This window comes from Anser brachyrhynchus (assembly GCF_964034855.1).
Source record: "Anser brachyrhynchus genome assembly, chromosome: 8".
NCBI lineage: Eukaryota > Metazoa > Chordata > Aves > Anseriformes > Anatidae > Anser > Anser brachyrhynchus.
This window is the reverse complement of record NC_137702.1, coordinates 29,905,848-30,165,051: the sequence shown is the minus strand read 5'-3', so window position 1 is coordinate 30,165,051 and position 259,204 is coordinate 29,905,848. Positions and strand designations below refer to the sequence as shown.

The following is a 259,204-nucleotide window of genomic DNA, read 5'->3' as shown; positions in this document are numbered from 1 at the left end:
TTCATTTACAAATGATGTTTATCAATCATAAGGGAAATTTCATCTTTTATTCCTTTCTATGAGATTGATGTCCTATCCCTTTCATGGGAAGATTGTGTAGTATCTTACAAAAGCAAAATTCCTTTTGATTCAGTGAGCAGGGCTGATTGGGAAGGTCAGAGCAATACTACCAGAAAAGCAAAATTACTAGCCACAATGCATTGACCTGAGGAGAAACCATTTTGTGGAGTGATATGCAAAAAGTATAAACCTAGATTTGAGTTTGGTGTTATTAAAACAAACCTTACAAATACACATTTTTATAATGCCATTGAAAATATGTCTTAATATAAAATTTTGTCGTGCAAATGTGTTACTATTTAAATGAGATTAATAACACAATCTATTGATAGATTTCTGCATGGGTATACAGCAGGGGCTAGCAACAAACCCTCACTGGTACTTTAAATTTGGGAAATACTGATTTTTAACAGTTTGCCCACACAAACAGTGAAGAGATTTTCTAGGATAAGAGTCACCTGGGTAATTTAAACTTTTGGGCTGATACATCTCTGTTGTTGAGTGCATGTAACCTCCCCGAGATCACAGACTGATGCTAGGCACAGGTCTTCCACAGAAGAGAAAATCAAAGCTTTGAATCATACATTCAAGGGCTTCTCACTGAGAGAGAACTGAGATAATTTTAAATAAAATTCCTAGGTATTGAATAAACACCACTGCAGCGCAGATACCGGCAGCAGAAGCCGGCGGGTACCGAGGCTGCCTGCCCCAGCTCTGCGTTGCACTGTGTTTGCAACGAGGGCAGCTGCAGCAGAGCAGGCGCAGGAGCATCCCTGCCAGCAGGACGAGTCGCCTCCTGCAGCAGGCAGCACTGACCTCCGGCTGCGAGAGAGGCCCCCTCGCTCGGGCAGAGCCCCCCGAACGCCGCCCACACCCACAGGCCAGGGGCTATTCTAATAACACCACACAGACTCCACTTACCCTGCTTAGGGTGTCCTCTGATGCCACTAACAATAACTTCCCCCTACACTAACTGCCAGCAGGACAGCTGTGGGTTTCCTTAAAATAAGAGGTCTGAAAATAGAATGATATTGATTTAGGCTATCTTGTCAATCACAGGAAAGAACAGCCCAGCAGGTATTATATAAGGAGAGTTTGTAACAAAATGGGTCTTTATGTCTAAAGACCAGTGGATATGGCTATTTTTAAAGTTGGTTGGATGGGCTATGATCTTCCAAAAATTTCGTCTGAGACAAAATATTTAGCAGGAGTCAAGTGAGACCAAGAAAACAAGTTTTCTGCTGGACCGAAATAAATTGGTTCCACCAAGAGCTTCATTAGCACCTTCGGAGGCAACAGCAGACTGAGGAAATGCTGTGTAATGTGCTGAGCAGCTGCACTGAGCTCACAGGGCACCTGGTACCTCTCACCTCGGGCAGGTCCCGCAGACCTTCCACACTGCTGTTGGCACTCAAGTGTTGCCCACGTTCCCGAGGATGGTGAGATAACTGCTCGCTGTGAAATGCTCCTGACACAAAAGGACAGCAGCTTTCTGTGGTTTGGATCTTGCCGTGTTCCTCCACATTCACAGCAGGAAGGATGCTCTCTCCTCAAGTAGCCCCTGGACAACACAGCCAGTGCTGCAGCACAGGAGGGTACCACAGGGACCCACGGCACAGAACTGCACAGCCAGACCCACAGTGGAAGGGACTACCAAGCTGTTATATTGAAAAGAGCTTCCAAGCAGCAAAAATACTAAGGACCACCAACAAATAGAAGCATAAAGGTCCCTTAATAGCCCTATACTGCTCTTGCCACAAGCTCTAAGTGCTTAGTGATGAAGTGACCTTTATGAAATTATTGTTTATGATATCTCGGTGTGTGCCAGTATAGGCACAAAGAGTATTCCAATTTATTTAAAAGGTTACATATCAAAACTGAATATGCAGTACAACTGTGTTATCACATTGTATAGCTTTTATACAAGAAATACAATCCTTTGCATGTATGCCTTCTAGGCACTTGGGCTGGATTTCTTCAGTATCAAAACTAGAGATGAGGAAGAAATATGTAACAAAATAATTTTATTAATCCTTCATTTTTTGTTTATAAATTGTCTACAAATCTCTTAGAAAACTCTCCAGATAATTGCTGACTTTAAATTACTCACAAATTTCTTCCAACAATATTTTTTTAGCTTGCAGACTATTCAAACATGGGATGCGAGGTACTCAGCACCTTTGTAAGCGAACAGGGCTCATGCTGTGTAATTTAGTTGTCTCGGCTTCAGAAACCTGAGCTGATTTCTTTTGAGCTGTACGACCCTCTTAGGGTACCTCACGCATCATAAACAATCTCCCTCTGCCAGCTGCGTGGCAGAGGCACTGGCTGTGCCTGCTGCGGGAGGCTGACCCAGCACTGCCCGTTACCTGCCCTCCGGCTGACTCCAGTCGCTCGGTGGGAACAACGCTCCCCTGCTCTGAGGGAATACCTGTGCACTGGCATGTACTACAGTTCTTCAGTCCCCACGTGAGAGAATGCCCTGAATCAGACACAGAGAACGTGCCTTTCGCTTAACAAGGTAAAAGATGGAATCGGGATCCATTTATTCCAGCAAAATAAATGGCTGGGCTCTTGTGCACAACGTCACAGCTTTCGTGTCACAGCTTGGGTCTGAACTGGGCTCACTGGGCCCACGCAGGGGTCAGGCATCCTTTCTTCCCCTCCCTGTTTCTGGGAATACAAATGTAAATGTGCCAAGCAGGACACCTCCTGTTCTCCTGCTCACCCGCCGGGGAAGGGTTTCTTCCCCTGCCACAGACTTCCTCAACTGTCACTTCTACTGTATCCCTTAATAAGATTTTTTTTTTTTTTTGGCTTGAGTTCTTCCTGCAAGTCACAACACACTGAAGACTACGCTTAAACCTGATACACCATGATGCTATTTTATGTAAACATCTTATAGGATTTAGGTCTTCTTACTTGAAGTTAGCTTCTCATAGAAACCACACATCACATTTTGGAGTCAAATGACAGTCATTGATCACATGCACACTGCTTTTTCTAAATTACTCCAAATTAACAGCCTTTGAAATCTGTCACGACTCTTATGTCTTAAGGGGTTAAAAATTAAAAAAAGAAAAAAAAGAAAAAAACCACAACACTTTCTTAAAATGATACTGCTTGGACATAATCACAGAATTTACCGATGATAATCTCCTGGCACCATAGATGAGGAGAAACTGGCCTCTAATATTCACTTCATGCTGAACTACAGTGTTCAATACATTAAAAAAGAAAATACTGAAATAGAAATTTGAAATCTGCACTGTTTCTTATTTTCTTATATGTTCTAATTAGTTTCTGCTTCTTAATGAATCCCACAGTTAACAAGATAAGGGTACACCAATGTTTCCATCCAGACAAAACCTTGAGTCCTTCAGGTATGCAGTAGCATAGAATAGGTCACAAACACCAAGCAACACGATGTGAAATCCAAATATCACAATTAAATATATCACTGAGAATTTATTTTCTGCAAGTATCTGAAAAGTCTAATTGAAAATTTGCTTTTGCAAATATTCATGAAAGTTAATTTCAAGTGCTTATATGCTCATAGACAGCAAATTCACAAAGAGTCATAGACATGATCAATTTGGAGTTCATTTCTGAATTTAAATGAATATTCATAGACATTTTTAACTATTCCTTTAACTTCAGTACAGACTCATCAGCACTCATTTGCACCTAGTTTTTATTAGTGCAAATCAGGACTAGAAATACTGAAATCAAAAGTTAAGCTTGCCTGAAAAATGCTTAAAGAAAAACTGAACTGAGCCATCTTTTTTTTTTATATCTTCAGAATGGAATACATCTACCTTCTTTTTTATTAAAATTTCAGAATAATTTGTGATCTTTTGAAGTTACTGTTCTGCTGTCAGCTAAAGCTATTTATATGCTTTGATACTAAACATTTCTTTATATAAAGGTGTCTCTTCTTCCCAATCCCTTAAAAATTATTCATTTGCGATATTTTTTTTCTATTTCCTTGGATTCAGTTTAAATAAAGTTTATAAAACTCTTGTAAAATGATTTAATATGGGCTAGTTTCAAATGCTACAAAGTTAAATATTAAAAATTCTTTCACCCATGAAAAATTTCACAATATCAAGAAAATGACAGAAGATATTTTAAACAACAAATATAAAAGCTTGCAGGTCAATTAGTTATTAAAACATTTTCCTAAAGTGTAGAAATAGTAACACTTAGATTACCTGCAAACTTCAAGTTGCTCATGTGACTTACTTACTTGTGGGCTATGACAATAACATAAAATCACATTGTTCTGAAAAGCTTTAGTCCTGGAACTTTATTTTCTTCAGATCTTACAATTTATTTTTTCTCAGTTTGAATCTGTATTCAGCAAGTCCTTGTTTCACTTGACTCCAAATTTATCTTGAAACTCTGGGATGATTCCTGAAGCTGTTTGGACTGTTTTAAAGGTCACATTTTCAAAGACATTCTAGGTGATTTAGAAGTATAAAGGTCTATTGACCTGTAGGCTTCAAAATGCCTCAGTCATTTTTACAAGGGGCGCCTAAGTCTGGGATTATTTGGCTCTTTTGACTTTCTTCCTAACATTACTTCGTCAAAGCAATGCACAATGACATACATTGAGTTACATCACAAAAGCTAACAAAGATAATTGCATTAGAGCTAATCAGGTTTGTGCACTATGATGTCAGTCAAGAGCTTTTTCAGAACGCCATTGATGAACATGATGCCAGTCATTCTTGAAGACTAACGAAGCCGTTTTTAATCCTTTCTCCTGGAAAGTGATGTGAAATAGTGTCTTAAGAATATATTCTCCAGTATTGCAGTACCTTCTAGAAGTTACAAATGCAATATTCGTAGTTGTTGTTTGCATTTATAGGGAGCTAGTTCCCTACAAAAGAGTTTTCTGGAAACTTGGCACAAAAACCAGAAAGGTAAAAATTCCAAAATGAAGAAGAGATGGCCTTTTTTCTTTCTCTCTTTTTTTTTTTTTTCCCCTTTTTTTGGGGGGGGAGGAAGGGGAGCGGGGGGAGAGGGAGAGGGAGGACAACACCATTTTTCTTAGATTATCCAAACATCTAAAATCAATATTTTTCTCCCTACTTATTCTCTCCAATACCCAGTTTCTGGACATGTTTTATACAAGGCAAAGTGAAAGGCTTGGCTTTGAAGTCCCAGAAAACTCACTGGCCCAGTGCATCAGTAATTCAGGGAAATACACATGAAGGCATAGAGCAGAGAATTGGTACAGATCAGAGAAACTACAGAAGCCGCTATATCAGTTCAGCTTCATTTATTAAAAGGAATTGACAAGATAGTCCGTACTGGAGTCTCTGCTATATTACTTACAGAACAACAGGTCAAACTTTATGAGTAATTTCTATTCCTGCCTTTTGCGGATGCAAAGGTCTTTACCACAGGTGGATCATTTAACTCCCCAGAGGTATGACATTGTAATCCACCCAGCCTGATTGCTCTTCACCTTTATTTCTCAGATCATATTCTTCCTTTTTGCAATAATCACTAATTATCTACAATTCTGAAAATACGATTGAAACATGACATTTATTTCCTTAAATCTCTTTCTGTGATTGGAACACTGTGACATGCATATACCTCCGATGCTAACTGATTAGCTAAGACATGTCTTAGTTGAGGAAACTGTTTTAACACATGCTTTAATTCAGGCTGCAAAATTCTGCAATATTCTTTCACATTTAGTACAAATAATTTTCATCCTTGTCCTCATTGCTTCCTCATTCTCCCCACAGTCATTTACTCAACCATGGGGCTCTGAAGATTGCAGTAGCTGTTAGTCTACATGAAGAAACTGTTACATTCACACCAAATATGATATGCAAATACTCCATTGAAATTCATCTGTTTCTTTAGGCTAATTTATATTTTAATGAATTTGGTCATTGGGAATTGAAGCACTTCAGCTTCAAAAATAGAGCTTGTTGAAAACCTTTAGCTGAAATATATAATTTTCAAGCAGGTTTTTAGCCAGCTCAAATCATCAGTGTGATCCTTTATTTAGTGAACCAACACTTCAATAAATAAGACACAGATCTGACTTAATATAATAGCCCATAATTTTGTATATGAGATACTGGGATAGCACAAAAAGCATTGCACAAATGGGTTAGATAGACAAGCTACTTCTGAGGTACTATGTAGTTATAAACCACGTGTTGAAAATTATTCTCAGATGACTTTGCCATTATTTTGTCACAGGAGTAGCTTTTTTTTTTTTTTTTTCTTCCAGAAGAGAATTGAAATTAATTTAAAAGATGCCATCAAGATTTAATAGACAAGTTCTGTTCAGGCAGACACAGGAATGGACTGATAGGAACAGGCACAAGGTGAAACTGGCGGTGTCCCTGCCCGTTGTCACCAGAGCTGATCACCCGTACCAAAACTGTTACTGCTCCACAGGAACTGTAAATTGAGCATAGTTCTTGCACTGGCACATGACACGGCATTTTGGTGGGAATATGCAGAACTCAGCTGGCAAAGCAAATTCAGGCATTAATGAAATTTCTTTGGGAAGGGATGTAAGCCTTGTCCATGCTGGGTGTGGCTCTGCCTAGCTGGTCCTTCTGAATTCACACAGAAGCTTAAATGCATTCATTTCCCCTATAGAAAAGCACCGAATTTGCATTTTACCTAGGTTGAATTTAGTCTGACATCTGTAAAAACTAGATTTTCCATTGGCAATGCTCAGTTACAGGAAATCCGAGCTTTTAAAGAAAACCCCCACACAACAGACATTTTGGAGCTCTCGTTCATTAGCCGGGGATTACTGATCTCACGGCTGCTCGAAAGCCTGCAGTGTCATGGTCAGGCTACAGTCACGCATGGTGACTGTCGTTGCCTCTTTAAATAGATTACTTCAGTTTTGATGGAAAGAACATGCAGATTCAAGATCACAATCAGGAGGATGGGGGAAAGACAGAATGAGATTAAGAAAGATATCACTAACAAACCTCACACACCGAAAACAATGGCAGTAAAATCACAATGACAGAACAATCATTTATGTCATACCAGTTTGAGAGAACATCGATTTAAAAGGTGTAATCAGATCCATTTATTGCAAGAACTAAAAAAATATGGAAACCGTGGAAGTGGATACAAATACACCCTTTGCCATGTTTTAAGCCAGTAGCATAGTTTTACCCAATTAGAATGAAATTCATCTTGGAAGAAATATCTAATTGGGTACGGTAAACTTATTTTATTTTAAAAGAAAGACATTGATGACTCCTAATTATACACATACATGTTCCGTAAGTAAATTAGTTATTGTTAAAGCCATTATGCTGAGCGTGGCCTTATACAACAGTGTCATCTAGTGGTCAGCGGTCAGACTCCTCGCTTCAGCTGGAAGATGGAGATGGTCAAAAAAATAGGGAACAACGCTGCGTTTGTTTGCCTGTCTCTTGGCACGCTGCGTTGCTTCGTATAGCTACACGTCCCCGTTCACTGTGCTCGTTTTGATGGCAGGCCTTTCGGCGTGCTGGCAGAAAGCACGAATGGATGCTCAGCGGGCGCTGCGGGAGAAGGGGAAGCCTGTCAGCCACCAGCCCACTGGAAACGAGGGCTGGGCCTGGTGCCTCTGCCATGCTGGCAACAAGGACAGCCTTGGTCTGTGCCTCTGCCTCCAGACCCGGTCTCTGGACTCCCTTTGCTCTGGATTTACTGCTCCGGTTGGGGAAGTTTTGGTGCCGTGAGTGGGCAGCAGGGAGCGGTCGTGGTGGGCCCATTGCCGGCAGGAGCCTGGCCGCCCTGCACAAGGCCAGCAGTTCAGCGCAGCGCTCACCTCAGCGGTCCCTCACGTCATGCTTTCCTGCTCGACACCTTGTGCCTCTGTTGTGTTCAAGAACGCTCGCTAATACTTTGCGTCCTATCAGCCAGCAAGCTGTGCGCCAGGGGGGAGTACAACGAGCGTGTGCTGCCTCCGATTGCCACATTTGAGACAACACAACCGGCGGAATATGTAATTGCATTTTACAGATCTGCATCCTGGAAGTATTTGTAATTGATGGGAACCAGAAAGAACCGATGCGATGACAACATGCCCTAAAAGCTATGCATCACCATGGCCCGGAATAATCTGCCATCAGCTGAGCCCTGTTTCTACCAGTAAATCTTGGTTTATGAAAAAGAATAAATTTATATTCTAGAAGTAGCTGAAAGTTCTGCATAATGACATTGTGAGTGTAGTCCTGATAGGGTCACCTACTACTTGTTTTGGCAAAAGACATGTTTTGTAAGGTGTATAAAAATATAGATCCAATATGCTCTAAGATCCAATACTGATAATAAAGGCCAGACATGCGGAAACAGTAGTATTGCTCAGCTCATTGCTGTAACAGGCTACTCCTCTTCCTAGAAGAGCCCTGGGGCCTGATACAAGCAATCTTAACAAATTAAAACAATCTGACATCACAAAATTGACACATTGGCAAGCTGTGATCTTTGAGATAACCAAACAAAATTCAGATTTCACCTCAATTTGCAGGAACGCAGTACTTTTTTCCAAAAGAGACTACTAAGTCTAACATATTCCTGGAAGACTTGAGCCCTTATTTCTTGACACATAAATACCATAACTGGGATCATAAAAAGACTGGATTAAACTTGGAAGGTCTTTTTGAGTATGTCTTAGAAAAATTTCAGAATACATTATACATAGATCTTCAGCATTCAGTAATCACAACTAGTATTGTCTTATATTTAGTATTCCCCCTGCTCAATGTCATTATAGAAGGAAGGGAAAGGGAAAGGGAAAGGGAAAGGGAAAGGGAAAGGGAAAGGGAAAGGGAAAGGGAAAGGGAAAGGGAAAGGGAAAGGGAAAGGGAAAGGGAAAGGGAAAGGGAAAGGGAAAGGGAAAGGGAAAGGGAAAGGGAAAGGGAAAGGGAAAGGGAAAGGGAAAGGGAAAGGGAAAGGGAATCGACTTCTTTGTCAAGCTTTTTTGGAGGTAAGAAATAAATCAAGGGCTGGATTTTACGTATCAAACCTGATCTCTAACCAGTGTGGGGTTTTTGTTACTCCCTGCTTTTGGGTCCCACTTACCAGGCTTTTTCTCTCAATCCAGCACTACTAAGAAGGGCTGCACTAAGTCAGCATTCTTCGACTGGATTGTTCCAGTGATCAATAGAGAAAGGACAATGATTTATTTATAAAGCAGCAATGCAGCACTGCAAGAATTAGTTCTCTTCTGGAAGTGTTTCCCATTTTATCCCTACATAAAGGGATGTACAATAAACTTGTGTGAATTGCAGTGCAAACCAAATCCTAACTTTACCTCTTCATTTGTTTCTCTTTTGGAAGCACTGTGTGTTGTTTTGTGGTTTTTTTTTTGTTCGTTTGTTTTGTTGTTTTTTAATTTAAAGCATGTTTTATATCAATTTAGCAAGGAATAGGTAATATCCATATCAATTTTCTCACAGTGAGATGTATTGGTAGAAAAACAGTTTTATAACTAGAAACAGAAATGACTGATCTAATTGACTGTTATGAGCTGTTCTGATTATATTTTACATAGATTATAGAGTTGATATGCATAAATAACAGGCAAGTTTTGTATTTTAGATGTTTCGACTAACGTAGGAAGTATTGTTAAACAACAGTGAGGTCCATGTCTGCAGTATAATATAATAGAAATTGATATTTGCATAGTAAATGGGATATATGTCTCTGGGTTTCTTATTACGTTGATTATTGCGCTTGGGAGAAATAACATTCTGTATTATTATGGCAGTTTGAAAAATAATGTATCTGAATCTGCAAAAAACAGAGCTCAGAAATCTGGGCACATAGAGTTTCACAAAAAGTAAATGGGATAGAAAGTATGTTTTACATCTTCAAAGGAGAATTTTTCCCCCTTTTGGGTTGCATGTTTCTTCATAATCATCATTTTGCAATATAATGTCAGAATGAAGCACAAAATGGGATTTTTTTTTCCAACAATTGGAATTGCCATGGCAACACCCCAGATCTCAGATAAAGTTTGGTCCTGTACCGATAGTCACATTAGCATTTGTTTTTGTGCTGAATGCAGTGCTGCATGTGAAAAGCACTTTGGTCTCTAGTTAAGTATAGAAGGTGTAATTTGATTATTTCTGAAATGTGAACTGTAAGATTTTGACAGCTTCATAGAAGGCTTCATCTTTAAAATCATGTATTTTCAAAATGACACAAATCATCAGAAGAAAATTAGGTACAGCTATCAATACCAAGAGCAGTTGTTTGCATCTCTAGTCTCAATTATGCTGAATTTGAGAAACTACCCACTGTCCCCTTTCCAGCAGCTCTTAACTTTCCCAAACATGTTAATCCTGAGAATTTGTATTCATACACACACATAAATATCTGAAGAAACAGGTGAAATTAAGTGATGCATTTAAGCTACTAAAGAATCAAATGAGACTATTTTCCTCGGACATCTTTATAGGGATAATTTCCTTACACTAAGGCAAAGAATCTGCTGAATATAAATGCAAACATTTCTTCTCTGACACTTCAAAATCCTATCTAAGATATAAAGAAATTAATATCCTTTAAATTACAAATATTCTAACCTGGTAATTCTGCATATCTGCAGAGCACATACTGGTAAGCATATTTAGGGTATGTTCAGGAGGTTTTTATCCCGCAACACTACCCTGCAGGCTTGTAGAACAACCCACCAGAAACGAAATACAGAGAGAGAACAAATGACCATTCCAGCTGGAACCCGATTCCTCCCCAAGCAGAAAACAAAACTAGAATATACTTCTAGTTTCGCAGCACACAGTTCACGTTTCAATTACTGATTTTCTCAAATAGTGCGGAGACAGACTATTTTCAGAAACACATGCTGGAAACATATGAGATAACTGTAATTGTTCCCAAATAAACTGGCCATTAAATAGACAAAGTGCCAAAGTACTTACTATCAATTTTGACAGTTCCAATGATAAAATAAATACTCTAGAATGCAAGATTAGACTGAAATCCTGTTACAAAAATAACTGAATTCACAAAGATTTGATAATTGGGCAAATGTTATGAGCCACACAAAGAAAGCAATACAAATATGTGGTCTTGGTATACCCAAGCAGGTACCACATACTCTTTAATAAGTACAGTGAAGAATGTCATAGGAAATATTTCCATCTGGAGAAGAAATAGCTTAAACACAAGACCTGCGTCTCCTTTTTCTTTAGGGGACAGATGGTTAAAGAGCATTGGCTGGGAAAGGGTCTTCTAGAAATATGACATTAAGTGAGGCAGTCATAGTTGTCACTTGAAAGATCCTAAATTCTAACGTTTTATGAGTACACAGAGTCTGCTTGAAAAATATGCTGGTGTTTGAAGTGCTGCTATCTTCCTGTTTGCATTACAGATGTAACTTTCATTGCCTTCACGGGTCCGGGATGACAAGCCTAGCTCCACAAATTAAAAAAAGAGAAAAAAGAAATGTGACAAACAGCAAACTGTATTTAAGGGTAGAATAAGCAAATGACCAAAACCAAAAGCACAAAAGTATGGAAAGAAAAAAGCCCAGGGCCAGATACTCTTAGTTGTCTGGGGGCTCGCTTTCCAAGCACCCAGCAGAACTCTAAGTCCGTATTTAATTGCCCTAAGAGGTGTACATTGCTCTCCACTGATAATCTCAATGCCTTGATACACTGGCATCCTACTTGACACACAAAGTACTTAGAATTAGGCAAGGTGTCCCTGGCCCCTTTTGAGATCAACAGCCTTGACTGTTGTAAAGCCCTTGGCAGAGGAGTTCTGTGTGTCCCAGTCCTGAGAAGCCAGCAAGATGTGCTGCATCAGAAGCAACTTAAATGTGAATAGTTTGTAGCCTTTACTGGTAGATATTGGGAAATAGAAGGGAACTCTTTGCTATAATTCTTAAATATTGTTTATATAGGAAATAACTGGGATCTGCTTGAAGACAGTGGTATATTTTGAATTTGCTTTTCCGGTTTTCATATTAGCCTGAATGATAATTCCCTGTGATGTGAGGCAATAGATGAGCTGACCTGTGAAAACTCAGAACTTCAGAGACTGTAAGCCAAAACAGAAAAATGGGAGGGAGCTAGGAAGAGGCAGACAGCAGTGAGACTACACCACTGAGAGTTTGGGTTTTTTTTAGGCTTTTCCTTGCTGCCCTACAATTTTGCTACTAGTTTCTCTTTGAGGGGAATAATTTGTAGGTAGCTGTGTCACTGGTTGCTTTATCCACAATCATGCAATTGTGATTTTATTATGCAGTGTTGTGTTTTAATAGTCATTTGAAAGCATTACTGAAATATCTCACTGCACGTTATGATGACTCTCGTACCAGTAACTAAAGATGTAGTCCCCAGGAAGTGCCATTTATTTCAGTGGAGCACAGCTGCACTAGAGGAAAAAGCCTGGGGCACCCGCAGCAGCAACAGGGAAGCAGAGGGAATCAGCAGCTTCTGTCTGTTTTGAAAGAGGAAATATCTCTTTTAAAGTATTTATGTGCAAACACCTTGCACAATTACAGACATTTCTAAAGTAGTCTCCCATTTGTTTTATTTCTGAATTTATTTTTATTCAGGTGTTTTGACAATTTTGCTAATCTTTTCCTTTGCAAATAAATATATTCCTTGTACAAAAGTCTGGCAGCTCTTTCTTTATTTTAGTATCCAACGTGCCCACACGCAGAGGTTACACGCTATGAAAAACATATGCCCCTTTTCAACTTGTGCTTGTGCTCTAATGGAGGAAAAGCAGCAAGTCTTTGCAATGTCTTTCTTCATATGCAATTTTTTTCATTTTAGTAATATTTTTCTTAAGTGTAAAAAATGAATAATTGAAAACTGAAAACAGTACTTTCTGAAAAACATTTAAATGATGTTTACAACAGCCACTGTAAGCAGTCATTTATGTAGAGAAGCAGAGAAAGGATACAAATAAAATTCAAGTTAATTTCAAATCCCTCACCTTTTCCTAAAAATTAGGATTATATTTTTCATGACTCCAGATTTAGTAGGTTGGGCTGGAAATCTACTTATGCTGTCAAAGTTGTGCGTTGTGATCTGGAACAGGTCACTTAATCTATATCTGCTGTTTTTCCTTTTCCTTCCTTAGCCGTCTAATTTACACAGTGAAATATCAGGACAGACTATAACACTCTGCTGCTGATACAGCATGTAGAAAAATGAAGCATGAGCTTTTAAATCCAGTATTCATTATAATACTAACATTAGACATTATTTACTGTTTTACAATGCAAATAAGAACACCTTAGTTAGGGAGGTTACATATACATGTCATGAAAGCACGTTTAAGAACAAGCAAAGATATGAAAAAACAGGAATCTGAATAATGATTAAATTTCATGGGGGTAAAAATCTGATCATGAAGGGCACTTCCTGCTTAGTTCATAATGGAGGGTAAGGTGTATTCAATCACTTTCCCATAATGTGTAAATTTTTAGTGTGTATAGTTTCAATAATTAGAAAAGAAATTTGGATGCTAGTTACCATAAATAACAAAAATCATCAAGATGCATTTTTCTCTTGTTGCTTTTCTCTTTTTTTTTTTTTATTTATTTCCTTTTTATGATGTCAAGAGATTAAAGTCCAAACCACCTAGCTATATCACTGGCAAAATAAGCCATATGACATGCTCAATTTTTAGAGTCATTAGCTATCTGCAGTCTTAAGCACTGGAGTTAAAAAAGCTAAAGAGAAACAGACAGAATATATTTGAGAGTAAAAAGCCTCTGTGGGTGTTGATGGAAGTATATGGAAGAAACCAGCGAGAACAGTGGATAATGGAAGATAGCTAGTGCAGGTAGTGGGCTTATCTATATGACAAATTGATGAAGAATGAGGAGGAAAACTATGTTGATTTAATGCTGGCAATTTGAAGCATAGGCTGCACAGCTGTTTCAGACAGAAATACCAAGATAAATTCAGAAGCAACCCTTGCTCTGACAGATTAATAAAATACCAGGAATTATTTGAGCTTCTTAGGGGAAGGGATCACTAAAGAGCCCTTCGAATACCCAAGATATTGCACATAAGAATAAAGGAATGGCTCATCCAGCCCTTGCCTGCCTGTTATCAAGAACATGCTTTAAACTGATAGCCAAGCTTTTCCAGCAGACATGAAAAATACATATTAGAAGTGAAAAAGTAAAGAATAAAGTGAACATCTGCTATTGATACAATTTTATGAAAAAAAAAGTACCAGTAGTAGAGCCTTCAAAAAGGAGAACTAAGAATGGCTTACCTAAAATAAGAAAATATGCTACACTGGGTCTTATGTTTTAACTTATGCTTTTTAAGCTTGTTATTAGCAATAGGAACATTTATCCAGATAAATAGAAAATCCAGACTTTTTATAACTTACAAATTATGCAAACTGACTTAGTGTAAATATTTTTGCTGCTGCTTTAATCATGCCTGTGAATGTTAAGCTCTTCATTGCCTGATCAAATATGAAACATCACACTTTCCAGAAAGAGGGACTTGGAGAATTTTGGTTCTGCCAAGTGTTTAATATGAGGTCTGCATGCTCATGGCTAATAATGTCAGTATACCCTGTCATTAGAAAATATAGTCTAGCATATTTTAACTAAACAGAAAGCCATGCTGCTTGGCTGGATTTTTGAGAAAAAGTCTCATTTACTGGCATTCTTGTTCAACTCCAGACAATCCAGCACTCTCAGAAAGCTGGGCTGCTCCAGAACCCTTTGGAAAAATAATATGGATTAATTTACGTACCGAGAGAACAGTGCTGAGCGTTAGTTCACAGAATGGTTTAGGTTGGAAGGGACCTCTGGCTCTTTGCTGGGAGGGAAGATTGCTATGGAAGAATGCTTATGAAGAGGTAAGGCTGCCTGGTAGCATTAAGGTTAAAGAAGAAAAGAAAAAGAGGCTTTGGTATCCCTCCCTTCCTCCTTCAAAAGAAAGGATTACTTTGGAATACTTGAGTATGATGGCTCACTGATGAATTATTCACAGGAAGGTAGGACTCGCTTTCTTTCCCAGGGGTTACAGCAATGTCAAGTGAAAACATGTCAGTCTGCCAAGAAATACCAGTGGTGTGGAATAATTCTACTGGAGATGACACAATCACTCCCTCTAATGATAAGAGCACTTTCGATGAGTGTATCTGAACTAAATTCCTGCAATGGATGCCAAGCATTAGCAATAATTTGATATTTAACTTGGGGAAAACTGGAAGATTAAACAAGCTCCTATAAGCAACTTCTACACCCATGTTTTATTTTTAATTTATCAGCATTGCCTAAACTTAATTATTGCACAGTCCTCTTCCAGCACTACTTTTAACAGTAATAGGTACTGTAAGCACTAATTTTAGAAGTAAAATGACCTGTGTTATAAAAATTCCCACCACTTCCTCATCTCGGTTCTAGGAAGAATTGCTAAAGCCTCAGTCCAGTGGACTGTCCCAAAGGGCTTGGAAGAAGTCTTTAACTGTCTTATTTTTCTTACAGTCCCTGTAGACGTAGTACAGTAAATGTGGTATTTAGAACGCTTTTGGTCATACTGGTGGTTCTGGTGGTCAGGAAAGAATTTACTGGGGAACCTTTCTGGCACAGGTCTACTGCAGTTTTACATCTCATTCACAACAGCATTGCTTAAATAGAAATAAATGTTGTTCTGCTAAACAAATTGCTATCTGCAATTTAATTTATGCTTAGTACTAGTACGGGGCCTAACACGCTTACCTTCCAGGACAAAATTTGACATTTAGTGAGCATGATTCTTAGGGGGAAATCTTTGTAGATTCAAATGCCTTCTTGATAATCTCTCACTCGTCCTCCACAAGAAAGCTGAAGTCATTTCATAGAGTTAGCTGTATTCACAAAGCACTTGGAAGAGAGCCTCACAGAAACTCTGTAATCTGTGTTCTGCACCTATATTAAATTTCTGTTACTTTACATGAGAAGGTTTTAGACAACAAGTTTAATCCACACTTGTGCAAATCTTTTTCTGCCTGTTCTGTACCAGAACTAAGGTATGGGCATGAAATTAAGGAGTAGTGCTAGACTGACCCATGCTCGGTCACTTTAAACAAGACGTTCAGTATTACCTAGAGGTACAATTTGTTCGGAAGTGTTTGAGCCCACAGGTGTGGTAAACTGTGAAGCAATGCCTGTAAGAAAGCCTGATGCCTTTGCAGGAACAGGAAGGATTCCCTTCAAAATTTCTTCTAAAACCTCAAGGTCACCTATATAATGCACCTATAACCCCTAGATCACATTTCCTTCTCTTTAATCACTGTATATCTGCTGCCATGTAGGATCAGATATGAGACTTGGTGATCCAGCCCCTTCCTCTTTCTGGCCATGGACTGGTTGATCACCACCCTTCATGAGATCAAGCTTTCTGTGTTTTGTATCTCAGCTGCAATGATTTTTATTTTAAAGCCCGTGGACACACTCCTATGAGGCAACCTCCATTTTCCACCGTGGTCAACATCATAATCTCTAATGAGGTCAGAATAAAGTATTTTCTTACTTTTTAGGTCATACTTTCAACCTCTGAACAGTGTTCCCATGCTCTTCCTAGTGGTTTGTTTCTGTGAGTGCTGACTTATGACTGGGAAATTTTACCACGTCTAATACCCAGTGTGAGGCCTAGCTCTGCCTGACGTTTGTTCAATACACCTTATTCCTATGCTTCTTTACCTCTTTTTCATAGATTTGTTTGCTGTCTGTTTTGCATTTTTTTTTCATTCAGTTCATTTATTTTTAATTATATAGCTATTTGTCCAGTTATTTTTTCTGCAATGTATCCATCTTTGTTTTGGATATTAATATCACCTAATTTTCAACATTTGAGTAAGAAAGTTCCAGTCTTTTCTGAGCTGCCTAGGTAGACTGATTTAATCATTCACATCCATAGCATACCTAAGCTTGAAATCCTCAGTTACAGACCAACTTGTCTTAATCTTACCATTTAATTTTATCTGAATAACACAAAATATGTTGTTCTTCAATCAGCTCATCTAGAATGAAACCTTAAAGTTGGCCTCTAATTGATGGAGTGGGAAAAAAAAGCAAACAAACAAAACAAACAAACAAACAAAAAAACACCAAACCACAATGTCAGCTGTGATCAGCAGAAATAACCAATACAATATAATTAGCATTTGTTCTTCAAGCTATACTGAATAAGTTAAATACTGCCATATGTGGGGCTGCCCACCCATCTGTTCACAACTACTGGTCATATTTAATGCTTTAACCATGCATAAACCATTAAACCATAAAGTGCTCTGAAAAGATCCTTTTTGGTAACCAAATCCAACCCAACAATGTCCTACAGATTCACAAAATTAGTAGAATTTTACTAACCATTATTCCCTGATTTTGAAGTGCTTTTAATTCAAATGGAATTTAGCTACACTATTGCTACTTCTTTCTTCAATCTACCACATAAATTAACATGCAAATCTACTCTTTTTGATTGCTACAGCCCATGCCAGACCTCACTGTTTTTCCCACTACCTTTTTGCAATCTTCTAACATTCCTCATTTGACTGCTCCAGCTCATTATATTTGCATACAAACACTTTAATTACTCTATCCTGACCACCGGCAATTTTCATCCAGATTAGTGAAAATCCTTCTGCTGGTTGTAGCACCTACCTACAATCTTGTAGAACAGACTTGTAACAGGCCTGTTACTTTTCCCTGCACTTGCTTGCCAAACATCCAGCCGTGCCCTCCCAGACACAGGTGGCTGTGCTCCGCTGCAGAGAAACGATGAATACCGGTGGCACTGGTCACTCACGGGCGCACCCCCCAGAGCAGGATGGACAGAACAAGGCCGAGCAAGGAACCCATCCCTCAAACCTGCAGAAGTGGGACCAGACTGGCCTCCCTGGCTGCTGCTATCCATGCCATGACCTCCTCTTCAGGCTCTCCCTGTTTCTGCTCACCGCTAGCTCTGTCATCATTGGAATAGACTTGAACTTTTTCTGCCTATGGGAGGTAGGTTTGGCAGTCCAAAAATCTCTACCTTACCCTCCTTTTCTCTGTTTCAGACTCATTTTACCAATTACGCCAATCTCAATCTCAAACACAGTTTATCAATGCTATTTCCTTATTTTCAGAGTCCTCAGTACGCAGCAGAATATTTCATTATTTACCTTTTGATCAATTGTGAGATAATTTGTTTTCATTCCACTCGTATGGCAGTTACCTAAAAATTGACTGCTTCATTTTTAAACGGGCATAATTTTGTTTTAAAGCCATTAGCATTTCAGGCCATACTTCTACTGGCGACTTGTTCCTCTAGCTCCTGTACTGAACTGTATATTACCTGATTTTTCATACTATAAAAATAATAATGAGAAAAAATACTTTATTCAATAGATCAAACTTTTTAACAAGTTGAATACCCAGAGGATTATTCAAACCCTTTTCAGCTGGGTTTAAGTTCACGGCTACCACGCTTACTTTTACTGTCTCCTTTTGCCTCCTTTCCCCACACCTACCAGGCAGGTGTCTGTGTTCAGGTGTGCATGTAGAACTTAGGATAAAGGTGAAAGGCACCCACACACCAGCAGCACATTCTCATGGGAACCTCAGGCCAACTTCTTTGTTGCTTTATGAGTACTTTGCATTGGTTCTGCTAGAGCACAGGAATCTTATCGGAGGGTGTTCCTACAGCCCTAGAAAGGCATATAGATATCAAAAGGGCTTTGCTCCAATCTATCCAGTAACTCTTATCAAGCAGAGAGGATGGCTGAAGGCAGGGATGGCCTTCCTGTGCTCCAGCATGACACCAAAGACACTTATGTGGCCTTATCCATACAGGGCTTCAGACAGAAACCACGGGGCTTACTGGCAATTAAAGGAAATACTTTTGGCAGAGTAGGAAGCAAATCAGTTTCCCACATCTCATATCATTCCTCCTGGCAGCCTGAATGGCTTTCTGAAGCACAGAGATGCAAATTGATGCGAAGGCACTCCTCAGCTATTATAACCTGATGAAAAGCTGAAGTAATTCCCAGCTGATTCACAGACTGGTGAGTTTACCCCTGTGACCCCTTCCCCTACGCTCAGCTATTGCGTGCTGCATCAGCAGTTTGCCCATCAGTTTGAGATGCTAGAATACATAAACTGGAGCTTCCTTTTGAGCAAACCCCAAAAGTCCTCTCGGAGATGCTGTATACAGAAAATGAACCCTTTCCACCAGTCATTCCCTGTTCATTGCTGTGTCTAGTAAGTATCTGTTTTCCTCATGTACATCACATAAGAACAGGTGAGGTAACTGGCCTACAATTCTATCCTGTTTCATTAGTTTCATATACAACTTAGAAATGTGAACAATTTGGTAGTTTAAATCGTTAAGTCAATTTAAAAAGGAATTATTACAGAACATCAAGTCAGCTGCTGTAGCATATATGTACAAAGGCTGAAAAATGCAATCTAGTAGATAGTCATTTGCTGTCTTAAGTGATATGACATAGAAAAAACATATTATTCTGTTTTGGCTTCAGAAGTTCAGTAAAACCAAAAAATGCATGCAGCTTTACTTTGCACGTAAGGAAAACACAGTGATAGACCTAAAGTATAAGGAAAATGACCTCTCTGGTTTCTGGCTTCCAAAATTTTTCAGAGTGTGGAGTATGTTAGTTAACTGTAAATATTGTATTATGCTCCTCTACTCCTCTCAAATTCTATATTCATTACAAAAAAAAAAAAGTCCATTGCATCATTCTAACAAAGTTGAATAAAGAAGAGAACTTTCATTTATTTACATGTTCATTCAATAAGAGGGATTTAATTCCGGGAGGTACACCTACTCTTCCCTGAAGCTGCATCCTGCATAACAACTTTTATCTTTCTGTCTGTGCAAAACAAGTGCCAGTGCTGCCTAACTACAGAGCTTGCTGCAACCCACCAGCATACAGTATTTCAATACCACAGTCCATCCGCAAACCTCATTTTAAACACAAGTTCTCTTGCAAATCCACGGGGTCAGCATCTCAAGTGCTCTGCTACCACATCATCCCTAAGTGCAAAATCAGCTGAAGTAAATACGGATCTAATTCTATTGTTTCCCCTCTAAGATGCAGATAAATTTGGTCTTTCACATTTTCATGTGACCCAAAACAAAACTGCTAACATTTATTTAACAAGAGAAAACTGCAGGAAGCATATGACTGCTTGTACCACTACTGTAAATCACATCTGTTGGAATATTTCCTTCCTGATCTGGTCCAGATCTCTTGCAGCTGCAGTCTGACCGCACTGTCCAAAGTCACACTGTGTCTTGGATCATGTCTTGGCATAAAATGTTGAAATTTAAATTGTTTCCTCAGCTATTCTTTTCTAGCATTTGGCACTAGTGCTTCTCAGTACTCAACAAAAAGTCTCCAAAATCGTTCACAGTGCAAAAACACCGAGACATGCTGAGAGAAAATAAAATGAAACAATTTTCTTTGTGGGGCTACAAAATTAATGAAGTCTACTTTCCTGTTTTCTTGTGTGCTCTGCCACATCTCACTATATAGCATTCCCCCCAGATACATCACATGCCTTAGCTAATCCTAAGCAACACATGCAGTGGTGAGACCAGGGAGTAGCTGGTTCTTTGTACTTCATTTGTTCTGAACATAAGGACACAAATACCATCTGGCGCTTTACTGTCCACAAGGAGCAACTGATATTTTTTAAGCATAAAGCTATTTTGGGGCACTTAAATACAAAATAAGGGGATAATGGTAGAGCAGCTGCCTACTACACTATTAGTTTCAAATGTTTTGCCCAAGTAAGGGGTAAGAGATCAACGTGAAACAAATGAAATACTTTCATCTACAAATCTACCTCAGCTCTGTTTTGGGGTTACGAATCTTTTAATAGTGTTGAAATAATTTTGAGCTATTTAGCAACTTTATAGCAAACCCTGTAAGGAGCAGAAGTATCTTCTGATAGATCAACTGCCAAGTTATCACACAAGGGCTTTTCCACACATTAATATTTGATACGGAAACTATCCTAAAATGTTGAAAACACAACTGTTTCCATTGTAGGGTTGTCGTCTTCTATATTGGGCAAGCTCAGCATTCACAAAAAATATTACCCCTTTACATTTTTTACTTATTCCTATGCCTCCTTCCCTAACCATTGTCTGATAGCATAAGTTGTCCTTTTGGTCACTTCATAATTTCACCAGTTTTCAGATTTTTAAAACAGCCTCAACTATTAACTAACTTGCATCATTTGTTTGCAAGGACTGAAAGTAAACCAACAGCAGCCTTTGTCTTTTGGCTTGCAAAATAAATAAATAAAAAGATAGATCCATTACACTCTTTGTAAATAGCAAGAAAGGTATCCATGAAGTAAATTCAGAATTTACACCTGAAGACACTGCAGTTCCCCTGGCAGGCTGTAATTGTTTACTTAACCTGCATATTGATTGTGGTTAGACTGCTGGCTCACTTCCTTCGGCTGCAATTTTCATTTTGGCAGTTTCACATACATCACTTAAAATTCCTCTCTGCAGCTGCATCGTTCACATTCCTTCCTCTGGGTCATAATCCACTATCCAGGATCATACTTTTATTTCTGCATTACTACTTTTTCTTTTTTTTTTATGATCTCTGTAGAACAAAAAGGGATATTTTTTTAGCTTGAATGACTCTGAGCTACTGTCCTTCACAATTAATATACCACTCAGTTTTATGGAAGAGAAGAGCTCAGTGGCACAAGATAAAAATGAAACTGTGCGGCAGGATTAGCTGTAGAACATATTTTCCACATGCTTTATGAATGACTCTATATACATATCGTTTTCTATTGGTAAGTACTGCACTGTTAAGGGGGTCCATGTAGATCCTAATTTTATGGTCAACATTTCAGGTCAAAATTTAAGGACTAAAAAAACATTCATATAAAAACTTTCTTCTTACTCATCCCAGTAGCAACAAACTAAGACAAAAAACACACACAGATTCTGTCTCAAAGAATGTGTTAAAACATCATGAATGAGGGTTAATTCAACCATGATGTAGATCCTGGACTAGTTTAGAAGGCTCACATACATGCCAGCTCCCTTTGGGAAAGTTTTTTAGGGTGACTGAAACTGTGTGTGAACAATAAAGGTTCATAAATCTTTATAAAAGTGATTCTGTAAAGACTAATAATCCTCGAAATAATGACCAGCACTGTACCTAGGAGGTCAAAGAAATGACCACTCAGGGTTAAGCTTAATACAGTAAATTAATCTTAAAGTGACTGCACCACATCTGGATATCCTCAGTTTCCTTCAGTCCTAACAGTATTTCAGTAACTGATTTTGTACGTGAAAGCTGTGAATTATTTTAATTCCTTTGCCATGATGATTTTGTTAGACGTATGAGCAGAAACTTTTCTCTCCTTCCAGTAGTTGTGCTTCTTCTCTGAAGTACTCTCAATGCATATTCTCTATAAGGAGTCCTGCAGGTTCTGACTTACTTGTCCTATACCTTTTAAAATGTCCCAGTACACAACAGAGTCTCTTATTTCTTCATTTATTTGCTGAACCTACATTTTGTTGAATCTGCTTTATTCTGTTTTCAAACACATAACAGAGGCAAAAAGTGGAACAAACCAGCTTGGGTTCACCACAATACAAGAGAAATACAAGTAAAGCCAAGCATGAGGAAATACCTGGACCAGTGTGTCCTTGCAGCTGGAGTGATTACCTAACATTTGGCATTCAACTGATAATTCAGGATAATACGGGATACCGTGCGCAGGATGTAGCTGTGTAGGCACAGGCGTGCAGTGCCATTCGAAGGGCTGTGAGGCGCCGCAGGCACTGTGTGAGGAGCTGCATGCCTCTGCGCACACCGAACCACGGCCGCCAGCCCGCTCTGACGGTGGCACAAGCCTGCGCTGGCTGGCTGAATTCTGTTCTACATTTCTAGGTGACGAGACTCCAGTCAAAACATGCAGTACCTTCTCTATATATACCTGGCAAAAAAGCCCCACTCCAGTTACGGACCTTATTTTCAACATTTCATTAGGTTTAGTAACCCCCATGGCACAACACCCAGATTAATTTGGTCAGCCTGTTTGCAGGACAGGGGATTCTCGTCATGAAACACACAGGTTTGCAGAGCACTTGCAGAGCATGTGGATTACATTGCAGCAGCTGAAATACTTAATTCTTTATTTATAAACAAACATCTGTAAATAAGTAACATTCATATCACTCTCATTTCATTTCAGTTATTTAGCAAACAGAACCACACCTAGTCATAAATAAGTTAAACAGAGGTCCCATATTAATCTCTTCCCTTTCACCTGAAGCCAGAGTTCCCAAACTATATATCAGGAAAAGTAAGATTAGAAAGAACTCTGGTTCGTATACCAAATTAATTGGATAAACCTTTAGAGGTATGTTAAATATTAATATATTTCTTGGATACTTTTGGATTCAGAGATACTCATATATTGCCATACAACATAGATTGCTAAACATACTATTCATCAAAAAATGAGACAAACAGCAATTATTTGGAAACATTAAACTATTCCTTCAACAGAAGGGACAATGCAAAATCAGAACAGATGGACACTATCTCACAACAGTTCAACGTATTACCAAAAAAACCAAATCAATGCTTTCATATCCAATGAACCTCAGCAACTGTTTTTAGATGTGGTGAAACTTATGAAACCCAAAAATGCTTTACCTGGAATATTTTTATGTCTAAAATTTGGCAGTCACATAACTTAAAAGGATAGCAAGTCTCTAGATATTGATCAGAGCTTTGTACATCTACAATGTCATAAAAACGATCTGCAGCTATAAAAAAAGGTAACATGATTCTGAGTACGGTATACTGTAATTTCCTTTGGGCAGTCAGAAAATGAAGACATTCTGATAGTCTCTGAAAAAAAATAAGCTTGGCAGTTATCCATTGGCAGATGCAACGTTTTAAAATATGCCAATTAAAGCACCTTCTATTCTTAAAATAGTAACATCAACAATAATAATAAAAACAAGAGAGGAGCCTAACAGTTACCTTCCAACCAAAACATAACAGGCAAAAAAGCTGAAAAGCTAAGCATCTGACAATTTATCTGAAAGCTCTCATGCTCTGACTCCGTGGCCATTTTAGGCACAGCACACAAATAGTTAACCTTATTTTGAGCCATTATATGGAGCTTTCTATAAAGCTTGCGCTAATAAACAGTATGATACGAAGGTCAGCCCTTAATTCACCATCGAAATATCTTCTGGGTGTAAATGTAATGACTTCTGCTTATACATGAGACAACCCTGACAAGAATTCCACTTGACAATGCATTTCAGACCTAGAAAAACCTGCTCATTTGCGTCAAGGTGCTGAATGTCAGCAGATTTACTAATATGCTTATTATTTGCACTTCAGTGGTGGAACAGAGTAAAACACCATGAACCCTCCATACCCCCCGACTGCCTGGCTAGGGAGGAGATGAAATAAAACAAGATTTAATCCTGTCCATATCACCGTGCAGTTGGTGAAACTTGACAAGTCAACATCAAGCATTCAAAGTGGTATTGTGGCCTAAAGGGATCACATGCAGCCTGCACATGAGAGCGAAGGAATAGCTCGGTTCTGCTTCGGTGTTTGTAAATTTAATTTGTTCAAGAAAAAGCAACTCTGGTAGGGATTACTGGCTAGGATCAACGCTCTTACCAAAGAAAGAGGGAAAATACAAGTAGGAATAATACTGACATTTTTGTAATACAAAATAGCTTTTTGGGTTTAAGAGAATAAATAAAAGTTGGAGGCAATTGCAGCTCAGCCCTGGCATATGTGAATGCTCCACTCAGTGTTCCCGAGTAGGAGAGCCTGAAACAACTGAACGTTTCACAGCATTTCATGACAACTGAACAGTTACTTAGACAACACCATATTTTACAAAATATTAACATTTCCTTCCAAAAATATTGTTCACTATTGACTCAATGCAATATCTATTTCTTTAAGTAGGGCAATGATACTCATGGCATGAAAACTGACATATTGGCCCTTGATTGTTGCCAAGATATAATTCCGCATGTTCAGGGAAGGATATTTGTGGTTAAATGTGTAAATCCCAGGTGCTCACGAAACACGCAGCCTCCTGGCATACATGTGCACACACACACACTGAAATTAATAATAAGCAAGATCTGCAGCAATGCACTTTCGAAATAACAGTACCTGTAAATCCCCTCTGTTGAATGTAGTATTTATGTGACCTACATCTCTGAACAGCACAACTGTTTCACTGTTTAAAATTGTCACTGGGCCTACACCAGAAAATCAGCAACAAATTCTTGAGTCTGTAAAAGGTTCTTGTTGTTAAATACTGCAGGGCACAGAGGAGCTGGTAACTGTGGCTTGGTGGGGAAGGGCAGGTGTCCCTAAGTGGCAATTTATTCCCTAGGCCCTTTCATTAGATTAGAGACAGCTGGGATGGAGGGCGGGGGAAGGGGTGGCAGAATGGCTTTCTACTTTGTTTTAGCAGTGATTAAAACTCCAAGTAACTGATAAAGGTAATGCCTTTTTTCATAGAGCAAAGGACAATGAATAACTTTTCCTCACAGATTGGTACTTCAAATATAAAACACAGAAAGATAAGCACTGCCAGTGAGCAATCAAAAATGTCTTGTTAAGATTGATTAATGAGATAATAAAAAGCTATAATAAGAAAAAAAAAGTCCAATTAAAGTATCTTCTGAGATTTCTCTCAAACAGAAATAAAGAATGCAGGAGAACGGTAAAACTTCAAAAAATTAATATGATAGAGATGACAGCCTTAGTATTCAAGACTACAGTACATCAGTTTTATACATTCTGTGACTGGCTGTCCCTTATTTATCATCTCTAATGCGTGGTGTCTGGTATTCTGATTCTCAGTAACTTTCCTTTTTCTCAGTTATTGCTTCACAAGTGTAACACCTGAATTTAAATTCAAACACATAATACAATAGGCATTATGCAGGCTGTAGGTACTTCATTCAGAAACCCTGTATGCCTCTAGCACTTTAAAACAGTGAAATAAAACCAAAACCAAACAGGAAACAATGCTCATCTGTCACCTATACAGAGCAGCAGGCAGAAGACAACCTAGCTACTCTAACCGCTTTTGTACGAAGGGTGAGTTAGAAAGCGTAGGAAAGACATAAGGTTTGATTTTGGGGTGGTCCCGTTGGACTCACTGATGCTTGTGGGCCCCTTCCAACTCAGGGTATTCTACGTTACGCATTTCCTGTTGGGATCTGGTACACGAGGCACCCGAGGATAAAGTAGGAGCAGCGAGAGGAGTGGGAAGGTGCTGTGAGGCACAGAGGTGGGCAGAGCCGTGTTTGGTGCTGGGTGAGAAGCGTCCGCCCCGCCACAGGGACCAGGCTCGTTGAGCAGCACGGGACAAAGCCCAAGGCCCCGCCACGGGCTGGGCAGACAGGCAGGAACCGAGGTCCTCACCCCAGGGCCCGCCGTTACTTGAAAGCTACAGAAAGCACCAGCTTTACCTCAGCAGTACCCGAGCCCAGCACAGCCTGCCGCCCCCGGCCCGCAGCAGAGTGCAGACCATGGCTGCAGCCGCCCGCTGAGGTGTGAGGGCTCCTGGGCACCAAGCCCTGTCCTGACCCCACAAGCAGCGCCGGTCCCTCTGAGTTGTAGGCTCTTGTGGGCTTTTATCTTCAAAGATCAAGATGTCTGACCGTACATTCTTGAATTACATAGACATACTCATTTTTGCTTTGCATAGTTCTGTGAATATTCGGTGTTCATTCTTATCTCTCTCTTTAAAGTTGTGGCTCAAGAGTTCATTGAAAAGCATAAAATATGAAGTGAATTTCCTCATCAGTTGCTAAGAGTGTTTCATGAATGAATGGCTCTCGAAGTACTTTCATATGATTATGGCTTTTGCCTTTTCTAATTTGACAGCTAGGGAACAAAGGTAAAGAAAAATTATGCCACATCTGCCTGTTTAAGTACCAGTCTTTTGTTGGCCTTTTGAGGCCAACATTAACAAAGATCCCATTGACTTCATATATTTCAAACTGAGCCTGTAAAAAGAGCACTGTTCCACACGGCGGGTCTGACCTGCCCAGCAGCACAGAGGAACTCCTGCGTTCAGTGCAGGAACTGCTGCGCCAACCCTTCTTGCCCTCAACCTGCCTGCTCACCTCCCAGGTGTCCTGAGCTCCCCCAACAAGCACCACCGCCCCTGTTCCATCTTATTTGCTTTCAAGGAATTACCCTGCATAGGATGAGGGAGAGGCTGTGGGGAAAACATGCAGTCCCTGCATTGATGACAGCCAGTAACGGGGATGCTCAAAGGGAAGAGCTAAGGAACTCAGGCAGCTTCACAATCCCTCAGTTCTGATGTTTGAACTTATTGCGGCTTCACCATTTATAAATGGTTGATTATTTCCCACACAAACCTATTTCCAGATGTAACATGGTGCCAATAATATCTTGCAAGTAAACCTCTGACCCCAAAGCGATCTCTGGCCTCAACATCAGAGAGCAGACCAGACCTCAAGGTCAAGAGCAAACAAGTAAGCCTCCAGCTACGAACAACAGAAAGGCTGTCCGAGGCACACGAGGCAAGAAGCAAGGCGTATTTTCCGCCTGGGATGTATGTTTGCACCCACCAGCTGGGCAGACTTGGAAGCAGAAGAAAGAATCCTGGGCGGCCAGTCCCTGCCGGGTCTGGCGGGGGCTTCCCAGGAAATAAACCCCGAGCTGCCCGTTTCTCCTGAGCTCTCACGGACAAGACTCGCTGTTTCGCAGCGCCCCAGCTCAGAGGCCGTAGTTCCCACAAGCATTCGCCAGGCGCTCGGCTAACCGCGGGCAGCCCCCCCCCGCCCCCACGGAGACGTTTACGGGCGTTTTGAGGAGGGACCGCCCCCTCCGCCCCGCAACCGGCCTCCGCCGAGAGGCCCCGGTCCCCGGCCCCGTCCCGCCCCGTCCCGGGGCCTCCCGCAGCCGCCGCCGCTTCCACTCCTGCGCACTGGGCGCGCCCCGGGGCCGGGGCCGGGGCCGGGGCCGGGGCCGGGGCCGGGGCCGGTCCGAGGGCGGTCCGCGGGCGGGGCCGGGGGAGCGGCGGGCGGCCAATTGCGGTGCCCCGGGGAGCGGCTCCGGCGGGGCGGCCGCCCGCGCTCGCAGCGAGGATGGAGGCAGAGGGCCGGGTACCGGGGCCGCCGCCGCTCCCCCCCGCCGGGGGAGGGATCGGGGCCGAGCTCCCCGCCATCCCCCCCGGCGCGGCCCGGGCGCCGCTGCTGGGCGCCCCCGCCGAGGTGCTGGAGTTGGACGACGAGGAGGACGACCTGGAGGTGTTCAGCAAGGTACGGCGGGACCGGGACCGGGACCGGGACCGGGACCGGGACCGGGACCGGGACGGGAGGCCCGGCTCCGCAGGGCAGCTCCGCTCCGCTCCCCGCGGCGGCCCCGCCGGCATCGGGTGGGTGCTGGCTCCCTCCCTCCGTCCGGCCCTCCGGCCCTCCGGCGCCGGGCAGCGGCGGGGCGGATTCGGCCGCGGGGCCGCGGCGCTCGGGCCGGCCGTCAGCGCGGGCAGGGCCGGGGGAGGCTCCGCGGCTGCCGCGCCCCGGGGCGCTGCCTCCCGGTCCCCCCGGGCCGGTCCCGGTGCCGGTGCCCCCCTCGCCGGTCAGCGCCGAGCCGCCTCCCGGGCTGGCACAGGGAACGGGGCGCGCTGCTTCGGGCGGGCTGCCCGACCCTTGAAGTTGCCCAGGAGCCCGAGTAATGCTGGTGTCACTCGCATTTGTCGCCTGCCGTGTGCGTGTGTCTGCGAACTGAATTAACAGTCCCTGTGAGTGGATGCGGCTGTACCGGAATACCAGCACCCATCTGCAAGCTTCAGGCCGAGTTTCTGTTAAAGACGAGGGGAGGGCCAGGAACTGGCACCGCCGCGTAGGTCGGCAACAGCAGCATTTTGTGATGATACATTGGCACACATTTTGCAAGCACACGGCATTAGCTGTCTGTGTATGGGTACGCCAGCTTTGCCGGCGTTACTGATTTTGATGAATGTAATGAAGTATGGTGCGGCTGCCACGTGTAAGGTTTCTCATTTTGTGCTGATCCAGTTAAGATAGGGCTTAACTCTCACCTTCTCAGCCACTAAAGAAGAGAGCATGTGATGGATACATTTGCCCTATCAAAACTATATAAAATATCACATAAGGATGTACAGAGCTAAGGTGGAAAAAATGTGTAGGGCAGCTATGGCCCCATCCACCTTCTGAGACTTCTGAACTGTTGGGTACCAGGATGTATGACAATGGAAAGAAATAGTAAATATTTTTCCTATTTGAAAATGTGCTAACAAACATTTTTATTAGGACCAAATGTAATATGAATTGTGTATACTTTCTATATTTTTGTAAAAAAGATACTTTTTTGTATGTGTGAATAAAAAAACCAACATTGGAATAAAAGCCTCATTCTTGGGAGCTATGTATTTAAACTGTGACTGCAATAAAATTCTTGAAATTCATGTATTTTAACACCAGAGGTATCTATTAGGTGATTTAATAGTCTGTAACATACAAGAGGTTAGGCTAAACTTCACCAAGTTATCAGTGTTTTTCTGAAGCATGACTAGGGTTCAGCTAAATCATATTTTTTAGAAAAGTAACAGTCTTGATCTGATCTGAAGAAATGAATGATTTACTGAACTTGCAGACAAAACCAATGCTAAATATAACTTTAGTTGTATCTTACCTTAAATCCTTTTGCGTTTACGAGGTAAGCTCAGGCAGTTCTGCATGCAGGTGTCAGTGCCTATCAATACAACATAAATCAACATGCTTGCTTGGCAAGGGTGAAGTTCCTTGAGAATAAAAAATAAAAACAAATATAGATGATATGAGATACTGCTGCTCTATGGGAAATATCTATATCCTTAAATTACTGCCACCTAGATTCATGCAAAAATATTTCTTGCTTATATTAAATCTTAACTACTGTTAATGTTAGCTACTAATAAAAGGTTTACTGCATGCAAAATGATAACCTATTTCTGCGAACAAGAAAATGTGTCAAACTATATTAAAGCCCAGTGTTCTTTTCAAATCTTAGACACCTGCATTTAGTGGTTATATATTGGCCAGAAATTGTTTGTTTTCAGCCGCAGCTTGAGGGCTGATCTTTTGGGAAGATGAAAAGCTGTGAGGGTGATTGGGGGTTGCATCCTCTGTTTGTGTGTGTTCTGTATATTAAAGGGAAACTGACAAGCTAAATGTAGCATCAGACTTATTTTTGTAAAACTGATTTTTCCATAACGTGCTGTTCCAAGACCATCTTGTATTAAATTGTATTTTAATGGAGTGTCTCACACCACTGTCTTTAAGGTCCCCAGCATTTGCAGGCCAAATGGGATGCAGCGGCAGTGCAGTGCTCAGTGCCTGACACTGACATTGACTTCATTTTTCTAAGTTTAGTCAGTGAAATGGACCAGCTACCAAAATGGTGAAAAATGAGGTTCTTAAAAATTGTCAGCCTCAATACCATAAGTTATTACTCAAGTTGTAAACGCAAAGCTTTTATTGTATGAAAATTCATAGACATTTAACCTGATAGTGTCATAAACCACTGGCCCAATATCTGGTGACATACCTCAAATATTACAGACTAGCATTTTATTCGGCAGCTCTGATACAGCATTTCATAATGTAACATGCATTTCACTTTATCCCAGTTTCTGTTACCATGGAAAAAGTTCTGAGGTCGTTTTAGCAGAGCCAGCTTCTCAGGGTTGAATGATGAGTCACACGAATGCAGTGTTTGCAACCTGCTTTCCTCCATGGGTTTCAAAGTATAGTACCACATGTACTGTACTCCAGTAATCCTTGTGTTCCTTGCTGGTGGTACCTTGACATGACATTGACAAAGCTGTCAGTGATTTGGTTAATACTTAAAACGTTAAGCAGCCCTCCTTTCAAAACTCAGTTTTACAATGCTTGTCTCCCTTCCATGATTACAGAAAACTTAATTCATGGTGTTTGTAGAAAAGATGTACATGCCACCACAGAATTGCATAGAAGCTACTTTTTCCAGAACAAGTTGATCGAGGATTTAAGCCTGTTTCAAAATTGAGTATTTCAACCAAGGAACTACTCTGTCTTCCTGAATCTCTTTCCTTTGAAGAATGCTCCAACAACTAAGCTATTCACTTTTAGGATAACCTCTGCCACCACATCCTCTGGTTCCAGACCTGCCTTGGATTGCTGGCCCCAGAAGAGTGCAAGCTCTGGGTCCTGACTGGGAAGGATGGCGGCAGCCCTGAGTCATGCCCTGGGGAGGAGGAGTGCTTTGGCAAACCCCTGTGCTTAATGTTTTCTACAGAGAGCTGCAGGCTCAGCTTTGTGCTCGGCCTACTTTGAGGCTGCCCCTGCTGTATGAGTGTTTTCTGTCCTTTATTAATTTTGGAGCCTTACTGACCAATTTCAGCCCAAATGTGAGAGTGGGATAAAGTAACTGCTGGCATTAGAGAAAGGAGACACAGAGCAAGGCCCCCACACTGTAGGAGCTCGTTGGTTTTCTGTCCCTTTGCTGCCCTGGCCAGTAACTCAAAGCGCACGAACCCACTTGCTGATCAGCACTCGGCTCTGCCGTCTCTTCTGCCAGTAGTTCAAGGGCATGGAAGGGAGCAGGGGAGTGGTAGGCACGTGCAGTTGTGGAAGGTGTGGGAAAGTACCTCCTTATCAAGGGCAAGGCCTTGATTTTCTTCGCATAGATAAAGAGGAAAGAATTTAAAAACAAGTTTTAAAAACCAAGAGCTGGAAGAATTGTCTGTTTTTCCCCTGACATACAATTTCCACCATCAACAGCATGCACACAAAAACAGTACCAACCCCAAAATTACAGCTGTGTAGAAAACAGAAAATTATCTTTTTTTTTTTTATTATTTAACTGTGTTCCCCTGTGATGGCATCAGGCATGTCAGGCAAACTTCAAGAACTGCTGGAAATAAACCTGAAGTATCATGATGATAGAGAAACAGATACTTGTTTAAACCTTACATGCATTCACTCACGTGCAGATGACACAGTAACCATAGTACAACAAACCAGAAGTCCTGCTTACTCTGTGGATTTTTACTGGCAGTGTTTTATTTCATAAGCTATGTATTTTTTAGGCCTTTCATATAAAAGCATGCTTTCAGGAACCTGCCTGTATAGAACAACTTTTAGTAGCAACCTAGAAAGAGGAAGGAAATATTAAGATAGTAATGACCCATAGGAAACTAGAAGATATGAAACACATTTGCCTTGATCCAATTTAGGCTTTGCAATATCATTATTCCTCAAGTATATGGCCATCCAAGTCCCTTACACGCTCACATGCATTTTTCTTTCCCTGGGAATTTCCCATTGTCTCAGCACTTTGAATCACATGGCCTGCCCTGAACTATCACGTTTGGAAAGCAGTTTCATTCCTCATGGGGAGCATGGGCAGCTAGCGCTGGTGAGCCATGAAAACACAGCTTTTCTATTCATCCTCCACCACTGCCAGCAGTGCAGACTACATCAGTACAGAAATCGTGGGTTGGAACAGGCTGAGTAAAATACATAACGTGACTGGCAGGCATACAAGGAAGCAGCTCTATAATATTTAAAGCATTGTCTTTAAACTTTCTTCTTGGCTTTGTTTCCCTGGTCAAAGAACTGTACATATGTGATGGGAGGAGATCTGGTACATGAGTGCTTTCAGTGCATAGTTCCCAATAGAAGTTTCTACTCCATATGTGTGAGAGTACATTGAAAAATCCAAAGGAGGGAGCTGGCAGTGTACGATGAGGTTTAAGACTGGAAAAGAGTGAGAGGGGAGAACATATCCCAGAGGCAGCTTTGGTTTGGTTAAATCCAAAGGAGAAAATCTTTCCATCCTCAGTGACACCAGTCTTGCACTCTTCAGTCCCACAAGGCAATACCTGACTCCAGTTTGCATGGGCACACACGTTTCCACTCCTGACATTTCACCGGTTCTCTCTTCAGCAACATCCCTTTTCTGCATGCTCCATAGCCAGCAAGGCACTAGAAAGGGCCTTTTTGTAACACTCTGGGATTATCTTGCTTGCAAGAGGGCAGCCAATTTCATGAGCAGGCTGCCCAGAGAAGCTGTGGATGCCCCATCCCTGGAGGTGTTCGAGGCCAGGCTGGATGGGGCCAAGGGGAATCCAGTCTAGCGGGTGGCATCCCTGCGCAGGGCAAGGCGTTGGAACTGGGTGGTCTTTAGGGTCCCTCCCAACCCAAGCTGTTCTATGTTGCTTATTCACAGGCTTGGACAAGCAAGCAATTGGTTTTACTGTGGCATAAAGCTGATAGAAAGGTAGCTCAAGCGAGCTCCCAGTGCCAAGGGCAGCGTAGAAGTCTTGTGTAGGATGGCAGCACAGCACGGGGCTCCTGGCTGGTCACAGCAGTGGGCTGGCACGAGGCAGGGTGGTTGCTCATTTGCCTGATGATCTCATTCAGAAATTCTGATTTAAATAGCCATTTTTATCCAGTTTTGCATATAACCTTAAGTTTTTCAAAAGAGAAACTTTCCAAAAACACCAGGGAATACTGAAGTTTGTTATTAATTGAAATACTTCATTGCATTGGATGTATCAGAAAGGCTATATTAAATGTCTGATATTTGCAATATGATTATTGATTTTAATTGCTCTCATTTATTTTTAATAATTTATTAATTTATTATGCTGTTTTCTGAGTTAGTGAATTTAATTAATAAATTAAGCAGCAATTTTGTACTGCGTTCTTACTTATTCATTTTTTAAAAAAGATTAAATTTACATCTCTGTAAAAGTTTCCCATTTGAAATTCTATTTTAAAATATATGCAAACTGGGATACCCAATTCCAATAAAAATTCTGATTTAGATATTGTCTTGTTTTTTAAAATCATAATTTCTTATCCACCCTGTTCAGCTTACTAGAGAGAATTGAAGCATGATGAGTCCTGAGTAACTGGCTTCTAACAATTATAATAAAGCTGGTAATCATACTACACAAATACTGGGTGCTTGTAATCATAACTAATTTTAGCATTCGCAGGCAAGTCTCTTTCTAGCTATGCATAAAGGTCTTGTCAAATGGTAGCATTTTGCTTTCATCAGTTAAAGAATAAGTCTCATTTCTTACATCCTTACTGAAGTGAATACTGAAAAGGATAATAGATTTGCCACATATCATATAATTCTTTCATCTGCCCTACGTTTTCTCAATCTATTTAAAAATTTGCCATTATAGCATCTGAGACATGTTTGTGTATGCGTAAATATGTTTCAATATGAATGTTCTCATGTTTTATATGCAGGATACATCATTGGCTGAAGCAAACTCATTCAGTCCTTCAATGACAATATCCCCCTCATCTATGATAAACCAGTATAAATTTGAAGATGAACCAGAATTAAGAGACCTCTTCATTACTGTCGATGATCCTGAAAGCCACATTACAGCCATTGAAACATTCATTACATACAGAGTAATCACAAAGGTAAGCATCTATTCATGGCCTTAATGGCTTACACTGGTAACAGTAGTAGTATTTTCACTCTTCTTTTGAACCATTCTGTGGAATATTACTAAGTTGAAATCATAATCTGATTTTGCTTTGAGTTATAGACCACTAAAACTGTATGAAATTGTGGAATTTTCTAAAAAAATCAGTAAAGTCTACAGACGTATGTACATAGATTTTTTTATACTGAGAAAACAGCTGGTATTCCTTCAATGGCAAATTCAGTTCTATATGGAAATAAATATTTTCTATTGTGATCTTCGACATGAATATGAAACAGCAGAGACACTGATTTTGTTTGAAGACACTATGTTAGCCCATGTATTATATGACTTTTGGATCACTTGCAGGCCAGCAGTCTTTTGCTTTGCATGAAAAGACTTGCTGCTACAAAGTCTTTCAGCTCCATTCTTTTGTAATTGCAGTGCTCACTACCATGGGGAAGTTTGTTTCCCATCAACAGTTGCATATGATTTCTGGGAAACTGCCACAATTCTCAAATGAAAAAAAAGTAATATTAGGAAACAACATAGAGTATTTTTAGCTGTCCTGAATGCAAATTATCCACTGGAAATAAGGAAGAAAGTTAGTGTTGTGAGACCAGACAGATCATTTGGGATTACCAGCAAATATTCTGCAGGCTGTGTTTTGAGAATTACTGTGTTAATTTATTTTACTTTGAGTTCTTTTTAAAAGATTCATTTAAAACCAAATTTTCAAATGGGAATTATTCATCTTTAAATAAGAGAAGTTATCAATTCCTCATAAAATATTTAAAGAGTAGGAAGAGAGCTATCTTCATTAGGTTGCTAGCAATAATTTTCATTTTAGGCATCCTTTTGTAGACAAAAGAACATTTTTTCTGCAGGCAAGTATGGAAGGGCTGTAAGGTAGATTGCTTTTGCTTTTTTATCTCTTCCATCCTTTCTTATCACATTTAATTTGAATCCTGGTTGTTGATGATAAAGTAATGTCATTCCTCCCACGTAACTTGAAAAAAATATATTCAGTCCTCAAAAATGTTTAGATTACAAAAGTGTGTTTTGAGTTTTTTAGAATTTACTTGCATTGCATTATAAATCTCCGTGCAACAACAAATGCTAAACAGCATGCATCACTCTGATGAAAACATGAGCTCTTTGTAGCTTGATTCTAGAAGATAGAGTGGTGATAAAATAAATCTCATGGTTTGACAATTTTTCAATGCTGTAATAAGCATTTTTATAAGCATTAAAGGTTTGTTGGCAAGCTCTGACAAAGGGCTACAGAACTGGAATTGATGATGGAATAGCAGAATCCATTAAACAGCACAGGAAATGTTACTTTTGTGATGTGCTGAAGTTTTCACGTTCTGAATGTGGGGATTGTTGACTGGCATCAGCAGGCCCCAAGGACGTATGTCAGCTATTTCTATTTTTTTCAGAATGCTAAAAAAATGGACTCTCCTCACTCATCGATTTCAAATCACTTCAGAAGAAATGCCCTAAAAGCAATCAACATAACCATGATTGTTAAAAGGGAAATGGCGCAGTAATGATTGAAATCTTCTGAAAACACTGCTAGGGTGATTATTTTAGGTCACTCTGTTGTTTAGTACTTCTTTTGTTGTTGATGTTGTTGTTTTAAAGTAGAACTTTGATTTGTTGCTAAAATTACATGTGTTCTATTTCATTAAGAAATTGATCATCGTGCATTAAAAAAGAGCAAGCAAATAGCAAGGGCAAAATAGAATCATGTATGCATTCCCTTCAGGTATGCAGTTTTCTTCAAAATCTAAAACAATATTGTTCTTTTTTCACAGTATTCTCACTTTCTGGTCCTGTTTTTTATCTCCATGGTTTTCAGACATCTCGTGGTGAATTTGACTCCTGTGAATATGAGGTTCGAAGACGGTATCAGGATTTCCTTTGGCTGAAGAGCAAACTCGAAGAAGCACATCCAACACTAATTATTCCTGTTCGTTTGTTAAAACTTATTTTTATTAATTTATAAGATGACCCCAGTTTTAAACAGAGCTGCTTGAAGGCTTTCTTGTGTTTCTGAACTCTCATGAACATCAAACTAACCTTTTAGTAGCTTTATATGTATGTATATAAGCGATAATTAAAAATTCTGTAATTCACTTCTTATGTTTGTAATTGTGCCATTTGCAGTAATTTGCAGTAATTTATTTCCCCTTTCTTAATTCCTGCTATACTATCAGCTACAAGTACCAGTTTATACCACTGTTAAATGTGATAGTTTTGTGGCAATTTGTTTTTACATGGTGAATTTTACAAGCTATATCTATGTTTTCAGTAAGTAGAGGAACTGTTATAATATCCCTAATATTATGCAAGTTATACAATATACTTTTTTCTTTATTTTTTTAGCCATTGCCTGAAAAATTCATAATGAAAGGAATGGTGGAACGATTTAGCGATGAATTCATTGAGACTCGAAGAAAAGCTTTACATAAATTTTTGAACCGCATTGCTGATCATCCAACTTTAACTTTTAATGAAGACTTCAAAATTTTTCTTACTGCACAAGCCTGGGTAAAATGGCTTTATTTTTATCTACAGTTATATGAAACCACGTCTTGTGTTAGTAGAGTGTATCAGGAGTCTCCCTAGTTCAGTATTCAATAGCATCCTCCCACGGCTTGTTACAGAAGTGTCAGAAGAAGGTGTGGAATTTATGGAATATTCGTCCCCCGAGATAACCTTTTCTTCTGTGCATTTGGTAATCTTGCGTGTGGCCATAAATATTGCTGTACCTGCCAAAGCAGTTTTTGTTGCTGCGTTCTGGATTTTTGTGGCACAATATTTCAACTCTGCATGCTTTCTATAATACACATAAGCTTCAAAGATTATATGAAAAGCAGTAATTTAAATGAATTATTGTTTTGGCATGGCACTTGTCTTTTTCATCTGCTTGTTTGTTTTTTTTAAGTTATATTGGTCTCATAAAAGAAAAATATATCCTTTGAATTTCCTGTGGTATTTTTGCAAGATGTTGCCACTTGAAGATCAGAGTTTTGTACTCAGAAAGCCTGCCTCTGAACTTTAGCAAAGGTTATTCTATCAACATGTAAAAATAGTTACAGAAAATAGCTGGCTTATTTCTTCCAGTAGGAACATGGTTTGCTTTTCTCAATGACTTCTTTCTGCAATCATTACCTCTGCTTTCCTGTTCACAAGGCTAAATTGCAATCTAGTCAACTCTAAGGAACGAAAGGGTAAAGGTTTTCTGCCATCTTTAATCATTCTTTGTGAGAGCATGACACACAGCATGTTTATGTTTGTCCAGAAAGGCTTAGTTAATAAATGCATGTGACGGTTATGGTTCTTACACTGGTCTAATAATTTTAGAGTGAGATTTATCCACTAAAAAGACATCTGAATTGCTTTTTTTTTTTTTCCCCAGAGGTCTATGAATGTAGTTTTGTTTTAAAACAAAAAAGAAAGCTTTTAACCACATATTATTTTTAAAGAATTTAAAAATGTATGTGCAAGTAAACTCAGCACGTTCTGTTTTTAGGAACTCTCCTCACACAAGAAACAGGGCCCTGGTTTGCTGAGCAGAATGGGACAGACTGTAAGAGCTGTAGCATCCTCAGTAAGAGGAGGAGTTAAAAATCGTCCTGAAATGTTTACAGAAATGAATGATTATATGGAAACATTTAGTCAGAAAATAAATGTACTGGACAAAATAGCTCATAGAATCTACAAGGAAGAAAGGGGTAAGTAGAAAACAAATACCTTTTTACGGATTTAAGAAATTAATATACTGGAAAACAACTTGTTGTGAACAGTACATTCATTTTCATTATGCCAAGCAAAATACTTCTTTCCAGCAAGCAGGGAAAAAGGGGAGATTTGTATTTATACAGTGCTTTTCATAATGGTCATTGTTCTGGCAGATCTTCAAGTTAACTTGAATAGTTTGGTAATAGGGAAAGTTTTAACATCTCATTGACCTACCTGGTAAGGAGCTTAAAAAGAAGAAAACATAACAAGTGTGGCTGTCATTTTATTGTGGTTATTGGAGATCTGCATGACCTTTTGTTTTGTACTTTGAATGGAACGTAGAGTTACAGTTTTTTATTCCTGTCTTGTCCTGGCATAATGCTGCACAGATTCCAGATCTCTAAATGTCTTCTTCAGTTTCATTCTGCACCTTTTTTTATGTGTTGACCAAGTAGATTATTTTTAAGAGCTTTGCTGTTGGCCATAGTTTCTGCCATGGGAATCTGTGCCTGTTACAGTTTTCTTGAGAAGGATGACTTAAGCTTATATTTTTCATCAGTAACAGCAGTTTGCACACCTACTTGAAACTCTAAATTATTAACTTTCTGAGCTTGACCTGACATACTAGGTGTGTTTACAATTTCTACTGGTCAGCACTTGAGAGATGTTATTGTATATATAATATAATTTGAAGTGCTACGCTTTGTTCTGTAGTAACCAAGACCTTGTGCTTTAGTGTGCAGTACCACATCTCAGTGTGTCCTCACTAAGCTGGAGGGGTCTTATAAAAGGAAAATAAATGTTGCCGAAAAGGGTTCCTTTTGTTATAGTTCATTCCAGTGGCAATATCTGGCTGAGGTTCTTAGGTTCAAGTCACCAATGACAAAATATTTCTTGGAAAACCTTATGAATTTTGACATGTTCCCAAGTGCTGCTGGATGTATCTTCTTTCTAGATTTTCCAAATAGCAATAGGCAGAACACTAGTGTGCAGGGCTGCACTGCTGAGGACGTGACCTGTTGATAACTGTGATTCAGAACATTCAGAAAATATTCCTGCTTGTAATTGCCTAACATGAGAGTCTTAATTACATTATCTATGGAGGGTTTTTTTTGTCAAAGTGACCTCAAAGTAAATATTGATTTCTTCATGGCACAGAGCTGTTTGGCAACTTTTGTTGGACATTTCTTCATTATAAATTCAATTGTGATAAAATTATGTTTTCAATAAATGGAAACGTATTCTCAGTACCCTCCTATGAACATCTTCCAGGTCATAACCAGCCTTGCCAAATTAAGTACTACCAAACAGCAGTGAGGTTCTGGACCTTATTCTTTCTTCCACGAATTAGCACTTGGCTCAGAGACATAAGAGAAGCAATTCTTAGGATACCTATCTGTTTAGATTAATACAAGTTTCTGAAGAAGGTAACACCTGCAGAACTGGAATGAACTTCAGTATGCACCTTTTAGAACATACTAAGCAAATATTAAACATTAGTACCAGTTTCTTGCTGTATTCATAGTAAATACGAGGTTGCAATTCGTATCGCTTAGACACCTGTTAGTGAACAAACAACTAACCTGTGTATATGTTCCTGTTAAGAGTATTTTAATGAAATGAAGGAATACGGCCCCATCCACACACTTTGGTCAGCATCAGAAGAAGATATAGCAGACTCCCTGAAAGGCGTCGCGAGCTGCATTGACAAGTGTTGCAAGGCTACAGAGAAACGAATGGCAGGGCTCTCAGAAAATCTGTTACCGATCTTACATGAGTATGTTCTCTACAGTGAAATTCTGATGGTAAGGTTTCCTTAAGGATTGCTTATGACAGTATATGAAGTTTGGCTTAGGCCACTGACAAACTCTAGAAGAACGTTTGTAACTGATGAAAATGATTTTGCTGTCACTGTTAACTGCCGTTAGTAAACCTGCACCGTACAGGATCGCTGTCCATTAGCAGAGAATCCAGTTTGTCCTGTTTCCCTTGTTAATCAGGCTAGAGGCACCCCTTTCAGATGAGAAAGGCTTGATAGTTTTGTGTGGCATGGAACCAGTCTTGGTAGCAGTGCAGAAGAGTTTGGATTTTGCCCTCTGAAGAGAGCTCTGTGTTGTACCAGAGAGGCTGGAACACAGAAAGGCTCGAGGAACAGCAGTTTAGAAAGACCTCTTCTGACACTGGTGAAATATGGACTCATCTAGTAACAGATTGTGAGGGGGAGGACTGGAGAGGTTCTTTCCTTTTCTAGGAGATGTTCCTAAATTATGTTTTCTTTTTCTAGAAAAGCAGGGAACTTCCAGTCCCTGTGTCATTATATAAGCAAGTTTTAGTCTGTCATAAGCTGATGCTCTCAGTTCCCTTCACATATGTATTTTTCTTACACTTGGAGAGAATGTAAAAAATCTGACCTGACAATCAACATAATTCAAAAACTGACTTCAGCATGTCATCATTCCCACTCTGCTGCCTTCAGAAAGCAGAAATGTCTACAAACAAGCCTTTGTCTAGGATTTGCCATGCCAGTGCAATCTGCAGTATCTGTTTTTGTGTCTCTGCTGGTAGTCCTGCTCATACTGCAGTGGTTTCTGAGCAGGGGCTGAGTGTGCTACGGGTCTTGTGTAGAGCAAGACCCAAGCATAGGCCTTTGTTGGCACGGTGCACAGCATTGCCCATTTCTCCATATGGCTTAGCAACTGAAAGGTTAAGAACTACTGTGTCACTACACTGGTCACTACAGTGACCACTGTCTTTAAAACAAATTTCACTAAAAGAGAGACCATCCAAAATGTCCTGTATCTCACAGGCCTCGGCATTTAAATGTACATGCAGGCAGATGGAGATAGGCATTACTTTGCTTAAAGGTATGAAGAGATTACTATCTCGGCAAATTGCAGTATTTCCTCCCCTCCCCCAGTTCCAATCTTATTTTTCAGAACTTGTAAGTCTGTTAGCTGTGAGCCATCCCATCCCTCATGTTTTTGAAGAGACACTGCCTTCTAGTTTGCAGTTTGGCTCACCCTTTCACAGGTGCTTGCTTTTGTGTGTAGCACAGAGAGATTTGTCTGCATAAACCACAGAATGACTTCCTGGCTCTTAATGTACGTGTTGCAAGTTGCTGTTACTCACTGTTGGTTTCTTTTTTTTCCTTTTTCTTTTGCTTGTTTTTGTTTTGTCTTGTTTTTCTTAGTTGCAATTGCCTTGATGCAACACTTGCAATGCAGCATTAAGCTGCCATGAGGTCCTGTCCGAAGGAAAATCTTTCTCCACTAGCTCATTCCTCTTAAACTGCTGCTCTTTTCCTTTCATTCACCATGTTTGTTTTTTTTTTCCCTACAACTTACTTCCCTCTCACAGTACGGAGAGGGGACTACTAATCATACTAAAAATACAATGAAGGAAGTCACACACTAGTAAAACCTGCTTTCTAGGGTACCTCATCACAGGCACCTTTGTGTGTTGCTGCAAGAAGATAACGTGCAAACATGCAGAAGTTGTGGTCAGTACAACAATGGATTAGTCCTTGTATTTTCCGGTGTTGGGAGTTCAGCCTTAAACTGAGGAAAGAGATAAATTCATAGTTAAATATTTACATCTAGACAGGCTCCTTTCTAACTGCCTCACAGTGGAGACAACAAATCTAGAGTGTAACTGTCCTGCTGTGCTTCAGGGTACAAACTGCAGCTCTGAATTGGTTATGGGTCCACATACAATTATTTGATGGCTTTGTGGCAGGGTAGTATTAATTATTATACAAATTACAAAAGTATAACGATACGTATATAAAACACAGTCCCTTTGACATTGGAATTCAGCACTTGCCTATAGTTGCAACACATTATTATTAAAATTATTGTTTTTATCTTGTAACTTAAGAAATATTTGTGATAAAAGTTGGCATATAGTCAACAAAATAGTTTTCAAAGTGGCAAAAGAAAAAAAAGATAAAGCACTTATAATATGAAGGACAGCTTTTCTAGACATAATTGTTTTGCTTCTGTGCTTACAGCAAAACATTTTCTATATTTATTGAAACAGAAGATATTCTAAGCTATTGAAAGGTAGATTTATGCATTAGTATGTAGTGCTAAAGTAGTACTTGGAGTTGTCCCAAGTCAGGTTTGCCAAATTTTTCTAGTGAATATATGTTCAAAAGGAAACATGAAATATTATTTGAAAGTTCACCTACTAATTTTTTATGTCGTGCTTGTTAAAGTGACAAGACATCAGAGAGAACTCTGTCAAATAAGACAGATAGAAAAGGTAGAGCTGCTTAGGCCCTGCGCTGTTTCAACATGCCCTATGCTAGAGGTAAATACTGAAAATCTTTTTTGTATATGCAGAAGAAGCAGTAAAACCAGTTGCAGCAATGCAAAGTAAAAGGAGGTTTTGACATTTGCAATTATGTATGTCCTGCTTCTGATGATTTTTTTTAAATGACTAATGCCTTGTAACATTTCTGTGAGATAAGCACACCTGAGTATGCTTTTACAGATGAGAAAACTAAGGCAAAGAGAAATTTATAAGACTTGCTCAAGGTCACATAGTAAATGAACATCAGAAATGGAAATTTAATCTGTTACACCATTGCTGTTTTGTAGTCTAACAAGTAACATTTCTTCCCCTTTCTAATTATTTTTGACATTATGCTAAAAATCTAATACCTGTAAGACAGTTTTAGGGAAGGAAATAATTACATATACTGAAAATAGGCACACATATCAATGTCATTGCGTCTATTATTTTTATGATAATTTTATCTGATTTTACTGAACTACAGTTGGCGCTTGCAGAATAATATTGGTTAAAGTCACAATTTCAATAATACCTTGTATACCATTCTCAGTCATTTATTCTAATTTGTATTGTAGCTTTTCCTCAAATAAGATACTTTTGATTTCACAAACTCATGTTGCTTTTTAAAAACGAATATATTGTAGGTTGAGTTACTACTAAGTTAACTGCTGGTGTAGTTTTTCTCATACAATTAGCAATGATACCGTGTATGGCAGAGTCTTGTGGCATTGCTTTTGGATTTACCAAGATTCTAGAAAAATCACACAAGATAAAAGGTAGGTATTGAAATATGAGTCCTTACTACCCGATTTTATTTTTTTTAAAGGAAAGTACTTGTATCATGCCAAAATTCTTGAATTGTTTCATTCTGTGATCTTAATTTATTAAATTTCCAAATTGTTTGATGGTTTTCTGAATACATGGCTAAAATTTAGTGCGTTTTATTTATTTAGTTAGTTGCTTATTTATTTATTTATTTTTTATTTTAAGGGTGTTTTGAAAAGGAGAGACCACATTCAAAGCGAACTCGATTCCAAAATTGATGCTTTAGCCAATAAAAAGGCAGACAAGGATCTGGTGAGTACGTCTGTGTACAGAATGCTGAAATATTCTACGCCTTACTCTAACTGCAAGAGAAGAATCCCCTGAAGAAAGCGTGTCCTGTGAAGCCATACTCTGTAACTGTATGGTCTCTCTGTATGTCCCATACTTTCTCTGAAAAAGCTTGTTCTTTGCAGCTGTGCATGCTAGGCAGAGGCAACCGTGAGAAACATGCAACACATCAGTGGATAGGCAGCTGTAGCAAAGGACTGGTTATAATGGGCATCCATGGATCATGTTTTGTCAATACAGGCAGTGCCGTGGTTTATTTTTAACATTTCTCTTTACTTCCCCATTGGGAGTTAAGAGAAAGTAAGACTTGCTGCAGTGCTCTCATAGCTGCTGCTCTGTTGACATAGGAGAGGAAAAGGAGGTAGAATGAGCAAAGCCATTAGACATATTTAAAATGAAAAGCTCTCAGTCCTGTTCCTTCAAGTTTCTGTCTTATTTGGTTATTTTTTAGGATTTTTTTTTTTTTTACTAGCAGTCGGACATCTTCATTCTAGTGCAGTGAGACCATACCTGTAGTAACTCATGGAAGCAGGCATGCTGAAAGCCACCAGTGAAGTTCAGTGGGATGACTTAAAGGAATTTTGGGATAAATTTGCACGGCCTCAGTGCTGGCCTGCCCACTGTTGCCACTGGCTCACATCTGGCCTCAGCCTACTCTTGTGCAATGTTGGCACCAATGCTGGGACACCTTTTCTGCACTCCTCCGTTACCACCTATGCAGCTTAGAGCTATGGTGGAGAGCGGAACTGGCATTTTTTAAAATTTTTAATAGTTGAGCTCTACAGCCTAAATAATGTCCTTTTAGCCCAGTGTTAACACCAAGCATTATACCATGTAAATAATATAGAAAAATGACTAGATAATAATTACTGCAACTTTCTAGTATATCGATGGAGAAAGTCCTTGACATTTCAGACATTTTTTATTAGGGTTGTTGTAATTAGCTTTCATGTAAAGATGAGCTGTTTAGGTAGTTTTTGGCAGCTGAAGTGCATATTTTCATTTGATTTCTTGTCAATTAAATGAATAAATAAGAATATATTACCACTATCTAAATCTGTGATGTCTACAGTGTATTTCATAATTTGCCTCTGTGTACTGCAGTGGGACAGTCAGTAAATACATCTATTTTTTTTAATTTTTTCTCCTGAAGCAGAAATTCTGTTTACTTAAATTTTACTGCCTTTTTGCTCTCTCATCTGTTTTTGTTTCTCTGCTTCCTCAGCTGCTTCTCCTGTCCTTAGTTTAGGGATAAAGTTTAAAGCTCTTACAAAATGTGAGGAGGCAGAGGAGCCCCCCACGCCGGGAGCTGGGGCATGGAGGACAGGTCTTGGTCCTCTGCCAGCTGCAGCTACCAGGAAGGCCAGCGTATTTCCATGCTGCCTGCTCCTCGCCCAGCCCACCGTGTCTCCCCAGATGCCCCAGCCATGGGGCCCGGGCCCCAGGTTTGTCTCCTGGCTGTCCTGCCTGGTGGATGCAGGCCAAATCTGTAAACCTGAAGGGTGGGGAGGGGGCAGCCTCTGGGCAACACGGAGAGTGGAGGGGGAGGGAGCGTGGGGGCTCGCACGGTTTCCCTGGCCCAGGGTAGCAGGGATGTTCAGGGGCATCGCTGCAGCCAGGAACCAGCCAGCAGGGGTCAGAGAGATCACTGGCTGCCAGAACCACATCTGCTCTTCGCTCCCCCAGGTTTATAGGGAATGTCACATAAAAGGTAACTGAAATACAGTTTCTCTTGGAAATAAATTATCATGTTATATAACACTAATTTCACATTTATAGGAATAAGCAAAGACCATCTTCCAGCAAACCTTTACTTAAATGTTTCTAGTCTCAGCCTATCTATAAGATATATCTGTCTGTGCACTGGACAATTAATTGCTAAGTGAGGTCTCACAGTGGCTGTATCATAGACAGGTCTATTAGTTGCATTGTATGTGAAAGCACAGTATATATTAAGAATTTGTTTGGGCAAAAAGGAGTGTTACAGGTCACCGCTTAAGTTATTTGTACACAGCTAGTTAGATCAACTTTTCAACATTGCATCCCTTTTATCAGTACTTCCCATTTGTATGGTTTGTTGGCAACTTGCTAAAAACGACTGCATTTGCACAGAGTGACTCAGTGATGAGTGGCAATTTCATACAACTTGTATAGCAGCTGGTCTTACTGCTGTTCACCGTAGGGAAGGGACATTGCCTGGCAGGACATGGCCTTTTCAGAAAGTACTTCTGGTATAATCTCATGGAGTCCTCAGACAAGGTGCATGCACTCCGTTTTCTTCAGCTGTTACAGACAGAAAGGAATAATTTTTCCTTTAGCATTGTATTGATCATACCATGTTGATCTGATATTGACAGTGTTTTGCTCCATAAGGAGATGTTTGTCCTTGCTTCCAGTAAACCTGGTCTTTTTTTCACTGTTTCTGAATTTCCTTGTTACAGCTCTGGTAAAAGCCTGTAGATCACATGATTACTTAGGTGTTCAGATCTTTGCTTTATCTTTCCAGCCTCTCTGTTTCTTGATTATTTCAAAAAATGCTGTTGCTGAGACCTCAATTCTCCTTGCAGACTCAAGAGAGCAGCAAGACAAATATCTGTTAGTCTAATCATAAAATCCTGTCCTCTGTAATTGAGTGGTGGCTATATCCTGAAGACTTTTTTCTTAATTAGAAGTTGAAGGCTTTTTGTATTAATGATAGTTTGGCCACGGAGAGTGGTGTACTGCTATTTTTAACTGTTCAGGTAACTTTTAACTGTTTTCTGCATCTGCTTTTACTATGTTTTAATTTTTATTACATCTTGAACTATTTTGCTAACATTTGTAACCTGACTGATTTCAGAATGATAGGAGATTGGAAAAAAAAGTCTGAAAACAGAAGTACTATTATTGGAATTGGTGCCAAATGCTGAGTTTGGCTTTATTTGCACATTTCTATTCCTAGGCATACCTTATGTAGCTTCTAATGATCTCACAGACGTCAGATTGAACTTGTCAGTGCAATCTAGTAGCCAGAAATTCTGCTGACAATGAGTGGCATGAATTCTAATCTTATCTGAAGTACATTTCCACCATAGATAAGGAACCTTAGACTGTCATTAGAGATGATAAAAGGCTGTGAGATCTTTAGCATTGGTCACAGCAAACATTAAATGATTTAACAAACGGATGGTTATACAACAGGAGAATGCAAAACATTCCCAAGGTCAGTGCCGCTGAAACAGGCTGGAATCACGAATTAAACCTCATGAGATGTCAGGTCCATTGGTTGGAAAAAAAAATGTTTTGGAGCCGCGCTTTTCCCACCAGGCTTTTAGAACCAGCTGCTTGTAGTGCTTTTAAAAAGCCAAACATTGGCCTTCCACTCCAAAATTTAGGCAGTGAAGAAGGCAGTCATTCAGACAGGCACCAGATAGGCATTAAATGCTGACTTACGATTCTAGTATTCAGGCTTGAAATGAAGAAAAGCAATGCTGAATATATCACGTTCTGAACAGATATTTTAACTCCAGGCTGAACAGGGTTAGTACTACCAAGCTGTAGGATTAATGCACGTAGTAGATAAAAAGTCATGCTGTTTTGCATAGTGAGATACTGTAAAGTGTTGTGTCACTTACCGGGTAGTTCGGCTTTTGGGCCAAGTTCCTTTGGCTACAAGTTGCCCTGTTCATGTCCAGTAGTGCTCTGCCCTGGCAGTGTCTAGCTTCTGGCCAGCTGTGTGACGTCTGTTGAACATCGTGCTGTCCTGCAGGAACCACTGATGTAAGATTTAATTTATCGCACTAGCTGCCTCAGTGAGATCAGTGTAAGAAAATGGATTCAGGACCACATTTAATTGGTAGGATAAATCGTAACAATGTACACCTCATAAATCAGGAATACACTAGGTGGATGTGTTAGTTCAGAGACCAGGGCATTCTTTGATTTCTGCTCTCATGTCAGCTGAAGAAGATGGTATTTATATTTCTTATCAGCTGTGGAAAAGTAGATCTTAAACCTTTCTAGTCGAGATGAAGAAGTGTGGCATAACGCTGTCTTTAGACCCTAGGTCCAACCCTTGCCTTGATACAACATACAGTTTCTTTGGGGCTTTAGAGGGTGATGTTTAAACTGCGTATCCAGGTGGGGATGTAGAACAGTCTGCCTGTCCACATCACATCATGGCTACACCGTGGAAGAAATTCGAAGTTCCTGGAAAAGGCAAGACAAAAACAAACTGTAAAATAAATGTCTTAAAGATATAAAGAACAAGATAAGGGGAGGATGCTGCTGCCAGGACTTTGAAATCAGAGAATTTCTTTAAGCATGTAGTCTAGCTCATTTTCAAATAAGAACTTTTTTTTTCTTGCAAAAGCAGAAAAATTGATTCAACTCCCCTTCTTACTCTAAATCATCTACAAATATCCACTATTTTCAGTATTCTATGTGCATTCGTTTTTATAGTGTTAGAAGGAAAGGCAATTAACTTGGGACATGCCCAAGATACCTAATCCAGTTGTGTGTAATGTCTTTAGAGGTAATTCTTCCACATTTAAACTTTGGATTAATCTTTTCATATCAAATACACTGTTGGTAGTTGATGAATTGATTAAATTAGTAGTTTGATTACTAATCTGTCTAGATAATTGAACTTGGGTTTTTCAGTAAAGTAGAAATAATATTTTTTTCATTTTGTTCTTGAATAATATCCAGTATTTTGTGAATCTAAAAGTGTGGCAAGTAAAATCAGTCTAGAAATAAAGGCCAATTAAAAATGTTTATTCATCTCTGTATTGTGGAATGTGGAAAAAAATCCATTCAGATGAAATTCCTTTCATTTTTCCCAGCTAAAGATTCTGTGGCTACTTTGAGAGGTGAAGGATTCCACTTTGTCAACCTTTGAATTTGCATCTGTGGTTTGGAAATTAAATATTTTATCTTTTCACTTGACCTTTCGTTCTTGCTAATGTTCTTGGAAGGGTTGTTTTTGGCAGAAGCAGTACCTCTTGTTATAGTGTGGCCCAGAGTCAGCAGTCAGTAGATCCCAAACAGTGGATTCCCAGAAGCTTGTACAAACTGACTGACTTCAGAGTGATCTTGGTGACAATTTTATGCTGACTATATGGAGTGTGAACAGGATTTCTGCTGGGCATTGCATAGTGGAAATGTACACAAGCGTGAGTTACTTGGTTAAAGCATATGTGTCTCTTCTTGGCTTCAGGGACACACAAGAAACATTTATGAGCTGTCATCCTTCCTTGATACCTCCATAAATTTTAAGGATTGGACTGAGGTTCTGTCACTGTTTCAGACAGTGTTGCTTAGTTTATTTCTGATGGCTGCGGCACTGCCAGCTGTGGCACTGGAATGGTGCCCTTCGTGCATGGCTTAAGCTGGAGGCTGCAGATTGTACCTTTCCATATCCTGCTCTGAAGTTTGATATTCCTGCATTCTGTGAATAGCCTAAGCATCCCCTGAAAATCCTGTAAAAGATTTGCAAGTTAATATCAATGACAGCACCAGCTCTGCAGCACTGATGAGGAGCTATCCAACTTTACAGAGTTGTTATATGAGGAAAAAACAATTTGCCTGATAGCAGAGTACAAGAAAGAAGAGGAAGATGTATGGTACCTGAGTTGCAATAGAAACAGTGTAAGGAGATCAGCTTTTCCTGATTGCTGTTGGTTATTGGTGGCATTTATGCCTGACTTGTCACAGAGAGTCTCTGTGCAGTCCCAAGGCACTGAATCGTGCTGTAGCTGCAGAAGATTTACTTCATTCTGCAATTGGGTGCCAGCCAGAACCAACAGAGCTGATTAACAAATGACAATAGGTACAAAATTACTGAGAGGACTAGAAGACTCATTAAAGAGGGGCCCTCTATCTACTTACTGATTCCCATTAGCTGGAATTCACTTTGGGCATCTCCAGCAATTAGAGGAAAATAACGTCTGCATAGTAGCTGCCCTCAAGGTTTTTGATCCTGGATCCCTGTGAAAGAGTTCCTGCTCTGCAGAAGTCCTCTGTTTTAATTTCTTTCTTTACTTCTGTATTTCTGCCTTCCTCACATGGTCACACAAAGGTTAGTTCCACAATAAAAGATTGCAAGTTGACAAGAAATCAGAAAGTTTGTATGTGTGATTTCTGCTGTATTCCCCCATTCGGATTTTCCCTGAGGTCATCAAAGGTTCTGTCAGGGTCTTCTCAGTTTTTCTGTCCAAATCTAATTTGTATAGTTGATTCTGCTCCAGTAAAGCCTTTTACGTTTTCTTTTTTTAATGCATTACTGTCAAGTGCAAGTAAAGAGGTGCCACAGTCTGTAACTTCGCAGTCAATAAAAATATTTTCAGCAACGCTTTAGTTACCATCTGGAATTTCTGCTATTAATATTTCAGAAATTGTACTGAGCTATTCATTAAGAACATAATTTAAAATTTATCCCTGGGAACTGATGTACTAATTGTAATACCAACCTTGGTTCTGCAATTCTGTTCATCTTACTGCACTATGATCACTTGTTTTCAATCACATTTGAAATCATGACTCTACTAATTTTTTTTCTATGTTTACAATTCATATTTAGTTCTCAGAAGAGATTGGGAAACTTGAAGACAAAGTAGAATGTGCCAATAATGCTCTGAAAGCAGATTGGGACAGGTGGAAGCAAAATATGCAGTGTGATATGAGATCGGCATTCACTAATATGGCTGACAATAATCTCCATTATTATGAAGAGGTAAAACCCTTTCTCATAGCATTTTTTTCATTAATTATTTCAGTGGAGAAATCAATGCACTGTATCTAAAGAAGATATTTTGCATCTTAGTTTGAACTTGTGTTAACTTCAGAATAAGTTTTTGTGGGCAGAGGGAGGCAGTTATCCCTAATTTGACATGTTTTAAGTAAAATGTATTTTATTTGTGCCCAAGTGGTTGATCCTGAGTTCATCATCGACAGAGGGCAGTCTTGTTTTACTAACCACAAGAATTTGGAAGATATTTTTGGATTCAATGTCAGCTGCTATATTTTCAGCCTTTTGCCGTAACGGCACGAAGAAGCCCCAACATTTTACAATGATTTTGTATGAGGAAAACACTTAAATGTAATTCCTTTTCGAACAGCACATTCAGAAAGTTATTTCTCTAAGGGATTGTCGTTCATGAAATAATCAGAATTTATTGCAGTAAAGAGTATCAATACAATTTTGAGCGGTCAGTACAAAAAGCTTATTACACATTTTTATAAGATACACACATGTATGCAGTTACTAAATTAAATCTTTTTATAACTGAAACTTAATACTTTGGGAAGAAATAAAAATGGCTGAAATAAAATTTTAATTTAAACTCAAATGCCATGGCTAACATTATTGGTAAGAATTCCAAGTAATATACAGTAAGCAACAGAACTTGAAAACATTTAACAAAATCTCTTAAGCATTCTGTGAAATTTCTTCATAGGAAACATGTTGATTGAAGTGCTTATTTTGAAAATATCCCATATATCTCGAGTTTTTTTAAAGAACTTCTCTGTATTGGAAAAAGGAGTACAGTTAGCTATCTCTTAATCATAAATCAGTATTCTTCACAGAGACATGTTGATATCTGTAACTTCAAATCCCATATTCTGAACTTTTTATGGCTTGACTATTAGCTTCAGTGTAAAATCAGTGTCCTGATTTTAGAAATCATTTTGTCAGAACATAATTGAAAAGACAGAGCTCATGATCATCAAGTCTAATTAATTAGCATGCAGCCTGTGAGATGCACGGACATTGACAATCTGTTGTTACATATAAAGATCAAAATATTTTCTGAAATCAGGCAGCAAACTTTTGGCATCCTCTCACATTTTCTTCAGTTGCTGCTGATCTCTGGCTTCTATATCATGAATATGTATGTTAAATCAATGCTAAATATACTGGAATGTTTTGTTCATGAATGATTAGCTAAATTAAAACACAAAAATAATTCATTTTATCTTTTTCCTGTCTAAAACTGCTTTTTTCTGAATTAGAATTTTAATTCAGAATGCCAAATCTCATACTATACCTGAAATTACTATCGTTAAGTCACAAACTGCAAAAAATGGTTCAAGTATTTTTGTAACTACTAGTGGTTTTCTTAAATAGCCTCTGAAATACTGGACAAGTTGGTTTATATTGAAACATTATTCTTTGTTGGTGCTTTTCTTACATATTGAAATCTGCATAAAATATTTTTGCTGTTATGTGTTGATAGATCTAGAATTTAGAAAAAAATACCTTATCTTGCTGCATTGGTTTTAATAATAGTAAACATTATGCTAACTTGTTTGAAATGTGAGTGCTTATCATTTTGTTGTTGTTGTTTTTAACAGAAACATTTTATTTTAATACTGACATTCAAGAGATTTCTGTAAAATTAATACTCAGTTTGGGAGTTTAAATCTAACGTGTGCGTGGTTTTTTTGGAGACCTGTGGTTACTAACAATGGTTAATTATTGGAGAAGTGATTACAGTCAGAAGCTCTTCTATTACAAACTATAGGTGTTGCACTCCTGAAAACAGCAGAAAAAGAAACACTAGCATCTGCTTTCCCTGTTTAGAAGTAAAACCTCAGGAAGGGATTCTCGTAATCCTTAGCATCAGAATACGGTTTTTATGCTTTCCATAAAAAACAAAATCCTACCTGAAACACAATCTTTTGAGTAAGAATCTTTCCTTTGTTTCTACAGCTGTGGTATCACCGATCTCCTTCTGTCTTTCCATGCTTCAGTAACAAAGGCACTAATTAATGCCCAGTGTTCCAAATGTATAGGTGCTCTTGTGCAGACCCATGAGAATGATGTCCTTCCTGGGATAATGTGCAAGATGTCTTATAATACATTTGAATATGATGCCATTTGGTACCCAGTGTTACCACGACTGACCAATCACTTAGAATTCCTGTAGTTGGTCTCAAGAGTTCACGAAGTTCTTTACTGCCTGTCCTTTTCTTCCAGAAAAGAGTTGAAAAATATTTTAGTCTCTCTATATTCAAGACTTAAAGCCAGTAACATACTATATTAAAAACGACTGTAAGTGCATTGCTAAAACAGGGAGGATTTTCTGAAATAATATGAAAAGGTTTTAAGTTAAAAAGGAAGTCAGGACTTTACTCCAGTTTCTGAAGAAAACAGCATCATTTTGTTTGCCTTACAGAGAATAGTTCTTGAATGAAGTATGTGTTAATGCAGTACCATTTATTTTACTGCTTTTTCCCATGCCTCAGGTATGACACAACTGTCTGAAGCAGCACAGCTCAGTTCAGAAGAGATGCCATCTTCTGAATGGTTGAAATCACAAACTGTCCACAGGGTGGAGCATAGAGCTGAGAAAGCTGCTTGTCACCGCGAGTCTGTGCACTAAGTTAGGTATAGATATTCTGCAGCTCCCTAAGGATAAAGCATTACTAAAACCAAAACAAGATACAAAGGAGTAGTTGCTGTTGTTATTTAGCTAGGGTGTCTGAAGTCTTCCTGGTTCATACTAGCCAACAATCCAGGCAACCAGGAATGCTGAACTTTGGCTTCAAAGAGCAATAGTGATTAAACATTTACTACATTTTTCCTTTTTTTTCCCTCATGTTTACCGTAGTCTTCAGGATATTTACATAAAAAAAAAAAACCACACATTTAATTTTCTCAGAAAATAACTTTGTTAACATATTCTATTCAGAAAAAAAAAAAAAAACAACACATCTGAACAAGTGGGTAGGTTTTGCAGCACAATCCAAATACCAGTCAGATCTTGTAAATCTAGCAAATATACCAGAGTTTGGTTTTCCATTGCTTATAAAGTACTCTAGTAAACGCAGGAAGATTGTGGGTTGTGGTTTTTTTTTTTTCATAATGTAGAATGATATTTAATTTATTTTGGCATTGAAATAACATGTTTTTCCTTGTGCAAGGATGCACCTTCTTTTAATGTATAGCCTCTAATTTTGTTTTTGCCATGTCAAACTAATCCTGTTTAAACCTTTGCAGATTAATCTGATATAAAGCTAAACTTATCTTTGATAGGGTAGTGAGATTCTTATCGGCATTGACACAGCTTACTCTTTTCCAGAAATATAAATTTCTTGATTTTCTAAACTGTTCCAGACCTAATTTGGCTAGTTCCTGTGACCTACATTGTCATGCAGGCATAAATTGATCCAATAGATTCATTAGGTCAAAACAATACTCCTTCCCCATTCGAGTAACTTCCCTCTAACTCCAAAGCCTATATGTATCTGTCTAGTATAAGCTGTAGAAAAATAGATGAGATTTGTTGTTTACCCTGGAGGCCTCTGTTGTGATGCATTTAACTAGTCATTTGGTTGTGTACCAAAGTCAGCTGCTTATGCATGTTGATCACATCCTACTGTAGGAATTTAGGAATTCCCTACCCAGGAATTTAGTTAACAAACTTCATGTGATTTTCAAAAGCTCCCACATGGCTGAGCCAGTTTGTCTCTGTGAATGCCGTTTCAAAGCCTGGGTCCATCTTTGAACCCTCAGTCATTTCAACCATAAAAGTTTCTTATACATACTTTTATGAAGGCTTTGTTGTTCTGTTTTTTTTGTTTGTGTGTTTTTGTTTGGTTTTGTTTTGTTTTGTTGTTTTTTGTGTTTATTTATTTATTATACTAGGAATCAGCATTTTTCTATTTCTATTGACTCTAGTTTTTGTTTCCTTGCACCCAGACACTGTGAAAGTGATTTTTGTCTCTCTCACGTATGGAAGACTACGTTTTCAGATTCTTCTCTAGGAAATGTTATCATAAAGGGTATTTTTAAGGTTTCAACCATGGAAAATTAGGGAACTGGAACAGAAACACATGGCATGTGACACATTGCTTCTGTTATCATCCCTACTACATGTTCTATTTTTATATCTCCTTTTTAGTAAGATATGCAATTGTAGTATATGGAAACCTCTCGCTGCTATTTCTAAAAATGGTGTTGCAGAACAGACGTGTGACCTGCAGTAATAGTCAGAATATTTTAGGTAAAGTAGCCTTATTTAAGCACTTGCTGTTTCATTTTGTATATTTAGGTTTTGTTATGTCTTCTGTGCAGCTTTTACAAGTAATTGGATTATGAATTTCAATCCTATGCAAGCACATTTCATTTCCTGCATTTGTTTTTCTTTCTTTTTTTTTTTTTTTTTCCCTTTCTGTCTCCTTTGTGAAAGCTGGCTGATCCTCTGTTTAGATCTCCATTTTTACCCTCACAGGAGAACCAAGTAAAATCATACTGTAATAATGCTGAAGTATACATCACTAACAAAATGTCATTTATGCAGTTCATGCTTCACAATATAAAAAGCTTGAGCCTAAGGCACAGAGACCTAGTTTTGTCTTGGTATGGTTAATTATAAAACTTGTCAGCTGTAGCAGCACTGTGATGTCTGCCAGTGAAATGAGCCACCATTGCTCTTACATTTTGGAAAATATGTTTTGGTTACATAAATTAGGATAAATAAAAACAAAGTGACTTGTATACCTGAAAAAATGCTCTGCATCTTTGTCTGGAAAGGCTTCAGTAGATTATATTTATCCGGGTAAGCAACATAGTGTGACTGCATTTTAAGACATGCATTTTGGATCAGTGTTGCAGAGATAATAGATAGCCATTTTTATATTCCAGCCAGTATATATGATATATATATATATATATATATATATTTTAATTCACATTACTGAAATTACAGAATGGCAAGACATGAAGTTACATGGTATAAATTAAGCTGTGGTTCAGAAAAAAATGTCATTCAACAACAAAAGACTGTTCAATGTAAAATTATTGCATAAGTTTAGCTGCACTGTTTGTTGCCAGACTTGAAATGGCAGAAACCTGGTACTTTGGTAAGAAACATCAGCAAGCCATGGGTTACCTAGTGATAGGCTTGCCACGATTCTCAATAATACTCTATGATTTATATAGGTTTGCCAAGATGCCAACACTAATTTAAACCAAACTGAACCAAAGTCATATAGCTTTCTTGTTTGTTTGTTTGTTTTTTTACTTTTACTGACTACAGTGCTGGTGCTTCAAATCAAAACAATAGCTTATACAGTTATGAATACATTTTTCCATTAGGAGAGAAACATTTGTTGTAAAGATGACAGTCTCCCCCCAGCCTTCTGCCTTTCTGGTCCCATTTCTTTCTCATTACTCAGGGGAAAAAGGAATTATCTGTGTGTTTAGAAAAAATGTTTTAATTTAACTTGGAAAGAATATTGAGTATACTACAGGAATCCATAGAGATTATGAAGGAACTGTGCCTGACTGTGCTTTCTGTTCGGAGGAGATCTTTGCCTGTAACTAAAGGGAGAGATTAAAGAAGGGCATAATTAATGTTAGCATCTCCCGTGATAACACATACAATTATGATGCTCACACTGTGTGCTTGTCATTATGGAAAAGTGACCTTTACAGCTCACTCAGCATGTTGGCTAACATTTTGCATATCACTGAGCTGCCTAGGAAACCATATTTTGCTTTTACCGTAGTCCCACAGAAACAGCTTGTGACAATGCATATGTATTCTGCTATTTTTTTTTTCTTCTTTTTCTCCTTGGCTACCAGTTCTACAGAAATCTGTCTGCTATATTAATATGTATCTGTGTTCTTTTTTAAGTGCCTTGCTACATGGGAGTCCTTCTTAGCATCTCAAACAGTGGATTGTCATGGGGAAGAAGATTCTGAAGACAGGCCTTGAGTACTATCTCTGCTTGATCTCTACCTTTCCATGCAGTTTCTCCCAACCAAAGAAGTGCTTTATATGAGATCAGATATATTGTTAAATGTAACTGTTAAAATCAGTGAAACGCAGGAAACCAGCTTATTGAAAACTCAGGTATTCTAGTCCTGAAATACATTTTGGAACATGCTATATATTGCTTTATATTGCTTAGTTGTGATTTTACATATTTTTATGCAAGTGTTTGCATACAATTGTTTTCATACATATTGCATAACTTGGATATAAAGTATTTTAAATATGTAAAAAATAGCTCGATTTTAATAAAAAGTTTAATAAGAAAAGGCTGTCTTCATTCTCCATTCTAGTCTTTAAGAAGTATTTTGGTATTTTAGAGCACTTGTTATATTCTCTTTGTTGAGTAATTGCCTATATTTGTAAAATTACATAGTGTAGTCTTCAAGGAGCAATTTAGGATTATTTTCATAGATTGTTCTAGTCACCCCATGGCAAAGTGGCATGGGAAGATGCTGAACCTGTTCTGTGAGATTAATACTGCTTTAAAGTCCTGTTAATTCAGTTTTCAGTTTGCAGCATTTACTTGTCTATTAAGCATCTCATTTGACCTTTTTAAAAAGATAAAGAAAAAAATGATAGTTCATGAAGCAGACTATTTCTACACTGATATGTTTGTCAAAGCACTGATGCTGCCAACCCAAGAACTTTGGAGTTTGCCAGATCGAGGCTGATCGATAGCCTTTTACTCCCGCGGCTGACCTGCCTATAATGCTCAACTTCTTCCCTCTTTGGATGGCTGGTATGGAAGTGAAAGGGAAAAAAAAGGAAAAGAGAGTTTTGCATCAAAATGATTCACTAGTGCAATATGCATTGAAGTATTCCAGTCATTATGTATTCCAGTCTATTGTGCTGGGTCTGTCAGTCTGCACTTCTAACTCCTGTAGTTGTTCTCCTTGGCAGTTACGGTGTGAGCAAGCCTAAGTCTGAGTTTGAGACGAATGAGTGCCAGCCTCACCATGGCTCTGGCCTTGTGACACAGCACGGTGCCAGCCTTCACCTGGTTTTGGTGATAATCTGTGATCCTGCTTTTGTCATTCAGCCAACGACTGCAGTTGTTCAGCACTCAGCTGCTCTTGGGTGGCTGTGAACCTGTCCAAGCTGGACATCCAGCTGAGGAGTCATTTTGTGCCTTCGATCTTAAGAAATCTAGATTACAAGTACAGCCTTTTTAGCAGGCCTTACTTTTTACAGGGAAGACTGGTCTCATGCTACCCCATGAAGCGTTAATGAAAATTCAGATCAATCTCTTTGAGCTATAATATTATAGCAGGAAAGATGCTTGTGAAATCCTAGAGGAAGCTCACGTCTCTCCCAGACTGGAAAACTCGCAGGAGCTTGCCAGCTGTACAAACCAGAGGCAAGTCAGCATCAGGATGGAGTGTGGCTGTGCCGCGGGGTGCCCTGTCCAGCTGTGCTGGCAGCGGGTGCTCACAGGAGGCATGGAAGAACTGCATGGCAGTGCCGTGCTCTTTCTCCAGCATATCCTTGATGTGATTATTATTATTTTTTTAATGTCAGAGCTTCTATCAATGTGCCTAATAGCAGTAAATGCCTTTCCTTTTTTTTTTTCTTCCATCTAACTTTTTAGGATTTACCATGTTGAGTATGGCTTCTACAAAAGCCATTTCGTATCTGCGCTCATCGTTGCTGCTTTCCTCTGTATTTTCTCATTCTGCTGCAACCAGTGGTCAAAATGCAGGCACACCAGAAATGTCCACATTGCCATAATTATGCTTTGATTTTTTTCCTCATTCTTTCCTATTCCTGATTTATTTTTTAAAGTACCAGTGAATGCTAAGCTGCTATTTCATAACATTATGTGCTATTCTGAAGGTTACTAAATAATTTAATTTCCATCAGTGTGTATTTATAGGAGAATTGGCTTTTCCTCAGTGAGCATTAATTTGCATTTATTAATTCTGAATTTTGCCTGCTGTTTTTAGCTCCTAATCTCTCAGTAGTGTACAGTCCTATAAACAGGATTATACAAGACAGGCAGCAGTAACACTCTGAATGACAGAGAAGAAAAAGTTCAAGAAAGTGAGCCTGAACAGGCTTACCTGGAAGGATATGAATGTTTAAGTGTAAGAAAAAATTAAATAGCATGCCTAAGCTCCTCTGAGAAAAGGCAATATCTGTTTAGTTGGGATGGGAATACCAGAGTCCGTTGCATTGATTTTTACCTGCATGTTCTGCCAGAGCAGAGAGCTGTCCTCTAAGGTGTGTGGAAATCAGAGCACCAGGAGAGATTTTGCATCCTTATTAAAAACTGGGCTGCAGTTCATCATGTTCAGGCTTTATTTTTAATTTATTTTCCTCTTTAGCTAGGCCATAAGTTATGGGAGAAGACCCACTAGTTATGTAGAGGCTTTCTTGTGATTGAGTTGTTATTTTTCTGATTTTCTAGTAGCAGTATCATGGAAAAACAAGGTCTATTGTTAAGTACAATCAAACGTTCTCTTTGTGTTGTGCAAATAGTTACTATTTTAGAAAACATACTGTGTCTTTAGCCTATTTCCAATGATTGTTAATGTTATGGAGTCTCAACTTCCTTAGGCTAATGCTTAGAAAAAGCTTAAACTATTCTTTCACTCATAATCAACCTGCTTATACTTTGGATTTTCTTTCTGCTGTTTTCAGATAGCTTTGTACAGACTGTTAGCGCCCAACCACTTAAGATGATTTCTGAAGTGCCAGGAGTCTGACTAAGAATTCAACTTTTAGCTGCTTACAGCAAAAACGGTTCAGTCTGGACACCTTATTTTCCTTCTCCAGATTTGCCCGCTGAAATTAAACACTGAAAAGGTGATTCTAATTGTCTAGAAAAGAAGCCAGTGTAAAACCAGCATGAAGTCTTAGTGTATCTGTCTGCAGAGAGCCCCAAGCAACAGCTCTGAGTGCTAGAAAGTTTCCCATCCAGCCCAGTGTGGTTTTTGTTCTCAAATTTACGCGAGAGCACTTTAAAAACGTTATTGTTTTACTGTAAAACAGAAAATTCAACCTGCACCTCCAGTTTCCTAGCTAGGTAATCACCACCTAGAGAATATATAACTGCCACAGCTTACGAGTTTCTTCTGGCAACCACAAGCAGTGGTTCATGATGAGTTTTATTTTTATCAGGTCTTCAAGACTTGTTACAAGTATTTGCCACGACCAGTGAGTTCTGGCGGGCAGAAGGATGCCCAGGGAGGTGGTGGGACTGCTCTGCAGTGTCCCAGTTGTACCTTCCAGAGGTTTCTGGGCCCAACAGTTGCAGTTTTTGCAGTGGTGCCTTTTTTTGCCCACTACCAGAAATAAGAGCATTGGTAAGTTGTCATGAGTTACTGGTCAGGTAATTTTGCCCATTACAGCATTTTGAATTTATGTACAGACACTTGGAAAGCACTAGTCAAATGATTATTTAAAAGAAAAGAAAAAAAAATAAAGAAAAAGATGCCTTTTCCTCTGAACTCAGCATGCAAATCTCTACTGGTTAACCATAACCAGCTTCCTCAGACAGTATTGTTGCTGCATGCCCAGCACGGCTGCCGGGTTGACTTTCTGTGGTCTGTGGCTTGACCATAAAGAGGAAGATATTCAAGACACAAGAAAAGGTCATTTGTTGAGAATATGCATCCTCTTTCTATGCTAGTGCTTCATATCTGCAGCCTATAAACAATGCATTTCTCTTTTCTGCTAGATTGAAAACACATACAAAGAAATGACCAAAAGGCTTCTCAGCGACCTAACAGGAGCTGTCACCAGTGCAAACTGTCACTAGCGAAGGTAAAGCAGAGACTGCTTGTACTGGTAAGGCATCGGTGGCTCACGGCACTGAATGGTTGGCAATGGTTGCCTGGTGCAGACTCCATCACTACTAGGGCTGAGCTTTAAAAGAATGTCTTTGTTTCAAATATAATGGGAATAATGATGAAAAAATGATGTTAATTTTCCTACAGGCAAAAAGCTCTACTTGGAGTTTTAAAACTTTTGATCTAGACTGTGACGTGACGCTGGGTTTTCAGCAGGAATAATTCCTGTGATAATTGTATTGCTTACAAGGTTAGTTAAGGAATAAGCATTGTTATGTCTGCATTAATAATTAACCAAGAGTTGCAAGTAAGCCATTAACTGTCAGATCCAAACTTCCTTGCAATCAAGGCAATGCTGATGTCGTGTAGTGGGTAGGATTCACTGGTCCTTAAGTGTTACAACAGTAAGCCAGCTTAAACGCAGCTGAGCTGCCTTTCTGAGCTAACTAACTTCTTTATTCAAAAATAGGTGGTTGCAGTATGTTCTAATGGGAAATTATTTAATCCTTAGCGTTAATGTAAATAAAGCATCTCACAAGGCTCTTTTGCAAATGATTTTTTTTTAATTATTATTTGAACTCTATAATTGTGTTCATTTCAATCAAGTTAAGCTTTCACGAGGTGTTGAAAACCTTGTCTCTAAAATGAGAGCTGAACAGGAAGCTCTATATATGTACAAATGTCACAAAGTTGATCACTTTTACATAGGGAACTGTTTGGTCACTCAGTTACAAGCCAAAAACAGTTGTCTTGAGCAACTGCACCTCTTACCCAGGAGCCCATAAGAATTGCTGGGGCCCCACAAAGCTTGTCCTGAGCCCGTAACACTGCTGAGACTGCCTAGATGAGCAGCAGCTCATCGAAGTTTCAAGAGGCTAACGCTTTTTTTCATCTCTTTACTGCTTGATACTTCTGTATACCCTGTCTCTACATATATCTCAGCACAAGAGTCCAAAGCTTCTAGCTAATAAAATCGAAAGAGGGAGGATTATGAGGTTCCCTTTCAACCTAAAAAAAATAAATTCTATGAATCTATAAAATAAAGCAAAAATAGAGAGTAATTCTATAAAGAGAAAAACCATTACAGGAATTTAGTACATTATTTCCTGATTTTGTCCACTACCAATACCTTTTGCAATAAACAAAAAACCTGGCAGATACTCTGTTTGCTGACAGTAATGGGAGGCCAAAGCAAGGATAGAGAAAGATTTAATCCATTTGCAATTGGGTTCAAGAGAAAATAGCTAAGTCGGAATAGCTCTCTGGAGGCTATGTGCTCATTCACTAACAGGACAGTACGGATTTTGTAAGCAAATTAATTGTGACAGCTTAACATAGTAAAGTCAATTGTTCAATATTTATTGGTGCCTTTCAGCATGTCATTTCATTCCTATGATTGCACATATTTTGTTACCATTACATTGCATGGAAGAAAAATAATGGAGAAATACAAAAGGAGAGACGCAAAAGCAGGAAAAGCAACTAATTTTGTATTTTTCTGGGATGACGATCATGCACTTGTTAGAGGCACACATTTTTAGACTGCATGCAATTCTTAGAAGAGTTTAAAAATATAATACAAATGTAGTTGTGCCTCATTTTTTTCACATATCAGTACAGCTAATGAAGAAATATAGTTCTGCTGAAGACTGAACGTAAGATCTTTTTCGTATTCTAGCCTTTTCTCCATTTCTGAGTTATTGCTGAAGGAGACAGACTCTCAATACAGAAAAGCATCGGCTCTATCCAGAATATCTAATATTCTGGGTCAAACCAGCAAGTGTTACCCAGCTCCTGTTAGAAAATCCACAATTTCTTTTTTTTCCCACCCTCCTCTTAACTTGCCTTTCCCTAAGAGCTGCAGAGCTGCTTCCTGCAGCTCACGCACTGCTTCCTGCTCTCAGACCCAGCTCCTCTCCCAGGCTTCACAAGCGCTTTTACAGCCACATTCGGAGAGGGGATGAAGATCCCTGATGGAGGCTGGGGGCCTGCTGTGCCGGGCCAAGGAACCCCTGCCTCGCCGAGCTGCAGCGCTGCTGCGGGCTGAGGGACAGGCTGAGGAGCAAAAGGATTGCTCCTGTGCTTGGTCGCATTGCTTAAGGGAGATCACGGGTCATGCTACGAAGATAGAAGTCTATACATATATATATATATATATACATTGCAGTCTATACATAGATTTGGCAATATAGAAGAGCAGAATATAGGATGGAAAGAGAAAAATATCTTGTATACGATTAAAGGATATTTAATAGTTTAAATTACATTTAGCTTAGTTTTTAACCCCTAACTCAAAATGCTCTTGTTCCTTATTTGTATGGGTTGCTACATACACTGAATGTGTGTTGCATCTGAAGTTTTAAGGGTTGCTATGGGAATTTTAGCATCCCTGCTCAGAAAGTCATCTGCACCTTGACAAAGCTGATCATCATTATTGCTATACATAGTCATCTGCCCTTAGAATCACTTAACAGCTGATCTTTATGGAAAGCAATATTATTTCATATCTGGTTTTTAGTGTGTCATCTCATTTATCAAAAGTATTTATTTAGAACAATGATATTGCAAGGTTGTGAAGATTTTTCTTGGGAGTCCCTCTCCAATAACACAGACCCAGATATTATATTGTTCCAATTCCTTATTTGTCTACAGCTAGTTTATAGCATGCATGTAGGATCACACATACAACTCCATAAAATGGCAGCCAAGTGTCACCTAGCACCACCATGTTCCCATAAAGTCAGCAGCTGACATTTAGTTCACTCATCTGCGTGGAGACCTGCTCAGTGCAAGAAATATTTCATTATTAGCTTTAGCTTTTAAAAAATCTGAGACCAATTCAGAGCAGAATTGAGTTCCCTAAGTAATTCTAATCATGCAAATGTATTTATATTGTGCATCTTATTTTTTGTTCTGTTCATTCATTCATTCTGGGATACGTGAGCATTCCTGATGTGATTGCTGACCATTCCATCATTATGCTGTGATCCAGAATCCACTGAAATGAATGAAAAGACCAAAGACTGTGTTCAGCTGTTCTAATACAGTCTCCCAATTAAGCAACATTCAAATTATTAATAGTATTTGGGGAAAAAAATGCTCATTAAAAAGAAACTGGAGCAGAAAAATATAATCAGTACCTTGACTTCACTCATATTTGGTAGTGATCACAGCATTTTGCCTTTTGTTATAAAAAGGCTGGGGGGGGGGGGGGAGATTTGGGGAGGGCAGCATTTTCCATTGTCTCCTCTTAAGTATCTCAGCTGTTTTCTAGCAGTAGCAACATGTGTTTAGAAGGAAAGCCATAAGGCGTTAATTATAGGGCAGTGTAACAGCTACAAATGCATATTCTACTGCAACATGTTCTCCAGAAGGATGTAATCAATTCACACTGTTTTTGAATGATGTTTCATATTGTGATCTTGTAAACAGATCTTAAAATAGCCTGTTTATAAAGAAAGCTAAATCTCTATAATCAGGAGAGCTTTTCTTTTCTTCCAAATTAATCCTAAAAGAAAAGTAAGAAGATGGAGGTACAGCAGTTTGATTTTGAACCCCCTACTGAGCTAAAAGAATGTGAATAATTTGAAAGGGCCTTTTTGTTGTTGTTTTTTGTTTGGTTCGGGTTTTTTTGTTGTTGTTTTGAAAAGTGCACAGCCATTAAACAACATATGCAGCAACTAAATGTGGTGTGTCAGAGAGAAAATTAAAATGTTTCTGTAATGCCAAATGGCCATGAATTAGCTAGGGTAGTGAACAGTAAGACATTGCTTTGGAGTTCAGTGAAAGAACAAGAAAACAGAGTGGCCATTGAACCAACTTTTGTTGACCAAGGTGTCACTTGTTTTTGTACCATAGTCCTTGTCTCCTCTGGCATATGCCAGCAAGATTGAGCACAGCTGTCAAAAAAAAATGATCAACGCACTTAAGAGTTTCCATATTTGCTACATATGAGGGTCATTTTGTGTAGCCAGAGCTTCTCATTTCAGTCTCCCATGTCCCAAAACATCAGATGAGGATCCTTGTCTATCTTTCTTATCATTGCTCTACAAAGACAAGTTCATAGGTATGTTGATGAATAGGGCAAGAAGGTACATCTATATGGGAAATACTAAGTCTTTTTATAGTTATAAGCCCTTTCAATAAATGCCTCTTTTCAAGGGACTAGAACTAGAAGTATTAGAATTGCCTACCAAGTGTGTTCATCTAATCTCTTGAAGTTGATTAGGACACAAAGATATCCCCATCCTGTGGCAGAGAGCAAAAAAAAGCTTCTCACTTTTCCAATTCTTCCACAAAATACACACAGTAGAAACAAGAAAGTCTGTCAGTTCTATTGGTCTTTTCTGTTTCTTAAGTTTTATCATGTATGTCTGTAGCATATGGGTATAACTAATTACATTTTCTGAGCAGATGTGCAAAAGATGGATTGATATGCCAAGGCTGGGAAATGTCCAATGAGGAGGAGACTGGTTTGCCCATGACAGATTTTGTAAATGAGACATTTACGGAAATGACGAACATAAAACATCTATTTCATTTTAATATGTTATTCTTGAGGTCATAAGAACTATTTATAGACACCATTAAGTGGACCTTATTTTATTGAATTAAATTCAGAGATGGCATTTATCAGAGTATGCTCCAAACATGCAGGAGCCCAAGTCCATTGTCAATGGGGAAAATGTGTAATGTGTCTCCATTTCCATTCCACTTTTAGAAAAAATAGTGTTTTTTTTCTAAATCTGTATGGAATAGGTTATTTTTTTAAACTTGTATCCTCTCTCCTCTCTTCCATTTTCTACTTACTGTTAAAAAGGAAGGTAATTAGGAAGGGATTTGGAAGGGAAAAAAATGTTAACTCCCTCTCTCCCACAATTTTTTTTTGGCAAATGTTAAGATGAACAGGTAAGACTAGCGAGAATCTGTACACACTGCACCTGAGTAAAAGAGCAAACAAGGAATTAATGACATTTTTGCTTGAAGCGTTGTCAGAGGAGATTTGCCTGACCACTCAGACATGCTTAATGGTGTCACTGCTAATGCTGCTGAATAAGCGTACCCAAAGCGCACCAAGAGTCTTATGGATCCTGCCCTTAAAAGTAAACAATCCTATTGTCCCAGTTCAGTATTCATCTGGTGAGAAAAGTCACTCTGAGAAATAAAAGTAATGCGTTATTTGATATTCAAAATAGTACTTTTCTCTACGTGTTACAGCCCTTTAGTATTTCAGTATGTCTGCTCGTATAATCCCCTTTAGTCAGATCTAGGTATGTTCCCACCTGGCTATCTCTAGGGGGTTTTCTTTCATTTTTAAACAGAGCTGAAGGATGTTTGGGAAGTTTATATATTCTCTGTAGAGAAAGAACCAAAGAGGAAAAGTATTTTGCCTCTCAAAGAGAATCGTAGTTGTCATACTTTTTTTCCCCCCCGTTAATCTCTTCATTATTATTCACATATCTCAAATCTGCGTGTTCACCTTCTCCAATTTTCAGGTGCTTTTCCTTCATAGTTAATTTCTTTCTTCATTTCAAAATCCTTCATTTCTCTCCGACACCATGTAATATTTATTACATTGGTGCTAAAGCTGTATGAATAATTCATCATCTATTTTGCCTCTTTTCCTATTCAAGTATGGCCCATAATGCTTTATTTGAAATATTCATTATTTGAGATGTGTTGCTGAATAATTTTTGCAAATAATTCTTGGCCTGTGTATTGTTCAGAGGTGCAACCAAAAATCCAAGTGGTAATGATTCAACACTTTCATCCACCAGTGAACAACACACATCCCCTGATGGAAGCTCTTGTAATCCAGTGCTGAAACTGCTCTTCAATATTCGCTTACAGGTACTGAAATGGAGAAAAAGATGCCCACCCCAAAATGCATATTTTTAGACTGCTTGGAAAGGAAGGACATGAGAGTCAGTGGCCAAAACAAACTCACTGAGCAGCAAGAGTGATATCAATAGGAACACTGCTGCTTCTACAACGACTCAATGCGCTGCCTCTGCTGCCTTCATTCACTTACTCCCTTCCCTCCTCAGAACCTTCAAGCAGCACCGGTTACCCAAGTGACAAGCTCCTTACAGTGAAATGTTGCACCTACAATTTATGTAGCCAGCTTTGAGGAAGGCTGAAAGAGCTAACACTGCTACTGAGAGCAGCAGCTGTGCTGGGAGTTCCCCGTGTGGGCATCAATGCTGGTACCAGCGAGAGGTCAGCATCGATCCCGGAGCACAGGGATTCAAACGAGAAGCTTCAGTAATATTCTGCCACATATTTTTCAGGCATTAGTTGCAGCCAGGGTATGGGCACTGTGTTTACACGGATGAGGGATGCCAGTGTTTGGGGAGCAAAGGGCTGGGCTTTCAGGAGGCTGAAATCTGGTGGGATAAGCAGGTCCTGTGCCCTGGTCCGTGGCTGCAAGCTGCCCCACCTGCTGTCACCCTCTGCTCTCATCAAGGAACAGCCATGCCCAAGTGTCACGAACTAGAAACCTCTCTTTTATTGAGACCTTGAAGGGAATGTGACCTTTGCCTCCTGGCAAACCCACCCCTTGTGTCCCCAAACTCTGTCTTGTTTCTGCACCCTATCAACAGCTGCCTGTGCTTTCTTGGCTGATTTAGATTCTTCAGTGAGAAAATTGCTGCCATCACAAAATAGCGACTACAGATTTCAGTAGTATCATGGTTATTTTTCCAGGCGTTAATGTAAGCATCTATGCAAATACTGCAATTACTCAGATCGTCAGCTTTCAAGGCTAGGGGTATGTTTCAGTTTGGTTGATAAGGCACCTGACATCACCATCCTGCTCGGAAGCTGGGACTTCTACTTGCTGCTACAGTGGAATTAATATTTACCTCTGCACGTGTATTTTTGGTATGTCCTTGGGATGCAAACTAGTCATGCTTGTAGTAGGAGCACACAGGCATAGCAAACACAGGGCTAATCCCCAGAAAATTGTCACCTATAAAATGCAGTAAAGCTGTTTGCAAAATACTGTCAAAGTTAGTCTCAATGACATTTCCCTTGCAGGGAGGAGGGTGCTTTTAATTTAATTGCTAATTAAGAGTTCAATCATATACTGCTTAATATTTCCAATTTAGTACTAATTGAACATTAAGTGATATAATTGCCACAGAAGTCCCTGACCAAACTGGAAGAGGAGGCATAGGGGGCAATCTTTCCCAGCATCAGGGCTCGCTCTGTGCTGATGCCAATTTTCCACCTCTTCCTTTTGTTAGCAATGCTACGTGGCAAGAGCTGACCCTCAGGGTTAGCTTCTCTGGAATAAAAAATGGGAATTTAAAGCTGTGTGGCTCTCTGCTGCGGTCTGAGAGGGGCTGCCTGGGCTCTGCAGGCTGTAGGAGCATGGCCAGGGCAGCAGGCAACAAAACACCATGCGGGAGAGCCAGCGCTATCACAGGGAATGTGCTTGGCAGAGGAGAGAAAAGAAGGTGCTCTGTTACGCACCAAAGCAAACAAGGGGGAGCTACTGGGGAGACAGTAATTTCTAATAAATCCTTGATATATATAAATATATATATAAGGGACACTATGAAGTAGGTAATTGGTATTGAGAGGTAATTGATTACAGAAGCTGTGACTTTTTCAACTCATCATTTTTTTCTGTTAGGCTGAGCTGTCACCCACTGTGGCCAGAGTCCCTGGATGAATGTGCATCCTGTAATTAATTATTACTTATTCTTTTTCTGTCTGACCCCTGGAGTTGTTTTTTATAAACTGCAAATTGTCAGAATCTGATTCGCATTCAGTGCTCTTGACAGTGGGAATAATCAGAAGAATTCACTTAACAAACATGGATGATAAAATAAAATGTCACATTTTATTACATACTTTTGTTCCATCTGTCTGAACAATTTTGAATGCCAGATTTAAAGACGTGCCAGCAGGCCACGTCTTTCAGGGGTGCTTGCACATGGCTACACTGGCTTTTAGCATTTGCTTTCTATTGAGAGGGATAATTTGGTGGCCTGGTAAATTCCTGGGAGGGGGCAAGGGCACGCGTGCTGGCCGGGGGCACTCGCCCCTGCTGCCAGCTCCTGGAGCCAGCCCGTCCCCAGCTGACATGTGCTGCTCTCGCCCAGCGGGAAGCGGTGTCACTGCTCCCAGGTGGCTTCTGACGGTCACCATGGCTTACCTCTGGAAGACACTGCAAGAGCACCTCTGTTACTGGGGGCTTTTTCTATCACTCACAGTCTTTCTCAAATTCGCTTATCAAAGAGCAAGGCTTTGGAAATTTTCAGATTGCCTTTAAAATATTTGTGTTGTCATCAGTGGGCAGAGCAGTGGTGGCCGTGGGTAGGTGGCAGGTCCTGGCGTCATTTTTGCTCTGATGAGCAGTCCCCACCTGACTGCTCCTGTTTCACTCCGGTCCTTGGTGGGGATGGACATGCCAGGCCCACCCCATCTTCCTCACTAAGGAGGGAAGTGAATCCACCTCAGCCCTGAAGTCCCTCAGAAGCTGTGGGTTTTAAAGTTCAGCTCAAACTTGAAGCGTCTTTGATGTATTTTCAACTTCAAAAATGCTGTGAAAAAACGAACAGGAAAAAAGACCCAGAGGAAATAACTCAGCAGAGAAAAAAAGATTGGGAAATGGAGCAGAAGGAGGTAGAATAAAAAATGTAGAGAGTCTCCGATCAAAGGGATGAGAGGAGAAGAGAAAAAAGAGATGATGAATAAGTAACTGCTACACGCTCCATGACACCCTGCTTGCCGTGCCAGCACTGTGGCTCTCTGGCTTTGGTGCGTGGAGGTGACAAGGCGCTGCGAGAGCCCCACACTGGGCATGAACCTCCTGCCTGCCCCAGGGACAGCGCTCCTATGTGGCACAGCCCCTCGCAGTGGGCAAGGGGCAGCCCATGGAGCTGCCAGCAGCAATGCTAGCTCTGCGTCCACCCCACAACAATGGAGTCTCGTTCCCCGCTTCACCCTTTGCCATGCTGCTTGTATTCCCTTTGAGATGTTGGCAATCAGTCAAAATACGTAAAAGACAGACAAACAAACAAACCCCGCCATGTTTAGGAGTGGAGAACAGTGAGACAGTTCCCTCCACACGCACACACACGCCTCAGATGGAGAGACCTTGAAAGGTGCAACATTTCAGCCCACAGATCCTTAGCACTTGCTGAAAATAAGATCTTCTACCTCAAATCGCCAGCTACTTGGAAACATAGGACATAAATATTTATGTGGCTTCTCATGGAAATTCCGATTGCATTTCAAGGTCAAAATTTGCACTTATTTTCAAATAGTCATAATAATATCTTGCTTTAAAAAAAAAATCTTTTATTTCAGCTGATTTAGGCGTATGTGTGGAGACAGGCAAAAGTGTGAAGGCACCATTGAATCTCTCTCTCTTGGGCCTTAATTTTCTATATGGAATTAATTAGAGTTGGGCTTCCCAAAAGCCAGAAGTAAAATATTCATATCTGTTTCTGTGAACTAGAAAGCAAGATGGTAAATTGATTTGGCTGGCTTTGAGGCACCTAATGTATTTTTCAGCCTTTCATTTAAAAACTGGCTGTACAATGGTAATGGTCACAGGAGAAAATGCCAAGTATTTCTCAAGTTAAAGCTCATTTTAAAAGAATATCAGGAAATAAGAATACTGGAGCCAAACATGTCACGTATTTTAACAACCACTGAGCTTGGTTTTACTGAAAGAGAAGATGCTGAACTGAACAAATACTCCATCTGACCATACCAAATCCAAGACATTGATTTTTCCCCCCCCGGCTAAACTGCTATCTTCATGCTTGATCTCCTCAAATAATACTAGAATCAGGGCCGTTGCTCTTGAAATGATGTAGGTTATGAGGGGAGATAACTGGAATATTTGGATTTAAAGATGAAAACTTTGCTAACTGCAGGCTACTACTATTGGTTTTGCACCCTGCCAGCGAGTAAAGCATGGATTAGCCTTGCAGAAATACCCCCGACTGACTGTGCTCACGCCTTGGGGCGGGTTTTGATCAGACTGATTGTTCCATTAAGCTCCCAATCTGGTGAGAAGTCACACTACTGATTTGCATGCTCATAAAAGAATTAGCAGAGCTGTTGCTTTGAAGTTCAATCATCCATGTGCATGTTTAAAGCAGAATATTGAAAATGCATTGTGCTGTTTGCACAGCTGCAGAGAGCTAAATACACGGGATGTTTGCAGGTTTGCTATGGGACTTTCCACCCAGCCAGGGAAACACAGAGCTACTGTGAAGTCTGCAGATCTAAATCATGGGCAGGCACTGAAGCAGAAGTGAAGCTCTAAAGAAAGTTTATAGCTTCATTTGTGGACATTGAGGATAAATTCAACAGGCCACTTAAGTGTTTATATTATGAGGTGCCAGCTGCAGCTCTATAGTTGAGGCTGAATTGAGCTTTGAATTTAAATCAGGGGTTCAACTATGTTATGTATGTGGATGATGCGGTTTCCTTTCTTTTTTTCCTTGTCTCCAAATTTACAGTACTCGGTCTTTGAGTACATGATGGGTTTCCCAGGAACTAACAAGTAAATCATGCAGCTAAAGGTTAAAATTAAACTGTAAAATAGATCCACTTTGAAATTAGATTTTGTTCAGAATACTACTGATTTTTTCACATTGTTATCACTGTTTAAACTGTTATATGATTAAAAATAAAACAAACAGATTGGCCAAGGTGAGTTGCAGCAACTGCTGTCTATGCAAGGCACTTGGTATCTATGTATTATTTTATTTCCTTCATCCTTACATAATTGGCATAATATTTCATGGACTCCTCTTTACTGCTTTTGGCCACTGCACCGCATTCTGGCATCAGGTCACTGTTGCAGAGAACAGGAAGGACCACTGCAAAAGAGACAGGCATGCCACAACATTTATCTACAAGCGAGGAAGATATTTTGATATGACTTTTATAGTTATTACTAGTGACTAATCAAAGTTCCAGCTCAGCATCTGAGGATCAGCATTTCTAATTTGCTGCCTGCCTAGCTCTTAATCAGGGCAGCATCTTAACATCAAGGACTCTCCAGCCTGTGGCATTTGTTCCAGGAATGTGCTTCCTCTGAAAGTTAAGAGAAACAGACAGATCTGATCACAAGGAAACAAAAATATTACGGCTCTGATGTTATCAAAATTAAATGACTGCCTTTAAACATGCTACTTTTCCTATAGCAGAAACAATTACAAAGGGAAATACAAGTGAGGAAGGTTTTTCGAAATGCAGTAAGTAACCAAGGAAATCTCATGTATGAAAATCCACAGCGTTTTGTACAATTTCATGCACTGATGAATCTTTGCCAAAAGGAACAGAATTCCTTCAGGTTACAGCTGTACATGTAATTAACCACCTCAAAATGATAACCCAAAGGAATTCAGCAGTTTGCCCCAAAACGTCATCCTCTTGGGTCTTGTGGCAAACTACCTGTTATGCAATAAGCCTGAGACGTTAGAGTCAAGTCTGCTCAATTTGCACACACTGTATTCAGAGAGCCACATCTCTCACAAAGGAAAAACCCCAGTGGAAGAGATAACAATGTATTTATTTTATTAAAATACTACTGTTCCTCATAAAGCTAAGTTTGGGGTTAATCGGATATACAGCAGTCTATTATTTTTTGTTTATGAATTATTGGAAAAGCATCAGGCCCAGGTGCAGTCACAGCCCCCGAGCAGGCTTGCAGATCAATAGGAAAATTGATCCGGTCTCTCCACAGCACACCTCTTATTCATGCTGCGTTACAAGTTATACAACTTAAACTAAATCAGGCAAAGCACATTAAGATTACAGCTGATTTCCAGCATCTGCTAAACACATCTAGCCTTGAAACCACACTTTCACTAAGTGCACCACAGCCATGCTTTCTCCTTCCAGTGATTCATGTTGTTGCAATCTGTAGAATCAGATAATTCTACAGTTAATCGTCTGTCTGCATTTAGCACTGCAACAAATAATGCCTTTTCACTTTATTGTAATTTTTTAAATATTCAACACTATTCACACTCCTATTGAAAATAAAATTCTATAGTTTTTAATGCTGGAAAGAATTCTGGCTAGCAAAGAAAATCCATAAGAAGCAATGCTAAACAAAAAGAAAGTTCAAAGAATTCAAAGAAGCTGATGTCAAGCCTGCGGTCCACTCCCACACTTGGTTATCCCAGTGGACAGAGATAAAAGATGGGTTTTGCAACATATGCAGAGGACTAATAGACCATACCAATGTTGAATGTGATACTATACAAAGATCAGATATTGCCCGCATCTCACTTCTTTATAGCTTCCTTCCTGACCTGTCATGTTTAAATTATTATTTTCCTACTATAACTTATTAAATGAATACATACATTTCTTAAACCAAGAGGGGCATTTGTATGCCTTGCTGCTAAATGCAGAGCAACTGTGGATGTTGCCTACTGTAACAGCCATGAAAGTCAAGGGGGACATGAAACACATCACGGATGACTCCAACGTCCACTCCTCACATTATGCCCTGCTATGATTTATGTTATTTTCTTTACCTTTTTACATTCAGTATATTATTTGCTAGCTATACAAATAATGTTTGCCAAACTTTCTGCAATATTGCCCTGTTACAACAAGAGTTCACCTTGGGTATTTATCACTAACCAAAACCAATTCTACAACCCAAACCAAGAGTCTATCTGTATGAAGTGTTTGAGTATTTGATCGGGCAGAAAGCTGAAATGATGCTATGTTACTGATTTGTTCACTTCCAATCTGAACAGTTCAAATTGTAAATACTGAACATTTCTATTAAGTCATTTTTTAGCTAAATCCTGATGCAGGATTTGGAAATGTTGACTAAACCCAATCTATGTAGTCCAGTGTGTTCTCTCTGGTGGATATCAGTGCTGGATTTTCATAAGACGCTGGGTAAGAGCAAATTTGAAATAATAATCCTATAGGAGAAGTCCTCTCTTCAGGGCTATGGTTAGCTCCTCAGTCTAATAGTTTAATTATATTGTAAATAGCTTGAAATCCTATCTACAATAATCATGAACATTTCCATCTTCTAATTTGTTTTCCTGAATCACACTAAGCTCTTAGCTTCAGCAAAACTCTATGGTAATAGATGCCAGGAGTTAATTTAAAAAGTCATAAATTTTAAGCTTGTCTCATAGAAAAAAATCCTTTGTACATATGATAACACCTCTGGAGGAACTGTGGCTTCTCCTTTTCTCACTTACAGACTTTCACCATAGCCTCTTTTATTTGTTGCCACTCCAAAGTGGATTCAGAATTCCTTTGGAAGGAAATGTCTGGTTTGCAAAATTCTTACCTGAATACATTCAGGAGAACTGCACAGATAAATAAAAAAGGCTGATCTCATCGTGTGAGATATTCAATTCATGTAGTCATTTCTGTGACGTTACTCTGTTCTGAAGAGCACAAATTGATGATAGTCTTATTTCATTTTCTCAACTTGAAGTGTTCATTTATGGCATTAAGAGGCAGAATTTCTGTGGAGATTTTGCCCCCAAATGAGTATGGGGACTCACCACATAATATTTGTTTCTCTCAATAATTTTCTTTTTCTTTGATAAAGATATATTCCGTTTTCTAGACAAAATATTTTGTTTCTCTTCCCTTGAAGCAAAATGCAACACCCTAATGAAGATAACTTTTTTCTCCATATCCTCATTTGCTGAGCAAGGCGCACACACTTGAAGACAGGTACCACCACAGTCACAGTACAGCTGTGAAGGGTGCACAACGCTGCTGAATGGCTGGCTTTAACACCGGGGTTGTCCAGCAGCTGGAAACCTGCCTCAGCACAGTCCGGTGCTTTCTGTGTTCACACAGGCCAAGCTCCTGCGCCCCCAGCACGGTGGCCATGGGAGAAAGTGGGTGGTGAGAGGGCCCCAGCTCGAGTTACGACATGCAGCAGCTGCCAAACACACATGATGGAAGAGGCGGCAGAGCAAAATCACCAGGGTGGAAAAATCAGTGATCAGAAGCCCAGAATGACTTTGTGGAAGAGAGGAAGCCTGTTGTGACAGCCATGGGCAGGGGTAGCTGTAAGTGGTTACAAATGTACACTGCGCTCACTAATGTCAGCAATAACCATTAAAATAAACACTCGGTAATTTGTTGGAAATAGCTGTAAAAATGGCACAAGACAGATGATTGAGTAAGGATAATTTCCCCATCTCATTGGTTCTTTCTATTCAACTTACAAGGTTCCTTCCACTCCCAGCCCCCTTAAAAAGTGATTTTTGTTTTCTATCCTGGAGGGGAAAAAAATATTCAGTTGGCAGCAAATATAGTTCCAGAGAGAATTTATTGACACTGAGTCAATAAAAACAAAGTCTGCTCATGCTCTGTTTGGCTCCTCACCTACCAGACTGTTTCAGGAAGGTGGTGTATGGAGGAAAACTATATAGTTTAACTGGGCATTGTTAGCTATAAACTACTAGGTAGGCCCCAAGGTGTTCTGAAACAACCTTTAAACCAAAAAGCATCTGCAGTAGCAAGCATGTAGAACATAATTCTTTGCTTATTTACTGCTTAGAAGTATTTTGAATCTTGTTTTTATTTCCGAGTGATCTCAGCCTGCAAATGCACAATGCACCATTATAACAGCTGCAGATGATATTAAAAGAACTGAATAGTACACTTCTGAGCACTGCACTGAATCATCTATGAGCACTGGAGCACTGTTCATGCATTATTTTAAATGTGTACACATTACCAAATAAAAATATTGTACATTATTGATATTAAATTACAGCACAGTGGGTAGGTTGCATAGAAACAAGAAAAGGATAACCAGAATAATTCTATAGTCACAGTACTTTAACAAAGTTTATAGGGGTTGATTTGTTACAAAAATGAGATATAGATACAGGATCTACCCTAGATCTCAGAAGGAATTTCATTATATTAATTGCATTATAGAAGATGCTCTGCTTTAGCATGATTTGGTTCTTTATAGTTTAATCACTGTAGGCTTCTATAAATTAAATAAAACGCTCAATTGTTTGGACGAAGAAACATAAATTATCACAAATACATTTAAAATTATTTTTAACAATAGCCTGCTAGGTTTCATAAATAACTAGTGGTAAGGGCCTTTACTTTACACTAAGGTAAAGTAAAACTGCATTTCAAAAGGAACTCTTGAACATCAGAGAAACATTCTCATGCTTACATGTAAGCACACAGATTTCTCTCTAACATGGGAGTATTGTTCTGTAATGGAATAATGGTGGAAATGCCGTAATATGTCATAAACACAATTTAGTATTTTTTTCCATTAGAAGACTGCTTGCAGGCACAAAGATAAAGTTATTACTGCAGAACCATTGGTGCTTTCACAGTTAATGCCTGATAGCATTTTCATTTTAAATTGTTTCTTTCCATGGTCTGTAACTTGACAAATCTCCCTAGCGCTGAAACATGGATTTCAAGAACTAATGGTAGGGACCTCATTTAACCAAATTACATTTAGGTATGTATTTTTAAAATAGAAGAAAAACTTATTTTTCATGACTGAATCATGATAGCATGTGACAACTATTCAGGAAGTATGGGAAACTGATAGGACGGTCAAAATCCAGTTTGAGCTCTAGAGCAGGTTAAATATTATTTTTTTCAGCAGCATCATGAGAGTGACTATTCTGGCTCTGAAAATCAGCATCCCTGTATATAGGAGCCTTTGCTTTATTTCACCACTAAGAAAAACTAGTGGCACTGGGAAAAATGAATAATCACCCATGCTGCAATGTCTTTGTGAGCAATTAAAGCACGAAGGACACTCTGCTCTCCGAAGGGCCATCCATCCTCCAGTAACTCCTCTTAGATGCCTGCTCACTAGCAGTGGGATGAGTCACAGACTTTCACTTCCCACTGACTTGCACAGGCTTCCATAGATAACCCACATGAAATATACAGATATATATATGTATGTGTGTATACATGTATTTATTTATATCTCCATCCCTCAGCCTACATGCCAAACAAGCATTCAGCTCTCTCAACTTTTTCTTCTCTCTCCTCTTCTCCTTTCAAAATACGTTGGTCTATCCAAACTGGAAGTGTCAAGGCAATTAATTCCTGTGCTCTCTCTTTTCTAAGTTTACTCAAATACAATGAGGAGCAGAAATACTACTAAGTAACACATGATAAGTGCATGGTTGTACACTGCAGAACTAGGTTTCCTGGCTTGAACTTTGCCTAGCTCTTTCCTGCTGCCCTGTAATAGAGAGAAATCTCCCAATACACAGTAGAAGCAAAATGAAGATACCTTTTCTTCAGAGGCAATATTTCAATATGGGACTTAATGGATTTTAAAAAATCATGAAGTTACCATTTCAAGAAGGGACTCTTCAGAATCCACAGATCTGCCACTTAAAATTCACAAAAGAATAGCACAGACTGTGCTTTTCAAAGGCACCCCAAAGTTAATCTGCCTAACTCCCACTGCAAGCTAATGAGTTTTGACATTTCTAGAGACTCTTCAGCAAATCCCCCAGCTATGGTATATAAGCACCTTTTCTTGGCCCAAACAAATTGTCTCCTGCAGAGGTGCCCGTTTTTCCACCACCATGCTGGAATGAGGCATAATCTCTGCTTTTACACTCTTCATTCCTGGGAGCCTTTCCAAGATAATCTGTTCTGTACGGACTGTTTAGGATGCCTCTGCCCCCGCTAAGTCAGTGACGAAACTCTCATTGCTTTCAGCCTATGATGTCTGTGTCCAATGAGCTCATCAACAGTTTGGGATGAATCCAAAACCTCTAGTTGAGCTCCTCAGAATGTGTGGAAGCCCTTTGCTGTGTCTGTCCCACAATAATGTATTCCCATAGCTCAGAATCCTATAAGATCATATTTCTCTGTGTAGAGCCAAAATAATAAGGGAAATCTGTCCTTCAAGTTGCTGCTGGTAAGGTCATCCCAGCATCACTTCGTAACTACCAGTACAAAGAGTTCGGACTAATATTCGACTGCTTCATCCAGATATAGTCTCATTCATTAAGACATGGGCAGTTAATACCTTTGAAAAAATACTAACTTTTAAAAGTTAAAATGCATTTGAAAACTTTGGCCTAAGGACACAGAAAGAAGGTAAAATTGCTACCAAGTGTTTGGAAAAGACCAAGACAGCTGTGCTAGCTCTGTGAAGATAATTCTACTAACATTTGTTCAGGCAAAATACAACACCATAGTAAGCAAAAAGAGATCGATCAGTATAATACTTATTTAATACTTATTAAATAAAACCATACACTTTTAGAAGTAACTAGTTCCAAGAAGCATTTAGAGAACTTCTCTGAGTTTACAAAATAAAAAAGCACAACTCCATACAAAATAGGAATTAGAATGTCACTTTAGAATGTCATCTTTCTGTGCAGAATGACTTTTAAGGCACAGGCTACTAATTCTCATATTCAGCACTTTCCAGACCAAATGTCCCACATAAAACACACTATTCTGTATTCCCAACTCTGTACTCTCCCCTTCCCCTTGTGCCTTGACACTTTAAAATAACATGCTTCATTTCATGCCTTTATTTTACTATCCTTCAGTTAATTCTATTTTCTATAGTACGACTGGTACCAAGGTGTGAGAAATCTTTACCACCAATCTCTGCTATACACTTCAACCAAACCCTGAAAGGTGCTGCTAAGTAGGTGGCAGAATACGTAAATATGAAATACAGGAAACTACTAGCTGCCTGCTTTAATGCTCTCTTTGCCCACAGAAGGAGCTTTACTGTTAGTATTTCTCCTCACGGTTCTCCTTCAGGGTTTATGAAAATGTTTCCAAACAGGGTAAACCTCAGGCAAATTTCATGCTCAAAAAACAGTCTGGACACAGTTTATGCATCTATCATTCTTGTGGAAGTTGTCTAAGGACTGTGGTAACAACATCCTCTTATCCACTGAGCCCCGATTACCATCCAGCATAGCATCACTGGGTATTGAGTGCCTGGTAGCTCTTTAGCCATCACTATTTTTGCACTGTGGCTGCCTTGGATTGGCTGTTTTAGTGGCGCACAGCAACACACTACCAAAGGGAAGAACAGGCAGTGAAAACTATGTCATTCTGTTGGCAGCACTGAGTAAATTAAGCCAGGAAAAATATAATTGGAGTTTAGCCAGAATACAAGATGTACTACAGATCTTCTCATCAAAACGGCTAAGATCTTGGCCTGAAACTTAGACTAAATTCCATTTAGAAAAGGAAAAGACATTGCTACAAACTTACAGCTGCACCAAAGGTGACCTTTACAATACCAGTTTTAAAGAATAGGGGAAGAGAAGCATATGCTCAGCTCTTATTTTTGCTTTTGTTTGAAATGTCCTGCTTCTTTGATAGTAGCTGAGAAACAAAGACCAGGAGAACAGAGAAATGGAGATGAGCAATGTTCATTTCTGAGAGCTGTTTCTTCACTACTGAAAAGAGCAAGTTTCCTAGGAGTGGATTCCCCAGGGCGATGAACAGTATTTCAGTGGAATCAGGGAAGACTAGCCAAGGGACCAGGCCCTTGTCTATCAAACGGAATGCATAACAGTCAAATCGGTTGTTCTGGCTGAAAAGTAGTCAAACTGCAAAATGTTCTAATTACTTAGGTGACAGCATTGGTCAACAATCCAGCAAGCCCAAATCACTTGCCATTTAGATACCACAATAACCAATTGTGCTAACTGATCCCCAGTGTGAACCCTCCTATAGCAATGTCTCATACTTACAGTCTTGTAAGGCAGAGTACCTTGCCTGATAAATGGGGCTCTACCTTGTAGAGACAAAATGCTGAGCTAGCACTCGTGCAACTGTAGAACAACCTTCCCCACGTCCCCTCAGCGTCTGCCTGGCAAATCCATTTCCTAGACTTCTCCAGAAATAGGTGGGCAGTGAGAAACATCAGGACTGTGACACTTAGAGTCAAACTGCATCTAAATTGTCCGTTCGTTTATCTTGAAGCTTCTCAACTGCAGTAATTAGAAATTGTAATGCCCTTACTAACAATGGCAGTTTCTACTGCTAAGCAAATTCATTGCTTGGGTTATAATCTCTCTTTGTTGGAGCGTGACTGTGTGATAGTGAATGACGGATTCCCTACCCATCACCTCTAGCTCCTAAACTACTTTTTATCTAGCCGGTATCAGAAGTCACAGCTTCAAACCCATATCAAGCAAAACTCCACTTGATTGCACATACTGAGCATGATGAGCTCTATTCATGGAACAGCAGGTCAGAAAACAAACCTATATTTGTAACAGAAATATAGTCTGTAAATATAGTCAATTTATACTCTTGCACACTGATCACAGATTTTCTGCACAGGATAGCACAGCAAAATGCTTAGTCTCAGAAAAAATGGCAGAAATTATTTGCATTTTCTTGTGTTTATATGGTTTCTTCAAGAAAATATTTGGAAAGCTAGTTTTTTTTTTGGGGGGGGGAAGATGTCCTGTAATTTTTCATCTCTTTTGCTTTATTTCAGTACCCAAATTCTCCCTTTCAGAATCTTAATATCTGAATAGTTCTTAATATCTTCAGCTAAACTTCTTTCTCTCTCCTTTTACTGTTTTCACAAGACTCTTTTTCACAGCAGCAACATTCTGTAGCATTAAAAGATTCTCACGTACCGTGGCCTGTTCTTTCATGTTCACAGGCTGGTTGGAGCATATCAGTGCCATGACTGCCACTCCACACCTGCAGATCCTGTGCACAGCAGTGGGATCCTGGAAGTCACCTAGACAGATAAACATGTCTATAGAATATTTTTGTTGATAGTTACAGGTCCCATTAGGGATAAAAGCTCCGCTTGATGAGGTGGCTTGCAGGCCCAGATACAAAGTGCAAAGAATCTACAGTGTAAAAGACGCAGACCACATCACACGTGTAGCCAAATACATAGTAAGAAGGCAAATTCAGTTATAACCAGTATTTCTGCTTTTGAATATTGGTCTTTGTTAAAACAAAACCAAAGTCTCTGGGACTAACAGTAGTAGGGGAGTCACCACAGGATGGGATTAAACAAGGGACGAGAGTCAATTTTGTGTTGCCTCCTTGGTAAAAACATGGACATCTGTATCTTAAGGATGGATGTGAAAACAGATAAGACTACACTTGAACTGATAAACCAGCACCTTGCATGTTTGCATGAAGAGGTAGACAACAGAAAATGAAAAAGCATCAGGCTGTGTGTTTCTGGCATTACTTAATTCAATTTGCCCCTGCTCATAAAGAAACAGAAGCATTTGGACAAAACAGCACAATATTGCTATCACTGTGACCACAGTACTCAACAGGAGCACAGGGCTCCAAAAGAACCACTCCTGCCTATGACTGAGCTTCCTCTGTCTGGTGCATGACTGCACCAGGAAAGCCACACAGACACTGACAAAACACAAGGAGAGCCATGAGAACACTGCTGCCTGGAGAGGGAAATTTCTCCTTGTTTTTGGCAAGTCTCACATACCTTCTTGACCATAGGTGCCATGCTGAAACCAACGCTCACCTCCAATTACAAGCAAACCAGCAGAACTTCCCAGTTCCACTGCTACCACAGGGAGACGATAGGCTAGATGTAAAAAGTGGACAAAAAAGTCATCAATTTGTACATGGAACATTCTAAGACAAATGCTGAACTGCAAATCGACAACAAACAATGAGAATGTGATGCATTTAAACACTGCTGAAGTGTAAAACTCAACAGAGAGGCACTGAAGGGAAATAGAAATTTTTTAAAGCTAAATTAACGTATGCTGCAAAGTTCTTTACGCCATCTGGTAATAAAATCAATAAAAGAACAATATGGGAAAGTGAGTAAGTTCAAAAAGTAATAAAGAATAAGATACAGGCACATATATATATATATATATAAAGACGGCATCTGTTATAAAGAACGAATGGAAATCACATCTATCTCATACTAAAGAAATAAGAAACGACAGACTGAAAGCCTATTCTGATAACATACTGTCCTGGAAGCAGGCTATGCCAGGACATCTTAAAGCTTCTGGGAGACACAGCTGATAAATTCACATGATAAATCCAGTCTCCATCTGGCAGGTGAAAGAGTGTTTCTCTGTTCCGGGGCTAACCATCGATATGCGCGAGCTTGTAGTCTCCTGTCACAACTAAGTCTATCAGAAAGAACAATACCAACATAACAATACAAATGTGCAAATACTCATCAGCGACTAAGAACACAGCCTGGTCTCCTATCAAATGCTGTCTTGCTGAAAACGTTTGGTTTCCATTTTCCCCAGTAGCAGAGAGAATGGCTGTGTATCTCAGCTCCAGCTGCAGAACAGCAGTGACATGGCAAGCTGCAGCTCTCCTGGGTCCTCCTCACAGCTAATGCAAAAGCTGTGTTTGAAGCCTTGCTAATGGCCCATGAGTGCAGACTGGTGTGGGGATGAGAGGAGAGATGCACAGAAGAGGAGGAACTGTATTCATATCTGGTGACCTACATTTGAGGTCTAATTCAAAGCCTGAGCAGCTGAGTATGGGTTTCAGAAAGGAGACCTCTCAATCAGGAGGATACAAGGAGGCTGAAAGGGAGGAATGATCCTTGGGATTTGCCCGTTGTCTCATGTAATCTGGTGATTTTCTTTGAGTAGCTCCACATAAGAAGTTTTCTTTGGAAAGGGCCATCCATCATATCTGGCATACCGCTCTTAAACACCCTATGCATTTGCAATAATGGAGAAATATATGATCCAAATTGAAAAAAAAGATTAAAAAAAAATACCCATTCTGCCCCCTACTAAGTCTCCTATTCTCCTATTTAAATCCAGAATAAGTGTCCTGACTCCCACCAGGAACTACACAAAATAGAATACACGGAGCAATATCTAATCCTTTCTTGACCAATTTATTTTCTGCTAGATTACAGAAAGTATAATACAACACAGCCCTGCACAACTTTCCCTTCCCCTTAGTTAGGGTTGTTGTCACAAATTCAGGCTATATTTGTGCCTGTAACATGTCTGCCAGACCACTGTCTGTAGGGTCTGCAATCACTGGTTATCATATGATGTGACACAGCACTATGTAACATTAATGAGAAAGACAGATGCCAGAAGCAGAGTGAAAAAGTGAAGACAGAGCACAGAGCCATATAATAAAAGAAGCAGATACACTGAAGGCCTGTGAGCATGAAGAGTCAAGTTTTAGTACTGTTTTCTTTTGTGTAGATACGTTATGTTCCTCGGCGATCTTCCTTTCAAATGAAACCATCACCATAGTGAAGTGGTATGTCCGTGAATCAAACCACTCACTTCAGATCAAGCAGGCCACAAAGAGCCTTGTAGGTGACTGAAACCTTGAAGTGTCTCCCATTGCAGTGCTCAAGGCCTGCAGAAGCTGGTTCTTCCTTTGAGCCTGTAGGTAACCCTTTTCCTCAACTATGAGCAGCTTTTAGTTTCAGGTTTATAGCATTATACAGATAGAAATAAGTTTCAATCCAAATCTTTGAAAGAAACTACATCCATGAGAGAGATTTTCTTAACCTCTACACACAGATGAACAGACTCCTGAAGAAAAATTCAATTCAATTTCATTCATTCAAAAAGCAGAATACAGTCTTTTACCTTAAGTATGCTGGGAAGGCAGGTCATCAGGCAGCAAATAAAAAGCAGCAGCATAGTGTCCAATGCCATGGGAGTACCGACTTCTCTTAATCTGACAAAGAACTGAAGATCAAACATCTTCTGATTATTTGTTTTTCTAAGAAAAAATGGTAATTGACTGAAATGTATACATTATAAGTAGACAACATTCCCACAGGAGATCCAGGATGACAGAACTCTGTCACATAATCAGCTGATATAAGTCCTTATTCATTTGTTTTATTTCTGAAAAAGAGTCATACTGCAAAGCTCTCGCCCTCCATTGACAACACACAGTTTTAGTCTTTCTATCCCCCCTCTTCTGCACTGTGTTTCACCATCTTTGAGCATGACTCTACAGAATAAATATAACACAAGCAGGGACATTCTCAGTTTCCTTCTGGAAGACTGCATGCTCCAAGACTGCACCTTTATAATGTTTTCTCTAATTGCTCAGAAAGACAGGGTATTAATCCCAAAAAAGATCTAACACCTCATCTTAACAACATTGCAAAGTACTGTCAAAAGGCAAGGGACTTGTTTTATTCCTCGTGTTTCCTGTTAGGATTAGCTTCAAACCCTCTGCCTTCAATGAGAGCCAAAAGGGTTTTGGTTTTGTTTTCCTAAATGAGCGTTTCATTCTCATTGCATCAGCCTCATTTTTAGAATATTCAAACGCAGTATCTTTGTCAGTTGCGATCATTTAAATTGAGGTTGCTAAGGAAGGAATAGTAGCTGCTTCTTTAAGCAACAGTAGGAAAAGGGGATGAAACAGTAGACAATTTCTTAGCAGAAAGAGCAGACAGAACAGCAGTTCTCTGCTGCAGCATTTCAAAAACACAGAAATGCTATTCACTACACCCTTGAAATTTTAAATTAGGAAAACACAGCAAATCTATCCAAAATTAGCATATTCACTAATGAGCGTAAGAAAATATTTTCCCTGCTCCTCCATCCCTTTCTCATTCTGTAGGTCTAAGTTCTTACTTTACAATTGTAGGTATGCTTACTCTCTTTTTAAGGGTATCTGCCTACTTCAGAACAATCTAGGAACCAAAGAATCTCATTCAGAACCACATTAAAGATTGGCAGCAAGGCCACAAGTTCCCTCTAACTACCGAGAGTATATATTTAGGTGTAGCACGGTTATTTAGGGAGAGATTTGTCAGAAGGGTCTGGGTTCTTATTTTTATTTAGAACTGAATGTTGTCTGATGAGATCACTGCTGCAAAGAATTTGGTTTTGGCAGCTAAAGTCTTAGCTGGGGTCATTCCTGAAGACCCATTTCAGAGGATGGATTCAGTAGTCTCACAGGCGATTCCAGTGTGCTATTCTTAATCACATTCAATGCACAACAACAGTCCACTAACAAAGCCACCAGCAGCTGCATAATTTAGGGATGATTATTCTATTGATGAGATGACTTCAAGAGGCTGACTACTGCAAAACTATTTGTCTGTAGTCACTAGGGGAAGATATTAGAACAGCAGAGCTCCTCTGGAAAAACAAAAAGCTTAGGTCTTGTCCACACAGGGGGCAATTCAGGACAGCTCATTTGTGAAGCTTTCCTTTACTTTGTGGAAGTCCCTGAAAGCCAGAAAACCTAGAGAGAAGGCTGAAGAGATGAAGTCATGACAGGTCCCCATTCGTCTTTCTGCTTGTCCAGGAGAAAACTGGGCAGCCACTTGTCCCAGTTGCAGTCACACTTGTAGAGTGCCTCAGGGTTAGAGAGTGGTATCTTGCCTGATTTGTCCAGTTCCCCAAGCATGAGAGGTGTTGGGCTATGGCAGGAAAGTCTGGCACGTGGGGGTCAAGTCAGCTGTCAGAGGCAGGCCTTGGTGAAAACACTCGTGGCTGTGCTTAGAGGGAAGTGCTGCTGGGCACCAAAAGGGCTAAGAGGCCTGGAGGCCTGCTCGCCCTACTTCAGCCCTCTGTCCTCCTGCCTGCAAAGCATCCCCAAGGCCAAGGCAATCCAGACGGGCAGGAACGTAATTTGGTAATTTAGTCAAAATGAACTCAGGTTGTCTCTTCCTAAAATATACCGCACTCTCCTTTCTGCATGGAAACCTCAGAAATACCAAAATTAGACTTCAGAAGAGTATAAAAAGCTCCCTGCTAACATAACGTGCAAATGTACTGTCACACTCGCTATGATCTTGGACAGCAACAAAATTAGAAAGCAACAGCAAATAGCAAAGAAAATTTCAGCTGAAAAATAGCAACATTATCCTCTCTTAATACGTATTGTTAAAATGAACGTTTTTAAAAACCTGAAGAGATATGAGCCCAGATGCTATTGCCGTATGTCTTATGCAGTTCGTGATTACGAACAAACAACAGAATACGTATAAGGGAATGTAAAACAGTATGGATACAAGCCCAGCTGGTGTCCCCATATGCCTTATGAATTCCACTTTTAGGAACACAGCAGCATATAGCATTAGAGATGCTTCTTAAGCACCTTATTTATAAATAGAACAGAGCTGTTTCACTGAAGCACACACACAGAAAAGGTCCACAAGGATCATAAAAACAGAAGGTCCATCACGAATCATAAAAACAGACACATGCAAAACCATTGAAATAGTTCAAACAACATATTTTTACTGGGAACCACTCTGAGGTAGAATCTTCTCTGAACAAGGGATGATGCTTGTTTGTCAGCCTCTTCATGGGGATTTTTCTAAAGAACAACCACCAAAAAGCCATGTTAGTTAGAAAATGCCAACTTACTTACATTTGGACAAACTCTTCCTACTGAAAGTTTTCAGGTCCAGAATGAATGCCCAAGCTCCAGGGCAGTGGAGACACTGCAGCTCTGGGAGAGGTAAAAACTTGCCTCTTCTCCAAATCAATCAAAGCAGGGTCTGGAGCTTGGCCTAAGCCAAGCATGGCCTGGAACTTCACCAATAGGCAGCGGACACTTCTGCAATACAGCTCTTCCCCTCCTGCTTTTCAATTTCACCAGAACCACCTCTAAGGAAAGGGAACTGTGGGAATTCCTGGTTAATTATGAAAATACATCATGAAATGCAGTAGATTTTTAAAATCATCTTTTCATTGTTCATAAGCTATCAACCAAAATATATCTACAGCAGATATCTCAAAAAATACACTATATATGATTGAAAAATTATTTTATTTAAAAATACATTATACAGCAGAGTGTCTCTCTGTTTTCTCACTGCTGGTTCACAGAGATTAAATGATAAATTTAACCCAAATATTTGACTGGGAAAGATCCTGAGAGAGAAAGAGACCAGTTACAAGCTGATGATATACAGTACACTGGAAAAGAGTCATCTCTTTTAACATAAAAGAATCTCTTGGTAATCTTATAAATCAGATAGTAAAAAAAAATGTAGGTTTGCTACCATGCAAAAATGAGTGAGGATTTCATTTAAACCTGCACACAAAAATCATTAGTACCTTGGACCCTAAATAGCTAAACTAGGAGAAGGGTAAGTGTGCCTAACACGGTGATACAAACTTTGGACCTACTACAATTTTGTAAACACAGTTGGTAGTCTAATAAAAGTAGCTCTTCAATCACCTAAGTAACATTACTGTAGCTAAGGGCTCTATTCTAGGATTTTTTCCCCACTGATTTATTTCTTTGTTCTCTAATTCTCAGCTTAGCATGATGACTTCATGGGATATACTCTATTGCACTCAAAGACAACTTGGCCTTGCCCTGCTTGCCAAGCAATATTTAAGTAGTTGCATTTTAGTTAAAACAGAGTTTAAAATAAAAATAAGAACTATGTGTTACTATACAGGAATGCATTAAAATTCAACATAGAAAAATATATACCCAATTCTACAGTCATATGTTTCAAACATCTTCTACCAGTGATTAATGCACAGGAAATGCACTGAATTATGGAAAATTTAAGGCCTAGAATGCTATACTTGTTTCAACAGAGCACACTGAACATTACTGTTCTCAATGCGTCTATAGTGCTAGCGTCAGAACTGCTGCTGCCAGAGGAAAACTTTCTGGCGGAAGTTGAGAGTATCTTCAGCATCTACAAGACTCAAATCCATTTGGTTCTTAATTTTTATGGGACAACTTCACTATGAATAGTCACCTAGGCTGTCTTTTGAAGGGGTGGCTCAATTCGATTTTTCACAGTGATAACAGCGATATGATAACATCACCTGATGTTGAAGAAAAAAAAAATAATCTGTCAGTACCATAAAAACTGACAGAGGATTTTTTGCAAGAATATGGCCCTGAAAAGTAAACAGGGATAGAGAGATTCCTAGAGATAAATTCTGCCTGTCCTGGTCTATTCATCTGAAGTAAACCAATGCAGCCATTTCCACTTTTCCATGAATGCTCCAATGTGAAAATGGAGAGCAGAAACACTTTTGCACTTTTCCTCACTAAGTCTGTGACCCTCTTCCCGTCTTAGCACCCCATTCTCCCAGCATAATATCTGTGTGTACAACAAACATGAGCAGAAGATGCAGGCTTCCTTGAGTAATTTGTTTAAGCGATCTATGATTAGCAGGGCTTCCTATCAGATATGCTGAGCTAAGAATGGAGCCCTTAACCTTTCATGGGATAGCATTAGTAATAAAGAATATATCAATGATCAAAATTTCTATATTATTTTCATTTCTTTTAACCTAGATACATATATATCATTCAAGACATTCAAGAACTACAAAACAACAATTCAACTACAATTATGTCAGGAAAATATCCAAATAAATAAACTTTTAATTATGATACAATACTTATTACAGTAAAAATTGGCATTTTTTTTTTCTCTTCAAAAGCAGAAGCACCAGTCTTACATATAACATATTGTTTGAATGATATCTTACATGGAATACAGCGTAATACAATGTGCAAACAGCATTTTCATACAGAACATAATATTTTTCTAGTTTTTATACACTAAAACCGCCTCAAATGGAAACAAGTTCATGCTGAATTAAAAATGCAATTTTAAAAATCAAATTCAAAACAAAGTATGAAGTTCTGTTGGAATAGGTGCATGAATCATTAAAAAACAAGAAGCCAAAATAGAGGGTATTGTCAGATAAATATAATTAGTGCTCAGTTTGTCCCATTCCATCAAAAAGTAAATAGTTAATATTTTTTCTAGAAAGTAAAGTGACGTTCTAATATTTAAGAATTCTTCAAAATGTAGGTATCGTTTTAATGACGTAAAAATCAAGTCAGAAAGAGGACTTCTAAAAATTTCTTATTTTCGATACACTGCAATTATCGTGAGTGGGCTGTGAAAAGAGATGAAGTCCAATGGAGTGAATATACATCAGCATCAACATCATGTGACTTCTGCAAAGGCCGTGATGTGGTTCTGTGAGTTAAAGGAAAAAAAGAAACAAATAAAAACGCAGAAACCACACAGGTAGACATCAGTCACCATTGTGAAAACTGTTGCACCTTCTGCTTTAGGGACAGCCTTATGCTTGCAGAGTACTGCAGGGTGATTTAAATAAAACTTTTCCATTGCAGTGCTCTCACTCACTCCTATAGCCAAGTTTTGTTACATGCTGGAAGACTGTATATGTAACTACACTGAACAAAGCAATTAGGTGTGATGGTTCTACAATATTTTAGTTTTACGTGTATTTTTTAATTAAATAATGTGAATAATAGAATTAGCTGTAGTTTTGTTGGTAAAATATTTGTAATTGAAAGCAAAATGAAAATGACTGTTTCTGGCAAATTATAATATTCTATTTCAGCGTTAAAACAATTTCAATGTTGTTTTTTTTATTTAAAAAAATGCAAATTGCTCCCCATGAGCTCGATAGCATGGAAGGAAGTAAAACAGCACTCAACAGCTGAGAACCTGTATTCAAAGTTTCTTCAGAATCACTAGGGGCCTCTTCACTTGCAATGTTAATCTATTTCCTTCAACAGGACAATCCTTATGAACTCAAATATGTGTCTCAGGATACTACTACATGTGACTCGGCACAGTAAAGCTGTTAGAATCCCAAACAGCTCTGCTGCTTTTTCTTGCTCTAACCTAAGCGAGTGCCTCTGCAGAAATTTGGTAGAGGAAGACTCAAATGTACAGGAACACGTAGGATCCAAAGGAACCATATGTTGCCTGCGGGTACATAGTATCCTTGATTGCCACCAGTTTGGTCTTTTTGTTTGGTTGGTTTTTAAACATGCAATATGTAAAAGGAAAAAAGGGTGTCTCCATTTTAAGCCACATGTTTCTTCTTCATCCCCGGGGCACCCAGAAGGAACTGCAACCACACAGAGCACTGCAGACCTCCCTCATCACCTTCCCTCTTCACCTTCCCTCACTGCCTGGAGCAGGCCAAAGTCAGGAGAAGAGAGGAGGCAGCCACAAGTTGAAAAGAAAGCAGGGATTTAGATAACTGTCAGAGATTGGGATATACCTCCAGTTTCTTACTTAAGGGAAGTTGTTCTAAGTCCCTCAGAAACTCCCACACCATAGGAAGTGCTGGAAAGAAACACTGGCCACCACACAAGTTTATATTTCTCAGTTCTTCCTTGAAATGTCTGGATATCTGTCCATCAGTCTGTAGAGAGCCAGGGGGAAGGGGGACGAGTGTCTTCGATTTTCACACTTCAGAAAAGAATCTACATGCAACCCGGACCGGGGGCATGGGAGAGCTGCCTCTTATTGCCCCTGTCCCAGCATGCTGGCAGCTTTGCTCCTCTCCCTGTGCCATGACTGTACTGTGGCCAGGAGGAGGAGCTCTTTTTTTTTTTTTTTCTGTGCGTACTGAGGATTTTAGCTCTAGAAACATCCTTACCGCATTTTGTGACAGCTTTCACAAGTGAGGAACACCAAATACTAACCATGTACTTTTTTTCTCCAAAGCAGAATGAATATATTTTAAATGAATAACAATGATTAAACCATAGACAGCAGATTTTTTTAAAAGTATTGGGAAAGAAAATAATCAGCATGCGACATTCTGTGAAAGTGTTTTCAGTAAACAATATTAGACTTTAGTCAGTGTTTACAGATTTTGACACTGAAGAATAAAAGAAAAATTAGATTTCTTAATTGGAAAATAAAACATAAGCATTTCAAAGCATTTCAGTTGTTGGCCATCTTCTGCTTCCAGCAGAGGAAAGAGGATGCATTGGGCAACCTCCATGAGTCTGGAATTGCTACGAGGACATTATGCCATTTTCTCCATTGTATTTAGTTTATTTTTCATTTAGATCCCCAAATCATCCTGTCAACTTAAGCTAGCAACAGTCTAAAATTATTCACTTTTTTGATAACCAAGATAGTTAAACATGAGGAATTAAAGAAAAATGTATTTTTCTTGTTATTTATTCTAATTAATTCTTTCACATCGTGTTCCTTTCTCTAAATGGCATACATTTGCCAGTGATGCAGGAACCAAACGGTCTTTTGAGTGCCATTAACTCATGGCTTGGTAACTATTTCTTAAGAAAGGTGAATGTGGTTCTCACTCCTGCCATCTCTACTTTCAAAATGAGCACGTCACCACCCATGGAAGCATATGCAAAGCACAGAACAGAATCACGCAGAAGAAAATCCGCCTTCCTCAATAAACTCTTAGAGAGAAATGCTAAGCTCTCAGTCAGGAAGCAATTGATTTGGACTCTAGTGAAGATTTGTCGATTCATTTCCAATGGTTTCAGCAGGATGATGCATAACTAGGTCAAAATTAATGACTTTCTAATGGCAAGAATCATGGATATTGATTCATGGAACTACGTATTCATGCTTTTTCATAGGTTACCTTCTCATGCAAAACTACAAATAAGCTTTGCTGAGACAGTTCACAGGAAAGCAAACAAACAAACAAACCAGCATCCATCTTCTGCTCAGATGCACTGTGACAGAGTTCATTGTGAGATACTAATCACTGTCAGCCAAAGATTTCCACAAAGGCACAAAGGCAAGAGACAAGCAAAAAAAAAAAACAAAAAAACCACACACACGAAACACCCGAAAGACCTCAGCTTCTCCAGTTTCAAGGGACATGATTTCACCTACAGCACTCAAAAGAATTAGAGCATGCTGAGGGGCTGCTCACAAGCAGCAGTTTCACAGACCTGCACACCAGATTTTGTATTATTCATTCTAAATTGGCAGCATCAGCTTGGTGTCAGCACCGCAAACAAAGCACGCTTCATAACCATGCTCTCACACCACTAACAGAAAAATGAAAGGCTAAAAGGCTAAGCCTTCAGTGCAGGTTTCTGGGGAAAATTATCCATATCTGGATAATGTTAAATAATTGAAAAAGTCCATACCAAGTTTCTTTCTGACTTGCAGTTTTCATTATATTTAACATTTTTAATCTGAAAATTCTGTTCTGTTCTCATTGATACAATTATAAATAATCAGAAATAGTCATCATCTTAAAAATTCTTCTATTTTTGAAAACAGGAATATGAAAAATTGTTTGTAGTTCTTCACGTAGTAGGGTTTGTTAATAGAAAAACAGCACTGTAGTAGTTCTGGCAAAAACAGTAACAACTATATTTTAGTTACCATAAAATTCTCCTGGTCAGCAAAGCTTATTTTATGCTTTTACTGGACAAGCCACGTTTTTAGAGAAAAGAATGCGTTCAAGTGAAATTCCCCATCTAAAACATTGCAGACCTGCACAGAACGCTGCCATCACACATTGTTTTAATTCCATACACAAACACTTAAGTGCACTCTTGCACACATGTTTATTGCCTTATGTGAAGATGGTCAAAATGGTCCATTCCTGATATCCAGGAGAGGAACCTAATGATGCGTGCTTTGAAGGAGTTTTGTTGCAAAGGATCTTCTTGGTTGTTACTAATACCTTGATTCTTTAACACCTACAACATGTATATTTCAGGAGGTCACACTGAATATATTGTTCCATTTCCTATGTTTAAACATTTTATTTGAAAGTTAGATGTTGTGATCACAGTTTGCATTCAAATAGATAATTCTTTTACAATCCCCTACAACCAGGTCGAAGCAGAAAGATTTGTGTTCATGCCCTACTCAAGTTTTTAAGATTGGAACAAAATTGCTCAGCTGCCTCTCCTGGGTATGTGTTTCTGTGTGTGAAACAGTGTTTTATTGTGTCTCCTTTAACATAACGTATTATCAAGAGAACCACTATGACTACAGAAATTTGAAAACCTGCCCATAGGCTAATGTAAGCACATGAGCTCTTGTCAAGCTGTCCTGAAATCACACATGCATGTACTAAAACACTGCCTGTAGGGATACCTACATACACTAATGGACACAAAGCACAGCAGTATTTGGATACTTCTCAACTAAAATATTTTGGAGCAATAAAAATAGACACAAACCCTCTCTCCCATTCTATCATAGCACAATGACCTAAGACATCCTCATGTTTTGCATTTAGCCTGTGAGTTCAGTGACGAGCCATCAGTCTCACTAGAGAGCCCCAGGGACCAGATCAGACTCCCCTGCCACGCTGCACATACACAAGCACACACACCAGTGAAAGATCCCTTAGTACCAAAATGCTTAAGACCTCTGTATCTCATGAACAATCAAGTTGGAGTAAACAGAAAACACATTACAGAAGGAAAAAAGCTTCCACAGTTTTGAAAGTCTAATTTAAGAGGGATCCAGGACAATATCTATACTTATTACAATTAAAATGTTTCATCTCCACCATAACTTTTGGCACATACACAATAGAACAAGAATTACGGTGCCAAACTCTATAAGACTTTTGAGACAATTAGCCCTGACAATCACTAGTAATTGGTATGATAGGCAACAAGAATGTCATATATTGTGAGAGGAATTCCAACTACTTATCATCACTAAAACTTAAAAGTGACTGTGTCTCAAAAAACAACCACCACCACTGGTGGCCCATCTGTAAAGGTGAAAAGACTGTAAACTACCTGTTTCTTGTTCACAGTCTGCTAGACAGTCAGTCCCATGGGTGGAGTACAAGCAATCTCACATGGGTGGAGTACAAGCTATCTCACCGTAAAAAAAGAGTGGTGGTTGTGTCTGGGGATGTGGTTTAGGCATTGCTGACAGAAGTAACACTATGAAGGGATGCCAAGCAGAGGCTTTGGGGATAAATTCAGCTCAGCAGTTGAACAGAGTACTGTGCAAATAAATAATATCGAACAGATGCAGACAGCACTGTTGATCAGACAGTGATCTCATGCCTTAGGAGATGAATTATAGTGCCTATCCTAACCCAAAACTTTCTTTTTTCTTCTTACCCTCAGAATTTTATCTACTGCCTCAATTCATCCTAAAATGCACCATATTTCCTTTGTATTTGATTTTTTCAAAGGCAGAATACCTCTAAGAAAAAGTCTAGCATGGTCAGCAGCTACTACAAAACATGTACCAGCCTTCTGTAAGCCCTAGACAATTTCAGGTGACTTCAGCATGAAACAATAAGGTGTCAGTCTCCCCTGAAATAGGGAAAAGTTTGTAACTGCACTGGATGATGGTGGACTTTAAACTCTTCTGGGTGCCACCCAGAACATCCCTATTTCCCAGGAACCCTTATAACAGAAAAACAAATGTCTCTAACCTTGACTGTGGTGGGAAGAGGGCCTCCCCTCTGTAGCAGAGGGCCTGCTGACAAACTCAAGTTACTTTACAAGAGATGAAGGTCAGAGACAGAAGAGAAGAAAGAGCAGATGGGTGAGTGATTAGGTTTCTTGGCTTTCAATCTTTTCATTAATTCCATGGATGAATGTAGTTAAGGTGAAAGCAATAAGTCTGCGCTGCTGAGCCAGCTCTGGCAAGGATTCTTCAAGGAGACACTCTGCAACTATGTTTTATTTGAGTGCATACGAAGTGGGTACCCATGCAGAACAGCTTCATCATCTGCATGCACCACAATTAAACAGAAGTGTCATGCAAACAGTGATCTACCCTTAACCAGCAGAAATCCCAATTCAGAATATTTCAAGTACATATATTCCTGCTTAAAGTGCACTTCATACGTGGCTCCTGACCTCCACCAGAGCTCAGACAGTGGCAGCACAGAGAGCACGCCAAGCACATTGGTTCTCCAGCAGGAAAGAAAACAAAACACTGCAACAGACAAGTAGCAGATCTGGAAACAGAAAAATAAAATGTTTCCAGGTCTGTGTATTATGCCATGTACCATGTGCTTATTCACTCGTGGGTGAATTTAAAACAATTGCAATGAGAGAGGTCCCATCTGGTACGGATTTCTAATGAAGTCATTCTTTAGGACAGCATCTTTAAATTGCTTATTCCCAAATGCCCATATGATTATCATTTTTAAATACCAGTAACAGAGCTGCATTGCTTCATCCCAGCACTCCTTTAGCCCATGATAACTTCAGTCAGTCAGGATCTGTTACTCTTAATAGCTAATTTATGACAGTAAGCTGGTTTTAATACTACCACAGGAGCTTGCAGACTGAGAATAAAGAAAAACATATCTAAAATATGCCAAATAGGAATGTATACACATTCAGATTGTGGAATTAAAACAACCCTAACTGAAATATAGTGAAAATTAATTTGCACATGGCAAAATATAAGTATCACACAAATCATCCAGCACCAATCTCTTTCTAGAGGAGAATGAAGAATGTAAAATAAGACAATAGCTAAAAAGTAAACACTATGTTAATAATTCTTCCAGTGATGGTAGTTAATTGAGATTGCTCAGTTTAGACCCTAGTTTCACATAAGTGTTATTCCTAGTGACTTTCATTTAATAGGGTCTGGATTATATCCAAAACTTTAGACTAAACATTTAAACAAAAACAAAATAACAAACAAACAAACCACACCTCACCACCTGCAGTACTCAGGAAAAAAAAAAAAAGTAGATTTCTCATCAATTATTTGCTAATTCCAATTCAAACTTTCTGAGGGTGGAAACAGAAGAAAGCATTTCCTAACACAAAGTCTCTACATAATCATCCTCCCATCTCATCTTCTCTGTCTAGAAAGAAGAAATACTTTGCAACAGAGAGAAAGATGAAGCCATATACTGAGATCTCACCAAGTGTAACACCTTGCTGGCAGTCCCCTGACTGAAGTATCTAGAGAGAAGTCCCATGAAAAATAGCTGCCCTCCACTGCCATGGGAATGAGCGTTCACAAGGAAAGACTCCCATTCATATAATACAGTTCTGGGCTGTTTGCAAATGATAGAGGTCATCCTCAAGCAGGGCAAATATTATTCCTGCAGCCACCCTTCCCATAGCTTTCCCCACATCGTCTCAGTCTTGCCTAGGCCTAGTATTAGAAAAATAACATTGTTTGTCATGGATAAGAGGGTGTCAAATCAACTAGAAACACTAAAATAACATGAGGTCTTTATCCCCAGAAAATATAAAAATAAAAAATTCAGCAGCCTGCTCTGGTAAGTAGAATCTGCAGAGAATATACATTTATGATCTGTGATGGCTTTTGAGCTGCACAAGTGTTTTTTTTTTTTTATTGTAGGAGAGCCTAGCACATAAATAAGACACGCTTATTAATATGGTATGTCTTAGGCCAACTGACACCTTGTTTCGTTTTGACATTTTACAGGGAGCTTACTGAATGGACTATTTTGAAGATACACATTCATCGTCTAAATGCTTGTTCAAGCAAATGATACTGTGACCTCCTTATGACAAAATATCAGCAGAAGTAGCTTAGACACATTTAGTTCAAAAAGGCATGTTAGACTATTCTGATAAGAAATCTTTCCCTTGAAGGAAATAAATAACAAACCTAGGGCTAGCAGCAATTCTTATTAAAGGACAACTTCTACCACTTTCAAGTGACTAACCCAGTCTGGGAAGTGGTTAAAAACATTTCTTCTTGCTTTAATATGAAAAATTATCAGTGGTAATATGGGTTTACAAGAATGCCGTAGAAAAATACTTTTGGTGCCCTAAACAGAGTAGAATTGTTTACTATCTTGAAACATAAGCATACAGAAGAGATTTTAATGACAGGTAGAGTCACTAGAAAGTAGAACTGTGTTAAAAATTTGCATTAGTAGCTCTAACTTTCCTTCTAGTAAAAATACCTAAAATATTTTCTTTATTTGATTATGCTATTTCAGGGCTTGTTTGCTCAAAGAATTATTCAGATATAGCCTTACCTAACATTTGCGTAGTACAACATCATCTTTGCAAAGAAATTTTTATTACAAGAAACTAAAATAAATTTTAAAAACAGCACAGTACTTACTCATGCAAAACATCTTGGCATACCCAGGAGACTATTGCTAGTATGTTCTTACCTAAAATCATATTTTTGAGTCACTTTTTTCAAAAAGTCAGACATTACCTTTTCTAAAGGGCTTTCTACTCGGGGTATGCTGATCGTGGGCATTTGGGCCAGATTATCCATATGAGAATGTTCATGTTCTGGCTGACGTCCTCTGAAGTTATTTACCACACAAACAACCTAGAAGCGATTAGAAGGTAAACAGAATAGCTAAGGAACAACTCATTTTTTCAGCTTTGATCATGACATCCATAATTAGGCAGAACTGACACTAGCTTTAGTCACAGCTTACAGTAGAAACAAAGAAACATGAAGTTCATGTTTTACAAAAAAATTCTTAATTAATATTTCATAACAAAAGATTTAAGTAAATTTTTTTTGATACATGCATTCTCACAGAACCAGAAAGCCCTCCTAAAGCAAATACATTACTGAAGCTAAATAACATAATACTATTTATTAGCAATTTATATGAATGAACGAACATCCAGAGCACGTGCAGCAGAATATGGTAATAACCTTAAATGCCTTTGAAAGGCCTGTACCATCAAAGAATGGTACAGAACTCTTTTGACCAGCAAATAATTTCTCAAATGGAGAGTGAGAAAGGGAGGATAAGAAGGCAAGGATCACTGAATGGTTTGATCTAAACTCCATTCCAGCAGTGTAGTAGTGACTCGCATAGGCATTTAGGAATGTGGCATACAGCAGCCTGTTCGGGTTTCTACTAATTCAGACACTCAGCCGAGACAATGCTTGCCAACTGTATTATCTTCAAAACACAACTAAATTTGATGTCATGTTACTTAAATGAATTTATGCAATACAGCACAAAATATAAGAAAATGTGCTGGGACAGATTTCTTTTGTGCTCTATTTTATAACTTTAGGGGCACAAACACAATACAAAAACTTAAAAATGCAAAAACAAATACAGCTCCAGGATACCTTGTGTTGAAGGAAACAACTGGAAGTGCCAGAAAGTATATTTTAGAGAAGACCTAAAGCTGCCCTCACATTTATCAGATGAGTGAAAATGCCCACCTCAGCCATTCCTGTGTGAGTTCACAGCCAAGGCCGATCTTGAGATCCAAGATCTTGAGATCAAGATCTTGAGATCCCATAATCAATATCAAAAGAAATTTCATGGGGAAAAAAAAAATCAGTTATATTTCAAAGTTATATTTAGTACTAATACAAGCTGTCAGACAGACAAACTTGCAGGCAGTAAGCAGGAGTGACTATTCCATTCTATAGTCTTGCACTGAAGTTACTGGTGAAGGTGATAAATAGATTAATGGCAGCTCTCTGACAGACACTGGACTGTGACTAAAGATCTGGTATTGCAACACAGCTCCAGAAAAGGAAGAAGCTAAACAAGAATTTTTGATTGAGAATAACTTAGAATTTCAATTTAAGCCTGAATTAGTATGAAAAAAGGTCAAAGGGAGCATGAAGATTACTTTAAAGCCAGAAAATTATTAACTTATTCAGTGTAGGTATCAATTCAGCGTAGGTGATCAATTACAATTTATTCAGTGTAGGTATCATTATACTGCACTTAATGCTTTATAAATTAAATTATGAATAGATGTTATTCTGAGGGATATGTAGTTGCTTAAAGTAGGGCTTGATGCAAAAATTATTGGTTGAAACTCTGTAGTCTGGTTTACAAGAAAGTCAAAACAGATAATTTGATCAACCCTTTATTTGATATTTCTGAATGTATGTAAATATATCTAAGGAAATTGATAATTAAAAAAATAGAATCACCTCTTTGTCTGAAAAGTCAAGTTTACTAATACTTGCTAGGAGATACAAACCAATATACTGATATTTTTCCAACAGAAGTGACACAAATATGCACTTACCAAAAATACTGCTATAGATATTCCAATTACAAATCCTGCTATTACATCTGACCAGTGATTTCGATACTCTGCTACTCTGTTGATTCCAGTAAGGAAAGCTAAGCACATTAAGCCCAAACACAGAACAGGTTTTGCAAGCCTTGTTCCTCTGGCTTTTACTGTGCTGGTGATATACATCTGAAAAGTAGAAAGGAAGAAAGTTTAAGACCGATTGACAATATATTCTACTAATTGGTAAAGAGAATCTCTGAAACTTGGGGAGTGGGAGGGTATAAAGAACCAAGAAAGTAAGAAAGTGTAACACAAGATAAAGTCTTCACACCCTTTTCTCAGAGGAAACTCTTCTTACAGAATAAGAATTAGACCACAGCAATTTTATGGCTTACATGAACCTGAAAAGCCCCCAAAAGAACACACAAATTAGACAATTCTATCCTATCGTTCTCAATTTACGCATTTATTTATGCAGAGAAGTAGAGAGAGAGACTGACTTTTCATTACCCAGTGTTAGCAATAATAGCAAGAGATCTCTTGAAAGGTGCTACATCAAGGCCTTGTTTTTACTAGCAAATGCCTTTCTTCCTCATACATGGCTTCTCCGTGTTATTAACTAGAGACTTCACAGAATCACAGAATCATCTAGGTTGGAAGAGACCTCCAAGATCATTGTCAAAAAGCAATGGAAATTGAACTAGATATCAGCATCTACTCATATAAACAAAACGTAATAGCTTCAACCAGTGCTGGATGGATACATCCCCATACCTCACAGACACTGACTGAAGATATTTAGTACTAATTCCCCACATAAACCAACCTAAATACAGAAACTTTTATACAAACTCCAAGAAATTGAGATATCTAGCTCTCCTCTGCTTGCCGTCTAACTGTCCCTGTGCAGTAAAACTGAATTAAAAGCAGTGCGTGGTAATAGAGCAGCTCTTCTTCCCTAAGAGCAGGTGCATTAAGGACTACAGGGTTTAAGCCAGAGCTTCCCAAATTCTGATGGCCCCATGGGAGAAATGAATTTCAAAGCTCTGAACTTCCATTCTCCTGTTTATATTTAATCTTGGCATTACAGCTGTTTGAACGCTTCACCCTGAAAAATAATACTTCAGATGAATAGGTTTTTGATGGGGGGGTGGGGTGGGGGGTGGGGAGTATTTACTTTCTGTAGAAGACCCTTCTGCAGCTAAACGACCGAAATCCCTAAATCCTTCACATTTAGACAAAGTGCTATAAGTTTTAGGACTGAAGAATAGAAGTTTCTTCGTGGGGGTTCACTAGAAACTCAAACTGTGTAATGTTAATACTTTGAACTGCAAAGGGAAACAGATGAATCTGCACTAACAAATTGGTTCTTTTCTGGCTAACAAGTGGGAAGCCTTTTGGCTTGTTTCTCACTGTCTGAAATTTGATCTGAATTAGCTCACTAACAAGTTAGGCCCTGCTGCAATAATCCAGTCAAGAAAAATATTAGGAAGTGTGGTTACAGTTAGGGTAATTTAACTTCCAGGAAGGAAGGAGTGGTCAGAGCTTGTCTGATAAGAACATCTGCCAGTCATTTTGTTCAAAACACTAGAGAAATAACCAAGGCATAGGGAAAAAAAAAAAAAGAAAAAACATAAGCAGGCAGCTTAAAATCACAGCAGAGTACTGCAACACACACATTACATGTACCTTATGTGTACCTTAACGTACCTTATGTGACAAACAGCAGACTAATAGCATGCTTTCAACTAGTGCAAACAGTGCAAAGTTTTGAAAAAAAAAAGAGTTTAGGGTTGTACTTCCAACCCACAGTTATCCTTTCTCCTTCCTAGTTCATTTAAGAAATAGTGTTTCTCCCTTCGCTGACTATCCTTTCAATCTTAGCTCCTTAATTTTTTTTGCAAACTCTTCTTCAGTGAGTTGCTCTTACCACGTGGAATGCTGACAAGATAACTGCAACTTTCATTGCCAGCTCTTTAGCCCCAGCAGTTTCCTTCAAGCTACAGGGCAGTGCATGCTGAGTCACCCAGCAACCCTCTCTTTGAGCGAGTCTTGCTGTACTTGTGGATACTGCCACTGTTACCCACGTTAACACTATGTGTTAGAACATCTGGTGCTTGAGAAAATAGTCTAGTATTTTGAATGTCCAGGAATGATACCACATTTCATATATAGCTTGGGTGAAGTTGGCACAGAAGTCAGCAGGAAGCTATCTTGCATATAATTCTATTTTGGGGAATACACTCAAAATGACTACTGAGAAGGAAAAATCAGCTCAAACCAAAAAGGTGTTATTTGTTTAAGGTAGATCTTAGTGATGTATTTCAGTTCTGTAACGCCTAGTCATCATCCAAGAAGATGATCTCAATTTTAATGAAGTCAAAACACAATGTAAATAGTTGATTCTTCAGTACTTCAGTCAAACTTCAACATTTTTAATACAAAGCTGAACTGCAGAGTGATCTGCAGAAAATTCTCAGTAACTCTTTTTACAATAAGCATGTCCTTCAAATCTTTACTCAGACAAAGCACTCAGCAAGCAGAAACAACTGCAGACTTATCCTGTGCCTCATGTGACTAACAAAGACCCCATGTGCTAAGTCCCTTCCTATGCACACAGGCAAGATTGCCATGCCCAGTCCATTATTCACAACAACCAGAGGGATCTGCCAGCACAGGTACCATTTTTATCTTTTCTTTAAAGGACGGCCACCAAGATATTACGGACAGTATTCAATTAATCAAGAGAAACAGGACAAACTTCTCTTACTGGAATATGGCATTGACAAGTCTACACGTTTTCAAAGCTCTGTATAGGAAACACTGAATCCTGCAAGTCAGGACTCACAGACGTCCATTTTTAAACTTTTCCTCTAGCAGCTCTAGTACTATATATTAATCAGTCAATTCAGTCAAAGATCTGATTTGCATTAAAAATAAAATATAATTAAGTAGCTTTCTTCTTCTTGATTCTGGAAGAAAAGCTCCGTACACAGACACAAACGTAGCAAGGTCCCAGACTTCCATTTTAGTTAGAGTGGAGCTAGTCATCAGGTTGGGCACACCAGCCAGGAGGAGGGTTAATTTTCCTGTCTGATCAATTCAGACTGAGTCCCAGGAAGTATGGAGGCAGATGCCCTCCATGCTTGCTGTTGTGGTTCCCCTTGAAGCAGATGGTCAGGGGGTACTGACAAAGGGACAAACCAGTCTGTTAGTGGGCAGAGAAAAATGACTCATGAAGCAACAAGCGGACATGGGAGGAATCACTGTACAGGCACCTGTCCCAGGCAGTGCTCCAAATAAACATGACCATGTTTTGTTTTGCTCTTATAGTGTACTAGCACTAAAAGAAAAAAAAAAAAAAAAGACTCCTGCAAGTAATATAAGTTATAGATCTTCCACCTGAGGAATGCACAGTTTTCAACGTTTGTCACAGCTACAAGAAAAGAGATAGTAAGAGATCAAAAACATGGAAAAGTAGTGGGCTAGGCTGTAGTTTGCAACCAAGCTCAATGCTTAGTTTGAATCCTGCCTGGTAATATAAAAGCTCTCCACCTTCCTTGATTGGAAGGAATTACTGGGTCAAATTACTACCAGAGCAAACCACAGTCCTATCCTTAAAATCATCTGGGCCTCACTGCAACCAAAACTGCCCACTGAAGATTTTTTAAAATTTTAGTTCTTTTGAAGACTTCTCCAGTTTTCTTGATACACTTTACAGTAATTATTGAAGACCCTTGGCGAAACTTGGGTTTCAAAGTCAGAGGCTTGGGTTGGCAAAAGGAAAAGAAAGTTCTAGAAATGCTGGAACTTAGTATGAAGTGTCCCATTAAGAATTCCCCACAGTTGCAATTTTAAGCAACCGGAAGAGGTATTCTTCAACTTATCAAGACCGTAAGATACACCCGAATATTACCTAGAACTAGTTCAGTCTACAGCGGTCATTATCTTGAGCGACTGAATTGTAATGAAGACCTGACTGAGAAGAAATCTCCAGAGGTCTTTAGATAAATCCCCAAACCAAATTGTAATGTAACTTTGCTATCCAGTCTGAAGCATCCAATATATGAAGAGCTGTACAATCAGTGTCAGTGGATACTTTTACTCACTGAGCCATATACCAAAAAGAAATTCCACTTTCCTAACACTGTCCCTGAAAAGCTTCCAAAATCCTTTAATCCTTCAACTTCCCAAAAAATAAAATAAAATAAAAAAATTAAAATTAAAAAGGCAACAAGAAACCAGACTCCAGGATTCTGTTGCAACTCAATACTCCCTTAAAGCCTATCAGAGGCCCATCATGCCCCTGTCAGCTACCCATAGAACGGGAACCAAATGGGCACTTCAAGAAAAAGATCTTCAGAGATCAGCAGAGACCTGCACCTAAAGACTGGATCAAGGAGTGACACTGGGCAGAGCGTCATCATCACGTTGCCAGCACTGTAACCCAGACCGCCTTGTTGTCTTTTCCCAGTGACTTATAAACACATTAAACAACAGGGATGATACAGCAACGTCCAGAAGCAAGAACCTTGCAGAACAGAAGATCAAGGTCCCAACAAAAGCTCTGCAGATGGGAAAGAATTATTTGTCAGCTTCATCTGCTAGCCCTGCCTGAGGCTGTAGTTGTGGCTAGGGGTTCACAGTACAGAGCAACAAAAGCAGCCCATGGACCTAAGGGCTATGTTAATTATCAAAACATTAAACCTGCTCCTCTATCATTACAAATCCAAAGCAAGTCTGAAATGTATCTGATAGCATCAAGTTCAAAACTCGTGCTTTGGATAGGTTAGTTGCCTACTGCTCATCCAATGCAGTAAGAAAAAGCAACATTTTGTAGAATTAAACAAAATTTGTTTTAAACTACAGCCAGCAACGATCAATCCCCTAGGTTTGCAGCAACAAAGGACAACTGTTAGTCATAGTCTCATATTTAAATCCATGGGAATAGATTGACTACATCTTCATAGATCACTTTAAAATCCTACCAAAAAAAGACTCATGACTTCTCATTTTTGTGTCAGTTGTGGAGAAAAAAAAAAAGTATGTGCATAAGGGCTGCTTCAAAATATCTCTCTAATCGTCCAGGCTGTGTCAGCTTATGCATATTAAAATGTGCCTCATACAATTATATTCTATTTAATAAACCCACAACATTTGCCTCAATACCTATGTCAGCAGATGTTGTTCAGCTGAGAAGGGGTGAATTGCAATGCTGATAAGAAGTGAATGCTGATGCAGTCAACTTATTATCCCAACTCCAGCACACACACACACGAGATCTAAGATGAGTTGAGCAGACAGCTAAGAAAATATCCAGCCAGCTAAGGTAGAGATTTTGGAATAATTTATGATAGTTTATTATGAAGATTTTGGTACACTAGGGATAAATAAACCTAAAACTCTTAAGAAGGTAAGTAATGGATCCTTGAAAGCATCCACATTTGGAGCAGGGTAGAGAAGACATCTAACCATAGTGCTGCCATTCACCGTTTCAGCTGCTGAGTCTCGATAGGTCCTGAGAGAAAGCAATGGAGACAAACACGACAGAGAGGCCTAAATATTAGCAGTACAATTGTTTGCAAAAGCCTGTACTTTCAGCAGGAGGGGAATTCAAAGTTACCATAGCAGCCACCCACTCACGAAAGAGGGGAGGGGGGGAAAAAGGAAAACTCAAGAACTTAGATGAAAAAAAGCTATTGTTAACAGGACAATATGCACAGATGCTAGGTGATAAGGACATGGCTGCACTTACATGGAACAAGACCACGGAATTATTAGATAAAGCATAGGTTTTGTTTTCAAATGGGCTGATCAGTGAAATATGACTGATCAGTGAAGTCTGTCTGTTTACGTCACCACCTCAGAAAGCAAGGACGCCGGATCAGCTTGTTGCCTGCTTATGTCTTCGAGCTGGTTTCATTTTGCACACAGCTGGCTGAAATGTCCAGGGAGGATTCTGAAACAATCCCTCCCTCTCCCCCAAATATTTCTGTTAACCAAAAAGAAAGCACATTTTGTATCAGAAAGGATATGCTCATGCTACTAGCTGAGTAGTATATGGAGGTCTTTATGTCCGTGCTCTCAATAACTTTTGTACCACAGTTCATACAAAGACTAGGCTACTGTTTAAATATTCTTCTCCAGTGAATAACGATGAGAAAGTTGTTATTCAGGGCCAACTTTCTCAATAAACATCATGACAGCGTAAGGACATGACCTCAGATATTAGAACATTGCATTTCTTTCCCTGGTGTGTAACAAACTGTATTTTTAGCTGCAAAAATGCAACTGGATCTTTTTTTTTGTTTATTTTTTAAAAGACTCACAATATTGCAGCAAGGACCTAAATTTTCAGGCTAGCACTCAGCTGATACATCATAGTAATTAATTTCTTCAGGCAGCCTGTAAGAGCTCAGAAATCCCGTCAGCAGTTCACAGTGCGTTAGTTAAGGGATGACACTGTCATGTATCGCAGTGGTAAACTAGTGACAGGGGATATATCCATTTTCACAGTTATGGAAAGATTATGAAGTCATTAAATAGATCACATTGTTTTCCACTTTTGATTGTTGTTAATCAGAGACACCATAAAATTTGCTTAAAGTACCGTAGCTCATATCAAAAGCCATGATGCTAGGTATTAGGCTTTATTAATGCCTACTTTAAAAAAAAAAATGTATTAATACTATTTTCTTTTCTGCTCTGCAGCAGCTGAACAGTTGGTTTCCTTTAGTTACTGTGACTCATGGCAACAGTGGAAATCCATCTTTACAGATGGATGAGAAAAATAGGAGCAATTAAAATGTAGAAAGCTGAATATTTTCTAAAATAGCTTGCACCAAATTTAGAGGTATGTTTCAGTGAAGCAAAGCCTCAGATATCTCCCCAAATAAAGACAATACTATTAGGAGTCTTACACTTGCCTCAAGTTAGAATAAAATTTAATTGCTCATCTCTTATTTGCAGATAACATTTTTCCTGTACTAACTGATAATCCACATCTCTAGGTGGCATTGCCCACAAGGAACTTCAGATAAATGTTGCTGTCAGGGCTGCAGATTTTAAGCAACTGTCTCAAAAACCATATCCAGAAGCACGGTGTTGGCACGCTGCCTGTGGATGGGTTTGAGATCTTTGCCGCCATGTATCGAGTATCAGCTGACAAGTATCAGCTTCCAGATCAATCAAGAATTAAGGCAGTTTATTAAATATATATGCTCAAAAGTGATACACACTCAAAAGTAATACACACTCACACGTGTGTGTATGTATGTGTGTGTATATATATATATATGCACACATATAGGTACATGCACCCCCATACAGACCACTGCTGAAATACATCGGGCACAGAAGGGATGACTGTTGCCATGACCAGCGAGGCACACGCCTGCCTTGCTCCCCACTGACACTGCGAGGGAAGCTTTGGGTCCTTCCAGTGGGCTATAAAGGAATGCAATTGCAAGCCCAGGTCAGGTGGAAGATTTCCACAGGGGTGCCCCAGGGAGAGTCAACTAAGAAAATGCTCTTCTGCTTGTGAAAGGAACAACATGCGCTCCAGACTAAGCCAGGGAACATTGCACTGAGTTATCTGAGCAAGACTCATGACTACTGCCCTCTCACCTGCCTCCCAGCACTTCTGAATAGCTTCAGCACCAGCTCTGATGCCAGTCAGTAAACAGCAGTTTGTCCCAGCCCTGCTCATCACCCCCTGTGTCAGAGAGGAGAGAGGGAAGAAACGATGGACTGTCTTGTAGCCTACTTAAATGCAGTATAAGAGCCTGAGCACTGAGGTACCTATAAATATCAATTCTAGTACCTACGGATACGCACAGATCCAGGAAACTTGTGAGATCAGACACTTACATGTACCCACTCGTCTGCTTTACCCCACCAAAGCCACGTGCAATTCTACTAATCTGTACTCAGATAAAACAAGGGACAAAAGAAAGGGACTACTACCAGTCACAGATAATCCCAACCTTTTTTCTTTACCACCCAACACAGCCTTTTCCCAGATTCTCTGGCAACAGAGAAAAAGTAAACCAAGAACCTGGTTATCCTACACCAATAACCATTCTAACCAATTTATTCTCCCTCTGCATTGCCCTAGACACTTCCTTAGCTTTCAAGGCTGAGAGGACCACTACATCTGTAATTCTCAAAATGAAGTCAATGAATCAAATTCTCAAAGGCTTCACAGTAACACACAGAAGGTTTACATACAGAAAACCGAAAGTCAGTAGTTGTCTTATTTTCCCTCCATTCCTCCCCCCACCAATAGTTTGAGACACGTACTCTCAAAATTATAGTGACATTAAATAGCACAATATACTTACAGCCAGATACATAGCTGCATATACGCTTAGTGCTGCTTCTTTGGATGGGAATGTCTTTCTGGCTTTCATGATAAGGTCTGGGTTTCCCGTACAGGCTTGTGCACTACTGATGAATTGTGTATACTGTTTACATCCAAGTGCTGTATAGTTGGGTTTACAAAGTGCAAGAAAATGTGGTGCAAGATTCCCTGTTACTACTTGTCCAGCGTTTACAAAGATGTCCGTAGCAAACAGTCCAAATGCGTAAATTCCTAAAGAGGGAAACAAAGAGTTAAATATCCTGACAATTTCACTCCAGGACAACATATTATAATATTTATTGCAGTAACAAATCAGCTTCTTCCATTTAAGAACATGAACAACTCCCAAGTGTACATAGGCAAGACTGTACCCTAAAGATCCTGGATGATGTTGGAGATTATAACTTCCTACACAACCACAGAAATGATGATGAGACATACCCACACACCCAATCTCTCTCCATCCTTCAGGGGAGTATGCTCACCTCTCGTACAAACAGCCTGCTTTCCTGAGCCCCCTAGCCATGTGTCTCCACCTGTTCAGCATAGCTAGCTATGCTGCCATCTAGCCTTTGCCTATGTTCACCAAACAGAAGTGACAAAGGCAAATTCTTCACCCCAAAAATCTGTTTCAGAACCAGAGAAGTCAGGCTCTAAGTGGTGAGGTAACTTGAAAAAAATGTAACACATACTGGACATTTTCTTTTCTCGCTCAGCTGTAAGGAAGATGAAGTACTGAATAATTTAATACTATCATGCACGAGTTGTCTTCATCTGCCTGCTACTGGGTACAACTCTATGCATGGCATATGAATCATAATATCAACACAATGAGCTAAATATGTATATATTTGAGGAGCTTCTTATGCTAAAGCATGTTTTTAATCAGACATATCAGCAAAGCATTAAGCATATGTACTTCTTGTTCATTAGAAAGGAATGCATGTATCTGATGATCTAAAAGAAAACAGATTTCTCCTATTCTGAGGTCTCTTTCTATCCTTTTGGAAGCAGAAAGCAAGCTCTGGAAAGAAATGCAAACACAGCACTCTGACTGGGAGATTAAGCCAGCAGATGTGTGTTCAAATTCCACCTGAGCTACAGATTTCCTGTATTTCCATAGGCAAATCAATTTGCCCTTCCCATACTTCAACTCCCTGTGAATATAGTGTGAGTTCTGGCTATTCCCAGCTTCCTGGGGCACCGTGAGGATGAAGACATTAATGGATGCACACCACAGCAGACACGATGCCACAGAAGCATGTGCATTTTTAAAGGTCAGTGTTTTTTCCTCTGCAAAACTGGAATACCAAGCATGGTTTCTGGGATTCTGGCTGGTCAGCAAGGTCACACTAGCATTACTTCACCCTGAGCAGCTAGACACTAGTGAGCAAAGGATTGTGCCCAGGCACTGCACAGGAGGGCTCTTTCAGCAAGCCCTGGGGATGTGCACTGCCCCAGAATAGGTGGCCACATTGCTTTCTGTGAGCATAATGGGTAGTGATGCCTTGCCTGGTGGCACAGTGCAAAGGCCGCTGTTCATCCCTGCCCTCCCACCAGCTTTGTTTTTTGCTTCTGTGAGCAAGGAGGGCCCACCAACCGGGAAGGAAGCGCTGACACTGACTGCACAGCCCCTGCACAGAGCAACTGGAGCAGGAGGAGCTCTTCCGCATCTCTCCCGCCCCCCTTCTGGATCTATGCAAGACAGTCTCACCCTCAATGACTTCCAGCACTCCTGTGTGACAGTGAGCAATCGTGCTTGCAGAAGGTGGGCACAGCTGTCGCACAAACGCTGCGCAGACAGACACAGCTGTACGCCCCCTTCCTCCCCCAGCGGCGGGGGCACACAGAGGATCAGCTGCCCCAGGGCTTCGTGCTCCAGCTGCTTCTCTTAGATACAAGCAGGACGGAGAAGCAAACAACTGACAGACTGAGCCCTGCTATGACATCCCTGCATGCATTAAAAAGCAGCATCTGGGAATATTCAACAGACATTCTTCGTGGTGGTACTTCCCTCCCCAAAATACAATTCCAATGAAATAAGTAGAAAGCATGACATTTCGTATTTACTGAAGTTGGGAGAGGGTTGGGTTTTTTTGTTTGTTTTGTTGTTACAGCTGACTTCAGCGGACTAAGGATTTAATTCAGTCCTCTATCGTTGATTATAATATATGCTCCAGGCTGGGAAAGTACCTTAACGGGGCTTGCTTTCAGACATACATTTATATCCCAACATCCTCAACTTTGGCTGCTGTATGTGTGTGTAACCAAAAGGAAACTACTGACCATAGATATGGCATAAGGATATTTCCCTTCTCCATTTCACCCTAGTCAGGGCTCATCAGTTGTCTTTTGCCTCTCATGGTCCCAATTTTTTCTATTCTTCCTGCTGTTTCTGCAACTGTTTTTTAATCCAAAATTCCAAGAAACTTAATTTGCTCCCCAAAAGGAAAGAAGCCATTGCACCAAAGTTAAGACTACACATGAAATACTGTTTATCTGAATATTTTCCCCACGTCAAATTTAAGACATACTTGATTCAGAAAATGGAAACATTAATTTTGCTCATACCAAGGAATCTGATGGTTCTGCGCACCAGTGGATTTATATAACAACAGTCTCCAGTTAATATTGTTTTTTCTTGGTTTTCAAAATCCTTTGTAGCTAACTGTAGACAAAACACTGCAGTTTCTCCAGCGATAATCTTAGGGGGAGGAGAAAAAGGGGAGAAAAATGGTACATCAGATTACAGCAAACAAAATATACTAGTATTACAGAGATGGCAATCTCATCTTAAGGAAACAAAACCAAACCAGCACAAAACGAAACATAAGTGATCTAAGTTCTGTAAATTAATCTTCTTAGGAGGAAAATAGGCCATATGGCTTGCTATACTTTATCTGCACTAAGAGAGAATGAACTTCTATAACCAGGACTTGGAATCAACAAAACATAACCTAGTTTTCAGGAAGAGGGAAAAAAGAATAACTAGTAGTTCAAGAAAAACAAGCTTCCTAACGCATAGTATGGGGACCAAAGTAAGGGCCAATCCTGGAAGATGCTGAACACTTTCTGTTCCGACATGGCTTTCACTAACATTCAGCACTTCACATGGGTGGGCTCCAGATTTTGCACCGCAGAGAAAAATTCACAACAGAGCTCCAGTTCACAATAGAGAACTGGTTTGCCAGTAGATACTTAACAGGGTTTGATCCATATTTTTCCACCTAAGTTTATCTAGCCTGGCTTTAGCTTTGCTTCTTAAGCTTGAACAAAGTGTCGCCACGGATATTTTAACATTAAGCATGGCCTGTTTTGTATTCGTTACACCAAGTTCTCTTGTCTATAGCTCGTGAACAATATAATTGGTTAAAAATTCTCACACACTCACAAATAAGAAAAATATAGATTGTGAATGTAAAATATCCCCTCTAAGACACGTATTTACCTGTACGGGAAAACATGACTCCTAATTTACTTATGACAATTATGGTATTCAGCCTTAATAGCCAAGGACAAACCGTAAGCGTGTACTAAGCTTTATTATTAAGCTTTATATTGAAGCTTTACTGCAGGTAGAACAGGTATGATCAAAAAGCGTAGAGATGGCCACTGTATTCTAACTTTGGTTCACTGTGGGACTTAAAGAAAAGGTGCTTTCTCTCTTCTGTGTGAATAGCATTAAAGTTTACTGATAGGTACATCACACTGCTAAACAGGAATGAAGACCAGCAAAATTAAAGCATTAATGCTACACAAATACAAGAAATAATGTTGTCAAATCAGATTAATTGCCTAGGTTTTCTAACCCGTTGACCCAACAGAAAATTAATAACTTTTTCATATATCAGTATAGATATGAAGAGTTCTACAGACAGCATTGTTTATATTAAAAAAAAACCAAACACACAGTTTAAAGAAAACTGTGGGAAATGGCTCATACACACAGTTTGTTGTCAACCAGGAGAATGCAATTAATGACCTTACTTAGTTATTCTTGAATATACACAGATGACTTTTGGCTAAATTGTGACCCAAAAAGGAGAAAAGGGCTTCTCATAAATAATGTGGCACAAATAAAAATAACTTTGTGGTGGCGTTTAACAAGCAAAATTCAGTTTGTCAGAGAAAAAGCCATCTTCTATTACTTTACTCTGGCTTCAGATCCTTGTAGCCTTTTTAGATGAAACAGAAATGTGAGTACCTGAACTAACAAGTATCCACTCTCTACTTTGATGCAAGAAAATCTTCTGCATACTGAAGTACAGTTCTTTCACCTATAATTAATAAATGATCAGTACACTTATGAAATGCAACTCAATCTTCAATCCAAGTTCATCAAAATTGTGACAATGATAACAAGAATTCAGCCCAATGACTCCTACAGCTCTCATGAGAAAAACAAAACAAAAAACCAAAAAACAATTCTAATATGATTAATAAAGATGAGAATTGAAACACTAAGATTTTTATGTTGAGTCACAGCAACTCCCTTGACACATCAGGGACTAGGCAATCTGAACATTCCCGTTTAATTGATTTTCTTTTTTTTCCACCAAACCCAATAAATTTTAGTGAAATTATTGCAGATTTCCAAACTCTAGGAAAAAGCAGAATCCAGAAAAAGGGAAGCCAGCATGGTCAACTCTCCTGCTCTGAGCAGTCTCTCTAAATCTGCTGATCATAACCAAGGGTTCTTTCCTTCTGGTTTGCAGAGAAGCTGGGGTCAGCAAATGGAATAACTGCTCATTCAGTTATACAAAAAGAGATGGTCACTTCCAACAACTTGTCTTCATCAGCTGTATCTGGTTCCTTGCTGCTAGCAACAATTTCCTTTTATTACATTTCCCATCTTTGATGGTGACGTGGATGAAGAAAACCCACCACTCCAAGAATAGCAGGGATCCGTATTCAAGTTCTTAGCTAAACAAAAATGCTCTTAGAGGTGCAAGGGTCAGAACAAGGCAGAATTAAGCAATGATAAAATATTTGCTATAGCAGGCCTAGTGCACTACGCTCAGAAGCAATCTGGGTGGGATATACCACTGAGCACAACAGGCACTCATTTCTGTGCTTCTGTGGCTTTACTTTGATAGAATCCTTCTGGAATTTGGCAATAAATATAGATTCTGTGTTTTTCTGTACTGGCAGCTCAAATAAGCTGTTCTCCCTTCCTCCAGCCTTCTCCACAAGCACAGCTCATCTCAGTAATCAGCCTATTGATGTTTCAGAAATGGAAGGAAAATCTTCTCCAATCACAGTAAGTCCCAGGAGACCCAGTGCAACCCTTCACCCTTCTCTCTGGCACCACTGGCAATAGTCAGCTCTAAAGGGTAGAGGAAAGGAACAGCCATCTCCCTTTTGCCCTTTACTGTGATTTGTATGCCTGGCATATTCCAGGAGGAAATAATTTCTGTATCTCCTCTATCACAGGGACTAGTACTGCCCTTTGCACTCCATATGTGAGCTGCAACAAGTCAATAAATGTCATTTAGGACAAGAGAATAACTTGTGCATTTCTTCAACGAGTCTCAGGGCAAAGAGTTTCTGGAATACTCCAAAACTGACAGTGAGGAATGCTATGGAGAATCTGAAAGCTCTGTCAACAACCTTTTGGACAGAGCTATACAAATTCAGGTACAGAAATGTAATTTGCAGTGAAATAAAAAAGTGAGGATATTGGAGGTATCTTTTACCTTCTTCTGTCTGACAGGTGCATATTGTTGTAGATCACTACAGTTTTTATGAAGAGTAACATATATTAAAATTCTTAGCTCACAGATATTTTAACAGTTGTTAAAAGCAAAGAAGATCCTTCCCAAAGGCTGAGAAAACCTTTTGACACAGAGCCATAGTACTGAAGTACAAAGAACAATTTTCACCTGAACAGTAACAGTACAAAGTACAGGCTTTCTAAAGAACATAAATATATAGTTTTCCCAGTCCTTAGATAAAAATGCAATGTACATAGCTGTTACGAAAAACAGCAAGACAAGAAGTACTATCCTATGGGCACTGGCCTAAGCTCTAACATACAGCAATCAGCTCCCTGTTCTACTACAGCTTCCCTGTGATACTGCCGAGAATACCTTTAGTCTTGCTTCACAGTATGACGTGTAATAGAAAGAACACAAAAAATCACCTGAGATTAAAAAATGACCTGAGATAAAAAAAAATCACCTGAATTTAGTATTAATACACGCTTTGTAACTAAGCATTCAGATTTTCCATGCTTCCACAAAAAGAAAAGATAAGAAGAACTAACCATAGACTTAACAGCAAAATCTAAATCATAGGAAAAGTTCTAATCATCTCCATGGCAATCATACCCTTTCTGCAATGTGACAACCCTTTCAACAGACAGGAACTCAGCTTAGGAGGAGTGAGATCTGAGATCTAAAATTAATATTTCTTCTTCTTTCACCTCTTAGCTCCTGATTAACTTACTAGCTGTTTTTGTTGTTGTTGTTGTTGGTTGTTTTTTTCCCCCATGGTGGCTTTGTACTAGCAATATATTTAGTTCAGGACACAAAATACCTGTCCCTATCCTTGTTTACTGCACCGGATGTTTAAAGGTTTTGCACACATTCCCTACGCTGATTTCTTCCTCCCAAATAAGTTCAGATTTTTCCTGTATTAGTCATTTTTCTGAATCCAGGCAAACTGTTCCTAGTTTTAGCACTGCATGTCAGTTTAAAAATCTAATTTGCCCTTCTCCAAAACATCCTTCCAGTATATTCTTAACTTGGTTCTACATTCAGAGTTTTCTCAACTTGAAATGTCAAACCTGACTCATTCCAAATATTAGAACTAGAGCAGCTCTGACCTTGTTGATTTTCCAGTAAACTGACTCCATTAAAAAAGCTTTCCCTAGAGTCATGTAAGATTTTTAACAGCCAGCACCTATGCAAATTTATGACCTTGAATCAGCACTTCTAGAGTACTAAACCACTCATGAGGTTTATTGTATGGACTACCCTTTCATATATGACATAACTTTCTATAAAACTCCAGGATTCAAGTTAGGATTAAATACGCATTTGGTGACAAGATATCTGAGGGTACATTCATGTATTTAAACAAGAAAGTTCTGAAACCTAAGGTTGATAATAATGACCATCTGCATTTGGGTTTAGGAAATGGATTTGTGTGTACATGTTCATAGGCCTTTCCTGCTAACATCTGCTTTTGGATATACAAACATTCATGAAATATTTCATATGGGCCAGGGAACGTGGCAGAATACACGGTTCCCTTTCTGCCAATTCTCTGGGTTATGCTGTAGCTACAGCAACTGCTCAGATGGATGAGTAACACTGAAAAGCAGTTATTGCATTAAAAAGACTACTAAATATTCATCTGTGTTCTGAAGCTTTTGAGTTGAGAAGAACTGTGGATAATGCTGTGCACTGTAATTTCTTGTCTCATGTCTCCTTTTCATTCATTGTATTTCTCTCTTTTAGGCAAGATTCAAACCCTAACCAAGGCTTCTGTGAGACCATATGCAAGACGTAACATGGTAAGGGAGATCTCATTCAGCCTACAGCTCTGCCTTTTAGTCTAAAATGAACCTCCTTGTACTACTTTCACAGGTAGAAGGGAAGCTGGGAATCTGAACTAAAATCTTGGCAATTACCTCTGTATCTCCAAGCAAATTGTTATCATTTAAGTTGCATTGCCTCCCCATTAATTTCACTTACAAGTTTCCCCACTTGAAAAATGTGGGGCACATTTCTTTTAAAAATGTGGCTTCCATAGGATTTGTTGTTCCTGTTCATTATCTTTTCTTCTCACCATTGAGCAAGCCCGTGGCTATGCCTGGCCTATTTTCCCTTTAAAAATGCCATCAACATGCCATGGAGCATAGTGGTCTCTAGAGTTTGGAAAATCTAGCAGCATAAACCTTGGTCTTCAGTGATGCTGTAGATAAACTCCACTCCCTGCTTTAAGCTAAAATTGCTGTGTGAGGTAACAGCCCTGGCAGGAAAAGCAGAAACGGTATTTCCAGCAGTAGCAATTTCAAGTTCATTATGCAGAGCTTTCCCTAGAGACCATTTTCTTTGTGTTTTTCTTGTTCTCGTTGCTTCTTGCTTGCTTAAACTGACAGCAAATGCCTGGGTTGATTTCCACAGGAGCACATTTTCTATAGTAAAAAATGACCAGGAGTTTTGAAGAAAATGAAAAAATAAATCTTAGATAAATCTGTCTGCTATTGATTAAATAGAAAATATCCCTCTTGCATTCAGCATAAAGATATAGCACCATACTGCATAGCAACTTCTGAAGATATAGGAGAAAGTATAGCAAAAAAAATTACTTTCTCAAGAAAAGAAGGGAGGGCAGTAAGTCTTTTTCTGGTAAATTTTGTTTTTAAACAATATACTCTTTAAAAAAAATCAAAATTTTAATACAGTTCTTGGTATTCATGGCCATTTACAAAAGAAAAATATCAGTATAAGGTTATATGTTTAATTGTGAAATATTATTTAATGATTTCTTTGCAGTATGGCTATATGCCATGAAACAGTAATGTTAATTCTGAAAGGATAGATATCCTTTACTGCTCTGTGATACATTGCATACAGTCAGCATGTAACAATGGTATATGTTGCTCATTTCATAATGATGTTAATGCTGTATGAAAGCGAGAGGCACATATTAACCAAACAGTTATAACTGGCGAGCTTCAAGGTAACCCTGGGAGCACGAAACCACAGAGACCTTGCCAGCTTTGTCACTCACTTCTCAGTGTCTCTCCTTATTCATTTTATTATCATATAACAATAAAAATGAAATGTTTAAGTACAGTGTCTATAAAGCCTTCTCCCTCCCCTTCCCTTCTTTCTTTTCCTAACCGAGCAGTTGATCATACGTGTAAATCTCTTCTCCTCTAGAGTTTGCCTGCGTCATCTGACAGGCAGCGTCTGCATGGCAGCACCGCCACCAGTGCTGGAATCCTACACACAATGCCTGAGCAAAGTTTGCTTATGTAAAAGATCATTTTGAGAAGTAGTCACTGGGCCCCTGCTATTCTGAGTGCAGTTAAAATGGCCTTGTGCCACCACTGCAGAGGGCAAGCCATGGCGTGACAGCTTGTCCAGTATCTGATGCTCTGCAGAGGGGTGAGCAGGCACTTCCAGGGGGAAGCACTGGCCCCCCATCCCCTACTCATGTCTCCTGAATGTTTTGTACCACTGAGACACGAACGGTACCCGGCTGCTCTGTACTGTAGTTCTTCAGAGGATTAGAAATGGCTAGGGCACAAGGAAAGCAAGCTAAGTAATGCTAACATGGCTGTTTGGGGGCCAAAGAACTGTCTGGCACTTGGCTCCTAACTATCCAACTGCTGGCACAGTTCCACATTACTGAGAAGTTTTCTTGATGAACACCTTCCTAGTAGTAAGGTAGTAGGTAAAAGACTTAGGTGAGAATTGTTTTTTCCCATGTAACAAAGCTTTTCTAATTTAAAAAAATAATATCCAAAAGCAAGAAATGTTAGCTTAGAGAAAATTCCCATCATCTAAGAAAAACTAGTTAATTTGATCTGAAAACGGTGACGGGGAGAGGAAAGAATCAATTCAAATCTGCCTTCTAAAAGCGCATAAAAAAAATCAATTCATATTCCAAAAAGTAAGATTATTTCAGGCTGAAATACACCAGATAAGTTATCTAAATGAGAAATTCATGTAAGTGTTAAATTCTTCTCATTTTCTTTTCGCCAAAAAAAAATTGAAGATGCCATTATCCAAAGTTTCCAAGCTCTATACTTCCCTCAACAAATAGACCTAGTTAGGAAGATGGGTTTTAATCTGATCAAAGAGCACTTAATTTTACTCTCTGGATCTATCAGTGATACTCAAAAAAAGTTGCTGTTAATGTAATTATGTCATTAGCGAATTTGAAAAGCAACTTTACATCAAAATTTTCAGCACCTTTTTTTCAGGTGCTCAGCTTCAACCTTTAAAATACCGTAATATTTGCAAAGGAAGAACAAGCATGTTCAAAACCCTATCATTTATCTTCCTTATTAGAAGATGAATTCCATACAGCATCACTGCAACATAATTTTCAACCCTGCACCCAGCTGTATCAATTAGGTCTTCCATTTGACTTCAAGTGCTAAATGTGAAAAAGACTGTGTCTCCTTATGGCCTGGCCTTGGAAAACCCCTTTGTACTTTCTTGGCTATCCAAGCAAGCAATATTATTTTTTTCTGTCTGTTGAGAGAGATTTGTTTCTTAACCCTTCTTTACATGTTGAAAGCATTATTCCTTGATGAGCACAATACCAGTGGTAATGTTATCTGTACCAACAATCACTTCCAACAGCTATGTAACTTCACGCTTTAAACCCTAGGTAATCCACACAACTCCATTTTCCTATTCAAGATCAACATTCAATTGCAAAATTCAAAATAAATGGTCTTTCATCCCTGTTTCAATAAAAACCAACCATGTAAAAGGCATCTCTTAAAGATTCTGGTCACAGACTAGTGGTTTTACAGTCAGTATATGACTGGAGCCAACTGTTCTCAGAGCCTCGGAGGAAGGACACTATCTGAATTTCCTGCTTTTCATATCGTCCTGCTTCTATCTCACTTCTCGTCAAGGCAAGCTAGATTATGCAGACATTATTCCTGAGATCAGTTCAAGGAAGTCCACTTCCACTGAAATGCCATATTCATCATACAACTGAAACCAAAGGGCCAAATACCCTATCAGTATAAGCACCTTGGTGTTTTAATGTAACTATGGAAAAAACAGGCTGCACATATGATTAATACCTGAAACTCCACAAAAAATGCGTTTTGGCTTACTGTGGTAAAATATATGTATGCAAAATCTACACCTGTAATTGTTCTTGACTTTGGTTTATTACTGTCCATTGCTATTTGATCTATAATGATAAATTTACGTAAATAGCTCAATAAAACAATTTTATACATTTTTATTAAAAACTAGTTTTGCAATAAAATAGCTTTCTTTGAAAGCATGTAACTAACTCCACTCCAGTTATAATGACCTCTGTATTAGCTTCTCTTCCTCTACAATTATTTTAAGCCAAACAACCACATTAAGGTCATTACCTTTTTCTAGTTAAAAATTGAAGGTAACATCCCTACTAAATTTAACAGGGTCTGGATTAGTTGTTAAAATCAATGGCACTGTAGAAAAAAAAAAGCAATACTGCAGACAAAATGGGAAGATCAATTTCAACTATGAATCTCATCCCAAGAAGATATTAAAATAAAACCAGGAAGCCCTACCAATTTTAGAAGGGAGCAGTGCTACTTGTTTGGGAAAGTTTTAACAAGTCAGGCAAATTAGAAAGTAAAATCCAAAACTGTAATGCTCACTCGTAAGCATATTACCTTAAAGTCACCCTTATTAAATAGTACTTCATAGTCTTCACACTGCAATTACGGCAAAGGATCCAGGTGGCATTAAAAACGAGTTTAAAACACTTTAAAAACCATTGCATGCAAAGCATTTATCTAGAACTGTGACTTCATTCTGAGCTCTCACATCACTTGTACAGAATACTTACATTCAGCATAGAAACAGCAGTAAAACTACCTAGTAAGCAAACCCGTATTTCTAGTGCCCATGAAAGCCAACACACAAATGAAGAAACAAAAGCTTTCAAAGAAAAATAGGGACCACACCTTGTATTGACCATTCCATGACATGCAGTCCAAACAAACGAAACAGTTCCAAACCTGAACTGACTTCAAGAGACACACAGGAAAGGACACTAGAGATGCTGATGAGTGAGAAAGGATCATAAAGGAAAAGAGAAATCCCTCATCTAGGCACCCCCCAAACAACTAATAAGCACAAACTGAAAACAATCCTGACCATTCACCTGACCCTCTGTCTTCAGTCCTGAAAGCTGTAATTTGACCGTGTGCAATTATTTCTCCTTAAGATTGTTATTGTAATAAATGGATATATTCAAGCAATGTTTATTAGAAACAGAATCTTAATGAAGACACAGAAATGGGAGCAGAGAACTGTTTATGAGTATCAGAGGCTTTAATGATTATTTATCTCTTCGTGTAACAGTGCAATTGTAGGGAATGAGGCAGCAAGCTTCTTCACAGAGCATATCCCATTTGTCTTTATTTGATACGTATTAATGTAAAAGCAACATCTCAATAATGATTCTGTATATACTGCAGATCAAATATGGGGCATTTACTTTACAGTTTTGTGCAAATACGATTTGCACCACTCTCATCGCTCTTTCACCTCTGCTACACAATGTCTATTTTAGTGCTTTTGCCACAAATCCAGATGGCTGCAGATGTGCAGCTGGCAACACTATGTTGTCTGACCCTGTTTAGGAGTTTACACAATGCAGTGCTTGAATTAGGAGGAAGTCCCAAGTGCCCTCATTAGCACAGCAGCCAATGAGCTGAAACAGGAGCAGCAAGAGTGGGAAATTTTAGCAAAAAATTCCTAGTACAGGAAATGCCTACAAGACAGAGGGGGGATTGTATACTTTGCTGTGAAGACAGCAGAGTATAAAAACAGCTCTTTTAGGCATGCAATGGTATTCTGAAATCTAACTGCAAAGTCTATAAGCCAAAAAAAAAAGGAAAAAAAAAAGCCCAGCTACTCTTCGTCAATATGTGCCTGTATTTCCTTCCACTCATAAAATAGTGCATATTGGTTTACCTTAACAAGGATCAACTCCTTTGCATAGAACTCTAAGATAATACTAAACATGTTGCTGGCTTTATCAGATATCTCCAAAAAAAGCTCAAGTGGTAAGAGAAGTGTTTTAAGGATGAATGAATCTATTTAACAATTTTAGATCTTGCGAAGTTTTGACACTACTTTCTTCAAGGCAGGCTTTGTAAGAGCTGGCATTTGTCTTCTCTGTGAAGACAATAAAGGAGTATATGATAAAATACATAGTTGTTATGTAAATGTATTTACATATATTGTGTTTTTAATCAGTGTTGGATATAATCTCTCATTATTTGAGAAATTTAAGCTTTCGCTAGAAACAGTTCAAAGCATGCTGTGTTGAAAGGTGCTATCACCTGTTCAGTAACAGAACAACCTTCTTAGTTATTCTGGTGTGGTGAATGGAATTCTTTCAGGATTTTTTTTTTTTTTCCTATTGGCATTCTAGATTAAAAATGTAAATTAAATTATGGATATAAACCAACCACCTAAATCTGATCATTTTCTGACTGCATGTTGTGCATGCACACTCACATACTTAAAATATATATATATTTTTTTTTTCAGAAATAGACTCTGTTTTATGATTTCTTCCACTGTAGAAATCACACAGCCATCACAATTGAATTCATAAACAAAAGAAATACCTAGTAAAACTGCAATTCAATCAATGGCTCTATAAAAAGATTCTATCAGCACCATGCTCATTCACATATATTGTTCCATCTCAGGAAAGCCCTACTATTCTAGGTAGCACTGAATACCAAGATATTTAATTAACAATTAGTACATACCTAGCTCTCATGTAATTCTTTCCATGCATAAATCTTGAAGTGCTTTACAGAGAAGCCTAGTTTGACAATTGCCACTTGACAGAAAGGCAGTAAAGTCTTAATCTACATCATGCTTGGGTGGCCAGATCCTTCTAACAAGTCAAAGCCTGACACAGCTCACAGCCCAGCTCTGGACATTCAACCTGCCAGCTGCAAATGTCCACAGACTACTTACATACCCCAAGGTCAGTCTGCCTACAGATAGATCTCTTCTGCCTTTGCTAAATGTTCTGGAAAGAGTCCCTGTGAGTAACTGAAATGCTGACATCAGCTGAGCATGAGCACTTGGCAAGGAGGACCGTATTGGCTAGGCTATCCTCAGCATCCCTCACACAAGCGTACCTGTGGCACAATGCAGCCCCAGCTCCTGCCTCCTCCCTTGGGCCTCTCAGATGCTCAGACTCATGCCTGTTGAACACGCAACAGCCACAGCCTTGAGGGCAGCCTCATAGCAGAGCCCAGATACACCAGACGGGTCCAAGAACACCCACCATAGGAGCAGGAGAAGCAGAAAGTGTGATGTGGAGAGGCTCTGAACACTAAGCTCAAACTATGTAAATACAATCAAACCACTAGCATGCGCTATAACTGCCTGACTGCGCGGTCAGACACCAGCCAGCAGCAGTTCGACCACAGGCACCCCCACTTGTCAGCAGAGCCACATTAACAGACAATCCACACGCCTGCCCTGTAACATCCAAACAGGCAGTATATATTGGCTGGTCTTAATTAAAGCAGATCAAACTAAAATACTTCACCTCATCCTCCCCCTAGGCTGCAGGTTGGCACGCGGTTGGTTACTGCAGCTCAGCTGACCCATAATTAACAAATCTTTAAGCAGAATTAATTCAGTCATGTCTGAGCCCTAAATTGGTATGGACAGGTCACAGAAATCCCTGTGAAGCCGAGTTCCACTTACTGATTTGTGTACTTAATTCTTGATTTACAAAGAAACAAACTACAAAGTGACCAAATAAAATTATCATGATATTATTCAGAGATTGAATGACAAAAAAAAAAAGACTCAAATCCCTTTAGAGACAGCATGAAAAATACCAGCTTAAAACAACCAATGGTTTAAAATGTTACGTTATATAGAGAAGAAAAAAAAAAAAAGAATCAAAACAGCATACTGTTGGGCTGACTTCTGTTCTTACTAGTTTTATTTTTTTTCTTCCCCAGAAATACTCTAGTTTAGCAATGAATGCTTTCAGACATACTCCTTGACTCTACATAGTTGACAGGCAACAAGTAATATTTGTAGAGAAGGAAAAAATGCTATCCATAAGATGAAAACCTTTAGAACGCATTCATATTGCATTTATAATTAATTGTACATTAATAAATATGTATAACATATTGAGTACCATATAATTATTATATATAATATTAATATATAATATAATGATATAATATACTGGGTAACTATGATACATTAGTAAAATACATGCAAAATTATAGGTAACACTGTATGTTGTCCAGAACAATAAGTAGAAGTTGAATTCACAGCTTACTGATTTTTCACTAGAGTTTAACCAAGGGATTGTTTGTTTGTTTTTTAGATTTTTGGTGCCTCCTAACCAGGAACTAGCATCCAGGATCAAGATTCAATTTTGAAGAGGTACTGAAAAACATTACTAGATTACAAGTAGATCTTTGAAATACATTATTATATCCAGTAATTTTTCTTCCGCAGTTTTCTTAATGCTTTACATTATATATAATTATATTCACACCTGCAGGCCAGGTGAAGTGATCCGAACAAAACAAGGCTGCTGCTGATCAGAGGTAGAAAATGCTGTTTTGCCTTTCTACTTCTTCAACTGCAGGTTTGTTGTACTGAGTATGTACATGAGTATTAAGACTAGTATATTCAGAAAGGATATTCATCATTAAAACAGCACGCCACGGGATGTTTTCTGAGTACTGGAGATGTGGTATATCCACCTCAGCTAGGCTATTTACTTATAATCTACACGGTACAACACCTTAGCTAAATAAGAACCTTTTCATGATGAAACCAAGGCCATGAAGCACTTCAATGTACCTGAGAGAAGCTGCAAGAACATTGTAGAGTTTTTTTTTTTATTTGTTTTGTTTTTTTAAAAAATCACAGTGATTAAGGCTGAAAAACACAACTAAAGCTACTTACGTTTCTACTTTGCTGGTCATTTATTTTGCATCATATGGACACCAATCTCTTCAATCCTGTATGATGTACACTGAGCAAGAACTGCTTGGTGTAGCAACTGATTATTACTTCAAGCCTACTATTTCAGATTATAAACAATGCATACAAATTCCCCAATCGTATGGTGCAGGATCAGTTGGATTAACATTTTCTCACTTAAACATAAGTGCATCATTTATAGGACAAGCAGGCATTCAGCTGTTGCAAACAGAACCCTGTCCGCCTTGTTCACATCTGCTTGCCACTTTACATCCAGAGTCCATCCAGGGATGAAACATATGGACCTGAGATTGTTAGTGTTTGTAAGCTGTGTGCATAGCAAACACAGCAGAAATTATAAATTCAATTGGAAGTACAAACATTACTTCTGCAGGCACTGTTCATGTAAGCCATCACAGCACAAGAGGAAGACAGACAGATAAAGAAGGACTGTGGAAAAAAACACACAATGGTTCTGAATCTTTTATTGTTTCTCCTGGTTACAGCTCTGTTGGATTAGTGGTCATATGCTGGGATAAAAACAGCATCAGACTATCAAACCATGTATTTGTCTTGCTATGTGCCCCAAAAGGCCAATACTGACATCTGGTACACAAAGTTACTGCAGACCTTAACAGTGTGATTTATTTTTTATTCTTAAGTAAAGTTGCAGTGCAATTATCCCTTCACAAAGGGAGAACACGATATAAATAGCCTCTCAGCATCAACATCTTCTGCCAGCCTTCCTCCCTTCCAAAAAAGTGGTTTTCTTAAGTCCCCAACTTTTGCACATTAAAAATAAAAGCAGCAATAATAATAATAATAATGTGAAAATGAAGGAAGAAGACTACCAAACAAAAAAGGTTGAACTTGTGCACACAGGTTGAATGAGAATTATGATGACAGAGAACAAAAGGGCCCTTCAGGAACAACTTGATCACAGAGTAAACAAAGTATTCTGGCAATCACTTCTTCACATAAAGTCTTCACAGCTGTCAAATGTGCCAGCAAGAGAAGGACACATAAATAAATTCTCGCTAACCAAAGATATTCCAGGACTACTGACACAGGTTACATATCAAGAGGCAGAAGACAGTACCTCACACAAGGAAAACCCTTTCTATTTGATTTCAGAGGACAAAATTGGTGTACCCAATTTATATGAGGCTGGATGTTCCTTTACTTTGCTCTAGAAGATGCATATAAAAATGAACACTTGAATACCTCACTACATATTCTTAGATTTTTTTTTTGCCCTGTAACACAGAGCTGCTGACAACTGTGCATCCCTGCATTATTTATCAAGTTTTCATGATTTCTTTCTGGCAGAAGTGACAAAACAGCTTAGTTTCCTTCAGGATGCACAGAAACCACTTGTACTTCAAGAAGTAGAACAGGAGAAAATTCTTTTATTCTGCCCCCATGCTTTGTTTTTTTCCAATAGTATCAAAGTGTCCACAGAAGCTAAAGTAACTTGGTATCAGCCAAGAAGCAGAAAATTTCAGCCTAAAATAGATGGAAAAAACATTTGTGAAGGTGTTGCTTTTTTTTTTCCTGAGGTCAGGAATGAAAAGCATTTGAAGTTCTCAGGTATGAAGGAAATTCAGATTCCTGGCACAGCAAATTCCCAGAGGACGCTTCCAGAAATATTTCTTTTTCAGAACTTTAAGTTGTGTTTTTCCCTTAAGTTATAACAAACAGATAACAGAATGTTTTGATGTCCCAGCCATGGATCCCAAGCCAGCATCCTTTTTCATGTACAACACTAAGTTATATCAGAGTAAAGTAATTTCAAAGTGAACTCTACAGCTTAACTAAAGGCTACTCTGACAAGAACATTTTGAAAACGCAGTCTGACAAAATCAGATCAGTCCCTGATGCCACAGCACATGGAATCATAGGTGCAAGAAGGAAAATAGGAACTAGCAGGTTCAAAAAGGAAGAGGAAAACAGACACAAGCCCAATCATATCAGCCCTATCTACATGCTGGAAACAAGCAGCGCATCTCCTTCAGGTCTTTGCACATCCTTCAACTACAGTCTTGAGCTGCTCAGGCCTGGATCTACCAAGAGATCAGCAAAGACACTAAAGAAGAGAGACATGAAATCTGTGCTGATTCTTCAAAAGGAAGCTTCTCTTTCTCATTATTTACAGAATTATCTTGTTTTTTCTTAAAGCATCAGGATACAGTAAATTCAATATGTGACATTTCTCGCTTCTGTCTTTTTTTGCCATGCTTCAAAATTCCTTCCTCAAATGTTCAGTCAGGAAAAAAAATACTGACTAAAGCTAATGTGAAGGTTGAACGTCTGATTTCTTTACATTCATTCCTTGCTTGGGATGTGCCAATTTAAAGATTCATCCAGTCTACTTAAAAAAATACAATACAGTACTTTGCCTGAATTGCAGATATTTTTTTCCATGATGTTATTAAGAGGATTATGCTAAAACAAATCATTCTCTAATTGGTTTACAGAGAATATATGAATATGCTAGGAATTCATCTAAGCACATAAAAGTGTATATTTTATGAATAAGTGCTATAATCATCTGTTTGTTACTTGGAAATAAAAACAAACATCATTAGCATAATAAAACTGTTTACATATCTTAATGAAAATGTGTCATTATCTCCTCCTGGCTTTTATAAACCAGTCAGCATACATCATAGGTCCTATACATTGAGTTTTACACCAATCATTTATTTAAATATTTTTTCCATTTTATGTGATGCATATTAGTGTATGTAGCCATTGACAGAATCCTTGAGCACAGATAATAGTATTTTAGAGAGGTAAAAATTAGTAAGATCTATCAGAAAGAAGTAATGCAGACCTGATCACTCTCTAGATTCTGAAACAGTTTTACAAATCATTTCTAACTGGAAGCAAAAGGATTACACTGACGTATATTTCCCAAGCTACATCTGTCATAAGAAGTCTAAAAAAGCAACCAGCCTACTGAGCAAAAAGTGGCACTTTGGGAAATGGCTTAAATAGCACTGAGCTCTCAGCTACCACTTCTTTCTTATTGAATATTTGAGTAGACTCAAATAAAGAGCACATTGCTCATTACCCTCACATTTGATTTAAAAGAAAAAAAGTATTGAGAATTCCAGCTATCACTGCCGCAGATAGTAAAAGCACAGGAATGCCCAGACAGCACTCCTCTTTCAACCTGAGCCACAAAGACAAATGGGAGGACCTGAGCGCATGGCGAGTACTGCCTCTGTGGGAGTCTGTCTTCCACCATGGAATCTCCTACTTAGGGCTTTTACATTCTTCTGATAGCAATTTCAACCCCTTCTCCATTTTGCAGAACATTTTACTGTTAGTCTGCCTAAGACTGCTGATGTAAACACATCCACTCACTCAAGGCACTACTTTAGCTATGCCTGAAGGTAGGACTTAGGAGACCTTCCACAAATAATAGCCTAGCATTGGAATGGAGCATATGTTTTGTTACATGACAAGCTGCTTTTATTTTCAGCCTAAAAAACAACAACAGCAACAACAAAAACATTCAGGCCCTCAAAATTCTCCAGTGGAAGAACTCATAGCTACAGATTTAACAGATGCATATACCGCTCAGAGATAATCCATCACAGAACACAGATTGAAAACCAATGATGTAATGTATCCTGCTTAAAAGATGGGAAACCATCTGGAAAGAGGGAGAGGAAGAAGCTCTTTTCATCCTGCAGGACGACTGCTGGATCTCTCTACAGGCTTTCTACAGTTGCTGTTATACCTATGAAGTTATAGGGACTTCAAGCAGTCGTGGACAATAAATTGATTACTATTGAAGTGAATAGCTCAACAAGTTATCTTCTCTCTAGCTACTACATGACCCAAGGGATATTTGGAATATTAGACAAAAGACTATAGATATACAAATTCTGTAAGCCCCAAGTGCAGAGCATGAAACTCCTTTCCTTTAGCCCCAGTTTCACTTCCCTGTAGCAAAGCACCTGCAAGTCAAGCATTACAGTTCAGCAAGCAATCTCTGCTACTGTGTAAGGACTCCATTTGCCTGCTCAAAATCCTGCAGATCTATGACTGACAACCAGCTGCATCTACCCTGGGATGACAGGGGGCAGAAATGAAGGCCAAGCGGATGGACTCAAGAATGGAAGTGTGGCAGCAATGCTGCAGGAGCATGTTACTAGGCAGCACCATTTGAAAGATTAACCTGAAAATTTTCAGGATTAGCGTTGTGCTTGCAGATACATCCCTGCCAAATGACCCAGCTCATTACTTACGTCTCAGCACGTGCATGTTTTTGCCCTGTGTGTGGACACTTGACTGCATGGCTGGACAAGTCTGCTACTGTAGCTCAGTTGTGGCACAGGAGTTTTGGATGAGCAGCTGTGTGCCAGCCTCACAGCAGTAAGACACCCATTACTGATGAGATGCTTACCAAGATGGATCCTGCTACCGGCACTTTATTTTTTTCAGTTTTTGAACAGCAGGTATGTGGGAAGAGGACAGTCACTTGGAAAATCCAATTATTCTCATTCTAGAGCAACCTGAATAAAATTCAATGCAAAGGAGCCCATCATTGAGTCATATTAAGGGAACCTGGGTTACCTTGAAGCATATCCTGTCTCCAATTTGACAAGCCCCAATTCAATAAAAAGTTAGTTACCCTGAACATCAAGATAAAGACTTTCTGATACTCTATTTCAAAGCACCCGAAAGAGCATTTAACTCCACATGCCAAGCTAACAGAAAGTAATAAATAAATATTACACAAAATGGTACAGCTAGATAGAAGCTTTGGACTAACATTGCATTATGTCAGAACAACGGAATGAAAGAGGAAAATTTGGAAAAACACTCCCACAAATCATAGTATTTAATAAACTATTTTCCACAACAACAGTGATTTTGCAAACAAGAGTATATTTTCATTTGTATAAATACATTTTTCCATAGGTTTGTCTTTGCATCCTTACAAACAGAAAAACATCTTTGTCGCATTTGTTTTTCATGTTTCAATTATAGGAAAAAAATACACAGAGCACATATGTTCAAACCTCCATAGATTAGATAGAAATGAATAGAACAGAATCTAATTCACCCCTGTGTAATCTTGGGAAGGGAGTTTCACTACCGCTAAAAGCATACAAGTAGCTTTGGTGAAGAAGTATCACCTTCACTGCTTCTTTCAATGAAAGCCAATTTTTATACCTTGCCTGATTGAGCAAGAGCTATCCCATGGAAACACGAAGCATGGGAGGATTGCCCTTGGAGAGTCAGAACAGAATTTTGCCTGTAGCCTGAATTTTTTTTCCTTTATTTAATAATGTTAATGATTAGATTTCGTGCTATTGAAGTCAGGAGACCTCCCCAAGGCCAAAGTCTACATTTTATAAAATAAAATAAAAGGTGCAAAAGTCACCTGCAATGTGACTTTCCATGCCGTGACCAACCGATGCATCTCATTTGCCTGAGGAAGTGGAACAGGGAGAGGAAGAACAGTAAACCATCGCTAAATTCCATTATTAGGTATTTACCAAGGCTAATTACAAGACTGCCAAGCCAAAATGTCTTGGAGATTTCTCTGACGTAATCATCTAACACCCGGGAAATGAATGGAAACTACCAATCCGTTTTGCTGACACACATTAGGAAGAAGAGATGCTCATCATAAATATCCGACACACTGTATAAAATGTCCTAAGCCAAACAGAAGAAATATAATTAAAAGTACAAATGCCACGCGCAACAGAAAAATACTACCAACAAAAATCACTTTAAAATCTCAACAGAATTTGAGGATTAAAAAGACCAAGAAAACAGATAAATAAAATGGTCAACTAACAGATATTGTAACAGAAAGAAAAACTGAACCAAATAGTTGTGACATCTTTTGCTAAAGATTAAGTCATTCCCCAGGGGAAAAAAAAAAAAAAAAGAACAAACTTGCTATAAATTATCCCAATACAGCCTGACGTCTCAAACACTAAGGCTGTGCATGAGATTTCACAGTGGATGCCATCTGAGACATTGGTGCACAACAGAAGTGTCTGCAGTTAACCACAGTATCAGCTTGATGAAGCTTTCTGTTCTCATATTTTAGATAATTTCCTGAAAAGGAATGAATCAGTGAAACTAATAACCACTACCTTAAGAGGCCTCCTCTTACTGTAAAGGGGTTTGGTTTTTTGATTTGTAATGATAACAGCTCATTAAAGCAAACTCTTTACAAGGAGTTTGTGTACGTGTAACTGTGTGCACCTGCTGAGTCTGTATATAATCCATCCCTGATGGTTCAGTACTCCCATCTCATTCCCCCCCGCCCAGTCTTTGCTCCACAGGATGGTCAGGGATTATTAAATGATGCTAATGTTCTCATTATCTGACAACGCAAATAGTGCATTCAGCTATTCTCTTGTAGCTTTTTTCCCCGAAGCGAAGAAAACCAATAAGACTCATTTTAGATATATCTTCTTAACCAAGACCGACAGAAGATCGTACTAAACTAGAGACCCAGGTTCAGTTTGCACCCCCATCGGTAACTGTGACATACGGAACCGACTAAAGCAAGCAGAACTGCTCCTTGCTCCTTTCACAGGTCAGCCTACTTTCAAAATAAACAAACAAACGAACCGTCAGAGGATTTTTTTTTTTTTTAATTAGTCTGGGTGAAACATCACCCTACGGCTGCCAGCAGCCGGGCTTCCCCGGGTAGTCCCCGTACCTGCGACCGCCGCACGCTTCGATGGAGGCTGCACGCCGGCAGCCGGGCAGGGCCCTTACATAAACGGGCGCTAAAAATAAATGCCGCGGCGGGGGGCGGCAGCTCGGAGCCCCCCCGGCCGCCGGCGTTGCCCCCCGGCCGGTCCCCCCATCGCCCCCCGGCCGGTCCCCCCATCCCTCCGGCGGCCGGGGCGGCGGCGCGGGGCGCTGCTTACCACCAGCACGGGCACGCCCGCCGTCAGCGAGTAGAGGAGCACCGGGGGCACGGCGCTGCTGTCCTCCGGGCCCGGGTAGGGTTTGCGGTACGCGCCCTCGTAGCAGAAGAAGCCCTGCACGTTGACGGCGAAGGTGTCGGTGTACTCGAAGTAGTAAGCCAGCATCACGGTCCCTGCCATGATCACCATCTGGAAGTAAAGCATGCTGCTGAGCGGAGAGGGCACTCGCATGGACGGGGGGCTCCGGCGGCCGCGGCAGCCCCGCTCCCCGGCGGCACCCACCGCGGGCGGGGGCCCGGCACCGCCACCGGCACCGCTTCGGGCGGGCGGAGCGCGGCGGCGGGAGGGGCGGCTCCGCTCCGCCCCGCCGGGACCCGGCCCGAGAGGAGGAGGAGGAGGAAGAGGAGGAGGAGGAGGAAGGCGGCGGGGAGCCCCAGCGGAGCGTTCCCTCCGCGCCACGGCAGCGCCCCCGCACCTCGGCCGGCGCCTAAATGGAAAGATGCTCTGCGGTGCGGGGGGCTGCTGAAGGGAGTCGTGGTCAAAGCTTTCACTGAACAGCCACAGAGAGAAGGGGCGGCTGGGCAGTAGGCGGTCACGGCCCTAGCAGCAGCCCCGGCGAGGAGAAGAGCCGGTTTCAGCGCTGGGAGAAATCACCCAGGTGACCCCAAAAGCCTTCCACTTAGAAATCCCCACGGGCACAGCCCCGAGAATACACGGTGGCCAGAGCGGACACGGCTCCACCTGCATAGGGGCTGCTCTGCCCTCCAAAAGCCAACAGCTCAGAAGTTCCTTAAAGGTACTCCTTCCACATGCCAAAATGTGCTATGGATGGTAACAGCCTGTAAGAGATGCCTCGGCCTGAAAGATTCCCCTTGGCTTACTCACTAAAGGCTGGTGGAAGTAGCAAAGGGGAGCAGATAGCCCTGTTCTATAACGTGTCTTCATTCTTCCAGCGCAGTACTTTGGCCTTAACTGTTCGCTTTCCTCCTCCTTTGGGAGAGCTGTGTTCACCTTCAGTGATGTTAGTCTCCATGTATCTATTTTTAATTGGCTCTTGAAGAACACACTCTTCGTGTCTGGATTCCACTTCTATTTTTGTGTGTTCTTAGCATACTCCCCAGAATAACCCAAACCATGCCATTTGCCTTGTGTTCACCAACTGTAACTGGATAGCTCCGTACCTTTGTAATTTATATGTAGTGAGACATGAGACATCTTGTGGTGAATTCTGCCTAGCACAGAGTTTATTTTCCCCACTTCTTTAGTGCAAAGTCTACTATCCATTACCCTACATGTAAAAACCTTAATTTCATCCTGTAGGTTGCACGCAATGAGCCACACTGCCAGCTTATGAGGCCTGATCCAAAGGCCAAGGCCAGCAGCAGAACTGCAGCAAGCAGCACTTGGCTCTTGAGCTGTATTTAGGTAGGTGCCCCAGAGGAGCACTGACAGCGCCCCAGGATTGCCATGGCTGTGGTACAGTAGTACACTGCTGAGTTATGAAGTTCCAGTATCTAGCTAATAAAATACTTCTGAATTTTGCTGTCTATTACAAGCCAACTTCTGTTTATAGATATTCCAAGGAAACTATTGCACATAGGAATTAGAGGACAAAGTCCTGCTTTACAAAGTGCTGTGAAGCAACTTTCAAAATCCCTGAAGGATTTTAGAAAGACTCTATAGGTCACGTAGTCAAACCAGCTAGTGCAGGTCCTGTTAGATCAGGTTGCTTAGGACCACGTCATCACCTGTAAAATATCTCAAAGGACGGAAATTCCACAACCACCCTGGACAAGAAGTTTCCATGGCCAACCACTGATACGTAAAACAATTTTTCCATACTCTAAACCAGAATTTCCTGTATCCCATCCTGGGCCCACTGCCCCTCCTCCTGTGTCTGGAAACATAAAGAGAAGAATCTGACTTTCTTCTCTGCAGCCTTAGTAGATGTAAGAAATACCCTTGGCCTTCCCTTGTTAAGGCTAAAAGAAATTGCTAACACTTCTGCCTGTACAGGAACACATCCGTATCCTGAGTGCTCTGTCTTTTGTGTAGATACACATGACAAATATTATATCAAGTATATACTGAATGCCATTAAATGAAGCATAAACTATTAATTATTTTTCAAAGAAGCATTACAGTGAAGGGAGACTTTGTTCATGCTTCTCTTTTGCTCTACAAGTGACACTATTTAGACTTCCAGTCATTCAAATACATGGTGTGGTGCAACAGGCAGGAATACATCTATTTGGCTGAATCTAGTGTCCCATGCTTCAGACACTACAGGGGAACTTGCTAACAGAACTGCAAACCAAAGAACACAGGATTTAAGTCACAGAGGAGTTTTAAAGTCAACTTCATTGACAGAAGACTCAGATCATTGATGAAAGAAACTTAAATAAATAAATAAATGTCAGGCTCTGTTTTTCATTCAAAAATAATGGTCGACTTGATGCTTCACTGAGGAATTAAGGGAATTAATTATTCTCTTTCTCCAAACTCCGATTTTTAGTGCAAAGATCATCATGTGAGAAAAGTAGTCAGGTTGCCTCACTGAATACCAAGGGGCTCAACTACAGGGTGGATGACCAGATTCCAAAAAAAATTTAAAGCAGAAAGTAGATAAAATTTATTTTTTTTTCCCCCTCTTTGAAACCCCTGTAGATCTGTGACTGTTTCTGCAGTGGATATTAGTAACTGTGAATTTGCATATATTGAATGCATTTTCCTTTTTGCCCCCAAATATTTACCTATTGGCATATCTGACTAAGTGAAACAGTCTAAAAATTGCATGGAGAAAGCTGTTTAAAGTTACTGTATGCCCATCTACTATCTGCTTTTGTTACTATTAGCAACATCTCCCAAGCTGCAAGATCTGCTATCATATAGCCTCTTTTATAATGGATTGCATCAGACTGTGGACCTGTAGATATTCATGCACAGTCTGGATGATGCAATCTAACGTAGATTCCCTATCTGCCATGTTAACAGACACTACAGATTGGTTTGTCTGTTTTATTACTTTCCAGAATAACATACATGCGACACAGAGTGGTTCTGTACGGGCAATTTCTCAGAGCTTGGAAGGAGACAAAATTCTTTTCTCCTGTGCCTATATACAGTGCTAGATTGGTATTTCTGGCAGTATTGCACAACCATCGCAGCATTCCCAAAGGCACTAATAGGGCATGTAAAAGACTAGGGAAGATTTCTTGCTCTGTCATTGCCCTTGTTATTTTTAATGGCATGTTAGTTTATTTGCATATTGCCAAATGACTGGTTCAGAACTGAAAGGCTTAGTTTCTTGTAGCTGATAATTTAAAATTTGGAATAGGCTCTGTCTTACTTGCACCAGTTAAAAAACATATGTGGACTTGATGCTTGCTGCCGTTCTCTTCATAGAAGTTGTTTGTTGCACTATGTAGAATACAATTTGTTACAGTAATGAATTTATAAAATGCTTAGGAATACATAGGTAAGGCAGGTCCAACCTCTAAACAACGCTTGGAGTGTTATGAAAGGCAAAAAGACTATAATATTTAATATTTAATAAAATATTTATTTTAATTTTCATATTTATATGTTGAGAATATTTATTTTATGAGAATATTTATCTTAATTTTCATAAACAAATTTCCGTTGTTGCAAACATACTTTATAAGTGTGGCCTGCACATCAATGGCTTGCATTCATGAATATGCAGTTAGCTGATCAAGTAATGCCAGAGCTACTCTTTATATTATAATGAACATGATATTTATTGGTTGCACAGTTAAATATGCAAGCATGTATTAAAATCAAACCAAAACAGAAGCACAAGAACACAATCCCCCATGACTAATGCAGTCAGCTAAATATATTCCACAATTACAGTATTCCCTGCTGATTTGTATCGGTGATGCACAATGACAGCAGAACAGTAGAAATACAAGCCCAGAACCAACAATTTTTGTTTCAGAAGGCTATTGGTAAAATCGTCAGTTGAAACTTTGATGACAGACAGACGGGTTTTGAAACTAACTTTCTTGGAAATAGTTCCACTCATCTCAGAGCAGAAGTTCCCCTGATAGTCCTAATACTTTTATCTTATTTTCATTCGCTGCTTAATTTTAAGTGAAATATCAGCTCAAGAAACACAACATAGATCAGTACAGACAAAGAGAAACCTTCAATGTTTTGTAATATTCTGAAATCATGACCTTCATAACAGAGACATATTTCAAATTTGAAAACAAATTCACTAACCTTTCATGTGCTTTACATCATCACTTTTTTCCAAATGTTCTAGCTATAAAATATTGCTATGAGAGAAGGCAGTAAAGAAATACAGTCAACTCTAAGCTTTCCCAATGGGAAGAAGAACAAGAATTGATATCAAATCATCCCACTGTTTTTTCCTTTCTCTTTCCTGCCTTATCAAAGTGATAGCATCTGGCAATCCCCTGGATGTTTCCCTGTTACATCTCCATATTACATTAAACCAGCCTACTCAGAAGGGAATATTGCATCTATGTTGATAATATGGCAGCAGGGAAGAGACAGAATGAACTGAATTGTTAGAGACCTTCTGGCTTATCCAGGCAAAATTGTCAAATAGTAGGAGGGAGACTTACATAAAAACTTTAGAAGAGCATTGACCACAGAATAATCAGGGAAGCAAAGGAATATCTGCAATAGAGGATTTTTTTTTCCACAAATTTCATCCAACAGTGATTAAAATGCTAAATCCAGGGGAAACTACTACTCAAATTTATGTTTATAGGACCATCATAATGCAAGAGGAAAATCATTTGCTAGAAGGTGGAGCATAGCATAGAATCAGAAACGGGGTCTTGCCCCAGAACACCCTCAATGTGATTCGGACAAGTTAAACACCTAAACTAGGCTTTTCATATGGTCTTAATATGTAGTTCACATATAGAGACAACTCCAGTAGGTGACTAAGCTCTACTACATAGGGCAGGATGAATCATCCTTTGAAAGTGCCATTCATTCCATACTGAGAAATACCAACTTCTGATGATATCACTTGCACAATAATGAAACAAGCTTTGAGGACTATCTTAGACTAGCACCCATCTTTTAAAGGGCTGCAGCGAGACGTGATCAACTTTACTCTTAACTTTCACTTGCACATCACTAATCTAGCTCCAAAATAGGAATTATGATTCTCATGAGTCACACAGGGAGGAAAAGAAAAAGGCAAGGTAGCAGTAGCATAAGCATTAATACTGCATTTGTATTGCAGTATTATGTAGAGCTAGACCCTATTTCCAAAGAAGGCAACATTTTGCCCTGCTAAGCCTGGGGACCTCATACAATGCAGTACAAGTATATGAGGGAACAAGCAGATGGAGATGAAACAAATGAGGAGGAGGACAAGGCAACAATGAATTGATTGAGTTAGATATAATGAGTAGCAGTCACAGCACATTAGTTGCCTAGTCAGTGTTTACATCGATAAGATAATTAGTCTTCATAAAACTGCTTGCTATCTTCACATTAAGGAAAAGTATTATTGCATGCAAGTTCCTCATAGGTTAGAACAGCAAATTTGGGATGCCAGAGGCACGTTATGTACCACAGCCCTATAAATCTTGAAAACTAAAGCCTGTATTAGCACTTCTACTACCATGCTGTCAAAACAACAACAACAAAAAAAATACAGAATACTCTTTTGTCAATGTGAAATGAAACTAAACACTGACATTTGAATACACTAACAAAGATTATTTAATCTAACCTAAGATCAAACCCAGGAAAAAGCCTACCACTTACAAAATTGTTACCACAGATACAAAGTGATCATCATTGGCAAACACATTTTCAGTACTGCAGTGTTACACAAACTGTCTGCAAACCTGGCAATCTTTGGCGTAATTGGTTCAATAAAAATAATACAAATAACTTTAAGATTTAGGAATAAACGTACTTATCTCATTCACCCAGAATATTCACCCACCTTCTTATCAATTCTTTTGATGAAGGAACCTCCCCCCCTTCAGAGTTAATCAACAATACCTTGGACTATTGATACAACAGATTAATGAATCAGTAGGTGACATAAGCAGAGCACTAACTTATTCATGGTGCAGCAGTCAAGTGGAAAAAAAAATCACATGGACCTGCCCGATGCAGTACACTGTATGCATCTGTACAGTTAGATTTATATATAGTCCAAAATTAGTTCAGACATTTGCACAATGCCTGAAGGTTTTACAGACCAATTCAAAAAACTCCCTTTACATACTACTGAATTAATTTCACTCATTTGAATATGGCAGTCTTGCTGTGCTGTAATTTGCCTTCTTTTGTATATTTTTTATTGTAAATAGTGAGACCAATTAATTACAATTCACGAGTTAAATATTGTGTATGTCTCTATTACGGGGCTGTGCTGAAAGTAAATGTTTGCCCACTCATCAAGATTCTGTGTTGTCAGTATGAAACTTTTGTCAGTCTGAAAGTACACAAATATGAAGAAAAGAAATGCTCAGCCAATCCAGCCACCTTTCTGTGGTTATTTTTGCTATCATCTACAGTTTAGTCACCTATAAGAACTGGAGTATAGCAGTGTTCAGTGCTTTTAAACAGAATAAACACATTGCTCAGAGATGTGTGAACAACAGCTGACATTACCAGATAGATGGAGATACACTTCTGTATTAACTGAAGGAGACTTTGCTCATTCACAGGAAAAACTTGTGTGAAAAATCATTCTCTGTATGCTTGTAGGGTTGATGTTTTATAACCTGGACTCTACCTGGATGAATGCAACCTCTGATTTTTAAGCTGCATGCTTAAACAGAAGTACAACTTCAAATGTTAGGTCTGCACACTTGCCATCATTATCTTTTGCTAATTCCTCATCTAGGGAATGAAATACTCTGAAATACATAGGGTGAAGAAGGTAAAAGCCATCCAGAGGCATGCAAAAGATATTAGGCTGTCACATTGGCATGGCAGTCTGCAAGGAAGTGTGAGGTCTTCCTTCTGACACCGAGGAGTCATCAATTCAATGTCAGCTGCATATTAAAACTTGCAGTCCTCTCTCTCCATAACCAAGCTTGGCCCTGAACTGTAGTATCATGAACAGGTAAATTATACAAGACTCCAAAGACAATTTCAAGCACAAGTCTGTACATAAAATTAAATTAACCAACTTACTAACTCTCTCTCAAATGGGAAAGACAAATAGACTAATATCATAAATTATGCACCATAATCGCTGCATACTTCCAGCTCTGGTTATCATTAAATGTATGCAGCTCATCCTGGCAGCAGTCCAATACATCCTCAGCAATAGTTTCTTGCTGGATAAGCTCAAGCACTTGTATGGTAGAACTACTTATGTTCTTACAAATTACACCAGACATTTCTCATTAGCGTTACACCTGAAAACCCATTCCCAAGTTGGATATTATCCATTCTTTCATAAAATTAAAAGCATATGAAATGCATAGAAATAAAAAGCTCAGAATACCTTAAGCCTGTGTTTTAATAGAGAAAAAGGAATAAAAAAAAAGCCACAGAATTTACCAAACAGAATTACAGACAATATACATCACTAACAGGTCATTGTTCAATAAAGTTAGAAATAGAGCTGATGATTGTCTTAGGTTACTTTGAAATTTTTAAATATAAAAATACCTGAAGCCCAATCCATAATACTCATCACCCAGGACACAGCTCTCCTTTACCCTGGCATAGCCCTCATCATTCATGATCCAGACAGCTACAAGGGTACATGCAATACATGTTTCCATTCAACACTAGGACATTCATGTAACATTCATGTTTTCACACAAATCCTTGCTGTGAAAAATACCCTTTCTTTTATAGCTTGATCATAAGCATCCAGAAAAGGCAGAAAACTCTAGGAAGAGGAAAAATTGAAGTCGAATGGCAAGAAGTAGAGCTACAAAGACAAAAAGCATTTGTACAGCCCCATGACACAGCCATGAGTGACACAATCAGCAGACCAGTAACAATGTGCCTTGCAGCCATTTCCCACACTGGTGTGTTTCACAAAGGCGCATGGTTCGTGACCACTGCAGGACAGATGCCTCTGCACTTGGAGAAGCCCCCCACCTGCTGCAGAAAGCCACTTCTATAATATTGCTTTTGGCTACAAGGGTAAGCTCAGAGCAGGACTAAAGAGACAACCTTTGCTTACGGCATGACCTGCAGTGTGAACAGGCCTCATAAGTGTATTTGTAAGAATACAATCATTCAGTGAAAACAAACATTAGAGGAGCTATGCACTTCCGTCCATCATTATCCAGATACTTTCCTTCTATCAAGGTATCTCTATCCGTAGAGATATTCAAAGCTTCACTGGGCTAGGCTCTGAGCAACCTGACCTGATACTGAAGCCAGCCCTCTGCTGAGCAAATTGGTGGATTACGTGACCACTGGGAGTCCCTTCAAACCTTTTTTCTGCGATTCTCTGAATTACTGCTGATTTACTATGACCCACAAATTTGTAATCTTAATGACTACAATCCATTTTAATGGTGATTCACTGCAATTACTTTAATTCATTTGATTATTGCAATTCATATCTAAAAATAAAATCTTATTTCCTCTAAATTGGTGAATTGGTACAGTGAAGCTGTCCATCTGCTTACCTACACTGGTAGCAACAAAAGATATCTGCTAATTTTCCCCTTTCTAGAAAAAGAGTCCTATATATTTGTATATATATACACACACACACACACGCTCCAATAAGCTGCTATATAAAACTTGTTACAGGATTGGTCCTTGAAAAAAATAAATAATAATAACCTGAGAGGCTACCCCTTTGACCTGGTCATCATTACACACCATAACCACCTTCCAGGCAAAACGTACACTGACAAGCATTAGAAGGAGACTCAGGAAGGCAGCAAGGAAGAAAATAAACTTCAACAGTTGAAAAGTCCCTTCTAAAAGAGCACCTTTGCTGCTTTGACTGCTTTGAGAAGTGAATCCTGAACCACAAGGAGCAGCTGGAAAGGTAAAGAGCCAGAGTAACAGTAAATAAACCAGCTTTTGAAGATCCTTTGTGGTAACTTGCCATCGTTGGTGTTAAAATTATTAATAACCAAAGTTTTCAAGCTCTTACATAAACTAACATACTCGAGATTGTTTCTCATTTAAAAATATTCTGAAAATATTTGGAATATCCAGAAAATATTCTGAATATTCTAAAATATTCAAGAAATTGCTAAGCTAAAGCTTAAGATATAACTAGAGGACACCATCAAATTATTGTGTAACTAAATAGATGTTTGTTTAGATAATGCACAGGTCTTTGGCTTTTATCACTACTTTTTAGAAGTCCTTATTCAGTGCCTTATTCATCTAGCTAATCAGCTGAACTCCAGACAAACTGTACTAAAAGATGGAAGTGGCAAGTGATCATGTGTCCAAAATGATTAAAGTGGGGAGAGAGAGATTGTGCAAGTGTACACTTACAAAGTCGGCAAGAACATCAGAAGTTGAAATTACAGGTTTCTTGTGGGAAAAATGCAGTAAGTGGGACATTCTGTAGGCTCCTGCCAGGGCAAAAGGATTAAAACATAGCAGCTCAACAGTTCCTGCGGCAACTGTTGTACTTGCACAGACAGCGGGACACCATAAGGAGAACTTGATGCAAAAACAGTGTGGCTTACCACATATGAGATCTTCTTCCTAGGTCTGGCAAGTGGTTGAGGGGTGAGAAGGACATATCACTGGGACACACTCAAGGAACATAAAATATCTTCAGGATTCCTTTTTGGAGAGGATTAACCGATACCTGCCAGAACTATTAGCAGTATGTCTTTCCTCTTAAGACCACCTAGTGATTTTATTCTAACAGCCTTAAAGCATCATACAGTTCTTCCTCACTCCACATTGCCAGAAGGTTCATTTACTTTGAAGTAACTGCACTGTGGTAATGCTGTAAATATGAAGTACATCTCAGAGATAGACTTTAAAATATTAGTGTTTGGTGTCTCCTCCCCTCCCCGAATTCTGTTAATTTAGAGAAATTAAAAGCAGTAGGAGATCTGAGGACAGAACATAAGGGCTGCAGGATCAGATTCTCACTAAGCTGGCATGAAAACTAACCTTAGGGAAATGGAGTGGGCGGTTGCTAAAAAGATACAGCCATCTCAGGACACACAATTTTTATGGCATTAACCTTTTCATCATTGAGCAATGCCAATATCCAGCATGCTGAATACTGCTTCTATAGTAACTAGGACAGTATCCAAATTGGATTTAAGCAAATTATTTAGCTTATTAGGCATACTAATGTCCACTGTTTAATTCCATTAGAAACAAATAAAATTTCAGTTAGCAAACAAATAATAGGCACACAGAAATAGGCACAATTTCATATTTTTCCCAGATGATCTTGGCTTTAGTTACTCAGCTAAAGTCAACAATAAGTTTAGGAAAACTCCATATGGTGTATTATATATGAGTCTAAAAAAAATGCATATTGTCCAATTAGGTTTAAATCATGTACTCACTGTTTAATATCTCAACTCTCTTGCAATAAGGTTGCAACTAGCAACTCCAGAAACACGGGTAGTGAAAATGGGAACACAGAGGACCTTCTGTCATAAACTCTTCCCCAAAAGTAGAAGACAAAAAAGGAACGAGAAATGTTCATTGATGTTAATACACAGCAATTTAATCCTGCACTGGTGGCTGTATCTTACTAGATCTATATAATGAATAGATACTTCTAGATAATCTTTTCATTTCAGCTTTCATAAAAAATATCACTAGTGTGGGAGTTTTAAAGCAATATAAAGTATTAAAGCTTATAAACCAGTTGGGATAATTATGACATAAAAGACTTAAAAAAGACTTAAACTATCTAAAAATATACCTACACACACTAAAAATATCCCACAGACAAAGGAAAGTTCCTATCCAACATGTATAGAACTACTTCTAGGATAGCCAGCAGGAGAGGTAAATCACAGTGCATTCACTCAATGATGGAAAATTTCTTCTTTCTACATTTCTCATGGTCAGGGCTAGAAAAGTCATCGCATCAGAGAGAAGAGCAATAATGAACCCAGAAATCTCTTCAGACTTCGAGACAATTCTGGAAAAAATCATTGATGGATTAGTTTCCCTCAGATTATATCCCTTGGATCCTGCTTTCCTTACTATCCTCCCTTCTGCTTTCTTGTGCTTTGATCTATTTCTTATAAGTAAAAAAGGCTTTAAGAGAAGCTGGAGAAATAGAACCCACTTAATGTTATTGACTACTCCAATTGCTTTCATTACCAGCAGGTGAAGATGAAGAAAGAAGGGGAGCTGGCTCATTTCTGTACTTCCTGGGGTGACTAGCACAACCTTACATGCAGGACATTTATTCGCATCTGGTTCTCTATTACACAAGTGCTTAACAACTTAAACAATTATCTGCTACAGTGAAATTGCTTACTAGGGTGTTACAGGTTTATGAAAGCCAAGCTCAGAAATTGCTTGGGAAGATTACATTACAAATAAAGAACATTTATTGAATTACTGTGCTTTATCCATTTCAAAGAAGCAGCAGCTTTCCAATGCTTGCCTTGTCAGTAGAAGATATTAAAAAGTTTCATTAGCACAATTAGTACTTCTCATCAGCGTCAGTTCTTTCTCTTACGGTTCCATTGCTCCCAGTGAATGATTAGTGTTGAAATCCTCTTCTCTCTGAATATTTACCATCCTGTTAGATATGGCTGGAAGTTTAATCTTTCAGGGCATTGTCAAATAAAATGTGTTGCTTTTCTTGATAGTAAAATACTACACAAATAGCCAGAGCCTCTCTTGGGGACTGTTTCCAACAGTGGAGTACTCCTGTCTAGCAATGATGGAACAGATGCGTATTGTGGTACATTGATATTTTATTGTAAAATGTTACTAAAATGAACTACAGAAATTATCAATTGAAAAGAATTGTGCAAGCATGACTTTTACCTTTATATAAGGTAATTTCTATTCAGGAGCTGTTTAGATGAACAGTGCAGTAAATAAAGGCTGAACAATATTTGGCAATAGCATGTACAAGGCTCAGACTCCAAGCAGGCAAACTTTCCTGTTTCTGCCAAGGAAAAGAGTCTGTTGGAACAGAGGAAAAGCACACAGATTCTAGAGATGTATTTCCCTGCACACTCTTTGTCAAATGATCTGTATATAGAACCCAACAAGATTTTAAAAGGTCCAATAATTTTGTTTGTTTGCTTTGGGAATGAGGTTATTGGATAGTCAATCATGACACTTGCTTTTTAAGATGATCTCTATACTGTTCTGGAAAAAATTAGCGACAAAAACTGCCTGAGCAATTCACTTAGTCCCACCTTCAATTCTCACATATTTCCTTAAAACCACTTCTTCGTGTCACCTGTTGGGATTGTGTTGTACCTGAACTCATAAGCCAGGAGTAGTTAATGGAATACAAGATTTGAAAACAAAAACAATCATCGCCCCTAATTCAGATGATCCATGAAATCAAAAACAAGTTTTCCCTAAATCAAAATGAGTCAAAGGGATACCTGTAATTGAAGGAACAACTTTCCACAAAACAGCAAGCCAAGGATATCCAAAAGTCACTGAATGCTGTAGAGGATATTTTGCAAGTGGGGTTTTCAGTTAAAGTGTATTTATTTTATTTTTCCTATTAAGTCACTGTATAATTTCACTTCCATCAAAGACTGTGTGTATTTAATTCTGTTCTGATAGTTCACATTTACGTATGGTATTCAAAGCACGGCATTGCTGTAAAACAGTTTTCATTTCCTTAAAACATCATCAAAAACCTGCTGATTATTTTATTATCATCATTACTACTAATGGGGTAGAACTGCTATCATAATCTTCGTAGTTTTTCCTTTCAGGAAAAATTCCTTTCAGGATCTACATTTTGCATTTAAGGGGCTATGCAGAATGTTAAGAGCTAAATCATGGAGAAGAGATCAACAATACATAACAGTATTATTAGAAACAAATCTGCATGCCATTTTAACATTGCACTTCCCTGGTTTCATTTCACGTTGAAGCATAAAGTTATCAGGCATCTTACTGCATACCTAAAGAGGATTACAAATCGCGGAATGGGGACAAATACACAAATGAGCACCAACAGATATATTTGGTAGCAGCATACCACTATACATTATAACCTTATTTGTCTAAGAGCAGACTCCAGTATGCATATTTAGTGTATTCAGTGGAATATCTTAAGGGTCCATTGCAAAAAGAAAAAAATAAAATAATTTAAAGATTTAAAGAAAAATGTATTTTGAAAGTTACAAAAAAAAAAAAAGACTGTTTGAGAAGTGGTGACTTTGAAGGCTGTACTTCAATGGGAGACATGAAATACTTTTCACTTAATTCCTTGTTGGCATTCCAGCATTGCCACAAATTCATACAATTGCAGTTCAGTCATTCATATGCCACTAGTTTCTGCATCCTATGCCAAGTGCCCTACTGGCTACAAGTTTTAAGACTGTTGACAAGCTACTTAGGTACTGGAAGGGGGGGGGGGGGGTAAGAGAGAGAAGGAAGTGGTAGGCTTGAAAATTACACAAGAGAGAGATTATACATAATGCCCTTCTTAGGCAGAAAATAAATCCACAGAACCCAAAGGGTAAAGGAGAAACAAAGATTGACCTCTTAATGTTGAATCAGCTGTAAATTGTCTGAGTCATCTTGACTCTCAGCTATGCGAAAGCTCACAATTCAGTGGAGAATAAATTGCATAATGAGCTCTGCAGAGTGCATAACCAAGGCAAAGGGAAATGTCAGCCAGGATCTCTTGAGAAGCATTAAAAAAAATAACTAAAAAATAATAATCACAAAACATTGCTGTATTGCTACAAAACATATCCCCAGTAAAAACTAAAAAAGGACAAAGCCTACCAGCACAGCTAAGCACAGTTCAGGGCTCTGTGCTAAGAATTCAGAAGTCTGTTATGCATTAACATAAGTTTCCCACAAAATTTAGAGAGGTAGATGATTAATGTAACTGCTATCTGAAGGACAGAAGTCAATAGTGTTCTCACAGCTGTATATATTAAAGGATCTGCCCACTGATATACTAATATTCTAATTTCTGTGTTCAAAAAATGTAAGTTCAGTAATTTCTAAATGTGAATACAGGGTGAAGAAATTATTATATCTTCTCTAGAGATTCCAATGAGTATATCTATATGCATAACAGGGTGGGGGAGATGAAACATTGTCTAGATAGCACCACTTAATACTTTTCATAGGAGAGTACCTAGAATACCTAAACCTAAACTCACAGAGGTTTGCAAGAATAGCAGAAGTTTGCATCTGGTGATACTGAGTCATTTTAAAACTAGTACAGTTAAGATTTCGGGTAGTTAGGGTAGTTAGCCTGAGTCCACCAGGCATTTTTGACAATTAACTCACATATCTAAATTACCTCCATTAAAGAGAGAGTTAAGGTTACCTCACAGTTTTGGACAGCTGTTTTCAGCATGTGTATTATAAAAAGATGCTTCATTAAGCAATAAATGAGTTAAAACTTCACAAAGAAGGTAGAAATAAAACAGGGTTTTGGTAAGGATGGAAAAGGCAGGGAAATCTTAGGCCAAAGGAAAGTTGAACAGTACTCTTGGAGAATAATGGACCTTTGGAATCTAAATTTATGGTCTGTCATAAGATCTGCATGAGTTAGTATTGCCAGAAAAGCTAACTTTTGATACGTCATGGCTTTGAGGAGATTAATCTCAAAATCTGACGCTTACATAAACTTTTTTAATGGAAAAGGTGCTTGGAGGAAAACGCTTGGAGGAAAACAATAAATAACCAAGTGCAGCAACATGCTATAAGAATTCAATGCTTTATACCAAAAAAAAAAAAAAAAAAAAAAGGACAAAAGAGACTGCATCAATGATGCCTTGAACCAGCAGAATTTCTTGACAGCAACAGGAGGTAACAGATGTTTGCACAGCTCAGGTTCTGCCATAGAAATTCAGCTTCCGAGCTTTCAAAGTCTTCGAAAATTTACATTTTTTCCTCCAGCTTAGGTAGTTGGATACAGACTCCAGGCTCCATCCAATAGGATCAACACATAAAAAGAAGGTTCATCTCTTTGAATTGCACTAATGAAAGTATCTGGAAAAGATAACAGAATACCTAAGGTATATCTTCTTCTATCATTTGTGAATTGAAGAGGACAGAGGTTTTCTGAAAGATTGACAGTAGCAGCTTACAAGACTGCTCTGTAGAGAAGAGCTAGCACTTTGAAAGGTGTAGATCTTAACACCACCAGAAGAATGAAGCTTGCAGAGGCCCTGGTTTTCTTACAGCTAGAAGTTTCTGTACATCTCATCTGTTCAGATAATTTATCTCCCTAGGTCAGAAACAAGTTAGGGGGAAAAAAAATCCACTATATAAGGTAGGTATTGCTAGAAAGACCAAAAGAATAGAAACTAGATCTACCAGATTTTCTCATGATGTAATGCCATTACTTAGCAGAGTTGAGCCTATGCTTAGGAGCAAGCTTTAAGAGAATGAAAAACAAACAACAACAACAACAAAACAACACTTTATTCTATCTTGCTGCAAGAAAGAGACTACTCTTAGCACTCCCCTCATGTAGATCAGTCTGATCTCCACCTTTTCTTTTGCTCCTAACCTGCAGGCTACTCATGAAAAAGTCATACGTTTCTGCAAAGAGTAAAATAGAACCTGACTAGCATGTAATGCAACTATTCCTTGCTGCTGCTTCCAGCCACCACCTTCATGTCTCCTTCTAGGGCTGAGGTACTGACCTTTGCATAGCTTCAGCTGTTCTGCCCCATGCTGTGCTGCCCCTGCTTGCCACCCAGCCCAGAGTGCCTGTCAGCAGTGCTTCCCAGCTGCTGCTGAGCTCTGGAGAAAGGACATCCTGCCAGGACATCAGTAGCATGGAGAGAAACGGCACCTCAGATGCTTCTCTGAGAAGCAAGCTAGGACTTGAGTACAGTCCCATGTCATATCCTGTATCCCTTTCGTGTGTGCTCTAATAGCCAAGTAAATAAAGGCTAACAGTCTTCCAGGAAAATGAAGTTTTCCTATGTCCCATGATAAATACAATCTTGAAATAGAGACTGGGGAAGCTGTATACAGCCACCTTAACTATTAACGTGCCTCTGCAAATAAATGGTCTCTCTGACAGATAGCCCAGTCCTATAAATGTTGCAGACATCAGGTCTCCACAGGGACATAATCACCACCAAATGGCAGTCACCACCACTGGCACCTCATGGTTGCTATTCTGTTTTGTCAGCATAGAGAACTTTGTGTGGCTGCATGGTTACAGATACTTGAACTCACCCAATTCCTTCTTTTGCTCTCCTGCTGCTGCCTAAGCGTAAGTACAATTGTTGCCTTACTATGTCTTTGGTGTATGCGGGTGGATTAATTTCTTCTGCTAGAGAAATGAGGAACATATAATGAAGCCTTTAAAGGAAGGCTGTGATGTCTCACAGACCTTCCATCTCATCACCCAAATACTTCAGCTCAGGTGCCCAGATATTGCATACTTCTCTTATCCAGTTACTTTAAAAAAGAATTACAGTTATTACACTTCTTGACCACCTTGTCATCCTAGAGAACACAGCAAACAATAAGTGATTATAGAATATAGTACTGCTACTGTACATCTGTTGTCTTCTATTTGCATATCTTACCCAATGTGGGCTTGAATTATTCTTCAGATTTTACAAACAACAAGGAAGAATATGAATAAGGCTGAGCAACTCCCTCCAACATTCAGGAATAGAAACCATGTCCCCTGACCCCCATCTACTACTCCAGTTGCTCTGTACTGTCTCTTTAGTGACTTCCATGACATAAACTTATGTAACAGTATCATTAAATCGTCAGGTTTTTGTATCCCTTAGTGCCATTAGATTTGATGATACGGAGGTCATGCATCTTGATGCAGTCTCAGCGTGACATAACACAGGCAAGAAAAGCCAATGGATCTGCAGTGATTTGTGTCACAGTGGATCACAAATGTTGTTTGAAAAGAGTGAACATAAACTGCCAAGTTACAAAACTAGCTGAAGTGATGTGACAGAAATAATACCAGATGATGAAACAATTTTCTGTCCACATGGATGCAACTTCCAAAATGTGCTGGTATAAATAAATGAATAATTTAAAAGCCAAGGATCTGTGGAGGATGAAAACTTTATCAGGAAAGGTCACGTAAGTCATAATGTTTATGCCATGCACAAATTTTCCTTGGAATATTGTTGTTTTTCCACAGTTCATGACATCACCCTCCCTCTATTTATCAGATATCTTTAAATGTGTCATATTCTGAGCATCTCACAGCAACCAAAGCACTGGCTTCCCAACACCAGTGTGAGGTAAGGAGATGGGTACCAAGACACAGAGACTTTAGGAACTAGATCCACAGATGGATCTTAATACTACTCAACTTTTACTTCCAAAATCCAGTATTAAGCATCACTGAAACCACCAGGACACAATTTAACTGCTGCCAGTTAGCATAAAATCCAGGCATAACAATGCCCAGCTGTCTCTGTAGTAAGCCCCAGGTGGCACATGCAATACAGCACTGGAAGTCTGCGGATGAGTAGAAAATTGAATGAAAATTCCCCACTCTCCCTCACCCTGAGCAATGTTTATCTGAAGATGTTCTACCTTGATCTGCAGTCCACAGAACCCAATGATACTAGCGTGCGCAAGTAAGTCAGGAAAGTTTGTGCTCAAAATACATCTTAGTTCTTTTCCTCAAGCTTCCCCATACCAAATCAGCTGTACAAGTAACGTGCATAAAAGATAAGCTACATGTTTTTTTATACACGATTCAAATGTTTGGACGTAGAAATGCTTAAATAAAAATGAGAACAAAACCTCTGTAGATATAAATGAGCACAACTACCCTAAACTGAGATGCCAATATAAGATTTGCTCCGTAAGGCAGTCAGGTTCTCCTTCACACCAATGTTTTCCTGGATTCCACCAGACAGATATTGTTGTATAATAATATATTTGTTACAATGTAGTTTGGCCCATTCTAGATGTGAACATATGCCTATTATAAGAGCAGGAAAGGGGCATTTGCACACCACAGAACTTGTGTGACTGCAGCGTAGCACACTTACACCTAAATATTAGCACAAGATTTCCCACAGGGACTAAGGTGCTCTCCAGGCCACCGCACATACACAGCTGCGACCAGTGTGCTCCCAGTCATGCTCACAGCTATGGCTGTGCAGTGCTCTTAGCCATACCCCTGGTAAGCTAACATTAGCATAGGTAGGCTAGCAGCTGGGACACAGCCATAGCAGCCAGGTACTCCAAAACCCCAAAGGTCTCAAGTTCTGCTGAATTTGTGTGTTGGGGGGGGGGGGGGGAGCCTGACTGGTCAACCGCAAAGTGGCTCAAATAGAGCCCAACAGAGCTATGCCATGCTGCAGCTCTGGCTCCACTGCAGGGCAGATGTAATAGGGCCATTTCTACCGTAAGCATGATCTACTAGCATAAGAGCTAAAGTAGATAAATAAATGAATAATAGTGCTTTAGTAATTATAGTGTGAATGATCTCAAAAATAAGAGCAAGATATAAGGAAACTGTTTTAAATGGAGCTTAATTTACTCAATATGCATAATTCCAAAATGTCTCCCAATCCTGACAGGCTGAATAGCCTTGAACAACTACTATAACTTTCTGTTCCGCTGCTCCCAATCTAAAAAATGGTAATAATGATATTTACCCCAAACGTAAGGTGCTTTAAGGCTGATGAATTAGAAGTTTTCTAGAGTAATGGAAATTCAGCATGAAGTTTTATCCACCAATAACTATATGGCTCTGGCTCAGAGGTACTTCACATTGCTGGATTTTGGCATTTCAGAGCATTAAATTCACTTAAAATTAAATTGCAGGCTTAGGGACCCCCCTTAATTCCCTCTTTTGAAAGAGCTGGAAAAAAAGTTACGCTTGCAGGGACTGAAATTTTATTCACAGCTGCAAAAAAAAAGAGATCATCAACCAGCAGATAGCACTCAGTATTGAGGCAACCATAAATCTGTTGGTAAATATAAATCAGTAGCCGCTGACTGTCTTCTTAAAAAATACACCCCAAAAAATCTTAGCAATATAACTACAGCTTTTCTTACCTCAAGAAGTATGAAGCATGGCAACGTCGTGTGGCTTCTCTGAGACTTATGCCTGATGTTTGAAATCATGTTCACCTGCGAAGAAAACAAAGTATATTGTGTCTACCTGTAACAAGCTGGCATGGCTGAGAATAACATGCTGACAACAAACTACAAAAGGCCTGGCTAAAACACAAACATACCAAAACAAAGAATGGTGAGAATTACAACAGGACAGAGGAATGCATATTACTTTATACCACTATGAAATGAGTTAAGTTATTACTTGAAATTACTTAGAGTTAATTTAGAATTGACAACCATTTTTGTTCCAAATAACAGCACATATGCAAAGATTAGTACTTATTATTGTTTTAATTATATCACTCCTCACTTTGACCTTTTTAGTTTCAAAACAAAACATTTATCTCTTTTCATTAGAGTTTTTTTGAATTTTGTTGACTTCAAAGAAATTTAAGCACATTCTTAAAGTTTACACTAGAGGGCTTTGCTGAGGGAACATTAGGTGAAGGCTTAAAAATTTTCAATCTACCAGCTTTCTACAGAAGCACAGTAACACAGGGCTACCAATCTGTGAAATCATGCCTTGAAATCCCAGTAAAGCAGACTTCTGGTTCTGAAGGATCCACAGAATGTTTCTTCTCAATACCACAGATACATAAGATTTCCTAGCTCCTTGCAAGAAAATTAAGATCTGTGGTGTTTTTTGTTGTTGTTGTTTTTGCTTTTAAAAAGGCATCAACTGCCTAGAAGAAAATCCTGTAGTACTAATCCCTGCTGCAGGAAAAGACCAGCAGAAAGCCATGCATCATGAATACAATGATTCTAGGAGCCAGCTCGTGACTGCAAAAGTAAATTAGCTAAAATCTCCAGAGGAGTTAGCATCTTCAACAATTATAAAAGTGCTTCTGAATGCTAGGCAGCCCCTCTAGATCTCCCTCTTCTTTCTTAAATATATTGCTTTGATAATTTAATTTTTAAAATCTCTAGTTTTAAAAACTTCTCTCTTTTATTCCTAAGAGATACTGAAAGAGTCCTTTAGCCCTCTTTCATTTTTCTCAGCTGTGCCTTTTACTGTTCTGCATTCCTATTCATCTTTCTTTTTCATGATTTCTCCTTGTCTCCATGTGCTCATCCCCCAGTTCCTCTTTATCACTTTTACATACTCCCTTTTCCTCATTCCGCTTCTCTCATGTATCACTTCCAACACCCTGCTTCTCCTCTCTCATTTCCACACCATCCCAAATCTCTCTCTGATTCTCCTTCCTCTGATGCTTCAGTAATCTGCAGCTGACTCTTCTCCTTTAACTTCTGCCTTTGGATTCCCTCCCTCCTGTGCTCTGCTTGTGTACGTGCATATTTCACACAGGGCTCAGGGCTGAACAGTCCGGGAGCAGAGTGGGCAGATGCTTCCAGTAACACTGGGAAAGGACACGCTGGTACGTGTGCGTGCAGCCTGGCGGCCAGCAATGTACTGCGCATCTCAGATACCCCTCTCCCCTCACAAAAGTGGCTGGGGGAGTCTGACACTGTGCCTCCATCCCTGTCTGAGTCAGAAGAAATGTGGAAACTGCTCTGTGCAGTGAGGCTTGTGTATGCACCAGCTGGGGGCTCCCTGGGAGCTATTAGTTTTTCAGCTGGGACCCTGTCACTCTGGGCATTTTTAGCACAGTTTTTGCTGCTATCAAGCACAGCAGTGGATATCTGCGTTCAGCCTGTGTTTTCCTCAAAGCAATTAATAAGAAAATGCTTCATAAGCAAGCAGTATCAAATATGTTCTTGAAATCTCTCTCAGGTTGTTAAGGGCTGAACTTACTTACCAAAGAAATAGATAAGTAAGTTTTTAATTTATTTGTGTGCATCCAGGACAAAACTCTGCTGGTCATATTCCACTGGATTCACATCTTCACTCTGGCAAGAATCCCAGGGACTCCTTGACATTCACTTATATGGTTAGGTAATATATCCATTAATATTGCATATTGAGATGTGCATGCACAGCTACGCACATTGGGACTATAGGCTCAGCTGATTAAACAGATGCCAACGTAGCAGTTATTATTTATTGTGTGCTTGACAGTATAGTGAAGAGAACAAGCTCTGAGCATCAAGGGCCAATACTTGGCTGCTCTTCAGCTGTTACCTGAGGAATAAGGAGGACCTAAGATTCTTCTCCAGCGCAGCATCAAATGAGACATGTTTTTGCTTATGTCACCTAAGTACTGCAGCTGGGTGTCCACCGATGCCTAAAGCTCTCCAGGCACAGAAATGGGGATGAACTGTAGAGCCTGAAGCGTGTCCCAGCACTTCCTTTTCCATAACATGGAGACAGGCACGGGCTGCAGCCTGGAACATCCTTTACACAGGAGAAACACATACCCTATATGAGATTGCCTTTCCTGAGGTTGTTGCTCTGAGTTTGGAGGAAAAAGAGTGAGCATGAATGAGGCATCAAGAAACCACCTGTGAGGTGATGAAATGCTACAAGCATCCATATAAATGGCTCTTGGTAAAGAAGTTATTCTGTTTTAGTAATCTGAAGTCTTTTCATGTAACTAGCTACTAGGCAGCCTATGAAATGGTTACTCTGACAGTAACCCACTGTCATTATCACGCCTGCCTCCAGCTGCTCTTTTGGGGATATGCCTAACAGTAGCCTACAAGATCAGTCTCTAGACATGCCTGCCCCTGCCATGTCATCACCAATCTGCCTCACTGCTAAGCTAGGGATTCGCGTTCACATCTGTGCTCTTTCCCTTTCTGGAAGAAAGGTTGCAGGCACAAGCTTCCAGGAGGAGCTCAGGACAACATGATTTGACTGAGGGGCAGTACCTCTCTGCAACTCTGAATGAAGGCTGGTTATGAACCACAGCTAAGTTGGCAGCTGTAGGCCGAACATCCACAATTTATGCAGTTGTCATCAACATGCTCTTTGTTTCTGATCACATTTGGAGAAACCCAAGACACTCCTATTTATAAAGAGCCTCAGTATCTCTCCTTGAGAGAAATGTTCAGGTGTTTAGGGTAATTCTTTTTAACTTTTAGCCACTATGTAAAGGGGGAAGGAGTTTGGTAGCTAGACCAAAATAGCAGAATGTTTTTACAAAAAAGAGTCACTGCCCTGTGTTTGCCTGGAAATCAACCCTAGAAGTGATTACTAGACAGACCTACTGGCTCAGGTCCTTCAGGTTCACAGAGAGCCCTGCTCTTTGGATGGGACATCTGCAATGAGCTGTGGGAAATTCTATACAATTTTTAGTGTAAAAAAGTAAGATTCCTAGAGTTTAAACATTTCCAGCATTACTCAGAAACAGAAGAGGAAGTACTTGGGCTTGCAGCTTGAATATGACATCAAGCAATATACTTATTATCACATTTCTACCAGAGCCACAAAATGAACTCAGATACCCACAGTTCTGAAAGGAAGTCCCCTAACCCCACTGTTTTACTACTTGTGTTATCCACAGTTGACAATGTATGACTGTCTTCTCACATGACCTTTTTTTTTTTTTTGGTGAAAGCCAACGTGAAGGAAATTTGAGAGCCTAGTGCTGCTCACCTTCCAGTTTGTTATACATGTGCCAAGTAGATCTAAGACACTACTGTATCATCATTACAACATGTCTATTCCATCATAGGCTTCCCTGCTACTTGAGAACCAGTAAGAAATATAAATTGCATATTCTATTTCATCTATCTCTCTCCATTTATGGGTGAAGTCCATCAACACCAAGAAGAAAGGACTTAGCAATAAGTCAGGAGAAGTAAAGATAGGCTGTGAATGAAAAAAAAAATGATAGCATGAAAAGCAGGGAGGATTCTACTCTCTGAGAATGTCTCATCTGATTGAAAGCAATATGCTTTGCAAAACTGCCCAGAGTTCTTGCTGTAGAAGTGTTAAATGAGAAAGACAGGGTTTTATTGCATCCGGAGTCAATAATGGAAAAGAAAATGTTGCACAAACATGGCTTCTGCACTGGGTTTGATCTGTTATATTACCTATTTTCAGTTTTATAAATGGAACTTGTCAGTGTAAATCTTATGTCTTCCACTTTTTTTTTTTTTTTTTTATAAAAGGTAATTTGTACACACTTTTAAAATGCTTTAATGGTGGGAAACACGACCAGATTCTGTCATGCAGCAATACACAGATATGAGTGTGCTAAAGGATACCAGGATATGATGATGCAACTTGCAGAGCTATATACAAATAGATGGCATTTCATCTAAACACACATTCAGTGCATTTGAACCACCTGTTGAGCAAAGTTTCACATTATTTTGAGAAGCTAAACTGTACTTAAAAATCACAAGCAGAATGTTAATAGATAATGTTAATATAATGTTAATATAATAATAATAATGTTGTAATATAATGTTGTATAATAATATAATAATAATAATGTTGTAGTCTTATCAGGTCTTACTTTATTAGTAGAATAATATTAAAGAAGAAAGGTAATATAATTTGTTCATATGTCCTTCCCATCATTTATGATGGCAATTTGGAAAATAAGGTCTTTTACTGTAACATCTTGGCTTCTATGTAACCACAGTATTTCTCACTTTCTGTTTCATGTGAATTGATTCAGTTTGCTTTGCTGTTATGCTAATTCCTGCATCTCAGAAGTTCTGTGTTAACACTGCAAAAATGACACCATTTCTTGCAATGAAATACAAAAAAAAAAATCTAACTTGAATGAGTTTGTCAGGACCCAAAGCATATTTCTCCATGGAAAAGCTTCTGTAAAATAAGCACCTACCTGCGTGCTCACCCATTCAGTAAATGTTGCCTAATGAACATGATAGCTCTGGGAAAAACAGAATTTGTCTTCAGCAAATCTCAGGGGAACATACAAGTCTCTTGGGTGTGCCTGTAACACAAGGCTATTCTTTTCTCAATAGTAAAATGCTAGGGAGTTTGTGCTCAGTCAAATAGCCTCTCTCTTACAAAAAATATTGCAAAATGAAAAAATAAAAATGATCTTCCTTTCAGGCTCCAGATCTCCCAGAGTAAGAAAATAAAAACACCAGAGCCACTTCTCTCCCCAGTAGGAATGTTTTATCAATCTCTTAAGTATATAGCAGGAAAAAGCAATAGATCATACTGATGGTTAAGATCTGAAAATACTGTTTCAGATTGTTTGGACACTGACCATAGAGATCAAAGTCAACATTTTTAATTATATCCAAAAATAATGTGTGAAGTGAATGAAAGTGATCTAAACTATGCAAGAGTAGGTTGCTTTCAGCTGAGAGTGAAAGGAGACATCAATTGCATATCACCTTGATAAGAGCAGGAAAAGACATTCAACTGCTTTTGCTACCTGAAAATTCATGAGTGCTACTAACTGGTGAACCTTAATAATAAAATTCAGATGCTCTTTCCCTCTGAAACCTAGGGCAGTTACTCACTTTGCCACTTTCTCCAAATATCTTTCCATCTCATAAATGTATTAATCCATAGCCAACAAGTTCCCTGCAGCATCTGCCAGGCCCTCAGTGATTACCAAGGATCAGCAAAATCTAGGTCAAAAGTAAATGAAAAACAGACAAGAATGCTACCAGGATTGGAGGCAGTACAACATATACCATCACACCATTTTCCCCAGTGATTTCCACATATGTTGCACAAATGTGTCTTGTTTCTTTATTCTTTGCTGGTCTTCTGATGGATGTGGATATGTCATGATATTGGGAGCTAAGTGATGCTCACGTATCTTAAAATTTAAAAGTATAAATTTTTTAAAAACTGTAAAACAATCAGTTGAAACAGCATTGGGAGGCAATCTCATTACCATGAGAGATGAAACCTAAAAATGAGAGAAACTATATCTCTCTTTCTTAGATTATTCACTATTTGAAGATTAACATCAGGAGGACCTGGAAGCCTGTCAACCACCAAATCAAAATCTCCCACTGGAGTTCAAATAGTAAAAAAATATCAGCAAGAAGAGGATTCCCTGGATTATGTTTGTAGCGATAGGATTAGGCTTTGCCCAACAAGCTGCATTATTAGAAATAACAAGGTCATTTTTATGTTAAGAAGATGAAGGAAGAATGCATTTGTTTTGCAAGCAGGCAAATTAATATGGCATTAACCAATAAAAGAATTTCATAAACTGACTTCATTTGTGAACTCAAGGCAAAGCTTAATCCTACAGCTTTGCACTTAAAAAAATATTCCACTGGAGTGAAGAAGTAAAATCCTGGTGTTGACATGAAATCCCATTTGACACGGGTATAACAATGACTTTCCACCATACTAACACTTGCAATTCAGAAAGTATATACAAAAACACCTTCCCACAGTCAGGGAAGGATGAGCGTCAGTGAGAATCTCTGCAGGGAGACACTCACAAAAATAGTTATTATAGTGCAACTGTCTGGAATAATTCCCCATATAGATATTGGAATAGATTATTGTCTTCATCTTTCTCTCTGTTTTAGAATCAAAATATTCAAATATGTAGAACTTTAAAAATAGTTAGCCTGCAGCTTGCTGTGCAGTCAGAAGTAGATTTACCAGACACTGAAAACCAATTATAATCAATGCCCGATGAGGTATGAGTGATGCAGGCCATACAAGGGCATAGCAACACTGGGTCTGTTTTAAACACTGTGTAAAAAAGTCTTGTGTCCTCAAAGTTCTGAACAAATAGTTTTAAAATAAAACATAATTATATGATTTTAGATCTTTTTTCTGTTACAAGGTTCAGTCCTATCTTCTCCTAATTAAAAGTTAGTTCACATGCTAGCCTGTGAAACTTGTTACTTATAAATATTTTTACCAGAAAAAAAATCAACTGCTCTAATGTTCGCCAAAAACACACACAAAGAAGAAGCAGAAGTAACTATGTTCACATGCATACTAGAATATGTATATCTGAACATGTAAGCAAATTCTGTATTGATCATGGGATGTGATGCAATTACAGATGGGAGTGGGTATGGTTTTTCTTTCTACAGGTCAAAACCAAAGAAGTGCACTGTGTAACCAATGAGAGAGTCTTTATGACACTGCAACAATCTAATTATTATTTGTTTCACATTTAGACAAACTTGATGGAGGCTGGCATCTATAAATCTAAATTTAATCTAATAAATACTATTTCTTTAGATTCTACTTATTTGTTCTATTTCCTTCTGGCTAAATAAATCACTTCATTTCAGCTCATGCTAAAATTTGGCGTTATTTCTGCAGAGAAAAACTTTAGTGACAGTTCTCAGATTCTGCATAAGACCTAATATATGCCTATTACTATGTGAAAAAAGACACAAACTTCAAAGAACTTAAGCATGATAACTATCTTTATGCTTCATTAAAACAGAATAATTCTGGAGAAAAGTGACTTAAAATTTTACTGCATAATTTTAAAGCTCCCAGTTAGCTTATGTATATTTTTTCTTCTTCCTAGTCACTACTTACTAATAAATAAATGAATAAATACAATCACAGTAAGTATCTTAAAGAACAAAAGAAAAAAAAAAGATTATTTTAACAAGGAAAATATAAATGCATACCTCTAGGTGGAGGTGTGTGAATCCCCTGTCAATGTGTTCTGGGCCTGCCTGAATATCAAAACACTGCCCCCACTGGCCACCGGAGTACATATGGTGAATCCTACAAACTCCTCAAATAAATTTACAAATTTCATAAATAAAAGTGAAATACAACCCTTACGTTGTGTTTGCATTTTTCAGTGACAAATTATGTACTTATTCAGGCAGCTGGGATACCTAATAAGGGCGGGTGCCAACTGCAGGATACGGTATCTACTAAATAACAATATGTTCACAGGAGTATATAGCCATACTGTAACTTAAGGCCAAGTAAACAGAAAATATAACCTCAGCATGTGTATCAGAGGATCATCACAAACAGTTTTGCACTGTGGATCTATCCGTGAAAGATTCATTTTCTAAATATGTCACTGCAGCTGGTGATTCAGAAGTAGAACACTTCTATCTGGCAACAGATGGTCAAGATGCATCTCATTTGTAGGATAGTCTTCTGCTAAAAGAACTAGTCCTCCCCACAATCTGTATAATCACATAAGCATCTTGTTTCTAGTATTACTAACACGAGAAAACACACTAGCACCTTTTCTCACAAGATTAATCAACCCTGTATACACATAGTTGCTCAAGTATTAAGGGTGCTTCTATGTATTATAGCCACTTTTGCATTCCACTCCTAATTCTGTAGTTGATGAAGTGCATGCTATGTATATAACACCTGTGTAGTTACCCAAATGCCCTAGCTGGTGCTCTGAATCTATGTAGCATTCAATCATACGTTGTGCTGAGCTGCTCAGTAGCTCTTACTACCAGCTCTCATCGTTCCAGTCCTACAAACTGTGATTGCAGCAAGCTGTTCTTATTGACTGAGGGATGCTTGTAGCTTCCCAGTAGCATTTGCCAAGGGTTTGCAAAGGCATCCCTTCAGACTGAACCTGCTGCATTGTTTCACATGTTTTTAATCACTCATGCACAAGGAGGCAGTATCTGTGGGAGTAACAGATGGCTGCTAACAAAGTCAGTTTATCCTATTTCCTCCCTCACCATCCCAGATATGTGTTGCCCATTGCTGGCTTTCTTCTCTAAAGGTTCTGGGAAGGATATCCCAAAGTCCAGCACATCCTAACTAAGCATTCAATACTTTCCAGTGGGACCATCCCCTGTCAATGTGGTGGCATATCCTTCTATTGTGTTCCTAGAAAGAAACACTAAACTTAATACAGTTTACATAGAAATTGTTCTACAGCCTTCGTTTTCCACCCAGAGTAACAGCAGCATGCATTCTCATGCCTTGCGTTGGCCAGAATTTTCCAATCACTATGAATCCTTCACAGAAAAGCATGGAGCTGGGCAGCAGGCACACAAGAGCTGAAGCAAGCTCTGCCACCCTCATCCCGCTCTAGTGTTTCATGTTAACAGCTCTGAGAAGCGCTTCTTAGGAAATTTCTTTTAAAAGTACACATTTGTATTTTAAAATCAAAGTTAATGAATCTGGAAGAACAATTATGGAAGAACAAGGGTATAGGAAGAATAGTAATACTGACCAAAACCAAAGAAACAAAGAAACAAATACCACCAAACCAAACAAACATAATTTTGGAAATTCCAAATGCAATTCAACTTAATATATTTATGTTCCATTTTACCGTTATGAACCCCTGACTATACAGAGTAGATCTACGAATGCATTTCAGAACTGTAAATAAATCTGGTCAGAACAGCATTTATGACCATTTCAGGACATATAGGGAAAGTTTTTTACAACAAGGAGACAGGGAATAGATTGAATATCACATTATTAGACAACCTGCCACACTGCTGGAATATCAAATTAGGGACAGCACCAGATGTACAGATCAAGAAGCAACTCAAAACTGTTCCAGGGAACGTTTGGGAAATAATTTGTATTTGTGAAAGAATTTGTAAAAATCCAACAGATTCTGTTTGATAATAACTGATAAAGAGAAGAAATGGATACATTCAGTAAATGAGTTGTTCCTTTGGATGTCTTCACTCAGCTCTAAGAAAAAGGGCTCAAACATCAGCTCTAGTGGAGAGTTGAGTCATCAGGTAGGAAAATTCAGCTCCCCCATTTTTATGTGGTTTTGTAAACAAGAAAAGCACTGCAGAATTAATTCAGTGCTTGCTTTGGTCACAGAATCCAAAGTGACTGTTGCCATGGGTACATGGAATCAAGTTCTAAAGGGGATTTAAGGACATGACAGAGGAGAAAATAAAAGTCAGAGTGGAAGATTCAAGAATTCTAGATCCCTGAAGAAAGCAAGGATCTGAAACACAAAGACACATAAAAGGAAAGTGGCCATTCATGCCATGAAGACAAGACAGAAGAAAAGACAACCAATTGAAAGAGCAGGGTAGAGAAAGAAAGAGAAGAAACTGGCAGACACTCTAAAAGAGAAAGAAGAGCAGTTAGCTCCATCAGAAGGAACAAAGGAACACTGTAAATAGGCAGGGACTGGATCATTAGAACAACAAGCTACACAGTACAGAAGATCATGACAGAGATCAGAAAAGGCCAAGAATGGGATCTGAAGAAATAACAGCTAAGGGAAAACTGAAGATGCACATTTGCAAAATGAAAAATGGGTATGGATGATCAGGGATTCTCGTTAAAAAGAATCCATAAGCAATTCGAGAAGAATAGAAAGATATGCAGTGTGGCAGAAGCAAGAATATGTGTTTTCCCAAACCACGAAAACTCGTCATGAACAGAGAACAGAAGAATCCACTAATCCTACTTCATGTTGAAAAATGTCACTGCAAAATTACATCAAGAAAAGGATCAAAAATGTCTGTCGGTTGGGAAAGACTGGAAAGAAAAAAAAGAAAAGGAACCTCTATAAAATATAAGATTAAATATAACCAGAAGGAAGTTTTTAGGCTGCATGGCCATTCAATAGAGGACTTTTTTTTTTTTTTTTCTGAAGAGAGGACTCTTTAAAGAAGTGACAGTAAGGAGAAATGAGATAATATTAAAGAAAATGTCAAGTGAGTCCGTTACATAGCTACAGAAATATGGCTAAAAAAAAGTCATTTTAAAAAGAGACTGTAAGCAATACCTAAGCTGTGTGTGCATAAAGAGAAGAACCTCTAGAGGGAAAGTATGCTGAAACAGCAGTTGTGACTAGGATACCAGCATCAAAAAGAACTTGCTGTCCAGGAAAGATATATAAACCTAAATATAGTGAGATGTCATTTCATAGTAAAGATGTGACAAACTACAAAGATATAAGAAGGGCTACTGTGGATGAAACATAATCTAGCTGGGTCAAAATCAGTGTGTAAAAGCAGTCCTACTGAGTAGTGTCAAGAGTGCGTGATCACCCCAACTGTCTGGCTGGATCTTTGTTCTGAGATCAGTTGCAGAAAATGTCCATGTAAGTGTTCTTACCTCTGGAAAATACAATGCTCTTCGATGAAAGCTTACCTCTGGTGCAGGTTTCAGCTTGAGAGGTACAATCTGGCCTTTTCTTGTCTTGCTATTGCAGTGTTAAGAAGTGAGTCACTAGGAAAAGAAATGTATTGTTTCAGAAAGACTTTTGGGATTTTTATATTCCTTTGGAAGCTAAAGCTATGAAAGGGCTCCTGAAGAGGTTTAGACTCATTCACTGAGAACATTTTAAATGTTCTCAGCTTTTAAATGATAATCCATATGGACTTTCAGGTTTTGAATCACTAAATTCAGAGTCTCTTCAGGGGAAGAATCATTAAGACATACTCTCTATTTCTCTATTTTCTTAAGCATCTTTTAATGGTCACAGCCAGAAACAGGAGACAGACTAGGTGGCCTTTTGTTCTGGGTCTGAGCTTTGAGGTTGAGATTGAAACATGAAACATGCCTTTGTAATGGAACAAGAAGGAATAAGAATATTTACATCCCTGTTACTGATTACCTGATTTCTTTATCCTATGGAGCATGGATGGGAGGACAGAGTGTTCAGCGAGCCTTCATTCCATAACTATTTTGCAGATAAAGAACCAGATGACCTACTTTGATACTGGCAAGAAGACCTTCCACTCCACATTCTTACAGAAGACAAGACTTGAGAGTCAGAAAGCTGTCTGCAAGTTACAGCGCCGTCCATGGCTACTTCTAGGACAATACATTTCTGTATAGTTAGTTCTCTTCTCTGGGACTCTGCATGAAGTGACAGTGCAGTTTCAAGGCATGTCCTAGAGTATATGCATAATTCATAAAAGTGATTGAAAAATAAAGTTCATGTGCTCTGGTAAAGTAATGCTGACCTAATGTGTAGACTGGTTGTCTTTCTTTTTCCATGAAGGACATGTTGAGAAAAGCCTCTTTCTAACAATTACCAACTAACATTTTATTTCATTAACGGTGTGTTACTTTCTATTTATGAGGAGATTGCTGCATATTTTTAATTGCTGTGCAATTTACCACATACAATCTTTTCCTACAGGAAGCTCATACTGTACAGGTGAAGAGTAAGGCTCTCCTGCTATCAAAAACATTTGTTTTCACCTACCACTACTGTCAAATAATCTAAGATCAAAAGAATCTTAAAGTATTGCTACTGGAATGCCTTAAGTAATTTAAACACGTCTTTTCTTCTTTTTGAAGAATTGAGTGTTTTTCCTTTGCAGTCAGATTTTCAATCATTTAGGTCAAACACATTTCAACTTGTTGAGACCTGTTGGAAAGCATCTTGCAAATGTCTTATGTACTATGTGAGGTTTTTTGTGATAGTCAATGTTGCAGCACCATGTGGCCCTGTTACACTTTGTAAAGAAGTTGCATAATTAGTAATATTCATTAAAGTTTCAACAGTACACCAAACGTATTAACTACTGTCCATACAGGAAATGATAGTCACTGCTATAAGGAGCTTGTAATTCAAAATCAGTAACAATGAATAAGGGGAAAAAAGGGAAAAAAAAAAAAAAAGGTGTAGGCTCAGATGATCATAGAGTCCACACTTACAAGGGAAAATATTTAGCTGGAAAAAAATTTAAAAGAATTTAGGTTAGTTAACAGGGACCACTAGGACAATGGCAGTACTTGAAAATGTGCAACGGCCTATGTTCATCTGAATGAACCACTAAAAGCTTTAGCATACCCTGGAAGAACACCTGTGTGGGAGAAGAGGGATGCAACACAAAACGACTTTTGTGCAATTAAGCACACAGTTCATAATTCAGCACAAATTCTATTGAAAACCGACCTTTTAAAAGTTTTTAACTACAGATATAGCCACAATCCATCTTTAGCTATATATAGCTTTGATTTATGTTTCTACTAGGCTTCTGGCTAACTTTCCTGAAAGAAAAGCATAAATTGTAAACATGAAACTGTGCAAATGCATACTGTCATCTCAGTCACCATATTTTTTTTTTTATTTTTTTTTTTTTTACTTAACCTTAATATAGTGCTTATTCCAGAGGCCCGGGTGCTATTGAAATAAAACAGTATGAGAGAGGTTGAAAGACAGTTTAACATCTTGATGCATATCTTTAAAAAGAACATATTGTGAATAGACTTTTTTTCAAGGTAGGCAGCAGTAGTAATAATAGAACAGGCAGTGACTACCTAACACTGAAATGGGACACTGACATTTTAAGGATAACTTCAGTTGTGATACTTGAAAGATTCTGGAAGAGAACTTAATGGTTCTTGATAAGGATTTATTTTTGCTATTTCTAGTTCTTTCAGACAGAGAGAGAGAAAAGAAGACTAATGATCTCTTCCTTTTTCTGAAGGAAGAAATAAATCGGACTCGGCACAATGTGCAGAAAAACAGATCTCAGTATCCTGTCATTTTCTGAACAGGTTTGTGCCTTTACTCTGGGGATATCACTTTGTATATGTTTGTGCATTATTTCAAATACTTGGTGATATAATTTCTTGGGATATAATTTATACATTTCTTAAAATGGCCTTTGAAGTTGTTAACACTGGTGTCATTGAGACTTAATAGCTAGTGAAGCGCTAGTTTAAGGTGCCCTGAACACCTGCTTGTTATTTATACAAATAGTGAATTTGATAGTGTGTTTGCAAGATAACAGAAGGAATAATTGACTCCTGCAAGACTTTCTTTCTCTAGCTGTTGATCTGCTTCTGTCAGTTCTCAGAGGGTAGATATTCTCATCCTCTTAGACTTCCATGTATGACTTTTATGTTATCGTACTCTCAGTCTTTACAGAGCTCTAACTTGTCTCTGTCAACGTGGACTAAAGCACGTACATTAGACTGTTTTGCTCTTCTCTACTGCAAAGCTTCCTGCCATCTACCCTCAAGACAGTCATGTTCTGGCCCTCAGCTTTCATCCTCAAACTGCTAAACACATTGGTCAAAATTTTGAAAGTTTTCTGTAAGTCTGGTTATAAAGACAAAGACACAATGGACTTTTGTAACATAAGGCTATGGATTTTCACTGAGGAAACTACATGTCTTTTCCAGTCAAGCAGAAGGCTATGAAAGAACTACTAAGGTGTGCACATCCAGCACCAGCCTCAACACCTCCTGCACCAAGTTCAGTTCTGAGACTGCCAGCTCCAGGATAAACATAGGGCAGCACAAGCACATGCAGGCTTTCTCTTTCCCCTGTGTAATGCCTATCTCATACAGTTCGCATCTGAAGGAAAGATTGAGGCAGAATGAACCGATGTCATGGGTTCTGAAAAAAATAATGACAAAGAACCCTAATCTCCTGAGAAGCCTCCAAACTCTCTGGTGATGAAGGAAATATAAGAGACATACACACACACAAAAGAAAAAAAAAAATAGATGAGGATTATGCAGGTAAAAGCTATATTCATTTTCCCGGAATATTTTTGATATTTGAAACAATGCTACTCCCTTTCATTGAAGGCCTTTACAAAGCATTTCAACAAGTATAACCCAAATTCATTAAATTTTCTGCCATATAATTTAAAAATCAACAGACATCTATTCTGTAATGATATCAGGTTTCAAAATATCAACACTACAGAATCTCTTGATAAATGCACAGCACATAAAAATTAACACGTGGATCTTCAAAATCTAGTAAATCTGAGTCAAATTTTTATGTACAGCGCTGGTAAAAGTTTAAGAAACAAATGTAAAGTAAGGCACAGAGGAGGATGCAACAGAAGCAATTAAGCCACTACTCTTCACCTGCAGAACCCTGGCACAAAGCCTACCTTCACTTGAAGTGTGATATGAATTCATGAGTACTGAAAATCTGCCTATGTCTGATATTTACTGGAAAATATGACTGCTAGGCTAGACAGAGAGTTGGTCTGCTTGATTACAGCACTCAGTCTCAGGAGTATTTTTTTCAAATCCATGGCTACCTAGATCCCTTTGATCATTTAAACCCAGGTGCCTTTGGGCAAAGTATTTCAAATAGGAATTCAGAAGCACCTATATAAACATGTATAGGTATACCATGACAAACTATAGCCCAGTATGCCCATTCCTACCTGCTGCCCACAATGGAAAATTTTTCTAGTGTATTTTTTTCAAGTGCCAGGAGGACCACTGTCACTTATCATCTCATTTTGAACCATCCATAGGACTAAAAAAGACAGAGGAAAGAAAAGGAAAACACATCCATGCAGGATTAAGTACTGCTGACACCACTGGTCTACAAGGTTGAACATATCTCTGGGTGACCTTACACTGGCCTGTCACACATCGTGCCACTACCTCTCCAGTAGCCACTGGTGCATTTAAAGGAATTGCTGTTTCTTTTCTATTTACAGATTAAAAGGGCTTGTGCACAGTTTTTTTTGATGGCTAGAGTGAAATGTCTTTTTTTTTTCTGATAAATATTACTGAATACCTATTTAATATTTTGCAATTTATATAAAAAAAGTGTTCTGCACCAAATCCTACTACCTTGGAGATTTTGCCAAATGCCTTCTGTGGAACTTTTTATGTAAAGGGAGCAAGTTTTATATGGACCAACATTTGCAACATTTCTATATTAGTATTCCATTGCAATTTAGGAACCTTAGAAGCAGCATACAGGAAAAGGCCAAAGATCCATCTAGATGTGTATCTTCTCAGAACATCCACTGCAACTCCAGAAAACATTAAACTACAGAAATGCACCATTTGATAGAAGGATGAACTTCTTCCCATTCTGAGCAGCTGGTCATTTTATGCCCCAAAGCTTAAATATTCTTGGTGCCTCTGTGCATGCAAAGTGAGCCCCAACTACTGTATAGAAAATTCAATACAGTAAAGCATGATATCTCTCATACATTACATTTAGCAGTTCTACTGGAGCAAATATCTTCTGTGGACGCAAATTATTTGTGAGCTTGAAATGGTATATTAGAAGAAAACCTATTGGAAAAAATGTGCAAATATAGACTACGTTATTTTAAAATCCTGTATATTACCTTCCAATACTCTTTCTTTCCTACTTATTAAGCCCTCTGACATCAATAAAAGCACTAACTTTTCATAGAATCATAGAATGGTTTGGATTGGAAGGGACCTTAAAGATCTTCTAATTCCAACCTCCCTGCCATGGGCAGGGACACCTTCCACTACACCAGGAATTTTACATCTTGCAAGCTTTGTGCAGATTCATCCTATTAGATGAACACCTCTAGAAATCAAATTCCATTTTTCCAATGGAGTTGCATCCAGTTTTGCTGTGATGTGCTGTCTCTCCTTATTTACATACCAATCCATCACTCATTGCATACAAGAAGCAGTTTGTAAACCATACAAATACCTGTGTGTACCAGATTTTTAAAAAGGTAGTCTGTTTCATGGCCTACACACTGAAGATTTATAAAGACACAAAAAGGTTTCATATCAGCCTATGCTCAGTAAAGCAGTCTTTAATTATAATTAGTCTTCCTAAATACTAATCAGCAAATTCATCTATGTGAGTTCCTATAATATATTAAATTCCCCAATGTATGAAGTAGCATTTCACTGCATATTTCAACCTCTTTGGTTCATTTCTTCCAGAGGGTAGGTAATTTCAGGGTAATTAACAAAATATTTAAAAGTATTACTACCCTTCTTAGCAACAACATTGGTTATTCTTTATGCTGTTAAATCAACATTAACAGAATCAGGTGCAATGCAACGAGTCTATAGGAAGTTTCCATATGCGTTATGTATCCACATAAGCAAATTAACTTTCATGCTTTTAATGAAGTTGAATACTTTCACTGAAGAAAAGTGCAGTGCCAAAACGTCAAGCGAAGTGACACTGGGCTCCGCGCCCCATGCCCAGAGGTGCCAGGCTTACCAGACCACACGGAAGCACTGTGCTGCTGGGGGCTGCAGGCTATGCTCTCTCCCACTGAGGGATCCCAGACGCCTAGGCATGGCACTGCCCCTGCCCACACCCACAGTGGGAGCTGGGAGGGGAAGGAATGGCAGAAAAATGGAAAGCTCCAGCAGCAAAAAAAAAAAAAAAAAAAAAAAAGCTCTTTTTTTTTTTTTTTGACTGAGCAGGTCTGATGCAGATTCACAGCTGCATTTCAAAATGCCCTCTGTCGGTGCTGTGGAAAATCCTAACAGTACTCCTTGGTGCCAGCTGACACACAGGCATGCACACGCGGCTGAGGAGCCCTCATAGCTAAGGAAGAAGCAATGCAAATCACTGCTGACAGATTTTTTACAGATCTGTTACACTCCAAAGAAAATATATTACTATCTCCTGTATCCAAATTCCTGTTTTGCCATTCAGACACCAGGATTAGAAGTGAACCTGACCCTCAGCATCACTCTCTCTGTGTGCCAGCTGCTGCCACCGTCAACATTCAGGAGCAGTGGGGGCCTTGCTGAAATCCCATCCACCCACTTGACAGGAGCTTGTGTTTTAGCACCCTAATCCTACTGGTGTAATGCTTATTTTCATAACCAGCTAGGGTTGAAGCTCTGTGGCCTGCCCTGCATGGGTGGGAGCTCCACGATTTAAACCCTGCTGTTGGTTCTAACATGCATCCTCCTGAGCAACAGTAAGCTCTGGTGCAGGCATCATTCTGCTCCATTAAAAAAATATATAATTCTCCAGAACATCTCTTCCTTTCCTTCTAGCCCAGCATAACTACAGGCATGTTTGCATAATGGGAGCTTTCTGTAAGATGAGCCGGTATTGTCTTTCTGCTAGACCTCTGCATTTTACCAACAAATGAGAGGCTAACCAAAAATACTAAGGATGCATTCTCACACCATGAAAAGAAATTAAGAGAAATGGAGCAAAGCCTGAAATGATAAAAAATGTGCAGGTGAATACAGAAAGGAGACCACTGCCTGTGTTCTGTCTGCAAGAGCTCAGTGCTCGGCAGAGGGCTCCAGCCCTGCACACAGGCAGCTGCTCACTGATGCCTGTGCCCAGCAGTGCTGCCAGCAGTCTGCACACAAGACGGAAATTACAGAGTTTGTCCAGTTCCAGGAAATATAAACCTCTATCTTGAAATTAGGATTAAAATATTAATTTGCCCAAAAGGAGAATAGTCTTTATGTTTTCTGTTCATACCTTTTTCTGAAGATCAAAATTATTCCTAGCAGAAAAAATCTATATGTGCCTGCACTGAGGAACTGCAGAGACTGAAATAAAATGGCTCACATCCTTCTCGTTTCTGTGAAACAACCACCACAAAAAAAGCAGACAGTGGAGCAGGAAGCGTGCCTGTGTTCATGTGCCCATGCACTCTGTATTAGTGACATATCACAACGTGTTCTGCTTGAGTGAACAGAATTAAGTACTTGTTCTCTCTCTTATTAAATACATTCTTAAAAACATGCCTGCATGTCAGTCTCTGCTCCCATCTTCTCCTTTCCCAAGTGCTCTCTAGGCTACAGAACAAACTTCAGTATGGAAGAGCAGTACGTCCTTTTCAGATCTTGACAATACTACGATGAAGTGTAAATATTTGAAACAGCTATTTAATTGAATCCGACATGAAATTCAAAAGCAATCCGACTGGCCTGATTTTGAGCATGTGCTGGGATTACTCCCTTCACTGCAGTACAGTAGTGCCTGAAGTGTGCCACTGCATGTGGATCAGCTATTATTCTAAATTAAATACTCTTCACAAGAATTATTCAGAGTCTGTACCTGATCCCATAGTGCTTTCAATCCTGTAAGATCTTTCCGCCATTTCTCTACAAGATTGTCCAATTCATAAAGAAATGTTTTCACTTCTACCAAAATTTAGACTACTTTGCATACAGGATATCTTATGTTATCAATGAGATTTTTGTTCTTCTGTATTTATTGTAAAAAACAACCTTCCCTCCCATTAAAAAAAAAAAAATCTAGCAAGGCTAAAATCACTCTCAGAAACACTCCATTTATGACTAGTTCCCTAGAGATTAATTTATTATTATTATTTTTTTTCTGATAGAGATGTTATCCAAAACCATGAGATTTTACTCCTCATGACTGTTAGTGGTATGTATGGCAAACTCATTTGTTCACTAAGTAGAAATATTTAGAAGGAAAGAGAAGTGCCCTAATACCCCATGTAACAGAGCACTGTACAGTTAGTGCTGTAGAGCATGCACATGTAAACAGTACACACCCCAATCTCACAACTGTAATTGCAGGCAGACTGCAATTCAGAACAGAACAAAAATAGTAGGCTCTCTCTTAACAGTCATCTATGCAATGGCTAGCATTATCATCCTTTTTTATTTTAGTCTACAAGTAGAAGACAACTGCTGTACATTTATTTTCTTGCTGAATTTGGAAGATCAGAAATAACAAAGCCCAGAAAGGGTAAAATGCAGCATTGGGATGGGAGTGGAGGTAAGGGAATGGCCCAAGTCTTGCATATTCCTAACGTAGTATAAACAGGAATTCCTTACTCTTTTGCCTGAAAGTTCCATTTATTTCAATAAATCTATTTAAATTAAAACAAGATCTGAAACACATCATTCTTAAAATGTGCTTTCCTATCTTCTCTGACTGATTTTTATTAAGTAAAAGGGAGAAGTGGAGTAGCCATGAAAGGAGTATGTAGTGAGTTATGCACACACAAATGAGTTTTTCAGCGAGTATAGTCATAACAGCTTTTTACAAGGTAGTACATTTAGGACTTAAGACTGTCATATGCTAAAGTGTTTTAGCACTGTTAAAATGAAGAGTATGTAATCTCAATAAAAATATCTAAATTACACCACCAGCAATTTGAAACACAAAATGTGCCTTTTAAAACTCATTTTAGAGCTAAAGACAAGAGGTGCTGAAACACAGTGCCATATCATGCAGGTTTTCCTTTTAGGTTTGCTTTGTTTCTGTGATAACTGGAGTCAAATTTTTCTTTTTCTTTTTAAATAAAAGGAAGCTGTCAGAACCAAGTTAGTCGTTTTCAAAGGGTCCATTATCCTATTACTGAGAAATAAATTTAATAGCTTATTGGATATTTCAGTGCAAACGTAGCTTCGCATTGAAACCCTGCATCATGGAACGCAGGATTTAGTGCCTGCAAGCTTAGAGTTCAATTACAGTAACTAGCTCTCACTGAGAAAACATAGGCAGCTTAACACCTAGAGGTTTAACATGAGATCTTTCATGGTGAAGTCTATTGGGAACAAAAGTCTCCATCTTGGTGAAAGGAAGAAGATTGTCTCTGCATTGAGCCAAATTTACTAGTTATCATGGTAGAGCAAACACTTCTACCTGAGCCATGAAATCATTCCTTGTGTGCTTTTGCAGTTGGAGTGCAGATAGATCCTTATACCAATACAAGCTGCTGTAACAAGGAAGCCAACATCCCGTGAAATATGAGGTTGTGATTTCATATTTCCTATGAGATTCACATATATCTTTTTCCACTACAAACATAATTTGGAATGACATTAATAGAAGACACATTCTAAAGACTGCAATTCACAGGTGGTCATAGTTTAGTGCTGTACACGTAAGATGCATTCTTTTCAAAATCCTGACACTCTGCAATAGATTTTCCCTGGCATAGCCTAGAGCATAAAATATATAACAAAGCCTAGGCTCATTCAAATTCAGTTATTTAACTGAAATAGCTCAGCTAGGAGCTCTCAATTCCACCAAAGATCAGGGAGTTTATCCAGTCCTCCTAAAACCTAAATCACCTTCTGGAGATGCCTCTTTCACATGCACATACATTCTTTCTCTCTCTCTTGACTATATGGAAATCCTGGGAACTGAGTGCCTAAACTTGGGCAGAACTAATCAGTGCCCAGATGTCTTTGAAGTATACAGCACTAAGGAAGATTATTGTCATACAAAGTGTGACAGAATGGACAGATCACAGTCCCCATGGGGCATCCAAGGACAATGCAGCTTATACACTACCCAGCTCATGGGGGAAGTAGCAAAATTGTCCGTCTTCTTCCTTGAAGGAGGTTTAATATGGCTTTACAATGAAACCCTTCTTCCTCATACAACTCTTTTCATTAAGCAGAGATCACTACATGGCTGGGCTGATAGTATTCAAAAATAAAAAAATTATAGACACTTCATGACGTCTGTTTTTCTTTCCAGACATTCTGTAAGTGATAAAATGAAGTTACTCTGCCTGCCACCTCTTGTACTTTAACCACAACACATATCCCTGAATACTTCAAACTCCTTCAGTTAGTGAGCTCTACAAATTTGCTGAATTGATAACCTTTTACTTCTGTAATACATAGCTTAGAGAGACTTAAAAATGAAGCACTAAACTGTGTTCCCAAATCCTACTGAAGACGAAAGGAGCTACTCTGAAACACCAGGAAGCAATTTTTGGTTCTAATGGTTTTTGCACACAAGTTGATGTTGTTCTGAGCAGTTCCTACCAGGAAGATATTTTGAAAGATTCATTAGATCCATTGACTTCAGTCTTATGCTAGTTTCACTGGCTTAAAATAAAAATGAAGGCAGAATCAAGCTATTTCCTGACTCAGAACGCAGCTGTTCTCCCTCTGATGGCATAACTAATTCATTTAATAATATTCAAAACATGCTACAGCAGCATATTCTAGCAATTTCCAGTTGTCCATTATTTTTTCCAGTTTCCCATCATAATCAGACTTGACTGAGAGAAAATGGAAGGAAAAATACATGCATTATGCATGTGTAGGGCATAATGTCTGATCTATGATGAAATTTCCCATCATTCACGCAGAGACAGAATAATTCCTCCTGGCTACACCACTCTTGAGTTTTTCTTTCTCTTTATGCTCACAAAGATAGGTTTTATAGCAATGATCTGACATTATATGGTACTGAAATGAGATAAGCCATATCAGGGATGGGGAGGAAATATCAATGTTTTTATAGTAAAATCTGATGATGAATCAAAATTTCAGAATGAATATTAAAAATATGTATATTTTTAAATCTCAGACACCTCTAGACAAAGCTGCTTTGTATGTACTACAAAGCAAATACAAGCTTTATAGGTGTGTAGCTTAACTTTTTCCCCCTTGCACTCCTTTTCCAGATTAAAAGGAGGAAACACAGACTCGTTTCGTAAGCTGTTTCCTCAGAGAGACAAAGGAGTTCAGGTCCCCATGAAATACCTTAAGTCACGGTTTGACTGAAGTCAGTGGGAGCCATCTCATTAACTTCAGTTGGGTCTGGATTTTTACCTTGTGTACAATACTAACTGAAGATGCAAGGGGAAAGCATTTCTTTCAGGCATCTCAGTGAAACCTCTGCTATCTCAATGAAGATGATATAATGTAACTCGTCAAAGGACCAAAGCCAAAACACATGGGTACATAAGCTTCATTTTTGCCTTCCTGGGGCCATTTAGCCATGGAGTTGAGCAAGACCAGCTGGGAGCCCAGATGAGACAGACTCAGCAGAGAGCACAGCTGAGCACTAATCACCATTTCCACATACACCCTGCTGAGCACTTGTGCAGAACAAGTGCTTGGGTTTTGCTCCCATCAATAACTCTCTCACAGACCTGCAGAAGGCAAACAGCACTGCATGGGAGGCAGCTCAATATAATTTGAAGGTATTGATGTTACCAGGTATAAATGAGTAAGTAATACAATCTGCTGCATTTTAATTGCAGGTGAGGATTCACTGGAGGAAAGAGCTCAGCATGACTCTCCTATCCAAGGTTAAGCACTCAGGGTTGGAAGTGAGGACAAATGATTTCTGCTGTTTTTCAACAGTTCTTATAGGGCAACTATTGAGGGGAATGATGTTGTCCAGCTATGTTGATTATTGTAAAATCTATTCTAGATAAAGCTGGCATTAAAGTAGCACTTCCTTATCAAGAGGTTGAGTAGGTTATCTGAAGGAAGTGGGAGAGGGTAGGGGTGAGGAACAGCTATGAATAATTCCTTTTAATTTTTGCATATAATGCAAAATTAATGCATGTCACATTATATAAGATATGACAAAAATCTGCACATTTCTGCTCTGTATCTAATTGCAACTCTTCTCTGGAGAGGTAGCAAATCACTCAAAAATGCCCTCTCCTTTCCTTTTTCTACAAAGTAACCTACTAACTTTAGATTTTGTGGTAGCAGGAGCAATCTGAAAATCTATGCAATTTGCATCTAAAGAGCTATGTGGGGATTCTTCTCTCTTCCTATACAAAATGGATGTTCTTCTGGAGACACAGAAGTAGCAAAAAGTTGCTTTATTGCTGTTTTGTGACAGCGAGACTTGAAAAGGTTTGAAGGAGCAAGCAGCAAACCTCGTTATCACACTTGATTCTAAAAATTCTTGGGATAGTAGAAGATCGCCATAGTACCTCTGGGAAGAAGGCTCAGTCTGTAATCGAGAGAGTCTGTAATCAATATAGGGAGGCAAATGTTGTAAGTATTTGTTACACATCTCCAACCCCTTCAGAAGATCCTGAAAGACTCTAACTCCTATCAACCTTGCTAGAAATTGTACGCACTCAGCATCTTAAAAGAGTAGGGTTACAGCAACAAGATACTTTCTTCTGATAATCTCACAGTACTGAATTTAATTATGGTTTAATTTAATTATTGTTTATATAACCCTTGTATCATCTCCTGAGACTAAATAGGACATTGTGCCCATTTAAAACAAAAACAAAAAACAAACAAAAAAAACCTTCAGCATGGAGAACTTATGAGAGATCTAAAAAACCATCATGGGACAAAGTTAAGGAAAGAAACAACAAAGTTTTATGCACCGTGCTAATGACACCCTCCTGCTTTTTGAGGCATTTTCTGTTGGTTTTATGGTCACATTTTTCTGAGTTTCAGAACTAGTTCCTCTTCAACTACTCTTGGAAAGAGTTGCACAAACAAGCGGGAAAACTGAGTCACTGGAGAAACAAACTGATTGCACACAAAGAATTCTCAAATGTACAAATTAAGCACACTAAAAAAAATCAACAAACTTTCTCTAATCTTCTGTGTAGAGATGTTACTTCCTAAAACAGATTAAGAAAATATTCTAGGCAAGAAATATTATTACTTAGTTGAGAATGCCTATGAAAACAAAGTATTGTTTGGTGCAAGGAGAGGTAAATGTTGATCCTTTGTACCTGTCAATGTCTCTCACCACATCTTTGATGATCTACACCAGATATTCATTACATATATTCTAAATGAAAGGCTAGGTCAACAGACTGGAAAAGAATACTTAGGTGTCAGTTCCTCATATTGATAGCAATACAGAGAAGCACATTTTAAATGTATTTTCCCAAACACTTGAAAACAATCAAACTGAATGGTATGAACTCGATAAAAAGAAAGCGTATCTGCATATCTGACAAATCTAGCTAGGCAAGCAATTAGGGAAGCAGGACACTGGTGATCTGTGTGTAATTCCATCTCCTTGTAGAAACTGCGTGGTTTTTTTCTGCCAAACAGACACTGCTTTCTCCTTGGTTCCTTATCTTTGGCTGAAGTGCTGTCTGACCCGCCTGCACTGCAAGTATACTGCTGACTACAGCACCTACACACTGCTATCCTGGATTCTATCAGGTGGTCACAGATCAACAGATACCTTGCCACAGACCACAGCAGGGTTACTAGGAGAAGAGAACTAAGAAGCTTCTTGACTACATCTGCAGTCAGTTTTCTGAAAAGCTCAAAGCAAAGAAACTGAGAAGGAAAGAGACTGAAGAACAGGACGGGACAGGTCAGGACAGGGTGGGACAGACTCAACTTCCCTACCTTGGACAGCTCCCCAGCGCCACTTCTGCAGGCAAAACAGGTAAACGGTGGCACACTGTCGATGATGACCAGTACAGGTAATATTTAGAGGGGTTCGATGAGTACAGGGAACAGTCACAAGTGAAGGGAAGAGTGTCGTATTGCTCCTCACTTCAGAGCTTAGTCACCTGGATTCTGTTTACTGCCTCAATTAACTAATTGCTGTAAGCAAGGCTTATTGGCCACAATACCCAGGGGAAAGCATGACAAGAAAAAGCAAAGAAATGGAGCACTGTGGAGAAAGGAGTTGGGAAATAGACATGGGGAAGGTAAATAAAAGAGGGTGAGAAGATTAAAATGGAAGAGTGAAAAAGCTGGATGAGAAAAAAGGATGAGAGAGGACAGGGAAGGAAGAAAAAGAAAGAAAAAAAAAACCTAGGTAGGGGGGAGTGAACAAGACATGAAGGCAGAAGAAGACAAGAAAGACAACGCATGTAGAAAAAGGGAGTGATAGAACTGGGACAATTAAATAGCAAGAACAATGGGGAAGTGATACAGAAGAGCGATGAACAGGAGACACACAAGCATGTGGAGAGCATAAAATAAAGGGAAACATATAGAAAAGTGTAGCGAGAAAAGGACACATGCTGTAGTGATACCTGCTTCCAAGGCTTCACGTCTGTTTTAAGTACCTTCTTCAAATTTCCAAACGTTACATCTATCTCCCAAGACATATCAATATTCACTGGTTCAGCAACCCATCCATTAACAAATTAATGTATACACTTTGATCCCTGTGAAGGTGCTAATACCTTCCATCCTCTTAAGAGCAGTCATAATCTTGACACCACTGATTAAAAATGTAGCATTTTAACCTGGTTTAATTATGATGATAGGTGCAGTTATTGCTCTAAATTTTGCTTTTGCACCATAAATAAACTTGCTGATCATATTTAAGAGTCATAAACAATTTCCATCTGGTATCCAAGATAGTGATATGTTCATCTGCATATTCATCAAGTGGAACGCACGTAAATAAGAAAGTTTTGTTGATTGCTTGCCTTACTTCTTCTACAGAGAAATTCTTAACCCTTAGGATCTTCTAATAGTAGGTCAGACTATCTGAACTTAATTCCAATGGGAATGAAGGGAAACAGTCCCACACTCTTATTTAATTGCTATCAATTAAATGTAAAATTTCACGTAAAAATGGTAATCTTTTCTGTAGCCAAAGGGATGTATTAGATGCAGAAAAAAATTAGAAATAAATTATTGCCATTAGAGAGTTAGATGAGCCCATTCAAAAAATAGTAAAATGAAGTATCAAGCAGTAATAAAAATATTGACTCCTTCATATATTTCCCCTCTTTTTAGGCATGTAATTTGTCATTGGTCACAGTTCCCTATTTGTCATTAGAATTTGCATCTGGAAAGCATTCTGCCAGGGCAGGAAGGCAAATAATAGTAATGAAAAATTCATGAAAATTGCATTCTACCAAATAAGTGCTGATATTGATGTTCTGTTATCAGAGTCCTTTAAATCCCAAACAAATAAATCCCTCAATCTACATAAATGGACTCGTGGGGAAGATAAAGCAAACTTCACTATTATATATTTGAATTAATTCAGAATTAAGAAAATATTTGTAAAGCCTTTGCTTCTTTCAAAATCCAACAGTTTGCTTTTTCATTTTATATAGATTAAATGTATAAACAATTATATTTCAGTGAAGCTGAAGAGTAATGCTGAAAATTCTGCAGGGTGATATCCATTTGTCCATGGTGGGAATGGAGATTTTTACATTATTTCTGATACCTAATTAAGATGCACACTAATTTGAGATCCCAGTATTTAAAATGTTGTGAGATTTTTTAAAGTAATGTTTCGCAGAAGGAATGGCCTGCTTTTCATGGATTTACAAGTATTTGGATGAAATAAGTTTTGTAGCTCAATAACACTTTTTACCAAAGCAAACCACTAAGGGCTCTATCAACCTACATTGATCTGTTGCATCAGGCAATGCACAGTTCCTTGCTTCACAGTAAAATGACAGCTGACTTGGACAGTCTGTCCATGGCACCAATTGCTTATTTTCTTCCATATTTTTCAAAAGTACTTTCTAACCTGTTGTAGATTCTGGCAATGGCCACTGAAATTTGCTGGGCTGCACAGCATCCCACCTTCCAAATCAATTTAGATGAGCTTGCCCGTGTATCTATCCTCCTCACACTGCTCATGCCATGTGTTTGGTAAAATGGGTACACCTTACACTTCCTTATGATAGAACCTTCCTTATGATATCAAAAGACATCAGGTCCAAGTTCCAAAATCACTTACTGCATGCAAGCCCTACTAAACTGGATGAGAAATCAGGCAGAAGGGAGTTTACATTCTGCAGGCTGAAGCCTCCAGCAGGCCTGTCAGCTTGGATGAGGCATTCATTCATTCAGATTCATCAAAGTTGTAACCTCCAATTTACTCCCACTACTCACTAGAAATAAAATAATGGCTGAATGGCCTGAAAATAAAGAATTCTTACTGTTTTAAGGGGCCATTCATGTGGAATAATTGAATTTCTTCTAGAAATTCACTGCAGGACAAGATTCTGGTAACAAAAAACAACAGAAACAGATTCAGCAACATCTCTATTACACATCTGTTTCTTTCAGGCACCTATCTGCACTTTAAATCTGGATGTGTTTGTTGTCGCACTACAGAACATTCCTGGATGTAGACATTGCTCTTATTTGCAACTCAGTTGTGTATATCTATGATAATTTTAAGTTCCATTCTAGATCTGGTGGGAATAGAATTAAGGCTTCTTGCTTTTTCACCTGTTCCCATTTGGATACAGATATACAGATGGCTGGAGAGTCTCCTCTAAGCCACTCTTTAAATATCCAAGTTAGAAAAGATTTTTTTTCTGAGATTTTTGAGGATATAGAGACATTTTGAGCTATTCTACCAGGTGAAGAAAGTGAGTAAAAGTGTTTTAATTTAGCACTAAGCTTATTAGACTATAGAGAACTTAGGAAAATTGATTTATTCCAAGTTGCTGGGGCATTACGATATTCAAACTGCTAAACTTCAGCTATGAAGTGAACGAAATATAAATTTAAATCCAATCTGAATGACTATGTCATTGATGAATTTATGGATAAAACATTAATTGAAAGGACTATAATACACACAGATCTGGATCTTGAGAAAAATGTGGAAAACATCAGTTTGTGTTATTGAATTATTAAAGTACAATGATTATTTACAGAATGATTGAAGTTATCAAAGTTGAATTCTTAAAAACTATTGAGAGACTTTGTCTTTAAAAAACTTTTCTAACTTCAGAATAGGAATATTTTTTTCATCATATTCAGAGATCTGTGTCTCAACAGAAAAAAAAAAAAAAAGAAAAGAAAAGAAAACTGCAAATACATTCACTTATCTAGCCAGGCTACAGGCAGACACCAACATACAATATTTGAGCTGTGCAAACAAAACAAATGATTGGGGGTTTATATTACATACATGCACATAATTATTTATAACTATGCAAGTACCACACTGTAGGAAGGCTAGTGGAGCAAGTAGATGTCTCATAACTCATTTAATTCTGCATTGGGTAAGGTTTTTTCTCTTACAGTTCAAATATGAGATGTAAAAGGTGATGACTTTGACCTGTGTGTTTTTTTTCCTGCAAATATGTAATACAGCAATTCTTCTGGCAGTATGTATCTGTGCCTATGTCTGCATTTATATAGTATTGGCCATCTATACAGATTAAATAGTTAGTTATCTTTCCAGAAAGAATAGAGCATAACATCAGCAGAATCTGACTTCAATACTTCCACTTAGGCAAAGTTTACAACTCAGTGAAGTGATGCAGGCCCTATATAATCAATGCAGATGTTACGTTTGGTATATACACCTATGAAATTGATGAGAAAGACTAACTCCTCTCAAGTCATATGAGCAAAGCCTTTTCCCTCATTTGGGCTTTTCTTGCAGTTCTCTGATCATACAGAAGCCATAAAGATGTCAGGCTTCTGCCTGGAGACATGTCAGTAGGTGGAGGGACAACTGCAGAGACATATTGCCAGCAGGAGAACTCTCCACTGGGCAGCCCACAAGACAGAGGGGCAGGCATAAGTCTGCAGAATCTACAGCTTTTTGGTCACCTCAAGTATTTGGCCCTGCTGAATGCTTCCAGAGGGAACTGCTGCAGGCAACAAAGTAGAGTTGCACTTCAGGGTACTTCACCTTACATTAGATAACACTTTCAGCCATAATCTTCCCAGATTTTATATGTAGCCATTTTCTTTCTAGACTTTGTCAAATTCAGGAACAACCACACAGGAAAAGCTTGGTGCTAAATGGATGAATGTGAAGCTAAAAGCATTCATTAAGTCACCAGATATGTCTAACTCTCTGCTCTTCATTTCTTTTTACCCCACCATTGGTGTTTACTGGAGCAGCTATACAGAACAAGAACTTGCTGCCATGCTGTGAACTGCACACAGTTCAAGCAGATACACAGCCTCAACTTCTGCTTTGCCCTGTTGCAAAATCATCATATCTTTCACAAACCTAATGAGCTGAACAGGACAGGTCACTGGGGACTGGATCTGGGACCATCAGCAATAACTGCCTACTCCCAAATGCTATCTGAAAAATCAGCAGATTTTTGTAGATATGTACTAAAGGACAGACTGAATTTAGATGCAGAATTGACAACTTAGAAGTTATACATCCTAATATGCAAAGCTCCCAAGCATGTACAAAAATATCTATTTATCAAAACAGTCTATTTACTTGGAGGAACTAAGTATTTAAATGTATTTTTAAAAACAAGTTATTGAATGAGTACAATCATAGAAAATGCCACCTATTTAACTCTCAAGCACATATTGTACAGGCACACCTGTAAGCAGAATATGGCCTACATCATTCAAGTAACAAACAAGCATCTCAATTTTTTGTGTGTTACACCTAATTATTACAATCTCTAAATCTCAGTGAAAAAGTCGTAATGGTTTGAATGTGTTCAGGATATTCCAGCCAGAGAAAATGAAGAATTGCACCAAGGCAAGTCACCACCTTACATGATGGATATCTTCTCATTATTATTGTCATCATTACTTATGATGATTTCCCTTCAGTTATTAAGCTAATTCATTTGGTCTGTGTTTTATTAGCTTTTGGCACAGGAAGAAATGGAAGTTTGGTCCAGTGGTGTAAGACACTGGCAAGACTCAGAAGATATCAGGTCAGTTTCACTTCAGACAAGTTACCATGGCACAGCTTACAAAATCTGATTGTGTAACTATGTTGAGGAAAATAGGACTTTTTTCCTTCAGGAGCCTTAAAGACAGTTGTATTTTGTACTGGCACAAAGTAAGTCTTATGACTAAAATATTGTATTCCTATTCTCCAAATAAGAAGCCATAAAGAGAATTTTTCTGTCAAGATCAGTGAATCCATATTGAGCTCTTACCAGCCTAACTAGGCCAGGTATGTCCAATAAAATTAGCTATTTCAGCAAAGTTAAGGTCTTGTAAAGGTCAGTCTTTCATATTTCATTTCCTCAGTAACAAAATAGGAATATTTTATGGTTAAATATAATAAATTATGAGGTGTTTATTTCCATGATAAGTTAATCAGTATTTTAAATGAATAATCATAATAATCCTGATACTGAACATGAAGCATCAGAGTTCTCCTCTCAACTAAGATGGAAAGCAAGCTCAGCGTAGTTGCTGCTAAAGCCTTTCACTTCCAGTTGACTTCAGTAGGCTGAGAGTAATTGCTATATTGCAGAGAATTTCAACTATTGTGCAATTCAACATTTTCAACCTATTCAACAATTATTGTAGCTATGCAGTATTTCCACTGTAATCACATTTGGGGTAAGAATAAACTGTATATATGGTATGTGCTTGTGTGCTTCCCTGCATAAGCATAATTCTACAAGGGCAAGTTTATATGTGGAAATAGAGAGCAAAGCTTGATATTAGTCTGCCCACAGAGGGCGGTGGGGCATGTTCAGGTCAACAAAAGGGCGTTTTGACTTCAAGAAAATCCCAAAGCCAAATTTGAACTCCATTTGAACTTGAATAATTTTGAATGCATATCAACCACATCTTTATATATCACAATGAATAATTATTCAATTACATTCCCTTTTCTATGGTGAACTCCTGTTGACTACTCGTGTCTACATTCCCCTGATGTTAACAAACTTCCACGTGTAATTTAGTGATGGTTGATTTCAGCACCTGTCTAAGCATAACCACAACAGGGCTGAAAGCCACCTGACAGCTCTTCAGTCTCACATTACATTACCAAGATACAGAGTGATGGTACAGGCTTTTATTTTTGCCCAAGTGTTCACTTTATAAAGAATGTTCTCTCCCTGAATATTCAACTAGTTTTTATAATCTAGCAATTTCTACTCAACTTATTCATAGAGCAAGTTTTTCACTTTCTGCTGTATAACATGATAGACTGATTCTTGTGCAGTGCTATTTCTGCATAACATTTATTGATAATGAGTTTTTCTGCAGATTGATGTTGTAGAATATTTTCATGGAAAATGTTACACAAATTAAAAACAAAAGATGCATTTCATGGTTTCCCTTTATTATTTCTCTGGTAGAGTCTTCTGGTTCTATATAGTATCAATAGTTAATGTTATTACATACTGAGTGCTACTGTGAAATTGCAGCCATTTTTAGCTGACACACTTTCATTCAATTATCACTTTGCATCTAAGCCTTAAGACCTCATATGTATATAAAAACATTTATAGCATGCATACATGTAGGGTAGATTTTTATGACTTGGGTTTAATAACTAACAGTGAAAATGAGTATTTAATGGTGGGGGACAGGAGTTTTCTTCAGTGCTGAGGCCACCTGATTTACGCCCTTGACAACCAACAGCACTTTAATTACAGCCTTTCAAAATAAATGATGTTCTCATAGGAAAATTAACGTTGGACTTCGATATTGCAAAAATCAAATATTCTTGTCTCTTGTGAACTTGGAACACCTAAGAACACTCTGGAAATAAATATTTCAGTGTTCTAGACACTTTTCCTGTTACCTCCTATGAATAAGTCACAATCTTGTTTTTACCATTCACTTGCTACATTTTCTTCTCCAAGGCACGCATGCATCTTGTTCACAGAATTTGAAGCATACATTTTTCATTAACATCTACTGTAATGTTGTGTTTATGCATACTACTTCAAGAAAACATTTTTGAGAAGGATGCTACTTAAGTTGGAAAAACATGACAGGAAATGGCAAAACTAAGGTTACATACAAATATATGCAGTGGTCAGGACAGGCTGGATTATGGTAGCAGTAATCCTCAAAATGTCAAATGTATATCAGCACCTTACTGACATGCTATTTCATACATCTGTAGAACAACAAGGATTGCTGCTGGGACCTCTGCATTTCCATTTAGACCAGTGGGTACTATTGTTAATTGCATCGTTGCAGTCTCCCTCATGACCTCTGCCTCAGCTCATGCACCAAATGGCTGATGTTTAATTAGCTGATTATAAGCAACTTACCCAGGGTCAAGCAAAATATCTGTGGCAGAAGGTCACTGCATAAAAATAGAGATTTGTGGTTTATTGATATATAAACAAAATTGCTTTTAAGAATCACTGGTACCCCAGTAGCGGGCTAGGATTTTCACATTCTGTCTTTTTCATACCTTCAGGGCCTATAACCAAGATCTTAAAGCCAGATATACACAGGTAACCAAGGATATGCTATTGTCAACATTAGAATAAAAGCATATTGGACATGTTGTACATAAACTCATTTTCCCATATTCCGCAACAGCCAGCCAGAAGGCAGCTTCACTAAAAGCCACATAACTGCTCAGCCCGCTGCTAAATCTGACACAAGGGGAAGCAGTTCATACAAACCACAGTTCAGTATTATTTTCCACAGCCACACAGCTTCTAAACCAAAACTGGCCCAAGGCCAGAAAGCACAGGCACTTATGTATGCAAAATGCTGTATAGATGTGTTCATAGGTGGTATTTAAAGTGGTAGATTCAGAAAAATGATCCTAGCATGACTCATGCAAAACATAGAAAATTCATTTTCTAGACCAAACACTGCAGTGTAAAAGGCAGCACAGAAGACAGAAATCCTTCAGAGTCATCTTCTACTTCAGAGCTGTGACCTATATCTAGTAGTCAAAGAAAAGATTTTAGAAAACAGAGCTTTACAGCAACAGGAGATTATTAGGCTTGGTAGAGAAACAATTGCTTGATGCAATTATAAATCAAAGTAGAATTTAACTCTCCCATCTGCACTGTGGATCTTTTGTATGTTTTGAAGTTATTCCACTACGGATCTCCCAGTGCTGTCACATGCCATCTATCCAAGACTGTTCTGTGCTGCACACATGTGAGATACAGATGGGTCAAAGAGGAAAACTTTGCCCTATTATGAAAAAAAAAAATAAGGAAAGAATAATCTTGCACTTGCTAAAAGGTAGTGCAAAATGCTAATAATTAAAGGAATGCCCTTGTTATCATTCAGATATCCACCTCTGTTATATCCTCCTATCATTTTTCCTTTCCATCACACTTACCAGGTGTATATGTAGGATACCTTGTTAGGATGCTAGAAAAGATGTTGCTTTTTTGTCTCACATGGATCTTGTTCTGGGAGTCACCACTTTGTTTCTTCCAAGTAACAGACTGTATTAATGCAGTTGCACCAAAGATTAGAAAGCAGGTTGATGAAGTATTTTTTAAAAATTATCTGTCACGACCACAACAATCATTTAAATGAATGACTGTAAAATAAGCAATATGTTCTCTCCTTGGCACAGGAAAGATTTACTTATGGAGTAATATGTGAATTCAGTACACACAGCAAATTCCCCCAATCAGACATTTTCCTGAGGGACTGGAAATACACACACACACACACACACACACAGGTGTGTTTCTGAATTCTGATATGGCATGCAAAGCAGAACAAAAATCATCTGTCAGCTTCTCAGAGCAGAGCCCAGTTCCCGTGTGCCACTCTTTCTCCAGAAGAGGATTACTGTTTTAATGTGATGAGCTCACATCATCTATTCCATGCTCACTGAGCAAAACAAAACAAAACCATGCAATCTATCCATATAGTAAGAAAGAGTTAATCCTGGTCCATGCACACAGCCCCAGAAATGGCCTTTGTGTTGGGAAATTGTATGGCAGCCAGGGGAAAGCAGGTTTCCTCGGGCTATCAAGCAACAGTAACTGCAACTGCTGCTGCCGCTGCAGCCTCTGGCTGTACTTGGTGCTACAGAGCACCCCATGCTGTTGTCTGGCCAGTGGGGCTGTGCAGCCACGGACCTGCTGGCTCTCAGCCAGTTCTAATCCTTCCCCAAATTGTTTCATCCTGTTTTTGCAAGGGGGTTTATCCAGTGACATAGCACAGGTCTCTGTTTATGTATTGTGCTTTCTGTTCCCATGGAAGCAGCAAAACCACAGTCATTGCCTGTGTCCAGCACTTACCAAAGCCTGGGAATACAGGCAGACTTTGCTCCAGAGGGAAGAGAGCACCTGGATAAAGAGGTAAGGACCTGCAGTCTACTTCTATACAGCGTATCTTTGCCAGCACACTAGGTTAAGCTGGAAAATCATCTCAAATCATGTTTCTAATAACTGTGGCAGCTGCTCTCTGCCTGAGAGGTGGAAGGAACTAAGGTCTCTTTCTTCACTTGAAGAAGCTCCATCAACACTTCTTTAGCAAGGACAAGGTTTTGCATCAAGGTGAGCTATTAAAAATCCACCTGAAATCACCAGGGGCATGCACCAATAGCCAAGTTTTCTTTTCGTCAAAGCAAGTATAAAGCTCTCTTCCTAAAATCTTATTCCAGATGAGTCAGAAGAAGCCTATGCTCTAGATCTATGAGTTTTATCATCTAGTTCCCTGACTTTTTTGGTACTTTAAATTTTTCCATAAACTCAATTGGTTTTGCTGAAGCAAAGCAGAAACAGCTTTATGTTTTATGCTAACATATTTCCATGACATTTTCCTGTTACAGAGATTGCTTGAAGTTGGTTAAAAAGAGCTGTCAGCATTACTGCAGATACTACCCTGCACATAGATAATATTCATAAGTCATGCATCACCACACTTTCTTGTAAGACTATCTTGATTGAAAAGGACAGGCGGCATTTTCTGAATCTTTTGCCACTAACACATTTTTTTTTAGGAGACCATATAGATGAGATGGCCATTTACACAATGGCATATCCTTGTCCCATGCTGACTGTTCCCCTTCCCCCCACCACACAGCCACCCTCTTTAGGAACACACGTGCATTTTTTCCTACAATTGCTTCACTTCAGCCAAAAAATATACAAGCCCTCTCCTGTCTCTACCAGTACATTCACAAAATTGTGAAAAACAAAACCAGAGAATCAACACAACTCTTCCTGTCCTTACAGCATTCACACAGCTTGCATAGCATCCTTCCCACCACACACATATTTCTAGTAAAAATTTGTAGAATAGGGGTTGGCTACTGCCCTGTGTTTTACTGTACCTGACTCACAGTTACAATTTAAATTGGCCTTTAGGCACTACAATAATAACATAATTAATAACAGCTTTTTATCAGCTTCTGAAGTTAAATCACCATGTGAGTTTCTCAGTTCGTTCTACCCACGAAGCACCCTAACCCTCTTACTCTGTTCCAGAGTGAAGCAATCTGTGTGTGGAGGTAAGCAAAGCACTCTTCAGTCATTTTTAATGGTTTGTGCTCATGATTTCCAAGCCAGACTCATGACTTCAGAACAAGCGAGGCTGATACAGTAAATGTAACTCTAAATGGCTATCACTTATTAACCCCTATTCCCATAACAACTGGGAAATAATTTGGCAGTAGCAAAATCTTGCTACAGCTCCTCAACTTTTGCCCTTTTACTTGGAGTAACCCAAAAGCAAGGTTAACAAAAAGGGAGGTTTTTTGTTTTTGATGTTGTTATTTTTTGGCTTTTTCACCTAAAGGCTAGACCATTGGTGGGTAGGAACCACAAGCAGACACCCACCCACTGCCCCAAATCATTTCCTGGAATTTGGCTCTGACAGCCGAGTACAGACCTCCTCTGCTCACAGCTCCTCCACTCCCAGCAACCCTCGTGTCTACCCCTGCTGCCTGGAGCCCCCCTGCACTGCCCCCTGTTCCCCGGGTACCAGTGAGCCACTGTCCCCCCAGGTGAGCAGAAGCCGCAGAAATCCTTCCTGACAGGGTTAGGACTAGACCACGTGTTGGTATGGCAACACTAGCAACCTGCTGGAGCTCTGGAAAGTCTTTTTCAATGATCTGGAGTCAGGCTGCAGATTTCCCTTCCACACCTGCCTGTAGGCATGGAGACTGACAAGTATATTTTTGCTTTTAACATCTTGTTATGAGACTTTGCTTGTCTGCTTAGTGCAGAGCATGGACTTGACAAACCCTTTGTGTATAAATGAGAAAACAGCTGGAAAACACAAGGGACTGATGGGAATCTTCATCTCCATTGCCATAGCCCGCTGGCCACAGCATCCCAAATACCAGTGACCATCTGGAGACTGAATAAGAACAGCGAGTTGTTTCCCATACTCCCCAAAAGCAGGAAAGACAGGAAATAAACTGTGACAACTCAGTTCATGCTTCTTTCCTTGAATGGTAAAGCTAAATGCCACAACCCAGGGCTAAGCTTACAGGTACAAGACAACCTTTGGAGACATTATTGATGTGCTATAAAGGAATGACAATGCTACCCCATCCACAGAAGGCCTGCAGGCCTTATCAAAGATACTTCCCGTTGACATCAACAGGAACTTGCCTGAGAAAAGGCTGTAAGCTTTGATCCACAAATAGGATCCCGAAATAACACATTTCACCATGGAAACAATTGTTCAGGTTAATTCCTTTCTCTTTAAGGTTGTAGCAGCAATTGCACCAGACACTCCACGGATTAGAGAAATCCCAGGCTCCCGTTCCAGGCTTCCAGTACAGAGGGGACACGCACAAGGCTGATGAGCTTGGTTCTGCCCTCAGACCTGGCCCCACTACTCCCTGATGGGTGCTGAGGCCAGGTGAGCTGCTGTTAGCAGACTGAGCTCATGCAGAGCACATCCACCCTGTAATATTGACCATCCAAGGACCACTGCTACCAGGGCGATTCTACTCATCTGTTTCAGGTGAAAGATTTCCCAGAAACAACGCAAAAGCCCCAAACTCCCCTTGGACCAACCCTGCACACCCCACACCTGCTGGTATGCTGCGCAGGTGTTTCAGCCTGCATACACACAGCTGCTGATCACTTACGGGCTGCAGGCAGAGCTTTCCTTGCTCTGTGGCACCTTCCTCTTCCCACCCCATCCCATCCCATCCCATCCCATTCCATCCCATCCCATCCCATCCCATCCCATCCCATCCCATCCCATCCCACCCCACCCCATCCCATCTCATCTTATCCCATTCCATCCCATCCTATCCATCCCATCCCATCCCATCCCATCCCACCCCACCCCATCCCATCCCACCCCACCCCATCCCATCCCATCTCATCTTATCCCATTCCATCCCATCCCATCCATCCCATCCCATCCCATCCCATCCCATCCCATCCCATCCCATCCCATCCCATCCCATCCCATCTCATCCCACCCCACCCCATCCTATCCCATCCCATCCCACCCCATCCCACCCCATCCCACCCCATCCCATCCCATCTCATCTTATCCCATTCCATCCCATCCTATCCATCTTATCCCATTCCATCCCATCCTATCCATCCCATCCCATCCCACCCCACCCCATCCCATCCCATCTCACCCCACCCCACCCCACCCCACCCCACCCCACCCCATCCCATCCCTTCTCACCCCACCCCACCCCACCCCACCCCATCCCATCCCTTCTCACCCCTCCCCATCCCACCCCACCCCATCCCATCCCATCCCTTCTCACCCCTCCCCATCCCATCCCATCCCATCCCACCCCACCCCACCCCATCCCATCCCATCCCATCTCACCCCACCCCACCCCATCCCATCCCATCCCATCTCATCTTATCCCATTCCATCCCATCCCATCCCATCCCATCCCATCCCATCCCATCCCATCCCACCCCACCCCATCCCATCCCATCCCATCTCACCCCACCCCACCCCATCCCATCCCATCCCATCCCATCCCATCTCATCTTATCCCATCCCATCCCATCCTATCCATCCCATCCCATCCTATCCATCCCACCCCACCCCAGCCCAGCCCACCCCACCCCATCCCATCCCATCCCATCCCATCTCACCCCACCCCATCCCACCCCACTCCATCCCATCCCACCCCACCCCACCCCATCCCATCCCACCCCATCCCATCCCATCTCATCTCATCTTATCCCATTCCATCCCACCCCATCCCATCCCATCCCATCCCATCCCATCCCATCTCATCTTATCCCATCCCATCCCACCCCACCCCACCCCATCCCATCCCATCCCATCCCACCCCACCCCATCCCACCCCACCCCACCCCACCCCACCCCACCCCATCCCATCCCATCCCATCCCACCCCACCCCACCCCACCCCATCCCACCCCATCCCACCCCATCCCATCCCACCCCACCCCATCCCATCCCATCCCATCTCATCTTATCCCATTCCATCCCATCCCACCCCATCCCACCCCATCCCATCCCATCTCACCCCATCCCATCCCATCCCATCCCACCCCACCCCACCCCACCCCATCCCATCCCACCCCCCCCATCCATGCCCCCCATCCCCTCCCCGGCCGCCCCGCCGCCCCCGGCCGCCCCGTCCCGAAGGAGTTAACGCCGCCGCCCCCCGCCGCCCCCTGACGTCAGCCCGGCGCAGGGGACGCGGATCGGGCGGAGGAGACCCGCGGCTGCCGGCGGCCGGGGGAGCGCTGCCGCGGGGCCGCCGCCCGCAGCCCGGCACCATGTCCGCCAAGGAGCGGCCGAAGGGCAAAGTGACCAAGGACAGCGTCACCCTCCTGCCCTGCTTCTACTTCGTGGAGGTGAGCGGCCGCGCGGGGACGGCGCCGGGGACCCGGGCGGGTGCGGGGATGGGGGCTCCGGGGGGCTGCGGGGGTCTCCGGGGGCTGCGGGGCCGGGGGATGCCGCGGTCCCCGCGGGGCGCCCCCGCCGCCTGCTGCGGGTTCCCCGGGCGCTGCCTCGCCTTCCCCGGGGCCCGCAGCGGGGAGCGGGCGCCGTGTGCGGGAGGTGCGGGGGCGGGGGGCAGAGAGATGCCGAGGCTGCTCCGCTGCTCCCTCGGCACGGAGACGCGTTTCAAGGAGGGCCGCTAGGCGAACGCCGCTCGCCGTTCTTTGCTGGCATAAAAATCCCGTTCGTAAGGATTGCTCGGGAAAATAGAAACGATCTCAAAATGACAGCCAGCGGTATGTTTTTGTCGACCCTTGGATTACGCCCCCAGTACACCCCCTGCTTCCTCTGAGGGAGCTAAAAACGCCCGTGATGAAAATGGAATGAGGTTCTCTGCACGCCTTGTGCTTGGAGAGCAAAACCTGCCATGGCTGCTCAGCTGGTGGCAGGTGGAGTTGCAGAGGCACTCGCTGCCTGGTGTGTCACTTGGAGGCATGATGCTGCCTTGGAGCACACAGCCACATGTGTACTGCCAGATCAGGAGTGAATACGGGTTAAACTTAGGAAGGAGATGAAAATGTTTTAGGGGGTGAGCACAGTGTTTCTGTGTGAGTGGGGTCATCTGAAGTGACTGGGGCACTGTGAGGTGTCATGGGACTTACCTCAGAGAGAGACTGTGGTAATAATGGGAAGAACTTATTGGTAAAATGTGGGGTAGGAATTAATTACAACTGATAGGCTAAATAAACATATGAAAACACACACAGTACTTAATGTAAAAAAAATACTGAAATATAAACATTGGGGGAAAATATAGAACAAGAATTACCTGAAGGTGCATTTGAAGGACTTTGGAGGTCTTCTGGAAGGAAGCAGGGATTGGGTTCAGAAGGGGTTTTAGGTAACAGTGGGGTGTCTCTGTCCCCCGTATTTCATAAGCACCTGGACATGATTGGGAGCTAACCTGAAGTACGCAGCACCGAGCGGAAAGCTTTGCAGAGGCTGTTCCTGTGGAAGCAGCAGGCATTCCTGTCGCTGTAACTAGCCTGCTCAAGAAAAGCCCTTTGATGGAAGGCGCTTGTTGTGCCATCCAACTTACATTGGCTTTGTACAGGAGGGAGAGGTCAAGCCTGGAAAAGTCCCTAGAAAAGGCAGTTTTCCTCACTCTCCATGCCATCCTTGTTGCTTTGGGAATCCAAGCAGCAAAGGAGATGGCTGGGCCTCAGCCTGGGAGTAACTCTGATGCTGGGGGACAACGAGAGATCCTGCAGAACATGACAGAACTGTGCTCTTTGGTGGGCTTTGCCTGCAGCAAGATGGGATGAATTACAGAGCAGCAGCACTAAACGTGTGCCTGGTGCTCTAAGAGTTGCCTTATATAATATTAATGCCATACTCGTAGCATGGCATTTCCCCTGGAAGCTCCCTGTAGCTGTTACAAGGAATAATGGAAACGATTCTGCAAGCAGTGAAGAAATTAGACCGGGCTCTTTGTACAGGCTCTACATGAAGCAGGTGAGTTCTCCACTCTGATGTGGACTCTTAAAAATCTTAAAATCTTCAGTGGGTCATCTACAGCTAGATCTAAAAAGAGGTGGAGATCAGCACTGCAGAGCCTCTTCAGCACCCAGCTGCTCCAAGAGGGAATCAGAATTCTCAGTTCAGAGAACAGGCTACTAAGGAACTTCTAGGACTTTGATGTTATTCCTTCACAGGAGTGGAGTCTAGAACCTGTGTGAGCCCTTCTCCCCCAGGAGTCCTAATTATTGAGGACTGCAGACTTGTGCCCCCTTTTGAGCCGATGAACATTTAGGTATTCAATACAAGTAAAAGCAACGTCAAGGGAAAAAGCTGTCTGCAATCCACCTGATACATTGATTAGGAATCTCTGAGCTATCATTCCTCTCCCATCACACAGCAGGAAGATTTGAATCCATGTCGCACATTTTAGGCGAGTACACAAATCACTTGCTTGAAGAAAGGGTGACAGCAATTCAGGTGGTATTTAAACATTTAAGTTTTGTTTCCTGTGTACAACCACCAGCATTTACCCACTAATTCTAATCAGACTAACGACACTGCCTTCCTAGAGCTTTGTAGCACAGGCAGATACCAGCATTTCAACAGCATCAGAAAAAGAACAGGATGGCTTACATTCTTCTGTAGTGATTGGCTCAAGGAGAACCAAAGGTTGAGTTATACTTCATACAAAGGGATCCAATCAAAGAGAATTTAGTTGGCAGTGGAAATTCCCAAGTGTATTGGACAGAAGGGTTGCCCAGTGTGGATGACTGGCATTACTATGAAATAGAGATTTCTTTTGTAAGCAGAAGGTAGGTTTCTCCTATGATCCAGAAAAAAAAAAAAAAAAGTAAATTACCAATTTAATTAATGCTTTCCTTTTAATTTCATGAAAGGCAATTGAATGGATGATGGGAAACAAGCTTTTTAGCTCTCTCCTCTAGACACTATCAATTCTTTTATGGATGTCTTTTTTCTCTTCTGCCACGCACTCTGATTTTTCCTGTCCCATTCATACCAGAAAGTCCCTCCCCACACTGAATTGCAGTGAATAAACATAGGAAATCAAGTTTGCACTTTCAAACAAGAAAATCAGAGTTTGCTGTCTTCCACTTAGCATCAGGACCTAGGAGGTCTAGGGTAAAGAAAAATTAAATTGTTTAGAAAATACATTATAAAAAAGGGTTGTTTCTTCTCTCAAATACTAAACAAAAGGAAAGATAAGAGAACAAAGGACGTTGGGACAAAGAGGAAATGGAAATTCCAAAGCGGTAGGAAAGGGAAGCATTTGTGTTATACAAATGTAAAATAGAACACAGTTAAAGAGGGAAAAATCTGTAATAACTGATGTATTTCAGGCATAAGAGAATAAAGAATGAGTAAAAAATAAAAATAAAAAAATTCTCTGCTCCAGAAGGACCTGATCTTTAGAAAGAGCAGCAAACAAATAGAGCTCTGACACACAGGTGTTTCTGCCGTTAAGATCCTTAGGAGTACATTATGAATGGAAATAACTCCTATACATGAAAGCATGTGGTGGCAGCAACTTTCATGATTGGATAAAATGCAATTACATAGGACAACTGTCAGTTAACTTTAAAATAAATACCGTGGGCCTGATTTTGATTTCAGTCTAATTTAAGAATAATTCAAACCAACAGATTTTAACACGGCAGAGTCACAACATAAAACCAATATGCACGTCTTAAATCAATGTTATCACTGGAGCCATTCTTCGTTTACACAGGAAGTAAAAGAAGAAGCAGGATAGAGCTTCGGAAGACATAGAAAGGAAAAGGAACTAAAAATCTGTAAGGAAGAAATGGAGCTTCAGAAAAATGTGGGTGGGTCATCTTCCAAAAAAATCAAAGGCTAACAAAGAAGCATGTTTTCAATTTTCATGATTCATAAAATAAAAACTTCATGATTTACTCTATATTTTAGAGGTTATTTTAAAATGCTGGTAAGACTCCTGCATAGCAGAGCCTCTGATCAGCACATGCTCTTGAGAGCTGAATAGCTTTAGATTGCCTCATGCATCTTGCTCACCTGAGACATATGAAAATGAGCACTGCCAGGCCGCTTGGCCTGTCTTATTCCTAATTATGGGTGTGATATTTTAGGGTTCTGTAGACTGTATAGGTAATCTGAACTTCATTTTCATAGCTGGGAAGGTCAAAACTTGGCATGAAAATTCAGTCTCTAGGCAAGTGTAAATTTTTTTTCATGGTGGAAAAGCCTACATGCCTCTGGAAGATATTGGAAATGAGTATTCCTGGAAGAAGTTCTGCTCTTTGTCAACTGACAGTTTCTTTTCAGCATATTCAGAATATATAAGTATATTCACTTGCAGAAGAAATCACAGAATCACTTAGGTTGTAAATGACCTTCAAAATCATTAAGTCCAGCCATCAACCTGACCTCCTGAGTCCCATCACCAATCCAGGTGTCTTAGTGCCACATCCACACATCTTTTGAATACCTCCAGGAATGGGGACTCCTCCGCTTCCCTGAGCAGCCTGTTCCAATGCTGCCCAGAGAATGCCTCATATTTTAATATGAATTTGGAAAATATCCAGGGTTATCTAATTTCTGTTCCTAAGGTAATGGTCATATTTTAGGTGCAGGACAGATACATTTATTCTTAGTGAAGGAAAAAGATTTCACCTGTGCTCATGCACTTGAAAAATTCCTGGATTAAATCCTCATTTTGTAGAAGGCACTATGAATTCTGCCTTTGATTTTAGCGGCACTAATACTTTATCCTGTGTCCCAGATGTGGGAATGCAAAAGGACATGGTGTTGTCAATCTGAGCAAACACTTAACTTTTCTTGGTTCCTAAAGGAGACTATATATTCTTATATACAGTGGTATGAGCAGTGGAATTCTTACAACAGTGGTATGAGCAGTAGGCACAGTAAGCAGTAAGTGTTATCACTATAGGACTCCAGCCTGCAAAATGCAGGTCATCAGCTTCCATTGAAATAAATACATGGAAAGAATGTTCACTGTGTCTCAGCACCAGACACTTTATTTCCATTTGTTTCTAATATCTACTGACAGAGCTAGGTTGGAAATGTCAAATGTTTGTGCACATCAGTAGGTAGCCCTGTGCCACTTCTAAGTCACATCTGGAGGGTTGTTTTTTTTTCAGTTATTCAGCCATGCATAACCCACCACATTTAAATTATGCACTTTGTCACCTCCAAGTCATGTATAGGTGTGACTGTATGAGACAGAAGATGCTGACTGAATGCAGTGATTAGAGTAAGTGCATAGGGAGAATGGGCTATAAAACTAAATCTTCCTTCCTAAGAACAGGATGTTGGTATCTAGTGCAAGAGTTAAACTACACTGCTGTTTCTTGGAGGAGCAATGTAGTCCCATTTCTCTCTAGGTAGGTTTTCGGTTACACTTGAGTTAGCCTTAGGGGAAAAACACACACACACACACTCACACACAAACTGTAGAAGATGAAATGATCCCCATACTGTGGAAGTAGCATAATGCTTACCACATATATGGCTTTTTCTCTCAAAAGAGTCAACCATGTGTGAGGGGAGGGGAAGGTGGAGAAATACTCTTAACAGTCTGCTTATTGAGCTAACCTTGCAATGTGGCTGACTCACAGAGTATAGACATCAAATTTTTTATCACATTGCATTAGAGACCAGCATCCCCATAATATTAACAGCCAGTCTGAGGCTTGAGGAGGCTGCTGTTCATCCAAAGCAACTAACATTCATTGACCAAGCTGTCAACATTATATCCTCCCCATCACTTCCGTGTTTACAGAAGAGCTGTACAGCCTGCATACTACTAGCTTTTAGAAGAAGATGGGCAGAAAATGGTAACAAAAAAGGAAGTGCCAGGGCTGGGCTAAGGTTGTCCTGAGAGGGGGAAAAAAATGCCAGTGCCATATGTTAGATCTCCCTTTGTGTTCAGCTACTTGCTTGGGCAGTGTAGCTTGAGTGGAAGAGGGTCCTGTTCCCTTCTCAGTCCTACATCATCCTCCTGATCTAGTACTTCACTAGTAAAAGGAGGCCTGAACATATTAGAAATCAAAGGAGAATCATTTTTCCAAACAATTACCTCTTCCAGAAGTAGAAATATTTGTACCCCTTTCTGTGATTTTCTTCTATAATTATTAAAAATCTATTACTCTGTAGCCAAAATTAAAAATGAGCAGTAAATTGTGTAACCTTGCCTACACAGGAGCTGAACTGTTACAAACATTGTAATCTTTACTGATGATCCTTTCACTTAAAAGTTCATTTTGTAGGGAGAGAGTTCATACATTGCAAAAGAGCATGGAAGTAAGCCACTGGAGGAGGGTTGGCACCCACAGTAATTTTTGTTTTTCATATGAAACGTATTTTGGAGAGTAGAATAAATTGTAATAGTTTGCAGGGATTGACAGCTTTGTCTGCTAGAGATGTGGGGTTTTTGTTTGTTTGTTTGTTTTTTCAGGAAACTTCTTGCTGAAATTTAGTAAAAGTTTGACCTGAAAACAGCCAACTTTTTGAAATGCTGCTGTTCTTGTTTTGCCATAAATTTACAGCAGCCAGTAGAAAAGAATCATAATCAACAGGGCGTGCTATATCCTAATCTCATTGTTTGTAGTTACTTATTGATTATAACTAATCATTGAATTAATTAATAATCATAATTAACTGTAATCATAATTAATGTAATGAATCATCAATTATTTTTGAAGTCACACTGACAGTAAATGTGTTCCTGGTATTTTTAAGGTGATGTAAAATTTCTGTCTAAGTGTTTGCTTTATATTTAAGCGCATATACTTAAGGTGAAATATTTTAAAATTATTTTTAGATTATTCCTGCTTGATAATATTTTTGTTAAACAATTGCTGTTTTTTTTTTCTCTCTAAATAATTGCTGCTTTAAAAAAATCCAAAACCAACAACAAAACAAACAAACAAACAAACAAAACAGAGAGAGAAAGAAGCACTTTTAGGATTACCTAAAGTCAAAGTGTGACTTTGAAATTTCTGAAAAAAATAGAAATTTTATCACTCGTGTATCATCTCTATTTTTGGTCTTACATGTACTGAGAGGTTTTCCATTAAGATTTGGCAAAAGATTGAGAGGTTTGAGGAATTATACACAGATATCTGTTGTATTTCTAAAGCAACACTCTAATTGGCAGTCACAGAACAATTCAATTAAATTCTAAAATCAATGTTGGAAATAGGGATAACTTAATTTTCCACAATGGTAATGATAATAGATTTCAATGGCACCTGGGATTCTAAACTGTGAGTCAAAATTAAATCCAATAGAGTTAATCTGGGAGAAGAAAGACCACATCATGTCTCTGCAATTAGTTTTCACAAAACTTAGACAATGGTTAGGTAAAATCCTTCAGAGAAAAGACCAGTTCCTTACAGCTTTGGGCCAGATTAAGCCTGCATCCATACAGACGTACAAGAAGCAGCAGAAACTGGAGTTTAGAGAGAAAAGCAAAACCAGATTTATACAGATGCAAATTTTAGGCTTCTGAAAAGGCCTGAATGCTTTCTTTTGCAAGCATGAGGGTTTAAGAATTATTTTAGAACATACAAAATCTACAAACCTGACTTCCCTGCTCTACATCCATCCTATGTTCTGTACTATCTCTCAGAAGTCCTCATGATAGCCCAGTCTGCAATGTCGTTAAACCTGTACTTGGTCTTAATCCCAGCTCAGCACTGCAGTCTCACTGAGGGCGAAGCTACAGCACTGATGCAGCTGAGCAGGAGCCATGCTGAGGACCCTGCAAAAGAGCTCATGGGTTCCAAAAAACAAGAGAAAATGGCAGCATTTGGGCTGATAACATTTTCTCTGCTTGACCTTTTTCTGGAAGGTATTCAGACATCATAGTCATGACCTCAGTATTCATTCCTGTCAGGATAGAAGAGCCCTGTCTTTCCAGTTTCTCCTCCTGTCTTGCAAAGCTCACAGCAAAGTACGACAGGACAACAGCCATGGAGGTTGAAAGCTGCAGTCACTGTTAGTAGTTGGCTAAGAATAGAAATACCTTGTCTCCCCCAACCCACCACAGCCCTCTTTTTTGTCTCATCCATCTGTTGTGCCTTGTCATTTAGACCATGAATTCTTTGGCACAAGGACTGACATTTATAATACATTTTAATAGAATCTCCCACAATGCCACAGCCTTGCAGTGCAAACGCAACTTAATTTTTAAATTGACCATCCTTTTCCCAAGCACTTGGCTGTTGTTGATTTTATGAGGGGAAACTGATGGCATTCATTAGCTGTCTCTCTGAGGCAATCCTGTGTGCTTACTTGGTTGCTTAAAAAGATTTCCTAATTACCAGAAGGCAAGAGAAATACCAAGAGGCAGCTCTGGTGCCCAGGACCTCCTTGTCTGCTGTGGAAGAGCTGCAGAACAACCTAGAGATCTAACAATTCTTTGGCCGCCCAAGCCCACAAGTTATTTCCAAATGTAAAAGATTCAAGTATCCTATCAAGTGTTACTTAATCCTTCTTGACAGGTGGGCTAGTCATACTGTCTTTAATCTGTATCTGGTTAATTGTGGCTTGGCTTCCTCTGAAAGCTATGTACATACTTCTCTCTTCTTTTCTGCCTATCATATACAGGCAGGTAAAACAAGGCAATTCTACAGCCTTTGTATTTGCATCCAGTCTCAAGGAAAATCACTCAAGTCATTCTGCTCATCACAGTAAGCAGCAACTTCAATATTTTGCTATGACTGCACAAGAGGCATTTCATTTTTTCCTCATTTAACCTCACTGAAATATAGCCTAGGCTAATCACTTTTGTAACCAATATTCAAAGAGTGTCTCCTGGCAGCCACCAACACAGTCCAATACAGTGAGAGAGGATCTGGATTTGAGTTCATGAAAAGAGATAACACCCATAGTGCATTTTAGCAAAGCAAAGAGAGGTCACTAACTACATCCTACAAAACATGTTTAGACATTTGAGTATGTGATACTCGACGGCTAAGCTCTCACAAAGCCCATGGGTTTGAAGATACGCTCTTGAAGATACATATGGACTCTGCCTAGTTAAGTGCTGGCAAATGTAAGAATTAGATATGTAACTACCAGTGTACAGCTTTAGAGAAAGGGAATTTGTAGAAGCTACTAATTTGCACAGAGATTTAATTATGCATGTATCCAGTTGCATATTCTTTCAAAGTACAAAAGAACTGGGGGTGGGGAATGGGGGTAGTGCTTATTTGTTGCCTTTCTCTGGTTTAAGCCTCGCTGTTTCCATGGTGTCATTTAGGAAACCATCAATACCTGATTGCTACTGGCTTGCCTGTAAGACTTGCAGAGGGAACCTGTTTTTAGCAAAGCTTTGATTATCTGGGAATTCTCCAAGGGGAAGGAATTAGAAATGTAGGGCTCTGCAGAGACACTATGGAATAGTAAAGTTAAAGGTCCAACATTTTCACTCTAGAGCAAGCACTTAAAAGCACAATTCCTAGCTCAATACAGCAGTCTTTGTAATATTAATAACATTTATTAATATTAATAACAAAGTCTTAGGTCTTAATAAAGGCTCTTAGCAGTAAAAAAATAAAATAAAATAATAATAATCATTAAATAAAAAACACAACTCAATTGAACCTTTTCAGCAGCTATGCTGATTATGGTCCCAATTCTAATACTCCAGGCCAAAGGGAGTTTGACCACTTGGGTCAAACTCTACGTTTATAGGTGTAAGTTGCAAGGTAAACAAGGATCCTTCTCCGTTAGCCAACCAAGGAGGTAAGAGTATAAAGACTTACTAGTCAGGATATGTGAGCTGAGGTTGGGAAGTTTATTATTCTACTTAGGAATAGGAAAATTCCTATTCCATTTCGTAATTAAAACAATACACATTATACTGTCTAATTATATTTGACATTTTCAAGGTATTGGGAACTGAAGTCTGTAATTACAGAACTACTGCTGCCTTAAGCAGAACACTCCATAAATATTCATATATTAAATAGCCACTTATACTGTTTAGTAGATTTTAGAAACGTTTGCTTTTCTTTGGCCCTTTTGAAGATGCATTTTATATTTGTATTTTAAAAAAGATAGGAAGAGAAATGTCCTGTGGGATCAGACATACCGTATATAGCAAATTGACTATAAACCTATTCATTAGTATTGTAAGCAGTTATGTTAGGTATTCACAGTCCTTTAGAATTATTTCTTTTCTTTTAGCACAGTGGGTAATTACAGTCAGAAATAATATGGGAGTCCTGTAGTGGAACTGTAAGATAATGAAATATAATTTTCATGATTCTTTGATTTTTGTAATTAACACTTAAATTACAGCTAACATACAGCAGCTTTTTTAAAAAAATGATAGTTGTCCACATCTTTTTTTAGTGGTTCACAATAAAAAGTCACTTAGTCTTTCACCTACTTGTGATTGTTTGATATTGCCATTTAAAACAGTTGCTTGCCTAAGAGTACCATAACCAGAGTAGAGATGGACTTATGGTAGGGGCCAGTTGTTCAGGAGAGGCTTTCCTGTTCTCAGTGTTAGAGAAATGGAAAAATATACAATGAAGATGAAACTCTGAATGCAAAATGTTCCATGAGTTTTCCTGCCCTGTGTTCCCATCCTAGAAAATTAACCTTTGGGGAAACCTAGATGAAGAGACATCAGAAGGGTAATAGACCCTGTGCGTATCTTGATCATTTAGCTCACTGGAATAGGTTTATGTCTTTTTATAAGATACTTTGTCTCACAGGACCTGGCCCCTTGCTAAGTCATTTAGGTATGGCTTTCAAATAGTTAATAAGATATTGCCAGTGCCTCAACGTTTAAATGCTGTGCAGAAGTGAATTTGCAATATGCATGAGCTCAAATGCAGTCTCAGTGTCCAAGCAAGAGTGGAAGAGACTGCTCAAGCTCCCTGCACACCAGGGTAGCACACGCTGTAGAAGCCTTCTGGACAGGATGCTCCTTATCCCAAACAGCTCTACAGTCTCTGTGCAGTGTGGGAAGAAGAGCACCCAATTCCACAAAATAAAATAAATATAAAATATAAAAATATAAAAATATAAAATATAAAATATAAAATATAAAATATAAAATATAAAATATAAAATATAAAATATAAAATATAAAATATAAAATATAAAATATAAAATATAAAATATAAAATATAAAATATAAAATATAAAATAAATCCTTAGTATGAAGACTTAAGGAAGTCCTCTTATATCCCTACACATCTGTATAATGACTGGAAACAGTCATTATCGTGACTAATTGTGCATGCCTGTAGTATAGTTAATAGGGACTGTGTCCAGCAGGATGTGAGAAGTATAATTAAATAATGTATCCAACTAAAGAACTGGACTTCTTCCTGTAATGAGTAGGAAGCAGGACTCAAGTTACCTTTTAAATAATTATTCCAACATAGTATAAATACATATTATATAATAGTCATTTTATATATTGTGTATTCATATTATATTCGATACATATTGAAATATATTACATCTTACGTGTTTTTATTATATGCTATACGTAACATATGTGTAATATAGTATGTGAGTGCACATGGCATAGAATCCCAGAATATCCCAAGTTGAAAGGGACCCACAAGGATCCTGGACTCCAACTATACCTATACACATATAAACTAGTTATTGAAACAAACTTGCTAGATGCCTGATCTTTTTGTAATGCTCACGGTACTTAGCTTCATTTAAGGTGCCAATACCCATTCCCTTTCTACATCATCACATCTTCGCTACTAGATAAGATTACGATGGAATCAACTTGAACACAGATAACTAGGCAAGCAAAATCGTTCTGATCTCTAACTTCAGTATATTTAGAACACTTTTGAAAATAGCAAAAGGTGTTCTTTTCGCGCAAAACCTAAGTTGTATTAAGAAGTACGTTTCAATAAAATTTAGATAGTATCCTTCTTCCCTAACCACACAAAATTATATTGTATGTACAAAAAGTCTACATTTAGAAAGCCCAGTGTTTAAAAATCTGAAAATGACTAGTTAATACAAGAAACCATTGTCCCTCTTCCACATATAGTTTATGTTTTTTATAGTTTTTATTCATAATTTTTCCAGTATAAATATTTATTCAGTTTTACCTCTGCTTTTTATTTTATTATAGAATGGGACAAATGATACTGATTTTAATCAAAAAATATTTTTTTTTTGTAAATGTATACAGAAGATTGAAAGTATAATATAATCTCAGCATGACTGAAATTATGTCAGGGCAGTTCCTATTCCTTATAACGTGAGGTGCCTGATGGAAAAGGGGAGTATTTTTTTTCTCAAGATGTACAATACAACCTTATCTAATTTTTATGATTCTGTCTGTCAAAGCAAATATATTTAGTTGTTTCAAGTTTTTGCTTTTCAGCTGCAGTTAATAGTGAGGAGAAGTTAATGTGATAGCCATCTTAAAAAAAAATATATATAAGTAAAGGAGAAAAGGAAGCAGATAGGCAGCAGAGACATAGGGAGGGAGCCATTGCATCACAGTGGAGGAGCAGGCAGTGGTTGCAATATTGCCTTGTCAAGTGAGGACTCTGGGAAATAACAACCATAAAACTTTTTTGAGCATTTACTAGGCATTCACTAAGAGGATGCAAAGAACTATCACATGCTGCTGGTCACCTCTGAATGCCCCACTGCCCAATCTGGGGAAGGGCTGCCCTGCCTACTCATCAACCATTGGCTTCAAAATGCATTTTTGCTATTACTCGTCCTGAAAGACTTCCTTCCACAGCGATTTACTGCTTGAATCTGTGCTTTCAGGAGTTGGTGGTACGCTGAGGTGAATTTATCCCCAGAGGAGCTAACTTTGCTCTTAATAAATTACTAGAAGTAATTGTGATGGCTAAAATCATTAAATAGCTAGAGGATAAAAGAACTGTGAACCACAGTCATCATGGTTCTACACAGACTGAATCTTGCCAAAGTTAATTGCTTTTTGATAGAATTACAAAATGAATGTGCTAAGGCAAAACACTGTGTTACTATATATTTAGATTCTAGGCAAGCACTGGGTAGTGTTTTTCATTAACTGTTACTTTGAAACTTAATAAAAATTGGTTTGGTTATAAATACTGTTATATATATGGCTGATAAAGGACCAAAAAAGGTGAGGATGAGCAGCAGAAAGGTGAGGCCCCACATGGGAGACTGAAATTGTGTACTTACTTAAAAAAATAAAAAATTAAAAAATAAATCTGTCCATTAATGTTTCATGCATGAAAGGGCTAAATTATATGGGCTGAAGGTTGGAATGAGTATTTTAACTAGCTTGGTAGACAACAGTTACTTGATATCAACTGAATACTATGATATCTCTATAGAATTAGTTATTTAAAGATGGTAACACAGATATAATAAGGAACACTGAGGTGTAAAAATCAGACATCACAGAGATTTATTAACAGACAATGTTGTCTTTGCAAAAGTATTACTATTCAATTTCTGAACAGTAATTTGTTGTTTTCTTCTTTTCTAGTTGCCAATATTGGCATCTTCTGTTGTTAGCCTTTATTTTCTTGAACTTACTGATGTCTTCAAGCCAGTTCACTCGGGATTTAATTGCTATGACAAGAGTCTGAGTATGCCATATATTGAACCTACACAAGAGGCTGTTCCCTTTTTGATGTTGCTTAGTCTGGTGTTTGCTGGACCATCAATTACGGTAAGTTTGAGGTGCCACGGTCACTTATTAAAAATTTTGAACATTTTCAATTGACATAAAGAAAATAGCTCCTTTGTCTTCAATGTGGCAGCAGAGTGTCTTCCAGATAAGTTACGTTAGGATTTTAAATTCAATTCTATTCTTCCATAGCAGAAGGAGACACACACTCCTTAAAACATTCCCTGTAGCACTTCGTCTATTCTCTTTATACTGATTGTGGGTACTAACGTTAAGAAACAGCATCAGCAGTTGGGTGAGAATAGTTTGAATCGTTCTGTTATGCTATACAAATATTTTAACCTTTTACAGATGGGTTGCCTTCATACTCTGAGATAAACCAAAAATTCAAGATTCTGTTGAAAATGGAAGCCTTTAATTTACAGCACTGAACATGCCACTTTTGTTAGAACTAGCTTTGTTCAGTAAGAAGGTCTATCAGCCTTGTCAGTGAAATCAATTACACTTTCCCAAACAGCACCGGGACTCCTCTAAATTGTGAGTTAGTCATTAAGAACAGGTAGACTGGTTTAGCGGCCCATCCAAAGGGAGAAGATGATTTCAGCAGAACAGAAACTTCTTGTCAGAATACGAGCAGTTTGGTCACTTGTGCAGCAAGTAAAATAAATTGTCTGTTGCAGGTAAGTATTGTCCCTGCTGGAATTGCTGTATCAAATTAAAAAGAAATCTAAAGACCAGAGGAGATTCACTGTGTCTGATTTTTGGCACCTCAGATGGGAGACATTCTCACACCACTCCTCTCGGGTAAATCGAAACAGAAAGTCCAGCTGAGTCAACCTTCTGAAAGGGTCTCCTCTCTCCTCTGACAGCAATGACTGGGTGCCTTGGTTAGGCACCTCTGCAGCACCAGCTGCAAATGTATGCCAGTTCCACTGAATTCCCTTAAATTCAGCCAGTTTGTTCCTTTTATAAGGAACTAGCCATTTTACAATCACAAAATCTATAAAATATGATGCCACCATAAAAATCATCAAGTGCTGTTCCTTTGCTTGTCAGGATGTGGTTTTTTTTTTCCTTTTTTTTTTTTTTTAACTGAACTCAACTGTGTGTGATTTTGGTTGCTTTAGAAACCATTTTTGAAGGATTTTGCACAACCATCAGGCTAAAAATACTTATTTAGCAAGTAGAAGCTGTCTCGGTGTTCTTTGTGCAGCCAATTGCAGAAAAAAAGAAAAAAAAAAGAAAAAAAAGATGCAAAAGATAAAAAGAAAATTTGTTGATATTGTAGTTTGGCTAGGTTTTCTGCATTTAAACAGTGTTTCTGATAACCAGAAAGTGGACTTTCATGAAACAGCTGTAGAAGGAATCTATATAGGCTCACTTCGGGCACAGTAGGCTGAAGAAGGGGTAAAAGCCAAAATTTTTCTTCAGAGAGAGTTTATGTCAAGCCTGGAAAATGCCAGATGCCTTCAGCAGAGATGAAAGATGCCCATTTCATTACAGAGTGCTTATTAAGGTCTTTGATTCAGCACAGTTAAATTATTTCAGCATTGCAATAGGGAATGTTATTCTTCCTTGAATCATTCTCCTACCTGCATTACAGACACAACTAACCAAAACCATGCCATGAGAGAAACTCAGACATTGAAGCAAGCCTATCAAACATTACAATGGTAAAGAAGGTAAAGCACAAAGCTTGTAAGTGCAACTGCTTAAAAGCTGCAAGCCTTAGGAAGGTATACTTCACATAGATGTATGAGCATAAATATGATTCTTGTATTAGGTTGGTAATGGGCCCAGATAGTGTAAAATACACAAAGTCCTTTAATAAAAGGCACTGAAGATGGTGTATTGCATCAGCTACTCAGTAGCACTTCTGTACTAGAAAAACATTTTTAAAATTCAATTCTTCTATTTTCCATGCAAAAAGATTACACTTGTTCCATTGTCATCTTGCAGAGTTCAGCATTATATGATTTAGTTTTCATTAATAATTCAATGAATAACACACTTTATAAACCTGTAAAATACAGAAAAGAAAGCATGAAGCTATGTGAGAAATTAAGAATTTCCAGTAACATAACCTATGCTAGCCTCAGCCTGAAGTTCAGGTACTTAGGGAAGTATGAGACAGAAGGTCATGAAAGCTCAGTCAAAAACAGGTGCAACTAGGCGACATCTCTAAAGATTACCAAAGAATGTAAATAAGAAAGAAAAGGGGCAGATGAGCAAATTCCAACCTCAATCCCTCCTTAAAGCATCATATAAATACTGGAGTAGGACTTAGATTCTTTCTGCATTATTTTTGTTTGTGTACTCAATTTTTTTCCCAAACCTGTAGTGTATTTTAAATCTGTTCACTTTACAATAGTTATTTTTACAGCAAATCTAGCATTTTAAATGTATTTTCCCAAGACATTATTACTGAAGCATTTTGTGGGTTTGGGGCTTTATTTATTTATTTGTGCTTATTGTTGGAGGGTTTTGTTTGTTAGTTAGTTGGTTTTTGTTCATTACCAATGAGCAGAGACTGCTTTTAATCAGGCCTGTTCTGTAGCCTTGAAGTACTACAGAAAATTACATCTCATTGGCATATGTCTTATGGCTTGTGAGATTTTCTATACATGAAGCACAGGAGACTTCAGTATAGAGCAACTGGAGTTGTATGAAATTAACAGCATGGATATTTTATGTGCAGAATATAGATATACCCGACTTGCAAGATGACTTCCATTTTCTTCAGTGAGCTCCGATTCTGATCGTGTGATATATTTTCTTTCTACTTATTCATTCAGAAATTATAGGACTAGTTATTTAATCATATAAGTATAGGTCCAAACCTGTAGAACTACTGACATAGAAGGTGCTTAAAGGTAACAAAGTGCTTTCTAAAAGAGATCACCAGGGAATTAGATTACATTGATTTGGGAAATCAGTTAGCAAGGAGAGAAATTCACCGTTGGCAGTATCAGTCCTACTGCCTCCTCTGCTGTAGTAGTTTGTTTCCTTGAAAATACCAGCCTCTGAATTTTCCTTGTCATAGGCCTTGCTATTTCCCCATTTTCTCCTCTATAACAGGAGCTATTACACCTCTGATGTTTTTCCCTGAACCAGACATTCTGTAGAGCTTAGCGAAAAACTATTTAAGTTTCTGTTTCTCAAGTTTAAAAAACTATTGATTTCTCCTGGAAAAGTTCCAACTGTAAAATGAACAAGTAGAGATAGATAATAGTGACCATGGTTCTCATCCAATAAAAATCCCTTAAATATCTCTTATCACTGACATTTCCATGTAGTGAGATAACTTTAACTACTTCAATTTTCTGGCAAAGAAGAAATGAAACCAATTAATATTAAATCTTTGGCTAAAAACGATTCGACTAAGCTTATCCATTGTACCTCCCTTCTACCAAAGTGATAGATCTTAGTGTGCACAAACGTCACTGATAATTATGACACTTTATTCTTAATTCACATGCTTTAGCATCTCATTGCGCAGTGAGTTTTGTGCATTTCGTATTTTACTTTTCATCTGCTGATAGACGAGGTGAATCTCTTCTTAGTGGTGAGAACTGCCCCATTCATTTCAATATTTCAACACAGACTTTTTCTGAATTCTAACAAGCCCTGTACAGATTTCCATTACTTAACAGGAAAAACAATAAAACCTGAGACTGCGAATGTATAAATGCATCTGAATTTTCCAGCAAGTAACACCTTGTTTTTATTTATATTATTCTCATTTTTGTTCTAACTTGCTGTCTAGGGCTTAAGTCATGATGTCTTTTGCTTAGTGTGTTCAGAGGACCATAAGGACAGAACTTTTTCTACTGCTGTGGATCTGATTAAAATCCATGCCAAATTAAACAATTATGGAAGAGCAGGCTGCCACGTAATTAGAAGCTGCTAGCAACTGCTAGGCATGAGGCCAAGACTGAGGGCTAAACCCACCTCAGGAGCACTAAGATATTGCTGTGGCTCTGGATTGTTTGAAAGGCGAGAATTTCTGATTACTACACTTTTATTGTAGAGTATCTAATTTCACCTGTGGATCAGGGCTCCTGTTCCACTGAGCACTGTATACACATGTAATAGAAAAAAAGATCTCCTTCCAATACTTTAGGACACTTGCATTTAATTTCAATGCCACCTTCTTGCCTGCCCTCACTCAGACTAAGTTGTTACTGAATGTTTACATATTGATACACACCTTTTCAAGGGACATACATGTCAGTGTAAGACATTGCTTGTGTCGTAGATATATTTCAACCCTTTAAATTCTATCAGTATCTTCTGAGTAATTGCTACATTTAACTTAACAGCTCCTTTGTCATTGCAGATAATGGTAGGAGAAGGAATTCTCTACTGTTGCCTGTCCAAAAGAAGAAATGGGATTGGAACAGAGGCCAATATTAATGCAGGAGGATGCAACTTCAATTCTTTTCTTAGAAGAGCTGTCAGATTTGTTGGTGGGTTTCAAATGTTACTCACAAAGAAGAGTCTTCTGTGTACATTCAATTTTTACCATGCAGATTTCCTTCTCTGAGACAGCCTTTCAGAACAGTGCAGGGCTGACACTGGCATATATCTTTCTCTGCCAGAAAATGCGAGAAGAAACTGTCGAATGGAGCAACAGAGCAGCTCCACACTCAGCAGTGCAGCATCTACACTCTCTGTTTTTCCTTTCCTCTCCCAGTCTATTGTCAGTCTTTCTAAAAGAATAATTTGTTTTTCCTCCTCTACCCACCTTGAGCTGGCTTCCTTTTAATGGTTTCTGCATACAGTTTCCCCTGCCTGTCTTCACTGTATCAAAAGTATTCAGCTCAGCTGATACTGTATTCAGCATGACAGTAAAAACTTGTCAGAAACTGTCAGTGGATTTGACATTGTTTTTCTGGTATGTCTTTATCTACCTCTTGAAAAAGGGATACAATCTGGAACATAATGATAGAGAGGGACATGATGAATTATTTTACTTTGTTATTTACTAAATCTGAGCTTGAAAGGGTGGCTTAACTTTGCTCCTCTCTTAGAGTTAATTCGTCTGCCAATGAGTGGCTAAAAGAAAGGTTTTCTCTGTTCCAGAATTCTTTCATTAGAAAGGGCAGCATTGGCAAAGACAAGCTGCAGGACAGCAGAGTGAAAACTTGATAGAAAGGTTATACATTAGGTTTCTATAGGTTGGCAAGCAGGGAGGCAATGACAGGAGGTTTTGTGTATATATATATATATATATATTTATACACGCATATATATATGTATCTGACCAATAAAACATATCCTTGATATGTTAATATTAAGAGCATATTAAGAGCAGCAGTGAGGAAGTGAGCAGAGAGGGGTGTAGATTGCAGCATCAAGGAGAACTGTAAAGTTACCCCATGCTGTCCATTTCTCCTCCTGTATAGCATCCTGTTCCATCATCAGACGACAAGCTCAAAGATGCATGAATTTCACTCTTGATTCATACCCTGAATTTGCAGTTTGTTTCATACTGTCATGGTGAAACAATTACTTTAGCATTCTTCCAGTTACAAGATGAAAAAAAAATACATATTATTTTTAATAAACACAAGTAGGGAATTAGAGGTAAATCCTTAGAGAAAAAGCAGTTGAAAATGCTCAGTAGAAAAATCACATTAACTGCCTTGTGAATTTGGTATTAACCAGACAGGAATATTGATTGATTGTTGGAAAAAAAAAAAAAAAAAAAGGACCTAAATACTAAATATTTGTGTTTGTGACAAGGATTTGGTACTCAAGAAATGTAAGAGGTATGAAGGTAAGCCAAAGTTATTGCCAGCTGATGAGTACCTGGTAGTGAAAAGAGAACAAGTCTTCAGAACAATAATCTAATGGGAAACTGTGTTATTAAAAATGTGTTCCAGTGGGCAAGTCCAAGGACTGAATGAGCACATATGCTATCCTCAAATAGGTGGTTGTCCTTAAGTCAGCTGAAAAAATTGCTTTCCAAATAGAAGCAGGTCCAGTGTAGTTTACTTTAATGAAAAGATGTTGGAGGACATCCAGTCATCAAAACTAAATGTTAAGTATTAATAGGAAGAAAACAAGCATAAATAATTGTAATTTTTATATTAAAGAAATCAGCTCTGCAATAAGATTCCACTTTAAAAAATCTTATTCCTCGGGTAAATTCTCGCAAGCCCAATGGCATAAGCCACCAGAATTCAGCTGAATGTATTTGTCACAATGAGTTCATCTAAATACAATAAAGTTAACAAGCTCTATTGCTTTCTTTCCTAGGTGTTCATGTGTTTGGTCTTTGTTCCACTGCTCTTGTTACTGATATTATACAGCTATCAACAGGATATCAGGCACCGTATTTCCTGACTGTTTGCAAGCCTAACTATACATCCCTAAATGTTTCCTGCTCAGAGAATTCATATGTTGTGGAAGATATTTGCTCAGGAGCTGATACTAATATTATCAATGCCGGAAGGTTGGTTCTGTTCTTCATTGTGTACATTACTAAGTATTCGTTTTATTTCTTTTTTAATTTTCTCTCCCAGTTCCAAATATTTTTTTCTAGTTAAAGCCTGTATGAGTTCTGGTAAGATTTCTATAATAAAGCTGAGAGCATAACTGTCTTTTTAGTGATGTTTAATTTTCTTTCTACAGATATTAGGCCAGCAGTGGGCTTTGGAAGTCTTTGTCAGATTTCAGAAGCACAGTTAGTAGTACCTAATTATTCTCCCTCCTTCAGAGGAGACAATTTCCTATACAATTATTAATACATGTGGCTTCTACTGCTTTTCCCAGTGGCATCTGAGTAAGTTCTCCATATCAGGAGGGGGAAGAAGCCACACAACTTCCTTATTTGAGACTTCTGTATATTGTTATCTACAAACTTGACATTTTGATCTTAGTTGGTGAGGTTTGATTTTCTCATTTGTTAATTTGTTTTCCATGTCTCTCATTAACTAAATTTTTGATTTTGACAGCCATTGAAACAATTCCTTTCATTAGAGAAAAGTCCACAGCAATGCAAACCTGTGTGCTCCCAAACACATGGCTTTTTTTTCATGGTATTTCTAACTGGTTGTTTATCCTCCCTGGCCATTTAGTCTTTAGCCTCCCTACTTAGCCAGGATATAAATTAATATTCATAATATCAGGTTTTGGAAATTGCATATCAGTCAAGCTGAAGTATAACCCAGACCATGCATTTTAAGTTAAATAAGCCAGATGTGATAAAAGTGATAACTCAATTACTGATGACAGTTAACAGACTTAAACAAGGAATTCGGAGGTATAAGTAAGTGGTACTGTACCAATACATTTGCTACTCATTAGTTCAAGGACTTCATTATTATGTATCCTAAATATATGCACTACACTACTGAGAAATCATGAAGCTCTTCACTGAATACAATATCAGTCCTTCTTATCTTTTCCACACCAGGTTAAGCTTTCTTACTTGGTAGTCATTTGTATAGCATTCCCTTGAATTTTTTGCAGTCCTTCAAAATTTTTCTTTTTTATATTTCCTGCTCTCCAAAAATATTACAGCAGAATTATAGAATGCCTGAAATTACTACAATTTCTGTCTCTGACGGAGCTGTGTAATTTCCTTGTGTACCTGATTAGCAGGCATGAAGCTGTGTTCTTCTCTCACATACACTTCACCAAAGCTTTACACTCCTTTCTTGTTCTCTGTGTAGCCACAGATGCTAGCTCCTGTTTTAACTTCATGCCTTATAGCATTGCATTTTTGTTACATGGATATTACTAAAACGTTTTGTCTGTATCACCAAGGCACCTTTCCCCCAGTTTATTTTGCTTTCCTTTGATATCAGGGGTTGACACACTTGAGAATCGTGAAATTATTCACTTTGTAAAGTATCTTCCAGCAAATCTCATAATCTATCTCCTTTCACCGAAACAAACCAATTTCACTGATGTTTAAAGATCCTCAATTATTTATTTGGTCTAATATATGTTTAGTTGGCTGAGACTCATAATTAGCATTGATTCATTTACCATTATTTTTCAACTTACATATGTGGACATGATCCAGAGCTGGCATGAAGGACTGTAGATTAATTTCGCCCAAATAATTTGGTGAAAATAATTTTGGTGGAAGGCATAACCAAAATGACTATATCAGCCTTCACCTGCCTCTCTTCCAATAACCATCTGCTCTTACTGGATACTGCCACTGAAAATGATGTTTGCACAGTCTTGCACCTACACAGTGTCCCAGTGAAACTGATGCATCTTTACATGTGAACAGGCAGAAAAATTCTCACAACTGCTCACATTCATTTAACTATCATCTCAAATATGATGTCCTCAATTGACGATTTGTGGCCATTCCAAAGACTCGGATTGCTTGTAAGTTTAAATATCACCATTTCCAAAAAAAAAAAACAAAACAAAACAAACAGTGAAATCAGTTGCAAGAAATTTAGAAGTCAGTATTTGTGTTTTCTTATTTTTCGGAGGATGACCATATACTGATAGGTCAATTTTATTGTTATCATAGAGGACATATTTGGTGAATTGTAATAATCTGGCATCACCCTCAGTTTCTCCTTAATTAAATTTTATTGCCTTTTTCCTTTATTAAATCCTTGCTTTCTTATGTCTGTCCCAACTTTACCAAAGTGATCAGCACTTGCTACTGGTTCAATCTTCAGCCATCTATGATGGGAATTATGGTATAACTTCTCCATCCCAGGAGGTTAATTTGCCTTCAGCAATTTCAGCTTGTAGGGGACTTGCTCTTATAAGATTGATAATGACCTTCATTTTTGAATTTGTATATCCCAGAAACTTTGGCTCTAGACTCCCTTGTGAATTAATTTTCTGCAACATCCCTGAATATCCAGTAGTTTTCTTTATCCATCTTTTCCCCTGTTTATCTTCAAATAATCTTTTCAATCATTTCTATTCAGATCTCCAGTGAGTTCTCTATCCTCTGTCATTTCTGATGTTCTTACTCAGTATGACTCTTTCTCATCATTGTTCCCCCTCCACATATTCCTCATGCATGAGCATTCGGAGTGATACAGTCTTCTGAGCTCAGGGCATGTTTTCTTTGAGACCTTTGTTCACCTTTTCAATGCAGAGCCATACAAAAAAGCTACATATTTTTAGCTTGAATTGTTTTCGTTTTAGATTAACAGATAGCAGAGAAGAACAAAAGCAGTGTCACCATTAGCGAGTATACAGAATGCCTATGCTGTGCTAGCCCTGAAAGCATACAAATAGAAAGTAGAACAAGAAGAAAATTGACTGTAGCATAGTGACAGACCTTATATACCACAGAAAAGCCATTAAATTCAGGTTAAGTTCTAAGTGGTTCAAAGAATCAAATATACACATTAGTTGCACACAGACTGTAAGTAGATGTATGCTTATACTTAAACATGCACAGGGTAAAGAAGTTGATTAGACATAAACACCTGTATTTTTTTCCATGTATTTATCCTTCTGTCCTCCCTTGAATGGGGGATACTAATTGAGAAAGGTTTGCTCAGGAGAAAAAAAAAAGGGGGGGTGGGGACTGGGACAGGAATTAGGTCTGTGTTTAGAAATGAAAAAGGAATCATGCTGATTTCATCTTGGCCAGAGTCAAGGATCTGCAGGGGCCATGAGCTCAAATGCAGGTCAGCAGTGCAGCATTCACACTGAATTACATTCACACATTTTGTTACCAATAAATTATTTAGAGCAGATAAAGCAAAATGAATAGGAAATATATTTAGAAATTAGACTCTGCCGCTTTGCAGAAAATTTCTGAAGGAAAAGAACTATATTTCAGTCTCTGCTATTGTAAACTAGCTAACTGAGGTGCTGCTGGGAAAATGGATGTAGGAACGTGGAGCCCAACTCAGTTAGCAAAACCCTCCTTGAATGATTGTTCAAGCATTTATCCCAAGCTGAGCTTTCTATTTCAACCTATCTCAGGTGAAAGTGGCTGCTGCAGCTGCAGGGTAGACATAGCCTTCTTCATCAAGACATCCAGCACATTACATGTCCATGCCATTACAGGAGATAAACATGCAGCTGTAAACTGATATATATCTGATATACTTACTTCTAGAGCTCAGTTATAGAAGTTTTTTTTTATGGCTTCCACAAGCCATGGACAACATGGAACAGGTGTTACTGAATCCACCGCCAGCTAAGTTTTTCCCTATACTGTGTACAATCTCTCCTTCACCATCCCATTACTGTTCTTTTGTCACTTTTAGAGTATTGAAATGGGTGTGTAAGAAGCATAAAACGTTCAAATGTTAGAGGGCCTGATGTGTAGCTGCTAGGTATTTTATTTAATTATTTTTTTTTAGTCAGAGAAGTAGAAGCTCTCAGTTTTAATTTCCATATCCACTGTAGTATCTGACTCAAGAGCCAGTCCAGATTATTCAACACTTCCCACGGTCTTCAAAGAGAACAGAAGGCCCTCAGCAATTTCAAGAATAGACCCTGATTTTCACTACTGTCTTGCAGTTTGGATGTATTTTCATTTACCCTCTTGTTCTAGGCTTCAGGAAGGGGCCTGCTAAACCTTAAAATGCCCTTTCCATGTACTTCATTCCTAGCAGGTTATAGGAGCATGTTCTTCAGTCCTAGAATTCCATTTACTCCTAGCATGTTATAAAGTGTTGAAATTTTTAAAATAAGACTAGAGACAGCAAATAAAGATACAATTACCTCTTTGGGAAGAATGTCTCCCTGTCATGGCTGCATTATCATGGGAACATAATGGGGCATAAAGATGATGAATTCTGCTGCGCAAGTTAAGGCCTGATTATCCAAGTTGTATATATAGCTGATGTGTCCTTACAATGAAAAAAATCCAAGTGAAATCAGTGAGAATAATCATAAGATCCAGGATCATATATTGAATAAGTTGTATAATTAGTTGTATAATATAAAATAATTACATACTGAAAAGCTATTATGATTTTTTTTAATAGAAATTAATGTATAGAAATTTCTCTCTTAAAAATCAAGCATCCAGTCTTTAGCTCATTCACACTCTTTTCTTAGTACATGCACTTTTTTTTAGTGCACAAAAATAATTTCATACTAAATATTTACTTCTAAACAAAGGCATTTCATTAACATTGGTGCTTTCTCCTGATTATAGAAAAGAAATTTACAAATTAAATGCTAATGATTGATCCCATGGTGCTTAGAAGGTGTAAACTGAAAGTGACTGTAGCACCCATTGTGTTTTTTTCAAGTGAATGCTAGCACACACAGTATATTTGAACTTAGAAATATAATTTGAGTGTCCTTCCTTGGCAGAAAGTCATTCCCATCTCAACATGCCACCCTGGCAGCTTTTGCAGCAGTGTATATTTCGGTGAGTAATCAACTCTATTCATTTTCATTTATATAAGACAAAAGTTAGAATGCCATTTGCTGTACATTTTACAGTTAAGTGTTGCCTGGATATTCTGAGTGGATATAAGTTTTTATTGTGTCAATTCGAAAGCAAAATGAAATTACTAACAGCTAAAATAAAAGCATCTCTATTAAGAATACAGAAAAGATGCAACTGCTTCACACTCTTTTTAAAGAAGCAACATTATCCATTGTGGTGGAGTGTAATATAATATAAATAATCAAAGTAATATAAATATATATTTAATGCCTCAAGTTATTCACATATAAAATGCAGTGCTTATCTGTCTTATAGGGTGATAATTTAACTTACCATTCACATGTGTTATATGTTTTGCCTTTCCTTTGCTGCTGTCTTCACACAATTCGCTGTTTTTAAACTTTAGGCATTAAGGTACAAACATTTATGTGATCTAGTTTCACTTGACCTCCATAGAATTGCATCATGGATGAACTGGCAGAACCACTCTCAGAGGCCTCAAAGGTGCTACTGCAAAACAAGTGAATAAAAGCCATCAGTAACTAGCAGGAAATAATAGGACATGCTTCAGTGATGACAGCTGATTTCCCACATATGACTAATAATATTTCTTCATTATGGGGGCCAATATTTGTATGTTAACATTTATTTGAAGTTAAAAAAAATGTAATTTTCCATCATTCATGCTATAAAAATCCAAAGGGAAAAAAAAAAGCAACGATAGCAACCAGTTAATCAAACTAGTAATAGAATTCTGCATGTACTGAGAGCTTGCCAGTATTTATTCAGCCCAGGAAAAGGCAAAAATTTACAATAATAATCATAAACAACCTCGACTAAATTTTTTGACCTCCCTGACATCATGGCCTCCAGTTGAGAAATGGCTCTCTAAAGCATCTGGTGGTGGCTTTTGTTAGAACAGGTTATTGCCTTCATCTGGCATGACATCTGGCTTCTGTATTTCAGACATGGTGATTGCTTAGTCACATTTACAGAACACTTAGGCTCTGACTGTGAACATTATTTAGGCATAAAATCTTTATCCTAATTAACATCAATAAGCAACATTGCCTATGTTTTCAGAAATCCATTCCTTGTGATTTCAAATCTTTCTACAGTAATTGAGCAGATTTTAAGAAGGCTGCTAAATAAAATTAGTTAAACTGATTACTTGCAACAGTACTGTATAACAGTGATTTATATGTGAAAGAAATACTGAATGCTAGAAATTCATATCTTCTCAAGTAAATGTAAGTTTCTTTAAACACTATTCCATCTCTTTCTTTTTTTTAAGATGTACTTCAATTCTACGTTAACAGATTCCTCAAAACTTCTGAAACCACTCTTGGTCTTTGCTTTTATCATCTGTGGAATTATATGTGGTCTGACTCGTATCACCCAGTATAAGAATCATCCAGTTGATGTTTATTGTGGCTTTCTCATAGGAGGAGGAATTGCTCTCTATTTGGTAAATATAACATAGATGTAGTTATGTTTTAGAAAATAAAATTGATAAGTCTGTAATAAAAGTATTGGTATTTTTAATAAAAATATTTCATCAGGGTTACATGCCATAATGAAGAATACAGTCCAAATGTGTTGAAGGTGGTGATGTTAGGGGTAATCTCTTCTAAAAATAAACAGAAAAAAGCAAATATATATTTCAATTTGAAGTGCCATAAGAATGCACAAAGTGGTATATAATAGTCTAGCACTATGCAGAAACAGCTCTACCATAATGCACTTTATTGAAGATACTCATCTTCTCTACTCCACACTTACAAGCATAAGACAAGAAAAATATTAAATATTATTTGTTGCCAGTATGAGTTTACACTGCCACCATTAGCTTTATAGTCTCAAAATTAGTTTAATTAGTGTACAGCAACTCAACTGAGTGAATTGCCAAACCTGCAGGAAATCAAAGGTACTATTACACCCCTGTGGTCCTTTGGAGCTCTTGGGGAGGTTATGAAGGGGATGTAGGATGCCCATGCCTATGCTCTTTGTCTGCACTGGGTTGAAACAGATGGAGCACATTGGAAGGGTGCTGTAAAGGAATATGTAAGATAGGCCTGTTTGTATCTGCCAGTAGGAAGCTTATACAGCTTTTGCTTCCTGCTCTCAATACATCTCCAGCATGACTGTTGCTGTTCTAGCTCCTCAGCACAGTGTCATCCAAGGTGCCTGTGAGCAATCAAGAACTTCTGCTGACAATGTGGTAGTGAACAGAACAGTTTTAACAACCAGTGGGATGGTTTTTGACCCCCCCAGAAGTCAATGATGAATTTGAGTATAATACTAAAATAAGTTCATAACTCGTCCCCCATTTTTTCTGTGATGTAATAGTCTAAGGCATGTGCAGATGGTCTACAAAGGTGACCAGAAGAAAAATGGCTTTCACAGAGGCAACAGTGACAGCAACCAGGGTAGATAATAAAAACCCAATGAGCTACTAAAGTCAGTTCCTACAATTGCGTTGTGAGAAGAAAGGCACGATGTTGAGAATATTATTTCAAATGATTAAGCTGTTGTAGACTCTCATAAATGGAGCTGTTGTTTTCATGTTCGAAATCCACAAACAAGTGTGGTCTTTGTTAGGTTTTCCCCATAAACTATTGCATGACAACATACATCAAAGAGGTGCATTGTCCTGGAAACCCAGTAGTCAGTAAATCTACCCTTAAAAATACACACCAATAAGAGGAAAGGGATGGAAAATATTGTGAAACTACAAATAACTCTGAAAAGAACAAGTAACCTAAGTGATTGAGTGAGGCATTTGAGCCTTTCATACAATATTCTCTCAGTGGAATCTTTTTAAAATGACAGCATTTTACAATGAGTCTGCTGAATAAAAAAATGTTGTATAACTAAATCTTGTTACAGTTCTGCACAGCTTGAAAAGCAATTGATTCAAAGCTGATAAATTGTTCTATCATGTAGATATTGTATTACATGGTTATTATGCAGTAGAAAGGGCAGAATCACGGAACAACTTGAGCTGGAACAAGATTCAGTAAATCAGAGCAGACAGTAGTGTAGTTGTTAAATAGCTTCGCCCAGAAAACTGCGAACATTAATTTTCATAGTTTCAAAACAAAACATTCTTTGTTTAACTGTATCTGTTGTTTTATAAAATGAGGAACACTGAAGGAGGGTAAATCTTTTCCCTAACAATTCATTGCCATGAAATAAATAGTTATAAATATATAAATAACAAGTGTCCTTTTTATCCTACTGAAACTGCTACGTACCAGATTGAGGACAGAATTTGGCATAAAGATAAGGATAGGCTCATTAGGAAAGGTAACATACCCTTGTCAGTTAAACTGGACTAATTCTATCACTCAATATTTAAAGGCAGAAGAATATAATTAAAATACCTAAAAATGTCTCATTTTTCCATAACTAGTTGTTCATGCTTCTGTTCAAATATCAGGGCCTGTATGCAGTGGGAAACTTCTTGCCAAGTGAGGAGAATGTGTTTCACCAGAATTTTCACAGAGAACCCCTGAGGTCTTTGACAGACCTCAGTCAAGATGCCAACAGAATCCTGCCAGGTAAAAATGGAAGCAGCACTGATGGCATCGCCTCTCACCGTTCGGAAGGTATCCTGAACAGAAACCACAGAGATTCTGGGTCTCTGACTAACATCAAGAGAGCAAATGCTGATGTAGAAATCATAACACCACGAAGCCCAATGGGAAAGGAAAACATGGTTACTTTCAGTAACACTTTGCCAAGAGTCAACACACCATCCTTGGAAGATCCAGCAAGACGAAATGCAACAATTCATGCATCAATGGATTCTGCCCGCTCCAAACAGCTGCTTTCCCAGTGGAAGAATAAGAACGAAAGCCGAAAGTTGTCACTGCAAGTAATAGAGACTGAATCTGGCCAGTCACCACCAAGAGCTATTGAAATGAGGTCAAGCTCAGAGCCTTCCAGAGTGGGTGTAAATGGTGATCATCATGGCCCAAGTAGCCAATACCTGAAAATTCAACCTGGCAGTGTACCAGGTTGTAACAACTCAGGTCTTTCTGGTGGGCCAAGGGTCTCTATTCAGTCACGTCCTGGCTCTTCCCAGTTAGTGCATATTCCTGAAGAGACTCAGGAAAATGTGAACACGTCTCCCAAAAGTAGTTCAGCTAGAGCTAAATGGCTGAAAGCTGCTGAGAAGAGTGTTGCATGTAGAAGCAACAGCCAGCCAAGAATCATGCAAGTAATAGCCATGTCTAAGCAGCAAGGCGTGCTTCAAGGCAGTCCAAAGGGTTCAGAGGGAAGTACAGTCACTTGTACAGGAGCCATCAGATACAAAACCTTGACAGACCACGAGCCAAGCAGCATTGTCAGAGTTGAGGCCCATCCAGAAAATAACAGACCTGTAATTCAGATGCCATCAGAAGGTGAAGGAAGTGGGTCATGGAAATGGAAAGGTCCTGAAAAAGTCACCCTTCGTCAGACATATGAGCTAAATGATCTCAACAGAGACTCTGAGAGCTGTGACTCCTTAAAAGACAGTTATGGGTCAGGTGACAGGAAAAGGAGCAACATAGATAACAGTGAGCATCACCATCATGGAATCACTACAATAAGAGTCACACCTGTGGAGGGAAGTGAGATTGGCTCAGAGACCCTGTCCATTTCTTCTAGCCGGGACTCAACACTTCGAAGAAAAGGTAACATAATTTTAATCCCTGAACGAGGGAGCAGTCCAGAGAACACCAGAAACATCTTCTATAAAGGCACATCCCCCACACGAGCATACAAAGAATGAGGAGACATATCAGCTGGTCCATACCACCACAAAGGAAACACATCCTCACACAGGTTCTGCTCTGTGTGTTTAGAGCTGATATTTACCTTTGATGTGCCAAATTACTGACCAGCAGCCCAACTGTTGTTGAACACTGCTGGTTTGCAATGTGCATGAGCCTGTGGAAATCACGTGGTGGGGGGAAAAGCACAATGCCAGAACCTAACTAATGTGAAACATTTTCATGCAACTTGTTTCTTCAGACTCAAAACATTTATCTGAGGGTGATGTCAATCAAAAAATAGTCTTGAACACAGACACTTTATTTCCTGAATGTGCCAACTTTTTATTTTATTTATATTTGTGTCCAAAATCAACTGAATTTTTCATAGCAAATGCTGTATGTGTGGTATATATTCACCTTTGCAGAATTTGCACCACATCTTTAATACAGGATGGTGCTGATAACTTTACATGTTTTGAAAATTTGCATACTTATTAGACTCTACAAACACATGGCATATCGATGTGCAGTTACTTTAAAATAATATTGCTAATACTATGATGATGCTGGCTGCATTCATTTAGCATAAGAAATATTTACAGCTTTGTTATAGTGGATCTGTCACATTCAAAGATTGCAAAGATTTTGTGTAGTTCTTTAAGATGTCTACTGCAACAAAAAAATGTGTGGGTGACGTTCCATTAGAATGGAATACCTATCTATTTTGAATAGTTTTGCTGCTACTGCTCAACTTTTATTTAAGAACAGGTGCTACTAATGAAGACGCTGCTTCTTAGTGGGCTAACTTGTAGAACTGTTTAAAATTATGTTTTTAAGGGGTCTTTTAAAGTACTACGAGTAATTCAGATTTTGCATTTTTAAATCTCTCATTCTGTCCTTCAGCAACCTTTCAATTCTTCTGTTAGTTTATGACTTTATAATGTGTGACATCAATAACTGCAAAATGTGCAGACATGAAAGGTGAGCCATGAGCAAATAAAAATAAACCATCAGTTTCCTGATCAGCTTCAAGGGAGACAGTAATTAATATCATAGCTCACAATTCGAAGCAGTCATTTAGCACACTTGCTTAGCATGCCACAAGAACAATCACAAGTTTTACCCCACTCACCATCATTTAGGGGATTTAAACTTTACTTTAAAAATGGAATGCCTTGGTATTGCAAATCACTACATGAGTGTTGCGTTGTGCCACCACTACTGTTCAGGTTCCATGACACACCGTCCAGAGCCTTCTTAAGGATTATATTTTTCCCCCTACCACTGCCACTTAAGAATATGGAGGGTCTCTGCACCTGAGAGAACACAGATTATTTTAGTAAATTAAGCTTGGGATGTAATGAAAGAAAACTTGCCTGCTAAAGACCTCCATTGCCCAAAATTGTTGAACAGTCGAGCTCTGAAATGAATATGCATAGCACATCCTGGGCATGCTAGAAGAAAAGCATCATTCAATTTGGCTCTGACCTAAATAACAAACCATGGAGGAAGCGATGGGCAATGCTCATCCAGTGCAGCTCCTCATTCTCTCCTAGATTTTCAACCTGAAGAACTAATACCAAATATGTGCCTGCTCTACTGCCAGGAAGGGAAGGAATGACTTTGCAGTCCCCTCACTGAATAAGCAGTAGGTAACAGATCAATTCTGTTACCTGGCTTATTTAGTAGAGTGTTTTGCTCTAAAACTTCTTCTGATTTGGGGTACCAGGCAACAAGATATAAACTACATAGTCAGAACCTGTCTACAGACCCTAACCCGCAGATCTCTGAGGAAAAGCTCACCCTGCTTCAGCCAACTAGGAGGTAAAAGGAAGAATTGTCCCATCCCAGGAAGATAAATAGCACAACACACATGCAGACCAAAAAAAAAAAAAAAAAAAAAACACAACAAAAACAAACAAACAAAAACCACACCAAACCAAAATCCCAAACCCAACACCAAGCCTGAGAAATTGCAGAAGTAGGAGGATGGTATTTGCTAATCTGCATAGAAGAAGGGATTCATAGTCAATAGAAAGCTTTATATACTTTCCCATATACCCCAGTGCTCCAAGCTTATCTGAGGGTTGTCAGCCAACCACCAACCCTATCTAGTAATGCTTCCCCCACCTGCCCATCACCTAGTGCTGTGAAAAATATTGTCCCTTAAGGAAATGCCCACCCTTTTCCTGCTAGTAATAGACAAAGACCCCAGTATGCATGTGATAATTGGGTGGAAGTATTCTGCAGGTTACACGTAAGGAGATAGTACCCTGCAACCTCACTGGTTATGTATGTTGAAGGCACACTTTAAGGTACAGTAGCTGGGGCAGATAATCAGAGGTGCCAAGGAAACAAACAAACAAACAAAAAGAGTAATTTTTTTGGAAAGGTGTTCTCAGACTCTAGTATACAAATCAGGATTTGTTTTTTTTTGTTTTTTTTTTTTTCTCTCTTTTTAAAACAATGTATCTTTAGAACTTGGTATTTAATACCAAATTTTGTACAAGGTTCCTAGGAATTACAAACACTTAGAGTGTAATGAAAAAAACACCTTTGGAGTTAGTTTAGTCTAGGTACATGATAAAGAAGGTAAGATCAGCTTTAAAAGGAATGGGTAAGACACAATCATTGTTGGCCTATCAATGCAGGGAAATAAAACACAATCATTTGTTAGTTTGTAAGTGCAGGGCAAAAGAACATAAGGAGATGAACCTGGAAATAACAGAAAATTGAAATGGAGAATAATGGCAATAAAACATAGATTAGAAAATATTCCCTCTGGCAATTTAGCTGTTTTGGAAACTGCAGGATTCCTGGTGGGAGTGTTTGTTCTCTATTCCTTGGTTTTACTCAGATATATATTGGCATACGTGTTGCTTTTATTACTCTAAAACTTGCTGCACTATTTCAAGTGCAGTGTGATATTTTTCCTAAGGTTTCCTATTTCTTAACAAAAGATTTTAAAGCTCTTGTGTAATCATTGAAATTGTGTTCTTTACATAAATATTGATATATTCTTTTTTACTCAAAGTGCCAAAGGCTACTGTTTTTAATAATGGCTTATCAAATTATATTACGTTAGAGAGCAGAAATGTAATAATATATACGTTGGAACTCAGACCTCTGCATGTATATTTGATAAGGAGCCTTTTGTAAAATTACTCTTTGTTTACGTTCCACTGATACCTTAATTTAAAATTAAACAAATTTACAGGTGACATCTTCTTAGTGTTCTGATTTTCTTACTTGCTAACAGGCACGAATTTCTTTGTTAGGCTGTGCTTTACTGAAAAAAGAAAATACTCAAAAATAAAATATGTTTTTAAATGAGAACTCTATATAAAGTATTGTGTTTAATAAAATGTTATGCAATGTTTTAAAATGGAAAAGAATTTGTAAATTGCTATAAATGTATTTTGTTAAATAAGTACAAATCAATGCTATTGTGTTTATTGTGCTAACATCATGAAAATAAAGATAAAATTATTCATTGATGTTCAGTCATCTCATCTGTAGTGAAACAGAGTCCTATTCCCCTGCAAAATTATTTTTCAATATTAGGTTTCTCAGGACACATCAAAGTGGTTATCAGTGGGAAGCCTCAAAACCTAGCATAGTAATAAGAAATCATGAGGAACAGTCTTCAGACAAGAGTGTCTCTATCTGAAAAAAAACATTGTGGAAAAAAAAAAAAAAGTGAATTGGGAACTTCATGCCATGTCAGGATACCTTTTCTAGGTCATTTTGGAGGACCAACTACAGTGTTATGCCCCTAATGCCTTTAAAGCATCTTGCTAGTGTTGGGTAGAGGTGCCGGACATGGTGAGGTCCCACTTGGATTTGTGAATTAGAACAGGGCAGGTGTCAGGAGCAACCCGAGAGGAAGAGCTCTCCCCAAGAGAAGGAGGTAGTATACAGGACACAGTCACTGGGTGACGAACACCCTATTGCTGCCAGCAGTGAAGACCACTACAAGTAGCAGCCCGCTGTTCAAAACACTGTCTTATCTATAAACCACAAAAGGTATGCAACAGAAAACACTGTCTCAGAGCCAATCCCAAAACACCCTGAAACTGGGCACAGCAGGGCCCTAAATGCCAGGGATGGAAGACACTACTTTAGCTGATGCATGCACAGATACTGCCAATGGCATAGTGAAGATCACCAGCAGCATCTCTGCAATACACAGCAGAAAAGCAAACTGACACTGATAAGCTTTCCCATGTGTATGCATGCCTTTGTGCAGGCTGTGTTTTGTAGTAATGTGCCTTTCCAGCAGGGTGACCTGTCTTGGCCAGGGTGGCAGAGGGACCAGGCAGCTGATGGGACCACTGGCACCAGCCAGGCACCACACTGCTGAGGAGTACAAGAGTATCATGTACACGCACACTGTGCTCCCAGTGAGAGCATGTTGGGGTCAAGTGGTGTCATCCCAAGTTGTGGTGCAGATCTGGGTCACTTGGCTATCCATGTCCTCAAACTTTCATAACAAAATAAGACCAGGGACCCTCAGGCAAAAGAGTTGGGAAAACATTTGTTTTCCTCTGAGAGGAAAGGAAGTACATGTAGAGTTGTGATACTGCTCCTTCTGTGGTTACTGAAGAAGCACGCTGCATGTGGTCAGGGCTGGGGAAGGTCCTGGTCACACTATATTATATCAGTAGCCAGTTTCATGAGAGACCTCTCTGGACAGCAACAGATGCTTGTGGGACAGCAGGTCATCTGCCCAAGCAAAAGGACACCTTGAATGAAGTTGTGTGAAGCCTGTGGCCTTGGGGCCAAGGTCCTGATGTCCCACTGTCTGGGACATGTATTGGTATCCTGGGAAAGCTACAGACAGCGAAGCCCCAGGTGTGGGTCAGAGAGACCCTAGGAAGGAGAGCAAGAGCCTGGGAGAGTCCAGGTAAGCTCCTCTTTATGCTCATGGGGATACTGTAAGGCCTCAAAAGTGTGTACTTAGTAATGGCTGGGCCAGGAGTGCTTCTCTGAAGGTCCTGCAACAACATGGGGTTAGCTTTGTCCTGCATCTACCAGCCAGAGTGAAAAGAAAGGCAGCAGGAAAGGAGTGAAAGAGGGGAAAAAAACAAGCCAATGTTGACAGAAGTATGAGAAGACGATCTGTGTTCTACATTAAGAAAGAAATCTAGATAGAAGTCAGAACAGGAAAGAAAGCAAAATTAAGCAAGAGAGAGTTACATTTTAATAAAATCTGTACTGAATAGGAAAATCAAGAGAGGATACAGTCTGGTAAAGTGCATAACATTGCTCCTATGTGTTTCACTGCTGTAATTTGCAGTGGTGTATCATTACTCTGCTTGTATTAGGTGATGTCATGGTACAGCTCTTTTACAGGAATTCTGTATTAAGAATTATCAACCTTGTTCTAGTACACACAAAATTTAAATGAATGTCATCTTAGGGTTACTCATTCCAGGCATGCTGCAGTGAGGCGGATGTGAGACAGTATGGCACTACACAAGCTGTAATTGGCCGTGGTAGGTAAAAGAGCCCCGCAGCACAGAGGCTACTCCATGGCATACACCAAAGCCTGCCTTTCCTCAGCTGAGAAAAGCTCTGCAGCCTAAGCAGCCAGTTAATTTTTCATTGTGGGGCAGATCCTCCCTTTCACTACAGTTATATCAGCTATGCTAGCATAAAGTGAGCCTCTACCACTACCACTCCAAATCTGGTGTTTTATCTCCATTTTGCACTCATAGCAGTGACTGCATGGAAAAAAAATAGTAGTCCATTGCAGTTCTGGATTTGCAATTTTATTGCAAGAAGGACAAGGTCTCCCTGTGTTTGTCATTACACAGTGAGGAAAAATAGTGATTGTAACCTATATAAATGACCACAGTTACATGTCTCTATGTATAGTCATACGCAGTGATCCTAGAGGCTATTGTGTGCCAAGCATTTACGTGCTAGCAGTCAGGACAGCACAGAAGTAGTGCATAACCCAAGAAAAACTTCTATACCTCAGCTGACTCAGACAGTGAGCTCTATTGTATTGGCAATGTAAATCACTAGTAGTTTTATGCCCCTACAACTACAGAAACAAAAGCTGACTGACAGAGATTTCCACAGAATCACAGAATCATCTAGGTTGGAAGAGACCTCCAAGATCACCCAGTCCAACCTCTGACCTAACACTAACAAGTACTCCACTAAACCATATCACTAAGGGCTACATCTAAACGTCTCTTAAAGACCTCCAGGGATGGTGACTCAACCACTTCCCTGGGCAGCCCATTCCAATGCCTAACAACCCTTTCAGTAAAGAAGTTCTTCCTAATATCCAACCTAAACCTCCCCTGGTGTAATGTTAGCCCATTCCCCCTCGTCCTGTCACCAGGCACGTGGGAGAAGAGACCAACCCCCACCTCACTACAGCCTCCACTCTACCTGTAGAGTGTGATAAGGTTGCCCCTGAGCCTCCTCTTCTCCAGGCTGAACAACCCCAGCTCCCTCAGCCGCTCCTCGTAAGACTTGTTCTCCAGACCCCTCACCAGCTTGGTCGCCCTTCTCTGGACTCGCTCGAGCACCTCCATGTCCTTCTTGTAGCGAGGGGCCCAAAACTGAACACAATACTCGAGGTGCGGCTCCACCAGAGCGGATTCCAGCAAGCTGATACTGTTTCAAGGTAGTAATTTTTAACGCTCTCCATTCTCTCTCTTCCTTCCCCACTAAGAAAATAAAGGACAAAAAGATACTACAGAAGGGAAGCACAAATATTGCACAGCACCATCAGATGTAGCTTTCAAAGCACAACAGTGTCCTCTAAACCAGATCAAATAATCAACACTAATAAAACCATCAATGTGAGCAGGGCTAATTAGTAACCTATACTAACAAATGCAAACAGTAGTACTTTTGACTCTCCTCTTAGTGTTAAAATTCAAAACTTTGAAATCAGAAATGTTCTAGCTGGAACCTAGGAAATGTCCTAACCCTCTGTCTTAGCAGTCAGTCTGTCTTGTTCATCAAATCCAATTGACCGACGGGGAATTTGTATGAACCTTTGTACTACGTGAGCTCCACTAATTCCTTCTTTTAGAAAGCCTTTCATTCCTGCCTACTGTAAGGAAAGGGGGAGGGAAAGGGGGGGCGGGGAGTGACAGTGTGAAGAGAACAAGAAAATTTGGCAGAAAGCAATTCATCAACTCCCATTAGCACTGCTTTTAGGTATGGCAGCTAAGATAGGCCAATGGCTGTAAGTAGCCACTTTCTTGTCATTTTACTTAACCTCCTGAGAGACAGTAATGAGGTCTTATTGGATCAATTAGCATCTAAGTCTTGACAGACTATCTTATCTCAGACTTGGTTGAGATTGTTTGGCCAGATGAAGCTACAAAGCTGAAAAGTACTGAGAATGACACATCTTATGATAAGAATTGGTCATTTCTTCAAGGAAGAGGGAAGATTATTTCTCTCTTACCATTTCCCTAGCAACAGGGAAAATGAGGGGTTCTTTTTCATTTATAGAAGAGACTTGATTTCACGATTACCAGAAAAAAAAAGAAGCATCTGCTTGTAGCCCAGGCATCTTCTGAATAGCACGGGACTTTCAGTTAAAACTGTAAGAGCTTTTTAGTCTTTATATCTTATTATGGCAATTATTTCAGATAAAAGAAATTACAAAGCCTGAGGTATGGTAAGGCTTTCATCACACCATGCAGTACTCATAGTATAATCCCTCCCTAGGAGGTAACTTGCTTGACAAATACTATAAATATAAGCCTACATAAGAGGATAAATAATTATTCATCTGCAGATAAATTCTGACATATCATCTTTCCTCTGCAACTTGACTGAAAGACATAATCAGAAAGTCCTTGATCTGTTAATGGGCAAATATCACTCTAAATCCAAACTACCTTGAAAAGTACCGAAAGCTTTTAAATGTCAATTTTCATTTTCCTCTTTTTCAGTGACGGAACTGTACTGAACTCCAAGTATATTGACCTAGGACTTTTTTTTTCCATCCCACTAGTGTGCAGCAGAGTTATTTTCATTCCCACTACATTCAGCACAAGCTCTTAAGCACTGCTTTTTATCATGGAGGGTAGCCACTCTCTCAGTTGAGAGAAAGGATTAAAATGAATTATAATTAAATAACTAAATCATTATGTGAAGAATAAAAGTTCTTACCAACTGCTACACTTGGTAATTTTTTTTTACCAACTGTTCTTCAGTTAGAGTCACTGTGTTAACTTGAAATGGACAAGCAGATAATATTGGAGAAAAAAAACTTAAATCAGCAACCTTCTACTAGAATCCCGCTGTGTAATGATTGCTGGAGTCTCACAACTAAGAATATCAGCTAGTCTCGCTCCTTATGGAGACTGAAGAAATTTTTAAGCAAGGTACTCAGGTGTTCATACAAGTAAATGACATTAAATAGAGCCTAGAAATGGAAACAGATACAATCTCCACAACTTCTTTACTTTTGTCCTGCCAATTTGCAGGGAGGAATGGTGATTAGTGCTGAAGATGAATAAGAGAAGTATTTCTCCTTTTCAATGAGACCAATTATTTTTAGAATCACTGTGTTGCAGATAATTTAGGACCTGGTATAATAGCAGATCCAAAAAATCAGAACACCTCTAGTGTACAAAAAGATAATGATTTTTAAGAGCTTTAAAAATACATAAATGCATAACAATCTGTCTCCCAAAAATCTTCCATTGAAGCCATGAAAAAAAACACCCTGATATTTATAGATATTTTGTGGGACAACTTACAGTTTTTTTTTCTTCCTTTTTTTTTTCCCTTGAAATGAAAGATTTAAAATAAAATTATAATAATTCACATTCAAAATGAACCCTTCATGCCAAATCTTTGAAGAATAATGATGCTAAAAATAAAATGTTGCCACGGAAACTGAATGGAACAGAAATTAGCAATAGGGCCTGATCTAAAGCCACTGAAATGGGAATGGGAACAAGATTCAGTGAAGAAAATAAACGTATGTTCCAGGATTTCCTCCCTTCACATTTTAGTAGTTCCTGTTTCATATTTGTGGGGAAATCAGTTTGAAATGAAATAATATGTAACCTGACAACAGAAGATGGATTCCTAAGATTCACTGTGTTGGGTATCATGAATTCAGCAACAGGAGTTTTTGCAGGGATCTTTTTAAGCGGACTCTGGTCCATTTTTGCTCCCTTATCTTTAAAGGTTACAGACTAGAAACAGAGAAGAGAGACTTCTATTGAGGCAATGCTAGTCAAGAGCAGAGGAGACAATATAGTTGCCTGCATGGGAAACCTGCAAAGCACATATTAGCTTGTACTTTACCTTGTGAAAGAAACATGATGACAGATGGCAAGCACAGGTAACCCATGGCATCCCAGAACAACAAAGGATACACAGCTGAGTGATGGAGGAAATGGGCCAACTGTTTGGTAACTGGCTCAGCGAGAATGCAGAAAAGGAAATATTTTTACATAAAATCACTTGGTGGGAAGGAAAAAAGAGAGTGAAGTCCAAGTTCCAGTGTTCAGGCAGGCACTGCAAAGGAAATCCAGTTACAAAATGGATTTTCTCCAGGTCAATATAACGTAACAAGGATAAAAAGACATACTGGCTCACTTGTGCAGTGAATACTAAAAATAAGTGTGACCAAAAAACTGAAGGAACACACTGTCTCCAGTAATGATAATAACGTTGAACAGAAGACTGAAAAAAAGTTTTTATTAATCCCACATAAGATGGAACCAAAACTGAAGGAACACTATGACTGCAAACAGGAAAGAGAATCTCCACCTTGGAATCCAAAAACAGTAGGTCATTACATTTTGGATGTTTCTGAAACAGATATCAGCAAATCTATTAATCTGTAATGATATTGTGTGCCTGGAGAAGACCAAAACTAATACTCGTTTTCTTGAAAAAGAACACAGCTTTCTGGAAAAAAAAAAAATCATATCAGCACTGTCTTCACAGTAAAAATGCTAGAACATTGAAAATGCTTCACTCCACTAGGAGCTGAATGGACTAAATATTTGTGCTTGAAAGTTACAGCACTTCAATCTATGGAAATTCTTACATAATTATACCAACATATATATGATCAAAAGTCTGTAATTTTACTTCTGACAGAGACCTGTTCTTGAATGCCTTATTATAGCCCATAACTACTTAGTTCTGTCTTTTATTCAGTATTAACTTTTGCAGTTTTATTTTGTTTTCCAGTGCAAAGAGCTTTGTCCTATGTCCGCTTTAATGATTCCTTCTTCCAGCAATATAGAAAAGCTCAGAGTACCCTATTTCACTATCACTGATGAGGCTACTTTTATGCAAATCCCTTAAATTTACTAGCAGGGTGGTGGGGAAGGAGAGACAGGAAAAATCCTGTAAGCAATTCAGCTTTTCTTATTAAATCAAGCATGAGTTTTATTCTGTTCTTGTTTACATTGACACAATCACGGGGAAGTGTAGAGGAGTGTAGAGGGCTTTGTACAGGCAAAAGCAGAGGAATACCTCAGCCATATGTTAAACTGACATGCTTGATTTTGCCACAGCAGTCTGCCAGAGGATTTGTATAGGAATTAAATCACCTCTCTTTATTGAAGAGAGAAGAAGCTATCCAATTATTTCTTAAATACAGTTTTAAACTCATAACAGGACTTGTTTCATGTAGATTTACTGTAAGGTTTATTTAAAAGTGAGGGAAAACATCACCATCAAAGCTAAAATAGATTTCCTATCCATTTTTTCATACACAGTTCAAAGTCTAATTTATCTCTATGCTTCAAGTTCCCCATTCCAAAGATAATCTCACATTTAGGAGTCAGTCCTGGACTTCCATGTAAGGTTATTGCAATTATTGAAAATACAGTTCTCCGATAACAGAAGTTTTACTCTGTTAGTATCTCTGGCTGTAAAATATAGCTCCTGGCATGGCTCTCTTCAATTGTCTTAATGGCCCCATACGGTGGCTGGGGGGAGGAAGATGAACAAGTCTTCCAGTATCTATTTAGTGCCACCTGTTTACATGACATCCCCAAGCTTGGTCTGCACTGCATTAATTTCCACCTTAGCATAAGAGCTAATAACTTGAGTCAATTTTACATAACTGTACAATCACACCTGTTTTTTCACCTTTATTAGCAGCTCTTCCGTCTTGTGTTTCTAAGCTCCTTCTGAGACAGTCAAAAGGCTGAAAACTATTCAGGATACTTTTCATTAAAAGCCAAGATACTGTGGTTTCAGGCTACAGACAAACCCATTCATAAGTAGTATAGAGTCGCCTACCACAAAGGAATAAACAAGCCTCTCTATTTCTGATTAGGTTAGTCTACTGCTATAAAATATTCAATTAACTATTTTCAGACAGAAGACATTTCATCAGGATTGAATTATCTACAGAGAAGTACAACTCCAGACTTGACATCTCCATCCCACATTTGCTAATTTTAGCACCAATCTTGAGCTTATTTCCTCACTTCACCCACAGTTTCACTGTGGCATCGATATTAGAGAGCTTTTCCACAATATCCATCCCTACATAGCAGTGACAGAAAGGCTATCCTATTTGCCCTATTCTTCCCAAGCTGAAGAGATCATAATGTCTAGATACTTCTCCAAAACAGTGAAAGCTAAATACCTACCAAGGTAACTACCTAAATATGTCTACCCTTGAGGATCATGGTGAAAAACTCCCCTGTAGCTCTAGACTTGTTCTAGATAGACCCTAGCAACACAGACACAGTAGAAACTGTAATCTCTGACACAGATAGCTTCACACAAATCAAGCCCATCTGAAATCACAGAGGGCACAGTGTCTCACATGAGCACACTGCCACATACAAAAGCAGAGGAATTGCACATAGTAATGTTAATAGAATGCTGCATCTTCAAAGCACTGGAGTAGCATACTTGCAGGACATTGGTGAGTTAAAGAAAGATTATATACCACTACACACATAATATGCACATAATAAACAAGAAGAGCTATAAGGCTTGGTATGTTTAAAGGGTCTTTCAGCCCTATGATCATTTCTGTTTTCAACTTTCTTGAAGCTTTTAAAGATGCTACTACATTTTAGAGAAAGAAATCTTAATTCTCTTTCATACATAAAGTACTCATGTTTTCAAATTATAAACAATGAAGAAATTGTCACCTGGAAAAACAAAACTGTCATTTCTTTCAGATGGAATTTGGAAATTACTAAAGCCAATACATGAAAAAGATACATCTAACATTACAATTCAAAAGTACAAAATGTTTGTTTTGCTCAAATGGCTTTACGTTGGTCAACTAACAGAGTGGGAGTTTGGTCTTTTAAAAACATGATCCCATTCTTACTCTGGGTTTGACTCATGATTCCTGATAATTTCAATGTGCTATATTAACACTAACAACTCCAACTGTAAGAATTAAACCATGAGAAGAAGCATTGAGAGATTAGCTGGAAAATTTCAAATTGAAACATCAGTATGTAAAATGTCAAAGAGTGACTAATTCAAAGTCCACTGAAGTCAAACAAAACTTTTGAAAGGAATTTTGGATAAATCTGTGAACTCAAGAACCAGTTAGCTCAACAATATTTTTTGTCAACAGGAATTTTCTTAATAGGAATCCAAATTAATTTTATAGAGTTATTCAGTGTCTACATTTGCAAGGTTGCAAACCTAAATTTTTCCTAGTGGCTTTGAGTTCTCAAGTTATGCTTGTCACTCCGTCACAGAAGTCTGACAGTCCCCATCAGGACTTGGACACTCTTATGATTTAGTCATAGTGAAATAACATCTACCACTGAGTATTAGAAATCCCATTGCATTTGAAAGACTGGCATGCATTAAAGCATCTATACTATTGTCAAAGGGTGCAGCCAAGCAGAGACAAGGCTGAGAGTGTGATGACTGCTATAAAAATGAAAAACCTATCTCACAGTTTGTTTCCAGAGTCAGCACTAAGGAATAATTTTCAAGGATTAGAGTTTTCTCTGTTGTTCCTCCTCCCATTCTTCTCCACATCTCCTTTTGGATGTTGGGAAAAGCTGAAAATGAACTTTCAGTGCAAGTATTTGCTCAAGAGAGTATCTGTTGACTGCAAGAGTTGTTCAACACATGATGAAGTCTGTATACAGAGCTAGGTTAATACTAGCCCAGATATGGATATATTCTATCATACTATTGTTAGATTTCCTAGTTAAAAATTGGGCTGACTAGTTTATTAAAAAATCCTCACCTTTAGTCTGAAAATTATTACTCTTTCAAAATAAAGGCATTCAAGGAGCAGTTTGTCTGGCATAAATAAACACAGTATGAGTTCAAGTATTAGAACCATGTCCCCTCTTACATTTTAACCCTTCCTCTCCTCCTCCTCCACCCTACATTACATTTCTTTTTTTCATTCCTTACTGTAACTTGAAGCAATGTAAGCCTCTATAAATCCATGGATTAAACCAGGGTACTTTTGCCATGAAGAACCTTGGCAAAAATTCATTGCGCATGTAGTGGCATATGACAGCAAGCTGCAATGTTGGGGCTTTTTCGTAGTAAAAGTTATCACCACTCTCAGGAAGCAAAAAGCAAAATTAGACAAGGTCAGAATAGGGTACATTAGAAAGTCTGGTTCAGATGTTTGCCTCATTAGATGTAGCTGCTTTGTCTAAACCTGTCTTCCATGTTGCAAACAGAATACAGTATTTGATCTTTTAAGAATCAAATCAGATATCAATGTCCAAATTAAGAAGTAGTTTATTCAAGCATAATCTGAAATAACTTCAATGCAGTCAGTGAAGCCCCACAAATTAGAACTGTTATAGCAAATTCACACTTAATGATTTTGTAATTGCTCTAGCTTAGTTACCTAACAAGTAAAATAATGTTGGCAGCTCTCTTAGCATTATTTTTTCTAAAATGTTATTGGATTTTTGTTTTATGCGATCTGACAGAAAGGTCCACAATATAGGTGATAGTTCATGATTTTTAATGGCTATTCATTTTACACATTTTGGGTTTTAGTATAGATTTATCTTTTCACCTCAAACAAAGCTCAATATTATTATTATTTTATTATTAATTTGTTCAGAGTTGTCATTATGGGTTAAACCTTTTCAAGTCAATGCCCCAGGGTTCATACATGAATTTGTAAGCTCAAGAGTGGATTTTCATATTGCATTATTGACAGCATTTGCATCTCCTGTGTAATTAATCTAGCTCATATAAAATGTAGGCATAAGGACCCCAGAGTACAAAATCTTACTTCCTTACCTTTTAAAATCTTTGTAATGACTTTCAGCAGACTACATATTTTTGAGTCAATTTACATGTCATTATTTTTGCAGAAACTCTATATTAGATTTATAGACATAACCATTTGGCTTGCCTGCCAACCCTCTGATTGGGAAAAGAAACAACAATAAGTGATGCATGTCTGCCTTTCCATCCTTTATGTCCCTGACACATGTTCAAAACCCAAGAAGGAAGGCCTGTGTTATATCAGTTCAGCACATTAAATTAAAAAACAAACAAAAACAAAGAAAAAAAACCTCCAAAACTCCAAATTGGTCATTTCTGAGTCACGTACACATGAAAATTCTCAGTGGTCACTACCCCTCAAGAGGAAATAAGTTATATTAATATGTCATTATATATATCATATACAGCAAACACTGTCAGCTTTAAATTGTCAGCAACCTAAAATACTCAAAATATCTACTTTATCTCATTTCAAAACTATGAAAGAAATTATAGATTCACCACAAACACCTCTTTGTCTTTACTATGTAAGTACTTGAGACTCTTCAAAATTTTTAGACTACATGGATACTTTGATATCTCATCTGGGAGAATAAAAGGAACCTGAAGGAGTTTGTCTCAGTTGCTGCAATCCCCCTTATAAAAAAGTGAAAAGCCAAGTTGGCAATTCAGAAATGTCCTTCTCAGTAGAAGGCAAACACCATATGTACCAGCAAGTTCTATCACCTCTGAGATTTTTTATATAGCATAGCCAGTTGCAGTGATGTCAGGAAGCTAAGCATTGCATGACTTCTTTCAAATGCAGACCCCTGTCTGCTCTTGAAAATTGGTTTAGTGTGAATTTACAACGTTGAGGCAGATCACCTGCTACAGTGCCTGTTTCTACAGAAATAAACTCAACAGTACAAGTGGCACTGCTAGCATTCCTCAAAAAATACCATCACATATTTTCCCCCTCCCCACTGGGAGCCCAATCTGATGTGGCCTACTTCTATGACCTGCTCTTAAAGAAGAAAATAAGGCTGGATCTAGGCCACGTCCTCAAAGTTTGAAAAATCAGTAATAGTATTATTTAGTAAAAAGCCAGTGTTCTTTAAGTAAAAATAAAAACTCGCATTGCAATTAAAAATAATTAGTTAATGAAGAGGTAGGCTTACAGTATTCTTAAAACATTTGGAGGGCTTTACAGTCTTAAATGAGTACACATAGTTGTGAGATAGATTTTAATATTAATAAAAGTAAACAAAACCACGTATATTTTCGGTGACGTGTTATTGTTGGTAACCTGATGTATGGATGGAAGTTACGATACAAAGGAAATGTCCTGCAGTCATCTGCAATAATCCAAAAGCACAGAACAGAAAACAGGCTAATGAAATTTTAACTTTTTTTTTATATGGATAGACTATGAATTCCTGTAAAATAGCCATATATATATATATATAAAAAATATGTAAGTATAAATTCCATATATATATATATATACATATAATCTTTTTTTTCTCCCATATAAATGGAAACTATGAGTCATGATCATTTTCTGTAGTCATGGTCATGTCACCACTGGATGAGGGCATTCATTTCCTTCATTCCCATGCCTACATCTTCTTCCATACATCATATCTCCATCTTTTTTTTTTTTTTTCCCTTTCATTGTCTGCAACAGAGGTCTAATCCACCGGTTTCAAAGGATACTGGATTGTACCCTTACACAGAGAGTTTCAGCCTGGGGCCAGTTTAAGTACAAGAAGACTTGAAAAATATCTGGGAGACAAAGCATTCACCATGCAGTGGGCTGCCAGTATACTGAAGTTGACGGCATTATATTGAACAAAAAGTTCACATAGAATGAGAACACAATTTAGAACAAGATCCAAAAGAAAGATGCCAATGAACAAAAACAGATGTGCTGGCTACAAGAAGGTAAACAATCATGAAATGAAAACTAGACAGTTTCACAGGTTAACTGTTATGCAACTCCATGGTTTCAAATAAACTGAAGCCTATTACTCTATCTTTACCCTTCCATCCTCCATATACCTTTCATATCTGTCAAATAATGACCAGATAATTCCCCTTCATTATCTAGTGAGTCATTGTTATCATTAACATCACCTCGTCTTCTTGCTGCACCAATTCTTTTCTCTCATTTCACAGTTCATGGCCAATTACTGTTTGTTCTATTTCTTCTAATTTACTTTCTCATCATAGTCTTCTTTACTAGATGTATTCAGTAGTAAGGATTCATTACCTTTAAATGCTTGTAACAGCAATCCTAAGGACTCTGTGGGTGTTACTATAATAGCCTATCAAAACTAAAGTGCAAAAAGAAGGAAGTACTTTTAAAAAGAGGAGAAATGCCTGTTCATCATTTCAACCTATATACTCCCATTTGTATTTCAGGTGATAAATATTAGCTGTAAACTTCATTTGTAGCTGAATAATGAAACATTTCTTTCAGAAGCTTGCATGAATGTAGGAAGGCTGCTTTAAATAAATCAATTGTATGTTTGGTGTTAGTGTTTTTATTATCTTGATCCCAAAGAAGAGATCTGGCACAGAGATCATTCATTCCATGAAATGGTTGGATTTTTTTTTTTTTTTTTATGTCTTGCCATTTGGAAGGATATGCACTTGGAAACATCATTCTCAACAGATCTATGCATATTAAACCACAGCCAGCAAGCCTTACAGCCAGTAACAAACAACTGCGCACTAGATCTGGTTCGCCAATGCCGACAGTGGGATCTAGGGAACAAAGATAACCCCTAAAAGTCCACCAAAAAGAAAAACAGCGATCCACTCTGAACTGACAGACCTGACAAGCCTGCCTTCTGTTTCATGCTATGGATACAGTGGCACAACACGCATGTGCTGACGTGTTCATTTTTTCCTTTTTTTTTATTATTTTGCTTTAAATTAAAATGAAATCTCAACATAATGTTCTTTATGAAACATAAATTCAGAGCTTTAACCAATACCATGCAGGGGCTATAGAAGAGGCTGAATAGAGTGCTGCATAAGCTGTGCTGTAAGAAGCATTGCTATACAATTGAAATACAACTAACATACTCCACTTCCCTGTCTGGACAAGATAAGAATTAACTGCCATTACTGCATCACATATTGTATTTTATTACTAACTTAAATACCCAAAACAGCAAAAGAAAGGGCTGAACGCTGCTCAGACCTGAGCTCAGTCTCAGTGTTCAAACTTCTTTCAGACTTTTACTACCCTAAATACAAGTGCAGGTATTGTATATATTTAAGGTAACCAAACAGCAACAACTGTGTAGATTCCACTCCTGGAAAGGGCTACTGGGAAGGTGGTATATCAGTAAGAAGGAGAAAATCCCATGATGCCTAGCTTTTATTCTCTGCATTTTTTTTAATACTGCAGTGCAGCATAGTGGAAAAAAAGAAAGCTTACTTAATTTTACAAAATCAGATTTCTGCTTGAGATCAAAGGAAAAGTCTGCGATAGAGCAGCTTTGCGCTTCCCAAAAAGCTCACTTGATGGTGGGAAATACCTACAGCATATTCACAAAATGGACTGAGGAAAAATAACTGACTTCTGAAATAGGTTGGAGAGTTTGAAAGGAGGAAGGCATTGGCTGCTTACTGAAAAATCTCTGCCTAGGCAGCTCTGTAGCAGCAGCCTGGCTGAGGGCAGAACAGGCTGATAGCTGTGCATCCACCTGGTGGCTGAAATAATTATATCACCAAAAGTATGTGAATTACAAAGGGCAGTACCATGCAAATGTACCCTCCTACAATTTTATCAACACATTTTTATAGGTGTGTTACCTGAAATTAAGGCCTGGCTTAATGCAAATCCAGCGTTCATAATTACCAGCTGACTATTTCAAGAGACTTGTAAGAATCAACATTTCTGTAAATCCAGGACTCACCTCCCCCATTTCCTCACTATCATTCCTCAGCATATTTCACATCTGTAATTCAGTAAAATAAGCAAAGTCTATGGAATTTATTCTTTTCTGTCAGCTATGGAGGGTATACAAAACACACATCTGTAATGTACCATACTCTGTTTTCCCATCTTTTATAATGTTCTTTGAGTTAATAGACTTTCGTGCTTCTTTATGTTGTAGTCAGAATTGAATAGAGCTTCAAAGAAAAAATCAGAATTGTCACAAGAATTAGTGCTAGAGTGGTTTAAGGGAGAAAAATCTGTCAAGATATGGAAGACCAAACAGAAATATCAATAAAATAAGAAAAACCTTAGCTGCTCAACTGTGTGGTTCAGAGGGTTCTCAAACAATGCCTTTGTAAGTAATACATTGGGCCTACTTCAAACTATATTTAACACAGGCATGTTAAATGACTCTGATATTCTAAACCAGAGCCACCTTTTGCTTTTTTCTACAGTTTGGTCATGGATAGGAAGACAATAAAAACTTTCTGCTTTAAAAGGTACAACGCTGCTGCCCTTACACTCTTGCTATTCGGTTCTAAGAAAACTGCAGCTGATACAATGCCATATGCATACATTAGAATTTCAGAAAAACTCTGTCCTTAAATATCTCATCTCTCCATAGGATATGATAGAACCATAATTTTTGTTTTCATTCTTTTCATACAAATGAACACACACAGATTCTGTGATACCTCTGATGAACCAGGTTACTCTCATGATACCTTTCACTTCAAAGAGTAATTGCAAATTAAGCAAAAGAAAGACACTAGGAATAAAAATGAACAAATGTGACATCATATTTCTGCAGTATTCCTATTAGTCAAAAAATGCATTACCACCTCTGTTTTCTCTTGCAAGCTGATTTAGCATTGCATCAAAATATTAATGTCAACTTCTGTTTTCTAGTTCCAGATGAAACCTTCTTTATAGATCCTCCTGCAGAAATCCTCTAAAAGGCAACTTGGAAAACACAGATCATTAAAAAGCTGATCTTGGTGTCTCATTTGGAGCAACAGTGCAACCCTAAAAGAAGTTAAGTGCCTGGCAAATTAAGGATTCACAAGAAAATTACTTCAACCAGTTGTTACTTAAAAGACAGAGGTTTATCAAAATCTAAACTTGATTAAAAGCAAATATACACTGTGTATCCCTATGACAGCTAGAATGTAAAATTCATACAAATTAGAGACACTAAGTTCATTTTTCTAAAGCTTGTCTGGTTCCCTTTAAGATTAAACAGTTTCCATGAATCCACACAGTTCTATTGGGAAAACATTCATGTGCCTGGAAATCTCAAACAGAAGCTATTTCAATTGCACATTTATAGCATGTTACCACTGCTAAACTTCCTCATAAATTATGCCAACTAATAACTTCATTCTTCATGTCCAATGTGTCAATAAAATTATAATAGAGTAAGAGAGGATAATCACAGTTTGCAACTGCATGAAAATTCATCTGAACACAGCATAAAGAGAGCAAGTAGTATCCCCATAACATGCCTTAACTCACTCACAAAATAGGATAACCTATGGATTCAGCTTGAACCTTTATAATATACCTGATAAAATAAACCTGATAAATAAATAAATAAATAATTTTTTTTTAATGCAGTCAAGAAAGTGAACACAGAGAAAATTCTCCAGTCTTACTCAGACTCATTATTAAAACTGTTAAAATCAATATTTTCCAAAAACATTTGCAGCAAATGTAGTATCATAGAATCCTAGACTGGTTTGTCTTGGAAGGGACTTTAAAGATCATCTAGTTCCAGCTCCCTGCCATGGGCAGGGACACCTGCCTGTAAGTGATTTTCTTGAGATAAAGGAAAAGGGAAAGGGAGAAGGAGAAAGAAAGCTAGAGGAGAGAAGAGCATGTAAAGATATGCAGATTTAATGTTATTACAGAAGCCTAGTAACTTTCTACCTTGGTTTAGATGGATGACATAAGATATAGCCAGTTCAGAACTGTGATTTAAGGTGGGAGCAATGTGCCCAGTACTGATATTACTTTTTATTCTTTCTTCTTGTTGTTGTTGGGTTTATAATGTTTTTGTTGTTGTTGTTGTTGTTGTTGTTTTTGAGATGTTTCAGAACTGAATTAATGAAATATAGCAAGACTGTAATTAAATATTTAGTACTTCATCAAAGGTTTGTAACTTAAAATCAAATCTGTCACGAGATTCATTTTTATAGTGATAGCTACAAAACTCAACATTTGCTATCTCTTAACTGGTCTGAGTTATGATTAAAATGGGTTTGAGCTGTAGCTAATGATTAAAACTTCACGTTTTCATAACAGATTGAAATCACATTTAATTTCACAATGGGTATTTCACATATTTCTACATAGCAGAAAAAGGAAAAGGAAAAGAAAAAAAAAAGGAAAAAAAAAAACAAAAGACCAGCAATTTCTTTCAACTGCTAAGATTTCTTTCCTCATTTCTTAACTTCTTCCTCTCTCTCTCTCCCCCTACCGCATCCCCACAGCCGCCAGCTTCATTCTAATCCCTTGCTTCCAGCAGCGATGTTGATCACAAAATTCAGTACCGTAACTACTGGAAGCACAGATGGGTTGTCATTCAATATAGGGAAGTAGCCATGATTTAAAGTTCCCACTTACTAGCAGAATGTTTCCACACCATAATGTGAGAATGAAGAATTTTACCTTTCTCCTCTCCATACTACATTTCTGCTTGCTTTTTAGCAGTGAATTTCACACTAAAATCACTCAAAGCTTCAGACAAAGCTATTCTAAGTAGTTTTGTGTCTATGTCACAAAAAGAAACAAATCTTAACTCATAATGACATAACACCAGCTTCCCTTTACATTACAAGAAAAGTCAACAAGTTCAATATATATTACTTTTTTGTCTGTTTTTTCTTTTTTTTTTCTTTTTTTTTTTTTTTTCTGGTTTTCTGCGATTTTACATGTTCATCATTAATTTCTAGAATAACAATTAATATTTTTATTCCGTGGTTCTAAATACAACACACTCACTAAGGTGAGTTATTTCCTTGGCAGACCAGAGGGTTCATTTAGATATGACATGTAATTTATAAAGTTTTCTAAGCAATTCCAGAGGCTTATGCAGATACCACAATATATCTCCATGGACTTCATCCATGAAGGACAGGCTAGGGCCCACGTACAGACATAAACAGGCTGCTGTGAAATAATATACAAATGTAGTCAAGCATAAACCAGAAAACAATTCACAGATACAATTTTCTTCCAGTAGTAAAACTCTCAGTAGCTTCAATTAAAGACAAATGGCTGGAAAATCAAGACCAGAGCGGTATATCACCAGCACACCACAAGTCCAATTCATTTAGATGCATCTCCCTACTGCCTTAAAAAACTGAAGTGCAACTGCGATTTGAGCCTATTCTAAACCACAGTAGTCTGTTGTTCACTATCCCCAGTCAGGGTGTGAGTGTTATTCAAATGTGGTCATTAAAATACAGTATGTCACTTAAAAGTGAGAATTCATACAAGTGACAAAAATACTGTAGTGCCCAAGTTATAGCTGTGGTACCCAAGATTCAGCTGTAAGGAAATTTATCACATCACAGTCCAAATATAAATTTCTATCTAAGGAGTATTTTATTTTTAAATAAACCTATGTTAACAATGTTCTCAGCATTGCCAGAATAAGGAAATAAAGCATAAGATACGATGCAGTCTCTAAATAAGTTTGGTGATTCTCCTCTTTCCTTCAGTTTGTGCAGTCTCTCTCACAGTCACACATGAGTAAGTACCACAAATTCTGAATAAATTTTTCATGAATAACTACAAAAAGTACAGGGTAAAAAAAATCAGATGCAATGTGTATGGGAACATCAAAGTTTTCAACACTTAAATATTTCTCTCCAAAAATTAACATAAAAAATTCTTCCCAGTACTTTATGCATACAGTTTCTTAGTGCTCTAGAAAGTTTGTGATTTTCTTGACTACCTGGCATTTGAACCCTCATCTTTGCTCAAAAAGAGATTTCAGATTCCTTCTCTTCTGCCTTCTACTGTAAGACCTCTCATAACAACAGCAATCCTTCTTGGAAACAATAACACTAAAAGCACAAGCCTGACAGCTCTGTAAGAGTAGGTGCCTGTCATATGCAACATGACAGTCAGATATTCATCTATCCACCCATCCATAACGACACAGCCTAAAATTACTATTTTTAAGTCATTTGGTATTATTAAGATTTCTTATGGAGAAGGAAATAACTTTTAAAAAATTAGTGAAATCCATTCAAATCCATTTGAAATCCGGAGCTCCAATGAAAAGGCATTCTCCCTTCTGCTTTTGTGAGCGTGCAATTTGTTTTTACCTCCCTTCCTTGTAACCACAGGCATGAACAGAGCTAAAGTAATTTTATATTAAGTTGGCATGCTTTAGGAACCTTGATTGTTTCCTTCAAAGTCACAGTGGAAAGTAAAATGTAATTTAATAGCTAAATTGTTCAATATTAATACTATAGTGGGTTTGACCTCAGCCGTTTGTCCATAAACTAGGTTACAGTAAGTCTCCTGGCACTGGTGAAAGGGCACAGGGTCACCTTTATAATCTAAGAAAAATGTCATACCTAAGGAGGAGAGTTATGCAGTATACAAAGCCCCTCAGCTTTAATTATTTTAATTTTAATTACAGTCTGTATATAAAAATGACCTTTGAGGCTTTTACAAATGCAAGCAAATGCTAGCAACGTGTATGTGTGTGTGCACTTGTCTCTTAAGAAATCTAGATACCTGAATTTGCATTAATTTTGAAAATAAAAAAAAGAAAGAAAGAAAGAAAGAAAGAAAGAAAGAAAGAAAGAAAGAAAGAAAGAAAGAAAGAAAGAAAGAAAGAAAGAAAGAGAAAGGACTACCTGAATTGGGAAGGACCAGACAAAGAAAGAAGGAAAGACTATAATTATTGTACAAGATTTTGTCATTCCAGGACTTTCCCAAGCATTTGGCAAATGCACAATGATTATGATTCCCTGCTCAGGGAACCATATAGCCTAAAGCCATTATAGATTTGGTTTTCACAGCATGCTGTCCCAACAAGCTCTGATGAACTAATAAAATCTGCCTATGCTTTTTCTTAAAAGATGTTACCTATGGGCAGCTGTGAGGGCCAGGGAGGAGAGACTGAAAGGTTTATTCTAATCAGAACTCACTTTAATCTTTAACACCCTTAAGTAAGGATTTACATGAAATCCTCTCTCTAATAATTTAGTTCTAAGCCAAGAAGAACAAATTCTGACCCACTGTGTTCATGAGAAAAACTTAATCCATTTGAAGATCAAGATTTGTAATACCTACAAAATGCTAACCAAGTTACGGTATGAAACAGCAAAACTTCGATTACATATCATTCTTCAGCAGAATTTGACATCAGGCAGTTTGGGGACTCTTAATTTAAGATCTTTACCAATCTAGTACATATTGAAGGGAACCTACCAAAACCATTGGTTTCAGTAGCCCATAGAGCCTGAAAAAGTGCTGATCTATAGGTTCATTTCTGTCACAACGGCACAAAAACACTCTTTGAAGAAATTATCCTATTCCCACAATCAGCATGGCATCAGCAGGGGATAGTGCTGTAAGAAGCCATGGAGCCCTAAGAAGTGAGTTCTGAGGAGAATCCAGCACTGCCACACAAACCAAGCAGAGGTGCCTCAGAAATAGAACAGATTTCTGAGGTAGAACACATTTGGTATGTTTGAAGCTCGCTTGTCCTACTTCAGCCAACCGATCCCCTGTAAAATATTTAAGTGACAATTCTTAAGTGAATGCTTAAGCAAGGGGCTGGAGTTTCACTTTCCTTGGATGAACCATGATTTAAATATAAGTGAGGAAAAAATAATGACGCCTGATTGACTTTATGAATTAAACTACTAGGAACATCTGCAGAACAGAGACTTCAGAGCTAGTTTGTGGGTGACCTTCCACGTGAAGGTGGGGTGCAGGTCACAGTATACAGCTATGCAATACACACATACAACTATAATTCTAGCCCTTCTGTTTCCACTAGGAAGGATCTGAAAACTAGAAACAAACAAACAAAACATTAAACCAGCAAACCCAGCAGTTACCTAGAACATGAAGCCATGGCTAAACTGCGCTTAATATAATGATATTCTGGTGATTATACTGCTATAAAGATCAATTAAAATCATACTGCAGTAAACAACTCTGGTATTAGTTACAACAGAAATGGATATGAGGATAACATCTGTACTAGAGGTGGATGAGAATCCTTTGTCTAAAAATTAGTGGTGGAGTCACCACCCCTGGAGGTCTTTAAAAGACGTTTAGATGTAGAGCTTAGCGATATGGTTTAGTGGAGTACTTAGTGTTAGGTCGGAGGTTGGACTCGATGATCTTGAGGTCTCTTCCAACCTAGAAATCTGTGATACTGTGATACTGTGATAACATCTGTACTAGAGGTGGATGAGAATCCTTTGTCTAAAAATTGTCAATTAAAAGTATGGCATTGTCAGAACCAGAACATTTTGTGGAAATGAGACACTTCAGCAATTTTCTTATTTAAGAGAAATACAGAAATCACCATATATATATCCAAATAGCTTACACTGATTTTTCAAAACACTATTCTTGGTTAGAATTTTCTCTCATAACCAAGCATTTGAATTTATAATATAAAATAAGCATAAAACTAAATTAAGCTTTCCCAAATGATCCGAATCCGAATTAAATGCTTTAATTGTCCTGACCACATTTTTTCATATTTTAAGTTCATTAATAATTTCAAGAGTACAAATTTAATTACAATAAAAATTCATTTAAATGGTGAACATTTATAGGATTAATAGGAAAACAATTTCCTACTCTGCTGTAAAGAAATTGTTTTTATTAAAAATTGCTCAGCTTGGTTTAAGCAGTATACAAAATCCTGTTTTTATTCTCTTCATCAAATGCATCAGTGAATAAGAACTCTATCTCCACAATCATGCCTTTTGTGGAATAAAAGTTACATGCAGAGGGGAAAATTGTTGCAAATGTAGAATAGCCTCATTTCCAGCAGGTGAGCTGCCTGTAGAGTATCTTATACACAAAAAACCTTCTAAATTGCTTATCTTTGCATTTGTGTAAAATGCACAATCACTTGAGGGGGGGGGGTGGGAATCAAAAACAAACAAACAAAAAAAAACAGGCTAAGCATAGAGCAGTTGGCAGGAAAATTTATGTCCAAATCCAACATATTTGGCATGCAGGTCTTTGGAACATACGTATTAGCTGTCATTTATATTGGAAATCAGGAGTGCATTCTGGAAGCAAGCACAATCTTTTACATTATGTCACAGCTCAAAATATTTATTTTGTACAGCCCAGTAAATAAATAAATAAATAGAGCAGGTAGGATTTCATTTTCAAGGGGTAGGAAAGAAGGTAAGGTTAGAAACTGCATGTTGTCAGATAGTGCTGTAGTAAGTAATATTCATGTACTGGACTGGGAGAATGCAATACCAGGTATATTCTACCCTATTTGAGATCTGAAATTTTCCCTCCTTTGTCATGGTTACAAACAGCACCGGTATAGTGCAGCAACAGGTGTGTCTACATCCTGTGCAGTACATACCCATAAAATTATTGCCTTAAAGCCAGCAACCTAATTGGAACTGCAAGACTGCATTCATACTGCTCAGATAAAATTTCCGAGACTGTATACAGCACTCAGTTTTCTAAAGCTCCCATGTAATTTCATTGTGTGTGTTGTTATGTATTGTAGCTATCTTATAACCAACTTGTAAATGCAAACAGTAAAAAAACCAACCAAACAAAAAAAAACCTACGTGTGGCTCTTATTTGAACCAAATCCACTCTTCATTTAAACAAGGTCCCCACTGATGTTAGCTGAACAAGGACTCCAGAAATTATCTTGGAACTGCCTTTCAACAGCTATTTACTACTCTTATTAAATAAATTCCAAAATTAATTTTACAACAGCCAGGGTTGATATAAACAGTTGAAATTCATTAATAATAGATTTAGGAAATCAACCACTGGTGTGTGTGTGTGTGTAAGGAATTAATTTGTCCCATTCTGATTTCAATACCATTCTTTATCCTTAAAGACATACAAATTTCAGCCCTGGAAAAAGTGTTATTTCATATTCCATTTTTTTTTTTTTACTAAGGAAGAAACCTATCTAGAGAGTTAAAATTCTAATGTAAAAAATTACATAACTATCATTACTTTTCAATACTTGAGATCTTAATGTAAAATATATACATAATTAACCTTACATTCAGGTGCACCTAAATGTGAAAGGGAAGGTTAAGACTTCATTGATTGTGAAGCACATCAATACCTCTGTTATGAGAAGGATTTTACCAACATTCTCATACAAGCTTCACAGCCAGACTGAATGCAAGTGTGAATGGAATTACAAGTCCAAGAAAAATAAAAACTTTACATTTTCTTCATTTTTCCTCCTCAGGCATTTTAAAAGTCAATTTTTGAAAGTAAAAAAAATATATATTTTTATATATATATATATACACACTGCATACTTATTCAACCCATGAAGTCTGAATTTATTTAATTTGAGATTTAAAAAGCACAAACACTAAGGGATGCTTCAGCACCTTTTGTTTGATCTGAATTCTGTTTCAGATACTATTATGTAACATTTAATACAAATATAGAAATACAGTTGAAATAAATCAACAGTTCCTCATTACTTTTGCCTCTTCAGCCCAAATGACCAGATATTCATTTACAGATAGCTCATACAAAAAAGTCCTTAGCACAAGTGCAGAGTAAGGCTTTGGCAAACAAACAAACCTGCTTTGCACACTTCCATATGCAATTACTATTACCGATCCAAGATGAAGGAGTTACATAATTTATCTACACATTTCTCTCCTGTGATTCTGTGTCAGTCTTAATTAACAGAATCCAGGAGCATTGATTGCATTTGATTTCCATTGCAAATATACACTGTTTAAGGACTGACAAAGCCCATTTGTGTCAAGGAGCTGCATAATTATCCCAGGATTGCAGCAGAACGTGTAAGTTTTAAGTTCCAGCAGGACAACAGGCAACTGGCACATCCATGTACCTACATTAGCTGTGGTCACTACAGCTTACATTAAGTGCTTTTCCTCTTAAATACGCATTCCTGCCAAAGATGGTCTACTATTTATTTGCCTAGAATTCATGTTGCCCACATATATAAGCTATCGCATTGACACTTCAGAATCCTAGAGACAAAAAGATAGAATGACAATAGAAACAAGTACCCCTTGCAAGTGCAGCAAACCACAGAATAATTATTATTTCTTCTCATTCAGGCTTGCAGGACTTGACTATGCAAACACAAGAGTAGATGTTTGTTCGTAATGGTTCTGCATGAGCTGCTGTGAAATAGGCTCTAGAGAAAGAGCAGTGAAGCTGAAGCACTATAAGAAAATCTCAGGTACTGTATAATTTATGTCTGCAAAGCTACCACATATTAATGGCTAGTACTGAACAGTACAGAACTATCAACTCTCTCCTGAATATTTCATCAGGGATGTCCATCTCTGAGTTCTTACCAAATTTGGGACAATTGTGTTAAACTAATTTATAAAGTAAACCCTGTGAAATACATTTCAGAAGATTCACTCTGCCTCATTGTCTATAATAATAATAATAATAATAAATAGACAGTACTGTGCAAAACTGAGTCGAAAAGCATTAGCCACACCAATAGGCAGTATGCTTCTGCTTGGCTGATAAGCATGCAGCTACTTGTCTGTTGAAAAGACAGTTTTTGTTACTTGTTTCACTTCCATGAAATAAAATAATCAAAGAGATTAAGCTTATTGGATGCAACTGAAAACAAAAGCCATGGTAGCCACTTAGCCTAGAAAATTTTCAGAAGTAAGCACAGGTCTTTGTGGAAGTCCACAGTAATCACTGTAAATCTGTTTTTTTGAATTTTTTTTCCCCATTGTTAAGCTTCAATTACCACCTCAGAAAAATGCAATTGATTGCAAGGTCTTCATCAGGGGAGACTGCCCCTTCTAATGTAACTGTAAGGCTAACCAACATACTAATTTCTAGCAGACAATTCCTTTCGGCCTCTACACAGAGCCGACAACGGCTACTAAACTAACACACCTTTTTGCTCAGTGAGCATCAATTAAAAACCACCTCTTAGCAATTTATAAAATAAAGAAGCTGTATTATGTCAAAACATTATCATGACATTGGAGTTGAAACTATCTAGCTTTACTATAGTATTATTATAATGAAACACAAACGTAGATGCTATACAATTGCAATAATATGGACACCAGCATAATAGGAAGATCTAATAGGGTTATTTGATCTCTGGGCTCTGACTGCTTATATTTAGGATTCTTGTAGATCATAAAATAAGCAAACAACTAGCAAATTCCCACTGCAATCATATACATGGAAATTTGAGGGCCAAATATAGTCAGAAACATAATGTTTCTACTTCTACCTGCAGCAGGAAAAGGGAGTTTTCTATGGTGCTGAACAAGCCTGTATAAAAGACCTGCAGCAAAAACAGTATTGCTGATTAATGTTCTACTAAAAACATATTTTTCAGAGGACTGTTACTGACATAAGCCTGCTCTTATCAAGAAACAGCCTCAAAGCACAATGAGAAAAAAAAAAAAAGAAAGAAAAAAAAAACATGGAAAAGTGAAGTAGTCCATCCTGTTTGTTGTGAAGAAGTTACTTTCCAGTTACTATACAAAGGGATCAGCATGGATCCCAGTATGCTAATGAATGTAAAGGAATATTGAAATACATGTGTGCCCTGCTCAGGCAGCCATAATAGTGCATCAGTGCTTTTCCTTAGAATCATAGAATCATTTAGGTTAGAAAAGATCTCTAAGATCATCTCGTTCTTATAACATTTACTCCCATCAAAGTAAAACTAAGACTTTGTGAGTAAACTAGTATAGGACTTCATAATAACGCCACAAGTAACAACAGATGAAATTGTTATCTGACAAATCTCTTAAAGTTGTTATATAGATGATCCTCCATTTATCACCACATACCTTCTGGGAAAGGTTCACAACACTTAGTGCTCTCTGTGTTTAGTCCATGCCTACAGGAATGTAGCACAGAATGCATGGACAGATCACAGCATATTTAAGGTATTTCAATCCATCTCATACCTAGTCCATAGCACTGTGGGAATCTGAACACATTTTGCACAAGAAGGGAGCATATGGGACATTTTTGTTCTGTTTATTTCTTTTTTCCGAGAGCATCTCCTAGGGAGAACAGCTTTGTGCACACGGCTGTTCAGAACAGTCCGTCCCAACAAGAAAATATGACAACAAGGGAGGAACTGTTTACTGTCATATAGAGAAGATTTAAAGCGGAGCCTCTTTTAATGGACATAATCTTAATAAATAACAGCCAAGATATCCAAACTGAAAAAAGCATGGCCACAAAATTACTGAATTTAAATACACATTTCTCAGAAATTCAAAAAGAATGGGCAGATGCCAAAAGTGAAAAAAAAAAAAGTGATGTGGCATATTGCATTTTGTTATGACAGATGGTTTCAAATGGATTAATGAGGTGAGTGCTGAATTTCTAGGCTGTGGTTAATATTTAACCTCCAGCCAGCAGACACCACTAAGATTTTTACACCTGAGTTGATAAAGAGGCCTGCCTAATTGAACTGTTTGAAACACTGTGCTAATTGGAGTGTCTTCCAAAGGAAAAAAATGAATAGATGTTGGAAAGTACATTTAAAAAAAGTGTAGGCACCTTGTCATAATGCTGGTATGGAATTGGTTTTATGGATCAAGAGATTCTTTAAGGAACAAAAGACAGAAATTCAATACTTTTTTCCTCTCTTTAAGAAGCTATGATTAGGAGAGACACACAGACTAGATGAGCTTATTTTATATTATGTCAGTGAAATGAAGGTAAAGAGAAGGATCAGTAAGAGAAATTTTTTTCTTCATTCTAGACAATTTTAGACAATGAAAAAAACTTATCTTAAAAAAAAAAAAGGAAAGGTAGACAGACCCAAAATAAAAAGAAAGCTTCCTCTGCAATACTTAAACTTGTCAGTTAGTGACTTGTCAGTCACTTAGGACATCAGAAAAGTTACTTGCATGATATACGCAGCAGACATGGCATGCTGTCACCCCAAGTTTTGCTTATACGAAAAATTAATTCCTAGACAAACAAATGGTATGCTATGGGGGCTTGTTTGTTTGTTTGTTTCTGTTTCTGTTTTTTCTTTTCCCCCCAAAAAAACTTCACTATTATATATTATACTGTAGTTCCTTCCATAGTATCTGGTACGCAGACAGCCTCTATATGCCATAGGCAACTCCATGGCATACCTTAGTATGCGAGGAGTAGAGGAAGGTATTCATTAGTCTCTAATAAACTAAGAGGAAAGAGATAAAGAAATTACTTTCCTTTTTTTTTATTATTTGTTTTTGTTTTGTTTTGTTTTAAGAGTTAATAATGAGAATAACAAATTGCTTTGGTGTTAAGAAGAAGAAAGAATATTAAAAATGTTAAAGAGGAAAAGCTTACAACATCTTCACTTTTTTTTTTTCCCTTCTAATAGGCCAATAATAGATTCATGCTGTGGTACTCACAGACAGAAAAACAAACAAACAAAAAAACACATTCACATAGACCTTACCTCCAGAAAACCAACTATAAACAGCTGAAATTAATACAATTGCACTTGGAAGGGACTGTTATCTTTCTGCAGTGTATCTGAAAACTAATGAACAACACTCAGTTGCATCCCATTTTTCCCATTTTATATGGTTCTGATTGCAACCCAATGCAGAGCAAAATACTGCAGTCACCATCCTGTTTCAGGAAAATGAGAGCTGGTCAATATCTATCTTCATTGTTAGCCTCGTTATATACTGTATATGTCAAATGCTCCTAAGGATTAGTTCTTGGCAAGACAGAGGTAAGAAAATCATTAACATTGCATTAACACTTAAAGGTAATTTGTGACAAAATGAAGGATTCATACTTCAATTCAAACTGTGGTCCATATGTCTGTTCACCCCTTTTTACAAATTCTTCATAGGAAGCATTCCTTCTCATGGAAGGCTGCCACAGAAATTTATATATTATATTTTTGTAACTTTGGGATGAGAAAAAAATCCATATGTATTCCTTACATTTTTAGGTGTATTGTTTAAAATATATTTTAATATAAATAAAACTAATAGTATGTTCCCTGATGACTGGCAGTATCCACAGCATTTGCCAAAATTTTTAGGTGCTCTGTCTGAGTGTGTCCCAAGTAAAATAATTAGCCAAACCGGAATACCCAGTGATTATCCAAAATGGCACTTAGAATTCTGCTCTCATAAATGTGATGAGGCCCTTAATGACTTCAAGTAGTAAGGGGAGGGGGAGTAAAGTGAAGAGATTTGGAAACTGCTTTCATTATGAAAACCGACAGCTCTTGGTTCCAATTTCATCCCAAACTGCCATAGAGATTAATATTTTTCTTTCAAAGACACATTTTTATAAGAGATTACATTTTTCCTCTGAAAGCAGAACTGCTCCATTCAAAGATACGCCCATTTGTTGCTGTCAGATTCTGCCTAACTGGGCTGAGAGCCTACTGTAGCTCTGCAGATCTGTGACCTGCACTTCACTCCCTCCAGGCACTATAAAAATTTCCATGGAAACAGTGCTGAAGAAGATATCTGCAAGCTGAGAGCATATCTATAGCCTTTCTATTAGATTTATGTTTTTTCTTTTTTCTTCTGTTTTCTCAGTTAAACCAACATTAAACATATTTGTTTCACATCATAACTAAAGTTACAGAAGAAATAAAAGATACAGCAAAAAAAAATCTGAAGGTGATTCCAACCCCACAATATGTATGCATCTATCTATAGATTATCTTCACACTTTGCATTCCCGTATCCCCCAAGAAAAGAGGACATTGCATCTACATTGCACTTTTTTCACCCAAGAAAGAATTTTCTCTCAGTCATCAGGGTTCTTAGCTGGAACTAATTGTATATATAAGATATTTAATGAAGTGTCTAATTTCACACCTTGATGAGGCTGAGAAGTAAAATGAATACATGTGAAATCAATGCTGAAGAGCTCTGAAATCAGGCCATATCAGACCACCAAGGGAGGAACTGCACACTGTGGGATGCACAGCAGCATAGCCAAGAGCAATCCACAGCTCTTGGGGGCTGCATGTCAATTTATCACACAGTGACAATCAGCTAACTTCCTAGCCACTTCTTTCAGCAATGTGAAGGTCATGCTTAAAGTGTGGACATTACTTACTAAAGACAATATGGAAATCTACCAAAATCCATTCCCTCATAACTGCCTGGTTAACGAGAGTCCATGTATATTGGAGCTGTATGGTTCTCCATTCTTTTCTTCCTGGCCACAGAAAGACCATGGATTTGGGTCCTCTCTGCAGACTTGACGGTTGGTATTGCTTGGATGGTCCACTAAAGCTGCAGATGACTAGTCCCAAATTATAAGAATCTCCATACTCCAAAATCAGTCTACATGTGTGCAAAGAAACAGAGATTGTCTTTTCCCTCCTCTGGCTGGGCTTGTACAACCTGCTGGTAGCTTAGTGGACAAAGGAAGTGAGTCAAAGCATCTGATCAAAACTCAAGCACAGGCACCTAAGGAGAAATAACTGTAACCTCTGCTTTGCTGTGAGCTTTTTTGTGTTTTTGTTTTTTGTTTGTTTGTTGTTGTTGGTTGTTTTTTTCTTCCTTCTGATATAACAAAAGTTGTCACTGAATGTAACAATAAATTTAAATAATCATCCTTATCTGCCTTACAGGAATTTTCTGGAGTTCCTTCTCCTCTCCATGCTCCTCCTGTAGGATATAATTTATCCTCACATAAGCTTTAAGTGCTGACCCTGAGGGTTTTGGTTATTTTTTCATTAAAACACAGCAAAGATTCCACATCATCTTTTACCATTTTGTCAGCATTTCTATCTTTTTTTATGATCCAAAATATCACTTTCACGTCAGGAAGAATTCATACAGTACACAGTATTATTAACATTAGCATTAAAAATAATGACTCAGGTTTCCTCAAGCCAGTGTTCAAAAGAAAAGATGACTTCTGCGAGAAACGATACTAGAAGATAAATAAGTCATTAGCTATACTCATATTTTGAGGCTTCTGTCTGTAATTTAAATTCTAGAAAAATACCTGAGAGTATTATTATATTATTAGACTAATATTCCAAGCCTTTCTTGGAATGTTTTGGTCCAAAGAAGTTCAGAATACCAAATGGAAGCTATTTCTTCACAAAAGACATTTGTACTTACTTCTGTTCCTGTAGATATTGAAATTCAGAGTGCTATTCACCTAATGTGTTTGACAGCTTTTTGGTCCAACAATTAAAAGTCCAAGGCTATCAAGATCAGAAAATGGTTTCTTGTTCTTGAACTAAGATATCCCACAGGTCGCTATTTTTTGTAGACTGTTTATAAATCCCAAATCTACCAGTCAGAATTCACACTTCATATACAACCAAAATATTTAACATTATGTATAATACTTCTTACTGCCTTGTTTTATCACTCTTAAATGAGTATCATATAATAACTGACTTCCTTCACAGAGTTATTAAGAACGTTATTTAATTAATGCTTCTAGCACTGTTGAGGTTCTCAGATGAAAAAGCAGTACGTACATGAAAGGCTTTGAAGAAACTTTGAATTAACCGTCATAATTACAAATCAAGGACAACATTTATATCGTTTCACTCAGTTTACTATTTTTTCCCTAAAACTTATCATTTGCTGCAAACTAACTGGAAATTCCATATCATGTTTTGCTTTAGAAAAAATGCAAATTGCATCCATAACACATTAATCAATTGTATCTAAGCAACATAGTTGAGGTCAGATCATGTTTTTGCAGTCACCCTGGTGCAAAGAGATGGACTCAGTACTTTCACTTTTTATGCCTGGAAGTAGCTGCAGTAGAACTAAAAAGGCTACACAGCAGCATAAGCGCTCCTTAACTCCTGTCACCAGCAAGATACCTCATCAGAATCTGTTCACTGGGAACAACCCACAACAATGTATATTAACTCATCTCCCCTGATCTTCCTTCCATTGTAGTTAGGGTACTTTAACTTTCAGCCCCTAGTTTCTCCTATCAATCATGTTGAACAAACGAAAAACTATATATATATAGTTATATATGTTATATGTTATATAGTTATATATGTTATAGATATACACACATACATATATATGAAGATGGTCTAGACATTTAAAAAATCAAGAATGTATTATGAAACAGGAAAAAAAAAAAAGCATTTGAACTCTACTATATTGTGAATACCAAACATATACCAGTTTCTTTCTGTCATTTTCCAGTGGAAACTGGAAACATACCAACTGAATGTTCCCAAGAGACATTTAGTACCTCTAATAATTATCTAATAAATCTTATAAAACATAGTAAGATAAATACATTTCAGAATCACATTCAGAATTTAAGATCATGACATTTGATTCATCTAAGATTGCAGACTTTTTAAAAAAAATTAGATGGTCTGGGTTTGACATTCTGAATACCTCACATTATCTAATAATCTTAAATAGCTTAAAAACAAGATTTATGTATTTTAAGCTTCCAGTAAGATAAAATGCAGGTTTGGTCACTGAAACACACACCTTCAAGAAATGTATGCATTTATGACAAAAGTGTGCATGCTTTCATGATTTTTATTTACCACTGAATCTGAGGCAGATTCTGATCTCTGTTGCATCCAGGTTAACCCCATAATTTATTTCACTCACCAGATTCTGATTTAGTGTTATAATTCAGAGCCTGGACTTACTGTTATTACTTAAGCATTCTGTAGGCATATTAATATATTTCCTTGTCATGTGACAAAACTATACTTGCCTAGTAGGTAAATATTTATGAATTCCCATACTACCTATTCTAGTTTATCATCTGATGTGGAAATACAGAGCAATTAGATATATCAGGGGGCCTCCTGAGTAGCTCCACTGTGAAGCCATGCTACCACCACCAGAGCACTCTGCACAGTCCAGCCTTGGAAAGCCCAAGGGAGGAAAATGAGATATAAACCACTGACAAAACAGAACGGTCTCTGCAGCCGCTTTAGAATTTTGGTTTCTGCCAAATGTTTTTAGCTGAAAACTTTCTGAATCTGAATTTAAGCTAACTGTGAAACTCCCACAAAGACACTTCCTGAATTGTTCTACTGAGGGAAAAAATAGTAAAAGTATTGTTTCTGGCTTGCACTTTGTGTAGATATTTATACCTCTGGAAGTTAGTGCATACTAATATGCCTGAGAAAATTTTTCCCTTTAGTGCTTTTTTCACTGTTTGCCTTACCCAGACCTTCATCTGTTCTCTGCTACCTCATTCCCTTTGAAATAACATACTCAGACAGAGGTTCCCTCACTGCCCCTTCACTATGGCAGTGGGGAAACGGGCACATTACCCCAGTTACAAACTCAGACAAGTCTGTGACAAATCACAGGTTTTATTTCTTTTATGAAGTTTTTAACTGCAGTAACCAGTGGGGAAAGCCTAAAACATGAAACAAATGCAACTATAAGCAAAAGTGAAGGGAAATAAAAAGAATCTTAATAAACGCTTTTGATATCATTTTCAGGGTTTGACTCATGATTTTTGAATGAATGTGACCAGTAATAATGGTTAAATATTTTCTTTTCAGTCTATTTATAGCGATAGGAAAAAATCATCTCAGCAAATCTGAGTTAGTTACCTCCCTTTTTCCTATCAGACTACATCCGTTTGATACAAGGTATTATTTTTCTGCACTTAAATGGAAGAGTTTTCTGAAGAAGTTTTAGCATGATAGTACAAAAATTGCTTATAGCACTTGATGTTAGAAATAAAATTTTATATAAATATAATTATAGATAATTTATACACATATAAATTATCATAGAATGGCTTGGGTTGGAAGGCACTCTTAAAGATCAGCTCATCCAAAGCCCTGCCATGGGCAAGAACATCTTTCATTAGATCAGGTTGCTTAAAGCCCCATCCAATCTAACTCTGAACACTTCCTGTGATGGGCAATGCATAACTTCTCTAGAAAACATGTTCCAGTATCTCACCACCCTCGTCTTTAAAAGTTTCTTCCTTATACCCAATATAAATGAATATATGTTCCTCAAACTACATGTAATTATATGTTACTATATTCATATATGCCTCTATGTAATGCATATATGTATTTCAATATAATATTTCAATATAACTATATTTGCATCAATTTAAGGGGAAGTTACCATAATCCAATTGTTAACCTTTAAGAGTATCTTGGATTCCATCTAAATATATAGAAAATAACTAAAGATCGTTTCACAATTCTGTTAGCTCCAGAGACAGTCAAGTTTGTGGAGTCTTTCATTACAGGTCTTAAAAGACCCTCTTCCTCTGCCTTGCTTTGCTGGTGAAGGCAGAAACACATCCCTTAAGCTTGGGAAATCCTTTGGCAAAGCTAAGCACACTGTCAATTTAAAGTTACCTGTTCACTACCAAAGCGAAGAGGTAGAACAGTTTGTGGTTCTATGCAAAGCTATGATGAATGAAAACTCGCTCACTCTCACCATGGTTACTGGTGCCTGGTGATTACTGGTGCCTGGTCATTAGTACCTCTTTGATAGCATACACGTAAAATCATGGCTGTGCGCAATAATATACAGACACCCACAGGTAACAGCTACCGGCTTCTCATCTCAGCTATAGGTTTGGAGCAGCCTGGGAACTAGCTGATATATTTCTGTTCTCAGATGATTCATCTCCTCTTACAGATACTAAATTCTGTACTGTAATTACTAGAAAGTCTTGCACGATCTTCTTGCTCAGAGATGAGTATTTGGATCATCTGGGATTAAGCTATAATTAATTATGAACAGCATTCCTTACAAGCACATCCACTTTTACATGAACAAACGTAATTTTTGCTCTTCACAGCTATTTTGCTTATGGTTGGGCTGAGCAGTCGTCAGTCAGCGGTCCATTTCCATCATTGCACAAGTGGGTCTCTACAGTATCTTAGAAAGTAGGCTGTCTGCTGCATTATTTCTAGACACAAGAAACACTTAAGACATCAGAGTCCTCCTGTAATTGGGCATGGCATAAGCCTTAGGCTCCTGCTACTGTGTTTTTACAAAGGACAATACACTGCTGCTGTCTTGAATTGTAGTGCCCAGAATTATCTTCAAACTGTGCTCAAGAAAAATAATTGCTAAAATGCTGCAGAGGAGATTTAAAACACCACACTTTTTTGTTGTTGTTATTTTTGTTTTTGTTTGATTGTTTTGTTGTTGTTGTTGTTTTACAATATGGGAGACATACAGATTTATTATATAGCTTTATATAATATTAAAATGCTTCTGTACCTAGACCATAGGGCTTATGTTTGTGAGGACAAAGAGTGTTTCAGAAGCAGTAATACATATTCACTGAAGCAGAAGCCAAGAATTGTTTATAGAACAAAAAGAGAGAACTTGCTTTCCTCAGATAGTCATACTGCTGCAGAGATTGTGGTTTTGCAGAAAATGAAGGGAACAAATACTAAAAGCAGGGCTGTTTTTGCCGTTCCCCCCCACGTGCCCACCATCACCCCCCCCTCCCTGAGTCCTTAATTTTTGTCTCGTCCTGCCCCCTGGTGGAAGCATAGGCCAAGAGTCTGTTTCACAAAGGCATATCTCCACAATGCTGCCCCAAAATACACTGCATTTCTTATTTAGGCATTTGTGAAAAATAACGCACATAACGATGTAGGAAGAATGTAATGAAATAAGGGAAATATAATATTGCTGTTATTTAATAAAAGGCTAGGTGTTGATATAGCTAAAAACTGCAAAACACCTGCAGAATTTTCACTATTTTGCAATAAATATCCTTTCTCTTCCAGGCAGATATTTAATAGTCACAGTTAAATGAGAGTGGATATTAAATATAAACATACAATGTTCATTATTCACTGGTATTTTAGTGAGAGCTCAGGACATAGCATCATCTGTAGCAGGAAGGAAAATTTGCTTATTTACAGATTGCAGAAATTAATTTCTTTTATATATCTAGAAAAATCAACTAAGATAACAGCACAGTGGGTTAAAGACTGGTAGCTGAGAAGATAATTTAGACCTAACAGGTAGGAAGGACAAAAGCAGAATCAAAAGCCTTAAAAATGTTAATAATTCTCAGCCATTTAACTGCTGCAATTCTGCTCCAACTGAATGACTTTCTCTAAGAACTACAAAAGTAGATATTACCAGTATAGGTATATGCTGATTTTCCCCTCTACAGAACATTCAGCCTTGTTTAGACTTTTTTTTTTTTTTTGCATACCTGTATGCAAAACTTCTGTATACTCATGAATTCCCTCAGATAACCAGTTCACACACTGGCATTTCTACTTTTCTCTTGCTGCATACATTGGGTGCTGCAGATTCTAATGGCTGTGGGCAGTACATTCTGCTCGTCTACGCTAGAGCTGCACTGGAGATGGGAAAAATCACCCTGTCCTACTTGCTTCACTGATGGTTTGACAGTGAAAACACTAGCACTGCTGTCTGTGATCACACCAGAGCCTTGAGGCAAAAATGCCTACTTCCCCACAGGTGGATCACTGAAAGAAACTTATCCCCCCAATATTCCTAAGTGTGATGGGGTAGCCAAATGACATAAATAAATAAATAAATAACATATATAGTTGGCAGGGACAGAGCCTGAGAAAGAGTGGGATGCACACAGTACCTGGGGGACAGTGCCATGCAGACCACCTAAGGCATTCCCATCTATCACTACCCTGACAGACAGCTGGAAGGGGACCACAGACAGCCCGGGCCAAGCCCCAAACCCACACTTTTCACAGCTTCTCTAGGACATTTGCAGTACAATTTCCCTGAGTGCTGCTGTAACACTTCTTTGGTATGAACCCTTCTTTAGCAAGCTGGCTAACATGTTAGCAGTCAGCATCCTGCAGTCTCATGCTCAAAGGCTCACTGTCACAGTGATAATGTGAATACTAGCAAGTGACATTGGAAAACACTCACCTCACCATGCTCCAGGAATCACCAAGCCTCTTGATAAACCCGAAGAGCCTCAGTGGCCACCAGAGCCCTGTCCGCTTCACTTTCTTTCAGGTTCATATGTCTTCATCAACCATCCAAATAACAAATGGATTCTTACACTTTTCCTTGGTTTCCAACTTGCAAGAAAATAAAGCAAGAGTAACTTTTCAACATTATATATATGTGCAAGCTGATAGGAAAGATGAATCCTATTTTTATCCAAACATAGAATCGGGATTAACTGTACACACATATGTAAACACTAAACACTGAAATATCAGAAAAAATCAGAAACCAAAGCAGAAGCTTTATGATTTCCTTATACATTGTGGCCTGGACTCTCAGCTGGTACAGAGCAGAATAATTTCTACTGCCTTCAACCTAACTGTTTTGGACTCACCATGAATCTAGCCATGTGTGACAGCTGTGGGCAAAGGGAGATTAGACATCTTATTGAAGTTACATAACAATTTGCCTACGCTGTGAATTTACAAGTTGCAATCAGACCAGTCTACCCTGCAGAGGCATACCCACGTCCATGTGCAAATGCCCCAGGCTACCCGACACTGAGTTACGTAACGTCTCTAACTGATCAAAAATGTGGTAAAGAGGGGTAGGTTGCAGATGAAGATGATCTGTCAGATGCAAAATAAAACCTGAATATTTAGAGAACTGTTTTGTTTGTTTGTTTGTTTGTTTTTTATGATTGTGTATTACCATAGGACAACTTCTTCTATGTTTATGCACCCAACCCAAACTAATTTGTGCTCCGTCACTTAGGGATTACATGTCTTTATGAACCCCATGCACTGAGGTACATGGGATTGTGTTTTCTGGGCTGTTTGATGGCTTATTTTAATAATGCTTGAACCACACAATTAAAACCTGATGAGATCTCAGTCTGGTTAAGTTCAGTTAAATTGCCAAGGGTACAAGTAGTTGTTATAAACTCTAATTAAAAAAAGAAAAAAAAAAGTGTCAAAGAGTGTGAGAGAGAGCTCTCACTGTTTTCACTGAAAGACAAAAGGATTCTGTTTCATCTCTGCTGCCTGTAATTGATTTAGTCCCTGATTTATACACATTTACACTAAATAATTCAGATGAGGACCTGATTCGGCAATCCCTGTTTGTGTCAAATAAGATACACTCAGGTGAGCAATAAATTGGATCTTAATGTTCTAAACACACACTGGAAATAAACAAGTAAATATATAGGGAGCTTTGTGAGGAGAAAAAGTCTCTTATTTTTCTGTGGCACTTTAGATTATAAAACACTATTTTGCTTGAAGTTGCTTGGTTCGGCCATCTGGCCCAACACCAGTTTTCTTGACATGCCTGGGAAGAGGCAGAGGGCCAAACCCTGCCTACTCACAAATCTCCTCAGGGTCGGAGCCATCTTTCTGAAGCATGTGGGAGAGAGCACAGGCCTGCCCCACCTCAGGGGCATGGAAAGGATCCTGCGGGACAGCCTCTGCATTACTTTCTGCAGGACCTGCTGTGGCGTGGGGTCTCCACAGGTCGTGAGGGAGACTGCTCAGACACCTGCAGCCCCTCTCCTGCCCCCATTCTCGGACCTGGCTTCTCACAGGGCTGCTCCTCACACTTTTGTCCTCACCCCTCACTGCCTGGCTGGCATTTTCTCCTTTCTTAAACATGTTTTCACAGAGGCACCAGCAGGCTCTGCTGTGCCCCACAGGGGGACGGTTCCACAGCGGTTCCAGAACCATCTGGAACCATCCAGAACCACCCAGAACTAGCTGGAAGTGGCCAGAAGCTTCTGGAACCATCTGGAACTAGCTGGAAGTGGCCAGAAGCTTCTGGAACCATCCAGAACTCACCAGCCATGTAGCTAGCACCTTGCCACAGACACCAGTACAGACACACAATAAAGAGAAAATTCAGGACAAAGGGCATTTTCTGGGATCCAGTTAAATGAAACTTGCACTGCTCTAAGACAACAGTTTGTTATTTTTCTTTGACCAAAAGCGTGATATTTTTTCCTTCTAGCAGAAGTGAATTCCTTTTAGCAGTTGGCTGAAATATGTGTGATCCCTTGCAGTCTGAGTAAGCTGGAATTGAATTCTCCTTAGTGTAATGAGTCATTGCAATCTTCCACTCACATACATAATCACATCCATGTCTGGCAAACTATTTAAGCTGGTCAAAATTATGAGGAAAGAAATACATGATCAGCTAAAAAGTGCTTTCCTGAAAGAACTGAATGGACTTTGAAAAATACAACAGTTCCAAAGGGGTGGCTGTATTGCCTCTTAGCAGCTAAAGGTGAACTGAAATTTCCAGCCAGGTTCTCCTAAAACATCATTTTTACTCCCAGAGAGACTGCAGACTAGTGGCTTTTTATCTTAACTCGGGATGAAAAATAAAAATCTTTAAAGAAAAAAATTACTTGAATGTTTTCCTGGAGGAAAATTGTATTTCCCAGCTGTCTTCCTAATTCCTTCAAGCAGTCTTTCTTTGAAAAAGCACTTTTACCAAAGCTCTTCCAGTACAAAATATTTTATGAAACATATTTGAAAGAGATGTTCATCATCCAAAAGATGCAAAGCCACATCTTCGTTTCTCCCAATGATAATGTAATTCTTCCCCTCTGATGCCAAACAAAATGCACTTCAACAGAGTAACAAACAAGCCAGACATCATTCATCTGGTTTTCCAGCACTCCCTGCTAGAAAACTGCTCACTGCTCATTGCTCAAAGTGTGGGTTGTTAACAGGACAATAAAGGATAAATAAATATGCAAACATGAGTCTAATCTATTTCTTATATGTGACCTATTAATAAGCTAAAAAATAACAGTTTTTTGTTAATTATTGGGAATAGTCAATACCTGGAAGAAAAAAGGCAGTCTCAGATTAAATTTTCTTCTATATAGAGGTTGCTATATAGAGACAGAATCTTCCTTTTATGTACCTACTTCTTGCCACATGATAAACTGTTAATATTATTAACACATAAGGTCCACAAAGAGTCATTAAATCCTCTAATTTTATATTTAGAAGCCCAAAGAACTTCTTCAAAACCAACAACCGTTCAGTTTAGACTTGGAGGATGGATAGTCCATCACATTCTTTGCTAGTTCATTCCAGTCATTAATAGGCCTGACTTACAAACATTTCATCTTAAACACTGTAGACCCACACCAATACACTTATGTGAGTTACCTTCTTTATTGCAGAAGGATTACAGATAAGAATGCTCCTCCTAACATGGCTCTAGAAATGCAGTCCAGCTTCCTCGTGCTCAGGGACAGAGAAGTAGGGGCTTCTGCTTGGGCAGAGGTGGCAGGTTTATGCTTTAGAAATCATGTTAATCCATCAGAGCTGAGAGCCATCAGGAAGCCCAGTTTCCTTTTCCTACCTTCACTATGAGTGATTATTGTTTTTATCTTCCTAACAGTACAGAAAGTCTCTTCTGCTGATGCTGTTTGGTAAATTTGTACTTTAATTTGTCATTAGATTTCCACAACTTATATTACCTGAAAATCTAGACTTTCATTAAAGTATTGAGGTAACTTTTATATCTGCACTCAGTTACAACAATACATATATTTTTAGGAAGTAGATTATAAACATAGGAGTGATATTATTCCTTCATCAGAGTAACTTCTCCAAGGAAAAAAATGTTACTTGTGCTACAGTAGTGAACATATCTCCGTAATAGTGTCTGATTGTGCTAGGCACAGTAAATGCATGAAAAAAAAATTACCTTGCTGCCTCAAAGAGGTTATACTTTAAGCATAGATGACAACAGATGGAGAAAACCCTGGAGTATTAATATTGCATGCACCAGAAGGGACTATTCTC

At 38.6% G+C, this 259,204-nt stretch overlaps 3 protein-coding genes across 8 annotated transcripts; 2 read left to right on the top strand and 1 right to left on the bottom strand.

The window, feature by feature from the left end:
* The first annotated feature begins 28,127 nt into the window (after nt 1–28,127).
* SNX7 (sorting nexin 7) lies at nt 28,128–56,762 on the top strand. The gene is made up of 9 exons (XM_080602499.1): nt 28,128–28,394; nt 34,386–34,568; nt 36,438–36,548; nt 36,965–37,129; nt 38,115–38,316; nt 39,929–40,128; nt 43,610–43,696; nt 50,292–50,444; nt 56,356–56,762. Exons 1-9 carry the CDS (start codon nt 28,221–28,223, stop codon nt 56,434–56,436), a joined length of 1,356 nt encoding a protein of 451 aa, XP_080458625.1. The 5' UTR covers nt 28,128–28,220; the 3' UTR covers nt 56,437–56,762.
* Nucleotides 44,121–148,165, bottom strand: PLPPR5 (phospholipid phosphatase related 5). 5 transcript variants are annotated; one of them, XM_080602526.1, is made up of 8 exons: nt 148,091–148,165; nt 128,945–129,133; nt 127,429–127,476; nt 108,898–109,030; nt 106,307–106,557; nt 97,974–98,150; nt 96,163–96,282; nt 44,121–47,920 (listed from the first exon to the last, which is right to left on the bottom strand). In XM_080602526.1, the coding sequence occupies exons 1-8, from the start codon at nt 148,157–148,159 to the stop codon at nt 47,894–47,896; spliced, it is 1,014 nt and encodes a 337-aa protein (XP_080458652.1). In that variant the 5' UTR covers nt 148,160–148,165; the 3' UTR covers nt 44,121–47,893. The 5 variants fall into 5 exon arrangements, with proteins under 5 accessions (XP_080458652.1, XP_080458651.1, XP_080458653.1 ...); XM_080602525.1 differs by lacking the exon at nt 44,121–47,920 and adding an exon at nt 86,002–88,215; XM_080602527.1 differs by lacking the exons at nt 44,121–47,920; nt 127,429–127,476 and adding an exon at nt 86,002–88,215.
* Nucleotides 148,166–186,551: 38,386 nt separating this feature from the next.
* On the top strand, nt 186,552–219,625 carry PLPPR4 (phospholipid phosphatase related 4). 2 transcript variants are annotated; one of them, XM_080602462.1, is made up of 7 exons: nt 186,552–186,744; nt 199,863–200,048; nt 204,346–204,475; nt 206,271–206,466; nt 211,287–211,344; nt 212,660–212,833; nt 214,808–219,625. In XM_080602462.1, the coding sequence occupies exons 1-7, from the start codon at nt 186,667–186,669 to the stop codon at nt 216,143–216,145; spliced, it is 2,160 nt and encodes a 719-aa protein (XP_080458588.1). In that variant the 5' UTR covers nt 186,552–186,666; the 3' UTR covers nt 216,146–219,625. The 2 variants fall into 2 exon arrangements, with proteins under 2 accessions (XP_080458588.1, XP_080458589.1); XM_080602463.1 differs by lacking the exon at nt 186,552–186,744 and adding an exon at nt 186,845–188,344.
* The last annotated feature ends 39,579 nt before the right edge of the window (nt 219,626–259,204 follow it).

Coding starts and splice junctions, on each gene's coding strand:
- PLPPR5 (XM_080602525.1), bottom strand. CDS start 148,159: ATGATTTCAAACATCAGGCATAAGTCTCAGAGAAGCCACACGACGTTG. Junction 106,558..108,897: donor CAGAACCATCAGATTCCTTG/GTATGAGCAAAA, acceptor TTCCCTCTTTAG/GAATTTACGCATTTGGACTG. Junction 98,151..106,306: donor ATGCAGCTATGTATCTGGCT/GTAAGTATATTG, acceptor TCTACTTTTCAG/ATGTATATCACCAGCACAGT.
- PLPPR4 (XM_080602462.1), top strand. CDS start 186,667: ATGTCCGCCAAGGAGCGGCCGAAGGGCAAAGTGACCAAGGACAGCGTC. Junction 200,049..204,345: donor TTGCTGGACCATCAATTACG/GTAAGTTTGAGG, acceptor TTGTCATTGCAG/ATAATGGTAGGAGAAGGAAT. Junction 204,476..206,270: donor AAGAGCTGTCAGATTTGTTG/GTGGGTTTCAAA, acceptor TTTCTTTCCTAG/GTGTTCATGTGTTTGGTCTT.
- SNX7 (XM_080602499.1), top strand. CDS start 28,221: ATGGAGGCAGAGGGCCGGGTACCGGGGCCGCCGCCGCTCCCCCCCGCC. Junction 36,549..36,964: donor ATCCAACACTAATTATTCCT/GTTCGTTTGTTA, acceptor TTATTTTTTTAG/CCATTGCCTGAAAAATTCAT. Junction 38,317..39,928: donor AATCTACAAGGAAGAAAGGG/GTAAGTAGAAAA, acceptor GTTCCTGTTAAG/AGTATTTTAATGAAATGAAG.